Consider the following 288358-nt stretch of genomic DNA (forward strand, 5'->3'; position numbering starts at 1 on the left):
CTAGAAAATAGAACCAGTCTAGTTGATCTATTTTAGTGAAAATTTAAGATTGTTGTGCAAAAAGGAAGATAAGAAAAGCTCACTTAAGAGAGTACACATGAGACTACTCCCACCCCCCACCTTTCACTAGATTAAAAATCACCCCCCCTAAGATGCAAAGATTTTGGCATTTATGATTAGAATTGCCACATTGTCCAAAATGGTTTAAAGTGGCCTTTGTTTTGATAATAAAAACTTCTAATCTGAAGTAATGAAAGATCATACAATCAAGAAATTAGATCACTAACATATCTAATAGATTACAAGTACTAAATAGGCCATAAAATACCAAATGATGAAAGTGATTTTTTTGTCCAAATAAGACTATGCTTTGATATAAATCTAGATTGTTCTCAAAATATTAGGCACTTTAGAAAAATGGCACCTAAAAATATGTTTGTATGAGCCCAAATGAAGATCTAGAAGATATAAACAATAAAATTGTGACATGTACAACCATGGAAATCAGCAAATTCTAAAACATATTTCAATCCAAAATGCAAAACTATTGCCACCATATTAAAATTTAGGGAATTCTACACCAAATTTAAAAACAAAAACACTCAAAAAGATGCCTAGATGAGAAAATTATTACCTCTTAGTAATCACTTCTAAAATGGAAAATGCAATCTATAACCCTTTTGACACCCAAATGGACATCAAAATTAAATTCCTAAAAGTTGTGTAAAAAAGAAAAAAATTGTTTAGCCCACATGCATAGGATTGTAAGTTTTTCAGTGCTTTATAATGAATGCTTTTAGACTACTACACAAGGAGAAGTGGGTAGGTAATGATTACACATGAATGTTGGGCCTCCATGTTGGGTGTTATTTGAGAAGACCTTGTTATGTGTGCAGGTCACCATATTTGAAGTGCAAGTCACCTTGGGTTGCATGTTGTAAGATTGTGATTGCCTTGGTTTGCATGCATACAAACCTTGATTTATGTGCCCACGTGCAAGTTTGGTAGTAATTATTGCCTCAACTTGTGTGCCTATTATAATTGTTGCATCAGTTTGTTGCATATGCACCTCATGTTGCATGCTACCTCAATTTATGTGTAAGTCTCATCGGACTACAACTGATGCCTTGATTTGTGTGCCAAGAAATCTTGACATTTTTGTCATAGAAGGCTCCAAACACCAAAATAGGATGAATTTTATATGAAAATTTGTTTGCATGGCTTTTTGGATGCAATGGTAGAGTCATTTTTCCCTAAAATGCTCTTGTTTGCACATTGCTCTCTAGATATGAGCTATAATATTAAGTTTGTAATTTATGGAAATGAACTTTGAATCTATTATAATTGTTGCATCAGTTTGTTGCAAATGCACCTCATGTTGCATGCTAACTCAATTTATGTGCAAGTCCCATTGAACTACAATTGATGCATTGATTTACATCCCAAGCAATTTTGAGATTTTTTCATAAAAGGCTCCAAACACCAAAATAGGATGAATTTTATATCAAAATTTGATTGCGTGGCTTTTTGGATGCAACGGAAGAGTCATTTTGCCCTGAAAATGCTCTTGTTTGCACATTGCTCTCTAGATATGAGCTATAATATTAAGTTTGTAACTTATGGAAATGAACTCTGATTCAGATGAAATGGAAGCTATTCTTGACTTTCTCAAATCTTCAAGATATAATGTAATTGCTAGAAATGCTCTCCAAATTCTCCAGAGTGCTACCATCACTAGATCAAGATAAAGAACATGCATGCAAAAGAGAGACTCTTGGATCTTCATTAATCTTGGTTGCTCTCTGGATCGTATGAAATGCAATATATATACTATGAGATTTTAGAAGACCTTTTTAAATCTAAACTTTCACACATAGCTTTGATACCATGTTAGAATTTGTTAAGAATATAAATAGCATAAAATCTAATTAAAAGGGTTAGATAAAAAATTGAAATAAAACAAGCACACTAACACTATTAGACAAACTTGATATTAATCTTGAAAGGTATAAAAACATCAAGAAAAAACTTTATTATGTTATCCTCTCATGTTTATAATATCTCCAATATGTTAAATACATGAGAGCTAGCCTGTTTATATAGGTTAGAGTTGGTAGGATGATTGGACATGGTTGAGACAAGTGTATCGACATGGACCAATGATGCAGGAGCATCTTGTATCATGAAAAAGGGGGTGTGATCAAACTTATAAATAAATAAAAATAAAAAATAAAATTGTGGAGGAGAGAGAAAGTGACAAAAAATTAGAGGAAAATAATTTTAAAAAAAGGAAAAAGGAAAAAGAGGGGAGAAAGAGGAATTTCTATTTTCAAGGTGCATAGATGGCGTAAATAGAAAAATAAGAAAAATAGTCGTCATTTCATTTATCGAGGTGTGTAGGTGGCATTTTAGAAGTTGTTGGAAAGTTCCTTAAATCATGCATTTAATATTTGTTGTGATCCACAAAGGAAATGTAATTTTCTAATTGGCCCACATGGTGGTGCTTAGTTGTATTTAGGTGGGAATTAAATATTTCTTGTAAGGTATTTTCATTTACCTTTTACCCACATTGGTTGTGTTTGTAACATCTTTGATGGTAAGTACCTATTTAACCAAGGTTTATGATCATTTGTAATGAATATCTTCAAGTGTAAGCTCTTGTAGTGAAGCTCTCATGGTGTAATCTCTTGTAAGAAAGCTTTGGAGTAAGATCTTAGTGTGTAAGATCTTGAGAGGAAGTTTCTTCTTTGTGGAAGTTCTCTTGGTGGAAGCTCTTGGTGCGAAGACTCTTCTTGTGGAAGTTCTTATTTGGGAGATCTCTTATGTTGAAGCATTTGGAAGAAGTAATATCTATGATGTCATATTGCTGATGTTGTAAGAATTTTCAAGTATAATAAAAGTGTGCTTTGCGAAGCATTCTGTCATCTCTTTGTCTCCATATTGTTGATTTTGGTTGTGAGTTGGTAAGGGTGGTGTGGCCCTTCGTCATCAACCAAGTAGAGGGTTGGTGAGACTCAATTACCTACTCTATAGAAGAGTAGTTGGAGCCAACCAACTACCGAATAAAGTAGTTAGAGTCAAAGGGACTCAACCATATCTTAGGCGTTGTTGGAGTCAAAGTAGGATCCAACAATATCCAAAATAAACAATTCCTCCTAATAAATAAGTTCACCTAAGTAAACTTGAGTGAAAAAAAAAACCATTTACTCAACCGATGATGCATCAAAGGAGTTTTCCACTATCATCCCCAAAAGCACACTTTTGTGGGCTGAAGTGTATCTTATCCTTACTTGTCCTCCTAAAAAATTGTCTAGGAGAATGTTTGTTTTATTGCACAAATTAGCAAGAATGTCATTGACATAGTCCTCGATATTTTTATGAATGTAATCATGAAATATCAATCTCATTATGTGTTGATAGGTAACACTTGCATTCTTGAACCCAAAAGGCATAACATCCCAACAAAAGGTTCCCTAATGTGTAATGACGATGGTCTTATATTGATCATAAGAAGGAATGAAAATCTGATTATATCCTAAAAATCCATCGATTAAAAATAATAATGCATTTCGTGTCGTAGAATCTACGATCATATCAATGTTAGGGAGAGGAAAAATATCCTTTAAGGAGGCCTTGTTTAAATCACAGAAGTCAATACTCATTCTCATCTTATTCTCACCTTTAGAAATAACTACGATGTTAGAGATCCAAGGGAAAATAATGTATAATATTGACATCTAAAAGTTTATGTATTCTAACCTTCAAAAGAAGAGTGAAATTGCTAGGATTCATCTTATGAGTTTTCACTTGACATATTTAGCATTAGGAGTAAGAACTATGTTCTGAGTGGCAATCTTAGGATCAATGTCAAGCATGTCTGAATATACCCAAACAAAGATATGCAATATTTCAAGAAGGTCAGTAAGTTATTTTCGTTTGTCCTCATCCAAACATTTTCCAATTTTGATTATCTTCTCAACATTATTAGAATCTATTTGCACATCTATAATATTAGCAATTAAGAGATTTCTCTTCTAAGTGTTTCCATAGGTAGAGGGCATCAAAACAATGTTCCGAATAACTGTCTTCCCCAAATTATACATTAATGTTCAAACAATATGGCTTTCTCTTATTATACTAAAAAGAAGGCAAATCATCATACACCCCCAAGAATTTAGATATAGCACATTCAGAGGAGAAGATGTTTAAAGAAGGTTTTTGATCCAACGTGATACGATGTGGATTCAAAAGGTTAAGAGGACCACTACAAATGTGATTAACATTCTGAAAGAATGTAGGTTGTTTATAAGGATTGAATCCCAAACCATAGGTATTGTTCATGGCCATCATTTGTTAGTGGAATATATATTCCTTATTCATCTTTCCCACAACCTTGTCAATTAAATCCATGTTTTTCATGTAAGTGATAGCCCAGACTATATCAAAAAGCCATACCAAAAAGAGTTAGACAAGCTTCATAGGTCACAATGTCATAACAATCAAGTTTAATAGTTTCAATGGTTTCATTAGATGAAGCGACAACAAATTTATTACTCAAATGTCCTTAGAGAGGAGTAGAGACAAAATTTTTAACTTTAGGTTCATCTTGACGTTTCATAAATGAAAGGTCAGAAGCTTGATATTCCCTTAAAAAAGGAGTGAAATCCAAAGTACCATGATTATCCTTAGATAGAGTAGAGGGAGAAGGTTCTTTATCCAATTAGGTTTTGTCCTCAATCTTAGGCTCCTGATTTTCTTCACTAGGTTACGATGCTTTAACAAATTTAGCGTTTAGAAAACTATTAGGTTTTTCATCCTTGTGAAGGGTATAAATTACATCTTTATAAATGAATTTGACTTTGTGTTGAAGCGACGAGGCAATAATATGCATATTATGCAACCAATGTCTTCCCAAAATAAGGTTATAATTAAGTGGTCAAACATAACATGAATTGAGATATCTAGGATAACTAGACCAACTTTGATAGGAAAATTTATGATTCCCAAAGTCTTCTTAGTGATGTTATCAAAGCCATGAATATGAATGTTATCAGGTTGAATAGTGGACATAGCGGCCTTAATGGCTTTTAGCATGTCTAAACTGCACATATTTAAACCTAGTTCATTATCAATTAAGGTTCTAAGAATGAGATTTATATTAATTAGAACAATAACCATAAGAGCATCATATTGATTTTGCACCTCTTTGGGAGATAAATTTTCTTGAGTGAAAATTATTCGAGGAAGAGTTGTTATGGTATGCATACACTCCAAGAAAGAATTGATGTTGTCTTTATTAGGAGTGGAAAGAGAGGATAAAGCCTTTCATAAAGGTTCATGATAAGTAGGGGAAGTTTGAAGACATTCCCACAAGGAGATCCTAGTGAAAGTAGCATGTAAGTGCTGAAAAAGATAATAATTCTTCCCTAAAGAGCTAGGAAAACAAGATGCTTGGGGAAGTACTAGTTGAGAAAGAGGTAAAGAAGTGGTAAAGAAGTAGGAAGAATTGGAATAGTAGGTTAAGTATTATTCCTTGTCCGATATGTATGAGCCACTGCAATGTAATCGATTTTTCCCTTGAGATCTACGAGAGGTTCATAATTTTGAGGACAACACTTACGAGTAATGAGCAATTGTTTAGAAGGACATCCTTTGACTATTATAAGAGGCTTAAAAATTAGAATCACTTTAATGGGCTCATTATTAAAAGCAGTCTCACACAAAGGAAGTAATGACAAAATTCTATCATAAATGTTCACTTTTAAAGATGCAGAGGAAGATGATGGAGGAATGGGATCATTGAAGACCTCATTCAATACATCCACAACTTCACCACTAGACACCTCATAGTGTTTCCTAATGAACACATCATCAAAGTACTTGTGAAAGAAAACATATATTTTGAAATTAAAGTAAACTACTCACAAAGAATTGTAATTGTTATTAGTTTTGTATTTTCTTTAAATAGCAATGAAATGCGAAACTAACAAAAAAAGCTTTTTTATGATTTTATATTTATGAAATCTGATTACACAAACACAAATCAATGCATGTAAAAGAAAGATCTAACTGCCAAGATGAAAAAGAAGGGTTCAGGTTGGGTTCATCAACTGTTCAGAGGGAAAATGGCATCAATGAATTTGACTGTGAAATAGATATGATAAATTCATTAGTTGAACACTTTCATCCTGATTCATTCAATATAAGAGAAAGAAGGACTTCCAAACATAAATCTTAATGTAAATCAGATTAGATTACCCAAACAGGATCAAGGGGTGTGAATACTAAACTAGCACCACAATAAGGAATTATGCAAGCAAGTCCTACTTCATGCAATGTTCATTAACTTTAAGTTTTTAAGTGTGATCTAATTGAATTAAATTATCTAATTTGCCTAGGGAAATCAAATCTAAATGTATGTACAATCCTAATAAAATGAGAAATTAGATCTAAGATACAAAAGGAAAGAACGAAGACAACTTACCTTGAAAAGTGATAGGGAAAGATATCTTTCCACCTAAAAAAATGTTAATTGAAAACAACTGCAAATCTGATTGTAGATTTGAAATCTAAACAAAAAACACAAAAACCCCTAAAAATCTTACAACTTTAGGTATAGGTTGATTTGGGTGATGTCTACTGATAGGTTTAGGAGATATTTGATATGTTCCTCGAGCACAGGAACAAAGTTGAGCCAAAAAAAATTTGAAAGCTCTTGACTGATGGATTTTAGATCCAAAGTCTCAATTCTGATAACTTGCAAGTCTATAATAGAACTGTGTGTATAAGTGGCTATCTAGGGGTTTACCTTAGTCAACCCCTCATTTTGATAATCTCCACCTCTACAGATAATTGTTAGAAAGATTGTTGTGTGTGTGTATGTGCGCGCTTGTAAATCCTAGAGTACAATTCTGGAATTAAGAGCTAAGAAATGATAAGAAACTACTGTATGAGTGAAACCCTAGAATGTAAATGTGTGCAAAATGTGAAAAGACAAATATCATATATGAACATAGTATAGAAAACATAACAAGCTTCCGAGGATAAAGTACTCTAACCATCTTCATGACCCCCTTGCATCTCCATGGTGTTGGTGAATTTCTTGAATGCTTAATTTGAAGAATATCAAATAAAACTTGAATTAGAACTGAAGCCTAAGACTCAAAACCTCGAGAGTATAGGTTGAAGGTCCAGGATCCTATCTAAATCTTTGAATGAGGGGGAAACGGGAAATTATGGATGGGGGGGGGAGAGAGAGAGAGAGTGAGCACTAAAAGAGAAACCAAAAAGTCATCTTAAGATGATACACAAAGTAATATGCAATGAAACCTACACTCATTTTTGGAGGCTTCTGATTATTATAGAGCCTTGAACATTCATGTTCAAACCCTTTCTAGGACGAACAATCATCTTTTGAAATTATATCTCCCAACCTAATAAATATATATCATGATAAGAAAACATAAATTAATTGTCAAGAAGAGCATTGTAAAACATTATTAACAACGTTACATAAAAGAGTATTTTAAGATCTTTTTAAAGATAAAATTAATATTTATCTTTACAAAATTAATCTATTCTTTATTTATCTTAAATTAGAAGTTATCTTTTCAACTGTCTTAAATTAAAAATAAAGATCAAAATAAACATCAATTTTCTAATTTAACTTCCACTAGTATCTATCAAAGCTGACTTGCCGATGATTCCTGCTCTCCAAAATTTATCAACAAGTAGAATAATAGTTTTGCATAAGGAAAGCCAAAGATGATGGGAACTTGGAGATTTTCATTTGTGGGATCATTGAGTTTTTCTTTATGCTTTCTTATAACAAGCTTGGAGATTTTCATTTGTGGATCTTTGAGTTTTTTTTTAATGCTTTCTTATAACTCTATACGTATCAAGCTTCTTCATACCCTAAACATCTGAGATCTACTTTCTATGTTATATTTCTTTGTGAAAATGGCTTGTAATTCTCTTCAAAATCTGATATTTCTTCTTACTTGAAATAAGATTTTTCGCCTTAGAAGCTTTCATTCTCATCTTTACTAGAGTTGGGGTCTTTTGTTATTATTCTTATTTGTTGAGGCCCTATTTAACATATGGGCTCACGATCTTGTCATGAGGGTTTAATTACCGTTAAAATATGATCATCTCATGTCTTTTTGCACATTTTTTTGCAAACCATTTTGAAGGTTGATATGGGTTTGCAATGCTATTGTAAATCTTTAGAGACGAAACGAAGAAGTCATTTATCTCTATTACTTTGAGCTTGAAGTTATGTCTATTGTGCACAACACTATGAGGGTTTTTTAAATAGTAACTTCCATATGTTGTTATATTACGTTTTATGCTCCATATTTTTTAGCCTTATTGGGTCTTTGACCACATTATTGGTCTGCGATTTTTAGATGATTACCAAAAAGAAACTATAGATCCTTTATCTTTATTTTTATTTTCTATAAAATAAACTCCATTTCTTTATTTGGTAGCTATACATGGCACTTCATTGCTATATACTTGTATCTTTCTACAAAAAGAAAATTCATATCATCTTCTCAAAATAAAGTTGTTTGACTCATTGATGGTTCCATCTTAGTATTCTTACATGCATTTTTTTACAGCATCTCTCATTGCAAAATTGCAACTACCAAAGCACCACTAACATCGAATAGAACTAGAACTGCTTTTCAAAATGAAGACTCCCGCTCCTCTCATGAAGACTCCTGCTCAGGCTTCGGTGTCTACAGCTCTAGCTTCTGTGACAGCTTGGAAGCCTCCCGTTCAAACTGTTGCTCACGCCCTAGCTACTCCCACCATCGCTACTCAAGCTTCCTCCCTTGGTGTCGTTGATTCCCTTCACCCTCTAGTTGCTACTGCTGCGACTCGGGTTGTTGGTCCTGTACCCGTTGCTCTAGTTGTTCATGTTATAAATGCTTCTCCTATTCGATTTTCTCTCTCATATGCGAATGTGGCTATGTATGAGGCAAATATTACTGCTCCTATGAAGAAGGGGCTCCATCCGGTTATGTCTTATGTTAGTCGATCGATTGAACCTATTCCTGTAAATAATTTGTTTGTGCTTCATCTTGAACAAGATATTGTTGATGAGATCAATACGTATGTCGTGGATTACTCTTCTACGGCTACTATTTTACATTTTAGGGGTCTTTGGCCCTCTATTTCAGATTTGCATTCGTGGATTTCCAAATGTTGGGAACCAATCATTTCGGATGTAGTGCAGAATTACCCTATGGCAAGGGGTCTTTTTATTATGAAATTTGCTAATGTTGATGCCAAAAATGCCATTCTATGTCATGGTTTTTCCTAGGAGGAACGATTTCCCCTAATGGCCAAACCCTGGTACCCAACATTTAATCCAACTACTGAAACCTTTAATAAGATGCCTCTTTCGGTGCGGTTGTCAAGTCTCCCCCTTTGCTTTTGGCAGGATTCTATCTTGGAGGCTAGGGGGATGCCATTGGGGATTTCATATTGCTTGATGTGATTTCTTCCAATATCTACAGGACAACATATGCTTGCATCCTTGTGGGGATGAATGTCTCCAAGGGGCTCCTAGCATTGTTGAAGTTGGCTTCTCCAAATGGTTCTTGGATTCAACCTCTTGATTATGAGGGTATTCCTTTCAAATGTAGGAAATGTCATAAGACCAGCCATCTCATTGCGCATTGCTCCTCTGACAAGGTTAGATTGGAGAAATCACCTTCTTGGTGGTTGGGGGTTTTAGATAATCACTATACAGTTTGGAAAGTATCCACGGATGTGGATGGGTCGGATACCTCTTCTCATACTAACACTTTGGCTGAGGATTTTGTTGTTGTCCCTACAATGGATTTGAATCATAATGTTGTTTCTGACCTGTCGCTTGCTATTGTTTCTGCTGATTCAATTGTTGTCCCTTTAGCGGCTTTCAGTCGGAATGTTGATGCTATCCCTTTTTCTGTTGTTGACTCTGTCTAGAACATTGTTGCTGGTGTTTCTCTTGCTACTAGGGTTTTGGGGGTTAGTGGGGATTGGTAGAAGGTTGTTGGGAAGGTGGACGATGGTTGGACATCAATTAAAGGAAAAAAAGACAAGTCCTTCAAATCTTCATTTGAAATGGCTTTATGTTCACAAAATACTGGACCAAAATGTAAATCTTGGTGGTTTGAGCTTCTTGGGTTGTTTTCCCTCTTGTTAGAAACTCTGGTGTGTCCCTCTAGTTTGGCGGGTGGTTTTCCATAGTTTTTTCAAGATCCTCATTGTTTTATCTTTCTTGTCCTTTGTAAAAGGTTTTGGGTCCTTTCAAAACCTATTTTTACTTAATCAAAACATCGAATAGAACTAAACCAACAATAAAAGAAAAAAGTCAGCTAAACATTTAACTCCCAAGGTACAAAGATAAGTCAAATCATACTAAGACACCAAAGACGATACCCAAAACAAAATAGCAAGTAGCTTAACAAAAGCCTTTTCAAAAATACCCTAGTCCTAAAATAAGTACAAAACCTTAATAGTAGAAAACAGAATAAAAGCTATGACATGACTAAAAACAAGTTTAGTATCCATTGGAAACTACAAGGATTCTCTAACACAGGTGCCAAAAACTACAATAACATGCAAACTTTATGAATGCCCATCAAACACACATAACGCTAAGAAAAGAGCTCTTAGCTTAATGTTATTTCATCATAGCAGACCTTAGTATAACATAGAATGCCTTAGGCCAAACAATCATTGAGCATAAAACAAAATATGTATGTTATCTATTGGGGCTCAACAACATAATGCAATTATTTTAAATCAGGTTGAGTCATAAACACAAACCAAATTCTACTTATCACTTTCCCCTAAAAAGATGAAGAGATCATTAGACTTAAATTGAAGTAATCATAAGACCTCATTTTGTTGCAGTTATTTCTTCATCTAATCATCTTCAACTCCAAACTAAAAATTGGCTTTTTGGGAAAATACTTTAGTCACATAATGTATTATACATAGTTAGCCGAACAAACATAGAAAAATAAATTATACAAGAAGAAGCAAAACTTCAACCCAAAATAGAATATCTTAGAATATCACCAACATGTCATCATTAATGTTTGCTTCAATAATAAATTACTTTGCAAATGGAAAAAAACAAATGTCTCAACAAGGTGAGCCCTGGTTCTAATAGAAAATGGGATCGAAAGCCCTAAAGCATAATTACTTTCTTTTAGCCTTATCCCTAACCTTAAAATGGATGCCACTTTGGGTCAACATCAACAATATGTATAAGAATATGCAAGATCTAAGAAATGTGCAAAGACTGCCTAACCTCATATGATAGGATATGCCTTAACAAATAGGAGTCTAACTAGTTCAGTACATCCATGAGTATTTTTAGTTACAAAGGAGATTATGAAGGTGAACACTAATTAGGGATGGGTAGAAAGGAGGTAGAAGCTAGGAAAGAGTGTATACAAGAGAGATGAACTATGTTACTGATGCAGGAGCATCCAGTGGTGTAAGGGCAATCCTGTATCACCCAAAAAATGCTTGGTGTTAGTTTCTATTTAATGTGATTTTATTTCTAGATACCCACTTGGGTCAAATAGAGATTCCAACTCTCATAATTCCACTATTGGTTTTCTAGGTTAGTGTTTTTGAGCACCTTGGGATATGTGTCAATGCAAAAAAATAGGTTATTTTGTAATTGAGCCATAATTATGATAAGTTAGAGAGTGTAAGTTGGAGGGATGATTATACTTGTAATTTAAAGCACTCCAGAAAAAGAATCAAGTCAAAAGGCTTCATAGTTTGAAAGTTATTGCAGTTTTAAGTTGTCTGGAGACACCCTAAGAGAGCTTCAAAGTCAAATTTGAGGCACTAAACGGCCTTGTACAGGCCCGAAAAATGGGGGACGAGAACAACTGGTCATTAGGTCTGTAGAGCGCTTGGAGGGCCTTCAGAAAATGTAAACGGTTCGTCAATCAGAGTCCTGGATCAAAAGTTATGTCTTCCGGAAGTTGGACTACCATTTCTGGATTCTTCTAATTTTGCATTGATTTCTGATGTGTTTTCTAGAACCTTCTACTTTGGTGGTGGATGTCAAACGGCATATTCTAAAATGTATTCCTAACCCTAAACCTAATTTGGGTTAGTTAAGGTCATTTCTGATATTGTAAATGTAGTTTTTGGTGGAGTTTGGGAGAAGGTACTGTGAGAAGGGTTTTTCTCCAGAATCTGATAACATTGTAAGCCCATAGGGCATGTCTGTTTTTGTTGTATCAAATGTAATAGCATATCACTTCTGATAATAATATTCCCTTTTTCCTGTTGTGTTCATTTTGTCTTGTGTTGTGCCCTCATCAATTACTGTAATTATTAACTTTATTTCCAATATACACTTTGAACTAAACTTTCTCTCAAGAGATTATATCACTTATCTTAAGAGAGCCAATGCCATAGTACTAGTAGTGTTTGGGTTTTACTAAGCTTTTTGATAGATTGAAACTTGTCATTATTTAGAAACTAAATATTTATCTAAGTCATGGTGATTCACCACGAGCTATAATTCCGTCAATTAGTTACAAGTGGATCCTAGAATATTGTGATCAAGTAAATTAAAGGACATGGATAGGCTAATATATATTACTAACTATAATAGATAAGTATATGGTACAACTATTACCACATGAGTGAAAAAGAAAATTATGTTTAGTTAGAGGTGGGTGACACAAATTTTAGAAGATGATTGTCTTGCAAGAAAAGGATGACGGAATTATAAGAGAACAATCAACTCATCACAACAATTAAAAGAGTCATTAAACAAGTGTGCCACTTAATGGTGGCACATAAAGATCATGGTGCACCAATTGATAACTCTCGATTGCACATTGCCAGTGTATGGTTGGTTATGCCATTAGTGGGATGGTTTCCCACCACTCCAGGGGTCATGGCCACTAAACCCTGCCAAAGTAGTACAACATAGAAGGGTTATTAATTTAGGACAACATGAGAAGAAAAGGCTCATGTGTTGAAGTTCCACTTGGATCACATGCTTCCCCTTTCAAAAGTAATTAGAGCTTTTCATACAAGGGCACTTATCCTCCCTATTTTAAGGAACATTCAATGTATCAAGCTATTTTCACCTACCATAAACTATCGTATCCTCTAAATTGGATGAAATATTAAATACTTGATGTTTTCATATTATTTCCCCCCAAAAAATTGACACGTATTATCCTAGTTGCATTGGTCGTTTATGTATCATAAATATGTTTGGCGCATGAATTCCTACATTTTGTAAAATGTTTGGTAATATGAACTGGTTGCTTTGGTGTCTCAATCTATTTGTCTTGCAGGGTTGAGGGCATGTGTGCTCACATAGACATGAGATATGGCCAAACAATCTCTGTAATGGAAGATGATGTTTACAAAATCATCATCAAGGTATCATTCATTATGTGCTTGCATATTCTATAATTTGTTTACTTGGTGAAACTTTTGTTATAAATACCTTGAAATTTCATTAAAATTTTGGATTGTCTTTCAAGACATACAAAATGTAAACATGTGTTCTAAGTCAAGCATATGACTTTGGAAAATAAATTTACTAATGCCATTTTCTCATGTCAATATTTTTTTAAAATAAAGTATGTTTTTGATGTGTGCTAATGTCCATTTTGTATATTATTGTAGGTAGAAAACTAGAAGGCATGAAAAAATATTTTTACTTGCAATAGGAACAACCAAAGCTAAAGGTATTGGATTGTCTTTGTCATAAGATTTTCTACCAGTTATGTTAACCACTATTTCAGATGGAAAGTGTATGTAGCATTTCTAATAATATTGTCTGCAAAATTGAAGCATATACTACATCTACTTCCACAAAATATGTCATAAGATTCTCCTAGTTTTAAATCATAAGTAGAAGTCAACTCGTTGATTCCTAGAGTGTGAATTATCTACTAATAACTGCAATTGTAGTCCATATACAAAGAAAGACACGTTTCTTAATTTAATCATAAAAATAAACTAAAAAATTAAGGAACAAGATCATTGGCCTAAATTGGAAAAGTTAAGACATGCAAGGTATTAGTAATTATGAAATTTCCTATACTATCTTACTTTCTTATTTGTATCTCTTGCTTAGCATGTGCAGTAAGATAAAGTAGTACCACTATGAACAAATATTAGTGAAAAGGTAAAATGTCTACATATTTGTATTCTCTAACCATGATTATCACAGAGATGCATGAAAGGGAATGTTAAACCTATACCTCAACCCATTAAAGTTGAAATGTCGTCCCCTAATTGCAATGGAATATCATGCCTCGGTGATATTTATAAATTGCATGTAGGGCATAGACCCATAAATTGTAGAGGGCCCTCCCCACAACTATAGTTCCCCTAGAATAGTAGGAGAATAATCTAATAATACAGGCCATCTAGATATAGGGTAAGCCTAGGGTCGACCTATATCCTCCCAACCACCTTGCTTGGATGTGTCCATCTCCTCCCACCCACCCAAACCTCCTACGAGAAAATTCCCACTCTGCATGTAAAACCGAACAATTTTGTTCCTCCCTTGAGTTAGTCAACGCTCTAGTCTTTTCCTCGATTAGGTGGGTGGGATTTGGGCTATGTCCATCCATAAAGGGACCTCTTGAATATTTGTTGGTTAGGTTAAGGCTAACCTCTATTCTCTGGTAATTGTCTATTGGTTGGTTTGTCATTCTAGCCATGTATGGGTTCCATCCACCCGATGGATAAAAAGAAAGGGGGTTGATTTGATGCTTGGGTTTGTTCGGCAATTGCTTTGCATCCATTCCTATGGTTGGTGAAAAGAAAGATCATTCTGTTTACCTCCCTACGATGAGTTGATTTTCAATTTGTGGTTTCTCAGTATGTTGGGAGTTAGAGGGAAGGACGAAACAGTCCCACCCAAACCCTACAAGAAAGAGATTGCTAGTTGTGCATGGGGTTGCTTGAAACCACTCGTTGATCCCTCCTATATCTCAAATCTCCATCCCTTGCTGCAAGGAAACCATAACCAAACGTTAAGTAGTTCCCCCACCTAGCTATAAAGTTGAGTTCCCAGCAATATTCAAAATGTGACTCATGTCATGTACTATAGCCATCATCTCGTTCATTCTCATCACCCACAAAGAATAATTCCTTTCTCCTTATCCTATCAGGCAAGTTGAAGCTTTTGTCAATCAAGTGTACGAACCCTAAAGGCATATACCCTTAAAACAGTAGGGGCATCCCCATAGAATAGTGGGGGGGCTATAAGAAGAAGATTAAGAAGACTACGTTTAAGTCGCAAACTCAACAACTTTGGCAGCTTCTAGTGATTGAGATAAAGACTCAACCCTATATATCCATGGGCAGTTGTTAAATAGTTTGAACTTACTGCAATTTCTTCTATCAATGAATTGAAATTATATAAAAAGAGCAATTCTATGGGCAACTACAATAGTTCATATGCCTTTGTCTTGGCCTCTGATCCCTATTGTCATTGTAGGGCTAGTATCTGGTTTCTTTCCTATTCCCTATGATTTTGAGAACATTGATATAAGAGGTTATTTTCCATTACAAAGAACTATATCGGATTTGGCTATCTAGTCAAAAATATGCACCTGATGTGACTTTTTGGACATATATTAATTAAATTTAAAATCAAAGACAAGGTTCTATAATTTTTAATTTAATTAATAAATATTCAAAAAAGGTCAATTCAGGTGCATATTTTCGACTGTAGCAAGTATATCTCCAGAATAATAGTGCCACAAAAGCCAACCTTACATGGACAACCAATCTTCTATGTACGTAATATGCCTGTGTTCCCTAACTCATAACATGCCTACTCATGTCCTTTCATTGCCATTTTGAACAACTATAGTTCTTAGATAGATAAGATAAATTTATTAATGTCCAAAAAAAGACCACAACTTCAGTCTATGGGACTGGAAGCATACAACCAAGAAGAAAGCGAACAAACGAAGCACCAAACGGTGTCCACAAAAGAACAAGCACAATATATGAAGAAGAAAGCAAGAGACACCACGAAAAAGATTAGGTATCCATCTTCAAAGGGAAAAAATCCAACACTGACTGATATGGTCGATGACTACCAGGGACCCTGTGTTGTAGCTGAGTCCTATGAGAGGAGTGTTGTTGGCGAAGAAGTCCATTGCGAGGTCTCATTGATCTAGAATGGCCTATGTTAGGGAAATTGAACAATCGCTTCACACCCCAAGTCAGAGCTATGGGCGAGAAGGTCGTGATAAGTTGTGTCTGGGTCTGACTCATGGGGATTATAGTTGTAAAGTATGGTCATGAAGTTGTAAGGACTCACAGAGATAGAGCGCAATGCAACGCTGATCTCTGTACTTGAAGAATTCTAAGAGGGATCTGCAATCTCTAAATAGACAATAAAATCTCTCTCTAATCTTGTAGTATATGGGGCATCTAAAAAGGAAATGGGTCTCAAATTTTGCCTCTACTAAGGTACAAAGTCTACAAACCCAATCCTCTCTAGCAATATAGTGATTGACCTGGATCTAGAGTCAATATGAGCCCACGTTGAAGGAACCAAGGGAGATATGCAGGGCATGTGTCCAATGTCAATAAGTAGTCACGACATACAATAATCTCATCCCGAATATCTAAGTGGTCAGCATAGAATGACATCCTCAAACATAGACCCCCTAGAGGATCAACCCAGGTCCATATAATATATTGCCTGTAGATGTCAAGACTAACATGCTCGTTCAACTCATGTCAAGAGGGGAGAAGATGATCAGGAGCATTCAATTAGAACTGGTAGGGAGGGAGACGGTCAATGTTGATCCCAACCGATCTCAACAGGATAGTAGCCTGAGCATACCAACAGTGGGCTCTAGTGGTTGGATCAGAGTCTGCAATAGCAACTGAAGAGCAGTAGGCTAAGTAAGGGTATCTGTGTTGTCCATCAATCAAGTTTGCAAATCCACGAAGACAGTGGAGAAACTAGATCAGGTCAAAAATGGCAGCAAGCCTGAATGGGTGGGCTCCAAACTCAGGGAAAATAACACCGTGGGGGGTGGATCTATGACATCAGATAATTCGATGGAGTGGAGACTGGGTGTGCTCGATCATGGCCCAATCCAAGTCCAAAAGGGAACGCCCCCATACCATTGAACCATAGAGCATTGTGGGTCTTACTAAGGAATCCAAGAGGGATAGCTTAGACGATGTGTCTTGAAAGTGGTGTCTGAAGCACTATCTCTTAAGCATGGCAAGGGAACCCAACCCTTTGTTGATCTGAGCCAAAACAGTTGATCTCAAGCTGAAACAGGATACAATAAACTTAACCCCAAGGTATGTGTAAGATGATGTAATCTTAACTTCACTGCCCTAGAAGTGAAAATGGAGATGTGAGGTCTTCAAACAGTTGAAGACCATAACACGAGTCTTCTCCAAGTTCTTGACCAATTGTCTCATGTCACAAAAGATACAAGTCTATCCAAAAGCCTCTAAAGACCCTCACGAGAAGAAGCAAGAACAACATCATCAACAAAGAGAAGGATGCAGATTAATACCTGGTGTAGATGATAGTCGTCACCCAGAGGCGAGGAATCACTAAGAAAGGCCTTGAACTCTACAATGTAGATCCCGAACAAGGTGGGCGAGAGAGGGCAGCCTTGCTTCACCATAATGGTGCTCTGGATAGGGTCGAAGAGGCCCTCGATGGTCTTGAGTCTACCAACCACTGTCTCATATAACCTCATGATAGCCATCAGTAAGATCTCAGAAATACCAATATCAAGTCTCTAAAAAAGGGTCGCTTTGGGGATGGAATCAAAAGCCTTACGAAAATGAACAAAACATCAGTAGACTTTCTTCGAGTGGTGACGGGCCTCCTTGATATTAGCTCGTAGTGTCAAGATATGATCCATGGTCTAGTAGTCTGCCCTGAAGCCTACTTGGCCCTTAGCCCTACAATTTCTCCTATCAGTCTCATTGGATAAAATAGTATTCAACGACGTGGCATAAAGTTTGGCAAATGTATGCCCAATCATGATGGTCCTACAATTTCTAACATTGGAAGCCAACCCAGGCTTATGGATTGGGTGAATAACATGTGTTAACCATGAGTCTAAAAAACCAAAACAAACCACTCTATTAAAGAGTGTAGATAGATAAGGGCTTAGTATCGTGGTACCGAGCTTGAAGAGCTCAGACTAAAAACCCTCCTCATCAACCGCCCTAATGCATCTCATAAGTTTGATGGCCTTGTAAATGCTGGAGGTGGAGAATTAGTGACAATGGGGGGTGGAATGGGAAGGGTAGCAAGCTCACCTAGGATGTCATACAACATGGAAACATGGGAGGTAGGAGGCGAAGGTCGAGGGTAGACAGGGGTTGGAGATGTCGGGGGAACATGATGCGCCAAAATGTCTTGGGACACTGAATAAGCGTGTCACGGAGGGATTTTCCATGCGAAGCAATAAATAACTGCTTCTTATGGCGAGGAAAGCATTTGTAAGAGTCGTATGTTCATGAAAGCGAGGAATGAGTCTTAGAGAGAGAGCCCGATTATTTCATTTCCTAGGTTGCCAAGTGCAACAACAGTATAAGGTATATATATTATAAAGATAAATAGTGAAAATAGATGTACAAAGCATTCAATTGTCATAATAGATATGAAAATCAATATTCACAAAGAAATTATCAATGTAGAATTTAAGTTTTTCTTATAGGTGTAAGTGCAGGTGAACCTTGTTGGCCATAGACAACAAGAGGAATAAAAAAAAAATTATTACCATGTCGTTCATGGAAAATTGTTGTCACAATCTTAAATCCCTCGCTCTTTGCATGGCCTTCATTTCATCAAAAGGGCAATGACCAAGGTAATTTATATAATGTGTATTTGTTGATAGGAATCAATGTGCATAATGTAAACTTTCCATTTAAAAATGAGTAAAAGCTAAATTGTATTTTTGGTTACAGGGATGAAATGAAGATGAAACTGATGGAATTAACATGGACTCTTAACACTTTTGATTATGGGGTCAACATGATTTGATTGCATCTATTAAAAAGAAAATTGAAAACAAAATCAATTTGGTATTTTGATTATGTTTTTGGTGATATTATTGAGATTGTTTATCAAAAAGGTCATGGAAGAAAGTACTACTCAAGTGGCATAGGTCATTACAATATGAGTGAGTATTAAATATTAAACGCATTTAAAAATCATATGAATATAAATTATTTGAGTAGGATATAGGGAGCATTGTTTGTGATAGCATGAACTAATTAGAAAATTTGGAAGTGTGGGACTTGTTCTTGTTTGCTCATTATCTCCACCACAAGACAAAATTCGTGGAAAATGCAGTCGTATTCTGGGAGGAGCCGACTTTATCTTCCCGTTCTGTTAGTTAAAAAAACGAGAAGGTATGGGGTACCTAAGTGCAAGCAGTGCTTGAGTGACAATAGGTGTAAAGTATTTAAGTGTGTCCATAAGGGAAACCAAGAATCAAGGCATCACAAATTATGTTGTAATTCACAGTCGCTTTCTGGAAAGAATCCAACACTAACACCATGCAACTAGTCTAATAACCATTTTATTCTCGAACCACTTTGTAAGGTACAACTTGAAAAATCTTGCTGAGCAGTGCATTTTGAGAGCTTGCTTGCAATATTTGGCAAATTTGAGTTTTCTAGTTAAATCACCCTACTATAGAAAGGCCATACATTTTTCAAGGTTATTGAGATTGAATCAAGTTTGATGCTTGCAATTAGTCAATTTTGTGTCTTCCATCTTGGGTGCCTCGTACTTCTGTCTGCTTATATGATTTCAAAGACTAGAAGGAAATTCATACGAATTGCCCTTGTTACCTATGCTTGAAGGTTACATGGGATCATAACTAAGCATTCTAATTTTTGTTTAGAATTTATACTAGATCTCTAATTCAAGTTTCATTATAATGTATGAATTTATCTTATGAACATATCGTGATCAGCAGTTCACCTTCAATGTTTTTATGTGAAATATCATGTCATTTGCTTGTTATTTTGTCATGAAAACAAACTAAAAGTAAGCATAAAAAAGCACTTAATTTGGAAAAGATTTTGCAACAAACACATTTTCCAAAAAATTATGCGGTGGTTATTGCATGCATCCTACTTGGTTTCTATGCTCCATGAGGTGACTGGAATAGTGCATTAAGCATGAAATAGAAATATTATATTTACAACTGAATAAATATGCAATAACAAATGAGAGAAAAACACAAGCACTTATATAGAAACCTAACATGTGAAGTAGAAAATTTGTTTCCTTATCCCTATTATGTTCTTGCAATTTTACAAACTTACTACCTTCTTATGGCCTTCAAGGATATCAACATTCTTCAACAGCATCCTAGCACATGCAAATGTTTTTGATCTGTGGAATTCAATTTGTCTTCTCAGAAAAATTGGTTATTATCATCCAATCTTGGTTGTGAATTCTTCAGTGTTCCTCAACACTTGGGAAGAATTGACTTGCAGCTTTTCCTTCTTGAGGCATTCAATTGTCTCCTTCAAGTTTTCAACCTTCTTGACAGTGTTGGCATACTTCAAATATGCTTAGACTCAAAAAAGAAGGAAAAATGTTTTGAATATGACAGCAATGCATGTTCTAGTGATTTTCTCTGGTATATTTTATCAAGATGAAAACAAAATTGGTTGATTGCACAGGTGATTAAAATAAAAGCACCTCTTTATGCATATGACAAAAAACACCACCCTTGTATGCAAAATTAAAACAAAACTCTTGTGACCTTTTCACACCATTTCCTCTTTGCAAATGTGGAGCCCCTCTTTTTGTGTGGCAGTCTAGTAGTTTGTTAGTATAATCTTAGTTTGGCTACAATTTTAAAATTACAAAGGTTGATAAGGTAGGAGGTCTGTGCAATGTAGAGGTGCTAAGTCAATTCTTGGTTTGTAAGTCACCATCTTTGAGTTCAACTGCCAAGCCATAATGCACACTGGATATTGAATATTGCTCATAGAAAAGGGAGCATCTGATTATGAAAATGCCAACAATTTGGATAACATACAAACATAACGGACATGTCTCAATCTCACGAAAGAATTAATGAAAATACTTTACCATTGACTCATTACTCTGAATAACAATGATAAACATCCAAAATGAATTTGTCAACTGAAGGTGTTTGTTTACAATTTAATATTAAACAGCAGAAGTAAATATGCTTGAGCATAAAGGTTCTCCTCCATTACTCACCATCATCCTCAGTTTGGTTCACTCTATCAGAACTGAAGTCATACTTGACCTCTGCAAGATAGAGACCATGAGCAGGTGCCATAGGTGGTGCCAACAATATTGAACGTGCTTTAAGGATTCTTTCAACTGCACATATAAAGAGGAATGTTTTTTAGAGTCAAATATGAACAGTACAAGGCTGCAAGTATCTCTCAAAATCAATCAAAAAAGCAACAAATAACTGGAAGAGAAAAAAATAGAATATACATCGTTTGAAAAGAATGTAATCATAATTACATTGCCACGTGCTTCCTCAAGGATATCATTTACAAGTAGAAAATTCCACTAAAATTATTAAAGAACTGATATATGCATTAACGATAAGAACACAAACCATCTTCAACCAACAATTTTCTAGCTCCAACACACTTCAAAGCACCAACAAGTAATCGTACCTGCAATCAAACAACAAATATATTCACATGTTTGGAAGAGTGAGCAAACTCCGGCAAAGTGTGGGTAAACATCCAAATTTAATAGGATTCAGCTATTTGACTATTATAATTTCTAAATGCCTCGCAATTTGCATGCGGAATCTACTTGGCCCAAAAGTATCTTCATTTGCCAAGGTTAATGTAATTTGCACCCTTGAAACTCTGTTATGCAATAAGGGAATAAATGGAGAATGAATTTGGGTTTAAAACATCTGGTAAGCTTGAACATTTCATAGAATTGTATATTTTTTGAATCATCATTTTAATATTTTTCCTTATTGTAAACATTATTTCCAAAACCATTGCATGATGGTTTGATTTTCTGTCATGAGCCATGGTTGACATATAATCACTTTTGTAACCAGATTTGTACCTAAATCCTTGACATGAATTAGTATAGTTTTTATTTAATAAATTACATAAATGAATAGGATTATATTACTATAATAATTGACAAATGATATATGTCATTAATACGTGATATATAATACCATACAAAAATGAATGAATATTACTATATAGTATTCAATCATAATAATTTAACAACATATAATTAATATTAATATTAGTAAAGGACTCATGACTCATGACCCATGACCCGTACTGTGCTACCCATGAACATATATAATAAAGGAGTATACAAAGTATAATGGAAATCACATGTGGAAACATAAGGGCCCATTTGGTTGCTGGAATACAACCGGAATAGGAATAGGAAATTAGAATATAATTTGTATTCTTTGTTTGGTGCGTGGAATAGGAATGAAGAATAGGATTTCGTATTCCTATTTTAGCCCCAAAATGAGCTTTTGTCCATTCCAAAAAATACTTGTAATTGGAATGGGCCATTTCCATTCCCAATTCGATTAATCCAAAATTTATAATCGGTCAGGTCCAGGCATTTGCAGCATCAGAGGACGCCGCCTGTTTGGGGCTAATGCAGGCCGATTCAATTTCAACCCATTTCCTTCAATAAATCCACTTGTTCCACTAATTTTCCAGTGATCACCACATCCAACTTTCCCTGAAAGATCGCTTCCCTGCAAAAAGCCATCACAATTTTGGTTCAAAGCAGTCAAAGTGGGGTCTTCGGGGAGAAGCCAACTGAAATTGGTCAACGGGCATTTTGTTAATGGGTGTTCCCAAACTCTCCTACAAATGCACAAAACTATTTCAAATTCTTTGTCTGGGAAAAAAAGTTTTTAATTTTCCATATGGAGAAGCAGAAGTCACTGGAGGAGACGCCAATGGCTGCAGGATTTTAGAACAGATCTCGACGCTCAAATTATGAGACGATTGTCTTCCGATAGAATTGGGAGAAGAACAAGTCGAAACTCCAACGGGAGACAATGAAACCCCTTCAAATGTTGCAGTTAATGCCATCTTCAATTTGTTGTAAGTTTTGCACATCTGGATAAACATAAAACACATTGAAATTCCCTAAAATAGTCAATAAAACAATCTCACAAGCCTGGCAAGATTCATTATTCGAAGCAAATGCCAAAGAGGGTTATTTAGAGCCTCTCAGATTTCCTCACACGAATATCTCGTTGTCCTCTTGCAAACGAATTCCAGGCATCTTGTTGAAACTCACCAGACTTTAAACTTGGCGTAAGAATGCTTCCCAAACAAAAACTTGGAAGCAAACTAGGTTAACCAAACAAGACTGGAATACATATTTTCCATTACCATTCCTCATTCCTATATCCATTCTCATTTTCAATTCTAATACTCAATTCCTATGCTTGCAACCAAACGGGCCCTAAGAGAATAAGAAACCACCAAGGTAAATCAGCATAAAGGGAAGCCGATAAAATCTAAGTCAAAATGCAATCCCTTAAAAGGATGCATATAGTGTAAGAAAGAGATCATACGAAGAGGAGGGATAGAATAATAGGAGCAAGTGTCAAAGGGAGGAATATTACAATGAGATTAGCACAAGCCGAAATTGTAGGGTGGTTGACATATGAGGAGGTATGTATATAAATGTAAAGTTTTAATATTAAATTTGATTAATATATATATATATATATATATATATATATATATATATATATATATATATATATATATATATATATATATATATATATATATATATATATGAGGATCTTTAAGAACTAATTTTTGAATAAGTAGATCTTTATATTTAGCAATGGAAAAGTAACAAAATTAGTATCATGTGTGTGTTTTAATATATATTAAAATGTAGACTATAAATGAATATTTAATAATAATCATAATTAAATTATACTTTGAAGCTTAAGTATAAATTATAAGTCGATTGGTGCTTCTATTTATGGCAATGTACGAAAGATTTGTGATTCTTAGTTTATAATAAATGTAATCCAAATATTAATTAAGAATTTTAAGGGAGAATCAAGTAAGACCCTATTAGGGGTCATTACAAGTGGTATCAGAGCATGTTCTTGCCAGCCTGAAGGGAATAGAAATTGAAAATGACCCGAGGACGCCTATAGAATCAAATGGATACACATTCAGCAATGTATGAGTACAAGACTGAGCGACAATCTTATATGAATTAATCTCAAACCATATAATCATTATGGCTGAGTGAGGGCAGTATAATAGAGAGTTAAGAAGAACAAAGAGAATATAGATGGGAAACATTACAAGAAGAGTCAACAGACAAAACATTGGATATGGCAGAATCCCTTACACAAGAATAAAATCACAATTTATACTTAATTAAACTAGAGCTATCAAATATGATAGACAAAGTTTCCTTGGCATAGGCGTGACCTCTACTTCTATTGTGTACATTGAAAATAGACGAACACAAAGTTATAGAGGAGAATTAAGGGAAAGATTGGAAAGGAGGGTTATAAGTTGTGACCTTGAGGAACAAACTCAAATTCAAATTTTGGAATTATAAAGACAGTTAATTAAAGTCTCAGAAGAGAATATTACTAAGAATTTCGTTGTGTTTAAGTCCATGATGGATAGGGATTGTGCACAAGGGGAAGAGTAATTCGATCATGTTGGGGCAAGAGAGTCCAAGTATGGATAAAAATCTAAAGGAGCCCCAAGTTGATCTTTTCCAAACTCGAGTAGTAGTAAATCTAACATCCACTACAAAATTAAAAACATATGGGGTGGGTAGGGAGTGTGCACAAGGGGGGGAGTCATTCAATCACATTAGGGCAAGAGACTCTCAATCTGGATGAAAAGTTGAGTAAGCCCCAAGTTGATCATTTCCAAACTCGAGCAGCAATAAATCTACCATCCACTACGCAATTAGGCACATGAGAGAGTCTACAATGAGGGGAGAACTGCTAGGACACTCTAATGTAGTAGTAGCTAAGGGAAAGTTTCTAAAAGACACATCTTCAAAAGCTTTTGATTTCCAGAAAGGGGAAAGGACCACGACATTTATAGTCAACGTTGGTAAAACATTTTCTTAACCTTTTATTACTTCAAATTTCAATTATAGAAAGAAATCTAACAGAGCTTTAACATTTGTAAGCTTTGTGTCTACTTTGTTCCCTTGTGCATTAATGTCTTTTCTTCCTATCTGCATCGTGTCTTCATGCATTAATTTGTATACTTTTTCTATGCGTCGTGTCTTCTTGCATCAATATGTTTACCTTTGTATACTTTTTGTTTTATCATGTCACATTCTCATTGTATATACTGATTCCACATAAAAGTGTTTGTATAAACTGTCATTACTTGAGGACAAGCGATTTCGAGGTGGTCGGATTGTCATAAGCCATGGTTGATATATGATCACTTTTGTAACTAAGTTTGTACTTAATCCTTGTCACGAATTAATAGAGTTGTTATTTAATAAATCATGTATTCAATTAATTATATATCATGTATTTAATAAATTACATTCATGAATACGATTATATTCCTATGATAATAGACAAATGGTATGTCATTGATACATGATATATAATACCATACACAAATGAATGAATATTACTATATAGTATTCGATCATTATAATTTAACAATATATAATTAATATTAATATTGATTTCTATATTGATGAATAACATCAATCAATATATAATTAACTAATCAATAAATATCTAATTAAATTAAAGAAATAATAATACTGATTAAACATATTACAAATGGGGAGCCCTCTCAACATAAGACATTAATATAATTAATTAATCCAATATGAGGTCGTGACCATGAACCATGACCCGTTCCATGTTACCCATGAATATATATAATAGAGTATACAAACCATAAAGGAAATCGTGCATGGAAACATAGAGAATAAGAAACCACCAAGGTATATCGGCATAAAGGGAAGCCAATAAAATCTAAGTCAAAATGCTATCCTTTAAAAGGACGCATGTAGAGTAAGAAAGAGATCATACGAAGAGGAGGGATAGACTAATAGGAGTAAATAAATGTCAAAAGGAGGAATATTACAATGAGGTTAGTAAAAGCCGAAATTATAGGGTGGTCAACATATGTAGGAGGTATGTACATAAATGTAAAGTTTTAATATTTAATTAAATAAATATAAGTTGTATATATATATATATACACAACATTTTGAAATTCTTTAATAACAAATTTTTGGATAAGTAGATCTTTATATATAGCAATTAAAAAGTAAAAAAAATTAGTATCATGTGTGTGTTAATATATATTAAAATATAGAGTATAAATAAATATTTAATAATAATCAAAATTAGATTATATTTCGAAGCTTAAGTATATATTATAAGTCAATTGGTGTTTCTAATTATGGTAATGTACGAGCGCTTCAAGATTCTCTTAGTTTGAAACAAATGTAATCCTAATATTAATTAAGAATTTGAGGGAAAATCAAGTAAGACCCTATTTAGGGTCATTACATTCTCCACTTAAAGCCATAAGAATGCAATATTTGATTTACTTGTCATGCAATCCATTGGAGTTGCAATATACAATCATTGGTCAAGATGTGATCCAAACCAAGATTTGTGGGATTTTGCTTCCTCCACACTTCTATTCTCTTTCACTGGTTTGAAAAACATATTTGGCAGCCTGTTTGTACAAAAGCTAACTTGCCGATTTTGTTTCTATATAAGGCTTGGGTTCAAAGTTCAAGTTTGCGGGTTCAATATTTAATTCAAAAATATTAAGTTCACAACACACCACTATGCTAATAGTGAAATAACATAGCAAAATACACCACCATATCTATTAATATTTTAATTCAAATGATGTACCAAAATGCCAATATACAACACCATATTAATGTTAGTTGTCAACAATCAGCCATCACTGATCAAAAATCATATCGGTCATAAAAAATATCATAACCTACATATGTAGTGGTAAATTCAAAGAAACAAAAATAGTGCCACTAGTAGTGGCACTGTCACGAGCACTAACACAAGCATTGACTGTAATACTACCATTCTTAGCAAAATGATCACTAGGTAGCTCATGGTCATTATCAACTCCAAGTGCAGCAAGCCGGGAAACTATATCATCCAACTCGGCAAGCTCTCAATCAATATCTCATTTCTTTGTCTCCCCTTGTTTGTACATGTTTTCTTTGTGTGTGATGAGCCCCAAGTTTGAATGCACAAAGACCAAGTCGTCCGCCTTTCTAGAGAGTAGTCTATGTTGATGTTTGGTAGCTTATGTAGGATAAACCTATATATAATTTTATATATATATATATAAGTTTATTATTATATGAGAGAAATATATAATTAGGATGCTCCTGCTCACCTTCTCCCCTCACGTCAGGAGTTGAATGAGCATGTCAGATAGGATATTTATAGACAATACATTACCACTACCTAGAGTAATCCCCGGGGAGTCTGTGACCTAGGATGGCCTTCTATGCTGAGCATTTTCTTGAGATTTAGGATGGTATTATTGTTCGTCTTGCTTATCTCTATCGGCGTTGGAATCATGCCTTACGGTTTTCCTTAGGCTCATTTAGAGTTGGTTCTCATCGCCTCAGAGCTCAGATTGATCACCATATGGATCAGACTGATCGGATTTGTCAGTTGTGTACTTTGGCGAAGGTTGAGATTGAGACACACTTCATATTTCGATGTCCTCTTTACTATGAGATCAGAGGGAGATTTTATTGCCTTTTTAGAGACTGTTCTTCTCTTTTGATGTTCTTCAGTTATATTGATCGGCGGTGTCCTGTACTTTATCTTCATGAAGCCACCCATCTTTAAGAGATTACCCTACAGTCTTTTATACCTCAAGGGCGTACCTCTAATCAACTCATTACCGCCTTTTTCTCTCCCTTGTCTCCTCCACAGGATTTGAAAAGGCCTTCCACTACTTCTCATTCCAGATCAGTCAGACACTGCACCAGTCTCTCCAGGCAACGACAGTCCTACAATGGTTCTTCATGGCATTCTAAGACTATGGATCGTTCATGGGTTTATCCCTCTATTACTGATTTCTTTGTGGCAAGGAAGGACTCTTTGTCTTTACCTTGTCTTCTTTCTTGTTTTGTCTCTTGCTTTTATTTCTTCTCAATCACCGTTTGGTGCTTCTACTTTGGCCAACTCTTCTGTTTGTATGTTCAGTCCCGTAAACTATTTTTGTTTTTCGTGGACATTAATAATATTATCTTATCTTTTATATATATATATATATATATAACAATGATTAAAATGTTTATTATATTAATTGTCAAATTAACGAATAGACATGTCCCATGATGGGTCACGTTTCTTCTTATCCTTTTCTCATTACAAACAAGGGGTTTCAGCCAATTGGAACACATACTGAAAATACGGCAATGCTGAGTACTTTTGCAGCAGATCCTCCGAAAATCAACATGGTATCAAAGCCACACTACAAATGAAGAAAAGATATTATAATCAGCAAACAATATCCAATGATAAAATGCAACTAAAACCTTGCATCAATCGAGGAAGTCATTAATATGTAATAGGTCACAAACAGTGGTTTTGATGGAAATCCTCGAATTGCTCCCAACCTAACTTCCATTGGAAATAATATTCTCATTCTGCAAGTCATGAATAGACTAGTCCTTAGTGATTAGATCCAATCTTAGGGACCCACAAGAAGAGACATTTTGTTTTCGACTGCGAGAAGTTCAATCCCTAATGCACTGATCTCAATGTTTGAGCAACTTGCAAACATTCATTCTCCATCATGATTCCAATATGAATATGAATGTTGCCTGAATTGTTTTACTAATTTTGAATCTTCGATCCCCTTGAGGATAAGGCTTAAATGTTTTCATGGTTCATACTATTAATGAGCATTGATGATGTTCGACAGGTAACTTTTCGTGATCCAAATTTTGCCATGAGATTTTGTGTAGATACTTCACCGATCATCAATGGGAGACGAGCTAACTGTAATCTTGCTTGGCGCCACTCAATCTCGACCCTCTATTCTCCAAAATCATATTCTTCTCCGTCAGATGTAGATGGGCTTGTTCAATTGCTTTATCATAGAGATTTTTGAACACTAATGTCTGGGACTCCACGCGGATGTTGGTGTAAATTAAAATGGTGCATAAGAATTGGCAAAGGAGACCAGAGTCATTCCTATCTTGGCACAAGCTAATCAGACGCATCGAACAAAGCAGAATCTTGAAATATTGATCGTACATGTTAGCGAGAAAGTTGCATGTCATTAAGGGATAAAAATCGCGAGAGACTATCAAAGGTCATTTCTACATGGAATAAGTTTTGTTGCACTGATTTTATAAGCCACAAGGAGAACCCAATATTTCAGACATTTGTTCATGGGCACAAGTTTTCACTGACAAACAGTGATTAAATGATATCAAATCGGTGCATATACTAATGTTGGATCATGTTCCATGCGAAAATAAAGGGACCCACCACCAACTTACATAATGAGATTGAAAGCAAAAACAACCTAAGAGACTTCAAGCCTTCATCAAACATGGGTCATGACATCACTAAAAAAAAATCCATCGTACTTAAGGGAGCATTGAGAAATTAAAAGAGGTAAGTAATGTGGACAAGCATTGACATCATCAGGGCATTAATACCATTCAAACACAATACAATGAAATCTATTAATGCGGGTCCCATTGGTACGTCGTGAAGAAGACATAAGCACCAATGAGTCAATGTAGTGAAGGATAAGCATGTTGAAATCAAATACTTAACTAAGGAAAGGTTCCAACTGAAAGTTATTATATGCAATAAAGATGGCAATGGGTTAGGTAGGGATGAAAAAATATTAATTTTTACTTTCACTTTATATAATTGCATATATACATTAAACCAAAAAGAGTGTTGTTTTAAACAGAAAATTATATTAATTCAAACAATGCTATTTAATAATTTGATATTATGAATCAAATGGTATAAATAGTAGAATGTGCTCTTTGTAACCTAGGATAACTTGCATGTCTATATAAGTATCAGACATTTTTTCTTGATTTGACACATATAGGGATAGTTTATGATTTGATGCATATAAGATAAGTATTTATTATTATTAAATATTTCATTTATTTACTCATTGTTGTCCCTCTCTTATTTATATTTTCAATATACTATAAGAGTTATGTGCCTTAATCTTTTACTCCAATAATGTTATTGCAAGAAAAATAGGGAGATTGAGATTCAGAGGGAGACTGACATTTCATTAGAGGCAACGTTGAAAGAGAGGGAGCAGATAGAGAACATGATTCAGTTAACCTTTGGTGATCATGATCATATTGATCTAGAGGGAGTAAAACATGTTGAGATGGATTCTCTAGTGATGAATAAATTGTAGCAATCAAGAGGATTATGATTCATGAATATATCTCGTGACTATCTGATTTTAATGGGCCTACCCCTTGTGTACATCATGAGGAAGCGACAACTTCCAAATGATGTTACTTGTACTTGCAGAAATTATTGAAAGGTGACAATCTTACAATAACTTCATTTTCTATTGTGACGGATATCTTACGATGTCTATGCAGATCATAATAGACTATACGTTGTATGGTGGATGTTTATATGGTAAGCATTATGAGAATGCGTGTGCACATACCTTATAAACATTTTTTGAGTACATAGTGGATGTTATGCATATTGATATTCTGGGAAGCCATTACATAGAGTACTTGGTGAATGTCACGCATCTTGATGTTTTGGAAGGCCATTACTCATAGAGTACTCGGTGAAAATCACGAGTTGATGTTCTGGAAGGCCATTAGCCACACTATTTGGTGAATATCTTGCATCTCAACATTCTAGAAGGCCATTACTCAAAGCATTTGTTGAATATCATTGATATTCTAGGAGGCCAATACTCATGATATCAAATGTGATATCAACCACTTTTGAGTAATTGGTGAATATCATGTATTCTGGGAGACCAATATTCATGAAATCAGATGTGATATCAAACCTTATTGAGTATTTGGTGAATATCATATATTGTTAATGGAGACCAATAGTCAAATGTGATATCAAATTGGTGAATATCAAGTGTTGATATTATGAAGACCATCAAGGCGAATATGTTGATATTCTAAGAGACCAATATGCTTGATATCAAAATTATGCATATCTTTTGATCAAAGATATCCTTCATCTTGCTAACGTGATATTACTTTGAGGTAACACGTGTGTTTGTCCTCCCTAGCTAAGAGGGAGTGTTGATGTTTGGTAACTTCTGTCAGATAAACCTATATATAATTATATATAAGATATTATATATATATAACAATGATTAAAATGTTTATTATATTAATTATTAAATTAACAAATAGACTGTCTCATTAAGGGACATCTCTTCTTATCCTTTTCTCATTATAAATAAGAGGTCGCTTCCATTTGGAACACACATACCAAAACTATGGCAGTGCTTAGTACATTTGCAGCGGATCCTTAGAAAATCAATAGTCGATTCCATTTCATTGAGTGGATAGAGTATGTGTTATAATTCCTCTTTGATGAAGATGAATCAGCAACATATCAGGATTTTCAATTTTGAAATTAGAGCCTACTATTTGAAAAAATTTAAATAAATTCATCAACGGAAATCTTAAGTGTTAAGAACTTGCGAAAAAAAATTGATGGAAAGACATAGCTTTTGGTATGATTCTTCAAGTACCACCACCACAATCATTTGTGCTTGTAAAAGCAATGAATTCAATGTTCACTGCAGATCATACGCCTTGGTGAAAGAGTTTGCAAAGGGTTGTGTTGTACCCTCGAGCAACTTTGGGATCTCTATATGGGGCAACTCTTGTGCCATTAAGGAGCCACTAACTATAGTATTTGGGACTCAATGCAAATACAAAAAAATGCAAAGTAGTCATTTTCTTTTGTCTCTACACGATAATTTGTTGTAGTTCCTTGAAGAATGTTTCTTTAGGAACTTGCTTGTTTTCATTTATAATGATTTTCATACCCAAAATCATTGAGTCAGTGCCATCATATACCTCATCCAAGAAAGGCCTATCCACGTCAATATAGTGAATCACGTTCATTATAGGTTCAGTGAAATTTAGGAGGTATTCAATATGATCCCACCTGTTAAGTAACAGGGATCGGTTTCTGCAAATGTAATTACACTGCCATTGTTATAGGTAAATTCCAAATGCATATCCCAATCTCTTATAAATATAAGAGTAGGAGACATATCTCATGAAGAGACATGTCTCTATGATTAATCATTATTAGTTAATATATATTGACAATATAAACTACAATATAACATATGTATTATATATATATATATATATATATATATATATATATATATATATATATATATATATATATATATATATATATATATATATATATATATATATATCAAGATTGTATCTTACAATTAAATCAATCCGACTGTAGCTATAATCTTAACACTGCCTCTTAGCTAGGGAGGATTTGTTATGGAACACAATATTCTCTCAAGCATATGGAGATATATCATCTCAATGTGATATTCCTAGAACGTGTAATGTCCCCAATTTCTTTTTTTAAAAATTAATTAAGTTAATTAATTAAAACGTCCTAAAAATAAAATAATATCACAAGGACTTATTTAATTAATTGATTTAATTAATAAAGGGGACCAAATCATATTAATTATCCATAAGTGTTAGCCATGTCGGCACTCTTTTGTAAACTCTCGAGACTTTCCTTCAAAGGGGTATTTATGTGCGGCATGTAGGTACTTGTTAGTATGCAATTTGGATTATTTTCTGTGTACTGTGAATTCTTGTTGGAGTTCTCTATTCAACCCTCACCCTCTTTCATTGCATGTAATACTTTTCTCGGATCTGGCAAATCGGAGCACCATCTTTGTCTGTGAATATTAATTGGAGAATATCGATATTCAATATATATTCATGCTTGGCATTTATTTGATGGAGTTGTGGTCTAATATTAATTGCATATGAGTTTGCATGCTCTTTCCAATTTATGTACAATACCCGGTGTACTCCATCGACCTCCCTCTGTACCTCTCCCTTCATCCCTCCGTACACCTCTCTCTATACTCCTTCCATCTTCCATCTTCCAACTTCCATCTACCTTCCATTTACCATCTTTCATCTTGCAACTTCAATCTTCCATGTGCTAACTTTCGTCCGCCATCTTCCATTTCCATCCTCCAAATCCACCGTAAGACATTCCATTCTTCTGACGGGCATTTACATTCCTCCGTATGACATTCACATTCCAGGCATAACCATTCCTTCATATGACAAAGTCATTCTACCATACAGCATCCTGCTCCACCGTGCGGAATAGAAATTTCCTCCTTCAAACTCAGACAAACGGTAAGGTTCAGAAGAGGAACATTACAGTGGTATCAGAGTTGGTGATTTTGTCAATCTGTTGGGAGAATTGAGAATTTAAGTCTTGGATCACACTATGGCACCTAGCAATGTCATATGGTCTCCAGTCGATTGGAAGGAACATTTGTTAGTAGAGTACTCCAAAAATATTTTTGCATGCCTATTATTAGATGGTCAAGTGCAAGATGACAGATACAAGGTGGTTGGCGACATCATTTACCACAAAATTAAATTCTATTTGGTACCCAAGTCAGAGATGAAGGAATCGATTCTAGATGAAGATACCTACACAAATATTGTCAAACCAACACCCAATGATCATTCCGATGCAAATGTGGGTTCTATCAGTGGCCCTCCGAATCAACAAGCTCTATTGATGGTTATTCAACTTCATGGAGATTTTACCAATGATTCCTTGCAAGAGCAACCACAATGGGTTGAATATGGAATTTTTCCTTTGATTGTGCAGAAAGCATGCATGATGACAATTTTTCCATGTGAAGGGCTTCCTCATACAAACAACTAAAACTACATGAACTATGAGGTTCCTGAGGAGATTGGTGTACATGATCCCATGAAGGTTTTGGATTGGAGCATCGATGTGTTTTATGATTGGCTTCCATGGGATCCTGGTGGTTTTGGATATAGCAATGTTTATATCAGGTTGGCGCAGCACAACCCCAATGGAGGTCTACTCATCCCAATTGAATTCAATTATGCACATGTGCTCTTGAAGAAGCATAGAGTTTTTAGTAGATATAGCAATCTGTATCTGCGCATGGTTTGGGATCCTTGAGTTTCTACATTTCTTGAGGACAAGCAATCTTTGGGCAGCAAGGATTTGTAATGTCCCCAATTTTTGAAAAAATATTTTAATTAGGTGAATTAATTAAAAGGTCCTAAAAAATCAATGATATCACAAGGACTTATTTAATTAATTGATTTAATTGATAAAGGGGACCAAATCATATTAATTATCTATGGGTGTTAGCCATGTCGGCACTCTTTTGTAAACTCTCAGGACTTTTCTCCAAAGGGTATTTATGTGCGTCATATGTTGTTGGTATGCAATTTGGATTATTTTCTTTGTACTACGAATTCTTGTTGGAGTTCTCTATTGTTCGTCATTTCAAAAGTGAAAGATCTTCCCTACTTGGCTCTCCGGTTTCGGTGAGATTCAACCCTCACCCTATTTCGTTGCTTGTAAAACTTTGCTTGGATTTGAAAAATCAGAGCACCATCTATATCTGTGAGTATTAATTGGAGAATATCGGTATTCAATATCTATTCATGCTTGGCATTTATTTGATGGATGTGTTCTAATATTATTTGGATATGAGTTTGTATGCTCTTTCAAATTTCTATACAATACCCAACGTACTCCTCCATCCACCTCCCTCTATACCTCTCCATCCCTTCGTACACCTCTTTCTGTACTCTTGCTTCCATCTACCATCTTCCATCTTCCAACTTCCATTGCCATCTTCCATCTCCCAACTTCCATCTGCCATCTTCCATCTCCATCTCCATCTTTTATTTGTCATCCTCCAAATCCACCATATGACATTTCATTCTTTTGTATAGGCATTTACATTCCTCCGTATGACATTCACATTCCAGGCATAGCCATTCCTCCATACAACAAAGTCATTCCATCGTACGGCATCCTACTCCACCCTGCGGAATAGACATTTCCCCCTTCAAACTTAGACAAACAGTAAGGTTCGGAAGAAGAACATTACAAAATGGCATATTTACAGATATCAACATAAATCCATCAACACAAACATATATATTTTAACATATATTGCATATGAAATTTGCTTCAATTCACTATGAGGCTAAACTCCTCAACACTCCCTCTTTAGCAAAGAGAGAATTAAAGCAATTATAATACAAGATTTCAACACCAACTCAAGTGTGGTCTATGATAGATTTAAGTTATGGTGTCTAGCAAGTCCTGGCCCGAAGAATGATAACAAATTGATTTTCATGGTGTCTGGCAAAATTCGGCCCGAAGAACCATGATGAGTTGATTATCAAGGTGTCCGGCATAATCCAACCCGAAGAACCATGATAAGTTGGTTATCAAGGTGTCCAGCAAAATCCGACCCGAAGAACCATGATAACACTTGCTCCAACATTTTTGGTGTTACGAAATAGATCAACTATTGATAAAGTCGTCACCTTACAATAGTTACCTTTTGGTTGATACATTTGTTATCATGACTTCCAACACTCTGGGACAACAACTTAATGAAGTTTGTCATGATAACAGGTCTACCATTTATAAGATCGTCACCTTACAATGGTTACCTTTTTTTCTATATGTCAATGAAAGATCGTCAACTTTCATTACATATGATATGTGAAATAATAACCACCATGAACCCAATCAAAGGGTGGTACAAAGGCTTTCACCTTAATTTTCTCTCATAGACAGGAATGCATTACAAAGAGTTTCACTTAGAACTTCTCCTCATAGAGAAGATATCATTCACAAAGGATTGCACCTCAAAATTCTCCCTCTGAACAATGATCCTGGGAAGTCAAGTCCTCTAGTTACTCCATTAGAAGTTCTCTTCGCCTAAGGATGCCTGTCAAACTCCCTCTGAATTTGATATCAATCTTTTGACTTTCTAGTGATAAGTCATATTTCTTCATGGTGTACACATTGGTAGGCCCATAAAGTCACACACATGTATTTTTTAAACTCCCTCTTAGAATCAATCTTCTGAGCTCCTACGTTTCTTTATCCAACTTGATCATCAAATGATTAATGACTTCTAGACCACAACTTATTTGGAGCTATTGTCATAAGATTGAGTCTGCATAATATTTCGTAGGGTAATGTACCAACCTTCTTTTCTTGCAAGATCATCTTCAGATACAAAGCAAAAGATCAAGGTTAAATATTTCATATAGTACATATAGAAATACAAATAAGAGAAAGACTATAATGAGTAGATAAATGTAAAAGATAAGCATACTTATCTGCACATAAGGATCCAAGGCTAGTTGAGAATGGAACGTTTTTTTAAGATGGTTTAAGTGAGAATAGAACATTTGTTATTATTATTCCCTCACAATGTGAAATTCTCACTCATTCTTGTTTTAGGTACACAAATTGGAATTGTCGAGACCCTTGACCTCAATTTCATTTCTTCAAAGGTTTTGAATGCTCTTTACCAAATTGATTTGTGTATACTGTACCACAACCACAAATTGATATAAATGTGTGCTTCTTAATATATGATCCACCTGTTTTATTCTAAATTCCTTGCTCAGTGAGGGTTGTGGCTCCAATACAACATCTCTCCATGTTGAAGCACAGTCATCAATGGGTTACCTACATCCATAGACCCTCCTGTAGCACCTTCTCTATATAGCTGTATGAATCTCACCAAATAAACAGATTGACCTATCTGATTTGATCAGCTACTTCATCATTTTATGATAATGTTATGTGACTAAATATAATCCACCACTGAATGAAGATGATGCTGCTAGATGGCAAATCAACAATGAGCCATGCAAATGGAGTTTCTGTGAACTCCCAATTATTCATTTTATTTGAACCAATGTGATGTGTCTTTGTGAAGTTGGCTCCTCCTTGCTGATTGTTCTTAGACTGGATAATTCAATTGAATTATTTGTTCTGACTCTCCATGAACACTAAGTATCTAGAAGCATATTCTTCCATGCTTGTTCCTAGATTCTGTGTGATATCCATTTCTAATTTTAGTGTGATGGTAGAGTATGTATGTTCTTCGCAAATATACTTGCAAGGCATGATCCTGTCCGGTCCTAAAGAATTTGTCTTAAATATTTAATAGATATCTGTAAAGTTGTAAGTTCATAATGCCCAATTCTCTCTTCTGATATAAATGTCTTTGAACAGAAGTGTCCAATGATGCCATATTCCTAGACTTGGCGTGGTTGTAGCAATGTCCAAATACCTCTCTTCCTTATATAGTTTTTGTGATGTCATTTCCAAATAACAATCAAGTATCAATTTACTTGATGAGTATAACTCAATCTATATGCCTAGGTTATCATAATTTAACAGTGATCAGTCTTGTTATAATTTTCTTGTGAAAGGGTGTGGAGAGTATTCTTCAAACTTTACTTGTATGTAATGATTTATAATTCCTTCTACCTTTCACCCCTATAATTTCAAGGAAATACCATACTAATACTTAACCTAAATAAAATTGGTCTGTATTTGGAATGAGTTGTAAAGGAACTCAATATGAATGATTATAGAATCATTCTTGTGTTGGATTTTAGTGAGCATTAATCTTACTATGCTTCCATTATGATTATCGGGTCTATAGATGATGGGAATATTCCGCCTTGAGTTGCTTTGGTAGAACTTTGGGGAGTATGTGAATCTAGTAATAACAATCTGAAATCTATTTCATTCATCTTCTTCTACCCTTGATATGTATTATGTCTCAATCTGGAATTTAGTGTAGCTAATATTTAATATGAAGACCTACATGACGTAATCTCTGTCTAATTCAAATGCTTAAGATGTTGATTATATTGAGGAATTATCTTCTTGCGAAAACATGATTATATTGACTTAAACTTTCCAATACTGATAGTAATCACATGCAATTTGACATCAGTGGAATTTGAAATACTCCCATGCGGTGAATGATGTTTTGATATAGATGTTCGCTATTGACTATTTCAAGCCTCCCCCATAATATTTATCTCAAGTAGAAGCAATAATTATGTTTTCCATTATCTGCAACAATCCTCTTCAACTCTATTCAATCATCAATCAAGCAGCTAATAAAGACTTTTATCAGATATCTTCATCAAACCATTAGTTCCATTCTCTATTATGTTCCCACTTGCTTCTTGCTTTATTTGCTGATTGCAAATGATTAACTTCGTCATTATTATTCTCCTTCTTGTGATTGTTGTTTTTCAGATTTCATTGTCCAATATGTATATTTGACCCACAGTGTGCAATGATGGCTCTGGCCTATGAGCAAGTTTATTTTTTACGCATTTTAGACTTATTTGATGTTTCCTTTGCTTCTGCGATCTACTTCGTATCTCTGTGATTCCTTCTGATCAGTGATCTCCATCTCATGTGATCTCTCCAAGGTGTGTCTTCCTGCCGACTGGGAATTGTTTGTTAGTTCTGAATATGTGATCTTATCACATATATGAGCCATCGTGTACAAGAATTTAATCCCCCACTTATATATTGACTTCGTCATTTTAATTGAAATGGACTCTTCATCTGTCTTCTCAATATCACATTATTGTCTCCTGTTTTCCCAATATGCGATACTGCTGTAGCAGTTTGTAGTTTGTGCTAATGCAGATATTTCATACTACTATGCTTCTTATCCATTACCCTTGTAGTTCATATTAGTTCTTCTCATGTCGTATATATATGGATAAACACAGCTTGTTTTCCTTTCCTTTCTATTGCCAATGACATGCTTCAGCCTGTGCTTGTATCTATAAATGGGTTCTTTATTATATTTCTCTAAAATATTTAGTTCATTACATTTGCAGTCTAGCTCTGATACCATGTTAAGTAACATAGATGGGATTCTGCAAATGTAATTACACTGCCATTGTTATAGGTATGTTCCAAATCCAGATCCCACTCTCTGATAAATATAAGAGTAGGAGACATGTCTCTATGATTAATCATTACTAGTTAATATATATATTAACAATATAAATCACAATATAACATATGTTATATATATATATATATATATATATATATATATATATATATATATATATATATATATATCAACATTGTATGTTATAGTTAAATCAATCCGACTGTAGCTATAATCTTAAGACCACCAAGAGCCCTAATGTTTGTAGCCCTTTTAGTGCTAGAATGCAACCACATGCTTGAATTGGGGCTAATTACCATTCTAGATAGTGCCTGATGAATCTTCTCAAGGTGTCTCAACACAAGTATGTCGGAGGCAAAACAAGTCTCAACAACCTGTTTCAAAATCAAAATTATAATAAATTAAAATTAAAAAAATAAAAAGCTTAATAAAGTAAAAATCTTTAAATAATTTACCTTACCCTCCTACCGCAATTCAAAGTCGTTAATACAATTGTTTTGGGCATAGAGACTCGACATACCACACTCAAGCAAATTGGGATATGTTTGATGATCGGAATAGACTTGTTGTCGTGCTTCTCAAGATCTCTATAATAGATGATTAGTCGCCACAGACTCCTTCTGGAAGTCAACAACAAACATTTGGAAACATATGAAGGAGTTGCACGAGACATCCAACAAAAGTTGAGTGTTCTTTCTAAAGAACCATTTGTTCTCCAACGTAATGAATGAACGCATGTCCTTACAAGAGCATCTCACGAAGATTGAGGAAATTTGAAGTCAACTCGAAGCTATTGGTTGGAGAATGGAGTAAGAAGATACAGTAGTCATCACCTTGAGGAGTCTACCAAAATCTTATGTGCACCTTATGGAGACTCTCAACATTACTTCCACTAATGTTGATATGAAATTTCCAGAGTTGAGCACAAACTACTGTAGCTAATTGTTGGAAACAAAAGTTCGGTAGTAGTGCCACCTCATCCTCGTCATAGAAAGCCTTTTTAGCCAAATCCTTCCACAAGAATAAAGTAAAATTTTGTCACTCTTAGTCATCTCAGCAGAAGGGCTCTAGTCAGTCTTAGGATGGTTCAACGAAAAAGGTACAATGTAACTACTGTCACAAATATGGCCATTTGTCTTAATTGCTAATAGCTAGATCGGATTCTAGCAAATCAATTTAGAAATTACATATTGTCTTTCAATGTTAAATGTTACTTTGGGTTAGGTCCAAGTTCGATTCACTCTCTATGTAAATTGTATTTATAAATACATATATATCTGGCCCGACTTGAATAAAGAGTTTCATGGGCCGACTTGACCAAAGAGTTAAACACCTCACATATATTAAAGCTCAACCTCAAGCAAAACATATTCATTTTTCATTTTTGGACATTCAATCTGATTATATGAGAAGTGCAAATAAAAAGCATTGGCAGGAAGTCCGAATTGTGGGCAACAAGAAGACAAGTCACCATAGTAACCCTGGGATGCGTTCCCCCCGTTTTTGCCCCACGTCCCAGAGATGGAGACACACCAAGGAGTTGGGGACTCCATTCCCCCGTCCCCAATGGCGCCACTAGATCCTGCCACCTTCGCCAAGGATGGGGGATGTCTAGGTGTTGACTACTTGCTGATTTGACCATTTATGTTCAATGTTTGATGTTCTAGTTCAATGCAATCTTCAAGTATTTACTCTTTTACATCTTTATACCTTATATTGCAATACCTGTTTTCATAACAAGCATTTTAAGTACCATATATACAGTGTATACAACCTCCTCAGTCCCCCACTACCATCCCCTCGTTGTCCCCCCACCATCCCCAAATTAAGGCCCTTTTGTCCCCCTGTCTCGAAAACTTATCCCCTGTTCTGCCATCCCCCTGTCCCCTAAGGCGGTGTAACTATGCAAGTCACCATTCTGCTATGACACCAAACTTGATCTGAACTAATAAAAGTCACCAATCTGCTATGATAACGCACTTGATCTGAACTAATACAAGTCATCATTCTGCTATTTATGACAGCGAACTTGATCTGAACTGAAGGAAGACAAATAATACTGATTAGGCAAGTTTCATTGATCAAATTTGATATTCTAAAAGGTCTTTAACTTTAACTTGAAAGGCAATTATAAGAGATCTAAATTGATTGCTGGGCTTTTACTCCAAGAGGGAGATTTTCCCAGGGTACATACTGTGTCATTGTGTTTCTTATCATCTTCATTTAAGTTTCTACTTTCTGATCTGTTAAATATAATTAATCTCATCACTATAATATAACAGTTATTATCTATTTCTGAGCTTAAAAATAACATGGTATAAGAGCCAGGTTCATACAAATCAATCATCAGACCTAACCATAGACTTCTAGCTCTTTGTCTTGTTCTGTTGACAAGATGGTGACAGGATTAAAGGTAGAAGATAGGTTGGAAGGAGCATTGAACTTAACTTCTTGGAAGGCGTGAGTTCTGACTGTACTTGAAGAAGATGATCTACTTGAATTATACAAGGGGATGAACCAACAGAACCTGAAAACCTGACAGAACTTCGTCAATTCAAGAATGTTATTGAGGCTAAGAAGATCATAACTGATTCTGTGAAAGACCATCTGCTCCCTGTCATTTCAAAGTTGACATCACCTAGAGAGATGTTCAAATGGCTTGAAGGGGCGTATGAGATCAATAACTTAAGCAGGACACTTACACTAAGAAGACAACTACTTCAAGTCAAGATGGAAAAGGGAGAATCTGTTATGGCATTCTTCATGAAAATCTCATAATTGAAAGACCAACTTAATACCATTAACAGTGAAGTCGTTGACAAGGATCTTGTTATGCTTGCTCTAAATGGCCTACCATCTTCTTGGGAAACCTTCATTCGAGGCATAAGCGGAAGAGGTACACTATCCACTTTTGACTGTCTTCGTGCTGATTGTATTCAAGAGGAATCCAGACTCACAGCAAGAGGAATCAAATCTTCATCTAATGAAGAAAACCAAGTCCTTGCTGCTCAATCAATCAGAAAAGGTGGACTCTGGAAGAACAACAACTTCAAGAGAAACAACGATTTCAGATCTCATGATGCTCGCACCTCAAGGAAGAAGCCAAGGGATCCCCCTCACATTTGATATTCAGATGCGATAAGTTTGCTAACTGTACCAAGAAACATCAAGCGCAACTCAATCAACAGGAGGAAAACCTAAATGATGTCACCAGCAAAGAAGATAAGGAAGATTTTCTCCTTATTTCTGCCTTATCTAGCAATATTCCTAAGGATAGTGATACTTGGTTAATAGATAGTGATGCATCTAGACATATTACTGGTTATAAAGATAAATTCAAAGATCTAATTGAAAAGGAATCTAACCTTCGAGTCATATAGGTGATGGTGCTCAATATTCTGTAAGAGGTTTTGGGAACACCTCTATTATATTAGATTCTAGAATCTCCTTACATCTATCTAATGTCTTATCTGCACTGGGAATTAAAAGGAATCTAATCTGAATTTCTGAACTAGAAGATAAAGGTTATCAAAAAGCATTTTCTGAAGGAAGGGTGCTTGCATGGCCTAAGAAATCCAACATTGAATCAGCTCGGGTAATCGGCAATAGGTTCGAAAGCCTATACAAGCTCTCAGCTAAACCACTCCAAGCTCTTATCCATTCATCATGCGAGTCCAGTGATTTGTGGCACAGAAGGCTTGGACATTTTCATTTTCGAGCTCTCCTTGTTCTTGAAAAAAAGGTCAAAGGTATGCCTAAACTCAGTCATGAAAATCTTGATGTATGCAAAGGATGTGCAATTGGTAAAAAGTTAAAACTTTAAAAGTTAATTTCATAAAAGTGAGTCTAGGTGAAATGGAAACTAGCTCTTGTGCATTCAGATTTATGTGGTCCAATGGCCATTGCATCTTCTAGCAGATATTTGTACTATGTAAGTTTTATAGACGATTACTCTAGAAAGACATGAATTTAATTCTTAAATCAAAAGAATTCGATGAAGTCTTATGCAGATTTAAAGAGTTCAAATCATTAGCTGAAAATCAATCTGGGAAAGGGATTAAGGTTCTTAGATCTGACAATGGAGGTGAGTATGCCTCTGGTAGCTTTCATGAATTTTGTACAGCAGCAAGGATCAAGAGGGAGTTTTGTGTCCCGTACAACCCTAAGCAAAATGGTGTTGCTGAAAGGAAGAACGGGTCCATTATTGAGACAGCAAAGGTCACGATCCATGATCAAGATCTCCAGATGTTCCTATGGGATGAAGCAGCTAGAACTGCTGTGCATATTCAAAAGTGGTGTCCACACAATATCTTGAAAGACATTACTCCGGAAGAAGCATTCACTGGATAAAACCCAACATCAACAACTTGAGAATCTTTGGAAGCCCAATTTACATTCACATTCTCAAGGAGAAAAGAACTAAATTAGAGCCTTTGGGTAAGAAAGGTATAGTTGTAGGTTATAGTGAATATTCCAAGGCCTTCAGAATCTACATTCCAGGACAGAGATACATCAAGGTAAGTAGAGATGTTATTTTTGAACAAAATATTGCCTTAAAGAAATCTAAAGGTTCTACAATAGAAGAAACTAACAATAATCAAGATATGGATATTGATCATAATGCTAATGATAATCTAGATATGAATATTGATCATGATGTTGGGTTTTAGAGGGAGTCTAAAGGTCCTTCAAAACCTTATGATAGCAATACACCCATGGATCCCACAGATGGGCCAATAGACATTACTGTAAGTAAGAAACAACCTCTTTGGGTAAGAAACACAATCCAGGAAGCAGAAAGATTTGCTTCTCCTAAAGGCACTTTCAGGGAAAGTAGAAGACCTCAGATATTCTCCAAGTATGTTGCATTAATGTGCAATCTCATCGAGACAGAACCATCTAGTGCTAGTGCAGCCTTGAATCAACAAGCATGGAAGGATGTCATGGATGAAGAATATGAGTCTACAATCAAAATGATGTATGGGAAATCGTGCCAAGGCCCAAAGGTAAATCTGTCATTTCCTCTAAATAGTTATTTAAAATTAAGCACTCAGATGATGGTAGCGTTCAAAAATATAAGGCTAGATTTGTAGCTTGCGGTTTTTCTCAAAAGGAAGGCATTAGATCTATTATAACAGTTATTGCAGCTAAAAGTTGGGAACTACACCAAATGGACGTAAAGATTGCTTTCCTCAATAGTGTCATTGAGGAAAGAGTCTACATCGAGCAGCCTAAAGGATATGAGATTCATGAAACTAGATACACTTCTATTAGATCTATTATAACAGTTATTGCAGCTAAAAGTTGGGAACTACATCAAATGGACGTAAAGATTGCTTTCCTCAATAGTGTCATTGAGGAAAGAGTCTACATCGAGCAGCCTAAAGGATATGAGATTCATGAAAGAGAGTCTCATGTATGCAGATTAAAGAAGGCCTTATATGGAATCAAACAGGGCCCTCATGCATGGTATGAAAGAATTGACAAATATTTCGTTACCTTAGGTTTTTGTAAAAATGATGCTGATCCTGACCTCTATTTTAAGGTGTTCAATGATGAAATGCTAATACTGGTCTTATATGTATATGATTTGTTTCTAACTAGAAATGAGAATCTTATCCTTAGATGCAAGAGTGAATTGACTACTGAAATTGAAATAAAGGATTTACGACTATGAAATACTTTCTTGGTTTAGAAGTATGGAAAAATCCAAATGAGATTATCTTAAGTCAAGGAAAGTATACTATTGATATTTTGAATCATTTTGGAATGATGGATTGCAAAGCTATGCTAACCCCCATGGAAACCAACTTGAAAAAGTCGAGTAAATGTGCTATTAATTATAATTTTGCAGATCCAACTGAGTATAGACAATTAATTGGATCCCTGATGTACCTAGTTAACACTAGACCAGACATACGCTACGCAGTCAACACCCTGAGTCAATTCATGAATGAACCAAGACATGTTCATCTTATTGCAGCTAAACATATTTTGATATACCTGTGTGGCAGTATTGGCTATGGATTGAGATATGCTCTCAACTCTATCATTACCTTGGAAGACTTTTGGGACTCTGGTTGGGTGGGCAGTGTGACTGACAAGAAGAGCACTTCTGGATTATGCTTTAATTTGGGATCTTCTATGATTTCTTGGGTTAGCAGGAAACAGTCCTCATGTGCAATGAGTACACCTGACACAGTATATTGCTTCGAGCGTTGCTTCAAGAGAGGCAGTGTGGCTTCACAAACTTCTCTCTGGGTCGTTCAAACAACCTTTGGGTCCCACAGTTATTCATTGTGATAATCAAAGTTGTATAAAGATGTTTGTCAATCATGTGTTTCACGACAAATCAAAACATGTGGCAACTCATTATCACTTTATTCGAGATATGGTACAAAGAGGCGTCATTCAATTAAATTATATCATCTTTGAAGAGCAGGTTGTAGATATTCTCACCAAGCCACTCACTCGAGTAAATTTTGAATATTTTGAGATAAACCTGGAATCATGGAGAATATGGCTCTTGCTAAGGAGTCTCAGCATCAATGATTCAATCTGAATATTTCCCACCCTCTGCAGGCAACGCAAGGTGAGACCACCTTCTGCGGGCAATGCAAAGTGGTTGTATCTTTAGCAGATTGAGATATCTATCCACCCTTTGCAAGCAATGTAAGGTGGTATCATTCTCCTACCCTTTGCGGGCAATGCAAGGTGGTCTCATTCTCCTACCCTCTATGGGCAATGTAAGGTAGTCTCAAGATTCTAGAAATCTTCCTAGCTAAGAGGGAGTGTTAATTGCTAATAGCTAGACCGGATTCTAGCAAATCAATTTAGAAATTATATATTGTCTTTCAATGTTAAATGTTACTTTGGGTTGGCTCCAAGTTCAATTCATTCGCTATGTAAATTGTATTTATAAATACATATATATCTGGACCAACTTGAATAAAGAGTTGCATGGGCCAACTTGACCAAAGAGTCCATAGGCAAAATCAAGGACCCTGCCCGGATCCTCAAGGATCATAATGTCATTTTGTCATTCAGTAATTCAATGTGAATGTGTTGATTTTCTTTATAATTGTGAAAATAATTCAATTATCAAGTACACTAGATTCGTAGATCCATACTAGAATAATAGCTTCATACTATGAAATCATTTAGTTTTAGAATTATGTATATTTGTCTTATTTTTTAGTATTATGTATATTTCTCTTATTTTTTAGAATATATTTATTTATTTATTTATAGATACACACACAAATTCTCCACGAATCATAATTGGGAAAAAAATCCCGAATCCACGGATTCGATTCACGTGCCCAAATCAGATCTGTTTCACAAATCAGCAACTAAGGTTAATTAATCTGATCACTATAATATAACAGCTATTATTTATTTCTGGGCTAAAACATAACAATTTGCTCAAGGATTGTCACAACCAATTGGCTTATAAATAGAAGCAGGGAGGGTCTCAGCCTAAAGCCAATGTTGCTGAGCACATAGAGCATAAAGAGTCTTACTTTTACACCCTCATGGCTAAAAGACCCGTAGATCATGTGAAATCTTTTGCTTGGTATATAGATTCTAGTGCTTCTCGACATTTCACTCACAAGTGTGGTTGGTTTACAAATTTTTCTCCCTTTACTGATTCAGTTATATTTGGAAGAGGTGAAGAGCATACTATTGTTGGCATTGGCAACGTTTAGATATAGTCTAGTGGGAGGAATCTCATTTTTCTCAATGTATATTATGTTCTTGGCATGGAACTAAACCTACTCTCAGTAAGTCAAATCCTGTGGCATTCTTCTCAAATTGATACACAAGTATTTGATAGTTGATCATGCAACACACACTATCATAGTTGTTGGCATTGAGGATCATAGTCTATATCGACTCGTGGATACTGGTGATTCTCTTGAGCATGCTTTCGTGGCAAGATCATATACTATCAAGAGTCTCTAGCATTGGTGAACTGGTCACCTGAACATTCACTACATTGTTCAACTTGTTTGAGATGATTTAGTACCTGGGCTACCTGAAATTCAAACTCAAAATTAGCGAGATTATGGAGCATGCTAGGCTGGAAAGCAACACATGACATCGTTTAAGGTTGGTGACTCATGGCGAGCCTCTAAGGTACTATAGTTGGTCCATGTTGATGTATGTCGTCCAATTAATAATCCTTTTGTCATTGGGTGCTGGTATTTCTTACCTTTTTTTTTACTTAGTAGGAAAATGTGGGTGTACTTTCTTAAACAGAAATCAAATGTCTTTACTATATTTCAAATATTTAAGGCCTTAGTAGAAAATGGTTCTAGTTGTTTCTATTAAATCTCTTAGGTCTGATAATGGGGGTGTTGGTTCTCAAAATTGTTACTTGGGAGAAACACAATCTTAAACACTTACAACCCCAAATATATAATCTCCGCTAATGAATGGGATTAACCCTCAAGGGTCAAATCCTCTACTCTCTAGATTCTGTCCTACCAAGGTGGTTATTATATAGTTTTTAAGGCACAAACTAAGATCATCTCATAAAGCAATCCTATGATATTAAAACATGTTTCAAAATATATAAACCCTACATCCTATTCCATCAAAATTTAATGAATCATTTATAGGCCAGTCCCTTTTCCATTGGGCCGCAAAGTCATCATTCATTGGCATTCATGTACTTTTTATAAGACACTTTGAATCCTACACAGACCATCTACCATCCAATTATGTCAATGCAATTACATCAATACCCATAATGCACGACCAGTTCAATTGAATTTAATCCCATGCATGGAAACTCATTGAATAGTAACAATAAAACCATATTTTTCATTATTCATTATTGATATTCAAACACACATGCAAGAATTGAAGAACATGCACAAGTTTTTAAGATGGCAATTATGTTTGTAGTTTAATTACTACAAAAGACTAAGCCTGAGGAAAGCAAAAAATACATGACACCCCAAAATTTTGAAAAGGCTCTGCATTATATATAAAAATATATATATCCCCTATATATGCATATTCGTCCTTGACATAGCCCTAGTACTACCTTTACTTGGCCAGCAATGGTTATGGTTTCCTTGAAGAGGAAGCGACAAGCTTCCAACCATTTCATAAGCCATTTTCAATAATTACATCAAAAATTAACAAAATTCCACAACCATTTATCCATGCAAGGTAACACTACCTTCAAAACATCCGCAAATCATCAAGGTCCAAGTTTTCCAGAACCTCTTCAATTTGTTCCTCGAATTCAGCGAGGTCCATCCCAAAATCTTTGAAAAGAACTCAGAGTTCAGCTTTCTCTTGTTCTCTCCTGAGCACAACCATATTCTCCTTAAAGGTGGCATAACAAGTAGAAAGATTTCAAGAATCCGCCATGAGACCTGTCAAAATGTCAGTTTGTTCTTCCTCCTCTGCCTCGTTCGGTTTAGGTTTGCAACACAGGGTAGGGATCCTCTTTCGAAGAACCTTCGACAACAGGCAACCCCATTATTCGTCAAGTGATCTATTGAGAAAAAACAAGTGCGGCATTCAATTTTTAAAAAAATTGCCACCAAATTTCAGGAATCTGCCATGAGACCCGTCAAAATATCAGTTTGTTCTTCCTCCTCTGCCTCGTTTGGTTTAGGTTTGCAACACAGGGTAGGGATCCTCTTTTGAAGAACCTTTGACAACGGGCAACCCCATTATTCATCAAGTGATCTATTGAGAAAAAACAAGTGCGGCATTCAATTTAAAAGAAAATTGTCACCAACTTCATGCCAACATTAATGCTAAAGGTCGCCTCCCCAATAATAGCCAATGTTTTCTCTATTCTCCCCCATAAGGATGTTCTTCATGTACTAATCTCTCCCCCATTGACATCAATGACAAAGGTATCATTATGTCAATTCACAAAATTCAATCATCTCTAATCCAATTTGCAAAAGCTCAAGTGTCTAAAGACACAATTAAATACCAATACCAAGAGTCCTTAATGACTCAGCTCAAATGCAGATACTCCCCTAGAGGAGAAGCATCAAGCATTCATGTTTAATAGCTTCCACACCTATTGAGAAAGGACTGAAGTTGTCATTTTGATTCTCCTCCTATTGATAAAACCACTTGCAGGCAACAAGTGGGTAGTCTCATCTATCTCCCTGCCACTAGACTTGATCTCATTTTTGTAGTGAGCTCCTTTTCAATCTTCATGACAACCCCCAAGATTGATCATTGGGTTACAACAAAGTGTGTCTTGCACTATGTGAAGGGCGCCTATGATTATGGACTTTTTTATACTAGGAGTCATGATTCCAAACTCAGTGGTTTCGCAGATTCAGACTAGGTAACGTCGGTTGATGATAAGACATCAACTTCTAGATATGTGTTGAATTTGGGATCTGGTGCAATCACCTGGACTAGTAAGAAGCTGCATGCAATCTCACTCTCCTCCACAGAAGCAGAGTATTGAGGAGTTGTTAAGGCATCTTGTGAGGTAGTTTGGCTTTGTCGAATGCTTGTGAATATGCATTTATCTCAAGTAGGCCTAACTCCCTTGCTCCCTGATAATCAAGCAGTGCTCAAATTGGTAAAAAACTGGGTCTTCCATTAAAGAACCAAACATGTGGACTTTTATTGTCATTACATTCAGTAGTTGGTTGAAGACGGGACAATTCACTTGTAGTAGTTCCAATAGGGGATCAAACTGCATAAATTTTCACCAAGACTCTTGGTCCAGATAAGTTTTTTAATTCAAGGGACAACTTAGTGTTATGGACAAATTGACCATTGAAGGGGGCTAGAATATTATTATTTATTACTTTAATGATCACCTTTTGTATATAATGTAATTTAGTTAGATAGAATTGATTACTCGATCTTCTTAAGTTTCTTACTAGAAACTTTCTATTTTGTACATTTGTAAATATATGGAAATGCAATTTTTGTCAAACACAATACAGAAGATCCTATTATTGAGTTAGACATCATTTAATAGGCCTTGGGGGTAAAGGGATCAACATGTGTGAGGAGCCCCTAGATGGAGGCAACAAGGGTTTGTCGGCTTCTCAAATAGCAGCCATGTTAAGAGAACAACAAGATGTTGATAGGCTACTATCAAGGGGGAAACAAGAAAGAACAAAGCACAAACCACCAACACCACCTTCTCAAACAACCACTAGACAACATCCCTTCCTACTGTTGTGAGGATTTCACACCATCGCCCCAAAACTTTGGGGACCCCCTTTGTCAATCGCCTTGGCAAATTTTTTTTGAAGTTGTCCGAAAAATTTTGATTTGATTTTTGAAAACTTTAAGTCTCGGACACCTTCAGGCCACAGGGAGAAAGTTAGACTCATTTTCACCAAGTTTTAAGCTTGATTTTCCAAAATGACCAATTTCATCTTTACGCCGGACAAATTTCAAAGAACAAAACTTGGCAGGATAAAATTGTAAAATTTGTACTTAGACGATTTCTTTTGAAAATTTGAATATAATTGTGTAAATTTGGATAATTTTCAAATGGTGAAATTTTGTTAGATTTGAATTTTTTGGAAAATCTCGAATTTCTTTGGTGAGAAAAAATTTTCTTTTGTGAAGATGAAATCGAATTGCAAAATCGATTTTAGACTCTAGAAATGATTTTAGTTTTGTCAAAAACTAAAATTACTTGGCAAATCAATTTGAATGGAATTGCAAAAAATTGGCACTTAATGGATTAAATTTGCTTTGAAAATTTTTAAGGCTTTAATGAAATTAGTAATTTAATATTTAAAAAATGGCTTTTGGCTAGCCAAAATCTGATTTTAAAGACATATTAATTGCTAAATCATCATTAAATGGAAACATTTAGCATCTCCAAGCATTATTTACTTTTTTTTTTTCAATTTTGGTCTAATTAGCAATTTAAAAAAAGTAAAATTCATCTTGGCAAAGTTAATTTTGGGTTAAGCATTTAATTGGGGGCCATGTGTTGTGTTCTGATTTATTTATTTTTGCTCCCAGGGTCCCAGTCAGCCAGCTAGGGAGAATGAGCAAGTAGGGTATAAGAGGAAACTCTTTGCCCTCATTTCCTCATTCCTCACTCCTCTTGAGTGCTTAGGTGATTTTTAACTTGGAGCAGATTTCTTCTCCTTTAAGCGATTTTGAAAGGGCAAATTAGCATTCTTTTTAGGTGATTTTTCTTCATGGTAGAGATCTCCTATGCTTGGCGATTTTCTTTGTGGTGCAGATCTACACTTTATATTGGCGATTTTCATGATCAAAGGGCAAAGTTCTCATGCACAGCGGCTTCTCTAGGGCAAGTCTAAAATTTTCCATTGCTAGGTGTTTTTGCAAAGTCTGATTTTGCCAAGGAGCTGCGATTTCTGCCCTAATTTGGGCGATTTTATTTGGAGGAGGTGATTGTGATCAAAGGTCTAATTTTTGGGGCAAATGGTGGACAATTCTGAGAGCACTAAATTCTGATTTTTCCAACTAGGGCATCAAGGTTCGCAAGGGATTTGAAATTCTCAAGTCTGATCCTAAATTCCAAAAAGAAGACCCGGCTATTGGTAAAGGTAATTTCAAATCATTTAGAGTTGAAAGGGGTCCTTAAGCGGATTTCTCTCTTTCGTTCTTGTCTAGACATTGTCTCCCTTGGTTCTTCTCGCATTCATCATCCACCACTTCACCATCCCATCATAGGTTGACAAGATGGTAGATGTTAGTGCAAGCAAGAACCCTAAGGGAACAAACACTAAGAAAGAAAAAGAGGATATGATGCCCAAAACAACTTTTTTCTCAAAAATGAAGTGAATAGCCAATACCAATGTCGATACAGTAAATATGCTACAGATAAAGGACAGACTAAAAGAAGGGCAATCCCCCTTGGCAAAGAATATATATAGGAGCAGAATTGTACACGCAGCAGTTTTTCCTCCTACATTGCCCTATCCAGAGTTGGCTATGGAAGGTGCATCCAGGTTTGATCTGATTAGTAAATCCATCATTTTTGATGAAGGGAAGAGGGTGTTGGCCAATATTGGCAGACAAGCAATTGAAGAAGCATTTAACATTCCCTAGTACAAGAGCATGACAGTGGTGATGATGGATCAGGCAGCCAAATCATTTCAAGATAACCAGGAAGTTTATTTCACACATCTAAAACAAGGTTGGCTATATGAGGGAAAGAAGGGCATAACCAAGTCATCAAAGCTTACAATGGCGGACTTCAAATTAGAATACAAAGATCTCATTGTGCTTGTCAGCCGGATCATGGGCCTAGCTCAAGGTATGCAATTCGAAAACTGAATGTACTTCTTTATTGATGAAATTGAAAAAGGAAAAAGAAGATTTGATTGGGCTAGGATCATAAGCGAGAACCTAGAGTTGCAACTTAGAACCGTACAAAACCAAAAGCAATTCTAGATGGGATCTCATCTATTTTACCTTATTGCTAGATTGTATACGAGTCCGAGACTTAAGGCCTCAGGAGAAGTTGGCAATGGGCCGGGGCAATATTTGGTGCACGAATGCTATCCACAGCTTCATTTGCACAACAACAAGGATTACAAGATGTTTTGTGATGCCTTCGCCATGAAGACAGTAAGGATATTACAAGGGACACCTGCTAAGAGACTTTCACCAGAAGCAGAAGCAAAGATAAAGAAGTATGGAAGTCGTTTCATCCAATTTCTACAATTCACATACATTAGAGAAGTAGGAAGCACAGTTTGTCCCAAGAGACTTCCAAGATACCCACCCGACAAGGTAGTTTTGATGGGGCTAGGCAATTTGAGCAATGAGAAATGAAGGTAAAACAGGGATTACCTTCTCATTCGGAATTGGCAATGATAGTTGCCCCAACCGTCCCGCCTTTGCAGCTACAGAGAAGGAATTGGAATGGTATCATCTAAGATGGTACAGAGCAAGGCAAGGATTCAATCCTAAAGGTCTTACCAAGGCATCTCATGGAAATACATTCAAACATGTTCCCACTATAGACGACTTTTGAGCCAATGCCAAAGATGACTTTCATGTGAGAAAGCTAGATTTCTCAAGATTGTCGGTGAACATGATGAGAGAAATCAAATGGAGAGGCCTTGATATTCCTGATCAACTGGAAGATGATGGGGATGTGTTGAGAGAAGATTATAATACAATAGAAGAAACAGAGTTGAATCCAGTAGATTGGGATGACCATCAAGATCTTTCCTTGGAAGCAGTCACAAGGGTAGTTGATTTGCATACTGAGTCGTGGTATAATGAAAGATTAAGGAAGCTACAGAGTCAAAGGGTTCCCCTTACTTATGAGAAGATGAAGCCAAAAGAAGGTCCAGCAGAATCAGTCGGACAGAAGGGTGAAGGAAGTAGCCAGCAACAGGAAACAGTTAAAGGCAAGAAGAGAACTTTGGAGGTTGAGAAGAGTAAAGAACACTCGGAACCTCCAGCCAAGAGACAGCATACAGCTCCATCAAGAGAAAGTATAATTGAGACTAGAAGCTACGAGGTCAATTCAAGTGATAAAGGGGCCACGGTAGAGGTGAGCTCTGATTCAGAATCAAGTGGTTACAGTGAAAGCACCGAGTACTCTCCTCTCTCAGAAAACCAACAAGGAGATGACATGGCATTTACTAGTGGAGAAGATGGACTGATTGATATTAAGGAAATGAGTCAGGCGCCCGAGGCCATTGGTGATGCTTTGCTTATCGAACCAAATCCAAATTTGGGGAGATGCACTGCACCACTATGGTTAAGGCAAATGCTTATGCCAAGAGACGAGGTAGTAACTGCCCAAATAGTGGAAGACATCCAAGGATTAATAGAGAAGGGTGATAGCGAAAACTAGAAACAAATTGCAAAAATGGTGGCAAAGGTAATCAGGAGCAACAATGATGGTCACTAAAAGGTTTAAATTGCTATACCAATAGTCAATAAGGCATTGGATGAGATTGCGGCCTAGGAATATGAGATAGTGGAACATAACATGGGAAGAAATTCGGATGATATGGAATGTGAGGAGATCCAGGAAGGTATAGCTCGAATCAGAGAAAGGTTGAGGAAGGCAGATGAAAGGATTGTAAAGTTGGAGACTGAGAACAAATATTGGAGAGATTGCCAGTGTATCCAATAGTTGCACCAGGCAGCCCTTCCTCAAGACAGTGGGAGCAACCTAGAAAAAATATCAGCTCAGCTACAATAAGTTAGGGATTGAATCCATGATACAATACAAGATGGGCGAAATTTCTTGCCTTCCTTCATCTCAACATTCTGATCATTAGTGACTATTAGAAACAAGTTTAGAATATTTGAAGAGGAGTGGAAGGAGTTCTTTCCAGTCAAGGATTTGGCTATTCCCAAGCTACAGGCGTTCATCGAGCTTCTAGAGGCATATTTGGAAAGGGCAAAGTTGGTTGATGAAAGAGGATTAAGTGTGGTTGAGTCTTGGTTTGTTGCCTTGACTACTAGATTGAGAACACTTGAAGAGATACAGAAGGCAGTTGCATAGCAAAGCCCAATGTCGACACTTCCATTTCAACGATGATGAGCGACGTTGGAGTGGCACTTGATTTTGAAGACATCAGAGAAGAGGATATTAATGAGACAAGACTTGGATCAAGATTGGATGAGTTAGGAAAGGTTGCTATCAAAAAAAAACATTTGAACACTCTCTCCTCCCTCGATGCATTTGTCAGATTTGCAAAAGAGTATGAGAAGGACCATGAGAAGACACTACAAGCAACAAGTGGCATGGTGAAATCCGCTGGGCTCAAGATAAAGCATACACTTTGCCCTCCCATGGAGGAAGTCAATGAAAGGCTAGTTAGGTTCATTGCCTTAGCTAAAAGAATGAAAGAAAAAGGGAGATTTATATTAGAAGATCATTTGATGTAAGCCCAAGTGGCAATTTCTCTTTCTTCTAGGATAGGACAAGTGTCTAATTCTGATTGGCCATCATTTTGGTGCCTTCTCATTGGTTGTTGCTTTTCCACTTTTTTCATTGGTCCATTGACGAGGTGGCATCTTCTCATTGGCCGATGGGGTGGCAACCCTAATTAGGGTTTCTAGGATTCAATCTGGATCATTGGTTTTGCCTCTTTATCTCTACCATCAGTTGTACATTTTGGCCTCTATATAAGGCCATTTGCTCTCATTTGTAATGGTCGGAGAAAATTGTTGCACAGAGAATGCCAAAATTCACTATTTCTTTCTCATTGTTGTGACTTGGATGGTGATTAAAAGCCTTTGGTATTATTGCATGGTTTCTACTTCCAAATAGTTCGAGAAAATTTCTTTTCAAGTTGTTAAAGTTGGTTGCATTTCAAGTTGTTAAGTAAGAGAAGAGTAGATAAATAGTTGCATGGCATTAGTAGATATTTGATAGGGATCAATACTAGACTACTAGCACCCTTGCTGCTTGTTGGGAAGCCTTGTGTGGCAAACTAATTTATTTTCCTTTGAATCATTGCATCTATGGAGGTGGAGCCGTTGGTTAACTTTCATTAGGTTCGATCTCAGTCCATTTGCTAGTCTTCCATTCATAGGAGTAGGAGTAGAATAACAAGTAGTTTAGGAGTTAGAACTTTGAAGAGGAAAGTTAGAAAGATACCAGTCATAAGAATCATTCACCCTCCACAACCATCACTTTCCCACCAACATCATCTAACATTCACATCGAACCACCATCTCCATCATCCCACCAAAGTCCAAGTCATCCTCAACAATTTGCGTAAGGCCGCCTACGTGATTACTAAAAAATCACATCGATATACTGAGTTAGTATCCACAGGTGTAAGGAACATTGGAGTTATTCTCATGTCCCATAAGTATTAACTTTTCAAGAGAGGAATTGTGTGTTTGATACTCCGTATCAGATATTCAATTGCTAATATGTTATGTGGTGGTACAAAAACTGACATCAACACCTACCTACCCCTTCTATGGATGATGAAGAACTAGAAACACTCCAATCCACCACCTACAAAAGAGGCCCATTAGATGGGGCAATTCAAAATGAATTGAGAGAAATTGCTCATATAAAGATTGGGCGTTGCCTTTTTACAAATGGTGTTCCATTCAATCTCGTGAAGTCTATTGGAGAGAGATGGTGAAAGCAATAAATGAAGCACCTTGTGGTTACCAAGGCCTTGGATATGAAAAGTTAAGAACCACCATATTGCATAGTAAGAGAAAAAATGTAGAAACCCTCCTCAAACTAATAAGAGATTCTTGGATCCAAATGTGGGTGAGTATTGTCTCTAATGGATGGAAAGATTGCAATACCCATCCATTAATAAATGTGATTGGTGTCTCCCCCAAGGGGGCAATATTTTTGAAGGCAGTTGATTGTGAAGGGTAGGTGAAGGTTGCAGATTTTCTTGCCCAGATTCTCATTAAATCCATACTTTGTGGGAGTTGACAATGTGTTCCAAGTAATAACGAACAATGCTAAAGTTTGTAGGGATGCGGGTGGTTTGGTAGAAGTACGATATGATCATATCTTTTGGACAACATGCACCATCCACTCCTTGAACTCGGTGATGAAAGCAATTGGCACCCAAATTGAATGGGTGAAAAAAGTGTATGAGGGTGAGGAGATCCAAATGTTTGTGACAAACGACCATATGTCAAAAGCAATTTTCAGATCTTTCTCCCATTGGAATTATTGAAGGTAAATTTTAAACTTTATTTAGTTTCATTTATCATTTTGTGTCATACTTTACATAATTGAATAAAATGTTGTTTGTGTTGTTTACATATTTGAAATGTGTTACTAACTTACAATTAATGTGGTAATATGTTGTTGAAACAAGGTTTACTTCACACACAATCGTCCTTAGACGACTTGTGAAGGTGAAACATGCATTGTCTCAAATGGTTAGCAACCAAAGGGGTGTATGGAAGCAATCCAATACAACAAGGGCTAAAAAGGTAAACGATATGATTTTGAATGATGATTGGTGAGGTAGGGTGGATTATGTATTAGAATTCACCAAGCCCATCATGTCTAGGCTTTAGTTTGCCAACACCAATAAGCCTTGTTTGGAGGACATATATGATGAAATGGACTCCGTGCTAGAGAGAGTGAAAACGGTAATTTTTATTTTTTGTACAAAACTTTGTCCTTGCTAATTGAGAGATTTTGATTTTTGAGTTTAATCAACACTACATCTAGATAACTTACATGGACATCATTTGACATCCTAGGTCATTCATAGAAGAGAGCAGGATCCTAAGGACACCTTGTACAAAAAGGTGGAGGCAGTTATTCTACATCACTGGAACAAAATGACTACACCTTTACACCTCCTGGCAAATGCACTTTTTCCTAGGTATTATAGTGGTGAGATGCTATTTTTGGTAGAGTGCCACCTTATAGAGATCATAAGGTTTCAAGTGGGTATAAGAGGCCATTGAGCAGGCTCTTTAGCGATCCTAATGTGGCATTGAATGTTAGGAGAGAGTTTGAAGAGTTTGTCTCAAGAAAAAATGGAGACCCTGATGCAATCAATGACCAAAGTAGAATGGATTCCATTGGATGGTGGTACTTACATGGGCAAAATTATATGTGCCTCCAACCTCTTGCCATTAAGATCCTATCAAAAGTAAGTATTAGGGTCTTTAATTTCCATTTTTCATGACCACTTAGCTTGTAGAACTAGCACTCTTAAATTCCTATTCTATTACAATTTACAATTTCTAATTTTTTAAAATTTTGTTGGTTGTCTCTCTAGATTGCAAGCTCTTTTGTTTCTGAGCGGAATTGGAGTACATACCCCTTTATCCACTCAGTGAAATGTAACTGGTTGGGTTCCAAGAAAGAAGAGGACTTGGTATACATTCAAAGTAACTTGTGCCTCCCATCACGCAAGGATCCAAAATACGAGAAGGGACCAGAGAAGTTGTGGGATGTATTACTTGAGTCTGCTGACTTAGATATGACTGTCCCGGATCTAACAAGAATTACCTTGCTAGATGTTAAGGAGGATATGGCAGCATCTAGGGCTAGTGGAACAAATTTGGGTTCCAATCATGAGGATCTAGATATAGTTGCAGCTGAGGATGAAGCCATTGATCTTTCATTTTCTGATGACCCATGTGACCCTTGAAGGGCATTTCATACTATGATTAATGATCACTTATCATTGATAAACTATTAAACATTAGTCATTTCTTAGTATATTTCAAACTTTATTATCTGATGAACTACTCCATGTTTAAAATTTTCATTTTGCAATTTAGTAAGTCAATGTATGATTTTCTTTACAATCATGAACATAAATTAATGAGCGAGTATTTAATGTTTATCTTTGACATTTGGCACTAATCAATGATCAAGCAACATATATTCATACCATGAAACATCAAAATGACTTTGGTTTACAATTATCCGTATATATATATATATATATACTGACGAACCCGCCCACGAATCCAAATGGGAAAAAACAAATTGCCTGAACCCACAAACTTCAACTCGAACACGAATCCTTCCCTGAACCTGAATCATCAACTTAGCCAATACCACTTGTGAATTTCGATGCATCACCTAGCGGATGGCACAAGAAGCTAGGATGTGATAGCAACAATAACAACAATCGTGATAAAACAGATTCATAAATGCGATGAATAGGATGACTTTGCCTGAGGGTGCCATTTCGGTCAAAATATTATTGGCATGTTGCGCAAATGTTGTGGACCTGAGAGACCACTATTTGACGTGGAAGGGATGGAATATGTTGGTCGAGGGGATTGCGATGAGGAAGTCCTTGTGAACATGAATCTTCATATGGAGAAGGAAAGCAATGCTGATATAGAACTAGCAATGGCAAATGAGTAAAGAGCCTCTAACGAAGCTGCCATTACCCCTTTGTAGTTGAAATCAAAAAAGAATATAGTACAACAGGTGCTGCAAATGACAATACCTGTAATGGTGATAGACCTGCAAACAATACCACAAATAAAAATGACAATTTCCTATATAGTACATGAAGACACACCCTGCCAAAACCAACGCAAGTCACAAGGGGAACCAACGGGGAAGTCACCACCCAAAGACAACAAGGCCATTGATTGTATGTTGTTGATGGTCAGCATTGGAAGGAAGCCAACCATCATTTATAGAAATAATGGGGAGAAAGGTGACAAGCACCATCATCGACAGAGGCTCAACAATCAATGTGTTGCCTTCCACTTGGTAGGTGTAAACCAACATGGCATTAAGCCATTGCATACATTACTTGCACTAAAGGTAACAATTGACACGCACTACTTTTCTTCAAATTCATTGTTATCGCGTTGGAAAAGGTGTACAAAATGCTTCTTGAGAGAGGTTGGTTGATCACTACAAAGGCAGCCCACAATTTGGAACACACTCAATCGAGAGTAAAGAGAGAAAGCACATTATCAACCCAAGGAATCAGACAATGAGCAAGAATTTGGTATCCTCTGAGTTGGAGCCTAAAGATGGAGAGTGGGATATGGATAGAAGCAATGGATCCTAATGACAAAAGGGTGCTTAAACAAGGAGATTGCTCCAAAACTGAAACAAACACTCTAAATGGATTATTGCACTGGTAAATAAAAGATTACATCTTCCAATATGGATACAGCGTGCTGCATATACAAGAGATTTAGAGAGTTAGCCAAGATGGAGAGAGTGCTACTTTTTGGGCTAACTCTCTAACTCTCCAAACCTTAAGAAAGTAAGAAGAACCAAGTCCAAAAACCATAAATTTGGGCAACAAAGAGAACGTGAAAGTCATCCTAGTCACTGATTAGTAGAACCTTGTACTAAAGGCAGCTGCATTCAAGATATTTACGGAGTACAAGAACACCTTTTCTTGGATATACAAGGACTTGAGAAGGATCGCCAAAGCTTTGCATACTTGGAATCCCCCTTGTATTGAGTTCACAACTCATACAAAAGACCTTATAGAACGACCAAAACTTACACTGCTAATGCTATGTGGTATCATTGAGTTTATGTTTTCATATTGAAAAAACGGAAGAGCTCCAGCTTTGTGGTATCATTGAGTTTATGTCTTCATATTGGATATTTTTCTTTTTGGTTGCAGCTTGGTTTCAGCTTTATTCCAAGAATGAAAAACCCTTGTGAACTCGGTAAGTTGGACAAAAACCTAGCTCATCTTGTGGAAATTTCATGAAAGAGCTCTATTAGGACTTCATTGCATTATTTTGGCATCAAAGAAGATAGCTATCAGCATATTGACAGTTGTTGGGTTTGTCCCAAAATTACTAGATTTGTTGTCAAGTAATTTTGGGTTTTGAAGGAGATTGCTTGCAGGATTTTGGAGAAGAGTATTTGCAGGTTTCTAAGGAGCTGAAGGCTTCAAACACCTAGGGTTTGAAAACTTGTTGCAGGTTGAAGAAAATAATATTCAGATCTGGGTTATAGTTCAGATCTGGGTTATAGATGGGCATATTTCCATTAACAAAAGTCAAGCATGAGTTTGTTGGTGAAATGGCTAATTTTTTAAGGTTTTCTTGACGAAGCAATACATGTGAACACTCTAAATTTTATATCAGATTTCTACAGATTTTTCAGTTACATGTTGGAGGGTTTGGTTTCCATATTTTGGGGTTATAAGGTCATATTATCATTTCCAACCCTAGGTGGCTCACTTTGGGCATAATCGAGTTGCAATTGAAGAGTTTTGGGATCTGCTTTGGCAAGGGTTTGTCTTCAGACTTCATTTCTAAGGTGGCCAGAAAGAGAGAACAACATTGCATTGTTGAAGAAGCATTGTCTAAAGACTTGGAGCTTGTAATGATCATTCTTGTATGCATAAGTCAGTATGAAAATATATATATCAGACCCTATCTATTGTAATCAGCCATCATCATTCCAATGACGTTATCAAGTCTCTTAATCTGGGTACATTCTAAAATATTAAGTGATTCTCCATTTTAATTCTGGAGTTGTATGCATGGTGCTTACTTCATTTTCAGTCATCTATTGGTGTGGTTTGGATGTCATATCATTATATTTCTGTCTATATAACATTGCAAAAACGTGTTGAAAAATAAAAAATTAAAGCTCCAACCCAAACCTTTGAAAATCAAATCAGAAATTCAGATCAGAACTCAAAAATTCAGAAAACAAAGGTTGCATTACAAATGTCTGACAAAAATGATAAACTACAATGTAACCCAGGTGCGTGCACCCAAGTCAAAAACCCAATGCACCTGGTGCACGTAAGCACCCGATGCGGGTGTGTCACGCACTTGAGTACCCCCGCCGGCTGATTTTGTGCCACAGCACCTCAGCCGCATCAGTCGAGCACCCAGGTGGGACGTGAGACCTGAGAGCGTGGCAAGTGCTCAAGTGCAGGGGTGCTCACAAGGTGCTCCCAGGATGTTCGCAGAGTGCAGCCGGCTGAATGGCCGAAAAAGTTAGAAAAAAAATTGAATTTACTTATAGATTTGTTTTTTATGCATGCTAACTGTAGAGTGGAAATGTCAACCAGATCTCAAAATACAAAACTATGTGTTCTCTGCGCTCACTTTGTATGTCAACTTGTTCCTCAGCAGCTGGCGCTAGGGGTGAAGACACCATGCCTTCCTCCTCGAGTAACCTGTCTGCTTCCTACAATACCATATCTGTCATGGCTCCATCCGTACCAACTAGTGTCGTCATGCTACCCTGGGGGTGAATTTTCCCAGTTGTTTCCTCGCCTCCTACTGGCTGTACCACAAGAGCAACCAAATGGACTACTTCTGGACCACGGGGTGTTTGTACCCTTACTTTATGAACACATTTGATTTGGCACCTCAAATCTATGACCTTAGTACGAGAGGATTGTTCCTAAAGGATAAGTGGCGCCATCTTCGCAATAGATACTTGGGAAGCCCCCCATGTGGAGATTTGTTGCCTACCACCTCCACTTGTTCTTTCCATGACTCCTGCTTGATTTGGATCACCAGATCGTTTCTGATAAAGTTCCGGGGGTTTTGCTACCCTTGTTGGAAGTGGTCCGTTCGTAGGTGGTAAAAATGTCAGTGGCTACAGAGTCCCCTGGAGATGACTCAAATGGATTTCTACATCCTATGAGTCGAAAGAGGATGAATCCATATCGCTACCTTCTTCCTCTAAACTTTTATCATCCTTGTCCTCTTCTACTTCTGCTTCTTTAGTCACCACTTTTTGTCTCGGTTTCTTTGTCTTGGGTTCACCAACATTATGAGATCCTACATCCAAGGTATCCACATGGAACCAGTAGGTCATAGCTGGTTTATATGGTTCTACTCTACTAGCCGAGACTAGTGTTCCCTGGTGTTCACTGTCCACCTGTGTGCGTACTACCTCTAAGAACAAGGCCACTGTATGATGAGGCATATAAAAGGCCTTATGTTTCAACTCCATAAATTCTCAAAGTCTATCAGAAAGAAATTTAGCCTAGTTGTATATCTGTGTGTTGTACAATCTATCCACTATAGGCAACATCCATAGGGCAATGTTAGAAGTGCGGCTGCCCGCAGTGAACTTAATTTTAACCAAATCTACTACACAGTGCCATTCATCATTTGCTATAAAAAAAATTCTTCAGACCCCAACTGTTCTTGAGGATTCCTTCCCATTCCACACTTGTAAGGTCTTTTCGGCACATCAAATTCAGCCATTTTTTCTTGTCTACTAGTGTCAAAGAAATATTTTCCACTTCTTGTCCTCTGTTAGGAATTCCGAACACCCTAATTATTTCTTCCGCTGCATAAGAAACTGTCACCTATTGCTGGAAATGTTGTATTATAGATTTATGACCTGATTTCTCATACCCTATGATTAAACTCCGTAGGATAGACTCAAACTCTTTTAATTCGAAAATCCACATGAAAATGATTTTATCTACCTTGGCTGTACATAATGCTTTCTTCAGGGGATGGTCAACCTCTACCTGCTCCCATCAGGTCCTGCACTCGCTTCCCAGCACACTTTCAAATGTAATATTTCTAGCACTAATGGTGATTTTTTGTGCACCTTTCCCTTTACTCTTTGTCATCTTCCTCACCTCCTTTGCCGCAGATTTCTTCTTTTTAGGGTCGATTATGTGTCCCTTGCTTGGATTCTCAATACTGAGTTTCACCATTGTGCATTTCTCTATTAATTCCCCGATCTGTTGAACTGATTGTATATGCCACCCGTACCAACCATCCTTCCTCAGAAATTGCTTGTAACCAACTTCTACAAGTTGTCACAATTGTCGTAGGGACTTCTCAGGTACTGGAAATATCTGCCGTACGTTTGTTTGCCCTTGTCGCTGTACGTACATCTATTGTCTTCCAAACTGTTGTCGTACGGTTGTCTTCCTTGCCGTACAGAACTCCCTTGTACCTATTCTTGTCGTACGGTTGAAAAGCTCTGATTGTGCTATTGTGCAGCTAAAAAGCTCTAATTGTGCTATCGTACGGATGTGACTAATTGTCGTACGGACACTGAATGTCCTTGTCCACACCCTTGTCATATGCATATGAATGAGAAGCTTTCCCCTTGATGCCATATGGATGTAATTCAAGGCAGTCGTACCTCCTCTGATTTTTGTATGTGGTAATACCGTATGGAATTTATTTGCAATTTATCTCCTTGTACAGAATTTATCTACCATACCTCTTCTGATTTCCGTACGTGGTGATGTCGTACTTCCTCTCCCCGTACGGAATGTATGTGTTGATGTCATATGCTCTGTGGCCCCCGTACGGAAATGCTTTGGTGTTCATATGTCGTACGGCTTACATCCTTCTCTATTGTTCGTACAGCCAATCTTTTCTCCCATCGAGCCGATACAACAATCTCTGCAACTTCCTCTCTGCCACACTCTGCAATTTCCTCTCTCACTTCCTTCTTTGTTTCTCCAGGAATTGTTTTGATTAATGTTTTGTGACTTCCTCCTTTTATAAGGACTTGGTTCAATTTTTTCTCTTTTTTCCTCTTTTATATTTATAAACTAACTACTTGCCACTTTATTTCGTCTTTTATACGGCTTTAACTTAGGCCCATTTACTAAGTCTTTAATAGGTGTGTTATCCAAAGTAGATAACTTTATTGCTCCATTTTCTTTTATTTCTGATATTTTAAATGGTCCTAGCCATCGGACTTTAAACTTTCCTAGTTTTATTTCATTTTTCCCATTGTATCTTAGTACTAGTTGTCCTTGCTTAAAAGTCTTCTTTAAATGTTTGTCATGCCAAAATTTTCTTTGCTAGGCCACCTCAGTACTCCATTGAGCAAATGTCCTTCTTTCATCCAACTTGAGTAAAGTACATAGTTTCTCCTTGAGGCTCTTTTCATCCCCCAACCTGTTCTCAACTGCCACCCGTAAGCTTGGTACTACATGTTCCATTGGCACCATGGCCTCTTGTCCATACATGAGGTAGAAGGGAGTATGTCCAATAGTAGCCTTATATGTAGTTCTATATGCCCAAACTGCTGCTGGGATTCGCTCTTCCCAATCCTGCCCTTCGACTCCACAAGCTTTATATAGGATAGCTACCATTACTTTGTTCGTAGCCTCTACTTGGCCATTTGCTCTTGGATAATAAGGACTAGAAAAAGAATGAAAAAATTTATACTCACTTGTCATCCTCCTGATGGTATGATTGATGAAATGTACTCCTCGGTCACTTGTTAGCTGGAGTGGAATCCCGAATCTGGTAACCACTTGCTCATAGAAAAATCTGGCCATGTTGAGAGTAGTATTGTTAGGAAGAGTCCGTACTTCAGCCCATTTTGTTAAGTATTATGTTGCCACTACTATGTACTTACATCGATGGCTTTTGCTTATCAGCAATGGTCCCACAAAATCTAGTCCCCACTGTTCAAATAATTCTTGTGGTTTGGACGGGAATAATGGCATGAAGTCTCTTTTGAGCAGCCTTCCTGCTCTTTGGCAAGTGTCACAACTCAATACCCATTCCCTCACATCTGCGAACAATGTTGGCCACCATAGTCCTCCCAAAAGTACCTTTCTTGCCATAGCATTTGGTCCCATATGACCTCCCGCCAACCCTTCATGGGCCTCACTGAGAACCCCTGGAATTTCTTCCTCCATTACGCATCTCCTCAATATTCCATTCGGTCCCATTTTGTATAATAACCCTTCGATTAGCTAGAATGTGCTACTTTTTAAGGCAATTTTTCTTCTTTTTGCTATAGGCATTTCCTTGGGAAAGGTTGTTGTTGATAAGTAGTGTCCAATTTTTCGTACCATTGAGGTAAAACTGCAATCTTAAATAGGTGTGCATCTAGAAAATCCTCACACACTCCACTACTAGAAGCTTCCCTTGACTTAATCCTTGACAACTGATCAACGATCACGTGAAATTTTCCTGGCCTCACTATAATTTTGAATGTAAATTCTTGCAGCAAAATTAGCCATCTACTTACTCTCCCTTGGATCATCGATTTGTTTACTAAATACATTAGCGCCTGGTGGTCAACAAAAAATGTAAAGGATGTAGGTAGTAAGTAATGTCTAAATTTTTGCACTGCATACACCATACCTAATGCTTCTCTTTCTGTGGTACTGTAATTCCGCTCTGCTTTGGATAGGAGCCTGTTTGCAAAATACACAGGATGGTCTAGTCCTTCCTTTCCTGTTTGTGCCAAAGTGGCACCTATCGCATAATTGGAGGCGTCCACATTGACCCGAAATTCTTTGTTCCAGTCGGGATATATTACAATAGGTGCCCCAACTAATCTTTTCTTTAGTTCTTGGAAGGCCCCTTCCTACTCTTCCTTCCACTCAAACCACTCACCTTTCTTGGTTAATCTTTCTAATGGCAATGATACTTCGGCAAACCCTTTTATAAATCTTCTATAGTATCCGACATGACCCAGAAATGACTTCATACTTGATATATTAGATGGCGCTTCCATTTCCAAAATCACTTTGATCTTATCAGGATCTGTCTTCAATCCTTCCTTGTAGACAATATGGCCAAGCAGTTTCCCATGGGAAACCATGAACCTACATTTTTTTGGATTGAGAGCTAATCTTGTTCTCCAACATTTCTCCATGCATTCTCCCAGAAATTTTAGGTGTTGCTCCTGCATACTGTAAACTGACCAGTCATCGAGGAATGCCTTAAAATTTCCCAGAGACATTCCATCAAAGATATGTAGTATTATCCTCTGGAACATGGATGGCGCATTGCATAGACCGAAGGGCATCCTATTATAGGCATATACCCCACATTCAACCACAAATGTGGATTTTAGCTTGTCTTCTTCCGCAATGCTAATCTGATTATATCCTGAAAAGTCGTCCATGAAGGAATATGTCTCATGCCCGGCTACCTCCTCCAAAAAGTTGTTCATAAATGGAATGGGGAATGGATCTTTTATTGTTACCACGTTCAAACATCTGAAATCAACACATATGTGAATTTGAGCGCCATCCTTTTTGAGTGATATGACTATAGGAGATACCCACTCACTCATTTGTACTTCGAATATGATCCCTGCTTCTAACATCTTTGTGATCTCTTCCCCGACCCTTTCTGCATAGTTTTTATTCACTCTATAAGGTCATTTTCGAACTGGTCTTGCTCTGGGTACTAATAGTATCCGATGGACACAGTTTCGAAGGTACTCCCTTCAAGTCTTTGTATGTCCAAGCAAAAACGTCCTTATATTCTAAGAAGATTCTCAAGGTTGCGGCTTTCAATATTGGGTCCCAATTGTCTCCTATCCATATTTCCTTAGGTTGATCTTTGTTTCCGAGGTTCAATGCCTAGAGCTTGGCCTCTTCGTATTCCACCTTTTGTTCAAAATTATGTGTCGGTGTCTTGCTAAGGGTTGCCATCCCTTATACTCTGTGTATCCTTCAGAATATTGTTCCTCTAGTTCTGATTCTTGTACCTCTAGCATATTACATTCCCTATGGAAAACTTCACAGTCTCCCATTTGCCAATGGAATAATCCATTGAGGGAACCTGTGTCGTCTTCTAAGCATTCTCCTAATCTCAATACTCCTTCCTCATCTGGTTCTATTCTTTCATAGTCTTCTTCTTCGAAGTCAAAAGCCATGTCCTAGCTTACTGACTGGTTCTTAAGATCTATGATGTACTTTCTTCCTTCCGACTCAATCGATAGAGTGTTTCACTTCCAGTTACGGGTAACTTTTGCTGCAACTAGCCATCCCCTCCCTAATAGGGCATCGTACCCCTTCTTCTCTAGAGTGATTACCACAAAATCAAGAAGAAATGGTTGCGTACCAACTATGACTTTTTGTCCCATTAGCATTCCTATACTCTTGATTCCATGTTGGTCTGCTCCCATTAGTTGAAATGTCGAAGGCCAGAGTGAGGGTTTCCTTATTTCCTTCCATGCTTCTTCTGATAAGACATTTACACTGGAACCTCCATCCACAATAGTATTTGAGAGTTTACACCCTAGTATCTCCATCTCTACTATGGCAGGTGTTCTCCCTATACCTATCATGAATAATGCATTGTCTTATGTGTGTACTTCTCCCTCCTTATCTTTCTTTGGGGTTACCCCTTTTAGGTTTACCCCTTGTGATAGCGCTACCTGCAATTGGGGTAGTGTTTCTAATAGATCACCTATTTTTACTGGAATTGCAATTTCCAGGACTTGCTGCACAATATCCGTTACCCCTCTATTTGGACAAGCTTCTCTGATTTCAACTTTCCTTCCTCCCTTATACTATCTTTGATGTGTTTCTTTGTTTCTTGAAATCTCTCAGCTTCTATAGTAGCATCTGGATAAGTTAATTTTATGGCCTGCATCCTAGTGACTGCAAGGATCTCATCTTCTGGATCATCAATGTCTAGCATATTTACTCCCTTTTGCCTTGGGCAACTTGCATCCTCATGGTTGCCTAGCCCACGCCATTTACACAGCATCCCTCCATTTTGTCCTCCACTTTGACAATCTCGCGCAAAGTGTCCCCATTCATTACATCTCCTGCATTGAATCATCAGTCTCCCCTTAGAATCATACTGGAGCGGTCATTGTGGTGTGTTGTTGTCGCTATTATTGTTGCTTCCTCTCCTGTTGTTTCTGTACTCCCCTAGGGGGGCTTCTATATTTGTGTTATTTGACGGAGTGGAGGGAGGTGTGGATTGCCCCCCTTGGGTCAAGAATACTTGGGTGCTCCTTGTTTTCAAATTATAGGGCCAATCTTTGATTTTGTGTCCCAGTACCTAGCAGATCTCACAAAATGTTTTCTTCGGACAGGCTCCCTTAGTATGGCCTTTTTTTTCACACTCTATACACAAAAGTTCTCTCCCTTCTTTCTTTTCTTCCTTGCTCCCTGCCGCCTCCTCCATCAAATGCCTCAGGTCTTTCTTCAGGGCTTCAATGGTTTTAAATTTGTCTTCGCCTTCCTTTGAGCTTCCACTTGAACTTCCATGCCTTATTGCCTTGGAAGTTTTACTCTCGCTCTCTATGTCCATGGCACGGGTACATGCATCTGCAAAGGTAGATGGTGGTACTATTTTCATCTTTCTCCTCAGGGATGGTGTTAACCCTTCGATAAATCATCATTTCTTCAGCCCATCTGCTAGCTTGTTATCTAGTTTTCCTATCAGCTCTTTCATTCTTCTACTATAGGCCTTGACAAATTCACTCTTTCCTTATCTGGTGTTGTAGATCTTTGTTACTATTTCATCGTCATCTCTCACGAGTCTGAATTCTTCTTCGAAAGCTGTGCGGATGTTATTCCATGTGTTTTTCTTTCCTACCTCTAAGTTTGTGTACCAATCAATGGAAATACCCCTTAATGTGGCTGGAAAGGCTTTTAGCCACTCCACCGCGTCATTTTGTCCATTTGCCTGCCATATTGTTATATATGTTTTACAATGGCGAGCAGGGTCCTCGGAACCGTCCCTTGTGAACCTAGGTAGTTTTTGTTTGTCTATTGCCATTATGTGAACCCCCCTCAATGGAATACTGGAGGGTGGAACACCTCCCGATGATGGAACACTTCTGGATGGAACACCTCCAAACAGAACACTTCCGGATGGGGCAATTCCGGATGGAACACTTCCTCCTGATTGCAAGTTACCTCCCAACGATGGAACACTTATGGATGGAACACCTCCCGACGGAACACTTCTAGATGGGGCAATTCCAGATGAAACACTTCCTCCCGATTGCAAGTTTGTTCTCAAGGAGGAACTACTGAAAGTATCTCCTTCTTGACTTTGCTCCTGTCTGAAGTCTCTTCCTGTCAGTGTCTCTGGGTTTTTGTACCCCAACTTCTTTGCTGGTGTCTCAGAGATGGCCAGTTTCACTATACCTTCAATTGTATTCTCAATCAATCCTTCTTGGATTCTTGTGGAATCCCCTTGTCCTCCCTTCCAGTTACAACGTCTCTCCTCCTGTTGTTGGAGACGTAGTATCCTCAAGGCGACTTCTTCCTCAGTTTCTTCTCCCTGCGCTCGCCTGGGATATATAAAGGAATTAGGAGCATAAATCGTTTTAATGTTTGTTTCCCTTTTTGGAATTTTTGTGTTCCTCGCGCTCTCTTGTCCTCCTTTTGGCAAGTTGTTGTAGTACTTGTTGTCTCCTTTCCCTTTGCGTCTCTGCTCTTTCCTCTTCCACTCGTAACAAATTTTGTGCTAACAGGCGAGGAATTTCTCCCAAGAGATCATACACTGCTGGTGGCAGCGAAAGTTTGTCACATACCGTACTCTTAGGGACTGTTCTCTCACTGGCTTCCCTTTGTACGTACTTATCGACCGCAACTTCCCAGGTTGTCACCAAATCACGTGTCAACTGATCTTCCCTAATTATTTCCTCCTCTTCTCTGTCACTATTTGTTACTTGGATAAGCGGTATAAAGGGCCTTCCCATTACTCCATTCTGTCGACCTCTAGGTTCGGACTTAGGCAACGGCGCCAAAAATGTAGAGTGGAAATGTCAACCAGATCTCAAAATACAAAACTATGTTAACCACACAGGACAGTTCAATTTGTACACAAGAAGTAAAACCTCACAGATACCATTCATACCATAGTACTAATAGGCAAGGAAATGATCTTTCTTTATTGATACCAAAAACCACATAAGTACATTACCAATGTTCCAAATATTTATAGATGGGTCGGTCAGTTGGAAACCAACCGACGCATTTCCTCACCACCTAACTACCCAACCCCACTAGTTTTAACAAGTGTTAAACATAACAAGTACTTTATTTCGACTTCACTAACCCTAATTGGGTGTGGGTCCCATGTGGTCTATTTGAAAGTTTAATAAGACCAATAGACCTCATTTTCATTTCACTATTTCATTTCATTGATTTGGAGCAGCAAGGAGCTAAGTGAGCAAAAGAGCTTGGAGGACTTTGTGAAAGCTTAGTGGGTGATTTTGCAAGAGATTGCAAGAGCAAGAGGAGTAAGAGGAGGAAGAAGATATGATTTGGCAAGTGCCTCCTCAAGTTCAAGGTAGGTTTTTTTTATTTTTGAACTTTTTTTTATTTTAGAAGTCAATTTATAATTTTTAAATTTAGTATTTAGATTTATTTTCAAGTTTCAACTTTATATTTTTGAATGTTTCATTCTTGAATCTTGTTGATAGTAGATAGATGATAGTTCTATGATTTTTACTATCTATATTAATTTTTTCATTGTTCTTAAAATAAAAATTAAAGAATATGCTAAAACGTATTTAGTATTTAGTATTTAGTATTTAGTTATTTTTACTTGGGCTGAAACGTATCATGATCATTTTTATAATTCTATTTCCATTTTGTGAAATTCAGTTTTATAAATAGCATCTATATCTGGCCAAAGTAGAGAAGACATAGAAATTAATGAGGTAAGTGCATCTGATTATGAGCATGAACCCGAAGGAAGTGATCATGGGGCTAATGTAGATGAACAATCTAAGGAAGAGCCTCCTTATGTTGCACCTAGGGTGCCTTCTATTGATTTCCCTTTAGAGATTTTGGCAAAGTATGCTAAGGGTCCTTATGATCCAAAGTCCCCTCTAAAATAGTTTGCTGTGAAAATTACACGCCCTACACCTTCGAGTGATGGCACACGTAAATGGAAGTGAAATATATGTGGCGCAAAATGGTTTGGCAGCATTACAAGGGTTAATTCACACCTTTTTTGGACTGGTTATGGCATGAACCCATGCATATTCTTGTCAAATCTTGAGAATGTGAAATACAGAATTGAGATGAACAAACTATGGGGCATTCCTGATGATACTGATGTTTCGGTGCCTACATCTTTGGCTGCTAGGCAACAGCTACAGGGTATACAGCAGTTACAGGGGCAGCGAGATATATCTACTCGTATCTTGCATCAGAGAGCAAGGACTATGTCATCTACACCATCCTTTTCCTCACCTACACATAGTTCAGCAGGGTATAGCAGTAGGGGGAAACAGAAAGCAACTACAAGTCGTAGTGGTAGTAACCCCATTGCTCATTTATTTAACATGCATGCAAGGGACCGGTTAGGCGATGTTGTTGGTGATTTCTTCTTTTCCAATGGCATCCTTACACATGTGGCTCAATCTCCCTATTTTGTTAGAATGATATCCATGGCAGTGAATGAGGGAGAGCCATCATATGTGCCACCAGGTGACCACAAGTTGAGGACCACAGTATTAGATAAAGCCTATGACAAGGTTGGGATCTTGATGGAGCAAATGAAAGCATGTTGGATGGATTCAGGCTGCAGCATTATCATGGATGGGTGGACAGACATTAGTCATCGTCCACTCATCAACATTATAGTTAAATGCATCGAGAGCCCATACTTTTTGAGGGCAGTTGATTGTTGAGGGCATCGTAAAGATGTTGATTTTCAGTTTCATGTGCTCAGGGAAGCCATTAAGGAGGTTGGGCCACAAAATGTGGTCGAAATTGTGACAGATGCAATGTGTGCAAAGCGGCAAGGAGGCTTTTTGGTGGACTCCATGTTGTGTGCATGCCACGAACAATGCACTCAAAGACATGGGGAAAATAGACTGGATTAGAAAGGTGGTTAATAATGGGAGAGAGGTGCAGATGTTTATCTACAATCACCATACATCACATGCACTTTTCAGGAGCTTCGCAAAGAAGCAATTCCTGAAACCAGTTGTGACCAGGTACGCATCATATTATATTCTCTTGGGGAGAATGATTGAGTTGCAAGAGCCATTGCAACTCATGGTTATGACACAAGAATGGAATCGATGGCCTAAGTCTAGAACAAAGTAGGGGAAGAGGGTAAAGGAGATAGTGAAGAGTGATCAGTTTTGGAGTGACGCAAAATACAGTCTCCATCATTACTCCAGTGTTTCCGGTGATTAGATATGGAGATGCAGATTCACCTAGCCTTGGAGTGGTTTATGAGTGCATTGATTCCATGCTTGGGCAGATGAGGGTTGTTGTGCGTGATCTAGAGACTCCACTATAGCATTCTATACAGAGCACATTGAGCCTGTCATTCACCGCAAGTGGGAGAAGCTGAACACTCCTTTGCACATGGTTGCCTATGCATTGAACCTAAAGTGGTACATACCTAGGCCTGGTAGAGTCACACCACTTCATGATGATAAGGTGAAGAATGGGTTCGTTCAATGCATTGCCAAGATGTATGATACTGAGACTACTAGTGAGATTCGCACCAAGTGGTCCGAATTCGCTAGTCTTTCAGGTAATCCTTAAATCTTGATTCAGTGCTCTAAACTCTTTATAATTATAAGTTCTTTTAATTGTTACTTATAACTTTATTTTAAGTTATTTTAATATTATGTTGCAAACTTGTAACTTGTAGGATATTCAGATATTGGAAAGGTGGATCTCAAAACTATGGCACAAAAGAATCCCATTTTGTGGTGGAAATGTCATGGGTTACAGAAGTCAAAGATCACCTCACTAGCCATCCGACTACTTTCTCAAGTTTGTAATTTGGAATTCCACCCCTTTATAATCTTAACTTTAAGAGTTTTGCTTTACTGATTTTAATTTATGATTCATCGATTCAATGATTTACCATTTATCATTTGTTACAAATTGTATGAACGTTTGTTTGTAAGTTGTAACTTTCAACTTTGTTATCTCAGGTGTCTGGCTCCTCTGCTGCAGAGAGGAATTGGTCCACCTATAGCTTCCTTCACTCTGTTAAGAGGACCAAACTTACCTCTAAGAGAGCGGAGAAGTTTGTTGTTGTACATGGTTTCTTGTGGCTCAAAGATAGCAAGACACGTGATTACAAGGACAGCCTTGCAGCACGATGGGATGTGAAGCCAGAGGATCCAACTCAGATTGATGAGGATGACGATGTAGCAAAAGCCAATGTAGGGCTAGTTGGTGTTCCTTTAGAGGATCCGGATCTTACCCACAAGGAGTCTAGTAGTTCCAATGATGAGGACTTCGGTATTGTTACAAGATTCAAGAATTGGTAGATTAATGGATTTCCAGATGATTGATTGATTAATAGAGGAACAAATGTGTTCCTTATAAAGAATTACAAAGACGTTTCTTTGTAGAAACAACGTAGACTAAAGACAAATTTAGAAACAAATTTGAAGACAAGATAGGAAACATTCCTATCTAGACTGAAAGACGGACTACAAATAAGTAGTTGATCATTATAGAAAGCATAAAATATTATCTTAATACCCTCCCTTAATGGTCAACGTACAAATGTCGGAACATTCTAGGATAACTGAGACCCTCCCTAGATCTACAGAATGCTGAAACCAAGAAGCTTTGCCAAAAGAGTGCTATGACTCAAAACAAGGTACAATTACAAAACTTCATTTTTGTGGAAAAAATGGTAAAACCTAGAATCTCACACAACCTCGCCTATTACAAACAACATGAAATGATTTTTGAGGAGAAAATCAACAAACCCAGAAAAATAGAAACAGATTCAAAAGGCAAAAAATGCAGCTTCACCTTGATCAGGAAGCTCGACAACTTGTGTTGTTGGTTGGAAAGCATTTTGCCTTGCTTGGGCAGCCAAACATTTCCGACACTCGAACTTCATATGGCCAGACTTGTGACAGTAATTACACTGTACATTTTGCTTCGTAGAGCCATCCAGGGATTGAGCAGAAGGTTGATGTTGGGAAGGTTGAGAAGACTGATGGTTGCGAATGTTCTATTGAAATGATTTTGCAGCAAATGCCTGCTCTAAGGAGGCGGTAGAAGCACTGCTGCCAAACTATTGTTTCCAATGATCCTACTACAGAAGTTTGGTGCATAATTCTGGAAACTTCAAATGAACATTAATTGACGTAATGTTGAGTGTTTCTATGAAGTGCTCATAGGATGAGGATGATGGTAGACTTTTCAAAGTGATGACTACCATATCCTCTTCCTCCATTTTCTAACCAATAGCTTCGAGCTAATCGCGGATGTCCTTAATCTTTGTTAGATTCTCTTGCAAGGACATACGTTCATCCATCATAATGGAGAACAGCTGATTCTTCAGAAAGAATGCTCGACTTTTGTCAAATGTTTCATGCAGCGCCTTCAGATATTTCAAGATTTTTGCAGCTGACTTGCCAGAAAGAATCTGCGATAGTTGATCATCAATAACAGAGAGCTTAAGAAGCATAACAACCTCTCGATTGCGATCATCAAACTTGTCCTGTTCTGCTTGGTCGGAGGTCGGACGAGTTTTTGTGCCTAGAACAAGCTCATACAAACGACAATATTCGAAGATGGTTAACATGCGTTGCTTCCAATGATTATAATTGTGACCATTGAATCGTAGATTGCCCTCCAACATCAGATTAGTCAAAGATGCCATTTGCACGAAGTTCGAGGCAATGTTAAGGCTGACCCAGAAAAAAATAACAAGTGCCCAAAAGGAATCTGCAGTCACAATGTAAATCTGCTGGCCTGAAAATTGAGGCACAGAAAACGAGGTACCCAGAAAATTCTGACAAAGACCCAGATGAGGTCTCAGAAAACCCACCAGGAATTTGAAAACAAAAAAAAAATCGAGGTGAAAAACTAGGGTTTCAAGCTGAATAATAGTCAGCCGCCAGGGAGGTCGAATAAGCAGAGAAAATGGCCAATTTTGATTCCCAAGCACGATTATAGATTGAGTATGCAAAAAACGACTCCAAATATGAAGCAAACAGTGGCCAAAAAGACAAAGGAACTTCCAAAAACAATCGCGGATTTAGGAAAATCGGAGAAGCCAGATTGAGAGCCGTTTTGTTTTAAAAAAAGTCAAAAAAAACCAGGAGCTGAGAAGCATGGCAAAAACACCATTTCGTTGTTACAGGTGCGTGAAAGCTAAAGCCCGGCTGCAAGAAAAACGGCAGTAAAAAACGGCTAAAAAATGCACGACTTCAGGCCCTGTAGACTGTACGAGCTTGCTGGGATGTAAAATAAAAAATGTTTGTGTTCAGTGATGGGTAGCTGTGGCCGAAAGTTGGCACATTTGAACCACGAACCACGCAGAATGCAGGCTGAATAGAGAAAATGTAGAGCTGCGATTTGCAAAGAACACACGATTTTTCTAAAGGGTTCAAACCCTAGCTCGAGTATTAGTTTGATTCGAATTTCTCCACGCAGAAAAACCCTAGGTGGGTTTTTGAAAAATTGACAGAAAAAATTTTGAAAAAATTTAGACATAATTTCAAGAAGAAATTATAAATTTTTCCAAAAAAATTCAAGTATTCGCTCTGATACCATGTTACAAGATTCAAGAATTGGTAGATTAATGGATTTCCGGATGATTGATTGATTAACAAACGAACAAATGTGTTCCTTATAAAGAATTACAAAGACGTTTCTAAAAGAAACAACGTAGACTGAAGACAAATTTAGAAACAAATCTAAAGATAGGATAGGAAACATTCCTATCTAGACTGAAAGACGGACTACAAGCAAATAGTTGATCATTATAGAAAGCATAAGATATTATCTTAATAGGTATAGGGGATTATTAGAGAGCACTTGGTATGATTCCATACTCATTATTGACATTTTGTCATTTTGTTGATTGTATTCACTTTGATATGGCTATGATACATTATTTCATTTCACTGTTTCATGCGACTCGACTCATTGTCATCATGAGCATCTTTATGATATATAATATTCATATTTGAACAATGAATTTTGAATCTTGCATCTTGAACTAAGTTAATTTGTTAAATGGTCATGGGTAATGATTATGAAGTTTCAAGTTTCAAGTTTGAACTTATGATTTGTGAATCGCATTTCAATTTTCTCTATTCAACTATATTTGGTATGTTATATAATATAATATATATTGAAGTATCATTTCATTATTAGCATTTTCAGAAATATATATTATTATATATACTATGCAACACCCCCTCCCCCCCCCTCTCCCCACCCCCACCATCCCCAAATTGAGGCCCTTTTTTTCCCGCACCCGAAACTCGTCCCGATGTCTCCCTGCACCGCTGCACCCCCGGACCAGTGTAACCTATCAAAACTGATTTCTTTTTAAATCCCCTATGCTGTTGTGATGATTTGTCAAATGGGAAACAATGAGTTCAAAAATGCAATGAATTCCAAAAGGCAATTCATTATGTGGTTCAAACAATAGAAATTATATTTTTACTGTTCACTTTTTTCAATAGACTACTGATGCATAATATCTGAAAAAAGAAATATTTCCACTTTCTGTAGCAAAGCAATTTGATGAATTATAAATTTTATAGTAAACAATAAGAACTCGGTAATAAGATCATCAAAATGATAGCAACACGTTTTAGACAGTTACAAATGTTTTCATTGTGTGAGAAAAGGGAACAGTTTTCACTTTTCAACATCAAACAGCAAGGTTTTTTATCATCAGTAACAGCTGCAAGGAACAATGAACAAATGAGTTTTGAATGCCTACCTTTAGTTTTAAATCACAGTCTTGAATCTTGATGCCCTCTTCCTCTAGTGGGAATGAATAATCTCCCTCTTAGGTTACTCCCTCTCTATCCAACTGAATCTCTCCACTTCAATCTTCACTTTCAGACTTTTCATGGATTTTGTGTGATTTGGAAACAGACCATTAGTCTCTTTATAAGTTTTTAGGGAAGCCTTGGGGGTTGGGTCAGATTATGCTTAGGAGATGCACTTTTGTAACATTTTTTTTAAGAGAAAGAAAAAAACTTTAAAATATGCATTTGGATGCAGGAAATGTTAGAGCATCTCTACTAGGCTCGAGGGATGTATGGGTGTTTTCAGGACATCCCAGCACCCCCATTTCAAGTATTTCCTTTGCAAATGACTTAGAGACGTCTCATCTCAGAGGGTTACCTCACCAAAATGGCTGGGAAGCATCATAGAGGTGGTGTGACAACTGAAGGACATCACCCTAGAATCTGCATGTTTGGGGAATGTCCTCATTTTGGAGACTAAGTGTTTTATGAGGGGGATGCATCCCCAAGGAACACTGCTTCAATTAGAATGCTAAGTTAAATGATCTAACAATTATTGCTGATATATTGAACTAGATAAATGAAGAAAAAGAGCATATGCACGCCCAGAAACTTCCTAGTTTTATTCCCATCTTGATCACTGTTGAGGGATCTCGTGACTATAAGCACAAGCAGAAGTTTAGACTCCACACTCCAAACATTTTTATTGTGTTTTTTGCTTGACATTATAGAACATAAAATTATAGGCATTGATACAAGAACTAAAATTGTTTTTATAATTGAATAGGAAAAATGAAGACCTTTAATCATACAGAAATTGGAACATTGACACCTATTGTCTATAGCTAAAATGCGATGAAGAAAATTTCTTTCAAAATCTTAAGAATACCAATCTTCCACAACTTTCTTGAGTCCTAAAACAAACCAAAGATAATTAATTCATTAAAAAATCCAACTCAAATGTGCACACTGCATGTTATAAACCCGAAATTGTCATCTTGGACCTTGAATAATTGTGATTTGTTACCTGTAAACATAAGTTTTGGGTCAAGATACATCTTTGCAATTTAGACCGAATTGATCGTTTTTACTCATGTTACTGACACTTTCTTGGGCTATAAACACCAAGAATCCAATTTTTATTCATTAAACTAAAAGGGAACACACAAAAAAAATCAATTAGCCTCCCTTCATTTGATTTTCACATGTACTTACATGTACTCGAATGAAATGGAAATGGTAATCTATTACTCTTCACTGTCAAAATCAAAAGAAAGATGAACATACCTGATGATACAAGAAGGATGGTCCTCTTGCTATCACTACATAACTACGATGCCCCCTTCTTCGACCAAATTCAAGCACTTCCCCTTCCCCTTCATTGTAATCCCTGTGATCTGCAGGAAAAAGTACCGGCATCTTGCATTCCACAGGATGTTCACAATAGAGAGAGATGTCCCCTTCTTTTTTAACAGTTCTGTCGAGATTGTCCTCTTCAAAACTTATATGTGTCTCCTTTTTATCTGAAGTATCTACTCTAAAGTCTCTATCTGTCCTTGATGGAAAGGCAGGCCATACTGGGATTTCAAATACATCAAGTTGGGTCAAAGTTTTGATGGGGGATTTCGCCTGTAAACAATGACACATATTCATCACATTACAAGCAAATTGTAGAGAGTAATGCTATGAAACAATGAAAATGAAAAAAAATCAAGTAGATGGTAATGACAATTAATAAATTACTAGTGTTTTATAAGTTTAAGTTGTAATTGAATCTATCAAAGATTAATCAGTGAAGTGTGTAGACAAGGTCTGCTGTAGTAATTATATGACCAAATGCTGAAGTTGTACCGAGTGTTAAGTTTGTAGCTTCAGTCAGATTGATTGGATCATGAGATACATTGATGGTAAATCATCATTTAGACAAGTGTATATATATATATTTTTTTTTTTAAATTATAAAATATATAATATATATTATATATATGGTTATTTATATAATTGTTAATATACTTTTATTATCTAATGATGATTAACCATATAGACATGTCTCTTTATGAGACATGTCTCCACTCATATTTATAAGTTTTCAAATCTGCATTTGGAACACACCAATATGATAGCAGTGTTATTACATTTGCAGAAAAGATCTATAAAAATCAACATGGTATCAAAGCCAATTGCATATGTAAGAAAGAAAATGTTTATCCATCTTTACTAGATTAAAAGATGAATATAATGACATGGAAATGTTAAGGAAACTTATTAATAATAATAGAATATAACAATAATAATAAAATTTCAAAAAATGTATGAATCATTTAGAAAAAATTATAATTAAAATGGATCAAATAATCTTTAATGAAATAAACATATTAAATAGAATGATAAATAAGTATACGGTTCTAGTAAATAAAATACAAATGCTCTTGAATAATTATATCAAAAAATATATAGCATAATTTATTTTAAAACATCAATTTTTAAAAATATAGAAAAATTTAAAAAATCACAAATATATTGAGTAGATTGCATAAGTAGAAACCATATTGTCAAAAGAATATTTCTGGTACATTTCAAGGGGGGTAATTGAAGCAAATCTTTATTCTGAAAATTCGGGCTAGAATTCGAAGATTGCTTGGCATCACATAAATTTTCGTGAGAAATATTTGATTGCAGCGGAAGCTTGCAAATTTAGTGTCAATTTGATTATTATCAGCAATATGGGAGTTAGCAGGAGTTTGGCTTAAAGTTTTACATATGTCGTGCAAATGCAATTATTGAAATATTTTTTTATAAAGCTCCTACCTTCCTAATAAGATGTGATTAAGCGATACTATGCAGATTGGTAATAAATTGCTGCGACCATCCCAGGGGTGTAATGGTGTTATAAAAATGAAATTAAAAAGTAATGAACCCAAATTAGATACTACCTGCTGTGAAGAATAGCCTGAAGATAGACATGCCATGTATAGCATTATAAAGGAACCAGACATTTTACCCCATCGGTGCCTCTAATAATATGTGATATTTAAATTATCTACTGCCTACAATGTATAACCAAGAATTGGAAAAATAGAATTTATTAAAGATCGAATTATTTTGAACAAAGACTTCAAGATATATTGAATAAAATAATTAGTAAAGGTAACTATCGAAGAGGAAAACAGCCTCAACATTAGTCATGAAGTTTGCAAAGAGGTAATGTGATTCCCCTGAGGCATCGATATCCATTATTGGTAGTTCCTTAAATGAATGTTGAATTATTGTAAACAGTGTTGACAATAGGTGCATGGTTATAAGGTTATAAGAAACATCAAGAATCATTTGTGACAATATGGTGATCGAATAGAGTAATCGTAAAAATAGGAGAAATAGCGAATAAGGGCATCGCAACAAATAATGAAACAAATATAAATTAAATAATGTTCTCCAGACTACTTATCATTAGAGAGTATTAGTCAAAGGGAGTATTTTATCATAATAAAATTAGGAGACCTCCATCTAAGTTGTTGTCGGTAGAAACTATGTTAGTCGACTTGATTGTCGTCGGTGTTTTTGTATTCTATAGCCGACATCATCGGTAAAGATTTTGAAGCCGACGGGTAAATAGTTTGTAGCAGACATAATGTTTGTGGCCGACAGACTCCTTCGGGAAGGTTCGGCGGATAGTAATTATATCCCGTCTGGGATCATTGTAAATGATGATTCATCTTATGAAGCATAATGTAATATCTACATATGCAAATAATCTAAAGAGTTCTGTTGTTCGTGTTTCCATTATCTGTATGCATTGACTTCTTTACCCAGTATGGTAAACATTTGGCGCTGTTGCCTTATGAACCTGGAAGGTGGGAGGAATGAAGGTTAATGCCAAATCAGCTTAGCAAGGATCAACATAAGGTCAAGGGAAAAGATGGAATCCGTACTGCGCAAGAAAATTTAATTCTGGCACAGCAAGCCGAACGCCAAAGGAGATTCCAAAAGATTGCCGACGAAAACCGGAGCACGGAAGAATTGTTGGAGAAAACTCGGCAGTGGGTGGAATTGGTGGAAGAAGCACGGGAGGAGTTTTTGAATTTGTGTTCACCAAGGGAAGAGAATCCAGACAGTAGAGCATCAACTCGCACGGCTCGGAGTGCCAAGGGAGCACGAGCGTGGAGTGAACTCTTCGTCCGGGATACACTTCTATGGGAGACAACTTCAGAAGATCCTTCTTCACCAAGGTTCGCAGCTGTTGAGACTGCGGGAGAACAGTCCGCCGGTGCGGGAGTGCAGACCGCCGGTGCGGGAGTGCAGACCGCCGGTGTGGGAGAATAGTCTGCCGATGTGGGATTGCAGACTGCCAGTGTGGGAGTGTAGACCGCCGGTGTGGGAGACCAGTCCGCTGGTGCGGGAGTGCAGATCGCCGGTGTGGGAGTGCAAAGCCACCGTGTGGGAGTGAACAGCACCAGTGTTGCAGGACTGAGCAACGCCTGTTTACAAAAACCAATCATGATGGCGAGACCAAAAGAGAAACTGCCGAAGTTCAATGGCGATGGTACGGCCGATCCCATTCGACATTGCAGAACATGTGAAACGATCTGGAAGGCAAATGGGATAACTGATGAAGACGACTGGATGAGGCAATTTCCGGCCACCCTACAGGGCGTAGCAATTGATTGGTTTACTGATACAGATTCACAAAAGCTAAACAGTTGGGATAACATTAAAAAGGAGTTTCTAGCAAAATTTAAACTGTTGTAGGATGATAATGAAATTGTAGTAGAGATCTTCAATACTAAGCAGGGGAAGAACAAAATCGTTCGCGTTTACGCCAAGAAATTAAAAGATTTGATAAATAAAATAGAAAGTAAGCCAGCAGACGAACTTCAGAAAAGATGGTTCGTGGAAAGCCTACGCTCGAAGTTGCGAAAGAAAATGAAAATTGTGCCGCCATCGTCATACACGGAAGCTTATAACAGAGCATTGGACCTCGAAAGTGAGCAAAAAACAAAGAAGAAGAAGAACACTAGCTCATCTGATTCTGATGATGACGAGCCTACCAGAGAAGATAGCAGCGACGATGAAGGCAGCAGCAAGAAGGTCCGTGCCCTACAGAAGGACATGATCCGTATGATGGAGTTTAAAAAAATATGCAGAAGGAGACAAAGAGCAGTGAGTTGTGGTGCACAGAGTGTAAAACCGATGGTCATACTAAAGGATCCTGTCCAAAGAACCAATTTTGCGACATTTGACAGATCATGGGCCATTCAACAAAGGAATGCCCCTTTACCATGAAAACCAGAGGATCTCCGCAGGTGTTTCTTACACAGGCAGCTTCCACATCAGGAGGGAACGGAAATGCAAACATTGATGGTGCCACTTCGGGTAGGTACAAGAATAATAGCAGAGGGCAAAATAACAACAATGCGAACAATAACAATAATAATAGCAGCCGAAGTCGAACCCAGTATGATGCAAACAGACAGCCGATCGTTCAATGCTGAGCATGTAATTTGTGGGGTCATTTTGCGCGGGATTGTACAACGGCAAACACACCGAAATTATTATGCAGATGGTGCGGACCCAGCGACCATGAAGATGCTAAGTGCCCAAAGTCTGGAGTAAATTTGATCACTGTCGGCACAGATGAAGAGGAGGTTCTGGCAATTATATGAAGGCAAGCGAAGGTGTACCTAGACCCAATGGAAGAAAAAAGAAAACTAGGGGAAGCACGGGCGGAAATTGAGAAGGCATCATCCGCAGAGACATCTCAGTTAAAAGACATCTCCGGCACCTTGGCAAGGAACTACGCAGAACAAAACATCGTACGGCAGATCTTACAAACGGAGGTACCGGTCAACATAAGTGACCACCTTCTCACAATGCCCCAGTTACGAACGGCCATTCTGAATCATACACCATTTTCGAAAGCAACAGAGGACACAGGAAGGGACAGTAGGGAAGTGACAACAATAGACCCAATGTTGCTGGCACTCACAATTGGAAGGCATCCAGCAATTGTCGAGATGGGGATTTTGGGACATGTTCTGACAGACACAATTGTTGACGGAGGGTCCGACGTGAATGTGTTACCAGAGGATACCTAGAAGAAGTTGGAAAAGCCAACATTGTGGCCACCTACATTCCAGTTGCTCACGGCAGACCAGCACGGAATCAAAATGTTGGGAACCTTGAGGGTGCAACCGGTAACTATTAGAACGCAACCATTTTTATTGGACTTCGTGGTCATTCCATTGAAAAGAAAAGGATATGATGCTATTCTGGGACGGACTTGGTTGGTGCAAGCAAAAGTAAAACATGATTGGAAACGAAATACCCTATCAATGGAGCGTGGAGACAAAAGATTCATAATTGACCTGCACACACAAATGGTAGGTGAGGAGGTCGCATCGTCAAATTTAAAAGGTGAAGGCGAAAGTGACGATGAAGGAAAGAGGAGAATGAAATCGGACGAAGGAGTATTGACACTAGAAGGAGGATTGAATGAGGACGACCTAGACTCGGTGAATGGCCTTTACCACTGGCAGATAGAAGACTACGAATTGTTTCCGAGTTGTAATATGTTAAGGGTCGATGAAGGTGAGAAAGAAGAGAAAAATGTATGTCTGAAAGACTACAGAGAAGCGGAAGAAGGAAAGGCGGTTACAGCTGAAGTTGAGGAGAAGAACATACAGTCCAAACCCAGAAAAAAGAAATATCCCACCGTCTGGTACATGGTGAACGGACCATACAGAAAGAAAAGAATACATCGCACCATAAAATTAGTTGAAGGGTACCGACAGCAAGGAAATAATCTAGATGTGCAACAATCGCAGGTACAGTGGGCGACGAAGGTGACACGGAACAAACGTAAGGCGTGGCATGTCAAACATCTCAAATTCAACAGGTTTCCGCTAGGGCAGTAGGTACTCAAGTACGACGGTCAAAATGAAATCAAAGGGGAAAAGTTTAAGGCCAGATGGGTTGGACCATATCAAATCCAAGAGGTCAGCGACAATGCAGTGATAAAGTCGGGGACGTTGGACAGGCAAGAGGTACCTCACGCAGTCAAAGGACCCTACCGTGCCAGGAAGATGCTGTCACCGTCACCGTCACAGAATGATCAGATGATTCCCTCGTCATCGTCATTGCAGAATGGCAACGCCTTGAGGTAAAATCTTGCATTTTTTTTGGAAAAAAAAAAGTGCCTGAGTGTGCCCCGCGAAAGGTTGCTCCGTGAGCAACTGACCGCGGGCACCTGTCTGCGGGCAAGCTATCTGCGGAAGTCTGCTCCACGGGCATCTGTCCACGGACAAACTCTGCGGGCACTTGTCCACGGGTAGCTATCGGAGGATGGCTTTCCATAGGCTCTTGTCCGTGGGTGGCTATCCGCGAGAGGTCTCCGCCCATGGAGTATTTTGTTTCTTCCCGTGGGATCTTTTTTCACTTGCCTTCCGCGGAGTCCTTTAACTGACGGCGGAGTTTTATATTGAAACTTCTTCCACGGATTATTTTGTTTTCTCTTTCCACGGGCAATGACTGTTTCATTTTCTCTTCCCACGGACCTTCTCCCGAAGTCTTCCTCGTGGGTTAGCTACAGAATTTTCTTTCCCACCGGAGTGTTTCTTCTCAGAGTTAGATTTTGCTTCCGCACAGGATGGCATTGCATTGCGTGGGAAGCATCCTTGTATCACAGTTTGGATCAAGAGCAGTTCTCTGTGTTGTGGCATGATCAGCCTCACGGGTTTTTATACTTGAAAGCATTGTGGCAAGATCTTGATTGTGCAGCTGAGAGGTTTGATCATTGCGTGGGATTTAGGGAAAACATGTAGAAATTGCGGAACCGGTAGTTGCTTTAGATCAAAGTTCGTGTCGAAGTTCTCTGGATATGAGCGGGCCATGCTTAGATCTTATGGTTTCTTCTTCCGTTCTTCACAGCTGCATGATAATCAGAGATGTTGAAATTGCGGCGTGTTGGCAAACTAGGAGCATGCCAGCAGGGTAGAGGCCAAGATTCAAAAACTTTCTTCAGCAAAGGAATGAACTATATATATTAAAAAAAAAAAAAAACGACGACAGATTGAAGCAGTTCGGAATGAGTATTGGATGATGCCAACGGAAAGGGGGAACATCAATGATTGCCAGAAAGAGTGTGGAAACAGCAGAAAATGTCAGAAATAGTGTGTTCCATGCATTTTTGTGTGGGTTCCGGAGTGCTAATTTGGTCTTGGTGGCAAGGAGTGCTGCCCCTCGACCCTGCCCTATATTGCAATAGGGAGCGCACCTAGGGCGCTACCCCGCCAGGGGCATTGCCCCTGGACCCCCAGTCGTTGCGGATATTAGTCGTATGAAGTGCGACCAGTTGAGAAGACTTGAAGCTGCTGCAGGCATGGAGTGTTTGTGTATCAGAGGCATTGGGAGTAGGTGTTGGCCGAGACGCTGTCTTGGTGGATGCGTAGAGAGCTCGGGAGGAGCTGATCATCCAGTTGGAGGCAGTGCAGCAACACTTGGCTTAGGGTACCGAGGAGTTGGAAACAAAGAAAGCAGCACAGGTAGTTATTTTGTCTCAGATATTTTGTAATTGTCATCTGGAGACGACTTTTTCTTTTGAGGGGGATGATGTCGTCGGTAGAAACTGTGTCAGCCGACTTGATTGTCATCAGTGTTCTTGTATTCTGTAGCCAACGTTGTCAGTAAAGATTTTGTAGCCGATGGGTAAATAATTTGTAGCGGACATTATGTTTGTGGCCGACGGACTCCTTCAGGAAGGTTCGGCGGATAGTATTTATATCCCGTCTGGGATCATTGTAAATGATGATTCATCTTATGAAGCATAATTTAATGTCTGCATATGCAAATAATCTAAAGAGTTCTGCTGTTCGTGTTTCCATTATCTGTATGCATTGATTTTTTTACCCAGTATGGTAAACATAAGTCAGCCACACAATGAAAGCATATTGCAGCTATATAAGGGTTCATAACATGCTCGACAAAATGGACTTCCTCCGCACCATCTTCAGTCCTTGATTTGGAATTTCATGGAAAGTTTCTCACTCTTTTGTCACATCGTGACAGAAGGCTCACGCTTCATACACCAGCAAGCAGGTCAAACAGAACATGGAGATATAAAGAAAACTTCCTTCCTCTTTCGCATATCGGAGGACAAGAGAGTTCATTACTATCCAAATGACATATCAACCAGACATTTGCATTCCCCTTGCGAGAATCAAATAATCAAATGTCTCAATAACATAATCTTTGACGCGATTTGATATAAGAAGAGAAAAACAGTTTCTCTGCCTTGGCCAGTTCGAGAGAGAAGTTTCACCTCACTTGTTTTCAACATTCATTTCTTCGTGTAACCAACTTAGTTCACTCCTCTAAACGAGTCCTTCGCTTCTTCATCATTGGCTAGGGAGAAGCGCACACTATTGGAGTTCTTTGCACGAAATATAATTTCCCTTGGAGCAATGACTTCTGAAATTTCCAATATATTATGTGGAAAGAAGATAGTATATGAGCAACAGATAAACAAGAAAAATAAAAACAAGAATTTGTTGTACAAAGGCGGCACATACAAGTATTAGCAATAAGAGAGACAGGATCAATAATATTTTTGCTTGACATTAGAAGAAATCTATATTGGCATTTCTATGTTAGCCTGAACCCTAGAAGCCTTATTGGAAATGGTGAAGTCAAGATGGGGACTTATATTCATTTGTAGCAATAATTTTGAAGGACCATTTGTTCTTGTTATTCAAAAGTAAGAATTTGTTTAATGAGTAATATTTTCTATAGAAGTGAATCAATTCGGTGCTCAAAGATAGTTTGTGAAGCATAAGAAGTTGAGAGTTTGTTGGGAACTTGAAAAATAATCATCACAACAGCAGATTGTCACGTTATGAATGAATTTCCAGTAAGATTAGCTCACAAGAAAGTAACCACACAGAACTGGTGTAAGTCAATGAAAGTCCAATTTTGATGAGCCTTGATCAAGCTCAGAGTTGGAGTTGGAGTCATCAGAAACAAACAGGAAGCAAATAAAGATTTTTGAGTTGAATATGATAACAGGAGTAGAGTTAATAATCACAACTACCTTGATTTCGTATGAAAATGGAGACACCAGTACTGCACTCTATATTGAAAATGTGAAAGACACCTACTCACACTTTGTCTACACATACCTCAAATGTAATGGAAATTGGATGAAGAAGCATCAGTATGGAGCAATGTAATACCCTACACAAACATTATGAGAGCCTTATTGGTGTCGCTAATAGAGATGTTCAATAGTGTCGTGACAACATCCTATTGAGCCCTAGAATCTATAGGAAGACATAAAAGAGGGACCAATAAAGGGAAAGCCATAGCCATACAACTGTGAATCTTTGCCCCATGTTTTACCAGAAGGGATAAAGACTTATGAAGAAAACATTAACCTACTCTGATGATCTATCCTTGAAAGACTGAAAACTCTATAAAAGTGAAGTTTGTGAGAATTTTACATTGTGGAGGGGTGAATAATTACCTTAACCAATGTTTCATTCCCATTGAAGGCATTTTCTCATTTGATGCATATGGATCTTCATTTGAGAAATCAATATCAAGCATGTTGATGTGCAGATAAGTATTTATTTTTCTTAACTCTTACATTTATCTACTCATTATAGTCTCTCTATCATTTGCATTTTTATATGTACTATATGAGTTATTTTCCTTGATCTTTTCCTTTGTATCTAAAGTTAATCTTGCAGGAAAAGAAGAATGGTACATTAGGCAACTTATAACAGTAGTTTCAAAGAAGTTGTGATCAGGCTGGATAAAGCGAGGCTCTTGAAGCAAATATCTTTGATGATTGAGATTATGAGTATCCTTCTACATTAAGAGGGAATATGACACTTCTTCAAAAGCAACGCAGGAGCTTAGAAGATTGATACTCAGAGGGAGTCTAGAAATACATGTGTATGACTGCATGATTTTGATGGGCCTACTCCTATGTACATCATGAGGAAGTAATGACTTATCACCAGAAAATCAGAAGATCGATATTAGATTCAGAGGGAGTCTAACAAGCATCCTTGGGCGAAGAGAGCCTCTAAGGGAGTAACTACAGGACCTGACTTCCCAAGATCATTGTTCAGAGAGAGAATTTTGAGGTGCAATCCCTTGTGAATGATATCTTCTCTGTGAGGGAAAAGTTGTTAGTGAAATTCTTTGTAATGCATTCTTCTCTGTGAGAGAAAAGTTGAGGTGAAAGCCCTTGTTCCACCCTCTGACTTGGTTCATGGTGGTTACTATTTTGCATATGTGGATTATGTCATAAAAGGTGACGATCTTTCATTGATATATATATATATATATATATATATATATATTTATTTATTTATATTTGGAGGGTTGTTATTGTAAGGTAACGATCTTATCAATAGTTTGACCTATTATCATGATAAACTATATTAAGTTGTCCAGGAGTGTCAGTAGTCATGATAACGAACGTATCATGATCAGACTACATTAACTTGTTGTCTCAGAGTACCGAAGATCATGATACTTGTCATGATAGAGTTAATGACATGTTGATTACTAGCCATCTGATCGACTTCATTAAGTTGTTGCCCTGCAGTGTTAGATATCAGATAACTCATATCGTACTAGGATATAACATATTCTTTTGGTAGGCATCAAGGATTTGATGCTAGTGCACATACCAAAAGAATATAAGTATGATGAATACCATATGATTGATATTTCTTGTTGAAACATACTTTGGATTATATTGAAAGATAACATCTAAGTTGATGGATATATGTTGATATCCTTAAATATGTCATTCCAAGAATATCTTACTGAGATGATATCTCTTCATATACTTTAGAGCATAATGTGTTCGATAAGAATCCTCCCTAGCTAAGAGAGAGTGTTAAGTTTGTAGCTTCAGTTGGATTGATTGGATCATAAGATACATTGTTGATGGTAAATCATCATTTAGACAAATATTTATATGTATATGTATATGTATACGTATATGTATATATGATGATTAACCACAAAGACATGTCTCTTCATGAGACATGTCTCCTCTCAGATTATAAGTCTTCAAATCTGCATTTGGAACACACCAATATGATGACAGTGTTATTACATTTGCAGAAAAGATCTTTGAAAATCAACACCAAATACAAATTTTAAAATATGGCTTGAGAGAGGAAGGGTATTCTTTGTTCAAACATTATGGAGCAACCAAGAAAAGAGAAAAAGAGTGATCTTATGACACTTGGCTAACTGTTCCTCTCTTCTGTTCTCCCTGTAGCTTGTTTCATTCTACCAGACACCTTGAACTGTGAAGCAGTCATACAGGGAAGCAAGTTGTGCAAGATCGATGTGAGTTGGTTGCAATAATGAATAAGTCAAGACCTGATCCCTATGCACAAGAGATAATAATTTGTTAAAAAATATATCTCTACAGTGGGACAATATTAAGTTGTAACCTTAAACAGATTATAACCAAGCTTAAATTATCAATACTCTCAGATTTTAAGTACTCACGTGAGGCTTCATCAGCCCGTTTCTATAACTGGTCATGAATTCAAAAATATGTAATCCATTTCTTCACACGCATTTTGCTAAACTTAGGTTGATATATTAACAACTCAAATTATGTTCAATGTAAAGTATGATGTCACTACCTCAACAAGATATAGATCAAATGAAACTGCAACCAACAACTTACTAGATAGCTATACAGAAATAGCTCTGTGAAAATCACAGTACAAGAAAAAGATTTTGCAATCTCTATATACTTGTTTTGGTGGACTAGTTCTCTTTGAACATCAGTGAGTGCAATCAGGATGTTCATCGGCTGTCGCTAAATAAAAACAAAAGCACTCCTTAGTTTGAATAATACTCGCCTCAATAATTGCAAGAGAGCCACAATCTCAAATAAAGAGTGAACCTTAGTTGTAGAGATTGCAACTAATTAAGAAACCTAACAAGATTGAGGCAGTCTTTACAGTGGTAACAGACACTAACAATTCCCATCAAACTTCCAATTCTACAATAAGCTTTGTAATACAAAGAAAACATATCTCAATGACACTAAAGAAAACTTATAGCATTATAGAAACTACCTGGGCAACAAAACTTGTATCCCAGCTATGAGTTAACATATAAAATACCTATTACAAATAGTATGTAAATCAAAGTCATTGAATGTAAAAAGATCAAGTCTCTGAATAGAAAAAAATGCTTATTCCTATAAGCTTGCTAGGTCTCGCATGATTCCATAGAAGATTCTTGGTTTATAACCAATGTATGCCAAAACTACCATAAAAGACCAAGAAGCTTGGCTAAACCTATATTCTAATATGCTGAAAAGTGTTCATCAAATAGCCTTTGTTGTCCGTAAAGTTGTATTATCTCTCGAGAATAATTAAATATGTGTTAGGAAGTTGTTAGTTACCGGAGGGAGTTATGAGGCAACGGTTACAGGTTAGGCCACCCATTGGTGCCGTAGACTGTGTTAGTACCCTTGATCTCGGTGTCACATTACCCAAAGTGTTTTGGACTCCTCCGCTTGGTGTTTTAAACTCCTATTTCCGTAGCATGTATTAAATGCAGTTTACTGTAACCAGTAAACAGCCTCGGCATTTTGTGTATCCTGACAAGTACTACTACAAAAAAATTAACTTTCAAAACTGACTCATAAATCAGGCCTCTAGTATCCAAAATATAGTAACTGTATTTACATCAAATAAGATTTGTCATGGGACAGAAGGGCTCAAACTGCAAAGAGAGCCCAAAAGGCTTGTATCACAACTCTCATGTATCAAACCAATTAGTGTAAATCCAAGCCAGCATGTGTTTTGTCTGTACATAAATATTCAGTTAAATATAGATCCAAGGTACTCAAACTAAGTTTAACCAACCATATTCATTTGACGTTAGATAGGGCATTAGCTAGTATCATTAACTAACTCCATTTGAAGAATCAAAGTTATGAATAAGTTGATATTGGTTGAAAAGCTTATATTGTGATGCTGATGGTTTAGAGCAATCCATTGCCAGAATTGTAGTGTTTCTACATTAATAAAATAATCAAGACAAAGTGAAGAATGTTTTTGGATCTGGGCAAGATCCACAATAAGATTTCCTTTCTTATCAATTTGGTGGCCATTGATGTTTACACATCACAATATTCATAAAATGATAAGATAAAAGAATACCTGACATCCAGAAGCTCTGAAAGAGCTAAAGTCGTGATGTCCTACAAGAACTTTGCATGCCTCCTGAACAAATTCAATAATAGAATTAACAAAAAGAACACAAGAGAAGCAACTGCAATACTAGCTGGGATATGTACCTTCATAAGAGAGATGTTCAAGTCTTCCGGGACATGCCATGCCCGATCCTTTTCAAATGTAGACAGAGGTTCTATGCCCGAAAGAATTCTATAGTAGTATCTGCACCACAAATTATTCATAAGCTTGTAATAGATTAGGAATCCTATGACCACTCAAGTATTGTTTCACCACCACTACATTGAACATATTGGCTCTACTCTTACAGAGAACAGAAGGAAGAATAAAAACCAAGGCATAGGATACATGTAGCATTAATTTGATAAAAAATGCCCAAGCCCTATCCTGTGATAAGCATTCAAAAACTGGTAGTCTTTTTGCCTTATCCGATTTGTTGTACCTACGTGCGCTCCTGAGCTTTGTAGCGAGCATGGAAATTTATTGGCACACATCGAACATCAACCACTGCAATATCACCTGCATTTTTCTGAATTCAACACATTAAAAAGACAAATTATTAAATTGTATTAGAAATGAGAGTACTTTCATAAAGGTTGGACCCAGTGAAAACCAAAGTCCAGAAATTTAACTCTTTTAACCTCTCAAAAGGGCTAAGATACCACTTGCTATATAACATATCTTTGTTATGCATATTGATAGACATGTCAAGGCCTTGCAGCCACAGAATCTTTACATTCTAATCTTTCTAGTCAGGTAAGTCTATGGTAAAATGGCTAAACTACGGGAAAACAAAACTTGACATGTATTTTGGGTCCAAGCATTTCAGTCAATTCTTTCCAATTATATTTTTAAAATTCATATTGGTCAGAAATAATTACTTAATTGTATTTCATGTACTAAGCAATCTTCATCATTGCTCTTCTGCAATCAGCAAAAGACGAGAGGAGCAAAAAGGAAAAGAGAGGAGAAAGAGTAAGGTTTTCTTTAAATCCCCATCACCAACAAAAGAAAAATGATTTATTACATAAAGTTGAACATAATAACGTTTCCTTTGCAATGCCAAACTAAAATCTTGTGTTTTTCATTTCTTTTTCTTATTTTTGTTGTTTAAATTTCAAATGTTAGTTTTTGGCAATTGGGTTTCAAATTGTAGATGAAAAGGAATGGTATGTGCTATTTAATTTTTTGAAACTCGCCCTAACTCTCTAGTTTATTTGCAATAAACATCAAAAAATGCACTTCAAATGTGATGAACATGCTGATATGATGTAATGCATTTTGCTGTTTCTTTTTTCCTTAGATTGCATGATTTGTTTAGCAATGGAAACCTATCTAACCCATGGCAAAAGAGATGTCCCCAGCAAGAAACATTTCAGGGAAACTGGGATGCTAAAACATCTCCCTACTGTCCCCATTTTTCTTTGCAATCAAAAACATCTTGGAATGTTACAGATTTCCTCGAAATGCAGGGGATAGATAGCCATCTTAAAGATGGACAAACATCTCCTGACAGACCCAGGGACGATTATCCCCAAACCCTAAGTCCCAGCAACTTTGTATTTCTTTACTTTGTTATGCCACGCAGAGTTCAACTTGTATTCAGAATGTTTCAGTGCCAAGAAGTTTGGAGCAGACATGGCATCAACAGATTTTATAATTATAAAACCTACGACTAAAAGAGGAGTTAGTGTTGGTAATAGGATGGATTTGGAGTTCAAGTGAAAAAGTAATAAAAATCTTGTAAAACCAAACGTTAAATGATAGTTTATTGATACCACATGAAAACACATATTTCATACATTTTTTAAATTGAACATTTTATTCCTGAATTACTGTCATGCCTTGACATTACTTACAAAGGAAGAAGAATTGCAAAATTTAGAAGGGCTGTCCGATTCTAATATCTCTGCTAGCCAACCTTTTTATTGGTACCCAAGAAAAAAAGTCATGAAAGCTGACCATGTTTAAAGATATATAAATATATAATAAGATTGCCATGTTAATGGGTGACCAGGAGCAGCGGCAATTTTATTAAATCAAATTCTTCTGTTTTTATAAATGAAAAAAAATTATACTTATTAGTAGTGATTAAAGTTAATACGTGTCTTTATTATATATATATATATCACTTACAAAAAATTATACAAATAATTGAAGTCAACATTAATGGGCAGCAATTACACATGTTAAAAAGCAATGTTTTCAAAGAAGATTAATGAAACGACTTCGTTAGTGTTTAGGTAGCAAAAAGTTTGTCTATAAACAAAGAACAATTCAGAGAGAAGCAGCAGCAATTAAGAAAGGTTATGTCTTTTAAAAAGAAACATCTTTATTCAAAGAGATGTCTCATATCACAAGAGAGATGAGGGTATAAAAAGAGAAAATTGTAGTGAGGATATTGCCAAGGGTGCATGGGACTCTTGAGGCATTGAATCATTCAGACACAAAATCATCAAATGAATAAGCAGTCAATCTCAAGACAGGTGGAAGAAGAGGAATTAGCATTCACATAAATAAACATTACAGACTCATACATACCTACCTACACATGCATACATACACCAGTTACATGTCTATCAGATATTATGGTATAAATATAATGAATTATGTAACTCATTATTTCTTAATTTTATTAGAAGTATAGCATTGTAAAGATGTTCTACTGCTTTTAATCTATAATAGATTTAGAAGTAGAAATGTATGATTAATGTGGATGAAGATTCCTTTAAACTCATAGCCACTTCACCGTCCCATTATGAAGAGTAGGTTGGGCATATGAGCGAAAATACTGTCAAGATTGATTCGAGTAGTAGCAACCATGAGCGGGGTTGGAGGGCCAAATGGCAGGTTCCATTAATGAGCTCTTCAACTCAATGGATAGGCTCAATGCACCTCAAATAATCTCCCAAGTACTTAATAATGAAGATGAAAATCGTTAAGGGAATCTCATGTACAAAGAGTATGATAATGATGATTAGAATTTTATTTGCAACATTGATTAAATATTTATTAATTGATTGATTGATTGATAACCTGGTTGCAAGATCTAAATTAAGCCATTAATCCAGTACGTATTTAGGAATTATAGGGAAAATTAAATTAAGTTCTAATAGGGGACATTGCAATTGGTTTCAAAGCAATAATCCTCCCATCCCATGGGACAATCCTACTTTAACCACCATCTAATTAGGGTTAACTATTCAGCCCTTTTCTTAAGTATATTAAAAATTAAATTGAATATGTCAACATTTCATTTCTATACGTATGTTCCTTTAACTACATGTCTAATATAAGCCTTCTTATTCCATGTGTATTTTATATGCATGTTCTTCACATGTATGCCTTGTGTTTGCTTCATTACTCATGGACTTCAGCATCTTTATTCTATGAGATCATTCATCGTGTATGCCTTCTGCCTTTATGTATTACTTCGTGCCTTAAATGGCTGAATATAGTGTCCCCTTTCTAAACTGGGATTTAATAATAATTAATAATCAATAATAATTATAATTAATTATAAAATATGCTTACAAGTTAATTAAGTTTAACAAAAGGTCAAAGGCATGTAATGAAGAGTTGTGACTCCCTCAACATAAAATATAAAAGGGAGAAGAGTGCTTTCCAAAGGGGACATGGATGGAGCAAGGAAAATTGGAAATTAAATATGGAACAATCAAGTTGGAATTGGAGAAGGATTCAGAAATAAACCTTAATCAAAACAAAAGGAACAATGACTAAGATTAGTTAAGGAGCAGCTAAGAAAGTGTATGACAACACTCCTGGGAAGATATATAAAGAAGTTGTAGAGTGCATTTGAAGGGACCAAGAGTTTATATCTGACTTACATTTGCAGATCTGCAAATTAAAATATGAAAGGGAAACCATCGAAGAAAGGTTGAAGGCATTACTGTAAGAAGAGTTCACAGCAGAATTGTAAGAAGAGTATACGCAGATATAAAAGAATATATTAATGCTAATTGAGAAGGAAAGTATATGCAGACTTAAAGAAGAAGTATTAAAAAGGATATAGTTTGAAGATGTGTATCGAAGAAGGATTAATAAAGGAATAGGACATAAATATGGAAGAGATTATTTTAAAAGGGCAGAAATTATGAGGATTGTCCTCTTCCCAAGGGTGCTATTTGTGAAAGGTTGAGACTTTTCCACAAGGAAGAGATTATGAAGAGATGTGACCTCTCCCTTACACTATAAGATTAAAGGGAAGAATATTTCATTTAAGGAGGAGACTCGAGGGTACCAATTGGTAAAAAGACATTTTACTCTTAGAGGCAGTAATGGGGGCAGTGACTCAAGTCTTATTAAAGGTGGTGACCCTTTCACCATGAAGTATAAAAGAGATCATACCAATCAATCAAGGATCACTTATGAATGATCACTCGTGAATCCAAAAAATTAATTGTTATTTATTGGATGTAGAAACGGTGATAGAGCAAGTTGGTGAGGACATGACAATGGACAGTGCACTGGATATGCTAGTGTTAGGAATAAGTCAGAGGTGGACATGGATAGTTGGCTCAATCAGTTCCATCTTGCTCCCCTCACACTTGCGAAGCCTACACTGTGTTCATCACGGCAACAGTACCCCCACCTAGTGACATCATAGACTTCGAGGCTACATCCTCACCCGTCTGAGAGCTCGAGCCAAAGAGGGCATGTTATGGCTAGAGACGATGCATGTGTAGGCATAATAGAGACATCCCTTCCACAAATATATTTTCACAAGGAGGATCAGTGATAGTCTGGTGATCCGAACCTGGACAAGCATTTGGCAGACATGGTGGGAAGTGCCCAAAAGGTGGTGGCTTCAAGGCAACTAGGGGCTCAAGGGGGGATAGACTAACAGGTGGAGAACCTTTTGACATTTGTTAGCAGAGGTTGTGTTGAGAAGTTTGCTAGGTGTTTTGAGTCATGAGGATGGCCTGCTACTGAGAATCTCGAGATGCTAGAGGATTGCGGCATGCATGAGCCTACAGGAGAGAGTCAAACCTAGACTTCCTTATGAAGAGTTGAGCAGATTTTTTGCAAGGAATATTATGAGTGGAGACGAACTCAACATATAACCTCAAGAGCCTAAAGTCCAATGGCCAACAATAGTCATAGCTTGGGAAGAGCCTATCAAACGATTGCAGGAGGTAGAGAATGAGTTGGCCCAGTGTGAAGATCAGCTTGTTGAGACGGAGGACAAGTTGGTACAAAGGGAGGCCCAGCTGGTAGCGAGAGAGGCTCAGTTGGCTGAGGAGAGAGCTAAGAAAGCGACATTGGAAGCTCATCTCGCCTCGACTACAAAGTTGGCAGATAAGTAGGATAAGGAGATTCTAAAGGTCGCTTAAATGGTGAAGTCAATCAACATGGGAGTGTCAAATGGTAGCTAAGAGCAATAAAAAATACTAGACTAAGCAAGTGTATAAGCTAAGAGAGCAACTAGCCGCTTCCACACCATCGACTCCTTTAAAGACACTTCCTTAGCCCCTTTCTAATGTCTTCCTTGTATAGTTGGTTGTGTCAAAAAAAAAAAATTGTCATATGAAGACAACTTTCTTTTTTTTTGGTGGGGGGGAGGGGGGGGAATGATGTTGGTAAAACTAGTTATTAATAATTGCTAATGTCCAAAGGGATAGGTAATTTGGGTTGGTAGTTTGATTGGTCACGACGGTTGGTAGTTATACCCCTTCGGCACTTATATATGACATGTACTTTTCTAAGAGACATCATCATTACTAGGAATGAAGAAATAGAGTTAGCATTGTGTTAGATACATATATGGCTATAAGCATTTTCTAAGATTATTAAGAAGAGCTTGGCGAATTCTCTGATAATTGTGCTACATTGCATTACTTTTTGTTCCTATCTATTCTCATATGTATTAAACTTGTCGTCCAAAGCGGTAAACAACATCTCCATTTTACCTCTAGTCCTCATTTCGATTCCCAAAAGATTTTCCACTGCCTATTCTCCTTGACTTCGCCCTCTTTTCTTTCCTTCAAATCTCTTGCTCTACTTCTCTTCTGCCCTTAAAGCAAACTGATATACCTCTTCAATACTGGTCATTCTAACAAGACTAATCTTCTCTTGGATACTTGGCCTTAATCCATTAAGGTAACGAGCAATTGTTTCCTTGACAACTTTTGCATTACATGTTCAAATTGGGACTCGACAGAACTATTGGGTATATTCCTAGACAAATCTTCTTGCTTGCTCCACCTCTTGCATTTTCTTAAGTCGGTCAAGCTCATAGTCATTCGGGTTGAATTGTCTCTTCAATTTCTCAATCATTCGGTCTCATCTTCTGATCTTCTCCTTTCCTCTTCTATTCCTCTGCAACTGAATCTCCTACGCCAAATTTTTGAATGAACTTTTAGTTTGGCCTTTAGCAAATTTGACCCTTTTAGGATCTTCAACATCTTCATACTTAAAATTCTTCCAAATCATTGATCCATTCGATCAATTCCCTCGGGTTAAGATTTCCCATAAATGTAGGGACTTCAATCTTGGGTCTCTTGCCAATCCTAGAAATAACCCTAAAAAACTTATCCTCTTCAAGATCTCTAGCCACTTCTACTGCTTCTTGTTCAACTTGTCCTTCTTTAAAATCCTCCTCACTTTCGTCTCTTACCGCAATATTTATTCTCCTATGTAACTCACCTTGTAATGCTTACACTTGTCTCTAGAGAGCTCTAAAAGCCTCTTCTATCACAACCGAAACTCTTGTGACACGGTTCCTTCATGGAGGCATTTTTCGCACATATCACTCAAACCCACAAACCACAGTCCTAGAGTAAATAGCCTCATGTTCCACATATTGTCTATGAACTCATCAACTTCTACTCTGATACCACTGGACAAAGGGTAATCTCAATGATTTGCAAGCCAAGCTACCATATGCACCATCAAAATGGCCCTAGATAACCCTATGACATTCTCTATATAGGGGGAAACTCAATCGCCCTAGAAGGTTCTCAAAATTCTAACCCTAAACTTTGAGGTCAACCATCCTTACAAAATTATTTTTTATCTTTTCTTACATTGAAATAGGCCCCAATCAACTTTTGGAACTCAAACAAATGTTTGAAGGAATTTTATTTTTATATTCTAAATAGTGCAACTTCTGAGGACCATAACTCTTCACCCATTTACCTAATTGGCTATTATATGTACATTATGGAATTGGCAGGAAGTGCTCTATGATGTCCATATGGCAAAACACCACTCAGCCAAGGTTTGACCCCCTTTCGGAGCCTAAAGCCTTCAAATTTGAGTTCAAAGTTTCTTTACCCTTCTGCCAAAACCGTAAAAAATTCAATATCTTCAAAACTATATTTGAAGTTGCAATGAAACTTTACTAGCAGGCTGATAGAACCAAAGTGAACCTCCAAGGAAGAATTCTGAACTCCAAGAAACAACTTAATAAAAATTGTAAATTTCCATAAATAGTAACTCTGCAAAAAGGTAGCCCTTATTGAAAACTAAACAATAATTTTGAGTGAGACAAGATTGCCCTTACACCCAAAATGCTCCTGCATCAATTTGTTGAGTTTAATTTAAATACTTTTTAAAAAATTTATCTATAATTTCTTTTAATTTAAATTGAATATTTTAATATAAAATAATTTGATATGTTTTATTTTAATATTTAAAATAAAATAATATAATAGCAAATTTAATCCCTTGGAAGCCAAAGTAGTGAACTTTGTTATAAGAAATTAACAAGTAAACTCATGTATCCATCACACAACATGTAACTTCAAACCATTTGACAGAAATTATATAAGGCTTGTGCAGAGATAAACGTGTATGCAATAAAATAGTGTTAGGAATACAAAGGAAGACAACATTCAACAAAACAAACATTAACACTTATGAAAAGACACTACAAATGAAAGCAAGCTAATTGATAAGAGTGCAAAGATCACTCTCCAATAGCTCCAAGAGTAGTTTGGATTTGTCCAGTGGAGGGTATGTGTGCTCGAGGATGCTTCAAGCTTTACTGAACTAGGATACTGATTCAACAATGGAAAAGGATGGAGATCTTAATTGTGGATGTATGGAGGGATTTCAATATAATAATGGTAATTTGGTAGGTTTCAAGCTCTTAAATTAGCATTATACCTTTGCATATGAAGGTGGATGAATTGTGAAGGGAGAAGAGTTAATTTATAGGAAAATTGGTGGTAAAATTTCGGTTTGGATTCAATCTTGAAACAAGCTCAAGAGAGGCTAGGATTCACATTATCTTATTAGAATTGTTTGTTGCTACAACATATTCTGCCTCTGTTGTGTACTAAGTAATATAATATTGCTTCTTACGTAACCAAGATACTAACCTTCCTTCAAGAAAATGATATATAATTACAATGTGTTTAGTCTTTGAATGATAAACAATATTCTTAGACATACTAACTGTACTTGTATTATCACAATGCTTAATACTAGGTTCGGAAAAAGTAATACCAATATCCTTTAGCATTTGCTTCATTCACATTATCTGATTAGAATTGGTTGTTGCTACAACAAACTTTGCCTCTGTTGTGTACTAAGAAATATAATATTGCTTCTTACTTAACCAAGATACTAACCTTCCTCCAAGAAAGAATGCTCCTCCACTTGTGCTCTTTTTGTCATCCACATTTCCCACCCAATCAGCATCAATATATGCATAAAATGTGAAGTCACTAATTAGTCTTACCATAAGTCTAATTCCAATTATCCTTTCAAATATATGAAATTCTTTTTATTGTTGCAAAGTGTATCTCCTTAGGATATGCTTGAAATCTTGTTACAAATCCAACTACAATAGCAATATCTAGTCTTGTATGGGTCAAAGATTGGAAGCCACCAATTTGTAACTTGTTTGCATAGCATTAGGTGAATCATCTTTATTAGACAATTTGCATCCAATTACCATAGGTATTCCAACAGGTTTGTAGTTTTTCATACCAAATCTTGCCAACTCTTTAAGATACTTGGTCTCAGATATGAAAAAGTCATCTTTAGTTTGTGTTATTTGCAATCCCAGAAAATATTTCATCTCACCAATCATAGACATATCAAGTTCATCTTTCATTTCATTAGATAACCTGTTACTTGCCTCATCATTTCCACCAAAAATGATATCATCAACAAATACTTTAATGATTAAAAAGCCATCGGAATCAGTTCTCAAATACATGTTACTATCTGTATTACCTTTCTTAAATCCCTAACTATATAATGTTTATCCGATCTAGCGTACTAGGATCTAGGTGCTTGCTTTAATCCATACAGTGTCTTCTATAGCTTGCATACCATGTCTTTCTCTTCAGTTAATAGAAATCCATCAAGTTGTCCAATGTAGATTTCTTCCTCAAGTTCGTCATTCAAAAAAGTTGACTTAACATCCATCAAATACACTTTAAGATTATTGTTAGATGCATAAACCAAAAACATTCCTAAGGGAAAAGGTTTCTTCGAAATTTATACCTTCCTGTTGTGAATAGCCTTTACATACTAACTTTGCCTTGTTTCTTACAACTTCACCTTGCTCATTCATTTTGTTCCATGGAACCCATTTTGTACCAATAACATTCTTATCTTTACGTCTAGGGACCAATTCCCATGTATTGTTCTTTTCTATTTACTCAAGCTCTTTCTTCATTGCATTTATCCAAAATTCATCCTTACATGATTCATCAATAGTCTTGGGTTCAATCTGTGAAATCAAACAAATTTCATCTCTTACCTTCTCTTGTTATTACTCATCTGCTAGCATCTCCAATGATTTGAATATCACAAAGGTTCCTTGCAACATATTTAGGTGTTCTTTGTTCTTCTCTAGGTTCTTCAATCTGTACATGTATTCCATCATCCATTTCAAAGAATAATCCTTGCTATGTATTCTGATTTATCACTGTTCTTTGATTTGTACTAGCCTGATTTGAATCATCATCGGAGTCATATTCAAATATTCTTTCCTATACCTGAAATCTTTCATCAATCTTGATATTTGCACTCTCAACAATCTTCTTTAATCTCAAATTATAACATCTATAAGCCTTACTCTTAGCTAAATAACCAAGGAATATGCCTTCATCACTTCTAGGATCAAATTTCACTATCTCATCTAACTACACCTCCATCATAGCTCTCGAATTCAACAACTTATCTTTGTCACCTATCATGTGAAGTGAACATCCACTATCTATAATCTAGTCTGATTCCTTATTCACAAAATGTGAAGTAATTGTCTTTCCTTATTTAACAGGACTCTTTCTTAATAGCAACAAATCCAATTTCATCTTCATCATCACTATCCAAATAATTAATCTCTTTCACTTCAATTTCATCATCAGTCACATATAGACATTCTTCAGGAATCTTTGATTTGTAAGGTCTAGATTTCACCTTAGCTTCTCTCTTAGGACATTTATAAGAAAAGTGATTAATCTGTTTATAATGCCAACAAATAAAAGGAGTTTTGTTTCTGAAAATACTGTTACCTTTAGGTTCCCTTTTTGCAATCAATGATACAAAATCGTCAGTCTTCTTTTCTTCTTTTTGTATATCTGCCTAATCACTTGCATAATCTCCATAGCTTCCACTGATGCTTGCATTCTTTATTAGTACTCTCTTATCATTATGAGTACTAGCTCTAAAAGCAGTCCCAAGTCTAGGCAAAGCATCTCTCAATCTATTGGTCTCACAAACTTGCAATTTCCCAATCAAAATTTCTTTATTGAAATATTTAGTAAGAGGAATAACTTATTCAATAGCATTTATCTTGTCGTCATAAGATGAGTCAAGGATCTCAAAATCTTCAAACAAACTTCATCTTCTGTTATAGTTCATTCAGAGCTTCTTACACCTATAGTAATCTCAATAATTCTCCGCACATATGTCCTATCAATTTCATCTTCTTGCATTCTAGAATTTTCTAACTTAGTTTCCCAATTCTACAACTTCACTTTCTTTGTATGTTCATCACCTTCATATAAACTTTCTAACCTAGTCCAAAGATCATAAGCAAGATCAAGACCTTTTACCTCAATATTTCAGCCTTTGAAGGTGCACTCATCAATGCTTCCCTAGCAATCATGTTACAATGGAAAATATTTTTTTAATGATCGATGCTTGGATATAGCTCAATCTCTGTCTTAACCTGTACTTGAGTCTTTGTAATCAATCAGAAGTCAATCCCCATGTAGATCAAGTGTGTTCGCATCTTATCCTTCCAACTATCATAGTTCTCACCATCAAACTTTGGATTATCCTTCATGTAAGTCATAGATCTCATCAAGATGCTAAGCTTCCTTCTCAAAGAGGACCCGTTGCCCTAATACCAATTGTTAGGAAGTAAATTCCACACACAACTAGGGGATGGTGAATTAGTTGTGACAAATTAACTTTAATCCAAACTTATAAATCTCAGCTCCAACAATTAAAACAATGATGCACAACAAGAGAAAACCATACACCATGATACAATGATTCGTTGACTAGGGAAACCCTTGATCAGAGGGACAACCCCGGTGGTGATGGTACCCACAAGATAGTGTACTAATATATAAGTTCCTTGTGAAAGGACGTGACCTTGTTAGAAGCCGATTACAATGTGTTCAATACAACAATTCTTGTTAAAGGACAAATCCCTGTTAGAAGACTTAAACCCTTGTCAAAAGGTTCTAACCCTGTTAAAGGTTAATAAAGAAACAAATACACCCACTGCCTAAATGCTTCAACAACTGTGAAGATCAAACATCAGGACAACATATCCAAAATAGTGAACTGACTGATCTGCAACTTACCTGCCAAAAGAGAGTTCCTTTGAAGCTCAACACATTCAACCAACTCTATCTTTGCTTTGCTTTGATCATCCAACACAAAAGCTCACACCCACACTTTCCATGATGATCATACCATTGCTACCCAAACAAGGAAAATAACTTTCACTTATACCCTCACAAATAATTATTAAGTCGGCCTATTAAAGCTTCCCCAATGTACAATTAGTAACATAGGACCATGCTAAGGCATACCGCCTTCATAAGCATCGTTACAAATATTACATTAAAGTTCCCACACGGTACAATACAATCATTACATTTTCTAATATATACAACACGTTTCCTTGACCCAATCGGCTGTCAATAAAACATATTGTATGTTTCACAGCAATGACCTTTTCAAAATGATCTCTAAGCCTTGCCATCATGAACATAGTTGCACGAACATGTCTTTAGCTTGCTGACATTAATTCCACCTCGCCAAAATGACACAACAAATATGCTATCAACTGTGTCTGACATTATTTTCTGTACACTGGTCTACTACCAGTCTTCACCAAACATATTGTAACTTATCCAAAACTCATTATAAGATCCAGTGAACATAGATATGATATCTATACTCATGCTTCTACACAAATCTAAGCTCACATAGCTTACCCTGTAATATGCCAACTTCATTGTGCCAACAATTACGTTGCAATATACAGAATCTCTGTCTATCATGATCACATAAGCATATGTTGTCATCAATAACAAAACGTATCATCAATACAACACATAACAGTATATCAAAGTGCCAATCAAAACTCTATTTCTAACAGCACTCATGTATAAAAAACTAACATAAAAAATGTGACTAAAAGTAAAGAAGATGGTGAGGAAAAAGGTATTTAAAAACATTAGAGTTGGAAGAAGTACTGTATAATGTCTCTTAAGCAATATCTCCACTAAATCCTTGGGAGGAGAGTGTCTATTCACTCTAGAGTAATAACTGCAGTGCACTGTAAAAGTGAGTCTCCAGTTATTGAGCAGATCTCCAAGGATGATTGATGAGAATTACTCTCAGGGGGATCTTCATTATAGTTATATTAAGCCACACTTGGTGTCACAGAATGTAAATTAGAAAGACTTGGAGGGCTGTGGTTCACTAGATCCTCACTGACTGCATAGCATCTAAGGTAGGATACCTGACATGAATTTAATTCAATGGGCACTAGCTAACTCCATGTAGGTTCAACTAGATGAGATGATTTAGCCTGCCTAACTGAGGGACTAATTGCATGTGCATAGCCTTAATCCATGCTACCAAAGAAGTACATAAACAACTTTAATGGTTATTGCTTGTGCTCTGCTTTCTTATGTATATGCTCTATGTTCATGTTTAAATTGTGCTGTCTTCTTCCTCTCTACAGCTCGCATGGTCATAGCAATAGTTGATGGGTATCTAGAACTCATTTATTGTTGATTTGCATTGTTCCGTCTGTCTAGCTATCCTGGGTCAGTTAAGTTGTTATCTCTTGCTCATTTAGATCCTTTGTCGACAAGGTGTTGGAAATTGGAATAAGCACACAGAGTGCTGCAACAGTTAACCATGTCACTGTAAATTAAATGATCATGTGAATGTCACTGTTAACAAGTAGCATAGTTGAGCTATGCCAACTAAAATTGGTGTGCATAAAAAAATATAATGTAATAAATTCAAGCTTGAGAATTAATAAAAAATGTATCGATTCCATGTCTCTATTACACAAACCTTTAATATGATGTCTCCTAAGAACACTTCACTTATGTTAAACATACAAATAATGTGGGACATGAGGATTATGCTGCTTCATTTTGGCTTTTCTAGATTATGTGGGATAACATTTGTGGAATCTTCCAAGTTTCCTTTCCTTTGTTTGGATATGTTGTGATTGGACCAAAATGTTAGATTTATCATACTGACTATATGCAGGAGATTGTGGGTTCAAATCTTCATAAGATTAAGAAAGCACCTCCCTTATGCAGTATATAAAATACCATAAGGGCCATTTAAGGGACGTGTTCTTTTTCACCAAGATCTCCTTTAAGCTGCGCAAAATTTTAACAATTAGAGCAAACACCATAATCATAGAGTAGCATTAATAACACTCCAGTCTTGCTTTTAGCAGTTACAAATTAGGGAAGATCCTTTCCCAGAGCAGGCATGATTGACATACCTGTAAAAAATGGTTGACAGCACTTTTGACAACTCCAGGTTCGTGCGCAAGTAACTGCATCCAGCATGTATTGCCTTGTCAAGTTTCATTGAAAGATGGTATATGTTTAGCTACAGATATTTTCCCATTTAGTTTTTGACAATTGTTGTAAACAAGGAACGTGAGCATGCTAGAATTACAACTAAATACTTAATCCCCATACGTAGCAAACAGAATTGGTTGAAAAATATGATGCTTATAACAGCTGATTATTAACATAACCAGGACGCCTGAGAAATGAATACGTTTAAAAAGTAACTATATTCTAGAAAAAAAGTCTATTTGAATCTTCTATAATACAAAAAAAAAATTTATTGCAAGGTAGAGGAGGTAAGTTCCTGTTTTGACTAATCAGAAAAACAGATTACATTCAAATTGTGCGGAGCCAGTTGAGAACAGAAGCAAAATGCTCTGTCTGCATTAGAAAAATAAAACCTAGAGGAAATATTGTTGAGTGGCAGATGGGAGAAACCAAAAAAAAAAACTACCCAGCTAGCAAATATCAATCCTAATCATAATGTATGACCCTTGTAGAAAATATTTATATAAAATGTTAAGTCCTGGAATAGTGCAATCAAATACTTAGATCTAATATTTATATAAAATGTTTAGTCCTGGAATAGTGCAATCAAATATCAACCAAACCATTCATACAGTATACTTAGATCTAATACACATAAAATAAACAAATCTGCACACAGAAACAAGCTAGAACAGAATGATCCATTCACACATATCATTCAAATAAATCACAGATCTGCTGAAGCAAAGAAATGTGCATACTCCGTTAGTTTGTTCACCACAACAAAATACAATCTTTACCTTACACATTACGAAGTCTATCATGAAATCCATCGAAATGTTTTCACACTTTAGGTTTGGAATAGGCAATTGCTAAAGCTAGTGGGCCGGAAAAACATGTTCTTTTTTGTTTTGCTAACAAGTCATGCATTCGCTGATATGTTTGAGGACATCCTTCTTGAAGCCCTTCCTTGAGAACCTTCCCTAATTTGTCTATTCATCTTGCAAAATCTTGGTTGGCTTGCAGGCAGTACATCAAGAAAAAAGACTTAAAATCTTCTCCATTTACGCTTCAGAAACTAGAAAGGTTCAGTTTTTATTAAGGATGAGACCATCTACTACCACTAATCCGCTTTTTCTTGCATTCCAATCAACAAGATCAGTAACAAATGCATTTTAAAGATAATCCACCATGATGGTGACCTTCCAATCAACAATAACAGCAAAAAATTGAACATTGCAAGAACCCCCTAATTTGTCTATTCATCTTGCAAAATCTTGGTTGGCTGGCAAGCAGTACATCATGACAAAAGACTTAAAATCTTCTCCATTTAGGCTTCAGAAACTAGAAAGGTTCAGTTTTTATAAAGGATGAGACCATCTACTACCACTAATCCACTTTTTTCTTGCATTTCAATCAACAAGATCAGTAACAAATGCATTTTAAAGACAATCCACCATGATAGTGACCTTCCAATCAACAATAACAGCAAAAAATTGAACATTGCAATAACCCCCTACAAAAATTTCCGTGCTTTGCCCTTCCTTAGATCCACATTTTGACACAGTTTGCATATTGAAATATGTAATATATGTTGTGATATTATATGGTCATATGGACAATGCTTATATAACACAATGACTGTCCATAGCATACATGAAATTTCTGTCATTTGCTATTGTTTCTCCACTCAGAAAATACATATTTATGATTTTTACTGAGTTTGCGGATATTTATTAAAGATTTAAATATATTACAAAAAAATAGAGATAAAAAGATAATATTCTGACCTTTAGACTGTGGGGATAATTTCTGTTGTTCGCTGCTCACTAGGCATCATGTAAGGATATAAAATTTGGTTCAGAAATGGGAGATCTGCAGATTTGACATCTATTTATACATCAATAGTGAAATTTTGAGATAGAACGTTAATCCTACAGTAGCTTTCACTTCCAGGATTATAATGAAGATAGATTTTCCATGCTAAAAGCAGATATCCTGTCACCATGAGACTGACAAATCAGTCCACAACAACTACACTCTAAACACTCATAATGAAGATGATTCAATACCCAGATATCCTAAAATACGCAATGAAGAGGGTGCATCTGTTATATGTACATCTCCACCCCTGGAAGAGGTCCTCTCGGCAGCCAGCACTTATCTCAAAAACCCATGCACTAGCCAAAAACTTCAGTTCTTATGCTATAGAAGACCACCGCATGCACCAGCAATATACACACCTCCCAGGAGGGTATATAACTCGGGAGGGCTCAATGACTATTGCCTCTACACAGGGAGGGCTCCCATGATATTTCCCGTGAATGAGGAGGCTTCTATCTATTGCCTATGTGTTAATACAGGCCTAATTACTTGGGGGGTTGAATCAATAATTACCAAGTCAAACTTAAATCTCACCAAGTTCACTGATTAACACTTTAACCTTTTGAACATTTAATCTACCCAATAGGTAAAATGAACTTTGAATAACATGCAACTATGATAAAATCAACCACAGAATGTAAACACCATATTTATCTCATGGAAATCCAATTTGAGCAAAAAACCACAATGTGAGATGATGCTCACAAATTGTATACTCTTTTGGAATACGCCCTGTGAGGAGCATTCCCAGTTAAAGGTTACAAAAAGCATTGTTAGGTGCTACCTGGTTAAGGGATTTACCTATAGATCTGTTAAAGTCTTTGCCCTGCTAGGAGCAACATGGTTAGAGGATTTGAACACTCTTTAGAATGCCACCCGCTTAAAGGATTTTACTATAGGGACCTATTAGGATCCACCCTTTCAACAAATTTTACTGCTACAACGGTTAGAGTAACAAAAAGGAAATGATTTGTGATTTGCACTACCTCTACATGATCATATCCAATTAAGCTCAAATGCTCTTCAGCTTACCATACTCTCCTTTCTGACTCGATTGCACTTCATTACAGTACTTGTTCTGTGATCGCAACCTTCTTCAACTCTGCAATCAGCAATATGTTCCTTCATTATATTGCCCTTAAATAGAACTTCCTTCCACCACCTAAACAAACCCTAGATCCAACAATCCAAATTAAGTTTAAACCATTCATAAAGCATTTTCCTCTGACCACGTTGACTCATATTTGCAATTAACCTTGGAAATTGATCCAACTCATAGGCCATTTTGACCAAATAGAAACTTCTTTAACAATCCTCCTCAAACATATTCCCTCAATCATGTGTTGTCTAATCTTTTCCATAAATCACACAAATACATTCCTACTTCTCGAAAATCATCATCGATCCCAATAACAAATCAGATTTCACAAGCGCTCCGCAAATCTTCATCAATTGTTCTTCATCACATGTCGAACTTTTACCTATTCATTATTTCTACTTGTTTATTCAATTCACCTGTTTGTCCAGTTTACCTATTTGTTCTAGTTTACCAATTTATCCTTTCTACATGTTCATCTAATTCACCTATTTGTCTAGTATAACTATTTACCTCTTTGTCTTGTTCCTGTCATCATCACTTCCAAATTACTAAATTACCTTTGCTTGTAAACATTATACAGTACTATCTGAACCATATCATCTTGACATCATCATGAATCATATCCTCTTATCAATCCAACTAATATTTCACCGATCTGAAGTAATATTCAAATCAATTGACTACTTATCACTAACAATTTTAACAATTACCCAATTTGATCTCATCAACCATAACTTACTAAATTCTTCACATTAAGGTGTTATCATAAACATAGCATCGTCACTAATATCTTAACCTTCTTGTACGAACCAACACTTAATTCATACTACAACTCATCTTTTACTCAATCAATATATGGTAACATGCCAAAAACACTTAGTCAAATAGTTGACATCAATGACAACCAATAACTGATTTACCTATCATCAAATCTATACAATTCCATCATCAACCCATCATGTAACATTACTGCAGCAGTCTTTTCATTTATTTGTGTCATCAATTTCATCATTAATTACTTATGCAAACACTATGAACAAGGAGGGCTATAATCTTAGTTACCGATTCACAACATCTTGGTCTGGATTCAGAAGTGGATTCACTCTAACTGGGATGTGGATGCGGATGTTGGTGCCTTATGGAAACATGTAGGAAGCATATATTGGACACTGTAACATCTGGATTTTCCAGGTCTAAATTAATATCTAACATAAGCATAGAATACAGTTATAACTTCAATTTCATAAGAAGGCAGTTACATCATTCATGTTCATGTGAAGAAGATTACCGTTAAAGTCAGTTAAACAAAATTTCTTAACTAAATACTTGAAAAACCTTTTAATGAAATTACTTCAGAAATAGAAATCACATACCTCGAAAAACTGAGACTGAAAATCATCTAAGTATGTTTCTGCAACCATTCAGGTTTGTCCACAAATACACTATAACAATTTCTCAAATCAACTACTATCTCAAAATTCATTTGATGATTACAACTATAATTTAAATTAGGGCATCAAATATCATCTTACCAATTAGGGCATCAATTACCATCGGTTTATTTAGGGCTTCTAATACCGCTTTACCACTTAGGGCTTCCACGACCACAGAATTCAATTAGGGCATCCGCGATGATGGATTCTATCTAGGGTTTCCACAACGACAAATTCAATTTAGGGCTTCCGCAACCACGGATTCAATTAGGGCTTTCGATACCATGGATTCAATTAGGACTTCCAATACCACTGTATCAATTAAGGTTCCAACTGTCACACAATCAATTAGGGCTTCGGATTTCTTTTCCTTCGATTTCTTATCTGTGATAGATTCTCAAGATTAGATAAATAATTATATTCAATATTCATATATTCATATATATGAAAGTAAAATAATGATAATAATGATATACTTCAATTTAATCTTACCTCCTCATAAATAAAAATGATAATACCTATTTCCGATAAACAATTGATTGCATGGCTTAACTCTGTCTGATGCATAACTAACATCTTGAGAGAGGTGAAACATTGTCAGGGGCTTTACCTCCCAACCTCGGACCATAGTATAACCCTACACAATCTTCAATGAGAAAGGCCCTCCCTACCCAGAAGTGATAGGAAACATCATTCCTTCCACTGGGCATCATGATATATAACACACCATACGACTTGGCAACAGAAGATCACCATAACAGGAATATGCATGAGCTACTATATATATATATATATTAGTTTGTTTATGTATGAATGTATAGGTTACTGGTTTCTTTCTTGCTTTTCTTTTTCACAAGTTCATCAACACCTCCTCACCATAATCAGGCCATCAAGCTGGCGACTTCTTGGTGCCTGAACAATTAACCCCTTCTTTTTTTTATTTGTATTGTATCTTATTCACGTTAATCTAGCTCTCAGCCTGGTGAATTCCTTGGTGTTTTGGTTTAATATCCTCTCTCAACAAAAATTATGTAAATATATATAATAGGATTGATTCCATCTGGAATGTCAATATTTATACAAACAAATTTCAATCATTATCTATTGAGTCATTTCACATGAGCGATTATAAATGGATGAGAAAACCGACAAACTTTTAAGCTTAAAAACAATATCATACTGTCACATGAATATAGCAGACTAAATAAGCAATAACATATTACCACAAGGAAATATCAAACTTCAAAGAGGGGATTACAACATCTTTATGCTTTAAACAGGGTTTGTGTTTCAACGGAAACCGACAAACATAAGTGAAAGACTCGACAAGCCTTATGCTGAACATATATCATGAGATTATATGCTATAATAAGGGAAATTGATGATCAGAGATGTCAACCTAAGGATGGGATTTCATATCGAACTTAACAGGAAAAGAGTAAAAAGAAAACCACAAGTTGCATTACTCGACTTTGTTAAATACCTGCAAGTAGCCTTGGTTTTGGAATGTATCCGTCAATCCATATGAGACCGTGGCAAATTAAATGTTCAGATTTGTGGTAATAATAGGAGCTAGTGCGAACTGTAGTCATAATCCTTATGAACTTATGTTAGAATGGGGAAGATACCAGGAATTAACAAATATTTAAGGAGCTTCTTTCACTGCTGAAGAAACAGGAATGTAGAGAAAGACTTTTGATCGGCAACGATGGGTACAATGGTCATTAAATGCTTGAGTAGCATTAAGGATGTCGAGGTGTGTAAGTCCTTGTCGAACAAATCCATTCTCGCCATAAACAAAGAAGGGCGTTAAGTAAATTTTGAAGGACCCAATTACTATTGCCAGGATTAATAATAGAAATCAGGTACCAAAAAGATTAAAGGTTCTCTAAAAAACGATCACCGAGACTCTATTATAAAGGATGGCCTTGGCTCTTGGGCTACCTTCAGTTACAAGAAGCCATTCAAATTCCTAACAAATCGAATTTGAAAAGGGAAAAGAATAAAGGAAGAAAATAAGAAGTTGAAAAGAGAAATTATAATAATTCAATTATTATAATTTAAACATTACTAAACATCATTCTAATAATTTATTTAAGTATAATGATGCTAATTCATTTTAATATTTAAAAGCACAAATTTAAATATTTACAGTTAAAATCCTCAAGATATGTTTTATAAATAATTTAATTATTTTAATTAAAATATTTATTAAACAACTCAATTATTATAATTAAACTATTTATTAAAATAACTCATGCAATTCCACAGATTTATTCTGTTCCAAGTTGCTAGGTCCTCTATCTGTCTGCCCAGTGATGGTGACACCCTGCCTAATTCTTTTCTGACAATGCTTCCACCCCTTTCGGCATGCTCCCTGCAAGAATTTTCTTCGTAATTAAATTATAAATTATATAATCATAAATAATCATAACAGTTAACCTTTCATCTTAATTCCTTGAATTCGCGATTAACGATCAACTAACATGTCATCTTCACTTGAAATCTCAACAACTAACTACCTTACCATTTCTCCAGATTATATTAAATTAAACTGTCAACTGACTTCATACGAACCTCAACGACTATATTTCAAGTTAGTTCAAAAAAAACTGGGATGTAACAGACACCTGGATACTCTATGCATGCATAGTTCAGCACACTTCCACAAGCTTTTGTGGACTGAACGTCAAAACTAACAGTTATTTTGATTAAAAAAACAACTTAATAGTATTATGCAATGTACATTTTTTTTGCAATGTAGAGTCTGATGACCTAAGCTATTGAATTTTCTCAACTTTGATTACTCAATCTAGAAACTGCTTATATCCAGAGTAGCCTGATGTAAACTAGTTTCTTAGTTTTTGAAGCTTCTCAATTTTATTGCTCAACTTGGTAACTATTTATATGTAGACAAGGCTAACGTAAACAACTACTAAAATGAGTACAATATGTCTTGTATTTAAGTTGTTCTAGATAATTAGAATATGTTGGTTACTTAAGTTCTTTTTATCTTATCTTATCTAGGTAAGATCACATTCTGGAAAACCAAAAACCAAAGCAAATAGTTTCCACAAAATTTGAGCTTACCTTTTGAAATTGTATTGCACTCTAGAAAGTAGGATGTTGCAACATCCTTAACTACACATCATTCTTGTATTTTTTTCACAATGCATGAGCCATGGCTTTCAGCTTCATTGGTTTTCACTAGACCATTTCTATTGTGCAAATTGTCAATCTTAGAAGTAAGAAAGCTTTTGCAATGCGAAGTCTAATGACCTAAGTTGTTGAAACTTTTGTATTTTGATTACTCAATCTAGAAATTGCTTCTATGCAGACTACACTAATGTAAACAACTACTTTATCACTCGAGGATGCCAATTTTATTGCTCAACTTGGCAATTGTTTAGGTATAGACAACACCAATGTAAACAACTGTCAAATTGAGTGCAATATGCCTTCTACTTAGGCAATTCTAGACAAGTAGAAATGTCATGAAAATGCTCAAAACAATGTAAGTACAAAATTGTACTTAAGTTATTCCAGATAACTAGATACAACTATGAAGTATCATACTATCAAATAATTTATTTTGTATGTTTCTTTGCAAACACACACATATGTATACATGCATACATCTCTCTCTCTCTCTCTCTCTCTCTCTCTCTCTCTCTCTCTCTCTCTCTATATATATATATATATATATTAAATTCTTTGCACGCATCTCTCTCTCTCTCTCTCTCTCTCTCTCTCTCTCTCTCTCTCTCTATATATATATACATACATACATACATATAGATATATATATACATACATGCATACATTTTTATATATAAATGCATCCAAAATATTAAAAAATTGTGCATCCATGCACCCAATCCTCACACCTTCATTAGTATCTACACCTAAATCAACAACTTATGTTATAATCATTGCCCACTCGTGAAAAGAATGATCCTTAAAACCCCCTTAGAATAGTAGGGCAGGGAAACCTCCCTACTTATAGTTTCCACCTACTCGTGACCTTGATATTGTTCAAGCTATGACCTTAGAATCAGTGTTACAGGACTCGACGAGTCCTTGCCAAACTCGGCAAGTCCCAAGGCCAGCTAGGCAAAACGAGGCCAATGGCCTCTTGCCTCGGACTCGATCGAGTCCTGGCCAAGTCAAGGCACACTCGCCGAGTCCCGTTAGGCAGACTCGACTGACAACTAGCGTCCAAAAAGGACTGAAATTTTTGTTTTTAATGATCTGTTTTTTTGTTTTTTTTGGTATGTAAACATTCTAAAGCACAAGTTAGACCTAAAAAGGTCATTCTATCACTTGCAAACACAAAGAATAGAGAATGAAGAGTATTGGGGTTTTGGGAAATAAATTAGCAAATCGGTTCGCTCTCATCTAACGGTTGTTGATTGTTTGTGCCACTTTGTAGCTTGCATATAAGCATTGAGAGGAGTTAAAAGAAGCATTTGGAGGAGGCTTCTTCAAAATTGGGTTACATTTCCATTTCTAGAGCAAATTTGAAGAGGCAAGATACATTTTTTTCTTGTTATTCAAATCTGTTTGAAGCCTTGCATCCGATTTATAATCTGCCCTTCTTCAGATGTTACAGATGCTTCCAAAGAGCAAAAATAATTTATTTGTTAAAAAGAACAGAACACATACGGCATAGTATAGATTGACGTTGCTTATGAATGGAAAGTGTAGATTGAAATAACAGTTCGGCACATGAAAAATATCTGGAAGTCGGGTGTCTAGATCTTGCTAAATGAATTTGTATCAGCACTTCTTTAGTTTTCCTTTAGGCGTAAACACAATATATATCAATCCTCAGCCAAGAAGGATACATACAGCAGAATACAACAGCACTGATATATAATGAAAAAGGTCTTGCAGATATTCAATGGACTTATAGCAGGGTGTCGATTATGAAGAAAGCCGCATTAAGCAAGGAAGAAAATGCAGAAAATGGAAGCTCTTGCCTCCTTTGTAATGTCCTGTTTAGGGCATTTACTTATTCGCCTTCTTATTTGTATACGTTTTGATAATAATCCATATGATATCCTTCTCAATGTTTGATATTCTATATATATATATATATGGTATTTCATAGAGACATGTCCTTACATTAATATTAATTATATTTAATAAGGTAATTATATTATATAGTATTATATTAATTATATATGATTATATATTATATATGAATCATTTTAATTTATTTATAACAATATTATTTTAATATATAACAAAGATATAATTGTCATATACTATTGTCATACAAGTATATATTAATTATCAATAGCATGGCATTTAAATATCTAATTATATATAGATATATAATAATATTAATATATATTTATAATTATATTATTATAATATATAACAATTTATACAATTATAATTATAATATTTTTATACATTATCGATTATTTTAATATTATAAACTTTATGTATAATACCTGTTTATTATTTAATTTATATATCAAAATGGGGATATCACAGTCCTCCCCTCTCGAATTTGCTTGTCCTCGAGCAAAATCATTTAATAAACAAACTCCTTCATAGATTAAAAAAACATATTTGCATATAAAAGACTTAAAAAGATTTATGAGATATACATCTTTAACGAATGAAAACCCAAAGCAAACACAAGGTAGTCACATGAATGCATGAAGACACAAAATATACACAATGCAAACAGATGAAGACACAGAGGATACACAATGCGGACATATCATACATTCTTTATTGATTCTCTATAATTTATTTCTCACAATGAAGTAGAGTAAAGGGAATGATTTATAAAATATACTTCCCCAGTACGCTTTTTGATCATGGATACTGCAAGCACAAATAATTATTAGCATGTACATGTATATGATAGCTCCAAAGAAAAGATGAGTCATGATAAAATTAGTTCTAAACCAATATCCTACCAAGCCCAAGAGCGAAACTTTGGCCCCCTTGGCCTCAATGGAAGACATTAGTTATCCACATGAGGTGGTCTACTTGGTAGATTCTTAGCTGAATTAACTTGACATGATGTCAATGTTTCTTAACTTGACCAATCTAAGCCCAAGAGTGAAACTTTGGCCCTCTTGGCCATGATGGAAATATTCTACCATTCCATCAAGGTGATCTACTTAGATGTCCATCTTAACATTTTTTCCCAATCTAAGCCCAAGAGCGAAAGTTTGGCCCGCTTGGCCCTAATGAAAATATTGTACTATTCCATCAAGGTGATCTACTTAGATGGTAATCTTATTCTTCTTAAATATCCTACCTAAACCCAAGAGCGAAACTTTGGCCTTCTTGGCCTTGATGGCAGCACTTGACATCCATCAAGGGGGTCTCCTTAGGAGGTAATCTGATTCAGTAATTATTATAAAAAAAAAATTCTTTACAAAATGCGTACATAAATAAGTTTACCTTTTCTCATTGAATCACTACTAAAATTGTATCTCATCTAGTTCTTGTTGGTCCTTTGCATCTTCATTACTTCTCTTGGATGTGTTCAAGATTATGTTTAGATCTCTTGTTCATCTTTTTCTTTTCTTCCTTGTCAAGTGTGGCAATAGGATCTTACCTTATCTTGTGAAGAAATGATCTAATGTAGTAAACATATGCAATCTTATTATTTTCTTATTTGATCCACTTTATATCTTCACTAGTTCGATATTTTATTCTTCCTCCTTTTTTTCTTTTTTCTTTTTTTTTTTTGGTTGGATCCTTAGTGAACATGTTCTCTTTTTTTCTCAACTATCTCAAAGAATGAAATGCCTTAAGATTGGATCTTGTCATCCTTCAAATTCAAGGGTAAGATGACTCTTCTCAATCAAGATCTACTTAATAACACAATATTGTTTGCAAAATTTATATTAGTGATAGGTTATATAATGTTGTCAAATAAGATTTGAAATAATTTAATAGTAACTCTAACTTAAAATAGGAATTGCAATATCTTTTAACTAAGTAAAGATATTTATATTCAATGTAAAATAATTTAGGAAATGGAACTTATCTTTAGAGAAATGTGCTTGAAAATTATGCAGGTCATTGTAGGCTTTATTGTTTTATTACTTATCCTCCTCCTCAAAGCTTGATAAGACCATTGTATAGTAATTTCCTTATGACTTTGTATATACTTATTAGCGTTTTCCATTATCTCCTTGCACTATATAAAATCAATTTTATTTTATTTTGATGCCCCTAAATATCAATGTTGACGTTCTCTCTCTTTTCAACGACTCTTGATTCATGCCACTTATTCCCTTGTAATTCACACGTGGTTTGTTGTCAATAATATGTATTTGTTATGATTTATTACCTTCTTATCCTTACGATATTCACCCATATGGCTCATGATCTTACTGTAGAGGAATTCTTTCAGTTTGAAACTAGATTTTTGAATCATAATTCTTCACCAAAGTGATACCCATAAAACATGTTTTGTTCTTTATCTTCTTCCTCTGTCATTTGAATATATATGTTGACATGAACAATGTATATTGTCAGTGGCACGTAGGATACATACATACATACATACATACATATATATATGTATGTATGTATTTTAAAACCTTTATTTCATTCATTTATCTTCTTATATATGTGTGTGTGTGTGTGTGTGTGTGTGTGTGTGTATTTTAAAACCTTTATTTCGTGCATTTATCTTCTTATATGGTTCCGTCCTTTGATCCACGACCCTATTTTTGATATATCATTTGAAGCATAGTGTTTGATATATATTATGCATTGTAAGTGTTATTGAGGATTCTAGAACAATATCTTAAACTTTTCTCCTTTATGTTCAATCAAACTCAGCCTAATATCATTCTATATCACAATCTCAATGATCTTCATTGAAATATTGGCTCGGATATTGATGACAATTTTTCATAGGTATTTTTCTATTCACTAATCATATATATATGTGTGTGTGTGTGTGTGTGTGTGTGTGTTCCAATATCAATCTCCTTAATAATTCATATCTCGGTCAGTCCTTTCACAATCTCTTGGGTTATCCAGCTATCTTCCTCTATATCTTTTTGTCTTAGAATGATAACTAATATCATTCGATCAAACTCATAATATTATCGATAACCCAATCATATTTTCATCTACCTAATCCTTCTATGGTTCCAGTGATTACATGCAAGGTGGCTTATCACTGCTCGCGAGGATCTTATTTGTCCTTCTTACCTACCATTGGCAGCTTATAACTGTCAACGTGGGCTCATGCGGATCTGATCCATTCACCCATGGCACTTGCTGCTTAGGGGTCTCCTTACTCCACGTTCACTTTTTGCTCAAAGTACAAGGCAATGTCCTTGTTTTTCCAAATGTCCCAATTCTCCAATCTGCACCTCTCCGTCTGTAATGCCACCTTGATATGTCATTGCCTAATCTATGTTCGGTGTGCAGGGAATATCTCTTGCAAATATGAGTTCCGCTTAATGCTCAATGTGCAGAGACTAAACTTCCTTCCACCGCACATCTTGGTTCATTTTTTTTTCGATTGGGAGAATGAAATGGTCATATGTCACAGAGATTAGGGCATAACATGGTTGCCATGTTTGAACTGCTACTACAAATCTTCTCAAACAATAATAGGAGTGTGGAATAGGGCAACAATAGGGGTTTGGAATAGTGCTTTTCACCAGATTTATTTTGTTGTATGACGATTAGAAGTTGTGAAGATTGTTTAGTCAAAATAATATTCCAAAAGTTGATTCGTGTAAGTGGAGAAGCGAGATTTTTATCCAGAGTGTTCCTACGTAAACATGTTATATGGGGAAGAATGAATGGAATAGTACTTGTCCAAAACAAATTGTCATGTCAATATGGTGACTTTTGTAGCTACGAATATCATATACCCTACTATTTTTCCTTGGCATTTTATATCCAAAGAAGCCCATACTAAGATGTAATGACTTTTGTGTTATTTTTTCCTTTCATTACGCTTGCAAACAACTTAAGTGTTTTGGGATAAAGTTGCATAAGCGGCTGAGAAGAGCTTCTAGAAAAATGATTTGGTTGAATTGTTGTTCTTACTTTTTCTTAATTTCAAGAATGGTCTTATATCTTTTATATTTCATCATAAAGTCTTGCAGTTTTAATAGCAACATCACAGGCTAGCAAGATTAGTGCTCTGATACCACTTGTAATGTTCGGCACTTACTTAGTCGTCTTCTTATTTGTATAAGTTTTGATAATAATCCATATGATATCCTTCTCAACGTTTGATATTCTATATATATATGGTATTTCATGAGACATGTCCTTTCATTAATGTTAATTATATTTAATAAGGTAATTATATTATATATTATTATATTAATTATATATGATTATAGATTATATATGAATCATTTTAATTTATTTATAACAATATTATTTTAATATATAACAAAGATATAATTGTCACATACTATTGTCATACAAGTATATATTAATTATCTATAGCATGGCATTTAAATATTAATTATCTATAGCATGGCATTTAAATATCTAATTATATATATAGATATATAATAATATTAATATATATTTACAATGATATTATTATGATATATAACAATTTATATTTGCATCTTAGTATAATTATAATATTTTTATACATTATCAATTATTTTAATATTATAAACTTTATGTATAATACTTGTTTATTATTTAATTTATATGTCAAAATGGGGATATCACATCCTTTGTCTCTCTCGACTCAAGATATAAAAGGATTTAAAGAAGACTCATTGGCTTCCATAACTTAAAGAATATTTGACAAATAAGAAAGCCAAGTGTCTAATTGGTTATAAACAAGGAAAGAATAAAAAGAATGGAAAGAGAGTTGAAAGATTATAATTCAAATATTATTATAATTCGAATGCTATTATTTATTTGAATATTATTATAATCTTATATTTATATATGTATATGTAAATATATTAATGGGGTGACATCACTTTATTAAATTATTATAATATAATGGTGTCATTTCATTTTTATGTCTATATGTACGTATATAAATATTTATTATAATAATATGGTGAAAGATCATTAAAAATCTTTTGAGGTACGTTTTATATTTTAACTCAATTATTTTATGTTTCTCAAATTATTTATTTAAATAGCTCATGCAGGTCCCACAGATGTATCTTGTTTTCAAGTCGTTAAGTCCTCAATCCATCTGCCCAATGATGGTGATGCTCATGTGCCTAATATTTTCTGACAATGCTTCCACCCCTTTGATGTGTTTCCTGCAAGGAAATTCTCCGCAATTAAATAATATTATCATAACAAGTTATAAATAATCATAACAGCTAGCTACATTTTCAATTTCCATGAATTCCTGATAAAATAATCAACTAGCAAGTTATCTTCACATGAAATTATAAGGACTAACCATCTTATCATTTCATAGGATTATAACCAATTTAACCGTTAACTGACTTCATGTGAAACTAAACGGCCATATTTTAACTTAGGGCAAAATTTGGGATGTAACAACAACCATCACTTGAGAGCATGACTTGGAATAAGGAGAACCATGAGCAAGCAAAGTTGGCACTTGGAGATTTCTTCTTCTACAACAACCTTCAATTTAATGCAGCAATGTACTTTTTTAATTTTTTAATTGTATGTTTTCCCTTGCTTTCATAATAAGTATACTTATATTGTTTATTTAATTTGTTTTAACTTTTATGTCTTCTTATTGGCAAATTGCCATATATGTTATTGATTGTGGTCTAGAGTTCAAAGCCCCTAATGATGAGCTAAAAGGTCCGATTTTCGCCCATCGCATTGCTGATGTAAAAGTTGAAATTGAGGAGCAGCATAAAGTATGGGTTGCAATGGATTGCACCATCATGAGCGATGGTTGGATTGATAGAAGAAATAGAACACTGCTGAATTTTCCTGTCTCCTCATCAGGTAATTCAATATTGTACTTAGAAAGTTAGAATTTAATAATTTAGTAGTAAATTGATTGATCATTTTGATTGTACTAAATTTCTTTATTTTTTATCAAGTTTCACAATACTTTTGAAATCAATTGATGCCTTGGGGAAGACCAAAAATGCTGAAGATCTTTGTGAGGTAATAGAAGAAGTGTTGAAGGAGGTGGGTGAGCAGAATGTGATGCAAATTGTGACAGGTAATGCAGAGAATTATGTTGTTGCTGGTAAACTTCTTATGGAGAGGCACCGCCACTTGTTTTGGACCCCTTGTGCTGCCCATTACCTTGACCTCATGTTGAGGATCTACGTAAAATTCCTTGAATAAAAAAATGTGTAGAGCAAGAAAGGAATATTTGCAAGTTCATATATAATCATGCTTGGGTCCTCAACCTTATGAGGTGACAAAGAATAAAGAGTTGTCTTGTCCAGCGGTCACTAGATTTGCAACAAATTTTCTCACATTGAAATCTTTCCGTAATGCAAAGGCTGATTTGAAAGGTATGTTTGTATGTGAGGAGTGGACAAATTCATCATATTCAAAGCTCAATGTAGCAGTTGAGGTGGTTGATCGGGATTTTGATGAGTGCCTTTTGGAAACCCGCCAAGGAGATTGTGGAGGTAATTTTCTTTTTTATGCTCATTTCCATTTCATTTCACTATTTTTGTTAGAATTTTAAACACTTGTTTATGTTTATTGACATTCACATTGTTCATTTTTAAACGGAAAACTTAAAGCTTAATGTTTTGTTTTTCACAATGATTGCAGTTCATAGAGCCTCTTATTGTTATCCAACGGATTGTTGATGGAGAGAAGCCCTCAATGGGTTACATTTATAAGGGCATGGCTAATGCAAAAGAGGCCATTCAAGCTTTTTATGCAGGGAATAATGAAAAATATGGTCCCATATGGGATGTCATTGATAAACGCTAACACAGTTTACTTCATAGGCCTATACATGCAGCTATCCACTTTCTTAATCCAACATATCAATTCAGCCCAAATTTTAAGGTTGACGAAGAGGTGTTAAGTAGCCCCTATGTTGTTATAGAGAGAATGTCACCTAATGTAACTATTGGAACAGTTATAGTCCATGAGATAGAGATGTCAAAGAAAGCACTAGGAGACCCATTTTCATGAGACTTATGCAAAAAAAATCGGACAAAACCGATACCTAGTAAAACTATATGATTCCAAATTCTAAATTCTAATTTATTACCACTTAGAATCTAGAATCTAGATTGATAAAGTCAAATTTATAGAACTGATTTAAAATTTTCTTGTTTCAAATGTATGGTGCGAGATGTTTGGTAGTAATGTGCCAAATCTACAGAGGATTGCAGTTTGTATCTTGAGCCAGCCGTCTAGTGCTTCAAGATGCGAACGCAATTAGAGTATGTTTGAGCATATACACTCAAAGAGGCGCAACAGGTTGAAAGCAAATAAAGTTGAACAATCTTGTTTTTCTTCACTACAACCTTCACTTCTACCACAAGCAAATTTTGGGCACGGACACATCTCCCATTGTATTAGAGAAGGTTAATATTCAAGCAGAGTGGAACACGGAGGTTGATAATCTTGTCTTCAATGATGAAGACTTGGAGTGGGTTGATCTGGTTGATCAAGAAGCAGAGGTAGTGGCAATGGCAATAAAGGCTAGAGCATGAGGAGACCCTAAGGCCGAGAGTGATGGATCTAACCCTGCTGATGAGGATTATGAGGATGAGGATGAGGATGAGTGTGAGGATGGGGAGGATGATCATGTCACTGAGGTTCAACCTCAGACACAGGGAGAGAGAATGGCTCTCGAGGGTTCAATGACCTATCTTAGGCGTACTTGTAGGAAGACATAAGCTACTATGAGCCTTTCTTTTGATATATGTTTTGAACTTTTGATTCCATGGATTGCATATTCCATGGATATTGACATATTGTAGAGATTTGACAGTTACACTATATTTCAGATTTCTATTATGTTATTCAGTTTAACTTTATGTAATTTCTTTCAAATATTCGCATGTATACTTACATGACTTATGAAAAATGTATATGTGAGCAAAGTAGCTTCTATTTATCTTAATTATTGTGTATTTGATGTTAATTGGCTAAATAATGCATGAAAAAAAATGTAAGTCCTTAAAAATCTTTGAATTTGATGGGTTTTTTAATTTGTCGAGTCTGACTGCTAAGACCGAGTCAGAGCCCAATTTGAGCTTGACCGAGTTTGAGCCGAATCCAAGACTAGTAACACTGGTTAGGATAGTAAAGGCCTCCCACCCATTCCAATCAGCTAGCCTCCCATGCAACAACAAAGGTTAAAAGGCCTGGTATGATTGTCTATTCTGTCCTCATAGACCAACAAGTCCACAACCTTTACAATGAAATAAACATCCAACCTTTTATTAGTGAACGAATAACTAGTAATAGCATCCCATATTGTATCTTCAACACAACAACACCCATATATCTTAGTCGCCTTAAATAAAACAATAATGCATCCTTGAGTGACATACAACCTTCTTGCAATTGTTCAAAGAAAATATCATAATGAAATTTCTCTATAGGAGACTTCACAATTTCCATGAACTCTACCTATAAATCCAAAACAAAACCCCTGTAAATCTCCTCTAGCTCAAATGCAAAACCATATCTAGATTCACCTCAAATTAGCACCAACCAACGAGAGTTTTCATCTCGGCTCGAAACCTTCAGCATATGTAATCCCTATGTGGAACCACTCTAATAAAGAAAAGAAATTTTCATCCTCAACTACAAGTAACCATTCAAAATTTTGTCATGCTAGTGAGTTTGACCATGGGCATAAAACTTTGAATATCCATACCAAAACTAAACATTAATTTATATTATTTTATGCATCTCAATGAAACCCCTTGATGAGGAGGTTCTACGCATTCGCAAAATTAAATAAACAATATTTGATAACTTTCCATATAAATATTGCACATTTTGCAAACTTCTAACAAAATTAACAATTAGGACAGAATCTGGAATCTTCAAACAAACATTCATAACTTTCATAACTGACAACATGAAGCCAATTGCTCCACTGAGATTGAAGAAAAATGAACCACTGACATTCTTCCAAATTTATAGCAAGATCCAACGGTTCAAAGTAAAGTTATGCCTTTTATATCAAAACTGCTAACTCTAGGACAGATTCAGACCCCACTTCACCAAAACGAGCATAACTTCTGCAAAACTTAATGAGATTGGATCAAAACAAAAGGAAACGAAAGATAACTCATTAATTTTTCCAAAAATATAAGTTTCATATCTGTATCACTCTGTATGAGGTCTTATCAACACAAACGTGAAACAGATTTCTGGAAAAATAACTCAGAAAATTAGAATATAAAACTATAAACCAAGTTCTCTTTCATTTCAATTCTTGTCCAAACTTCTCAAACTTGTCCTCTCCTAGGATTCAACGGTCAAGAAGAACTAATTACCATCTCTTTAAAGCAATATCATAGCCACTATACCTTCTACAGCTTTCTAACATCCTTAACATTCAGTCGGTTACACATTGAGTTTCCATTGAACATCCTTTTCCTATTCTTATACACAATCACATTGTTAGTAACAAACAATTTCCTATCAACTTCATACAAGGAAAACATGTGATAACCTGTTCACCATATCATACAACACAAATACATTCCCATGTCCATGCTCTGTCATGCTCACCACAATGCCAACAACATTTGGTCCTAAATATATATACGGTAACAAAATTATCTCCGTACTGTTCAGAATTTCACTGACTTGCCCTTTACTTAGTTACTGTCCACAATACACATTCTAACTCTTTTAAGAGTCATCAAACATAGTCAACACATCAGAATACTTTCCATTATGTGGTTTCAACAATAATTCCATTCCTAAGAAAAGATTTCATCAGACTGATAAAAATACTTTGTACTGGTGGGACAGTAACGCTCTGACACTCTCACTATGGTTTTACAAAACATTGCCCATCTTCATTCATTCATTTACTCGACAATTTAGGTTGTTGTATTATATTGCCCTTACCAATGGAAGCCAAGTCCTATTGATTTCAAACCCAAGAAGTTGGGCATGAAGACTGTTATTCTATTTGGTAGTTTTAGGATTGTTCACTACACAATCAGTCTATAACCTGTCATGAAACAACCTTTAATCCATAATCTAGTATCCATTCATGTTGTCTTGAATTGATGTCACCCTTACATCCAATTTACAAATCATTTGGGAGCTAAATATAATCAGAACTTCCATTTATAGTGTCAAGACCAGTAAAATCTATCGTTACAAATAGCTAGGGCATCACTTTTCTTGCTTATGCTGTAACCATTCGGTGTGAGACCAAATGCATCTGAGAGCTTGGTGAATACACTTTAATTTGAACCCGAAGTTAGATTTTTCCAAATGTTGAAACTCAAGCTATGGACAAATCCTTGTCTAAGCCTCTGAAAGTGAGGATTTGATCCCAATTTTTGGAAAACTCACTTGTTCTTTCAATTTGAATCACAGCCACAGCTCCAATTACAACCATCAAATATGCCTTGAATGGAACAAAATGTGAAAATTATCAGACAATTAAGATATAAAACAAAAATTCTTCAAGCTTCCTTTTGCAATTTCAATCAAATATATATCAAATACTTGAGGCAATTATTATCTCACTTTTACAATCAACCATAATACTTATTTTCCATATCTTACATCATATTTATCATTACTGTCATATTAGAACTGCAATCCAAGCTTGACAGTCAGGTTTATTTATGAAAACTTTACAAACACCTCCAAACTGCCTAACCTCTTTAATCTACCTATACTCAACCATCTCAAGCCCTCCTTATAGCTTTATTGGCTATACAAACCATTCCCATGACTTGTGACCTTTCACCTTCCACCATTGACAACTTGGTGCAACTTTGCAAAATGCAATTTTGCCAATGTTGCACTTTTGCAACATTTTTTTTTGCATTTTACAACTTTTGACTTGAAACTTTATGAAAACCCTCCTAACATGTCTAAATGGATAAACCAACATTATTACAACATTCTTGGCCTTCCAAGGTATTTTCACATCAATTTGGCCACCATGACCTATGAGAGCTACCTTGACATTTTGTGGCAATTACATTGCAACATAATATGACTCCAAATAATACGACAACATGATATTACAAGTTTATTGACCCTTTCATTAACTTGGCATCATTAGGTGCTCCTGCACCATACTCCCAACCTTGAAACTTTTCCAAGTCTCTTGGAAACATGGATCATAATGCAAGAAAAATTTGGACTGAAAATGCATCAACATCTTTGTCTTTGCCTCAATTTCATCTCTACCTCTTGAGATCTTCATATCTCTTGCCTTTCATCTACCATCTCCATCCTCAAGAGTATGCAATTTACTGCATCCTCAAGTGCTTCACAATCTAAAGTCCACCTCTCCTTTGCGGCTCCACCAACCAACAACTCTCTTTGTCTCACCTAGGAGTCATGTCTTTGCATCTCTCCCTAGAACTTTTGGCAATTAGTTGGTCCACCTCTGTGGCCTTTGACAGACCTCCCTTGTCTATCCTCCTGCAGCTAGATGGACAAGCACCTACAAGCACTACTCATTAGCAACACTAGAACATAGAACCTCTTCTCAACCCAGATCTTCTACTGACCTCTAATACCAATATGATGAGGAGGTTCTAAGGATTCACAAAATTAAATAAACAATATTTGATAAATTTCCAAAGAAATGTTGCACATTTTGCAAACTTCTAACCAAATTAACAACTGGGACAGAGTCTGGAATCTTCAAACACAGTCTCATAACTTTCATAAACGACAACATGAAGCCAATCACTTCGGTGAGATTAAAGAAAAATGAAGCACAAACATTTTTCAAATTTATTGTAATAACCCCAATAGGTTATAACTTCTTCAAACACCAAAAATCTTTATACTTTAGTTGTTTGACATTTCGTCAAACACTTTGCAAGCAAGCTCTGATACCACTGTAATAATCCTGCTCAATTCCGACCTTAAAATGTTGATTGAAGGCTCGAAGAATTTTGTCAAACACTTTGCATACAAGGGGTCATATGACTGATATAACTTTTCAGATTGTTGCAATGACTCTTGTTTCAATTTGCATCAAAGAGAATGCTTACAAAAAAGACTCCAGATTGTCTAAACAATAACCTCACATGAATGTGCAACTAATTTTGACAATATTCAATACAAATATTTGACTTAACTACTTGCAATATGCAGCTACACCAACTAGTAATTATGACAAATACTTTGGATGCAACCTAAGATGGCATTAATGCACTTATAACCAAGTGTCATTAATATAAACACTTCGTATGCAAAATTATAACATTATTTATGCCAAAAAGAGAACTTACAGCCAATTGATATTTTGTCAAACAATTAGAATGCAAACTAATAAGCTGATCGTGAACTCTAGGTTTGCAATATAGATAGTCTAAAAATTACAACGCTCTTTCAATTGCAAAATCCTAGCCTTCCTTTGATACCAATAATGCCAAATGGCAAACAAAGACAAGTACAATGTGAAATAGTGAAGCGTTGAAGCTATATTTGGTACTCAGCTGAAAACCTACATTTCTCAGTAAATATGCCAAATGAGAAGTGAAGAACCTGATTGTAGATGGCTGTAATAATTTTCTTCAATGCTGCCCCTTCTATTTTGCTTTTTTTCGATTTGCTTTTTCCACTTGCTTTTTTTGGATTTGTTTTTTTCATTTTGCTTTTTCGAACTGCTTTTTTTAGATCCGCTTTTTTTCGAACTGCTTTTTCGGATTGCTTTTTTCGGAGCTTCTTTTTTGGACTGCTTTTTCGGCCTGCTTTTTTTCCGGTTCTGCTTTTTCGGTCTACTTTTTTCGGACTGCTATAAAATGGCTTCCTATAATTTCGGACCTGCTAGAAATGACCTCCAATAATTTCGGCCCTACTAAAAATGCCTCCTGAAATGCTGAAATGCTGAAAATGGCCTTAGGCCCAATGATGCCCTAGCTGAAGTGACTGAAGTATCACCTCCAAATGTGCAACCCTTCAGAAGATATTTCACTTCCTCAGTTATGCTAATCCAAGGGAGTTTTCGTTCCCAAAGATCAACTAACTATCTGAAACCACTTGGCTCCACAATAGACTATGTGACTGAATCACAATTTGATGTCAAGAGAGAAATAAACAACTGAATGATTAGAATGAAGCCCGGGGTGCCTATTTATTCTTTTTCTCCACTTTCTCCAAAAACTTCTAGAACATTATTTTATTTTATCTATTAAGTGACTTTATAAAAAATATTTTATAATTCAAGTCACTTTATTAAATTAATTAAATATAAAGTTACCTTTTAATATTTATTTATTTGATAACTTTATAAATAATTAACTTAATACCACTTATTTATTTAATTAAAATAATTAATTAGTCATCCTCATAAAATATTCATTATTTTGGACAACCTAATTAACTAAATTAATTAAATCAATTGCCTCCTAAATGGGGACATGACATTTATAGCAAGATCCAACAGTTCAAAGTAGCATTATGCCTTTAATGCCAAAACTGCTAACTCTAGGACAGGTTCAGACCTGCCTTCACCAAAATGAGCGTAACGTCTGCAAAATTTAATTAAATTGGATCAAAACAAAAAGAAACAAAAGATAACTCATTAGCCTTTCCAAATATATAAGTCTCATATCTGTCTCATTTTGTATGAGGTCATACCAATACAAACATCAGATGAATCTTTGGAAAAATAACTAAGAAAAATAGAATATTAGACTATAAAACAAGTTCTCTTTCATTTCAATTCTTCTCCAAACTTCTCCAACTTGTCCTCTCCTAAGATTCTATGGTCAAGCAAAACCAATTACCATCTCTTTAAAGCAATATCATAGCCACTATACCTTTTGCAGCTTTCCATCATCCTTACCATTCATTTGGTCACACATTGGGTTTCCATTCAATGTCCTTTTCCTCTTCTGCTACCGCAATCACATTGTTAGTAATGAACAATTTCCTATCAACTTCATGCAAGGAAAACATCTGTTAACCTATTCACCATATCATACAACACAAATACATTCACATGTCCATGCTTTGTCATGCTCATCACATTGTCAACAACATTTGGTCCTAAATATATATACAGTAAAAAAATTATCTTCCTACTGTCTAGACTTTCAATGACTTGCCCTTTACTTATTCACTGCCTACATTACACATTCTAACTCTTTTAAGAGTCATCAAACATAGTCAAGACATCAGAATACTTTCCATTATGTGGTTTCAACAATAATTCCATTCCTAATCAAAGATTTCATCAGACTGGTAAGAATGCTTTGTACTGGTGGTACAGTAAGGCTCTGACACCCACACTATGCTTTTACAAAAACATTGCCCATCTTCGTTCATCCATTTACTCAACAATAGGTTGTATTGTAATGCCCTTACCATTGGAAAATAATTCCTGTTAATTACAAACCACAGAAGTTGGTCATGAAGACTGACTGTTATTATATTTGACAGTTTTAGGGTTGTTCACTGGACAATCAGTCTTTAACCCTTCATGAGAGAACCTTTAATCCATATTCTGGTGTCCATCTATATTCTCTTGAATTGATTTCACCTTTAGATCCAATTTACAGATTTTTTAGGAGCTAAATATAACAGAACTTCCATTTATACTATCAAGACCAGTAAAATCTACTGCTACAGATAGCTAGGGCATCACTTTTCTGGCTTATGATGTAACCATTTGGTGGGAGACCGAGTGCATCTGAGAGCTTAGTGAATACATCTTAATTTGAAGCCATAGTTGGATTTTTCCAATGGTTGAAACTCAAGTTATGGACAAACCCTCGTCTAAGTCTCTGAAAGTGAGGGTTTGGTCCCAGTTTCTGGAAAACTCATTTGTTCTTTCAATTTGAATAACGGCCGAACTCCAAATGTTATTAACAAAAATTAGATTTATTAACAAAATATCCCGACCAAACTTAGGGATCATTCAATCAATTACAACCATCGAATGTGCACTTGAACAGGAGAAAATGTCAAAACTATCAGACATGATATAAAACAAAAATTCTTCAAGCTTCCTTTTGCAATTTCAATAAAATATATATCAAAGGCTTGAGGCAATCAGTACCTCACTTTTACAATCAACCATAATACTTCTCTGTCCATATCTTACATCATATTTCTCATGATTGTCATATTAGGACTACAATCCAAGCTTGACAGTAAGAAGTTTATTTACGAAAACTTTACAAACACCTCCAAACTGCCTAACCTCTCTAATTTGTCTATACCCAACCATCTCGAGCCCTCTTTATAGCTCTGTTGGCTATACAAATCATTCCCATGACTTGTGACCTTTCAACTTCATCTCTTGACAACTTGGTCCAACTTTGCAAAATGCAGTTTTGCAAATATTGCACCTCTGCAACGTTTTTTTGCATTTTATAACTTTTGACTTGAAACTATATAAAAACCCCCCTAACATGTCTAAATGGATAAAACAACATAGTTACAACATTCTTGGCCTTCCATGGCATTTTTACATCAATTTGACCACCAGAACCTAATCAAGACCTATGAGAGTAACCTTGACATTTAGTAACAATTACATTGCAATATTTGACATAATATGACTCCAAATGACTTTGAATGATATTACCAATTTACTGACAATTTGATCATCTTGGCATCATTAGGTGCTCCTGCAACCCTGGCCTTCTTTTATAATTATCTCCCAAAACATTCAAAAAGATAATAGAAAATCAATTTATAACTAAGGTAAGTCTTATTGCTCATAAATTTGATTTTATTTTATGTGCTTTTCTCACTTGGTTAAGCGTGCAACATTTGAAAAGTTTAATTCTCAGTCCAACAAGCTATTAGACTAAGGTACTTTTCAATAATTTGAGTTGTATTTACTATTTAGCGATCTTAGCAAAAGAATTAATTAATAGCTCAATATTACACCCTAGTTGCCAGTACAGTCAAAAAACATCAAAATCAAATATTGGCCACACTATAGTGATACCAATGAGAATGATGAGAAATAGACCCAACCATTGACTTGCTATAAAAAAAATAGCCTTTTCAAGAATCTCGGAGAACACACAAGAAGTGGGAAAAAGATTGAGAAGTATCTTCTAAGTCCTCTAGACCATTTAAGCATATTCGTAATATCAAACAACCCCTTTCATAAAGGAGATACACAATGAGGAGGTCAGAGCTAACTACGAGGCAAGATAATACAAAAATGTGAATATTAGAGTTCTCCTTTCCCAAGTCAAGGTACTTTATTTGTAAATTGACCCTGTCAATTGCATTGAGAAAATATAAAAATAATGTCATATGAGCTCATTTGATCATAAAATTAAACTTGGAACATTTACAACCAAAATATTAGGTGGGTTGTCCTCAAATCTTAATAATATGCAACTTTGTTTCGGATGCATTTTTGGTCTGCAGATATGTGCGAGGAATTTGAGAGTAAAGTTGAATTGTTGAACCTATTGAACTTGTTGAACCCATTGAGCCTAAGGAACCTGTTCAACCACGAAGTTCAAAATTACAAAATTTTCCTAGAATCGCTCCTTCATTAATCACTTTTGCCTTTACATTCTTATGCGTATTTAATCTTTGAGCCATTCGAACCTGCTGAACGATTGAACCAGTTCGAGACGTTCAAAGGGTTCAATGACTTGATATCGTTGGTAAATATTGAGTAGCTGACGGGTTGATGTCGTCAGTAATTGTTATGTAGCCGATGGGCCTCTTCGGGAAGGTTCTTGTTATGTAGCCAAAGGGTCCCTTCAAGAAGGTTCTTCAGGATGGTATATGTACAACTTTGGATCATTGTTGTAATCATCATGATAAGCATTATGTAATCTCTTTGGCACATATGCGAATAATGAAAGGAGTACTGTTGTGTTACATTTTCTTGTCTATTGTCTGTATGCATTAATAAACCGTTTACCCCATACTGTAAACAATTGTTGCTTCACTTAGCCAAGATTTAACGCAACGTTAAATGAAAAATGTTTATAGAGGCATGATATGCAAATAGAGGGGCTTGACTCCAATTTGATTGGAAGGTGATCATATATAATTGGGTTAAAAGAGAAAATTTGGGGTACCATAGGTACACCAACAACTCGCTCTGGTTAGGGATGTAGAGTGAAAGGACACAGAGAATCCAACATGTCTCTGGTAGAGGAGAGCAGTGTCAAGCTCCATTGGATCACAAGGTCAAAGAAAAACGTGAGCATAGGGAGCTGCTTGCAAAAGGGACGAGGGAAGTAGGGCAAAGAGACCAAACAAGCACACCAAAACCACAAAAACAAAACGGACACCACCTCAAACACCATCAAAATTCTCTAAATACGTCATGATCACAAGGCTCTACCTAAAAGTTTGTTTGAAATTGGTCATGCAAACCCATTAACTGGTTGAGATCAATATCAATCGATGTGGAAAAGTAGGTGGTAGGTAAGGAGCGTCAATCCCAACTGCTAGCCTAGAACCATTGCGAAGAGAGACTTAACAACAATGTATTGTAGACTTTTCAAATAAAATATTATGTCCAAAAAGCCACTCCGCATTATACATTTCTGAAAATGGCTGAGAAGTTCCGCCATTGTGCTGCACATTTGAAATTGAATCTTCTTTAAATATTTTAAAACACTGTGCCAGATCTACTAATCAATTAATCATACCCCGGATTGGACAACATCTGTAAACAGTTTGAAAACAACTTTCAACTGAAATCTCATCCAAACCTCCTTTTAAACAGAAAACATCATGAGATTTCCTTTCCCCGGCCATTAATTCTCTTAGTTTTTCAATACTTTGATCTTTATTAGATAGAGCTTTCCAGATAACATTTTCAAATTAAAAGCATTCCATCGTTGCACAATTCTTCGAGTCTTTTAAACCCAAATCATCTAAATCAACGTCATCACCAAATTTGAAGACTTTTAAATCTGGCTGCATATAAAATATTTCAGCATTGATGGAGCTTCTATTACTTTTAGTTTGTTTCTCATCACCTTCATAATCTTCCAAGCACTCAACCTGCATGAATCCTTCATTATAGCTGCAACTCACCCTGCCTCTGTTCTCAAAACCCCACCTTGGCCCTAGAAACTGGTAGGGGTTGGGCAGTTACTCTGAAATTATTATAGAAAAATGGATAAGGGAAAGGAAAAGAACTATCGGGTGATGAAAACATTCATAATCTGCTTGAATATCAGCATGAGGAGCATCTTTTAATTTTTCATGGGTACAAATTTCTCTTTGGTGTTGGCTTTTCATTTTCATTTAAATAAAATGGTCTGCTGAAAACACATCAAAATTTTCAGGTGCAAAACATTCAAAATCTGGTAAAAAAAGTATTTTCAAACAAACTTTTGTTTAATCCTTGATCATGCATGTTATCAAAAGTTTTTTTAGCAACGGATGTGACTAGACAAGTCATTATATCCTCTGTTTGCTTGATGTGATCTTCCACATCTTTAAAAGAATCAGCTTCATCAACATGTAAATAATAAATTACTGCAATATCAGAAGTGCAAATTTCAGTCATAGAAGCTGCTCAAAAATCTTCTTCATTGAAAGCTATCATGTTTTGATGATATGAGATAGGTAACACTGCCTTCGTTTATTTCGTGATCAATTTCTTTTATAGGCTTTTTCCTTGGGTAAAAATTCTGATCCTGAAGATATATTTCACATAGTGGCACCTTCATAGTGCATTTACTCACACACTTTATTCCACTCAAGATCATATCATCCTCTATCTCAATAGCTTCTTTCTGTGCATCTTCGTGCATTTCAACAGGAATTTAGTTTCAATTTGCAATGCAGATATAAATATGCACAACTGATTACCTTCATTCAGTTGGCACCCTTGAGGAATTTTCCAAACACACTGGTTAAATCTTTCAACAAAACTTCTCATAGATTCATCCTCTTTCTGTTGCATTTGAAGGAAATTCAACAACAATTTATAAGTATCAACCACAGGCTTAAATCTTTCAAGAAATCTTATCTTTAAATCATCCCGACAAGTAATGAAACCATATTCCAAATTCTGAAACCATTTAGCAGAGTTTACAACGATGCTTTCAACAAACAATCTCACGAAGACATTTTCTTCTTGCACTCAAAGAATTCCACAAGCAATAGTGACTGCTTTAATATGATCATTTGTTAGACACTCCCTTGATGTCTTAGACAGAGCTAAGTATAGGGGCAAAGCAAAAGGTCCAATCTGAGCTCCCCGTGGCTGGGCTGCAACCAACACTAGAATTTATCTGCCAAAAGATCTCTCAACGAAATACAGAGTCACCAATCTTGCATACAAAAATACTTTTAAAGATTATAGGAAGTATTGATCTTTCACTTTCGGGTTCTCCAGTAGAGTCGTCATAAATCTGTTATTGAACAGATTTGTCTTTCAAAGATAAACACATAAAGTGACTCAAAATGTCCAAAAAGAAAGACAATCAGCACTAGCAGTGGGAGAAGTTATCATTGGATTGATAATTTTCCTCTGAATTTTAAAAGTACAACTCCCTCTTAATACAATCCTCTGAAATTTAGAGGTACAACTCCCTCTTAATAAGATATGCAATGAAAGGAATTACAGATTATGCCTTTAACCAAAACGCAAAGAACATGAACAACCATCCACCCATAGCTGTGGAATAGATGTGAAAGATTAAATTCAGCAATGGATGCAGAAAAGTAACCGCACACAAAAGAATACCTATTAGCTGAAAAAAAATAACAAAGATTTATTTCCAATGTATGCATGCAGAGTAGAATTCACAGATTCTAAAACATGCATTTAAAGCCATACGCAATGTAAAGAATAGAAAAAGCAATTATAAATTTACAAAGAAAGATCACAGCTACAAAAAGATCCAATAAATGCACAGATTTATATTGTCTCTTGTCTCATAATAATACTAAAATTCAAATATTTTAGCCGCCATTACAAAAGACTGTTTTTAGAAATTAGAATACCCTCTTATCTTTTCTGTTATAAAGAAAGATAGCAGGAACAAAGATATCACAACAGCAATCTCTTTACTTTCCTCATATAACAAAGATAACTGTAGAAATAAATTCATAGCAGCAGCCCCAAAAAAACTCTTCCCCACTCTAAAGAAAAAGGAACCCTTTCTTCTTGAAAGTCCTTCCTTAAATAATGCTCAGTGGTTTTTCGTTTCCATAACTGATCCTTAAAATTCTTTTGATAATCCTCCTTCGCTCACAGATAAAAATCATTTTTTTTCTGAGAGACCCATTCTGTCACTTCTTACCAAAATGATTTATCTATTCCCATCATCTTCTCCTTCATAACTAGTTCTTGAAAAAGAGAATAATTTCTCTTTAATTACTGCTCTCAAACTGATATATAACATTTTTTTTAAATGTTTTAAACTGCTGCACATAAATGAGTGTGAAAACATTTAATTTCTCATGCAGCCACTTTATAATTAAATCGCCACAAACTAACCAAGCATCCTGGGTCTGTAAAAATTTGCAAGCAGTTAGATATTTAGAAATACAGATGGGTTTTTAAGAATTTTTTAACAGCTCGCCAAATTAAGGTACTTCCTTTGTAAAGTGGCCCTGCCAATCATATTGCTGCATTGAGAAAATATTAATTAATATGTCATATGGCTTGTATAATCATAAAATTAAATCTGACAATGTTTGAGACCAACATATTAGGTGGGTTGTCCTCGGATTTAAATAATTTGCAACTTTGTTTTGGATGCATTTTGGACTACAGATATGTGTGCAGGATTTGGTTGTCGCATTGAACCATTGAACTGATTTAACCTGTTGAACCTCAAAGTTCAAAATTACAGAAATTTCCTAGAGTTATTATCCTTCGTTAATCACTTTTGCATTTACATTCTCATGAGCATTGAACCTCTTGAACCATTCGAATCTATTGAACCGATTGAACCAGTTCAAGAGGTTCAAAGGGTTCAATGGCATGTTCCTTCACTTAGCCAAAATTTAACAGGCAACCTTAAACGAAAAATGTTTATAGAGGCACGACATGCAAATTGAGGTGCTCGACTCCAATTTGACTGAAAGGTGATCATACATAATTGGATTAAAAGAGAAAATTGGGGGTATTGTAGGTAGTCAACAATATTGAACACGGGATTTTTCATAAAGTGAACCACACCTATATGCTGATCAAAACTATGTAACCTTGAACTATGGGAGACATGACGTGTGATTTGCTCCACCTGAGCTGTATCATGCCTCTGTATATTCTACCTCTCCCCTCTAGAAAGAAACATCGTGCGCAAACACCCCTCTGTCATACCTCTCAACACATACCTCCTACATCGGTACTCAAACCTCATCACCATCGAGCAAGAGCTATGAGTAAACTCCTCAATATCCTATAATCACTACATACCAAACACAATATCCATCTCTCGCAAGTTGGCCACATAAAATTCTAACACAGTTGTAGTGTGAATGTCATTTGATTCATCAACTGGAGCACACATTATCCATGAGATAGAGATCTTCAGGCTTTCACAAGAAGACCTCTTTGCACAAGACATATACAACAAAAATGAGATAGAAATGTAACCAAGTAAAACTCTATTAAAGGCATAATTTAAATTTAAATTTCAATATTTAAATTTTCTATCTTTACCTTGTTATTTTAATAAACTCTACAAAGTAAAACGGAATTTTTTTTTCATTTCAGATGGATGATGGAGATGTTTGGTACTAAGGTGCCCAAACTAGAAAGCATTGCAATTAATGTCTTGAACCGACAATGTAATGCTTCAGGATGTGAGTGAGATTGGACACTCCAAAAAGCACAATAGCTTGTTACCGCAAAGATTGAATGATCTTGTGTATGTTCATTACATCTTTCACTTCTGTCATAAACAAATTTTGGGCAAACTTCTCTCCTATCGCTTTGGAGGAGCTTGATCCATGGTTAGAGTGGATCATCAAGATTGATGGTCATGTCTTTAGCAGTGATAACTTGGCATAGGTTGATTAGCTGGATAAAAGGCAGAGGCAAAAGCCATGGCAAAGGAGAACAAAGCACAAGAAGACAGATTGGATGATGATGTAGATGTCACTGAGCTCAAGACAGAGACACAAGCAGATATCATGGTTGCAGCATCATTTAGAACCTATCTGAGATGCAGATTTAGGACTATGGTGCCGAGTTATATAGGTTGCTCAGAGGCTTGAGTGATAAACTTCTAGCTTTTTCTTTTGATATTTTCTTAGCCATGAATTTTATGTTCAGTGAGTTTTGTAGACGCTTTGACTGTTAATATATCTATTGTATTATTTCCTTCATCCAAAATGTGTGTTTATAATTATATGATCAATATATACTTTTGAATTTGTTCGAAATAGCTTCTATCTGATTAGATTATTGTTTCTTTAAGGGTTATTTATTTAAAAAGTGCATGAAACAAATTTTTAAATCTTTCAAGCTCTCTTAGTTTCTTGAATTTATCGATTTGCTGAGTCTAGGCATCAACTCCGGGTCCAAATCAAAAATTAGTTTGCAAAGTCTAGGCTGAGTCCAAATCTTGTAACAGTGATATTGACAAAGAATCTTGAGTCATTTCCTTAAATAGCATCATCTGACATCCTAATCATGTAACGTGGGCTAAAAAATATTGATGAAAGAAACAATTATGCACAGTGTTCATTAATTTGATTGGTAGGGTTTATTTCCAACATGTGAATTTTGTTTGGAATATTCAAGTAGTATTTAAAGTCAAAAGTAAAGCACTAAATACAACTCTAGTTCAAGAGAAAACTTCCACATGCAAATACCACTTCACCAGGCTTTCTCTTACTGATGCGCTCAACGTCCACGTGGCATACATTTGCTAATGCATGTACTCCAGCATCCTACAAAATTTTAAATAATAATTAGATGTAACAAGAATTTTTTTAAATATTAACTGAAATAAATTAGAGATCTACACAATAAAAAAGACATAAGAAGATAGAATGTACACCACATAAATAGATTTAAATTATAATTATATGAATAAGTATGCAAGAAATAACAACAAAAAGCATAATGTCTCATGAGAGATGTTGTGTGTAATATAAGGCAGACCAATTCTCTAAGGTACCTCCAATCGATCTGGTTCAGTTATCCTAAATGAAACTAGATATGAATAGAGTTGCTTTCTGGCCCCAACTCTCCTGTCACTTAGGTTGATACAATCTTTCCTTGACATAACAAAAATAATTGAACACATGATAAGATGGTTAAGGCTTACATCTAAGAAAGTACGGGAGTGGGATACAGGTGACAAAGGCAGATTGCATTCTTATGTAAACTAGAATATCTAATACTAATGGTCTGGGAACTACTCTCGTATCCAAATGTGCCAGCAGGTTCTGCTATAATAATGAAGTTTACAGGTGGCTATTCTGACAAGTACCCCTGATAGAGAAAAGCAATTAAAAAAGCTTGGGGCTGCATTGTTTTCAAGTTTTTTTTTTATTACACCATTAATTAAGGAATTGATAAAACCTTTGCAGAAAACACATGGAAAAAGCGTATCAAGTGTGAGGCCTTGCCCCGATCCATCAGAGCACATCTAATACATTTTATTTTGACACATTATGACTTGATATGTCGAGACATTATCTAATGGACTGGACATTATCATATTATTTTATGTTGTGTGATGCCTTACTTTAAAATGCTTAATCATGATTATTTGATGTTTTATAAGCATGCATAATGATGGTGTATTACAATAAATGAATTCACGATTATGAATATGTTAAATACTCTAATTATGCAAATTGTGATGATCAAATATGTGTGCAGAAATGAGGAAAAAGTTATTTAAATGGAAGTTTGATTTTTTCATCAATGTGATTATGCAATTTGTTTTAATATATACATATGATTTTTCTTGAGCTACTGATGTGCAAATTGAGTGTACAGGATTATTAACCATGGAATCTAACGGAGAATTGGGAATCAACCTTATGTACAATCTGTGAAACCTAGGGTTGAGTCTAATGAAGGGACGTAGACCTCGTTGTTTCGTATTTTATTTGTATCGTAATCTGAATGTGTGTATCATTCTATAATTGTAAGGTGTTTAAAATTACGTAACAGTGAATCTTATGGTGTCACTTGGCACTCGTAATTCGTATATGTGTATCAGCATGTTTATTAGGGTTAGCAGAGTAACCCGATAATCTAAAATTGATTTAGTAACCTAAGACTAATTAGTTGGTAATTTAGATTAATTACCCTAATTAAGGTCTAGTGGAAACTTTGCATTCCTAGGGTTTTTAGAAAGTTCAAATAATTCAAGCCAATTTATAGGTCCTAAAATGATCCTAGAGGCTAAAATTAATGCAATCCAAGTGCCTGGGGGTATGTGTATGAGTTGGAGACATTTTTTACCCTTCTAGATCCTTTTGTTGACTTTTATGACCTCCTAAATATCTCATTTTCCCTTTAGTGTGAAAATTGAACATCTCCATGCGTCTTCCAAGTTTACACTTCAGCATAAAGGTTATTTTAATGGTAGGATCAAGTGGGAAGACCCTAGAATGCTTAAGTCATGTCTAGAGTTACTGTCATTTTAGGTGGGTGAGTTTAGAAGCCTATTTAGTTGTCATTTTGAGGGTTGAAAGGTGTTCACTGTTCACCCATTCTTTACATTTAAAGAGAGTCAAGCTTGAATTTGAAGAGGAAGAAGGATTAGTTTTTCTCAAAAACTCTATTGCCATAACCTTTGTGAAAGTAGGATCCTTCATGGCCTTGTTCTTCATGCTTTGTTTTTATTTGCTTAAGTAAACCTCTTAAATGTGTGTGTATTTCGTGTTTATGATGAAACATGCGAGGGATGGGTTATTGTGGGTTTCTTGTTTTCCTTTCATGTTTTTCCATTTTGTTTTAAGAGGGAAACTGTTAAGGGTGTGTTGGCATTACTCACCCTCGGATAGGGAAGAAGTGGCCATATACGACAGGAGGGCCTTAGTTGGACTTTGGGTCAATGTAGAGTCTCTCCTCATGATGAGGAGGGGGAGAAAGTAAGGTGTTATGGGCTCTTACTTGTCAATACAAACCGTTTTTGTGTTTTGGGAGATAAGGAGTGAAAGAACAGAAGTTCTTGAGATTACTAGCCTCGGAAGAGGTATATGTTTGGTGTTTGTGATTGACATCCCCTACCCTGGAAAAACCACCTTCTCCCTAGTCTTGGTTCGATACGGAACTTGTTGTGCAAACCTGGGATGGTATTAGTTGGTTGAATGTGTCTATGTGTTTTGAATCTGATTGTCACCCGGTCAATTTCGGTTCTCTATGGTTATCTTTATGTAGATTTGCAAATTGCTTAGTTGATACCTTGATATGGAGCAAAATTGGATTCAAAGTTTTGGTGTTCTTGAGTCTGATGTTATGGAGACTTTTCCTCAGAAAATATGATCCTAATGTATTATTCATTGTTAACTTTATGTTTGTAACGACAACGATATCGGGTTTTCTTCCCTAATTCTTTCCCGATTGAGTCTTTGAATTTAGTTTTTGAATAAAATATATATATGAAGTGGCTAGTCCACTTATGTTTAGAAAAAAAGATCAATTCATTTCTTATGGCATTCCTTGTACTCCTGAAAATTCATTCCATATGCAAATGATCAATTGAAATTATATATAATGATGTTATACGAAGTTGTTCGATTTACTTATATTTATGTGTTAGAGGAAATTTGATTCAAATGAATGTTGTTTTATATTGCATTGTTAGTAACTAATAAAAAAAATACTCCTATTTTGGATGCATATTATAACATCAAACACTTCCTATAATTCATCCAAGAAAATAGATTTATCATTAGTATCCTCTGTCAGGTTAAAATTTCTATGAAAAAACCTAACACCTAGATGAGAAAAGGAAACCTTAAAATTTCATCTATTTTAGAGAAAAAAATGCTCTCTGGAATTTGTATGCAAAGATTTTAATTCTCTTTAGGAAAAGAGAATATTTTGAAAAGATTCCTTCTTAATATTTGAACACCATTTTAAATAAGGGATAGATAGTTATAAAATGCAATAAAAATAAATATCAATTAATTAAAACTATATCTATCCTATCTTAATCTTATTCCATCCTACCTATAAAACTTTATCCCATCCTACCCATAAAACTTTAAAACTTTACTTTTTCTACTAACTCCTAAGTTTCCCCAAGTAACCCTAGACATAAGGCGAAATGTTGGCATAAAGTCAAAACAATTAATGAACATTCCTTTCAAATTGCCTAGCTCCTACCATGTGTACCCTATTTGCTGACAAAGTGTTGACTTGTAAGGAGGGGCAGGTTTGATTGGTCAAAGAAAAAAAATATATATATATAATTAAAATTTATTATTCCACCTCCATAGGTGATGATGTCACCCCACCTTTCTCTCTTCCCAAAAAGTGGGAGTAGTGCATCCATTTGGAAGAGGATGGAGATGTTTTTTTCAATGACATTTGGTTGGTTGCTTATAACACTTATTTCATTCTTTCACCCCCCCAATGCATACTCTTGGAGAAGGGTTGTCTTGGGCAGTGCCCCATGGTCATGTCAGACCTTGGTTAGCGCACAAGCAAGTGGGGAATAAAGTAAGATGAGATAGGGTGCAAAGGGGATTGGATAGAATGTTTAGAAAGTAGTTGGAATAGGTTAGTAGCTTTGGGTTAGTATGAGTGTGACACAAGGAGGGATGAAGAATTAGGGCCAAAGGCACACCCAGCTATTCAAACCTCCTACATAGTCAACACAACGGAAATAACAAGAAAATAAACAACCCAGGAGATAGAGGAAGTAAGAAGGATTCATTCATTATTTCATCCAAACATCAATTACATGGTAAGGCCTTTTGGGTTACGGCCATATGTATCAATTCAATTACAATCTTCGATGATCCAACTTCGCATTCTGCTCCTTTCTCTCTAAGTTCTCTCTTAAAATTCTAACCAAGGTCTCTTTAAATACATGCACAACCACAAGTCGGCATGTTACAAATACAACTAAATTAAATGCTAGGCTAAGCCACAAGTCAACTTACAACAAATATCCAACACTTAATCAAATGCAAAGGTCGGCCTCAACAGGAAACCACACACAGACAACTCAGCAAATGAACCCTGCACGAAATACTGACACTCGACATCTAAACGAACTCAACAACCAAAGAACACTCGACAACAACACGAACTCGGTAACCAAAGAACACTCAACAACCAAAGGCACTCGGTAACCAAACAACACTCGGCAACCAAAGACACTCGGCAGCAACTGTGAACTCAGCATCAACCAGGAAGCTCGTCATCCACTAAACGCTCGATAACAACTGAAAACTCGTCAATGCAAGACATTGCAACTCAGTAGAAACTAAGAAAATTGAAAAACATGCAAGATAGCAATGAAACCCAAGATGCTCCTACATCAGACAACTAGGGTAGAAAGAAATGACTCTCTAGAATCATTCAAGTGTCACAACCCAAGCTGAATCCAACTCAGATTGAGAAATCCATGTAGCATCTTCACTAGGTCTGTTTTTCCATTTTACTAAATACTCATAGTAGTCTTTTCCTCTCGTGCTCTTACCAACTCTCTACTCTAGTATCTGTTCAACTTCTTCAATCTTCTTTTTAGGATAATCATCTGACACATACACTTCATCTTTTGACTCATGATATTTGCATAAATCCACAACATTGAATATAGGAGATATATCCGTGTCATCAGGTAACTCCACTTCATAAGCATTACCACTGTGAAACTTCCTCAAAATCTTACAAGATCCAAACTTCTTCATCTTCACCTTATTGTACGTTCCAACAAGAAATCTTCCTCTCTTCAAATGAACCATCACCTCATCACCAATGTGAAAAACATGATGTCTTCTAGACTTGTGAACATTCTCCTTATACTTTTGATTACTTTATTTCATTCTCAATTTTACTTATGCAGAGACTCCATAAAATCAGCAAATTCTTCTACTGCGGCACTTCTCTTCACTAGAAACATCCCTTAAATCTGATAGTCCTCTAGGATGCATTCCTATAACAATCTCAAAAGGTGTCTTTCCCGTACTCCTATTCACAAAATTATTATATGCAAACTCAACTTGTACCAACACTACTTTCCAATTACTTGGCTTATCTCCAACTAAACATCTTAATAAGTTACCCAAGCTTCTATTCACAACCTCTGTATGTTCATCTATCTGTAGATGGAATGTAGAACTGAACTTCAACTCAGTACCCTTCTTCTTCCACAAAGTCTTCCAAAAATAACCAACAAACTTACTGCCTCTATCAGAGATAATACTTCTTGGTAATCCATGCAATCTCACGATCTCTTTGAAGAAAAGTTTCAGCAACATGTTCAACATCTGATGTCTTTTTACAAGGTATGAAATGAGTCATTTTAGAAAATCTATCCACAACAACAAATGTAGAATCATACCCCTTCACTGTTTAAGGCAATCGAAGAACAAAATCCATACTAATGTCACTCAAAGGTTTCTTAGGAACAGTAATAGGTGTATACAAATCAGCATTTTGACTTACTCCTTTTGCAACTTGACAAACTCCACAACTCCTTACAAATTTATGAACATCCTTATACATTTATGGCCAATAATACTTATCCTTCAACAAACTCAATGTCTTATCAATTCCAAAATGTCTAGCCAATCCATAGCTATGCTTTTCTTTAATCAAATTAACTCTCATGGAACTTCTAGGGATACATAATTGAATTCCTTTGAACAACATACCTTCTTCAATGAAATATTCATCATACTTATGTGATCTATTAGATTTGGTGCTCTACACTCTCTCCACACTTCAAAAAAATTAGGGTCAGTATCATACAACTCTTCCATGTCATCAAAACCAAGAACTTCAACCGAGAAACGTCTTCTACTCAATGCATCAGTAACTCTATTAGTAACTTCACTCTTATGCTTAATAACAAATGTGAAACTCTGTAAGTACTCAACCCACTTTATATGTCACTGATTCAATTTATGTTGACTTCCCAAGTACTGTAAAGCTTTATGATCAATATACAACACAAACTCCTTAGAAATCAAATAATGTCTCCACTTCTTCAAGGCTTGAACAATAGCATAGAATTCTTGATCATATACAAAATGTTTCTTTTTTGCATCATTCAACTTTTCACTAAAGAAAGCAATAGGTTTACCTTCTTGACTCAATATAGCTCTTATTGCACTACCACTTACATCACATTCAACTTAAAATACCTTATTGAAATCAAGCAAAGCCAATACAAGCAACTCAGCAACCTTTTGTGTCAAAGTCTCAAAACTCTTATCAGCTCCATGTGTCCACTTGAATTCCTTTTTATCTCCTCTCATTCTCTCAATCATAGCATTACAAACAAAACTAAAATTCCTTATAAACTTTTTGTAAAAACTAGCCAAACCACGAAATGATCTTACCTCACCCACATTCTCAGGTGCAGGCCATTCCAAAATTGCTTTTACCTTCTCAAGATCCATCTTCAAACCATCAGCTGAGATCACAAATCTCAAATACACAATCTCCTCTTGCATAAAAGAACACTTCTTTAGACTAATTATCAACTTCTCCTCTTTCAATCTCTGCAATACTTGTCTAACATGCTCAAGATGTTCTTCCTTAGTTTTACTAAATATCAGAATGTCATCCAAATAAACAATCACAAACTTACACAAGAATCTTTTCAGAACTTCATTCATTAACCTTATAAAAGTACTAGGTGAATTAGTCAAACCAAAAGGCATAACCAACGATTTATGCAAACCATCTTTTGTCTTGAAAGCAATCTTCCATTCACCACCTTCTCTAATTCTGATCTGATGATGGCTACCCTTCAAATCAATCTTGGTAAAATACTTTGCTCCACTCAAACAATCCATTATATCATCCATTCGTGGCATAGAAAACCTATATTTCACTATGATTTTGTTAATAGCTCTGGAATCAGTACACATTCTCCATTCTTCTTAGGTGCTAATACAGCAGGTACAGCACATGGACTCAATTTTTTTCTGATCAAACCTTTCTGCAACAATTCATGCACTTGTCTGTTAAGTTCATTCTCTATAGGTGTCAATATATATGGTGCTTTGTTCGGCAAACTAGCTCCAAGAATCAGATCCATACAATGACTTATACTTCTCATTGAGGTAAACCATCAGGTATATCCTCTACAACAATCTCCTTATACTCATTCAGCAATTCTACAATTTCTACTGGCACTTGGTCAATACTACCAGCTGTCACTCTGTTAACGTTGTTTACTGGCACTCGGTTGCTATTGACACAACTTGATCTCCTTGGAATTATAGCAAAATAGACTTGATTTTTTTTCATTTCCTTTTCAAATTGTTTCCCATTTACCATGCAAATTTTTACAGTAGTACAATTAACCTCATCTGGACTTTCAATCAAAGGCAACAATATTTATTTCTTCCCATTCACCCAAAGAGTATATTGATTCAATCTTCCATCATGTACAACATATCTATCATACTGCCAAGGTCTATCCAACAAAATATAACAACAATTCATTAGCAAAATATCACACAAAACTTCATCAAAGTAATGCCCAATCTTGAATTTCACAATACATTGTTCACTTACCAATATCTTATATTCATCTTTGATCCATGAAACATGATAAGGTTTAGAATGCTTCAGCCTCTGCAACTGAAACTTTGTAACCAACTCTTCTAATGCCAAATTTGTAGAACTTCCACTATCAATGATCACCTTGCAACATTTTCCAGCCATCGTACATCTGGTTTTGAAAAGACTTCTCCTTAGGACAGGTTCCTCATCACTTCCCTTATTACATAAGGTTCTTCTCACAATCAAATTTTTTCCAACCTCAGGTCCACTTGGTGAACCCTCAATGTCTCCTTGAATCACAACATTTATGTTACCTTGCCCACTTTCAAAATATCTACATTCCAAAGATCTATGCCCTTCTTTACTACATCTAAAACAATTACCACAAAATCCACCTCTAGAATAAGAATTAACTCTTCCTTGGTAAGAACCAATACCTCCTCGGTAGGAATCACCACCTTTCCACTCGGTTTTGCCTTTGTCATCATTCTTCCATTCAGATTTGCCCTTATCTTACACAAAATTGTCAAATCTACCACTTTCTCCATAAGATCTACCTCTGCCTCTCTGGAATCTACCACCTTGACCTCTCTTTTTTTGTTCATGCTTCTTGGTCAAGATCTCCTCAGCTTTCAAGGCATATCGATATGCTTCTTCCACACTTTCCAATTTCACAAAACTTAGCTCATCTTGAATTCCAAATCTCAATCCATTTATGTACCTTGCAATTTTCTCAACATCAACATCCACATGTCCAGATCTGATGTCCAATCTATAGAATTCTTCAGTATATTCCTTCACAGTCGTGTCTCTTTGTCTCAAATTTTGCATCTTTCTCAACAAGCTAACTTGGCAATCAGCAGAAAGGAATTTGTTCTTTACCTTGTTCACCATTTTCACCCAAGTTTGGATCTTCTCCTTTCCTCTCTTTTGTCTATTAGCTTGCAAGTGCTCCCACTACAGTGAGACATAACCTTTCAACCTTGTAACTACAATTTTCACCATCCTATTATCAAGAAGGTTTTCATACTCAAAAAACTCTTCCATTTCAGAGATCCAATCCAACACAACATTGGTGTCCAATTTCCCATCATAAGGAACAACTTCTACAGCAAGTTTTGAATTTGCCCTAGACAATACTATCAACAACCTTGCCTCATCTTGATCTTCTTCAAGTTCCAGATTAGGGTTTGGTGCTACTGCTTCATCATCACTTACATCATCAAGATGTGCTCCTCTCCTCTAGGTTGTCTCTACAGCATCTAATCTAGCTACAATTTGTCTCGATGTATCGAATATTGCATTATCACCATTTTCTCTACCTTGAACCATCTTTAAAAACCAAGTTCTTGCAAGATTGTAACCTTTTGCAAGTTGTAGGTCAAATTCTCAAATCTGCTACCCCACAACCAAATTCACTTAAGGTTCTACACAATCCAATCTCCACAAGGACGAACCCCTACTCTGATACCACCTGACGCAGGGAGGGACGAAGAACTACGGCCAAAGGCATAGCCAACTATTCAAACCTCCTACATAGATTCAACACAGCAAAAATAACAAGAAAATAAACAACTTGGGAGATAGAGGAAGTAAGAAGCATTCATTCATATATTCATCCAAACATCAATTACATGCCCAGTTGTAACGCCTTCTGGGTTATGGCCATATGTATCAGTTCAATTACAATCTTCGATGATCCAACTTCGCATTCTGCTCCTTTCTCTCTAAGTTCTCTCTTAAGAGTCTAACCAAGGTCTCTTTAAATGCATGCACAACCACATGTCGGCCTGTTGCAAATACATCTAAATAAACTCTCATATTAAATGCTAGGCTAAGCCACAAGTTGGCTTACAACAGATATCCAACACTAAATTAAATGCAAAGGTCGGCCTCAACAAGGAAACCACACAAAAACAACTCAGCAAATGAAGCCTCCACAAAATACTGACACTTGGCATCCAAACGAACTTGACAACCACATGAACTCGGCAGCCAAAGAACACTCGACAACCACACAAACTTGGTAACCAAAGAACACTCGGCAACCAAAGACACTCGGTAGCAACGGTGAACTTGGCATCAACTAGGAAGCTCGGCATCCACTAAACGCTCGGTAACAACTGAGAACTCGGCAATGCAAGACATTGCAACTCGGCAGAAACTAAGAAAACTGAAAAACATGCAAGATAGCAGTAAAAACCAGGATGCTCCTACATCAAAGTGGTAGGTTAGTTAGGAGGTAATGTTATTAAAGAGATGTGAGATTAATTTAGGATTAGTTAATAGTTAGTGTTAATTAGCATTAGTTCAGTTTTAGTTTAATAAAGTTGTAAAGAGATCTTATTTTAGATATATAATTATTAAAATGAGAATGGTGGATTGTTAGGATAAGTTAGTTGTTTAGCTAGGGCTAGTATGTGATTAAGAAATAGTGATGGCATTTTAGATTAGTTTAAAACATTTAGATTTTTTTTTGTTTATTGTATTTTATTAAATCAATATTATTATTTAAATAAAGGTATAGATGGTAGTTTCATTTTAAGATATTTAATTGTTTAAAAGGGGAAGTAAAATGAGTTGCTAGTTAAGGATAAGTGAGAGATTGTGAGTTACTATTAATGATTAAATTTAAATATTTTAATGACTTGGAAATTTAATTTCTATAATTTTAATGGATCTGATGAAGTTGAATATATAACTAAGAACAATAGTCTTTTGGGTTAAGACTAAGATTAGGGTTGCAAGTAAAAAGTTATGATAGATAACTAGGGTTAAGGGTCGAATTGATTTTAAACATTGAATTAACTTATGAGTTGAATGTCTTGAATAATTTAATAGTCCATATTTAATGATTTTAAAAAGTTTAAAAGTTCATTTAAATAATGGTAACAAGTATTAAGCTAATTAGACGAACGTTCTAAAATGATGTAACATGTTTCAACTAGGAGATTGAACTGGCAAATGAAATGAAATATGGAACCTTAGAAAACCTATTTTGTCCTATGTGTCTTAGTCAAACTTGTTTTAACATAGTATATTAATTAACTGTTAAAAAAAAAAATGTGTGTTTTTGCCCCGATATTTTGGGCATGACATCAAGCTTCATCTTAAAATGATAAAGATCCATTTCATTAAAAAGGTTCCTCCAACAATCACTTTTATTCAACTCTTTTGTTGCACAAACACAAACACTTAACAAAGAATATTTGTTTATGCTTCACATTTGCCAAAAATATATTTTTTTCACTTTAAAAAACAGACAACTGAAATCCATGACAAGGGGTTATGGCCAATTCAATCTTATAACAAAGACAAAATTAATAGTGACATAAATCACATTATATCCAAACTCCCCACTATTTAAGATTGGTACCAAAGCCTCTTAGCCATATGGGAGAAATGGTAGCAAAGGATTAACAAAACCATCTTCTATTACAAAACATATAATTTATGTTTACTCTATCTAATAAAATAAATACATCAACTAATAATAGAGATGACTGTGCATACTAGATACAGGAGTAGAATATATTTTATTCGCACATTAAATTATTACAAAAGAAGACCAAAGATAGTCAACCAAGGGTCGGAGTTCACCTAACTAGATCATACCACTTTTCTTGACAATACAAAATCTATTTAGGGGAACAGAACCATCAAGTGACCAATGCTTATAACTAGCTAACACTTATAACTACTCAAGCCAACAAACACCTAGTATGAACAAATAATCCATAATTAGATAAAAATATAATTGAAACATAATAACAGACATTGCAAGCTAACAACATCATCCCCCCAAACAAAAAGTTTGTCTTCCAAATGACAAGAAAACGTCAACTAAGACTAATAAAATTATAGTAGAAGAAGCCTTGTACATGAACTTGGAAGTCTACCATGCACGCTCAGACTAGTGTACGTGGCAAATCAAATAAGTAAAGAGGGGGCCTAGGAGCAACACTCCTAGCAAGATTAAGCAACAGTGCTCCTAACAAGGTCATGGCATGGCACACATCATTTGCATGATTGTTTAAGAGGTAAAGAGCGTTGTTGACAAAGCCCAAAATTAGAGATTTTGGAGTGTCTAGCCAACTTATGATGTCCACAAAGGAAGTTGTTGTACAATGGTTGATTGTCATGTGATGAATCATACATGTCTAACAGTGTAACAAGATCATATGGTGAAGGAATGGTGTTTTCATATGGTTAGAAGAGAATGATAGCTCTATAGGAGAAGATAAGATAAATTTATTAATGTCCAACAAGAGACCACAAAAAGAGTCTAAGACACTGAAAATGCACAAGGCGACAACCAACAATAGGAACACCAAATAGTGCCTTGGGAAAGAACAAGCAAGAAAGAAAAAGAACTTGAAAAAGAAAACTAAAAACCCTTTCTAGACAAGAAGTAGTTCAACATTGAAGGATATGGTCCAGGGCAAGAGTGAACCTGGACTGTCTCAAAGAACCACTAGAGGTGGAGTGTCACTCCCAAGTGTAGCCTCTACGAGGCCTCGCAAACTTGGTGTGACCAAAAGTATGAGGCTCGAGTGCTCGCTTTGTGCCTCGAGTCAAGGACACAGGGATGAAAAAGGAGGTGATAGGTTGAACCAAAGTTTGACTCAACAGGAATTGAAGCTGTTGAGTATGATCATGAAGCCATGTGGCATCCTAGAGATAGAGCGCAAGACATCGTTGACCATTGTATCAAAAAAAATGAAGAAAAGGATCTGCAATCTCTAAAAATGCAGTAAAACATACCCCAGATCTTGTAAAAGATAGGACAATGGAAAATCAAAAGACACTTTCACCTCCACCAAAGTGCAAAGAAGGCAACTCTGGTCCCCTCTATCAACCTGGTGGTTATCTGGATGTGGAGCTGATGAGAGTCGACTTTGAAAGAACCCAAAGAAAAGCAAAGGGCATGAATCCAACAATGAGCAAGATACAAAGAGCGCATAACAGCCCCATCCTGAATATCCAAATAGTGCTCAGTTTAAAAGGCCATCCTCGGATAGAATCCCCAGGAGGGCTGCTCCACGTCCTGAGAATATGTTGCCTATGTGTGTTGAGTCTGACATGCCTGTTCGGCTCTTGCTGAGAGAGAAGGAGGTGAGTGGTGGTATCCAAAGAGAGCTGAATCCATAAACCCCTGAAGACGGTAAAGGGACCAAACCAAATCGAAGATGGCCCCTAGCCTAAAAGGATGGGCCCCAAACTTGGCAAAAATGTTGTAAGGAATAGACCGATGACACCTAATGATGTGCCAGAGAAGAAGGGTCTAGACTCTCTCAATCAAAGCCCAATTAGACTCTGAGAGAGAGGGTCCTTGCACAACAAAGTCATAGAGAAACAATTGGTCTGACTAAGGAATCCAAGAGGGCTAACTTGGATGCGGTGCCCTAAAAGATGTCTAACGCATTGTCTTTCCAGCATAGTCAAGGTGCCCAACCCCTTATTGACACAAGGCTACATGGTAGGTCTCATACTAAGATGTCTATATCATGTTGACAAAGTTTGTAATAAAGTTTGTTATGATTGTTGAGTAGTTGGCACTTGGATTGGATGCTTATGTGTTCTATTCATGACTTGTTTGTCAATGATGTCAACATATATGTATTTAAGTATGTGATAGACAATTTTTTTGTACATCACAGTGGCAGATTTGATCAACGAGGTTTGGATATTGCGAGTTAAGCTATGTGGGCTTAGATTCATATTCAAGGATGTGTTCAAATGTTGCATTTGTGTTCGTGCATGTTAATATGAAGGATTGAATCAATTACAGTTGATTTAGTAAAGAATAGTTGCATAATAGTGTTCACGAAACAATTTATTGGTAAATTGGCAGTATCTAATAAGCGAGATGGGATGAAGATATGCGAGCTTAGATCGTGGCTGAGGACATGTTTCTGATGCTATGTTCGTGTTAGCAGATGCTAGAGATGATTATGTGAAGGTCGCTAAAGTGTAACATGTAATACATTCACTACCAACTGACTCTTGTAATGGGACTTGTCCTGCATTTTGTCACCACAAAATGTAGGTAACAGTACAAAACTTTTTCAAACTAGTTTCGCATTTCTCTAAGTTCAATTTGTTATTCAATTGCTTAATGTTGATCGATCGATCAACTCCAATTCACATAACAAATTCTTTAAAGGAAGGCTTTCATCAAGTCTTTTTCTTTTTTCTGTCTGTCGAGCCTATGCTTGAATTTTGAGGCCTTCATTGTCCTTTCTTTCGTTTTTGAGTGAATGCTTGTTAATTTTTAGTCCTTTGGTTTTGCTCAAGTCATTGCTTTCAGTTCTCTCTTTGATTTGATCTAACTTAGGGCTTAATCAGAGTTGTTAGTCAAAAGATATGACCAATTTAGTGCCCAAAAAGTGGATCTTTTTGATGCAACTACACGAATTAAAATTATCACGTTATATTTTTAATTTGACATTCACTTTTTCAAAAATATAACTTAAATTCACTTTATGTTATGTTTTTAAATTACTTTATCCTTTAAATTTTCACTTAAAGTAACTATAATGCACTTTATGTTATATTATTGAGTTTACTCATTGATTTTTCACTTAATGACTATATTAACTATATAGTTCAATTTATTTTTTGATATTTAAATTAAATGCTCTACTAAATATTACTTATTAAATGATATTTACACATTATATTGTTAAATATGATAATGTAAATATAATTTATGACCCACTTAAGTAATATTTTATCAAAATTAAATTGACATGTGCTTATTAATCTCACTTAAATGTGTAAAAATTATTTGAAAGTGGAACTTTTTTATGTCATTACATGTAAAAATCATTTAAAAGTGGACCATTTTCATGCCATTGCATGTAAAACTCAACTTAAATGTGCAAATCACTTAAAAGTGGACTTTTTTAATGCTATTACATGTAAAATCATTTAAAAGTGGACCTTTTTCATGCCATTGCAGGTAAAACTCAGCTTAAAAGTGCAAATCACTTAAAAGTGGACTTCTTTTAGCTATTGCATGTAAACTCTCTTAAAATGTGCAATGAAACCAAAAAGATGAGCTACATGTGCTATATGCATATGCACCAAAGAGGTGAGCTTTTGCCTTGAGTTGCATATGCATGTAACTTAAACATGTCTTTACACCAAAAATGTGAGTTTTTGCACCAAAGACATGTATTTGCACTTCCCAAACCCGTTTTTGAGCAAAGAGCACATTTTTAAAACATGTTTATGCACCAAAAAGGTGTGTTTTTGCCTTGGAAGAGTCCATTACATGTTTTTAAAAGATGTAATGGCCTCCAAAAGCTGTGTTTTGCATTGAAACACATGCTTTTGATCTTGGAAAACCTGTTTTTGAAAAAACTTTATGCATTTGGCCCTCAAGAACACGTTTTTGGTGATTTTGCTTAGATTCTTCCATGAAATTTCTTCAAATCTTTTCCTTTAGGGATGTTTTTGCAAATCTAATCCCCTCCATACAAAAAACGTTGGTTCTTTTGGTCAAAAATGTGTGTTTTCAGCTCCATTAGAAATCACGTTTTGAGGAAGAATGCCCAAATTTGGGCCTCCAAAATGCACGTTTTTGTCTAATAAGAACTCATTTTGAAGTTTTAATCATTCTAGATGATATTGGAAGCCACGTTTTTGTAATCTATGGTCAAAAACAACTCATATTATGCCTTTTATGAATCACGTTTTTGCTAAAAACGCCCAGAAATTTGGGGTTTTTCTCCGCTTTTATGCGTTTTGAAATCACTTTTTTGCATTTGGATCCATGTATTAGCATTTGGGGAAGTCGTTTTTGCATTCACAAATCAAAAATGACTCAAAAACATGCTTTTTTTTTGCCACATTTTTGCAAAAAGGACCAAGATTTTTGCACAAAAATGTCATGTTTTTGTTTAAAAAACTCAAAAAATAGCATTTCAGCCCATACATTTGGATCAAGAGGAGTTGTTTTTTAGTTTTAAATGCATGCTGTCTTTGGAGACTATGTTTTTGGCATTCTCATGTCAAATTCGAATTGAATGTCCATTACATGCAAATACGGAAGAAGTCAAATATTTGTTTGTAAATCCGGATTTGGAGGAGAATCGGTTTTCAAATCTATAATTCTTGCTATTTTGGCTCATTGATCTTCAAGTAAGTGGACACTTTTTTACCTTCTTCATTAATTTGTGCTTATCTTGCTATCCTATTGCATATTATGGCTTGTTATTACACATTTGTCCAAATATATGCCATGAATAGTGCATTTTTCCTTTAAATATGATGAAAATTCTCATTTTCATACTTTGGATTTCCCCAAATTCCAAATTCGAATTTGCATGTTGAAGTGGCTTGCTTGTTGACATGTTTGAGTCATTTTGCATAAGGTAGGTTTTTTGTTACACTTTAGCATTTGAGTTTTGCTTGTTTGTTTTTCGATCTTTCTTTGTTTTGAAAGAGTTGCAAGTTCCTTCCCAAGAACTTGGTCATGTTTCACTTCACTCCATCTTCCATTTCATGCGAGAGCATCATCACACTCCATTTCCATCTTTCCATGCCACAACACTTCGCATCTCATTCGTCAAATGCAATTACATGTATTTCATCTCATCCATCATTCGCACGTATATGTAATCTCATTTTCCATTCCACTCATCTCACTTTCCCCATCCAATCCCATGCGACGATTACATATAAAGCACTTTACATGTAATTGCATCTTGAAAGCCCAAGTCACTTTTTAAGAGTCAAGAGTTTAATTTACACGCATTCCCATGCGTTCCACTTTCATGTCCCAAAGCATATCCATCCTTCCAAGTCTGACTTTGGCCCTTTTCATCCAAATACATATGCTTTCCGGTTCATTTCCAACCATCACATGTATTTCATGAGTATCTAATCCATACTTCAAATACCCACCCCTCGTGGATTCATCATTGTAACTCAAATCTCAAAGGTTTCAAGGATTCAATCTCATTGAAACGTTCATGTTGCAGCAAGTCAAGATATGCCAGAATTTCTATAAAGGATGAAGACATCCACTAAAGAAGGCGTGATTCAAATCAAAGAAGCGGTATGGTCTCCATTTTTCCAATGGTTGTCCAAGAACCTAAGTTTGTGTGGGAATGCACTAAGCACTTTGTTTCGAAAAAAAAAAAGAGTTAAAGGTGTTGATGAAAAGTTGTTTCGAGTTTACATCTGGACACCATCGAAAAGGTCTTCAAAGTGTCAAAGACTCCAGAATGTGTCAATCTACAAAGGAGAGTTCACGACAACTTGAACAAGAAAAAGCTTGATGACATCAAGTTTTCAAATAGCAACAGACAATTCATCAAAGAGAGTCAAAGGCTATCAAAAGACACAACACCATGGTTATCAAGGTGAATGCAATGGAACGAATTACAAGAACTCCCAATCCTGTGATCATCCAGGATAGCATCGTCAACTACAAGGTCCTTAAAAACAATCCCTAGGATTGATTGTTTCAATTCTCTTTCATCTTTCTTCTTCTTCTTTCATGTTTGTAATTGAAGAGGATGTATTGCATGAAAATGTGTAATTACATGCAATGCGAGTTACATGTGCAGTTGCATGTAACCCAATAATTTCTCTCTTTAGTTAGACCACGTCAAAGTTGGTTGAGTTGCTCCCACTTTTTTCTCCAATTTTTTCTCAACTCCTTTGTCTATATAAAGGATTGCCCCTTCATTGTAAAAATCATCTTTTGTTGTATGCAAGAAAGCTCTACCACATTTGTGCAAGCATAACTTTGATTGTGCAGTATGAATTTGGAAGAAATGTGAATAAAAGAAGCAATTGGATTCGAAGCTTTGACTAGAAGCAATTATGATAGAGCAAATTAGAAGCTTTGACTGTAATTTGTGTCTATTGTCTTCGATTCATGTTATTATTGTGTTCAATAATAGAGCATCGTCATTAAAGCAACCGGAGCCAAAGCTTTGACTGGGAGCAGCTGTGGCAATACATAGACTAGAAGCTTTGACTGTAGCTTGTATTACCATCTCAAATTCATGAAAAATAGTTAGAATTCCCTACTTTTGGAAGTCTTTGTGTCCCAATGGTAGAGGTTTTTTTTATAGAATAGAATAGAAATCATCTACAACTGAAAATCTTTGTGCCCCAATGGTAGTGATTTTTCTTATAAATTAAACAAACAAGACTTAAAGCCAAGCCGGTACACTTCCAATCAGCCTTTGAGTTGGTTTTGGTTTATCGGTATCACCGTTTCCAGCTACTAGATAGAAGTGTAGTTAGAGATTTCATCTTGCCCATTACTCGCTCCGTAGGTAAGTGGATTCTTTCCTGAAGGTTAAGAGGAAAGAACATTGGTAACACCCCTTACAAAATCTCTCAACTTCTTGCTTACCTTGATTTGATCTAGGGAACGGTGAGAAGGGGGAGCCTTCCATTTAAGGTAGGAGAGACATTCTCTCACACGCTGTAGTTGGTCATACTATTTTGCGACTAGATTTTACCCAAAATTGTCGGTTGCAAGATATCCACCCAACAGGACTTATTTTGGAAGTTGTGAAGTGTATTGTAGAATGTGGAACTTAAGTGTAATATCTTATTGAGGTCCTATATTACTCATTGTATATTGGGAAAGCCCTCACAGACCAACTCAATTAGTTATTATGACAAGGTATAAAGGAAAGATTATTTCCTTGGGTTGTAGTGTATGTGGTATGTATCACACTGTATTGCATTGATGCATATATGTTAAGAGGATGCGAGTTTGATAAGAGCAGAGCAAAAAGGACGATGTTGAGATTGAATTGAGAACTTCAAAGGAATTGTATTAGCGAAGAGGTTGTTGTATAGGTCACATTACTTTTTTGATATGTTATCATAAAGATCTGATTTTTGTAACAGTTCTAAAGCATTTTGGACATTGAGTTCAGTTGTCTTTTTTGTGCTCCTAACACGGCTAGAATCTTTTGACAAGTACTCTAAGTCTCCTAACAAGACCAAATCCTCTTACAAGTTAGTACATCATATTGTGGGTTCCATCCCCCACTGGGGTTTTCACTCTGATTGATGGTTTCCCTAGTTAACAAATCATTTTGTCATTGTGTATGTTCTTTCTCTTTGCATTTCTCATGTTCTTGGTTATTGAAGTAGGATTTAATAAGCTAATCTTAAGTTTGATTGAGCATACAAATGATTCACGCCTGCCCCCCGTTCACGCCACCCCCTCACAATTGCATTGGTGGACATTAATTTCTAACAAAGTTTTGTTGTTGGTACACATCAGTGTAGCCATTGCATTTTTCATGATGACATGAAATCTGCAAATGATATCTCCTTTTCTACAAGTATTGATGTTTGTCAATGGAGGAGATATCATGATTACCCGCATGGTGCTTAGATCATATACTCATGTTTGGAAATATGAAAAAAAATGTGTTTGAGGCTATGAAAAGACGTGTTTGGAAATATGAAGAGTCAAACATTTGGAAAATGAAGACTTTGAGCTAACTTACTGATTTGGATTCGAGTTCGTGGATTTGGGCAAAAAAACATTCCTATTTGGCTTTGTGGGTGAGTTTGTAAGCATATATGTGTGTGTGTGTGTGTGTGTGTGTGTATTATATATATATATATATATATATGCATTACATATACAAAAAAATAAGAGAAACATGCATAATTGCAAAACTATGGCATTTCATAGTATGCCCCAACATAGCATGCAAACTATTTTCTAGAACCTAAGAAGCAACCTACCATCCTTGAGGCGCCAACCATAAGAATGTCACAAATAGGACAACTAGTCAATGATTTTAAATCAGAAGTATTACATTTTATAGCATTGGAAGGTTATAAGAAAACTATTCAAAACTAAATGCTTCCAATCTCATAATTTTACAAATATGAGGTCACTCAATAATCAAAATAAAGACTATTGTAGTTGTTTGTATATTGTCACTTCATATAGAATTGTTAGAAATAGGGAATACTAAGAGGGATGGGCGATGAATAAGTATTCCACACCAACTATGGATAACATTAACAATCTTTAAGCCGGCATAGTTAAAGTAAACATGAGCATAACATAATGAAACTCATAACTACGGAAGCCCTGGCCAAGGCAAAACCCAGGTTGGATGGTACTTACAAAATGATCCACTAATCAAAAGTATCTTGCGAAAGATATTGACTCTATTAAGAGTATTTTACATTTGTATAGTGTATATGTCCTTGTTAGAGGACTAGGCCTTGTTAGAAGCCTCAAACCTGTTAGGAGTTGTGATTACAATGCAAAGTACAAGTTGTGCCCACTGCCCAAATATGCATATACAAATTTACAAGCTATCTTGTTGTCCTCAATTTTGTGAAGACAAAATTGAGGCAACCCTACACAATTTTCTTGTGGATTGGTAGGTACACCCTCTAAGTTTAAATTGTATTGATAAAGAAGCATAAAATCAATTCGTTATCCCTGAATTGAACATGGTGTTTCTCTATCTTACATTTCTTTTGAAGGCTTCCGTCAAGTTGAATCTGAAATTGTTTGCTAGTAAGAGTTTTACTTTTCTTATCACAAATGCTCGATTTTTGAAAAAAATTCGCACCTTTTCTTTGTTTTTCTTTGCGTTGTAAATAGTTTTTGGTCTTATTTTTACCTTAGGTGAATAGCCCTTGGAATTTTGCTCGTTTTTAGCTAACTTAGGTCGAAATTGGAGTTGTCTAGCTTAAGTTATAGGGGAAAAAGTGGGCATTTTCAGGACAATTGCATAACTCGATTAAAAAACCTCATAAAAGTGGATTTTTTGTCAGTGAAAGCATGATGTAAAATTATATTTAGTATTTAAAGAGGCTTTTGTGGTCCATTTTAAAATTTCAATTCATTCTGAGTTGATTTGACTATAGTTTTTCAAGACTATTTTTCATGTTACTTTATTAAAAACAATAGTTAAATATTAAATTTAATTACATTAGACATCTTAAATGTATTTTAAAGGGGTTTTTATTATTCATGCATATATCAACATGCAAATCACTATATGAAAATCCACTTCGAATAAATTACAAGTCCCAACATCATTAAAGTGCACTTTTTAAATGCAATAACACATTTTAATGTGTATAATGGGTTTTTAATATGCTTTTGCATATTTAAAAGTGTATATTGGGTTTTTAATCTGCTTTTGCATATTTAAAACTTATTAAATCAATATAAGTGGAAATTTTGAATCCATGTACACATGCTGTTGCACATATAACTTCATTTTAATGTTTTAATCCATTTAAGTGAGTTTTTCAAACCTATTACATATGCATTTTTTAAATTGCCACTTAAGTGGACTTTTGAGATCAATTTACATGTTATTATAGCATGCACATACATGTTTCAAGTGAGTTTTCACTTAAGTAAACCAAAAGTGGTGTTTTTTTTACCCTATTGCATATGTTTTTGGTAGAAGAAAACCCATTTCTATAAGCCAAAACTAGAAGAGGTGAATTTTGACCCCATTACATTTGTTTTAAATGCTAAAAGAACATGTATAGGCATTGAAAATCCCAATTTTTCACTTAAAGAGTATAAGTTGTGATTTTTCATGCAATAACATGTAGTCTTAAACATGTTTTTCACTTCTAAAAATGTGTTTAAGCAAGCGTGGTGATTTTAGACCCATTTGCATATCATTTAAATATGCAATTAGCTTCTAAAAACTCGTTTTTATGGTGTGTAGTGCATAAAAATCCAAGGTGGCGATATTTCCAGCCATTGCATATGTTTTGAACATGCAAATGCAACCAAAAAGTGCATTTACTTCATAATATGAGGCTTTTTGACCAAACAACTCAAAGTGGTGATTTTTAGCTCAAAAATACATATTTTTGGCTCTCAAAACTTCACTTTTTCAGACGTTTTCCTCCAAAAACGTATTTAGCAGCCTTCAAATGCTAATATCTTGAGCAATACTTGGTCGTTTTTTATGATCTATGGGTCATTTTTGAATAAAATCACCATAACAACACATTGGCCCACTAAAAAATGGAGTTTATTGAGTGTTTTCTTCATTTCTCAACCCATCTAGGGCATGTTTTTGCTCAAAAGAGAGCAAAAACACCCTAGTTTTGAGCAATTTGCAGCATTAAAACAAGTGTTAGGATCAAGGCAAGTTTGAAAGAATTTCCTATCCTTCCTAGCTTGCATTCAAGTCTTTTAAATCACTTGATATGCTTTTGATGTCATTTTCCAAATTCTTTGCATGTTGCACATTGCTTGGTCAAAACAGTTGTTAAAATGGTGCAATTTTTCGCTCTAACTTCTTAAACTTGGCAAGCTACGAATTTTGACTCATCTCTTGCAAAGATCAAATCAAGATTCAAAGTGTATTCAACACTTCATCTTACAATCTTTCTAATTTCAAGAAATCTCTTTGATTGCATTTTCAGATTTTTCACAAGTGCTTAAAACAACTTCTTCTCTTTGCTTCTTGATAAAATGTTATGATTCCTTGTTATTTTGTTGCTAAAATGGTGCAATTTTTCACTCTAACATCCTACACTTGGCAAGCTACGAATTTTCACTCATCTCTTGCAAGGATCGAGTCAAGATTTGAAGTCTAACACTTCATCTTACAATCTTTCTAAATCCAAGAAATCTCTTCGATTGCATTTTTAGATTTTTCACAAGTGCTTAAAACGACGACTTCTCTTGCTTCTTGATAAAATGGTATGATTTCATGTTATTTTTCATAAGGTTTTTGTTGTATATATTTGTTATGTTGTGTATACAAGCTTTGTCATTTCCATTTTCAGATTTGCATTTGTTTTGTATATGTGAAATTGTTTATTCTATTCTTCCGTGTACTTCTCTAAGTTGCATATGCAAAGTCTCTCTTACTTGCATATACAGTCGGGGGGAAAATCCCGTGCTAAGGAAAAGGCACGCTCTTTATTTCCCCTCATGTGAATGCAAGTATAAATCCCACCATCATGCATTTCATAAACCTCCATATGGCTGCCCTATGGTTGAAAAAGAATTTCCCACGTGCTTGTCGGATACATAGTATGACTTACACCTATTAAAAGCATGCTATGTTTTCATTTCACTATGTTTTACTCCTCATTTACATCATTTAAAGATTTATGTTTGCATGTGTAATGCACCCAGAAAAAACCCGTTTTTGATTTTTCTACTCATTTTTTAGCCATTCTGAGCTTAACCCATTTGCTCTTTCACTATCCACAATTATCCCATACACTTTCCCTGTTCATAATTTGCCCAAATCCATGTTTTTACACATCAAAAGAAAGAAAATGACCTACTATGCTTGAAAGAAAATACATTGGTTTTTCTAGAAACTCAATAATGACAACATGCATAACCCATAACATGCAAAGAAGAAAGGGGAACGCGAAGCAAGAGCAATCACATAATGGAGCTTACAATGAGATGAGAGAATGATTAAATGCATAAAATGTTTTCAAAACAGAGATGAAAAGAAGCAAATGTGTTTTTCAAGAGAAAATCACCATTTACACTATAGAGCAAGCAAGGATGCAAGTTCATGTTCCAGTTCAAGAGCTTCCACTAAAACCGAGCACGTCGACCACTGAGCATCCTATAGCAACATGAACACAGAAAAAGGATGATATAATAAAAGTCATGTCTAGTCAAACACTCGGATTATTTTCGTCATGTATCATTATTTGTAATTGACATATTACTTGTAATGGAAAAACAAGATGCAAGATAAAATTGCATGTGATAGTATCACGTGCAAAATTGTAACAAGTAATCAAGTTGCAATCACATTAGGCATGCAACTTTGAATAAGTCAAATTAGTTAGCCAAAAGTTTATTAGAGAATAAGTCAAGGTGGTTGAAGATTTTCCCTTTCTCCTCCACTTTTCTCTCTCCTATTTTCGTATACAAAGGAAGGACCTCATTGTAAATAATCATCTTTTAGTAAGATAAGAAAATTCTGTCAATTTCTATGTCTCTAAGACTTTGTGCTTGGATGTAAATCTAAATTGATTTCAATAAAAGAGGCAAATTCTTTTCAAATTTTGTGTTGATTCAAGGTGTTATGTGACGACATTTTTTGAATATTGATTGTGAGTTTTGGAGCTTTGCTTAAAAGGGATTTAAATTTAATTGTGCCGACTTTGAACTGCCCTATTACATTCAGAGCCAATTTGAACTTCCAAAGACTGTGTTGCAGGAGGACAAATTGTAATAGATAGTAGTGGTTATAATCACTTAGATTTGAAGACTTTGGGCTTCAATTGTAAATATTTTTCATTGAATTTGAGAAGATCTTTCCTTAAATGGATTTCTTGCTTGAGTCTTCATTCGAGACAAATGCAGGAAACTTTGGGTTCTTGTTTTTGTTCCACAAAATATAAAAAGTAAACTGCTGCCCCTAGTGTTGTTTTGACATCAATTCCAGGGTCACCGATATTATCGTAGCAATAAGGCACTTTTTGTTAAGTTGGAAAGTTATAGTTGTATGCAAATCATTCGTAAAAAAAGAGGAATTGATCAAGAGAACCATCATTTTTGTAATTTCAGTTAAGTTCGTATTGAAGCCACCTACGTTAAGAAGGGAGCCTCCCCTATTGCTGAGAGGAGAGAGAAATCTCACGAAATGTTGCCTGAAGTCACAATTTTGTAAGTCGTAGTCAATGATGCACAAAATTTTTAGCCAACACATCTATAGAGATAGATACAAAAACCTTTGACTGCTGCTAATATCTTCAATATCTGATCAATCCTTATAGTTCCTCTTCACAAAACAATCACACAACTACTATGCTCTCCTCAATACATCAAATTCGCATCTATATCAATCATACAAAGTGCACATATAAATATTATATCATTACAATACAATGCCACACTTTGCTAATAAAAAAGATAAGTCCTTTATATCAAAAACTTTAGTCCAATCGGCCTTGCAATGCTTGCACGTTATCCAAAGCTCAAAACTAACTTCTGCCATGTGTGAGTTAACATCTATGATGTCATGCCAATTGGTAAACTACCCATAACTTGTCAATAGTTTGTTGCTTACCCTGTTCTGTCCTGACAAGCATGTCTCTAGTAAACTACCAATAACTTGCCCAAAAATTAACTCTCTTTTTTGCGGCCTTGCACGTGTGTTCTCTGGTGTCCGTAATACCTTCCTCAAAGTCCGCATAACTTTATGTGCTTCTAGTGAAGCTCGCCGAAAAAAATTCTCTAATTGTTTCATGTTTAACAATATATACTTGGACATTTTTCTAACTCTACTCTCATCATACTTAACCTTTAGTTATGTCATCTCAAAATGAGTGATATGTTTCCATAAATGACAACCCTATCAACTACCCTTAGCCAAAATGCGAACACTCTCCCCCTTTTGCCTTTATGGGAACATATGGAAAAACTGGCTAAGTATGCAAAATCTCAAAACTGTAAAAAAATTGGCCTTCACAAAACTTGCGGATCATTCAAAATTTACACTGTCATCATTATACATTGTGCTCCCCCTATGTACGTGCTTTTAAATCTAAGTTCATGATTCCCTTTTACAATATATCCATTATACATATGCTATAGTATAATACTTACAAATTTTTTGTCCATCAGTCCCCCTTTGACATCAATGACAAAGGTGAGTCAAAAACTATGTACATATCAAAACTTTGCTGTCTTCTTCTTCCCTCAAACTGAAAAAATGTAATGCAGTCAGGAAAATTCTTCTTCAGATTTTCAAATTATGTATCCCAAGAATTTCTGACAGCTTCAGCAATATGCTTGTTACTCCACATAAGTCATAGGCTGCTACCTCTGCTACATTCAGGTCTGGATAAGTAAATTTCTCATATGATGCCTTTGCTTGTAATAATGTATCCAATTCCTTCGGCACTAAATCAATGTTCAAAGTTAGGTGCTCTCTTAATAAGTTGAATCTTTCTAGGATTCTTTCTCTGTCATTTTCCAGCAACCTCAACTCATCATGTGCCGTGCTGATTCTTTGCTCAATTTCAATGATCTTTGAATCTGGTTTCTTCAGTCATTCATTCTACTTCAACTTACTTATCCTTCATGGCTTTAGAGATGTCTAGTGTATACTTGTGTGCTAAAGCACATTTCACATACAAATTCTTACCCTCTAATATACATCTTCTCATTTCTTTGATGCAAACATCCAAAACAGTCAAGTCATTTCTAATATTGTCACATACTATATTGAATAACCTTGCATTATGTTCAGCCTGTAACTTTAATTTTGCTGCCTCCCCAAGTGTTGAAAAGTGATCATCAAATGCCTCAATCACTTTCTCATCTTTCTTTACAACATCTTTCTATGTGATCTGAAAAGAAAATGGAATTGTGCTTTGTAACTTCTCAGTTAACTTTTCTGGAGTATTTTGAGCATTCTTGCTCAACTTCCTTGACTTCTCTTCAATCTTTGAAGGTGAGAAAACAGTTAGCTGAATATAGTTGTCCATATCCATGTCATCAATTATGAAATTAGCTACATTACCACTCATACTGGCAAATAGTCTCTCAGATGGTGACTGAGATGTGCTTGGAGTGTCTTTACCGGTTTCCTTTGTTGGAGTCTGAAAGATCTCTATCTATTTATTTTGGCTGTCCTCCCTTGTTCTCTGCTCTGTTCCTTGACTTTCTCCTGCTTCAGTCTGTGATGGCTGCTCATCCATGTGATCATTCTCCTCCTTTTCCTCTTCCCTTTCTTCTGCCTTTTCCTTTGCCTTTTCCTCTTCTTGTTCCTCTGGCAATATTTTAGATGGTGTTCATAAACCAACAACTGTAATATCTTGTTGTCCATCCTTGTGTCTTTGTCCATGCACTCTCAAAATTTGGGTGCCAATGCAGATGTACATAGATAAGACCAAGTCAAAAGAAGTCTCTTAGGAGTTTCCTCACTCCGCAAAATGCTTAGGATCCTGATGACCTACTCTTTCTTTTTCTTCTTGATATTCTTTTCTCTCTTTCTCTTCTCCCTCATCACTGGAACAATCTTCAACATTGTCACTAACCAAATTGCCAAAATGTATTCAAATTGTTTTTCAAAGGGATCCTCAGCAGTGTCAACAGTAATTTGAACTCAATCTATAGTCATGCTTCCATCTTGTTGATCAATTGTGTACAAAGTAGCATTGCCTTCTCTCTGTGTGTCCTCAGTTGCTCTGGTCTGCAAGATACCAGGTTCACTTAGTACTTGATGTACTGTTGCGTTTGTTTCATCTTTAACCTCGTCATATTGACCTCTCATAATCAAAATCAATCTCATCTTCTTCTTCAGAAGTAGCTCTAGCTTCTTAAGTATGATGTCTATCTGCTCTTGATTTACAATATCACAAAATGTATGAACAATGGCCTCTCTTAACTTCTTATCTTCCTCAACTGCTCTAAATCTTGGGGTATTCAATCTGTTGTACATATCTTCAAGTAAGGTGCCAAGCAAACTGATAATATATTGCTTAAATTTAATCATATATTTAATAACTGGTATGTCAAGATTCCTCTTTTGGTTAGCATCATAATTGTCATAATACTTCTTTTATGCTCTGAATTCCCATGATCAATAATTATTTGATTCATTTTCTCTTTTTCTTGCTAGGCTCAGATTTGTCTTGTGGCTTTGATATCTACCCTCTTATCATAGGTCTCTCTGTGGGCGCATTCCCAATTTCATCTTGATTCCTCTTCTTGCCCTTGTAAACAATTCCAATCTTACACTCTTCTTAGGGCTTGGTCTTGCTGCCATTTGTTTTACCCTCTTTGATCTTTTAGTTGAATCTTCAACTTTCTCTTATTTGATCTCAGTTTTCAAAATTTCTGGTCGCTTAGAATCTATCACTGGTGGCTTAAAAACAGATGACGAAGTTCTAGAAGACCTCCTTGTAGACATTACAGGCATAGACTGTACATGTGTTATTTTCACTCCTTCTGGTGACTGCTCTGTTGTAGTAGCAGACGCAACTGTAGGTGGTGAAACTTGTCAAGTGCTAGCTACTGCAGGAGTGCTAGGTGAAGAATCAACTGACACTGGCTTAACCAAAAGAATATTTGACTGTCCACTAGCCTTCATTTCCATAGCTGTTTGCATAGCTCTTGAAATTCTTGTTTAGTCATGCCAGAATCTTGAAAGCATTTGATCAATTTTCTTGTCCATTTTCCTCTTAACAATTTTGTTGTATAACTGACTTCTTACTTCAATATACTTTTCTTCATAAGTTCCCTATCTAGGGCACTCTTCATCTCTCTTTGATTTCAGAATGGCTTTTGCATAATTATCCGACATTTTTTATCACTTTACTTCGCAAATTAGGACTTTCACAAAAAATTCTTCAAATCGCTTCCAAATGCTTCAAATCTCCTTGCTAAGTCTCTGCTCTCTTTAATCAATCAAATGGTGGTCAAATGACTTGATTTCAACCCTTAAATCCTCACAAAATTGAATCTTCACTTAATGCGTAAGGAAAATTTGCCAAAAAGTTGTTCTTTAATCCAGTATACTTTAAATCTTCTGCGACCTTACATATGTGCATAGCTTTTCTGCAGTCTTAACCATAGCTTTATAACATCCATTCCAAGCTACTACTAACAACACAGAACTTAATTCCACCCTGCAGGGGTCTAATGATTATCTGATGCAATATCCCCTGTTTAAGCTCGCAAAATTGATTGTTCATGTTGATGTAAGGGGTCCAGTACTTGGTATTGTTCTCATCTTACTCTCAAATGTTTCTTTTGTCTTTCCAATCCATACTTGAGTGATTGCTGGTGTTCCTTTTCTAACAAATATTTAATCAATGTTTTCTACTTGCTTTCCTTTAAAAATTCCATTCCTTCTTGCACTGTTGTTCATGTTTCTTCTAGGATTAGGTGTTCTCATGTTTTGTGATCTCATGTTAGGTGTTCAATCTGCAAAATCTTGCTGTGTGACCCAAGTTGTTATAAATCTGACATGCCATAACTTTGTTTTCCTATCTAGGTCCAAGTTGATTAGTCTGTAGTCTGCAATCTCTAGCAACATGTCCAAAGTTGTTGCATTTATAACACATAACTCCATTTCTGATAATATTGGTTGCTCCCAATGGTAAACTAGCTGCAGGATTAGTCACTTCATGCATTCTATTAACAAATCTAGGTTTCCTACATTCACTAGCTCTATGACCATAAGCAAAGCAATTATAACAATAACCAGAAAAGGGTTTAGAATACTTAACTGTGCAATCCTTCTTCATGTGTCCAAGTTCGTTGCATGCAAATCATCTTACATTGAATTGCCTCTTTTGATCTTTAGGTTGCTCAAGTTGATTAGGTACTTGATTGATCTGATTTGAAGTTTGATTAGGACCTTGTTGCTCATTATTCTCTTCATTGATTTCTGATTTCTTGGATGATTCACCTTCAAGCAAGGTTGCATGGGTACTCGTACCCACACCCCTGGTACTCGTACTCACGTACCCAAGTACTAGATACACATATCCGAAGTACTGGGTACTCTGTGGAGAACATCATAGCTAAGGACCTTAATTAAGATTTCTAGTTTTTTTTCAGTTTTTTGCTTGCGTCGGCTTGTTGTTTATCAAGCTTAATTCAATACCTAATTAGTTTGAAACTTTGATACAATATTGATTAACAATAAACCTTATCATTGTTCAAGTCAGAAATTTATCATTAGCAATATGTTATTGTCATATGATTTATGATCTTCTTGTTCATGTTTAAAGTCTTCCTTCTCTATTATGCATCTAATCATTTATCATATATTATTATTACAAACATATAGCAATCTGAAACTAAAAACAATACATTACATTTGCAAAGTTTATCATAGTTCTTGTCCTGAAAAACCATTGTCATGACTCATAATTTCAAATTTTGTATAAATACAAAAGTTTAGTTAAAAATAAAGTTTGACATACCCAAGTACCCTCGTCCCCTGTCATGAAAAATAGTCATACCCATACCCGTACCCTAAGTAACCCAAGTATCCCTGTCCCTATGCAACCTTGCCTTCAAGGTATCCAATTCTAGTCATGTCCCTTACATGCCTTTGTGCCATGATTTTCTCATCAAGTTTCTTTGTACTTGTATATAACTTCTCAAGATGTTGCTTGGTTTATCTAAGTTCTCCTTTTATCACACAATCGTACTTCTCAAGTTCTACAAACCGTAGTTTTGTAGTCTCAAGTTCATATGTCACCTCAAAAAGTTGTGATTTCAGATTTGTATTTTCAGACCTAAGGTCTATATCCACTTTATGTTCATTTGTTATCAAACTCATCTTCAACTGGGTGATCTCAAGTTCATGTCTAAGAATCTCATTTTCCTTTTTAAGCTTTGATGTTGATTCACAATCCTTGATCTGATCATGTAACTCCTTTTTCACTCTAGAGCTCTCAATTTGTTATTTCAATTTTTGAATGAAATCTTGTGCATCCCTAAACTTGATCTTCAGTTTGTTTTGTTCATTAGTAATTGTATCAAGTTCCTCAAGAGCTTCTTCAAGGAATTTTCTGCAAGAACTTTGAATCCATAGTGATCTCACTCAAGTTGTTAGGCCTTCCCTGAGTAACTGTGCTCTGATACCAATTGTTAGAAATAGGGAATACTGAGAAGGGGGGTGAATCAGTATTCCACAAACTTTTGCCCAACTATGGATAACATTAACAATCTTTAAGCTTGCATAGATAGTCAAACTGAAAAGTAAACATAAGCATAACACAATGAAACTTATAACACGTCTATTTGTTAACTAGGGAAACATTGAACAAGGGAAACGCATAGTGGGGATGGTACCCACAAAATGATCCACTAATCAAAAGTATCTTGTGAAAGATATTGACCTTGTTAGGAGTCTATTACATCTGTATAGTGTATCTAGCCTTGTTAGAGGACTAGGCCTTGTTAGAAGCCTGAACCATATTAGGAGTTGTAATTACTATGCAAAGTACCAGCTGAGCCCACTACCCAAACATGCATATACAAATTTACAAGCTATCTATAGAGATAGATAAAAAACCTTTGATTGTTTCTGATAACTTCAATATCTGATCAGTCCTTGTAGTTCCTCTTCACAAAACAATCACATAACCGTTATGCACTGCTCAATACATCAAATTCACATCCATACCAATCATACAAAATGCAGATATAAAAATGATATCATTACAATACAATGTGACACTTCACTAATCAAAAAGATAAGTCCTTTATATCAAAAACTTTAGTCTAGGGTTCTAGGTATATTTTTGAATGCAACTTCCAATAATGATTTCAACACAGTTATAAATTTTGAATACTAATCTCTGCTCTAATTTGTTAGTTGAACCTTGTATACCAGATCTATGCTTATTTCTATAGAGTTTGTTTACATTTCTTTGTTAAACAAAATTGATATATGTAAGAATGGTTGACTTAAAATAATGGTTCTGTGTAATGAATTCAGACCATAAGAATACACCTTCAATCTGACAATGACAACTAATTATCGGGCAAGAAATATTAATTTCTAAAGTACTTCATTGATTAGTTACAGACATACAAGTTAGTAGCAGTACAAACAGTGCACCTATAAAGACATACTAATTCCAGCTAATGAAAAATATCAACTGAGGTTCTCACCAATCTATCTGCGCTTCTTGACTAGGAAGGAATACGTAATGATTCAAATGACTTGCATAGAATCTTCTACGAATCATTCCATGTTATTACAATCTCCAATTTGACTTGTTGTGGACATAAACTGGGCAGACGGCTTCGATTCTCATGAATGGACCCACACAGCAATTGAACTTCCGCACATCGTTTACAAATTTCTATTGTGCCTTGTGGCTCTTTCGCGGTTTATCCCTATTTAGTTGGCAATCAATATTGACTCCAAATACAACAATGTTATTCAAATGGGACCAACAAATTCTATCTTCTTCAAAGGTCTCCATCTATTACTCTCCATTGGGCCCGTCTTGAGGAACTGACGAAAGGATTAATTCTGATATCGAATGCTTCCAAATTCGATAAGTTTGTATTCATTTCCACATGCTCTCCAAGTTGCCAACATTTCTTTATCATATATTAAATATAATCTTTCAGCCCTATTGAGCTTCTTGCTTTCATAAGCTATAGGATGTTTATTTTGCATTAAAATTGGCTCCTATTCCTTCACCAGAAGGATCACCTTCTAATACAGAAGGCTGATTGAAATCTAGAAGTGCAAGAACTGGACAAGAGCTCATTACCTACTTGAGTTTATCAAATACCTGTTGTGCTTCTTCAATCCACCTGAATGCCCCCTTTTGGGTAAGATCTGTCAGTGGTGCTCCAAGTTGTGAAAATCCTCTAACGAATCTCCTGTAATAACTACATAAGCCAAAGAAACCTCTTAAATCTGAAAGATTTCGTCAAAGTGGCCAATCCAAAATAGCTCTAATCTTCTCTTGATGTACCTGCACACCTTTAGTATTGATCATGTGACCCAAATATAAAAAAATTGTCATACCAAATTCACATTTAGAGGCTTTTGCATAAAGGGATTGTGATTCCATTATTCCCAAAATCTCATCAATATGTCTCAAGTATTCCTCCCAAGTCTTATTGTAAATCAGTATATCATCAAAGAAAACTACCAAATATTTCCTCAGTTGTTTATTAAAAATATGATTGATACAAGACAGAAATGTTGCTAGAACATTTGTTAGTCCAAAAGGCATGACTAAAAATTCATAGTGACCATAATGACAGTGGAAAGCAATTTTATGAATATCATGTTCCCTTAGCTTAATCTAATGATAACCTAACCTCAAATCAATTTTAGAAAAATACACAGCACCATGTAATTAATCTAACAACTCGTCAATTCGGGGAATTGGATACCTGTTTTTTATAGTCTTTTTATTGAGGGCACGGTAATCTATACACATGTGTAGAGTCTCATCATTCTTTTTAACCAGCACTATCAATGAAGCAAATGGACTCAAACTAGGCCTCATATGTCCTATATCCAACAACTCCTTAATAGCCTTTTCTATTTTTCATCTCTGAATGCCTTAGGATGTCTATATAGAGTAGTGATAATTGGCTTTAACCCTTCTTCCAATTCAACAGTATGTTCAAAACCTCTAGCCAGAGATACTCCTAGAGGTATATCACTAAAAACCACACAACGTGAATCTAAAGTCTGCAACAAATCATCTTGGTAATGTTTAGGTTCAAAACTTTTTATCTTAGTGGAGATGAGGCATTCTGTTGACCAAGCCGCATCACCATGATGGAAAATGGCCTCCATCCTGTTAGCAGATATGTTCCTTGGTCCACCATTTGACATTCCCCTGAGAATTATCTTTTTTCCATCAATTTTGAAAGAGAACTCCATGTGCTTGAAACTCTACGAGTATTAATCCAAGGTCTCCAACTATTGAATTCCCAAAATAACATTAGTGTTAGCCAAATCATCCACATAAAACTCATCTGTCACTGTATTAGGTGAGGAACCTTATGTGTGCTTACTAAAGTAGTACCACCTACTACTTGGACATCAAACCCTTCATGCTTTTCTGTAAGTAAACCACGTTTTTTAACAAGAGCAATATCAATGAAATTATGTGTACCACCACTATCTATCATAACAATAACTCGTTGTCTGTGTAAAACCCCTCTTACCCTGAAAATATTGTAATGCAGAGCCCCTGTCATGGATGCTATTTCACCTTTCCCTTGTGTATTTTCCTGAGCATGTTCTATGGGATTTGGGTTTATATTTTCCTCATCTTCACTGTCTGATACTACCTCAATATAATGTATTTTCCCTTTTCCCAAACATCTATGACCTGGTACCCGAGCTAATTTACAATTGAAGCAAAGCTTCTTTCTCCTAAGTTCATCTCGTTCCTCTTTATCTAGTTTACTTTGAAAAGGTGTGTTGTTCATGAAGGGTTTTTTGTCATTTTCTGATTTTCATGGCGGTCCCCTATTAAAAGTTTTTCCCTTAGAAGCAGGCTCTAATTCTCTTGCCCTTTTAATGGTTGTTTGTAAACAAGGAGGATTTAGAGATTTGACCCAACCTTTAAGAGCATCAAATAACCCATCTATGAATATCACGATTTTTTGTCTCGCTGTAATCTCAGTTACCAGAACTGCTAATTTTTCAAATTCAGAAATATATTGTTCCACTGTCCCTGTTTGTTTAAGCTGAGTTAAATGCTTAAGATGAGGTTCAGGATCTTTAGAATCAAACCGGTCTATGAGTCTCTCAATGAAGGTAGCATATCTGCTGATCTAATCATGACCCAAAATAATTTTCCCATGGTGCCACCACTCATGTGGCACCCCTTCTAAATGTAAGGTTGCATATTTAATTGCTTCATCTTCCATCATAGGATTCAATTGGAAATATGTGTTAAGTCTTTGCACCCAGGCTCAAGCTGTTGTTTTTCCTGGTCCATCATAATAAGGGATAGACATCTTACTAATTTTTCTCTGTAATTCATTGTTGTAACCCCATTGTCCCTTAGGCCTATGTTTCATCCTGACATCCAAGTATTCTCTTAAGGTCATTGATGATCTAAATTCATTCCCTGAATGTAACCAATCCTGATATATTTCTTCTTGTAATTCTAGTGGAAGGTTCTCTTTCAAGCTGAGGATTCCAGGGGTGAATGTAGGAATGGATGGCCTTGAGGTTGTAGAACCCTCAGGCTGGTTATTTACTGAATGATCCTCCTGTCCACCATTTCTCCCTATATTATTCTGATTTTGATTGAGACTATGGATCATAAAGTGAGTCAACAAATTAGTCATACGATTAACATTATTCTGCATATCTTGTTGGCTCCCTAGCAAGGTTGCAATAAGATTCCTAGTATCATTTGTGTCCCCCATGTTATTGTTTTGTTCAAAGATTATTTCTTTGCCTATTTATGTATGACTATCTTCAATGTCAACTTGTAAGGAGAACTAGATGACTCTATTGAGGTGTTAGGATCCCTATTTTGTCAGACTCAGGTATTGCAGAAATTATAATTTCTTTTTTGCATGTGTCTGGATTATGTGATTGTCCCCACAGGCTGGCAGGAATGAAAGCTCTAATACCAATGTTAACTTCCAAGGTTCTAAGTATATTTCTAAATGCAACCTCCACTAATGATTTCAACACAGTTGTAAATTCTGAATATTAATCTCTGCTCTAATTTGTTAGTTGAACCTTGTATACGAGATCTGTGCTTATTTCTACAGAGTTTGTTTACATTTCTTTGTTACACAAAATTGATATATGTAACAATGGTTGACAAAAAATAATGGTTTTGTGTAATGAGTTCAGACCATAACAATACACCTTCAATCTGAAGTGACAAGTATTTTTGCACAAGAAATCTTGATTTCTAAATTCCTTCATTAATTAGTTACAGACATACAAGTTAGCAACAATACAAACAGTGCAACTGTAAAGACGTATTAATTCCAACCAATGAAGAATATCAACTGTGGTGCTCACCAATTTGTCTGCTCTTCCCAACTAGGAAGGAATACATAATAATTCAAATGACTCGCTTAGAATCTTCTATGAATCATCTGATGTTATTATAATTTCCAAATTTTACTTGTCGTGCACATGAACTAGGAAGATGGCTTCAATTCTCCTGAATGGACACACATAGCAATTGAACTTTTGTAAGCCGTTTATAAATTTCTATTGTGCCTTGTGGCTCTCTCGTGGTTTATTCTTGTTTTGTTGGCAATCAATATTGACTCCAAATGCGACAGTGTGCTATTCCAATGGGACCGACAAATTCTATTGTCTTCTTCAAAGGTCTCCATCTATTATTCTCCACTAGGCCAGTCTTGGGGAACTAATGAAAAGATTAATTCTAAGACCAAATGCTTCCAAATTCAATAAGTTTGTATTCAATTCCGCCTACTCTCCAAGTTACCATGAGAAAGATAGGGTGGAATTCCCGTGAACTTCCGGAATTGCCAAACTGTCTTCATAATTAAGTCTTTAATATTTTGATCAACTCTGAAATATTTATTTATTCTCATTATTTTCTCATATTATTAATTAATCTCTATTAGTTCCAAAAATTAATTATTATATTAATATGTTTTGTTTGTCTTCATAGGGAAAATCTTGGAGGGAAATTACTATACATCAAATTCGCATCTATACCAATCATACAAAATGCACATATAAACATTATATTATTACAATACAATGCCATACTTCACTAATCAAAAAGATAAGTCCTTTATATCAAAAACTTTAGTCCAATCGGCCTTGCAATGCTTGCACATTATCTAAAGCTCAAAACTATCTTCTGTCACGTGTGAGTTAACATCTAGGATGTCATCCCAACCTTGTTAAGTAATTACCGAAATGATTCCTTAACCTAAATTCCAATATTCTATTGTTTACCCTGTTCTGTCCTATCAAACCTTTCTCTGGTAAACTACCCATAACTTGCCCAAAACTTTAGATTTCTTTCCGTGGGCTTGCATGTGTGTTCTCTCGTGTATGTACTCCCTTCCTCTAAGTCTGCATAAGTTTATGTGTTTCCTGTGAAGCTCGCCGAACAAAACTCTCTAATTGTTTCCTGTTTAACAGTATCATTCTTAGACAAATTTCTAAATATATTTTCATCAAACTTAACCTTTAGTTATGTCATCTCAAAATGAGTGATATGTTGCCATAAATGACAACCCTATGAACTACCCTTAGCCAAACTGCCAACAAGAATCGCCATAAACATGCGGCAACCAATATCTGATAATGTTCAAAAATTAATCTAACATACTTAGAATGTTGCTATAGTCATTTCTTACTTCTGTTATAAGTACCTCAGACTGCAAAACAAAAAAACACAGAGATTTTGCTCAATTTTACTAGTTAATGCAGACCCAGACGGACTCACAGTCCCAAATCCGGACCCTTCCTGGACTTGCAGCGAACTCAAGCGCGAATCTGGACGCGCACAAACCCGGACCCAAATCCAGGCAGCAGGGTCCAGACCTAATAACGCAAACTTTGAGTTATGATATGAAGATTCTCTCAATTCAAGATGAATATCATTGCTTTGTGTGATGTGTGGCGTATTAGTTAGAAGCAATGTAACACTAGTACTGGGGTACGTCAAGATGAGTTTCCAGGAAGGGGGAAAAATGGGCCTCATTTTTGAGACAGCGGTGGGACGGCCAAGGGACGGTGGCAAGGGGAGGATGGACAAGGAGGGGTGTTGTATAGTATACATATAGAACTTGAAATGCTTGTTATGAAATGATGTTTCAATAGAGCATACCAAATTAAAATACTTGAACATAGCAAAATTACAACATGAACTAGAACCATTGAGCATTCAAAAATCAAAATTCAAATAGAAATCCAAGTCCCCATTCCAGCGGCAACACGGTTGCGGAATGGCAGAGGTGGGGGTACTTGGGTACGCAAGTACCCGGTGTGGGGACGTCAAGGGACAGGCACTCCGAGGTTTGGGAAGGGGGTGCGAGTCCCCGTGTAACACTGAGAAGCATTGTGCTCAAACCTCCATTATTTAATAAAATAGATATTTTTGGGGTGTGGCTGAGTTTTCCCTTCAAGTTGAAGGGTTTTCCCAAAATAAACTGTTGTGTCTTTTTGTGTCTTAAGTGTTCTTTATTTGTTTCTTCTTGTTTATCTTTATTTCTAGGTAAAAATTGAACTCCACTTTCAATGGGGTGACCTCCAATAATCAGAAAAAGAAAAAACCTGAATTTGTTATTTTGAGGTTATGATGATTTTAGAAAATGCTTATCCTCCTTATTTATAGGCTTAACTTTTAAGTATATAGGGTCGAACACCCTTGTCTAAATTTAGAGGGCCCAGAATATTAACTTAAAATAATGCTAAGGTTCATCATGAGACAAGTGCTTCACCTTATTATATTTAAAAATAAAGAATATTAGTAACCTATTGTTTTCAACAGCATTTGCATTGGTAGTGCGATCAAACTTTACAATGCACAGTAACAATCAAGGGTAGCAAACAATTTATAAAAGGACAACATGGATGCTTCAGAAGTATTTTAAGAGAGAAACTGAACTCACCGTTCTGCTTGAGCATGCACTAGAAACAGGTTGGCCAACAAACTTGCTAAATGCATCCTGCATCACCAATACATTGCAAAGGGATCTGTGAGAAAAGTATTATTGTAAACAAAAGAGCTATAAAAGGATGATTCAACGAACAACTCCATTAAGAAATTAATAGCAATAGATTCACACTCTACATTATCTATAAATCCAAACATACTGAGCTACTAAATAATATAGTCATATCCTGAAAGAAATGGAATCATGGATCATCAATAATTGATTATTAGTCAGTCAATTCAGTTGTACCAAGCTAATGAGGAATACAGTCAAATTCTGAAAAAAGATAAATGCAACCATGCATGATCCGATGGGGCACTAACAAGCCCCCTTGTAGAATTCATTTAAATAAATAAACAATGTCTACATGAATTAAAAATTTAAAAATTTAACAATCTGTGATGACAAATGCAACTCTATTTATGTGTGTCTAATGGAGTTTATGCATACAGCTTAGTGTATGAAAATAGTTTGATTTTTGCATGTATTATAACAGCAGAACATTAAAGTTGCATGAACTTCATATTTATGATGAAAGATGGAAAAGTCAACTATGGGTGTCTGTAATGTCCCCAGTCCCAAGCTAAGTTCTTTCTTTAGCAGCAATATTTAGAATTAGATATTAGATATTTTTCTTAGAATTAAACAATAGAAAATAATAAATAATTTATATATTAAGTGACTAAGTTAAACAAGTCGCTTGAATAATGATGGTCGGATCTTCTGTATTGGAAACAAAACATTATAAAACATGTTATTGGGATTGAAGCTCATCATTGGGAATAGTTTATTAATTTGTATAGTTTGAGTGTGATCTCAGATTGGCAGTTTCAGCAATTGGAGGAAGGATATCCATCGCCATCAGTGAAAGATCTGACCTAGGTGGCATTGGAGGATTTATCTGGATCTTCATATTGAGATATTAATGGAGTTCTTCATCATTGGACTATGACAGTAAGAGAGTTATTCAAAGGGTAACTTTTTGTTTTCCATAGTTGTTATATTTACAATCAGGCAACAGCATCCTCCAGATTAAGCCAGAAAATAGCAGGTCGGGGAATACAGACTGCATTATAAGGGATTTAATCTTTTTCATGAGCCATATCAGAGAAATATATGTATTTTTTCAACATTTTGGAGTGCAATTTCTTTTGACTGTGCTCCTTGGGGATTTAAGTTTGGCATATGTAGTCGAGGGACGTACACAATTATCAATCATTCATTGCATATACAGCAGCAGTATTTGTTGGAGACTATGAACTTGACCGGAACTGTCCCTTTCATTCATTGCACAAACAACAGCAACAGTTGATAGAGATCATGTACTTCACCGGAACCATCTCTTTATATTAGAGTAAGTTTTAACAGAGCAGTGTGGACGGGATGTCAAAAAATAAAGCCACTATGAAAGGAACGAGTATTTCTCCTGAAAACATTTTTAGGTGGTAAGTTGAAATCAAGGTGATACAAGCCCGTGCTCATTCTGAGCAGAATTACCATGCAAAGGAGTTATGTGGAGTATTCAAACTACCAAGCAAGTTTCCCAATGTAACCAAAATTGGATTTTCCAGCATATAATTATAACAAGGAATGATATCATATCCAGCATTGACGAACATAAAATAACTAATGGGCTATTTCTACTGTCTAGGGTTCTGGTGTGTGTTATTATGTGGAATGGCCTGATCATAGAATTGTCTCAGTGCCAGTGGCACAGAGCTAGTTCCCTACAAACTGTTGCATTCTCCATTCTGTCTTTTTTTAAAGGTCAGATTTAATTATCCTTCAGTTTATTATAATCAGAATACATTATTACTTTAAGTATGTTATACTGAGAGTATAGAATTACTTGTACATATGATAATCTCAAATTTGAGAAAACAAACAAATTGTAACCTGTTAGATATTAAAACTGTAAAGTAGACTTTGGCTGAGAAAACATTAACAAATATCATTATAGTGTCTGTTGAAAATGAAGTGCACACATTAACTAGGATGGATGACATGAAAAAGCCTATTTGAAAAATTCATCCACAAGACACCTTGAAATCAGTATTAAAAAACTATTTCCCTTATTGAGTTACGTAATGTTAAGATTCAAGAGCACTATGGAATGAACGAAATCAGCCTACTTACACATGATCCACGACCAATATATAGTTATCAAGTTTGATCTGATTTATAAAATGGGCTGAAACAGCAATATCTGGGGTGATTCAAATTCCTGAGATATCAATGTTCAAATTTTGGAAAAACACTTGCAAAAACTCAAAAGAGTTGTATGCAAATGAAAAGCCACCTCATTATTCGAAAATGTAAGAATATATACAATGATGGAACATCAAAAGTCACCTCAGCCATGAATTCGAAATGTTTATGTGGCTATAATAAGATAACAATATTTATCTAAAACTATCCAAAAACTAGGTATTTATTTACCCCAACTTGCCGGGGTCATAACTTTTGACCTAGAGCTCGAAATTCAAAACAGTTTGTACCATTGGAAAGAAGAACTAAAAATCTAGTTTCAATATCTAAAACAGGGAGCCTTTGGCTGCCCAGTTTTAGGGACCGATGAAAGTTTTAGGGAAAAGCAGTTATTGCTCATTTTGGCCACCGCTACAATGAAGGGCAGCAAGAAGGCAACAAAGGTGCAACAACAAACACCTTAACAGGCAGCGATACAACAAGATCCATAATCACACCTAGCGATAATAACTCAACTTTGAGTCTTTCGCATCAAAATAAATAGCAATCAAGCTTAACCCAGGCGTCCTTAAGTTTAGTTTGTTGGAATTGCAGAGGTTATCCGTGGAGACGTGGGCCTGGGTTAGGGCCTATTGCGGAAGGCAAAGACATTATTTGTCTCATAGAGACACATGAGCATGAGGGATGTAAGACCCCATTGTTTGAAGGCTACTGGAAGATGGCAGTGTGGAATGAGGCAGCGGGAAATGGTAAAGGTTATGGAGGTATAATGGTTCTAGTAAAAGAAAAAGAAGGTCGTGTCATTCAGCTGGAAAAGACTGATTCTAATAAACAATTTATATGGCTCAAAATCGTGGAAAATAACACTCTTCTCAGGATTGCAGCTTGTTACTTTGCTCCACAAGTATCTAAAATTTATAAAAAGTGTGGTTTAGATCACAATGACCCTTATGCTACGTTAAAGAAAGATGTTGCTGTTTTTTCACAACGTGGGGATGTCCTTCTCGTTGGAGATTTCAATGCTAGGACAGCAAATTGGCAAGCAAGTATTTTCAGCTCCGAAGTAAATGATAACCCCATTTGGCTCACAGAAGAGAGAAATCATCCATGGGATAGAATATCCGAAGATGCTAAAGGCTGCAATCATTTTGGGGAAGAATTGATCACTTTGTGTGGCACATTTGATCTAATAATCTGTAATGGTTTGGCTAGATGGGCTAAGTCGGGCAATTTCACTTGCAACACATACAACGGGGCAAGTGTGGTAGACTATGTAATTTGTTCGCAGCATTTGTATAATAATATTGAAGAAGTTGAAATTGGAGAGCACATTTGGGATCTCAAATCAGATCATAGACCACTGTACGTAAATTTGTATTGGGCAAAGGATAGACGGATTGGGGCAAAAATCCAAGGCCCTCAACACCCACCTTCTCAGGGCAGAATTTTGTTAACTTCAGAAAATAGTAACACTTTCAGGGCTGCTCTTGAGGAACTTTGTATGGGACACCCTATGTATAAGCATGGTGTTAATAGTCATGATTTATCAAATCTGATTCACAAGGCTCTTTCAAAATGCAAGAGAGCAAAAAATAGAAAATCTGAAACTAATTGTTTTCCAGCCAATGCATGGTTTGATAAGGAATGCAAGAGGGCTAGGAGAAATCTAAGGGAGTCAAATAAAACTAACCTTGACATTAAGACCTACAAACAGATCCTAAAGAAGAAAAAAATCGATTTTATGTCCACAAGGAGAGAGGAGCTAATTTTCTTGGGCAGAAATAACCCCAAACGTTTTTGGAAAGAACTCCAACCAAGGAGGAAGCAAACTGAAAATAATATTACTGCCACCCAATGGTTTGATTATGCTAAGAAACTTTATGAACAAGAGGGTGTAGTGGGACAGCCACCTTTGGTCAATGATACCACAAATATTTTTACTGTGCAAGAGATAGAGACAGGGATTAAGAAGTTGGGTGGAGGCAAAGCAAAAGACCTTGTTGCGCTTCAAGCTGAATATTTGAAGTGGGGTATGAAAACTCTTGCACCGCACATCACTGAAATCTTCAACAAAATCTGCCAGGAAGGGTTTCCGAAAGATTGGACAATCAGCCTTGCAATACTGCTTTTTAAGAGTGGTGATGTTAACAATCCCTCCAACTACAGGACTATAATGATCAATCCCCTCTTTGCTAAACTTTTTGGCAGTATGATAGAAACTAGGATCAGCAAATGGGCAGAAGAAAATCATAAACGTGCTAAAGGGCAAGCTGGTTTTAGGCCAAAGCACTCGACAGTGGATCACTGTGTCACTCTGAGACACATTATTGAAAAAGAGTGGGAGAAAAAAGAAGAGGTTTTTTGTTGCTTTGTTGACTTCAAAAAGGCTTTTGATACCGTTCTGAGAGACAAGCTTTGGTTGAGGATGGAAGAATTGGGGATTCCTAGGCATCTCAGAGCTGCTGCTCATAGAATGTACGAAGAGGTGAAAGTCAAAATCAGAACTTCAGATGGCATTTCAGAATGTTTTAGGAGCGATATCGGGGTCAAACAGGGCTGCCCTTTATCCCCTACTTTATTTGGTTTATATATTGACAAACTGGAAGAGTGGTTAAACACGCAAGAGCGTGAAGGCATTCAGCTAGGAGAATTTGTTATAAAGCTACTCCTATATGCGGACGACCTCATTTTAATTGCCAAATCTGCTTGTGGTTTGCAAGATCATCTATCTTCTCTTGAGCGCTTTTGTAGAATGGTGGGGATGCAAGTCAATATCAGCAAAACCAAGGTTATGATTTTCTCTAATAATAAAAAACAGCATCAACATGAATTTTATTACAATGGAAGTGTTCTCGAAGAAGTTGCGGAATATAAATACCTTGGCATCGATTTCAACAAAAAACTAAGCTGGTCTAGCTGCAGGTATAAAAGGACATTAGGTGGATGGAAAGCTTTCTACGCTCTTCAGAATAGGTGCCGTGAAGCGGAGTTGTGGGATTGGAAAACTATTCAAACCTTGTTTGGTCTTCTTGTGCTGCCAGTTGTTCTTTATGGGTGTGAATTATGGGCCAGCAGCACTACTATAGCACAATGGAAACAAATCGAAGGAATCCAAAAGCGCTTGATTACAAGCAAGTTTAAAATTAAAAGCACTGTTCCATATGACATCATGCTAAGTGAAATGGGGGCTGCGCCTATTGAGGCACTTGCTATGGTTCGCCTTTTAAGCTATCTAAAAAGAACCGAAAAAATGGAAGAGGATAGATGGCCAAAAGTTGTCTTTAGTGACACACTATGTAAGCGAAAAAGGACATGGATGCAACAAAACATCAAGTGGATGAGTAAATGGAATATTCATTTCAATATGTGCCCCACAAGTAATAAAGAAATAAAGGTCTTTGTTATGGAGAAATTCTACAAGAGAAATTGGGGAAGCGAGATTGGGAGGAAGAAACTATATTATATAAATGAGTTCAACCCCACTTGTGATCAACTCGAAAAAGTGTACATAGGAGCCAACATTCCTTGGAGAGCTAAAATTCTTATTGCTCAGCTGAGAACCAACTCTCACCAACTTCGTTGTGAGACCGGGCGTTGGAAGAGGCCAAAGGAGGTTTGGGAAGAGAGAATTTGCAGATTTTGCAATTCTGGGAAAGTGGAAACTGAACAACACTTTATTCTAGAATGTGAGGCCTACAAGGATAGCAGGGATAAGTTTGCGGATACTATATGTGACAGTTCTTGGCATAACCTGTTCAACGAAGAGTACATTGAGCAATTGGGGGGGCTCATCATTAGTCTACACAAGAGGCGAACAGCGCTACTTAAGTCTGCTTGAGTTGTCTTGCTGTCCCATAGGCTATTTTTGGCCTCGTGGACGTTAAAATTTTATCTATCTATCTATCTTCAAATTTTGAGTAGAAGACCTCCGAAAAATTCATTTACTAAGACCTAGGGAAAACTTTTTAAAAATATGAAAATTTTTTAATTTTAAATTTTTTTAGTTTGAAATCCTTGGATATTCTGGATCAAAGTTTGTTGATAAGACTTTAATGTTGTACAAGGAAACAAAGGCTAATGTCGATGAGCTTATGTTTGAATTTAGAAAAACTAAGGATTCCTTCAAGAACATTCAAATGCCTCTTCTAGAGTAGAAAATCAGATTTTCGCTGCTAAACAGTTCAGGGAACAAGAAAAATGGGAAAGGGCAATAGAACTCAAGTGGATGATTGAAAAGCTTTGACAAAATCCAAGAAATCTTGGACTTAGAGAATAGTCCTAATTTGGCATTTTCAGGTGATGCTGGTCTAAGTTAGAATTTGAGAATACTTTGCAAATTGTTAATAATCCATCATTTGACGTGAATATTAATTTGATTTCTGATAACCCTCTCTTTAAGTTGGTTGATGGAGATTGTACCAATTTAAGTGATGTGATTGAAGTTGATCCCAGAATTTGAAACCCAGGTGCAGTTTGCAGCAGTGAGTTGTTGAGTCAGGGTTAAAGTTGTGGATGACATTTCAGAATTGGTACAGCTGTCCACTTTCCAATCAGCCTTATAGAGTTTTGATTCCTGGCACACCAATGAGTTTCTATAATTTTACAGTTCTACAGTGGAATGTTTTATGGCTTGGGTTGAATTGTAGAGGTGATCTAGCCTTTGGAGATTACTTTCTGGCTACATCCATGCCCACTAACCCTACATTACTGTTAGTTTTGGTACTTTTAGTTGCCTTGTATTCATTTGGATGTTGACCTGAATCAATGGTTTTGGACCATCAATTCAAAATCAAGTCCTTAATTTTGTCATGTCGCTAGCAAACCAACCTTAAGTCCTCTTAAAAGAGTCCTCAAGAGTGGTCAGTTGTGATTTGGGTCATGTGTATGTAAGTTAAAATTTTCTTCTAAATTCCCCAAACCTTTGAACCATCTTGAACTTCTCAACCTGTTTGAACTTTTGAACTCATTTGAACCTTTCGAACCATTTTGAACTCTGTTCAAACTGGTTCAAACCTGTTCAATAGTACGGAATGTATCCCATATGCAGCTAGCAGCGGGTCCCGGTGTTCAACAATTGCCAGCCAAATATGGTGTTGATTCAGCGAAATACCGGGAGGTTCAGAAACAAGTGCCAAGTTGAGAGGTATGGTATAGATGACCTGGCAATAAAAGAGGCAGAGATCTCACTATAACATTCTTGTACGATAATCATTTAAAGTTAAGGTGAAGGGAAAAGTACATGATAGGTGTCGTGGCTATAAAACGGAGTGTCGCATGCAATGCAATCATAACATGGTGCGGGAAAATGGGTGAAAAGACTGGTAACTAATTAAGCTTGCCGTAAAATGTCAAATCAAACAGTCCCCACGGCATGTAAATCTTTTTACATCCCGATCCCTAAGATTTGTTTTAATTACATCGTCAGCTTAAAATCTACTTTACAAAGGTGGTAGGTTAATTATCTTTTGCAAGAAGCGACTGCAAAGGAGAAGTACAAGGGGTTCAAAGAAGTCTCTTTTAACCAGTTTTCAGCATGTTCAAGGTAATCTCTTGCAACTTTCCCTAGTTTGTCTTTCCTACAATTTTTCCTTTACATGAAATGTTGGATAGCTGTTATTGCCTCTTTGCAAAGGAACCCTAAGGTCATCTCTCCACTTCTTTGGCAATACTAGCAATACGCATTGCAGAGGATTGTTGATTACTGACACGGAGCTGAGGGGTGTGGATGTAGAAGCTACTCATAGTAGGCTATATGAGCACTTAGACGAACCCTTTGTTGGTGAAATCATTGATAGATAGTGGTCTGCTATCAGCAGCATCTTTTCCTCTTGCACCTATAAGCCCTGAATTGATACGAGAATGTGTAAGCCATCATGACATTAAAACAAGATGTATAAGGAAAAATGATGGAGGGATATCAGTTTTTGTAGACCGCGAAACTATGATGCCCGTCTTTAAAATCCTTGAACAACCTTTCACGGATTTCACTACCACACAGTCTCTTGCCGAGTTCAATGAAGCCCCTGACAAATATCGCAATGTCATAGTCAGGCATCGGACTTAGAAATTCTATAAGGGTGGTTCGCACCTACCTATAGGTTTGAACAAAGGTCATATGAAACCTCACATACATGATTTCATGGTCCTTCTACACAAGGTTAGAGGTTTCCCCGATGCATATCTTTTTGAGGAATAGATGTACTTTTACATAGATATCATCTTGGAAGGGAAATAATATTTAGATTGGAGAGAATTGATTGCAAGTTCCCTGAGAGGACAATGAATGAATGATTTTAATGATTTCCACGAGACCACAATAGTCTAAGGGACCAAATGAACGCAGCACTAAATATTTTCCATATTCCTTTCCATTTCCAATCTTCTAATATGGATCTTAACCAAGAAATCCGCAATTTGCTTGATCTTGTCAACTTCAAATAAGCTATGCATGTTGTCTGCGTTTAGGATGACATCATAAAAAGTTCGGATGTTGTCGTAAGCTGTGCACTCTGAGAGAAAATGCCATTTTGTTTGAATAGCTCCCATCCTACAAAACATGCAAATCCGCTGCTCCTAGCCTCTTTGGGCCTCTTCCATCTACCCGTCTCGCACCTGAGGTGATCAAATCCTATCCTCAATTGTGCTACTAACTACTTTGCCTTACCTTTAATAGTAGCCCCGAGGTACGCTTTCTCACCATGATCCCCAGTTTGGTTGAATTCTTTAATGTAACACTTTTTTTCTACCAATGTTATTATTCCACATGGCATTTTGAGACTTCTCCCTAACAATTTTTTTAGAGAGAATATCAAAAAGGATTTCTTTTTGTCCTCATACTTGATGTATTGCTTGGCATGCACACAAAACCTTACGGCTATTCCACATGAACCATGGGATCCGAATATCATCATTTGTAGCTATTGTTCCTTGCTACAAAAGAATCAAATCCTTATTGACTATAGAAGGGTTCATGATGTATTTATGGCTAAACTCTCTTTTGAACTAGTTGGTGTGCCCAAACAGCGACTCTCACCTGAAGCTCAACAAATTATTCAGACCTACAGAAGCTTTTACATCCAATTTCCAAGGTTCACTTATATCAGAGTAGGAGGTTTTTAAGAACAACCCATGAGATTATCCAGGTTTGCTACGGATTGTTGGTTTTCAATGATCGCTGCAAATGTAGTTGCATTGCCTTTTATGGTGTATGTTTTCCAATGGCAGCGATATCACTTTTATTTATATTAAGGAAGAGACATGGAGAGATGTCTCCTCATTAGACATGTCTATCCATTATTATCTAATTAATATAATCACAAAAGATTATTTAACTATATAATATCTCATATATTTAATACATATTTAATTTATATCTATATATATAGATATATATCAAATGCATATAATATATATATATATATGATGGAAATATTGTCATTGATGTCAAAGGGTTTTTATAAGCATGGACAGGTTGTTAGAATAACCATCATCAATGTCAAAGGAACAAAAACACTTGTATACAGGAATTGTCAAGAATGATAGAATGACACTAATAAATTAGTGTATTGTGTGACATCAACCATATTGGAGTAAAGAAGACTGATCCTTTATGTAGTTCAAAACAAAGATATACAGGAAGCAATGACAAATCGTAGATGTAAATTGTTTAAATTTTTTCATGAAATCATCAGTATAAAATTGATCAATGCCAATCAAAGACAAAGTCAAGGTGACCAAAATAGTATTGAACATAAAAATCACATGGCATCATGCTAAGTGTTATATGCTTCAGGAGCTGTGAACATTCATCCTATAAAGATATGAATTATGAAGTTTATATACAGTGACTAAAACCAGCAGCAAAGGAAGTGCAGGAACTGACATAAAGAATACTGATTATAGTGAGAGAAAGAAATAATTTAGATAAAACAATGATTGTAATTGAAGTGTCAAAGATAACAGTAATCCATGTTTAAGAGAATGATGAATACATTTCAGAACGGTCACACCACAGGTGCAAACATTTCAGAAGGATTATGAGTCGGCATTTAATATGACAAGTAAATGGTGTGATATGCTTAAACAGTTCATTGGTAGATGGTAATGATAAGTGAGTGTTCCAACGTACCAAGACTATCTGCAAAGATAAATTTATTTGTCTGAACTGGGTGATTAAATGGCAGAACGGCAGCATTACATAAGAGTTTTTTGTTTTTTCTGTGAATAAGCTGCCTGTGTGGTAGCCAGAAGAATTTGTCTTATCTGAAGAGAAAAAGACAAACTTAGGTATCGGGAGCATCTTTGTGTGAAAAGAAAATGAAAACTCTATACCCAGTTGATATGGCAGTCAGACTTGCCTTATAAATTCCAAGGCTGATGTGGCAGTCAAGACAAAGTGTCAAAGATATGGACTTATACAACACACGTCATATTCAGCAGCAGCATTAATTCAATCTGACATAAATTTATAAGAAGCGACTATTGGCACGATTAATAATAATGCATAGCATAGCATCATACGGGGATAGTTTAATGCACAGCAGCATCATCAAGTGGAATCAAGGGAGCTTCCTCATTCTTCCAAGACCCTCAGCCGCACACACGAGTTCATTCAATCTTGGAGGGACAAATGGTAATTTACCCACAAACACTCTGAGCTTCTCACAAGCCAGCAGACCACCCACAGGAGGAAACTACATCTTTGTGAATGTCAAACAATATAAAAGAATAATTAGGCGGAGAAAGATATGAAAGTTTAATCCGAAACCGATTCCACAAATCCCAGACAGCGCAAGGGAGGGAGAACAAAGTCTGAGGCCGATTGAAATCTCTGAAACAATTAAGCGATTTGATAATATCAGAGATATTAAAGGTAAAGGGAAGACAGATAATTCTCAGGTGATAGACACAGTGGAGGATGGGCTGCCAAATAATTACAGCCCCACAAGGACACCTATAACGTGGTATCCAGACATCTTTGTGAACAATTTGGTAGCTATGAAGGAAAGGCTGTGGGCACTTGAAGAGAGGAGCCAAATAGAAAGTATCACAATAAAAAGAGTTACTGAGGATAACTGGAAGCTAGCAATGGAGGTCAAGTCACTTAGAGAACAAATTCAAAATTTGCAATTTAATATGGAAAAAGGAGAGTATGAATTAATATTGTTAAAGAAAGAAATGGGGGAAAAGAGGACAGCAGCAAGTACTACGGGAGAAGGAGAGGCTACGGAAGGAGGCAAAAACCCGCAAATGAAAAATATACAAGATGCCATGGCCAATATGGAAATAAAAGAGAATCAACTCAGAGAACAAATCGAAGAAGTTAGAGCATGGACTAACATAGTAAAGGGGCCAGCAAACACTCCTATTGACAACATAGAAAAACAAGTTCGGAGACAGATTAGAGAGGAAAAAGAAAGAAATGAGAAAGCAGCAAATATCGTCATCAAAGGGCTACGAGGCTATGGAGAACAAGAGAAAACAATGGATTTAGTCAAAGACTTCTTTAAAGACCATTTAGACTGGCATGGAACAACCATACAAGCGCAAAGAATCGGAAAATGGATTAGAGGAGGCAAAGACAGACATGTTAGAGTGACAATGAGGAATACAGGGGATAAAAACAACATTTTCAGCAAGAGGAAGTTTTTTAGATGCACACACATATATCTTGATGATGACCTCATCGTAACTCAGCAAGAAGAAAGGAGGAAGGAATAGGAAAAAGTGAAAACAGCAAGAGAAAACGGCAAGTGGGCATGGCTACAAAATGGCAAAGCCCAAATCAGCAACAAAATCACACACAATAAATAGGAACTCGGGCCCACCCAGGAATATTTAACTATAGTTAGCTGGAACTGTAGAGGTTATCCTTGGAGAAGAGGACTTGGGTTAGGGCCGATAGCTAAAGACAATGACATCATTATGCTTACCGAGACTCATGAACATGATGGATGTAGGGTTCCAAATTTTGAAGGGTATAAGAAGGTTTCATTGTGGAATGAGAAGATAGATAATGGTAAGGGGCATGGAGGCATCACTGTTCTAATAAAAGAAACTTGGAGCAGATTTGTAAACTTAGAGAAAAAAGATATAAACAAGCAGTATATTTGGATAAAAATAACAGAGAATCGGATTTCTACAAGGGTGGTTGTCTGTTACTTTGCCCCAAAAGGCTCAAAAATGTATAAAAAACATAGATTAGATCGAGAAGACCCGTTCGCTGCACTCAAAAAAGACATAGCAGCCTTTAGCTCTTTAGAGAAAATAATGATAATAGGGGATTTCAATGCTAGAACAGCAAACAACCAAACCCTCAATCTTAAGGAGAGTTACAATGAAAGCAGAGACCCAGTTTGGCTCGAAGAAGAAGGGGCACAAAAATGGGAAAGATCTTCACAGGATAACATGGGAAAGATTAATCATTTTGGTGTTGAATTACTAGGCTTATGCTGCCTATATAACATGGTCATATGCAATGGTATGGAAAAGTGGCCTAAATCAGGTGGAATCACATGCAAAAGATACAATGGACAAAGTGTTGTTGATTATGTAATATGCTCGCAAGACTATGTCACAAAGATAATTAACTTTGAGATAGAGGATTGCCCCATGGAGCTAAAATCTGATCATAACCCCATCTTGATAAGGGTGGCCACTCACTTTAAAGATCAACATATTGTCCCAAAACCTTTACAGAAGAGGAAGATGATTCCGACCGGCAAAGTTTTAATGACACAAGAAAACCATGATACTTTCCAAGACTCTCTTTTGGGGCTGTCTAGGGTTTCGGGAAACCATCCCGAGTCTGATAAACAACATTTCATGGACAAGGATAATCTTGTTCTTACTATCATTAAAGCACTGGAGGAGTGTAAAAGATCTAGGGCCACAAGAGAAGCCAAGAACACTTTTCCGGCCAATCCGTGGTTTGATGAGGAATGCAAAATGGCAAAAAAGAATTGGAAAAAGAACATGAACAAAGAAAGTAGAAAGGAGTATGATCAACTGATTAAAAAGAAGAAAGAAGAATATGTGAATAGGAGAAGAATCGAGTTGATTAATCTTGGTAAAAACAGCCCCAGAAAGTTTTGGAAAGAGCTTCAGCAGAGAAAAACTCAAATAGAGAACAGTATAGCAGGAACCAAATGGCAGGAATATGCCAAGACTCTCTACGAGTGTGATCTAAGAGAACGTAGAACCATGGAAACAAAGACTACAGGGGAGTTATTCAGTGAAAAGGATATTATTCAAGGCATAAGGAGGTTAGCTGCTGGTAAAGCACAAGATATAGATGGGCTACAAGCTGAATACTTAAAATGGGGTGCTGAAACCCTCACACCACACATCACTAAGATTTTCAATAGTGTCAATAGAGAAGGTTTCCCTGTAAAATGGACAACAAGTGTGGTGATCCCACCCTACAAAAGCAGAGATATAAACAATCCTTCTAATTACCGAACCATCATGATCAATCCACTATTTGGCAAATTATTTGGCAGCTTGGTAGAACAAAAAATCAGCAACTGGGCTGAAACAGAAGGCAAACGTGCAAAAGGGCAAGCAGGCTTTAGATCGAAATACTCTACTATAGATCACGGCATCACTCTCAGACACTTGATAGAGAAAGTTTGGGACACTCCGGGGACCGAGGTTTTTTGTTGTTTCGTGGACTTTAAAAAAGCATTCAACACAGTGCCATGTAATAAATTATGGAATAGAATGGAAGAGTTGGAAGTTCCTAAAGAACTTAGGTCAGCTGTTTATAGATTATATGAGCAAGTCAAAGCTAAAATCAGAATGACAGAACGGCTATTAGAAGATTTTGACAGCAACATCGAGGTTAAGCAAGGGTGTCCGCTATCTCCAACATTATTCGGGCTCTATATTGACAAGTTAGAAGAGTGGATAAACAAGACCAATGGTGAGGGGGTGCAGCTGGCCCACTTTGTGATAAGATTGCTCTTATATGCAGATGATCTCATAATTCTTGCTAGAACAGCTAAAGGTTTGAAAGAACACTTGAAAGCACTAGAAAATTTTTGTCATGAAGTAGGAATGCAGGTTAACACTAGCAAAACCAAAATTATGATCTTCTCGTTGAAGAAGAATAGGGGCATACAAGACGAGTTTCTCTTTGAAAATAGCCCCCTTGAGATTGTGAAAGAGTACAAATACTTGGGCATCGATTTTCATAACAAACTCAATTGGGATACTTGCAGATCAAAAAGGATCCAAGGGGGCTGGAAGGTGTTATACTCTTTACAAAACAAGTGCAGGAACGCAAAATTATGGGTTTGGACAACCATGAAAACTCTTTTTGGTTTGCTGGTCACTCTGGTTATTCTATACGGATGTGAAGTGCGGGGCGATAGTATGTCCGAACAGAAATGGCGGCAAGTAGAAAGAATTCAAAAACACTTCATCACATGCAATCTTAAAGTCAAGACCACAGTTTCGTATGAGATCCTTTTGGCGGAGGTAGGTTCCTTTCCATTAGAAGTCGTCGCACTGGTCCGGATGCTAAGCTATTTAAAAAAAACTCAAAGTCTGGAAACACATCATTGGCCCAAGTTGGTCATAGAGGAAAAACTTGTGAGGCGAAAAAGCACATGGATGACGCAAAATGACAAATGAATGCGAATATGGGATATCAACATCCAAACTTGCCCGGATAACATTAAAGAAATAAAGAAGTTTGTCAATGAAAAATTCCGCAATATTCTATGGACAAGACACATAGGGCGGAAAAAATCTTATTACATTAAAGAATTTAATGTCATGATGAAAAGGCCTATATAAGAGCATCTATTAATTGGAAAGCAAAAATGTTGATGGCACAACTTAGAACTAGTTCACATCGGCTGCGATGTGAAACTGGTGGATGGCAAGTTCCAAAGAAAGAGTGGGCAAACAGAACGTGTTTATTCTGTAATATGGGAATAGTTAAGACAGAGCAGCACTTTGTCAAGGAGTGCATGGCTTACAACGACATCAGATCTGGTTATACAAAAATATTGTAGAACAAGGACTTCAACTATTTATTCGAGGAAGATCAAGTGAAAAGAACAGCGGATTTGATTATCAAACTTCAGAGAAGGAGAGACAAGTTAACCAAAACTTTGCAACTGACTAGTTTCGCTCCTAACTCAGGAGGGTGATTGCATGGGTCCCATAGGCTACTTTAGTCTCATGGACGTCATTAAAATCTATCATATCATATCATAACTCATACAAGGGTTGAGACAATGATGAAGACGAACAAGAATAAAGACAAAATGAGCAGCGGTGTGTTTAAGGAAACTATGAAATAAGACATCGGGAGCAGCTTCGAACTGTGGTATGGAAATAATAAAATATGCTTTCATTAAATGTAGAAACAAACAAATTACTGCCAGCACAAAATGCCACGTAACTCAGAGACGGGTCTGCACTTAAAATAAATAGCATATCGTGGTTATAAATAAACATCTCCAGCACACAAATAATCCAAGTCAGTATAGAAAGATAAGTCTGAAAAAGGACAAGGATGTCATGACATCCGTCAACAAGAATAAACAACAATAAATATCATGGCACACTTAGGAAGAACTTCTACAGAAATTGGTCCCTGTGATTATCATGACAAACTAGCGATTGATATTTTATTCAATATAAAATAAAAGCTGTAAATATCGATTCAAGAAGATAATTAGTTATCAACCAAAAGATGAAAAGGTGTGATCTATATAAAATTCGATGCAAGGGCTGAAGATCTAATTAACTTGGCTAATGAAATAACAAATAAGAATAAAAAGTCTCGTCCCTATGTTGGTGCAAATACAATTAAGGAGAAGTATAATTCTGAAGGGGCATGTTGGTTTGTATTTGAAAAGGAACACCTTATAGTGGTAAGATAATAATAAGAAGAAACTTAATAAAAAAAGTGTGAAATATTAAAAAAAATAAAGCAATTAAGAATTGAATTGAGTAGTGAAAGGAGAGAAGTGTGTGGAATGAAGAATTCAAAATCGATATAAGAAAAGGGGCAGAGCAATGAATTGTTTGAAAGAAGAATCAGAGGAGTGTAATAAAATATTTTATATATATATATATATATATATATATATAAAGATATAAAAAGGAGGTATGAGTGTTGGATAAGAAAACAGTGAACAGAGAAATTAAAAGCAAGTGTGTGTGTGTGTGTGTGTGTATTTCTGCACTTATTCTCATAGTTTATCCAACTGAAGCTAACAAACATCAACACTCCCTCTTAGCTAGGGAGGATAAATGCATGACGTATATTACATTAATGTAATATAAAGATATTAAGAGTAATGACCTCCTGAATGTCAACTCATTTGACATTCACTGCGTACTCTTTGAGCAATGGCCTCTTGAATGTTGAGTTGCAAGATATTCACCAAGTACTGTGAGTAATGACCTCATAAATGTCAACTTATTTGATATTTCACCAAGTACTCTGTGTAATGGCCTCCTGAACATCAATTCGCATAACATTCACCATGTACTCAAAATGTTCATAAGGCATGTGCACGTGCATTCTCATAATGCTTACCATATGAACATCCACCATGCAAAGTATAATCTATCATGATCTAGATAGACATTGTAAGATATCCATCATAATAGACAATTAAGTTATTGTAAGATCGTCACCTTTCAATAACTTCTACAAATATAGGTGATAATCATTTAGAAGTCGTCAATTCCTCATGATGTACATTGGGGGCAGGCCTATTAAAACCATGTAGTCACACACATGAACTTTCAGACTCCCTCTGAATTATCAATCTTCGGAGCTTCTCATCCAATGTTGCCTCCTTTGAAGTGTCAAGCTCCCTCTAAATCTAATATCAGTTATCCATTTCCTGCAAGACCATTCGCAAAGAGAGAGGAAAGATCAAGGCAAATAGCTCTTTTAGTACATATAAAAATACAAGTGAGAAATTTTTATATTGAGAATACAAAACTTAGAAATTGTACTTAAAAGAGAATACATATCTAATGTAGTCAAAGGATAATTCCCTTCAATAAAAGAAATTAATGCCATTGCTCAGCTTGTCTTCATAAGCTTGTAGAAATTGTTCTCTGTCTAGATTTCCTCTTTATTTGTGAAATAATTTATCTTTCTTATATAATTTCCATATGCCTTCAATACACTATAGTGTAAACTTGGATCAGATTTTAAATCATAAACACTTACCAAGCTCAAATATCCTCCGTAATCATTACCATATCCTCGCCACATGTCCTTTGTGGTTATGGGCCACATTATAACTACTAGGAGAATTTGAACTTGAATCACCTTCTTAAGAGTTTCCCTGTTACTATTGCACCACATCCCATTAGCCCGTAAAAATTACAAGTGACAATAGAACATTACCCTCCATTGAATGTGGGGTAAACTTTTCAAAATTTACCATTAATTTTCTAAGTGATTTATGTTGGAAAAACACAACATAATTTCATATTATTTTTCCGTTACTTGGTATTTGCAATTTTATATTTATTATTTAGTGGCCATATGTCATCTTTTGTAGACTTAGTTTTAATAATGATTCATTCCTTCCCTGATGAATTCCTCCTGCGCACGTATTTCTTCAATCTCGAATCAAGCATTTCACATGCATTGCACCAGTTGAAACTCACCAAGATGAACCAGTAAATTGATCTACTAAAATGAACCAATTTAAACTGTTGGAAATCCCCTAATCCATCAAAAGAATTTCCAATTCTTTTCTTACTAACCCCAATTTATTCCAACTCGAACCTGATCAGAGACCTTTGTACACGGTCTGTGTCGGCGTGGCTGGAAATGGCTATGGGAGGCCTCTTCTGATGCTAGTGTTGATGGAGATGGATCACTTGCAGGCGCAGGAGCATAAGCAGTAGGGCATCTACAATTATTACAAGATAATGTTAACAGTGGGTCCCCACCTTGGACTTCTCAAGCGATTTGATAATTCCTTGTAATTGATGTCTTCCTGAATATTATAATGTATTGAACGATGATCTATTTCTGAGAGATATAGAGAATGTATATCTCAAATGCTTCAATAAAAAGCTCCGGTATCTTAGGTCGATATTGACTAATGTGAGAGGAGCATCTTTTAACATTGCCAGATCCAATCTCTAATGGCCTCTTTCTTGTATTCCCTGATAGGTTATTTATTCTATGCTATCATTGAAGTATTTGCTTTCTATGTAGATGATACAACTCCGTTTCAGTTCTTTCAACAATCACTAAGATTTCTCTCTAAAGTATTCCTCTGGTCTTGGCTCTACCATGCATATTTAATATTTTATTATTCACTTATACATTTGTAGTCTAACTCTGATACCATGTTGGTTTTCAGTGATCGTTGCAAATGTAGTTGCATTGCCTTTGGTGGTGTATGTTTTCCAATGGCAGCAATATCACTCTTATTTATATTAAGGAAAAGACATGGAGAGACATGTCTATCCATTATTATCTAATTAATATAATAACAAATGATTATTTAACTATATAATATCTCATATATTTAATTAATATCTCTCTCGCTCTCTCTCAAACACACAGCTATATATAGATATATATTTTATATTTCTACACTTATTCACATAGCTTATCCAACTGAAGCTACCAAACATCAACACGGACTGTTCTGTGTGAGCTGAAGTGCAGACAATTAGTAGTTGTGGTCAAAAGATTTCTCCCTGAAGAAAAGTGGGATACTGTTTTTCCTGTCAAACTTGGTAGGCTTTCCTGTGAAACAATGGAGGATGCTACCAACATTGGTTTTGACCTGTGTAGTTTTGATTTCAAGTTCTATCAAGGAGAGATTTTTATAACAAGAGATTTCCAAGAGATGCATTAGAATTGGAGGGTCAGATCATACCATCCCCCCACCTTGAAGATTATTGGGAGGATTGCCCTAATGAAAGAGAAGTTCAAAAACAAGATCATTCCAGGTTCCTATTGCCTTAAGTCACCTCATTTCAATTGAAAATGAAAATAAATGGGTAACAAGATGATGGTTCAAACGTTGTTGAACCAGGTTATTTGAACCTTGAAGGAATAACTCTACCTGCTATTGATTGGACTCAACATGAAGAAGATGACATTGTTCAAAGAGTTGAAACTGTTGTTGAATGCACCAAGCCCTAGATAAAATAAAAAAGAAAGGAGAAGACACCTTTGAACCAATCAGAAGAAGATAAAAGTCCACAATGTTCTCCTGTTTCTAATGTTTTCTTTTCCATCGACCAAGCAGGTAAGAAAAGAGGTTTGAAGGAATTGGTTTCTGGACCAACTGAAAATCAACCTGTAGTGCAAAGAACTAGATCCAGAACCAAATCCCAAAAACAAGCAAAAATGGCAATTCAAGAACTTATCAAAGGAGACCTGGATAAAATAACGAACAACTTGTTAAACCTGCAGACAGAAAACAGCAAGATCAAAGATCACTGGATAATGTTGTTCAAGTGGTAAGCACAATGGTGACCCCAGCAAACGATGCAAGGAAGAAAGAAGACCCAAAGGCCATGCAAAATTGGCTTACGAACTCGATAGGTAATAAGCGCGATCTGGTTCCAGTGTCGATTCCATGACATGGCTAATAAATACACAGCAAAAACCCCAAAGCCAAAAAGAGTGAAGAACGCAGCAAGGCTCATCACAGATTCAAAAACAGGGGAGGTTGTAGCCGAAGTTTCCCTCTATAAGCAAAGGGAAGGATCTATTGAACTAGATGTCAATAATTTTGAGATGCCTAGAGTAGACCTGGGAGTGTTGAATAGGGAAACTAAAGAACATTGGCTAGAACACTCAATCCAACATATACTCATACAATCACAGAAAGATGCTAAGGAGAAGGGAACTCAAACAAATAATAAATGCTATGGCTGAATACATCGACTCTCTTTGACGGTGCAGAGCATTACCCTTGGTATAGGCACCGCAGACCTTTGACCTGAACTCCTCGGACAGTAAAAAGCTCCTGAACCAGCTGGAAAAGGGCAAGTCTGTAGTGATCGCAATGGATAACTGGATTGAAGGCATGATCAAAGACAGGATAAAGTTCATTCAAGAATCAAATGCAGTCTTCAATGATGTGGAGACACTGCTAGAGGAAGTTCAAACCCAGTTACCAGGTTGGGAAGCCGATGAAGCCAACTTGACCACGATAGTTATCCAGGCATCAAAGATAGAAGAATATGGCGTCTCTAGGTTTCTAACTGAAAGCCCCCTGAAGATAGTGGATGCAGCCATGTTTTACGTAATGAAAAAGAACATTAATTGGAGATGTTCAATATATAAGTCTGCAATTGCAGGTGTACCGGCCATTGAGAAAGAAATTAAAGAAATGTTTAATAGCATCATCAAAGATACAAAGATCATTAATCCAACTGGTGTACCACATAACGAAGTAGGGAATGAAGATTTAGAAACAATGGTGAAGATTTTTGAAGAGGATATGAAGGCCATAAAAGACGAAATAAACCCTATAGCAGCAGATTTCAGAAGGATTACTCAAGCGGAATCTATGTTATGCCTGTGCATTGATCATCTGCCTAACTATGCTGAGCAAATCGTGAGAATGAAGTAGGATGAAGATGTCTGGAAGAGGAGGCTGCTAAGTCTGACAACGTTGAATATCTAATGGGTTCATGGCTTTATTTATGGAGAAAATGTGGAATAAGTATTATCTAATGGGTTCATAAAGTTGAAGTTACTTTATGTTATAATATAAAATTATAAAACTAAAGTGGCTTTATAAATCAGAAGTGAGTTTTTACCCCACATTGCTTAACAGATGTGTATCCACCACCTAAAGAGGCTTTATAAAGGAAGTTGTAATCTCATGTTGGGATATACTAGGAAACTAATTCATTGAAGCTATTTCTCTTGTTGCTGAGATATAGTGGACCAGGTTGTTCTAAGGAAAGAAACCCTTGGAACCAAGAAGGTTTAAACGAAAACCCAATCCTTCCATAATTAGCGAATTCATAGAGTTTACATCAGTGTTTAACGGTGAAGTTCTGAGTTTGTATACAAGCAGTTCAAAGAGTTTTTTCAAGGAAATCTCCATTCAAGCCAAGAAGAGATCGCAGACGGCATCCTCAATGGACAAATCTGGAAGTGAAGCATGTCTGACAGTTCACACGTCCAACTTTAGGGCCCCTTTGAGATCATTTTCAGCAGTATATGATAAGGCAATAGGTCTGGACATCGACAGGGCAAACTAAAACAGCCTGGAGTAATTCGTAAGCTGGTGGAGGAATCTGCCATAATGGAATGTTTAGAGTTCTAAACTGGTCACAGGTTTAAGGAAGGTAGACATTGGGTCTGCAGCAGTCTAGGCACCGGCTTTTAAGTCCCACAATCATCCAAAAACTCACAGCAACACTGGAACGTCACCTAGAAAAGTATTGAACTTATGTCTCCATTGATTGTGCATGTATTGGGTCAGCATTTTCAAATCGATTGTCTAATATATTCAGATGCAACAGCAACTTGTCTTTCATTTCACATTTCAGCTTTATAAGTGTAGAATGAATATATTGGAAAGAGGATCTGCTATTTATGTCTGAGAAAAGTGATTGTGGTATTCAAACCTTTCTCTGTCTATTTATTTCTTGTAATTTCTGATTGGGAAATAGTGCTGCTAAATACTGATAGACTGGTCACAAGTCAAGTGTTTGATGAAATTGCCCTAAGGAATAATCAAGGTCCAATTTGTAGTTTCTGTCTAAAGGTTTTCTCATGTATTTTGTGAAAAGAAGGCGTATCAGACTAAGGTGGGAAGTGTTTTATCTCTGCATTTAAATATGTGTTTAAATTCAAATGTTTGATATAATAATGCCTGAAGAAATTTGTTCTTGTGATGCATCTATGGAAACCACCTTCATAAAGATTTAAATTAATTGGAGTATATATTGAACATTTCCCTTCAAACCTCCAGCAACTGAGATGTATTTATTCTTCCGATTACATGGCTTCATTGCTGCTATGTGTTGAAGATATTCACAAGGAAATTATTCAAGTCTTCTGTTCATTTAGGTGTGAAGATTGATTAGAACTCAGGAAGCCCCAGTTTGTCATGAGGGCACAGTCTTCACTACCGTTGATTCATGCCTAATATGTTGTTTCTGTTACATCAGTGATCTGAGGATTCTGGAAATTGCTATGTATTGTGTGAAGAGCTGCTAGGTAACTTGTAGACAGAATAAGTAATATTGTGCAAGAAAGAGTAACTCCTGTTCGGTCCCTCAACAAAGGCTAGCTTGTAACTTGTCCTCTGCTTTTGTGTATATGTGGGTCTTATCACCATATTTTCAGACTGATATATGTATCATGAAATCGCTGCTTGTCTTTCAGAGCACTGCTAAAAATGTTTCATATTGGTTGAAGTAATTAAAGAAGAGAAAATTGGGACTTTGCTATCTAATCCCAAATCATTTATTGGAAGATAAAGATTATTGCATTTTCAGTCCTTTTTGCAAATACAGATCTGTTTGTCTATCTAATTCAATCCTCATTCATTTATTCAAAACAAAATTATGTTCAAACATATATCAATCTTGTATTATAATCCTTGCAATTTTGAAACAATGCATTCATCTATCACACAAACTGTTTGACAAAACTACAAGGATAAAGGTGAAAATTTAATGCAAAATCTATAGGGAGTCTAACAGAAAGCTCACTTATGCACCATGTTACATCCCAATTTTTTACCAAATTTAAAATATAGCCGTTGAGGTTCAGATGAAGTCAGTTGACAGTTTAATTTGTTATAACCTTGCGAAATGGTAAGATGGTTAGTCATTATAATTTCATGTGAAGATAACATGCTCATTGATTATTATCACGAATTCATGGAATTGAAAAGGTAGCTAGCCGTTATGATTATTATATCTTGTTATGATAATATGATTTAATCGTGGAGATTTCCTTGCAGGAAACGCGTCGAAGGGGTGAAAGCATTGTCAAAAAAGAATTAGGCATAGGAACATCACCACCATTGGGCATATGGGTTGAGGACCTAGCGACTTGAAACAGGATTATTATTTTCCATATGTTTTTTCCAGTCCTGAAATCTTTCTGCTGTTTATTTCCAACTTTCTAAACACCCAAACTCATGTATGCAGCAACTTACATCTTACAGGCATCTTCTTCCGCCTTTATCATTCCCAATTTCATATTTATTTTGTGACAAATTCCCTAAAATATCTTTTTAAATGCATTGTTCAAGCAATACATCTTCTGCACCTTGTCGTACAAGTATTCTGGTTGAGAATCAGAGATCATATGCATTGAAGTGACATTTCAAGCAACTGGAGGAAAGTTGATTCAAATCGATTTATCAACTTCAGACAAATCCAAAGTTTATATCAGGTCATGTGTAATCATTCCAGTTTGTGATATTCCAATGTTTTAAAAATCGATTTTCCCTAGCACCCGGCTAGGCTTAGAGACTTCTTTCCTTTCCAAGAATAACTTATAAGCTTGCTGAATATTCCATGACGTTGTTATTGATTTTTCTTCTTAACTATCATAACATCCAGAATCATCATAAAAAAAGTCAAATAGTAACTCTTAAGAGAGAGCTTTCTAAGTGCAATAAAACCTGGATGAATTATTCTGTTCAGAAATCAGAATTCAATAATATTTTCAATTAGTCTCACGAACATATTTCTTTTAGTCATAGTTCGTGATAAGATATACTAATCAATGAATTTTTTTTAGAATTATGCAAAGAGTAGATTGCTCAAAATTTCCAAACACCTAGGATTCACTAGCTGTATAGCCATGTAAGGTGAAGAGGTGGAATGAATCTGTAAGAACGCAGAAAAGAAATCAGATATGATTAAATTAATTAATTAAACAATAAATTCTGCAATCTTTAAGAATATCTTTTTCAAACCACAGATTGTGATAAGCTAGAACATATATGTTGTTCATGAATTTGTTAGGAATCAACAAACAGAGCCGATTGCTCTAAGATCTGAGCACCTAGGATTCACCGGTTGTATAGCCATGGAAAATGGTGAAGAGGTGAGATGGAGTCTGCAATGACATAGAAAATAAAAATCAGATATGATACATTAAATCTAAAATAATATCATTTAATAGCTCATGCATGATCCTATTATTGTAATCTCTTGTTGTCAAGTAAAGTAGTGTGTTTAGATACTAGGATGCTCAGTAGATGACGGATGTTCCAAGTCCAATTCTGGGTAGGGAGGGCCTTTCTTAATAGAGATTGTGTGGGGATAAGTTATGGTCTAAGGTTGGGTGGTTAAGCCCCTAACCATAGTTTAAAAACTTGGCATCGGCAATATCTCGGTTGGCCCAAAATTATTGAAAAACTCGGAATTGGCAAAAACTCGGCGGAAAATTCGACAATAAATCGGCACTTTTATCGAACATTTGAAAATATAATTTATTATTAAATACACCCTGATACACCAAATTTGAAGAACGTATACCAGATTTCTCTATATAAAAATCAAAGTTTAGAGTTAAATAGATATCAACACGAACATAGCAAATTAATACTCATAGTTCTGACTCCTGACTCCTAATGTTAGATACTTATTATTTACATTTTAAATTTATTCAATAAATATATTTTAATTTTATATACAAATATTTATTTTATCTAAATATATTATATATTAATATTACAAATATATTTCAAATATGTGTAAATTTATGTGTTAGATAATATAAAGTATAAACAAATATCTAAGTCTATTGGTAAAAAACCCTTGTCAAATTTATTCTATAAATTTATTATAAAACTATTTAGCTATACAAGGATAAGAGTTTTACTAAAGAAATTTATAATAATTAAAAAAATAAATTTAACAAGAATTTAATTATAAATCTATAAATTTGTAAAACAAAATTTAAGAGTTTTCAATATTATCATAATTTATAAACTCATTACTAAACATAACAAATTAATGCATAACTTTCATAAATAAAACTATATAAAAAAATAAATCTAAATACCCTAATTTAGAATGCCATAAAAGATAAACTATAAAACATAAACTATAGTATAACTTTTATAATCCTTAATGTCTTCGGATGCAATGAATGCCATCTTTGTAGCCTGCAGGTGCCAATGAATTGCAAGTGTCGATGAATGCAGGAAGTAATCTCGTCTACCGTCTTTGCAATCACTGGCGTCACAAAAAAATTACCGAACCGGGGATAGAAAAGAGGGCAACTAGAGTTCAGATTATGTCCCTGTGCATGCAGAGGCCTTTCCCACAAACATTTGACAATTTAATTAAAACAACAGAAGTGAAACCTAAAACATGTTTTGTTCACTTGCCGAATTTAACAAGCCAAGTTCGTGATTTTTCGCAAGATTTTCTACAAAACCACGCTGCGGTATTTGAAAAAAGTCGTCACCGATATATTCAACATTTTAATCAGCTGTCTGTTTGACCTGCGATATATCTCGATTTTGACGATATACCACCATTTTTTTAAACTATGCCCCTAACAATGTTTCACCTCTCCCCAAGTTGTCGGACGTACAATAGACAAAGATAAGCTATACATTCAATTGTTTGTCGAAAACAGGAATTATTACTTTTATGATGTATATAGAAGAAGGTAAGATTAATAGAGTTATTTCACTTAGATGCGAGAGATAGATTTATGGATTGTTTTTCATTTATATGAATATCGAATATGAGCATATCTTTTAATCTTATGTTATTGCCACAGTTAAGCAAACGGAAGGAAAGGAATGATATAGTGGTATCTAGAGCCCTAATTAATTCAGTGGTATTTGGAGCCCTAAATGATACAGTGGTATCTGAAGCCCTAATTGATTCAGTGGTATCTGGAGCCCTAAATGATACGGTGGTATCTGAAGCCCTAATTGATTCAGTGGTATCTGAAGCCCTAATTGATACTGTGGTATCTGATGCCCTAAATGATCTAGTGGTAATTGAAGCCCTAAGTGATACAGTAGTATCTGAAGCCCTAAATGATCCAATGGTAATCGATGCCCTAATGGATACAGTGGTATGTGATGCCCTAATTTGATATTGTGGTATTTAATGTTAATCGTCATTTGATTTTGATATAGCAATATTGACTGGTAGTCGTTATATGACATTGTTATAGTGGTATTTGTGGACTAACCTGGGTGGTTGCAAAAGCATCCCTATATTGATTTCAGTCTTGAATTTCGTGGTATGTGGATTTTAATTTCTATAGTAAATTCATTGATGGTGTTTTAAGTTCTTAGTTAAGAAATTTTGTTTAACTGATTTTAACCGTAAATCTGATTCATATGGATGAAACTGATTTAACTGTCTTCCTATGAAAATAAAGTAATAATTGTATTTCTTGAGTATGTTAGTTGTTAATTAAGACTCGGGCAAACTAGTTGTTACACACCATCCCTTTCCAAGGAATTAAATATTGTAAGGGCCAAATAAAAAGGATTGCAACAGCATCTAATATTGGCTTATATTAAAGAACAAAAGGATTCTGACATGAGAAGTAAGATATCAAAGACTCGCACATCCTCTCACCAAGAAAAGCTCACAAAATCCTCCTAGCGGCTTCACAAAACCAGCTGACCCACATTCTTTCATGCCAATGCCACCATCTTCTAAAGAAGAGAGTGTTTTAGTTTCACAAAAAAAAAACCATTGGACAAGGTGTTCGAAAATGAAATTAGAAAGATTGTGGATCAGACTTCGAAGCATTGCTGCTTGCATTTATGACAATGGACTTCCTTTCAACATTGTTAGATAACCTTATTGGTAGGATATGGTGAAAAACCTTTAATACACCTCCCAATTATGTTATTTTGGAGTATGAAAAGGTACAAACTACCTTATTGGTGAAGGAGAAAGCTTCAGTAGAGAAATCATTGAGAGTGATCAAGGATATATGGACCAAAACAGGACCGTCCATCATTCATGATAGATGGAAATATTGCAAAAGTAGAACATTGATCAATTTTATAACAATATTCCCTAAAGGAGCATTGCTTTTTAAGGCAGTGGATTGTTGGGGGCAAGTAAAAGATGTGAATTTCATTACCAATATCCTAATAGAATCCATTGACATGGTGGAGCCTGAAAATGGTGTCCAAGTCATAACAAAAAACATGGAAAAAAATGTAGGATGTCCGAGTCTATAGTGGAAGCTACGTATAATCACATTTTTTGAACACCATCAGCAATTCACTCACTCAATTTAATATTACAAAAGATTGGCATACAAATTGAATGAGCCAAACAAATCTTCAGAGGCCAAGGATGCTCCATGTTTGTAACTAAGTTACTAAATGTTATAAGCCATATTTAGGACCTTCCCTAGGTTAGAGTTTCTGAGGGTAATTTATATTCTTTTTAAATATAATTTTTAGTTTTTATTTTATTTTTTAGTTGTTGATATGTGACATGTATTTTTTTATACCATGCTAGGTTGTTGAAACATGGCTTCCTCTCACACAATCATCTTCAAATGAGGCCTTAAGCTCTATGGCAATCAATGGCTCATGGAATTTATGGAGCCCATCAAGCAATAAAAGAGCCCAAAAAGTGAAGGCATTGATCTTAGATGATGAGTGGTGAATGATTAGGTATGTTGATAGTAATCATCAATGTTTGGATAAAATTTATAAGGTATAGATTCCATGGTGGACAAAATAAGAGCAACAATAGAGGCCAAGAACATGACCCAATGGGAACATTTTTCAAATTTTTGCAATAAAATTGTCATGGACTGTTGGAACAAGATGACTACCCCCTAACATCTCTTAGCATTTTCTTTGTCTCCAAAGTACCGTAGCAAAGAGGAAGTTTCATTGCTGAGGAGGGTGGCATCATATAGAGATGGGGAAATTGTTGCTGGCTATTATGCTACATTTAGAAAGATATATACAAATGAAGAAAATCAAAGCATTGTCTTGAGAAAGTTTGGCCACTTCATAGCTTCAGAAAATCACAATGTTTTCGCTTCTCATGAAAAATGTACGATAAGTGTTGATGACTGGTGGTATCTCCATGGTCAGGGCTCAATTTTCTTGCAATCTCATGCAATTAAAATTCTCTCCCAAATATGTATCTTGTTACTTATCATTTTTATTGTTTTCCATTTGATACTATCATGCTATCTATTATATTAATATAATAGATAGTTTATACAGTATTCACATTGACAAAGATTTCAATATTTCTTATTAGACTTAGGCACTAGCAGAGATCAATACCTTGGCAGTCAGGATCACGAGGAATCAAGCAGGTTCAATGAAGAAGCTTAAGTAGAAGAGCAGCAAGGGATGGGATGAAAGAAGACCAAGGAACATTCATGTTATGGAAATACTTGACTTAATTTGTGCAGGTAAAAATCCTAGAGGAGCTATTCCAAATTAAGAAATGATGAAGATTCTATTGTGGAATATAGCTCTTGACACTGAACTTGGACTGATTTTCATAAAGAGGTGCATTTCTATTATAGATTTATTATGGGAATATATATTTATTATGGTATGGATTCCGTGCTATCTATTACACTAAAATATTTTTATTTTATAATTTATGTTTTAACTTTTAGTTTCATTTTTTGAATTATAAAATTGAATACTAACTATTGTAAACAAACTCAAGAGGTTCCAAGTTCTTCTTTGACTGACTAGAATTTGTTAATGCATAGGATCTCTGATAGAAATAATATCAGACTTGTACTTACTTCTTCTTCTTTCTATTTGTGTGCAGCAGGTCTGCAACTTTGATTTGTCTTCAATGCTACAATAATCTTTATCTTGAACGCCACGTGCTGATGAGAAAGTATTTGACAATCTTCAATATATAAGACTGCCGATTCTGGAACTGCAAATATGTCTGTTATTGATACTGCCTTGTCCACCGATAAGAGTTAACATTTATATAACGTAAAGGGTGATGTCCCCGTAGGGGCATGGCCAAAGGCCACGTAAGGTCATGACCCTACGTGGTCATGACCATTGGTAATCATAACCAAACGGTGATTTGATCCAAACTAATCATGCCCGATAATGTGCCCGATAAGACATGCTCAGTATTAATTAGAACAACACTTATATTGAAGGCAATACAATTTGGAGCCCGATCCCTGATTAGTGATCACATAGATGTTATAATATCAATCTTGAAGCAACCCATTATGAATCAGTGACAGTAGTAAGAGAACCCTGATCTGAATCATGAACATGTAACTTATATATATATATATATATATATATATATATATATATATATATATATATATATATATAATCATTTGTGTCTGTATATATGTATAGACATATATATCAGGTTATATACGGTATATTAGATTCAAATACTCAGTATTACTTTGACTGATGCTAAACTTCAACACTCCCTCTTTAGCAAGGGAGAAGTAATAATGAAATCAGATATTAGAATATCTACACATAACACATTATTTGACACTACCACTCTAAAAATAGAGACTCGTCAAATAATTTAAATCAACATGCTATGAACACTATCATAGCATATATTATGATCTCTAATTGTCCAAAACAATATCTAGAGTAATCATAATGCATTTGTTATTCATGACTTCCGGCATGTCCAAAACAAACTGTCATAATAACAAGCCTATCATTTGTAAGATCGTCAACTTACAAAGATTACCTTCTGAAAATATATGTCTCTGAAAGATCATCATCTTTCATTACATATCTGATGCAACTATTCAACTTCAAAGCATAAACACACATATAAATTGAAACTTAAGTTCAATATTCGAAAATTACAATTTGATCATATCAAGTTTACCTCTAAAATATTCCAATTTAACATTGGCAAGAGGTTCAATAAGAATATTTGTTGTTTGCTCATCAATGTTGATATACACATCTCTGATTCAAAAATTGAATTTATAGATAACTGATTTATCTAAGTACAACATTGCATATGTCACTTTATGTACTCGAACTTTGGAAATGTATCACTCTCCCTCTGATTCCTCACTATGGGATTCTCATTCCACTTTATCTCTTTGTTCAACAACTTAAAATGTACGATTTTCATCCTTTTCATACTTAACTTCTGCTAGGGCTTCTTGAATTTTCTCCGATTCTAGACAAAAGTTATGAGTGTGATTGAATTTGTCACATTTGAAGCATTGTACTTTGGACCAATCTCTTTTCCTGTATGATTTGGTAAATTCCTTCTTCTCTTGATGAATTCCCTTTCTTTTTCCTCTATTATTGGTACTAGCTTGAAGACCTTGAAATTCTCCCTCTTCATCTGAAATGATTCCTCTCGTAGTTAATCTTGACTCTTCTTGAGTGCACTCGTTTTTGAGTAGTTCAAACTTAGGAAGATCTGGTCAAGAACTTAGTCCACGAATAAATGTCTCCCAAGACAGTGGTAGTCCTTTTAGGGCTATAATGCTAAGTTCTTTGTCATCTACTTCATTTCCAATGGTCGCAAGTTGATCTTTTAATTCTGAGATTCTTAGGAAATAGGACGTAACAGTTTCTCCATTATTCATCTTGATGTATAATAGATCTTGCTTCAATGTTAGCAATCTGCTAGTATTATTGATTTCAAAGGTGTTCTTAATAGGGGAGAACATCTTAAATGCTGTAGAAAGATTGGAAATAGAAGAAAGAATATGATCTTTAATGGAGTCTATAATAATTTTCATGCCCTTATTGTTGTGCCTTTTCCATGTCATTTTGTCTAGATCATTCTTAGGAATAGCTTTGTTTGATTCTACATAATCTTCTAATTCAATTTCTCTTAGAACTATCATGACTCGAATTTTCCATGAAGAAAAATTTGATGACCCCTCCAATCTGTCCTCTAACCTTACGTGGTTGACCATTTTAATTTTGAGAATGAAATTCTAAAATGGCTAAGTCTGAAATTTTATATTAATTCTGAATAATAAAATTTCTTATCAAGATGGCTCCGATGCATAGGATCTCTGATAGAAATAATATCAGACTTTTATATCAGATTGTACTTACTTCTTCTTCTTTCTATTTGTGTGTAGCAGGTCTGCAACTTTGATTTGTCTTCAATGCTACAATAATCTTTATCTTGAATGCCAAGTGCGGATGATAAAGTATTTGATAATCTGCAAAATATAAGTCTGCCGATTCTGGGACTGCAATTATATCTGTTATTGATATTGCCTTGTCCAACGATGAGAGTTAACAGTTTTATAACATAAAGGATCATGTCTCCATAGGGGCATGACTCTACGCGGCCAAAGGCCACATAGGGTCATGACCCTACATGGTCGTGACCATTGGTAATCATAACCAAATGGTGATTTGATCCAAACTAATCATGTCCGATAATGAGCCTGATAAGACATGCTCGGTATTAATTAGAACAACACTTTAACATATATCTAAGGCAATACAATTTGGAGCCCAATCCCTGATCGGTGATAACACAAATGTTATAATATCAATATTGAAGCAACCCGATATGAATCGGTGACAGTAGTAAGAGAAGCCCGATCAGAATCATGATATATATATATATATATATATATATATATATATATATATATATATATATATATATATATATATATATATATATATATATATATATATATATATATATATAATCATATGTGTACATATATATGTATAGATATTTATATATCAGTTTATATATGGCATATTAGATTCAGATACTCAGTATTACTTTGAACTGATGCTAAACTTCAACAGAATTGGAGTACGTACTCCATCCACTTGGTTGCACACAACCATTTGGGAGCCAAAAAAAGTTAAGGATTTGGCATGCATACACTCCAAACTTCGTCACTTCTCACCAGCATTACCAGGAGAGCTGTCTCCAGACCCCTGAGATGCAACTCGGGTACTTGAACTCATCTCCAGTTTGGGAAACATCTCTGGAGACTTAGTGGGTGCTCAAGATTCGGGCAATGACATCTCTTGCAGTCTCGCGTTGATAAATCAATGTCTCCTGAGTTGAAAAAGTCAAAAACGAAAAATTATAAATTATAAACCTAAAAAACATGATTTTTTTGGCTTTTAAGGATGGTAAGTATAGCTAGGTTATAACCTAAAAAACCCGACACGACTAAGAAGGATAGACAGACACAGATGGTGAGAAATGGCAATGAAAGGCGGAAATCATAGTCCAAAGTTGCTGACGAAAAATGCAGAGCTACGAGAAGGAAAATTTCCCTCCAAAGTTGCAAAAGAAAATCACAGACGTGATACAAAGTTCAGATATATAATGAAATTAAATATCATGAATGATTTATTATTTCAACTTAATGTTTTTGGTAAAAGTTTAGGGATCCCATTACATTATGCAGTGAGTAGCAGATTAGTATTTTTTTATTTCTTTTTTGATAGGTAATCGGTCAAAGCTTAGTTTATTTATTATTTATTATTTATTTACTTTTATTTATTTTTATTTGTTGAGATTTGTTATTATTATGGGTTAAGCTCAAGTAAATTCGAACCCAAAACCTCCCATATGAGAGACTCACAATTTACAGTTGTCTTGTAAGCTCCTGCCAATGTGGCAGATTACTGTTATTAAGTTTTAACTATTAAAATTTAAAACTATTAAGCTTTTATACAACTATAATAAAAACTATTAAAATTAAGCTTAAAGCTATAATAAAACTATTTAGTATTTATTTATCATATTATGGTAATAAAGGTTGAACTTATTAATAATTATGGTATCAAAACTTTTAAGTTTACTAACTTCTAAGTTTTAAACTTACTATTTATTTATTAAGTGCCAAAGCCTGAAGGCTAAGAATTTAAAATAGAATTAATAATATGTATCATTAATTTTTAAACTTCAAAATTTGCGAAAGCTATAAACTTATAAAGTTTAAATTCAAAATTGTTATTTGTATTTTTAAGATCTATAATATATATATATTATGAACTCAAAAAATGAGGTTATAAAATTTATATTTATGAGTGATGCTGATACTCATTATGCACAGAACTTTTACATTGTAGATGCTAGAGTTAACAACTCAACTTTTAAACAGTAAACCAGTTGAACAAATTAAAATATCAATTCTGTGTAAATTCAGAAACCAATACAATATATTGAAATAAGAGTTTGAGTTTTTTAAAGCTTTATTTTTCAGTATGGAACTTAAAAAGTCAGTATGAAATGAATATTAATCATGGCAAGATACTTTTCTTCTGATTATTCAAGTCCAATTACCATAATATGCATTGCCCTTGTAAAGAAGTTAGAACAACAAAATTTTAAATTATGAATGTAATAAAATAAAGTTTGAACTTTATTTTGCTGTTGACTGTCACCTGCCATAGCTGAAACTCAAAAAACTGAAAATTATCAGACGTTAAAACTTAATGTTGTTTTTTATTTTAATATTTTTTTGTGCAGAATGTCAGGTGAGGAAAGACAAGGCTTGTATTCCTTGTGGAAGTAAGTTGACTGTGTTCCAGAGCCAAAAGGTTCAGGTAGAATAACCACAATCAAATGCAAACTTTGTCCAATAGCATGGCAAGATACTTACACAAGGATGAAGGCTCAGTTCCTTCACCAATCTGGAAAAGGTGTTGATCCTCGTGTAAATGAAATAGAATGATATGAGGCTGTGAGGGAGCAAGAAAGGCTAAAGGAAAAATTTATAAAATGAGCTCCTCTCATGCTTCAACGATAGGGCCTAGTATTGCAACTGCTAGTCACAATAGAGAGATAGAAGAAGATGTGTCTTCTACAGTCAGAGATATAGCAGCACAACAGTCTCACAAGAGACCACGTATTGGCAGTTCAAACCCCATTGGAAGGCTATTTGATGTGCGAGGTCAAGAAGCAGTTGATGCAGCGATTAAACGGTTCTCTTACGCAAATGGAATACCATTTAATGCTGCTCACTCACCTTTCTATGAAGAAATAGTCCAAGCTATCAATAATGAACCAGCTGACTATAAGCCCCCTGGGTCTAAAATGTTTGGCACAACCCTAATTGATAAAGAAAAAAATTGTTTAGAACAACTAACTGCACCAATGAAAAGAGTGTGGTCTACAGAAGGATGCAATATTTTGATGGATGGGTGGACAGATGCAAGAAACTGTCCATTGCTTAATATCATGGACATATGCAGCAAAGGGCCTTATTTTTTGGAGGCAAAAGAATGTTCAAGGAAAGAAAAAAATGCAGAATTTCTTCATGGTCAACCATATGACAGCATTAAGGAGTTGGAGGCATCACATGTTGTCCAAGTTGTCACTGATGCTGCCCCAATTTGTATAGCAGCAGGTATGATAGTGTAAAAAAAGTACAAGCATATATTTTGGACACCATGCTGTGTGCATTCGTTGAATAATGCACTCAAAGATATTCGTAAGCTCCAATGGATTTCAGACCTCATAGAGAAGGGCAGAAAAATACAAATGCTCATTTGCAACCATCACCACACACAAGCTATTTACCATAAATTTGCCAAGGTGGAACTTTTCAAATCCAATGATACATGGTTCGCTTTGCACCTTATTCTTCTTGACCACCTTTGTGAAGTTAAAGGAGCTTTGTGTTCTATAGTTGTTAGTGATGCATTGGCAAGCTGGATACAATCTACATCAGATACTGCAGTTGAGGTGAGAGCTTTGGTCCTCAATAACCACTTTTGGACTGATGTTTGATTTGACATGGACTTTATTCGGCCCATATGTGAGGTGATTAAATTTGCAGACTTGGGCAAGCCACGTTTAAGTAAAATTTATGAGGAAATAGGTTCTATGTGTGAAAGAGTCAACAAAATAGCAGATGCAAAAGACATTTCTTTGTATCCTTTGATAGAGGAAATATTACATAGAATAAGGAACCAATTGAACATACCCCTTCGTTGTGTTGCAACTGTCTTAAATCCTAAATGGCATAACACAAGAGACCAATAAGAGGGCTCCACATGAGAACAAAGAGGTAATGGATTGGGCTGCAATAAAACAGATATATGGTCAAGGTGAGGATTCGTCAATCATAAGGAGTCAATGGAATAAGTTTTCACGTAGACAAGGTGATTTTGCTTCAATGAAGGCTTTATCTGATATGCGAGCAAGGAAAGACCCTTTAGGGCCCATTTGTTGGAATTGAACCAGAATTGGTAGGAACAAATTCTTAAAAAAATTAATCCTCAGTTTGGATGTGTCTGTAATGTCCCCTTCTCCATGCTAGACCTAATGGCGCCTTGTTGGTCTATCTTTCCATTTGGATAGGCTAACGGCATTTATTTGGAGGATGTCAGCCAGTCACAGGAGTTTATTTGGTTTCATTGGGGGAGATATTTAAGTGGGAACTCCTAAGGTTAAGTCACTTTATTTTAGTAAGTTGATTTATAAAGTACTTTATCATTTAAAGTCACTTTATGACAAAAAATGACTTAAGTGACTAAAAGACAAAATAGGCTTTTATCCCACATTGCCTAGTTGTTCGCATCTCTCCTCACATCGAGGTTATAAAAGCAAGTATCTGCATTGGGATTTACAGCATGATATATACTATTATTTTGAAGACAATCCCGGTTGCTTAAAATGTGACTGGTTTACTTAAGGACGAAACCCCTTAAGGAAAAATGGAGAGACTGGATGTAGCCCCAGTATCTCACTTTGAGCTTTCAAACTAGAGTTAACGATAGCATGTGCAAGATAGTGGGAAGGCTTTGGAGATTCACAGCAAATAGCACGGCACAAGCAGATGAAGTTGATGGTTTCTGGAGCCGAGTATTGGTGTAGGAGCAAGAGTAACAACTAGAAGTTGGGCCGGCAAATTAGATGTCCACCCTCCATCAACGTAACAGAGGTACCATCCAAACATCTTTGTGACATTGTGTAAGTGGAGATTGTGCCGAGAGGTGGCCTGCTTAGAGGGTCGTGAATATACAGTTGTAATAACCCCAATAGGTTATAACTTCTTCAAACACCAAAAATCTTTATACTTCAGTTGTTTGACATTTCGTCAAACACTTTGCAAGCAAGCTCTAATACCACTTAATAACCCTCCTCAAATCTGCCCTCAAAAAACGCTGATACAAGCTCAAGGAATTTCATCAAACAATCCACATGCAAGGGACGTATGACTGATATAGTATTTCAGCTAGCTTCAATTGACTTTTTCTTCAATTTGCATCAATGAGAATCTTGTGCTAGAAGACTACAATGGACTACGCAATGATCTAACATGAGTGTGCTACTAATTTTGACAATATTCAGTGCATATATATGATCTAAGCATGAGAAATAAACACCTACAGCCAACTGACATTTTTACAAACAGTTGGTATGCAAACTAACTAGCAGATAAATAATGATATTAAATTGTTTAAATGACACCAACAACTATTATCTTCTTAATTGCAATGAAAAAATACAATGCTCATGAAATATGGCCAAGACTTTGGCATTTACATGGGTTACAAAATGATAATGCTGGTACAATGCACACTTACAGCTGAAAGCTTATAACACCCTAAAAAGCAATACTACCAAAAGAACCTGGTTGTAGATGGCTGTAATAATTTATTTCAATGCTGCCCCTTCTGCTTTGCTTTTTTCGAACTGCTTTTTCCGCTTGTTTTTTCAGTTCCGCTTTTTCGGACTGCTTTTTCGTACCCGCTTTTTCAGCCTGCTTTTTTTATTCCGCTTTTTCGGACTGCTTTTTCGTATCTGCTTTTTCGGATTGCTACTATGTTGAATCTCAAGACCATATCTTTCAATGGCGTCAAGATTTTCAACTTGAAGGGATTTCGTCCTTCAAACTATTGAGACATAATCTCCAAAAAATTCCCCAATTTTTTTGATATTTCCAAACCTGCTAAAAAGAAGCTCTTCCATTTCTTTTATAGTATTCTCACAAGAGCTCCATCTTTCGTTTTCTCAATGCGGGATAAAAGATAACTCTCTTTATGTAACTTATGTCTCCAATGTGTTATAAAATAAAGCGGACTCTTTTAATTTAAATATTTCCCACAAACTCTAGTCTATGCATTAATAAAGTTAAATATTTAAATTTAATTTTATAAAATAGCTTTATCAATGCATAACAAATCTTATCAATGATAAACAAGTCTTCTTGTTGATTTTAAACAATTACCATCGACATACCGCTGCCACTGGATGTCCGACCATATCCAAGATGACTTACTATAAATAGTAAGTATGCCCAAAGTTGCCTCAAAACCCCTCAGAAAGACCTACAACTGAAACTATCTAGGCCAAATGGCCTCTAAGTCCCTTTAATGTCCTGGTTAGCCTACGGGACCATGGGGAAAATAGGCTAACGACAACATCATGCTATGAATGCTAAAAAAGGGACATTACAACAGCTAGGTTGCATTGGAGAACAGTGTCGCAAAGCTACTACTACTTTCCCGTGACTCCCTCTCAGCTAGCTATGAGTGCCATTAACCCCAGCATGGGACATCTATAAGGCAGAACATGCACAGGTTGCAAGTCAAGTAAGCTATTGTATAGCGTTGGGAAACAAAATTGTGATTAGTGAGTAGTGGACTCAACAAGGATCCTATGTGGTAATTGCTATCTTGTTGGGCTTCCTATAACAGCAGACTCTCCTTGGGATAAATGGGTGTGTATAACCACCTCACTAGTCTTTTTAATAAGTTTCCTATGTAATAAGATATCTTCTTATTTGTATGAGGCATTATGTTCAATATTTCCTGCACATCAGATTTAATATGTTATGTCATTGTAAATTTGAGACTCCATTCTTGCTATGCTAGATTTAACAGGAATAATGTTAGACAGGCATGAATAGGAAACCATACAAGTTTAGTCACATCTGTCCGGAATAGGCAGGATATTTAGAGCAGATTGATGTTGAAGATAGTTACTCAGTTGATGAGGAGTTAACATTTGGGACAAACTCACAGCTTGAACAAGGTAAACAGGTACAAGACACTCAAATGGCTTGTAATGAGAATGAACAAGAACGGGAAGTGAGGGAAACCTGGCTATTAGAGATGGGCAAGATAATAATGCTACTGCACTTTAGCAGCTTATAGGTGCTATGCAGCAATTAGCTCTGCCTCACAGGATAGCACCAAGTCATCACAGTGGTTGTGGTAGTGTGGCAAGATCACCCTGAGCTGCTAGGGCCCCCACACAGAACACTAGTAGGCCTTTGATGCCCATTTTTAATGCAGAGGAAGAAGTAGCACCACCCGCGGCACCAGGTTTACTATCGGATAACATTATGGCCATTACAATGAATGGGATTTGTTCCCTGATTAGATTAAATAGAATATGACTTTTGTTCAATACATGAATCAGAAAAGGGAGACAGAGAGACCACAACAGGGTAGGAGACCTAGAGCACATAACAAGGACTTGAAGCATGCCATGAACAAACTATCTCTCCCTATTTTTGATGGTAGCAGTAAGACATCCGCGAGAGCTTGGATTCACAAGCTAGACACCTAGCTAACACTTAAGCCCATGTCAGAGACAGAAGCCATTAGATTCACCACAATGCATTTAGAGGGAACGGCATATGATTGGTGGCATCATGGGTTGGTCCCCCAGGATCATGGTCTCATTATGTCTTACGGGACTTTCAGCTCTAAGCTGATCACCCAGGAAGGACATTGAGGTCTATTACAGGGATTTGGCGCAATTGCAACAGGGTAGATCTCTAGATGACTTCATTGATGAGTTTGAACGGATTTTGGTGATAGTCCCGAATATGTCAAAACAGCGTAAGGTAATGTTGTTTACTAAGGATTTACAAGACAGATATAGAGGTTTGGTTAAGGTTCTTAAACCAAACACTTTGGATGATGCTATTAAGATCGCACATGATCTAGATTCACCTTCTTTGATACTACAACCTCCTAAGAAACCTTACAAGGGGTCTACTTCATTCCAAAAGAACAAGAACCAGCATAAGGCTACCCCTCCCAGGTTGGATTTTGAGACACAAAATGAACTCAGGAGGAAGAAGTTTTGCTTCACCTGCAGGGAGCCATGGACACCGGATTATAGATGCCTTGGCAAAGGCAAAATACATTATGTCAAGGCACTCTCAAAGGAGGAGGATGAGCAGCGGGAGTGCAACAATGTCGATGGCAGCGATGAGGAAGAAAGTGAGGAGCAGCCACCTAGAGAGAACAAGAAGGAATCCACTCAGTGATAGTCCCCTATCATAGTTTCCCTTTCCAGCGATCCTACAAGACATCCCTTTCATTTGAAGGGAGTAGTTAAAGGACAGCGTATTATGTGTCTTTTAAATACAAGTGCATCACATAGTGTCATAAGCGCACGTTGGGTTACAAAGAGAAAGTTACAGATTGATGACATACCCAGGTTCGAGGTTAGAGTGGCAAGAGGTGAGAGATTGAGGTGCACAAGGAAAGTGTCAGGAGTTTCGATTCACTTTGATGACTTTCTTCTTGAGGCAAATTTTTATGTGGTCGATCTAGATGGATTAGATGCCATGTTGGGAAGACAATGGTTGCAGACTATTAGCAGGTACACAGTTGATCATGATAAGATGCAGCTGGAATTCTTACAGGATGGTCAACACAAGATCCTCAAGGCTATGCCAAAGGGTGAACCCAAGTTGATTTCAGCCCACAGAATGGAGGCTATTATGAGGCATGATAACATGGAGTGGGCAACACACTGTTTCATTTCCTCTAAGGCTACCTTAGACTCAAGGCAGCAAGTTCATATTAACATTCAACCAATGCTTGATAAACACAAGAGGGTTTTTGAGGACATACCTCTGGGCGTTCCCTCAAATAGAGGGTTTCGGCGTATCATTGAGTTAGACGAGGGTGTCAAACCCGTCATCATTACACCTTATCGTAATTCCAAGCACTATAAAGAGGAAATAGAAAGGATGATTAAGGAACTCTTGGACATGGGACATATCAGACCTAGCTCCAGTCCCTTTGCTTCTTCAGTTGTTTTGGTGAAGAAAGATAGCACTCTTCGCATGTGTATTGATTACTGCACTCTCAATAAGAGGACCATCAAGAACAGGTACCCTATTCCTCGCATTGATGAGTTACTAGATGAACTACAAGGGGCAGTTTATTTCTCGAAGATAGACCTCAAATCTGGATATCATCAAATACGGGTTCGCGAGGAGGACGTGCATAAGACAGCTTTTCGATGTCACTATGGGCACTATGAGTTCTTGGTTATGCCATTTGGACTCACTAATGCGCCAGCTACATTTCAGTCATGTATGAACCAATTTGCTATAGCAGTAGATTAGTCGGTCTCTCAAGTAGCTGAGTTATTTTTTCGAGAGGTTTTTCGTCTACATGGTCTTCCTCGAGCCATTGTGAGTGACAAGGATAGCAAGTTTCTCAACACCTTTTGGCAAGAACTATTAAGATTGGTAGGTACAGAGTCGACACCCAGCATGAGTTACCACCCCCAAACAGATGGGCAGACTGAGATAGTAAACAAATGAGTGGAGAGTTATCTCCAGAACTATGTAGCAGGGCAGCAGAGAGCTTGGGTTAAATGGTTATACCTAGGGGAGTATTGCTACAATTCCTACCACATGTCCATCCAAATGACTCCATTTCGAGCTCTCTATGTCAACGAGCCTCTATCGTTCGTAGATCTAGCTTTGCAAAACAGCAACGCACCACTAGTTGGGAATTGGATACAAGATCAACAGGGCATTCTCAAGTCTCTTCGGGAGAACATTCTACAGGCTCAAAATCAGCAAAAGATGTATATTGATCGCTGTTGGACAGAGCAGAGTTTTGAGTTGGGTGACATGGTTTATCTTCGTCTCCAACCTTACACGCAGAGCTCCTTGAAAAAGAGTGGATCTGAAAAACTTCAGACTAGATTTTATGGTCCTATCGCATTATTTGGAGGGTTGGGGAGGTTGCTAATGAGCTGGACTTGCCAAATAACAGCAGAATTCATAATGTTTACCACATTTCTTGCCTCAAGAAAGCGATTGTTCAACATGTAGTACCCTCCATTGGATTGCCCCCACTTGATGTGGAAGGGAAGCTAGTATTAGTTCCAGTAGAGGTGATAGAGGTCAGAGAAAGGAAGCTGTGTAACAGGTCCATCAGGGAGTATCTAATTCATTAGAAGGATTTGCCATATGAGAATGCCACTTGGGAAGGCGAATCAATCCTACAGCATCCGGCACTGAGATTGCTTGAGGGCAAGTGATCCCGGGAATGGAGGACTATAATGTCCCCTTCTCCGCACTAGACCTAATGGCACCTTGTTGGTCTATCTTTCCATCCGGATAGGCTATCGGCATGTATTTGGAGGATGCCAACCAGTCACAGGAGTCTATTTGGTTTCATTGGGGGAGATATTTAAGTGGGAACTCCTAAGGTTAAGTCACTTTATTTTAGTAAGTTGATTTATAAAGTACTTTATCATTTAAAGTCACTTTATGACAAAAAATGACTTAAGTGACTAAAAGACAAAATAGGCTTTTATCCCACATTGTCTAGTTGTTTGCATCTCCCCTCACATCGAAGTTATAAAAGCAAGTATCTACATTGGGATTTACTACACTATATATATTATTATTTTGAATACAATCCTGGTTGCTTAAATGTGACTAGCTTACTTAAGGACGAAATCTCTTAAGGAAAAATCGAGAGACTGGATGTAGCCCCAGTATCTCACCTTGAGCTTTCAGACTAGAGTTAACAATAGCATGTACAAGACAATGGGAAGGCTTCTAGAGACTGACGGCTGATAGCAGAACACAAGTAGTTGAAGTTAATAGTTTCTGGAGCCAAGTATTGGTGTACGAGCAAGAGTAACAACTAGAAGTTGGGTCGGCAGATTAGACGTCCACCCTCCATCAACGTAACAGAGGTACCATCCAAACATCTCTGTGACATTGTGTAAGTGGAGATTGTGTTGAGAGGTGGCCTGCTTATAGGGTCGTGAATATATAGTCGAGTTGCATTAGAGAATAGTGTCGCAGAGCTACTGCTACTTTCCCGTGACTCCTCAGCTAGTCGTGAGTGTCATTAACCCCAGCACTAAACATATATAAGGTAGAACATGTACAGGTTGCAAGTCGGGTAAGCTGTTGTATAGCGTTGGGAAACAAAATTGTGATTAGTGAGCAGCGGACTCAACAGGGATCCTATGTGGTAACCGCTATCTTGTCGGGCTTCCTATAACAGCAGACTCTCCTAGGGATAAACAGGTGTGTATAACCATCTCACCAGTCTTTTTAATAAGTTGCCTGTGTAATATGATATCTTCCTATTTGTATGAGGTACTTTGTTCGATATTTCCAGCACATCAGATTTAATATATATTATGTCTATAAGAATTTGTCTAAGGACAAAATTCACCCAAGAACTAAGAACTCAAACACAAGCACACAGTAGACCAAAAGAGAGAGAGTATGATCAGAATAACAATGTATTCAATAACTTGTTCATGAGAGTACACTAGGAGTGCCTGTATATAAAGGCCTTTGAGATACATCTAGAATGTCTCGTAATCAGCACCATGATGTGTCATACAACCAAGCACATGTCCACCAGATATGGGTTATCCTCCATTAAGCACAGAAGTAAGTGTGGTGATGAGAGAATAAGCCTACAAGGGTGTGACACGCAAAACAGTGTTGTAGACACCATGTGCTTAAATAGAGTCGTGTACTCCTGTGTTGTCTACATGACAACTCAAAAGGTGTGCAAACTCCTAAGTGTCTCATAAATAAAAGTAATAAAATAATGCAAAATAATTAAATAATGCATTAACCTAAGTAAACTTAAGTAAGTGCAATAAGTAAATACTTATTTACACCAACACCCCCCCTTAAGTGCAACTTAGGGGAATGCCCTTAAGCTTACAAAGCTAGGATGAAGATGCATAATGGGTCCCGGCTACTAGGCCATGTTAGGTACCCATGTACATAATGAAAATGCAATCTCCCATAAAGCGGGGAAAACCTCATGGGAAAAACCCTCCCCCAAAAAGAGAGATAAATAAGGATGCATCGATGGATGGAGTAATCAAGACCCCCCCATTACGACATAGATCCAATATATACATAAGAGAATGAGAGAAGGAAGAGAGACAAAATAGGCTCCCCCCCCAAAAGAAGAATGCCAACAAGTGAAAGCTGCTCCGATGAAGAAGCTGGTCCATGAATGTGGAATGGTGTTCCTCCCCTTAGGAAGAAACAATGCCAAAGGTACAGTCCTGAAGATGTATGGTGGCCCTGAAACCTGCTCAAGTATCCCTGTGCTGATGCTGAAGTTCACCCCTTCCAACTATGCTGAAAAGAATGAATGCAGATCAAGCAAGGATCTCTGTTTAATCTGTTCCACTGAACCATCTGTCTCCTCAACTGACAAAGAGACCTCCACTAATTGCTGTTCATAAGGATCCACAATCACTCCAACCTCGAAAGATTGATCGTGGAGAGAATGGACATGAGGGTCAGAGTGAGCCCTCGCAACCAACAATTGTAGAAGAATCATCATCAATGAGAAGATGTAAGTCCTCAAGTCAGTCTCCCAAGTCAACTGAAGCTGGAGCTGGAAGACTAGATGTACCATGATGTGATGGACCTTTCACTGTGGCAATATAAGCACATGGACTGGACTGATGTGACCTCTCACTGCAACTGTCGATAGAACCCCACGTGTCTAAACCTGTTGAAGCACTATCGCTAGTGTCACTATCAGTTTCCACTGTATATGAAGTGCGGAGAGGAGTAGAGGATAAGTTGGGAGAACTTTCCTCAAAGTGAACATCCTTCTCCACAAAAGTCTCATGAGTCTCTAGATCCATTAGTCTGTAAGCCTTCACATTGTCTTCATAACCGATAAAGGTACAAGGCCTAGGTGTCGGTGCCTTGCAACTCCTGGAAGATAGGTTAGCCCATGTTGGACAACCGAAGACTCTAAGATGACTCACAACTAGTTTTCTACCACACCATGCCTCAAAAGGAGTCTTGCCATCTAAGGCTGGATGAGGAGACCTGTTAAGTAAGTGAGTAGCACTGCTAATGGCTTCAACTTCTAATGTAGGATCAAGAGACTTGGCCTTAATCATGCAACTTGCCATGGTCTTGAGAGTCCTAATCCTCATAGCTACAACATCTGTCTTGTGCGGACTGAATGCTGGTGAGTTCTGAAGATCAATCCCCTCAATTCTACAAAAGTTCTTAAGTCTTCTGTCGACATATCTGTTCTCATTGTCCACCCTTAATACTTTGATGGCTTTCCTTGACTTGTGTTCAACATGAGTCTTGAAGTCTTGAAGCTTATGAACCACTTCATTCTTATGATGAAGAAAGAAGACCCAAGTGAATCTCGAAAAGTCATCAACAAATATGAGTATGTAGCGGCCTTGGCTGACTGAAGTCACTGCAAAGGGTCCTGCTAACACCATGTGAACTAACTGAAGAACAACTGGAGCTCGAGAAGACTTCCCTTTATCATACTTCTCCTTGAGATTCATATCCACTGAACAAGATGAACACTCTCCCTTAGAAAAGCTGATGTTGGGTAGACCTTTGACCATGTGTTTTGAGCAAAGTTGCTGAAGAGAGCGGAAGTCAAGGTGACCAAACCGCTCATGCCATAAGTTGTTTGAAGTAGAGTGAGTTAACAAGGCTTGAGAAGGACTCTTAGGCACAAAGTGGGAGAACGAGTATAACCTCTTGCCATAATTGACTTTCCCAACTGCTACCAATGAATCATCTCTAAGACTTCGCACCATCACTGAATCGGGAAGGAACTCAACCTTATGACCATCTCCAAGGTGACTGATTTGGTAAACTGATAGGAGATTGGAAATTAGATTTGGAACATAGAGAACATCTTTGAATTCCCCATCTTCAATTTCTACATTTCCTTTCCCTTCAACTTCCATCTTAGCATCATCTCCTACGAAGATGTGTGGTACCTTTGACTACTTCAACGAAGAAAAGTCTTTCTTTGAAGAACTCATGTGGTAGGAGGCACCTGAGTCAAGTATCCATTCCGAAGAAGAATTTGTGTTTGCCATAAGTGCTTGACGTTTACCCTTTGAAGAGGTTGGAGTAGAATCCTTGGAAGTACCTGGCACTTGAATCTTGTTCTTCTTGAGTAGATTTTCTAACTCATCGATTCTTTTTGTCTTGCAATGATGCTCGTCATGATTTGGCTTTTTGCAGTATGCACAAAAGAGTTTTTCCTTCTTTTCATTACTTCCCTTCTGGTTTGAAAAAGAAACGCCTTGTTGAGAGGAGGATTGTTGTGTCTCAGATTGTGTTTTCTACTTCCACTGCTTCTTCTTGTTGTTTCTTTTTCCCCCTTGACTTGATTTGGAATCATCACTAGCCACCAAGGCTTTGGTCTTGGATGACTTGAGAAGTCCAAAATCCACCAAGTGAGATTGTTCAACAATCAACATGTCTGCAAATCCATCAAAGGAAGGCTTCTGGTAAGCAGATCCCATGGTTAACCTATGAGTATTAAAACTCAAAACAAAGTTAGCGTACTCAGAAGGTAGCTTCTTCAGGATGTGATGAATCAACCTATCATCCTTTATGGGATTTCCACAATCTTTAAGAAGTGCCCTATACTCATTAACTTTGATGATGTAATCCTGAATTGTGTCATAATTTTTAGGATCCAAGAGAAGTAGATCATCTTCAATCTGAAATCCCTTTTCTTCATCCACTTTACCATACAACTGTTCAAGTTTATCCCAAGCTTCCTTAGATTCTGAACAATTTTTAATGTGAAAGAGAAAATCCCCATGTACACAACTCCTGATAACACCTAAAGCTTGTCAGTCTTGTCTTTGCCAATCAATGAGTTCTTTAGAATCAGTAGGTTTGGTAATTGTACCATCAACATACAAACTATATCCTTTTTCCATTAATCTACTCCATGCAATATCTTTCCATGTAGAATAGTTGCATGAAGTTAAAGGAGGACATTTAAAACCCATGATGCAGAAAATGAAAGAGCACAAAATAGAGACACTAGAAACATGGTACACACCCCCCCCTTTCACTCAATCAAAAGACCCCCCCAAAAAAGATGCTTTGGCACTTTATAAGTAGTGCGTTTACAACAGGCCACTTGTCAAAATGAACAAAGTGGACTTTCTGATTTTGCTTTTACAACTACCTTATGAGGCTTAAATCTGTCACTTAAGCACTATAGCTTAGTTTTACAACAATTCTGAAAAAAATCAAAGCTTTACAATGCCAAAGAAGGCCTAATTCTGAAAGTGAGAAATTGGTCCACACAACCCTAGAATTTGACTTCAAATCTGGAAAGTAGACGAAAAAATACACACTTTCAAAAAAAATGGAACCTGAAAAAGTGACCAGATGTGCTCGTACGGAGCTTCTGAAGTTGCAAAATGCAGGATTATGTAGGTACAGTCGCCAAAAAATGCAATTTTTGCAAAATCTGTGCACTAAAACTAGAAAACAACACCACCACTGAAAATTTCAGGAAATTTTACCTGATTTCAAAAAAAATTGCACCTGAATCGGAGTCCGGATGTTCAAGTTATTGGCTCTCAGAGTCAGGCTACCAAATTGAAAAGCAATCTGGAGAGGGGTCTGGAGGAGAAACTGTGAGTCTAAATTAGACAGTCAAACGGCTGTCAACGCAGTTAAAGAACACTTGAAAATGATGGTCAAACGACCGTCAAATTTAAAATTGAGAAAAGATGACGTCAGCAAAAATGTAAGCCCTGTGCTGACGTGGCAGGTGACTCAGTGTGTCCGTATTGTACAGAACGTATGGAATGCTTGCGTGGCAAAGGTCGGCTGTCCACGGGTGACGTGGCCATACCGGAACTATACTGTGGCAGTCAGTTGACGTGGACACCTCCGTGTGAGAAAACAGTCGGCAGAAGAAAGTTTAGGTGCTAGGCGGGAGGAATTTTCCAATGCGGGTTTTGAAAACTTTGAAACCACCGTTATCAGTTAAAACCGCTTGCCGAAAACCATGATTCGGGTTTTGCGAAACAACTGCTAGTAAATACGAATCGCGCCAGTTTTACTTGCGCAGTTGCCGAGGTAATTCAGTGCTGACGCCGGGAAACGTGGAAACAGCGTTCGCCGGAGTTCAACAGTGCACGGGATCTGCAAGAAAAGGGACTGTCACCGCAGCCGGAAAACGGGAAATGGCGCCGAAAACATGGATGCCGATGCCGATGTCGGAAACGTAGCAGCGAGAGAGTCCTCAAAACTCACTGCCGAAAATGAAATCTACCAATAAACACGCAAATTGCCGGATGTCCGTGCCTCGGCAAGATCTGACTGCGACGTCGGAGTTAGACGCCGAACCCTGCGGGCGGGATCTAAAGTCTGCAACGCCGGATGGTTGATGCGGCCGCCGGGATCAAAACTCCTTGGTCCCACATTGTTGTGGGTTTGCACCTTTGGGTGTATAAAAAAAATGCACCGCAGACCATTAAACAAAGAGCTTACGCCGGTGATTGTTGCCGGATTCAAGGCTGTCAGGTTTGAGGGAGGTATTGCCAGATTGTACAGTCGAAAATTATGATGTGCCCACTGCATGAGTGGTACGGTCCGATCTGATTATTGATGCAGAATACTATCTATGCTTAAGAAAAAAAGTCCTCCTGCCACAAATAAAAAATTGCAGGGCCGGGAGCTCACAGCCCGGTTTTGCTCAAAAAAATTCTCTACTACCAACCCATAGGGCTAAAAAAAATTTCGAAAATTTGCAAGAAAAATATGGCGGAAATACAGGTAATACAGAGAAAATAAATTCAAATCCGAAAAATTAAATTACAAATCTAAAAATAAGATCATACCCATACTGCAAATCAGGGCCTCCGAGGTCCAATTTGCAAAAAAAATTTGCCTCGCGGTCGACTTTGAGCCAAAGTAGCCAAGTTTATAGTCAATTTTCACCGGTTCAGCGTTTCGGACGCAATGGCGAGGTCAGATCTGGCACTGGACACTCCCAATTTCTGTAGCACTCTGGATTCGAGCTAAGGTGATGAAGCAAGCAAGAGGTCTCGAACGGCTTGTGATGAGAAAATCTCCAAGAAGCTCTGATACCATGTAAGAATTTGCCTGAGGACAAAATTCACCCTGGAACTAAGAACTCAAATACAAGCACACAGTAGACCAAAAGAGAGAGAGTATGATCAGAATAACAATGTATTCAATAACTTGTTCATGAGAGTACACTAGGAGTGCCTGTATATAAAGGCCTCTGAGATACATCTCGAATGTCTCGTAACTAGCGCCATGATGTGTCATACAACCAAGCACATGTCCACCAGATATGGGTTATCCTCCATTAAGCACGGAAGTAAGTGTGGTGATAAGAGGATAAGCCTACAAGGGTGTGACACGCAAAACAGTGTTGTAGACACCATGTGCTTAAATAGAGTTGCGTACTCCTGTGTTGTCTACATGACAACTCAAAAGGTGTGCGAACTCCTAAGTGTCTCATAAATAAAAATAATAAAATAATGCATTAACCTAAGTAAACTTAAGTAAGTGTAATAAGTAAATATTTATTTACACCAACAATGTCATTGTGAATTTGAGACTCCATTCTTGCTATGCACACTAACGACCTTGAGCTACCAATAATGCAAGTCTTTGGAGATATTTAATAGATGTGTGGGTAGCCCTTTCCTTAAAATAAATTTGGAAAATAACATTAGGAAGAATAGTGCAGTAGTGTTAGCATGCCCAGCGTCCAGGTTGCACATCAATTGTTTGTTGAAATTCCAAGTGTAAAAAATTTGATGTCTTAAATCAGATTAAGGGCTGGAATCTTATAGTGTCAAACCGGAATCGGAATATGAGTTTTGAATTCCCATTTTGGTCTGAAATGAGGATTGGAATTGGAATTACATTTTGAATTTATTTTTTTCCGCTCAACAAAAACTCTCAAGCAAATGCACTTCATCTTATTTCATTGTTTTCTGGGCTAATTAGTTTTTCTGGACTTATTTTTATTCTTTATGTTAGGGTTGGATGGTAGGGTGGAGCCTCAAGGTGAAACAGTTTATTTAGTGTGCACAATTATACCCAGTTTCAGACTGAGCCTTATTGATAGTATCAGAATGAGCCCACACGCCCTTAATCACCAAAAAAGTTATTGCCCACAACAAATCACTTGTTGAAAATGTCATGATTCTATACACAACTTCTCAATTGCTCTCATTTAGAAGAAGCTTGATATAAACTGCTATGTTTGCGCTTTTTGTTCTTCTGTGAGTCATTGCATCCAACTCCATATAGAAAATGGCTTTGGAAGATAATATTTATTTATTTTTAGGCTTTATCCCTTGCTCTGCCATGATGTACTTCCCAATGTACAACCTATTTAGAGCTAAAGTTAGAATTTATATATGTCCTGAATTGACGATTCTATGTTTTTTAGAAGGTTTTTCTGATCAGTTGCAACTTGTGTTTCTTGCACGCCATTGTCTCCATAAAAGACTCTTTGCTCTGTTTTATTTCCCATTGTTAACTACCAATTGAATTTCAAGGCTTAATGGTTTCAAATTCTCCTATTGATTGGTATGGTAATAGCGGATACTAGATTTATAGTCAAGTATTCTAAGGTATCGAAAATTGACAGTCTGATTTAGATTTTCCTATTGATTGGTATTAGTGGATAATAGCTAGTATGGAATCTAGAATTCTACTCAAGTGTCATAGAATGCTCATTTTGGACCACATGATTTCTTCAAAATGTTCATACAAATTGAATCAAATCAAAATGTCTTCAAAATGTTCCAATTCCAATTCAAATTTCAATTTTAGTTTTGTAGAACCAAACACAGAAAAACATCTTCCCCATCAAATTCTAGGGTGAACCAAATGGGTCCAACTATTTTCCCAAGACCCAATTCCGAATTAACAAATCCAGCATCTAACAATTTCCGGATATAAGGCAAAGGCAGCATTTGCTAATGCCAACAGCCAAACGGCCCCTTAGAGTGGTGATCGAACCATGGAGGTGAAACACCTGAATTGCAATCACTTGCAATCAAATTGCTCTCACAAGTAGTAGCTCTTCATCTTGTGAGAGAAATTTGAGTACTTATGGTTTTATTTATTAACAAAAGCAGAATCGACTAGGATCAAAGAAAGCAAAGAAGTTAATCTACATTCATAGCACTCTTTATCTTCTCTCCGTGTTGATCTTGGGTACATGGAAGGTCCTTCAGCAAAACGGGGGCTAACGTGCACATGATGGAGAAGTTGCAGCCACGGGGGATGAATTGGTTGAACCAAATGGCCTTAATGAATTGACCCCACTTATACTACCATCAGAAGAACTTGAGTTAGAGAGTGATGAGTATTTGGATAGCATCCTAGTTGAGGATTTTGATATGGATGATCAAAACATGGCAACATAAATGATAAATTTCTGATTTTTGTCTTTTGTTTGGATATTAGCATTTGCCATTGAACTATCAATATTTTGGATTTCAATATGTAATTACAATCTAATATGAAACATTGAAATATTTAGTGTGAGTTTTGAACTCTTTGACAGGATGTCATTTGACATTTGTGAATTTAAACTTAAAAGTTAGTGTTATTTGTTGTTCTTTCTTTCAAAGTTCTATGTCATGTTATTTTCTAAAATTATTAAATTTAACGTATAAAAAAAATGACGTCTCTAAGTAAACTGTCTCCTGGTAACCTTGCTTGTCATCTAAGAAATTTGAATGCCATGAAGGTATGACAAAAAATTGGGATCTAGCCCTTGAGCATGCTAATCTCGATGCTACATTTACACTACTCGCCCAGGTCTCTATAGGCGAGGCATCTTTTGCACTTGACATAGCTAGTAGGAATGGTTCAAATCAAATTGAACCAAATGTTTACCTTGATGCTTCTGATGAGTAAAACATGAATATTAAATGTTGATTGTAGTTGGAATTCTTACTGTGCAATGAAAATTCTGAGACTTGATGTAATGTCCCTTTTCTCAAATAGGATATAATAATAAATTTAAAATATAAAATAATTAAATAGATGACAAACTAGTAGCAAGCATATAAGACGATATAAGTAGCAAGCAGCAATGACAAAGTAATGAGCAGAGATAAAGGTTAAGACAGCAGTGATATAGTAATGTGCAGCAATGCTATTATGAAAGCCACCAAACAATTTTCTTAAGAACAGCAACCATAATTATCTGAAAGCAGCAATCAAGGTTAAAGGTTTTCTTTGTGGCCCCGTTTGGTTACGGGAAGAAGCGGCGCGGAATAGGGTTTCAAGGGCCAAAACCTAGTTATGGAGGAAAAAAAGAGCTTTGGATCATCAAACGCAAAACCCGGTTTCTGTTTTCTTATGTCAATTTTGCTCCAAAAATGGAAGAAACATCTTCCAAGAAATAGGTGGAAGTTGAAATGAAAACCCGAATTTGGGTTTTTATGAATGGGTTTGAATAAACCGTCGGGTCCGCGGAATCCGCCTTAGGTTTTTGCAAGAGCAAAAGTGCATTCGCCGCTGTTTTGTTGTGTTGTTGTGGGAAGATGAGGGTTTGTGCTGTTTTGTTGTTGTGTTGTGGGAAGACGAGGGTTTGTGGTGTTTGCTGTGGCCGTGGCATTTGCTGGGTTGTGGTCATGGCGTTTGCTAGGGTTTCTCTGCTTTGGATGGCGGCGGCGGCCGCCGCTTTGAACACAGCTCGTTTCTCCACTTTGAACAACGGCGGCGGCGGCTTTGAACAATTCTCTTCTCCCACCCACCTTTGCATATTGGGTTTTTTTTTGGGTTTTTTGTGTTCATTCAAACGGTAACAGTTTGTTGCAGGTCTGCTTAGAAAAATAGTTAATATATGCTCAGGAATGAGTTCCAGTATGTGCTTACGCCATTAACTCTGATTACCTATATATATCATAGTTAAAGTTTTGATTTTCTGTACCCATAGCAATGAAATTTATAGCATATCAATAGCTTTTATCTATACATAGCTGACCTATACATAGTTTATCATGGTTCTATTTATATCTGCTATCTGCTTAGCAATTTAGTCAATATATGTGGTAACTGTTTGTTTCAAATCTGTTTAGCAAAATAGTCAATATGTGCTCACTAATAAATTCCAGTATAGTGCTGTGAGAGATCAATACTAGTGAAATGAACAACTAAACTTTGTAACAATTTCTGGCTGTTTGTTTCAAATCTGTTTAGCAAAATAGTCAATATGTGCTCACTAATAAATTCCAATATAGTGTCGTGAGAGATCAATACCAGTGAAATGAACAACTAAACTTTGTAACAGTTTCTTGCCAGTAATGAGTTCTCGTATAGTGTTGTGAGAGATGAATGCAATACCATTAAATAGAGCCAAGTCATAAACTATGTATGGATCAACTATGTATACATCAATGGCAATCATGACTTTTATCTATACATAATTAATATGTGCTCAATAATGAATTCCAGTATGTGCTCATGTGATTAGCTGTATATATCATAGTGCCAATCATAATAGCCATATCATGATTCTATTTCTATCTGCTATCTGCTTAGCAAAACAGACAATATATGCTGTAACTATTTGTTTCGAATCTGTTTAGCAAAATAGTCAATATATGTTGTAACAGTTTGTTTAGAATCTATTTAGCAAAATAGTCAATCTGTGCTCACTAATGAGTTCTAGTATAGTGTTGTGAAAGATCAATGCAATACCATTAATCAAAGTGAATCATGCCAATGAAACAAACAACTAAACTATGGATATATCAAGTATGTATTGATCCATGCAAAATCATTCAACATACTTATGAGGTTATAAACTATGTAGAGATCAATGCAATACCATTAAACGCAGCCACCTCATAAACTATGTATGGATGTCTGTCCTATATTTATGTAGTATACATGGAAGCTCAATGAAAATCATGGCTTTTATCTATACATAGTTGACCTATACATAGTTTATCATGGTTCAAATCTGTTTAGCAAAACAGTCCAATATATGTTGTAACAATTTGTTTCGAATCTGCTTAGGAAAACAGTAAATATGTGATAAGTAGGAGATAATTTCCACAGCAAGTCAAATTGTGATATTGCTATCAGGATTTTAACTGTGTGATTTTTGAGTCACCCTTGTGAGCATCACCTAGATCCAATGAGTGCTAAGTGTTCCATTTATTCTCATGAGAGATGGATTCATGTTGAATCACTACTCATGAAACATGGGTCAATGAGTTTGACTCAAAAATCACAGTTAAAATCCTGATAGCAATATCACAAGTAAATATGTGCTCAGTAATGAGATCAATGCAAATCATGCCCATGAAATAAGCAACTAAACTATGTATACATCAACTATACATAGTTTATGAGGTCATAAACTATGTATAGATCAATGCAGAAAGAAACTCTATTCCCACTGCCAACAATGCTCCTTTTCATCTTCTAAAAGACGAGCCTCAGTTTCAGCGGACCCAACGGTTTATTAAAACACATTCATAAAAACCCAAATTCAGGTTATAGTTTGTACATGTGTATGTGTACATAACATACATGTGTCTGTACATTTATACATGTGTGTACATGCATACATACATACATACATTCATGTGTGTGTACGTACATACATACATACATGTGTGTGTACGTACATACATACATACATACATACATGTGTGTGTACGTGCATACATGCATACATACATGTGTGTGTACGTACATACATACATGTGTGTGCACATACATATACACATACATGTGTGTATACATATAGACAAATGGAATCAGTATTATGCTTTCATTGGTATAGATAGATTACATGGAGTAGAATGACACATTATTGTAGTTTGTTCATTATGGGCTTATGATCCTTAGTAGTTGGTACTCCTTGTTGTATTTGAATAAATAATTGACTTCTTAATGCAATGAGGCTAGCAAATAATCATGTTGTATCTCGATAGGTGATAGTTGATATCTCATAACTAATAGTGTTTAAATTGTCCACATTTCAGGTCATTGATGGATCCTATGGAGAGTATAGAGGTTCAAGGAAGCATAGTTAGGAATACCACATACACCCGCATTCTCACAATTCTTTTTGCTTTTGTTGGCATAGCCAAAGTACTGGTAGACCACTCACTGTATGATGTCATTATGTTTGACATTGAGCTGTTTACACTTATTGTGGATTTCTATCTAACAGCATTGACCCTTCTTTCTCTAGCGGTTACAAGTGTTACCTTGTGATCGGGGGATTTGGGGTAGCATGGCATTATGTCTTCATCGTGTATGAGGTGGCTCACATTATGGCTTGCATGGAGATGCCTGACTCTTCAATATTGTCAGTTCATTGTTTAACAATGTGCATTCCTTTGTATTCAACAATAGAAAACTATTCGGGTTTGATTATATCATGCATCATTTTTGGAATGGTGGGTGGTTTGATTATTCAAACTCTTCGATGGAAATTGCTGAGTATTCTCGTGTCTTACCTGGTGTCTTGATTATCGTCAATTCAGTGTGATGAATCATTTTTGTTCTTTTGTATTCAACGAATAGAGTTTATTTGTTGCGGAAGATTTTTTGTTGATGTATTACAGTAGAAAGATTGAAAATCTTCATTCTCAGAATTGACATGATTTCTGAGTGTGCAGTTTAAAGATTTTGGTGAGTGAATAATTTAATATTATTGACTATAGTATCTGTGACATACTTGAAGGATGTTATATTTTCTGTTTGCATAGCTAAGTGATTGAACATTGTATAACATTGAAGGGTTGATTGTTTAGTGCTCACTGCTAACAATCAGAAATTTCGAGAACTCTAAATTTGATGATTGCATATAATAAAGGATCTATATTTTGTGGGCTGGGATTTACACCCTTAAGTGGAGTGTTTTCCCAGGATAAGGCCTCATGTTCTCTGATCATTTGTGCTTTGAGTTTCAATTCTTTGTTTGTTTATGCATTCTGGTTCAAATTTAACATGGTATCAAAGTGTGTCTGAGGAAGCAATCCAGAACCAGACTCTATAAGTTATTACTCTTTGCTCTACTTTCAATTTGTGTGTTTCAGGCTTCTATAATGGTGAATGGTCTGAAAGTTGAACACAGATTGGATGGATCATTGAATTTCTCATCACAGAAATTTAGAATTCTAATCGCGCTTGAAGAGAATTATCTTGACTACATGCATTCTGATGTAGCTGAACCTTCTGATGACACTGAGAAAGCACAATGGATAAAAAATAAAATCATGGCAGTGAAGATTGTTAAATTCGATGATCAGATTAATTTAATATATGTTTAATTTTCTATATATAATCTTGATACTATTTATCAAGATGATATTTAATAGTTATGTATATCAGTCTGATTGCAGACTGTAATATATCTATGTCTATTTAATGGCCTGATTGCAGACTATATATCAATAGTGTTGACAGGAGATCACATGTAGTGTTGGCAGAAAATCACATACTTTGAGGACTGTTTCCTGTTATATGTTTGCAGAGTGTGATTACTGCAGGTTTCCACTGTATTATATAGATTAGAATAGACCCATCATGAAATCATGTCCCCAGTGAGTTGTGATTCCAACGTGGAGTCACGACTCATCATGGTCATGACTTCCATGACTATCTCATTCAAAATAATACTGTCAGCCATGTCGGTGACTAATCTGTCGATAATCCATATTATTATTATGCCATCGTTATATTAGATGTCAATTCAATTTATATATAAACAATGATAGTTACAATGATATATATAAATACTAAGCTACAAAAACTTGTCCTCACCTCACTTTCTAACTCTTTAATATTTATCTTGCAAATGCTTGGTGGTGAAATTGGGGTGGAAATGTACAAATCTGCAAAAACTTGCTCTTCGCATCTTATGTCAGCCATGTAGGTCATCCAGTCATGAGCATAATTGGATCTTGTTTGAATCCATTCCCAAAAAGAAGAGCAACAAGTTGGCACAGAAACGCCTAAATGACCTTGTCTTTGCGTATTATAACCTCAAATTGTGCATACGAAAGGTAGATTCATCACCAGCTAAGCCACTTGATCTGGATGAAATGGATCCTTTTGGTGATTGGACAACACAGGAGCAGCCTTCATTGTTCACCGAGGATGACATATATGAATTGGAGAGGCAGGCTATGGAGGAGAGTTTTACACGAGGACTAGATGACATTCAGGAGGAGGGCAGTGAGAGCGAGGACACTAACAGTGAGTACAATGATAGTGCGGATGAGGAGATTAAGGAGTCATTGCCAGGGCCAGGGCCAGCACCAGCCCCAGCACCAGCACCAGCACCAGCACAAACAACTACTACGGCTAGAGCTGCTAGACCCCCTCCCTCTCCCATAGTTTTGACTAGAACTAGTGGGAAGGGGAAGATGAAAGTGGGGACTAGTTTCATATTGAACTTGAAATTTGTATTTATATTTTTACAAAGACATTTCACTATTTGTAGTTTTCTTCAGAGTTCAGAGTCTCTGACTACATCGACATTCCATATGAGGATAAGATTTTGTTACTTATTGCATTTCCATATATCTAGATCAGCTTGTTTGGTTTGTTTACTCATTACATGCATCTACTTAATGAATTTTGTGAGAAAATAAAATGCATTTTTAATTAAATTTAAGTCATTTTTAATATTCTCGAGAAATTGCCGATTTCTCTATTGAAAGAAATATTTACTTGCTAAGATGTAACCCTAACCCTAATTTGTTGCAATTGTGATTCGAGGCAAATTTGAAAAGGGCATTAAACTTGAGATATCATTTTTGTAAATTATGAATATGATATTATAAGGTAAGAGCAAGTAGATCTCCACAATCCATAGTTAATCTTTAAATTACTATTGGATTCGATTGTGTTAGTGTTTTTTTGCATCATCATTTCAGATCACACTTTGTAATCCATCATCAGGATGAATGATAAAGAGCAAAAGAAAGAAAATGATGGATCACAGAGTTTGCTCTGAAACATTGATGCAAAAAACATAACACAATCAAATCCAAAAGCAATTTGAACAATATTATAAGATATTTAGATATTCTATTTAATGTCAATTAAGGATTCAAATCACTGTGCTTAATTTAACATATATGTGTGTGCATGTGTGTGTGTACGTACATCAATACATATATATATATTCCCATACCAAAAAAATTGTTGTAGCATCATAATAGGGTTTGATTCACTTACCCAAACCTATACCAAAATCAACAAGTTATCTTTAACTCATCGAGGGGGAATGCATCAATTGGTATAAGCTCTAATAGAAAAGCAAGAAGAATCATAGGAAACTTCAAATCTCCAAAAGAGATACAAAGTAGAAAGTCCAATGTGGTTGTGATGTGCCTCTACATTTCGGGCCAAGTGCAACCTCATCCACCCCGTTGGCTTTAACTATGCAATCTAAGAAAACTGTAAAATTAGCTGTGAGATTGGCATGAGTCAACTAATGATACCATAAAATAGATTACACTTTGCCATTGCATCCAAGCAAAAAGTAACTTTTTATTTCACATTGCTCATCATTTACAAACATTCTGTTTATAGAAGCATCAAGACGGAACCAATACAAGCTCTTGCGAGCACAACAATAATTAAGTATTAACTCATTTCAAACAACCTATGGAAGATAAAGAGTCGGAAACCCAATTATCTACAAACCACCTCCACACTAGAAGTCAATTAGGGAAGATCGAGAATTTGAACTTGGATCCCCATAATAATAATTTGATGCTTCAATCTTTTAAATTCAATCTCTTGAACCAAATAAATTATAATTGATACATTTAACTGAGATTGGGATACGTCAACAAACTAGGCCAATTATAAGCCCTGGGTGAACTTGACGTCATAGATAAATCTCTGCTATTGCTATTGCATCCAGACCCATCGTCAAATTTTGTAAACTAACACATACAATTGAAATTGCGATACCTAAATATGCCCTTGCAAGCCTGGCTCAATTTGACAGAATGTGTCAATCTGTGTTACTGAATTCAAGGCCAGAATTGCTTTTTGTAAAATGATATCAAACTGAGATTAGTATACCATGTAGGCAGTATCACGTACAAACCTTAGGTGAATTTGACCGATCACGTTCAAGCCAAAAGTATGAGCCCGTACTTAGGAAGGAAACAATTTGAATAAAAGCAAAAACTATTGATGGGGTATAAATTGTAAATATACATACTTACTTCGAGCGTGTCTTGAACTGTCCTGCCATTAGGTTGTTTCTGGAAACCAACAAAGTTTGTGCCAATGTATTCGACTGCAACGAGGTACCTTTGAACCCCCGCCGACCTAAGGCTCATCTTTTTATTTGCCTGCCCTGTTTCAGCTTCTTCCTGCAATAATTTTGGTGTATTCATGCTTCGCAAATCACACTCGAGGCACCGCTTCCTATAACTGTTAATGGCATTTATTTGTGTGCTTTGTGTAGACATAGAGAAGAAACACTGTTCCTCTCAGTGTTGGGCGGTAAGTACACAATAAAAAACCTTTCTGTTCTAAAATTCGATTGAAACTTTTTTGTGGGGATGAATTTGACGATCAACACTGCCTGTCATGAGAATTGTTTGCAGCTGCTCGTTCAAAAGGCCTATTTGGTTGCAAGAATTAGCTGCTCGTTCAAAAGGCCTATTTGGTTGCAAGAATTGCCGAATGCAGAATTCATCTCTATCGAATAAGCTCTCTTCTGGTATTCGTGCATTCTTAAAATAATTTCTAGAATATCATTTGAACGTGTTTGGTTGACCTAGAAGAGTAGTCGAAATATGCATATTCTATGTTTGGTTGCAACAATTGAAATAGGAATTGGATTAAGTTTTGTTTTAAAATTTTAACAATTAAATTATTATTTTTTAATTGGAAAATAATTTAAATAAACAAGATCTTTTATTTATAAAAAATATTTTTTATTAATTTATTAAAAAGTCAAATTATTTTAATAAGACTATTTTATTTTTTAAATTGACTTTATAAGGGAAAGATATACCTTAACCTTTGAAATTCATCGAAATTCAAAGGACATATTATATTGTATATTATAAATTTAATTCCAAATTAAATCAAATTATTTTAATGAGTATAAGATTCAAAACTAAAATCATTTTATTTTTAAATATATTAAAGAAAATAAAAAAATACAAATAAATCGAAATCATTAATACGATATTTAAATGATCTTTCAACATGGTTTTAATAATAAGACTAAACACGAGATTTATTTGTGAAGATAAATTTATTAAAGTTTAGAAAATATATCAAATCTGATATTAGTCTTTTTTGTCATTTAAAAAAAAAACACATATTAAATGTTAAATAATGTTGACCTAGTTTATATCTTATGATGAAGGGAGAAAATCGTCCAAAAATGCATTTGAGTGACAAAATACAACCAAATGATGAAGTCACAGACCCGCCAACCCATCAAATTGGGTTTATTAAAAACTAGAATAAGAATAAGTTATTATTATTCCATTTTTTTTAAGAATTCCGCTATGCTCATTTTGGGGTCAAATTATAATAGGGGAAGTCTAATTCCCTATTTTGTATTTTACAAACAAACGTCAAATTGGCGAATGTGGATATTTAAATTTTCCTATTCCTGTCCAATTCCTGCAACCAAATGGGGCCTTAGGGCCCATTTGGTTGTTGGAATATGATTTGAGAATTGGCATTCAAAAACCTTGATTTGGGATTCTGGAACTTGAAATCCAGATTACTGATTTGAGTTTTTAATTTGGGACCGTTTGGTTCACCAAGAATTCATTATGAGAATACACATTTCCACTATTTGGTTGCACATTTCTGGAATTGGAATACCAACCACAATAAGCAATTTATTTTTATTTTTAAATTTCAACATGAATGAAATATATTTTTAATCCATCATTTTAGTGTGATTTAAAATGTGATAAAAAAGTATATTACACTTGACATGATTTTAGAGTCATTTTATTTATTGTCACTAAAACAATGCTACATATAGAAAATATGTACTCCAAAAACTTCATTAATTTATCAAGCTAGGGCAAGTCCAACTAGGATGACTCGAAGGTGGGTGCTTAGACGTTGTGTTATTATTTTAGACAACCATCAAAATTCCCAAAATCAAGAGGCTTACAATTTCCCTGATTTCTCATCAATGTTGCAACAGTTGTTATCGCTATCGTTCAACATATGTATGGTACCCTATTTAGGGCTTTGAGCTTTTGAAGCACATTCAAAACTCCACGCGGCTTTGACCATAAAATCTGGTAACATTCATCCCCCTAACTTGTCTTTCATCCTACGGCATTGGGGTTTCACGATGAAGTTACAAGTTAGGGTCACAACCTCATAGCAAAGCCAATACAACGGGTTTGTGTTAGATCTGATGGAGTGTCATGTAGTTTGGCAAAATCAAATACAATGGAAAAAGAATGGAAACTTTAACTAACTAATTTCATTACATTAGTCCACAATTTATTTTCTCTTATTGTTGAGTAACCAGAGCAAATAAAATGGAGAGCAAAAGCAGCAACGGCAATATATTTTAGCAATCCAAAAGTGAGCGCCAAAAAAAATAGGTCTGGCGAACATGCAAAAAAGTTTTTTCATTAATTTGGAATGCTTGTTTTTCCAAAATTGGAATTAAAATTGGTATTTGAGCAATACCAACTATTTGGAAGGAAGACCAAATCCTCGAATTGGGGGATAAATGAGGATACGAAATTCTAACTTTTTTCGAATTCCAATTCTCATTTCATTGACCCAAACAATGGATGACGATTTTTTAAGAATTTGCAAATTCTATTTCCTGTTGATATCCACGAACCAAACAAGCCTTAGGTCATTTCAGCTAGGATTGGAGGGAAGCACTTTTTTGAAAGTGATAAAGATTTTTGAGTTTAATTACTTTCAATATGAAATAGATAGATGGAAAAGGTCAAAGTCAATAAGGAGATCTTGTGTTTCATTCTTTTAATTGAATCTTAATTAAATAGTATATTCTTTGTTGACTTTTGAATTTAATGGAATCTACATATGTCCAAAATTAAAAAGTGTCACTTTATTTTATGGTGAAAATATAAACATTAATAGGGAGCAAGGGTCCAAAACAACATCAAGGATATGTATGGTCTCTTGATCAAGTAAACCTAAGTATTGATCGTATGATTGGGTTCTATGATGAGAAAGCTACATATATTTCACTAGATGTTGATAAGGAGTAAAAAGTTGGTATTTGGGTCATATTTTGTATGGATCTTGGTCTAGATAAGCCAATGGTGTTGATGTGATGTAATATTTCCAAATGATGAGAAGCATTTATTTTCTTATAGGCTAACTTTCCTACATTCTAATAATAATTATGAATATGAAGCTTTATTGATGGGGTAGAATATTGCTCACAAGCATGGTGTCTGATGCATTAAAATTAGTAGAGACTTTGAGTTACTATTGAAGAAAGTAAAAGGTATGTATGCAATCAATGAAGTAAACTCATAATACACAAAAAAATTATTTGGGACATCATAAAATTATTTAATAGCATTAGCATTAAATGGCGAGAGAGGAGTGAAAATATGGAGTCCACTGTTCTTATTAGTGTAGTGTCAAGGTACAATTTTAATGAAAATCTCCCTTTTTTGCATCAAAGCACCAAAGTCTTAAAAATACCCCAAACTAGACTTCATAAATATTTGATGACAACCAACAAAGTTGTAAGTTCTTGAATGGTATGGATGAGTTTGATAAACAACTAATTGATAATCAATTGTTGAAATTAAAGGTAAGAATGAAACCTCTATGAGAAAGAGATAGTGTATCTCAAGCCAAATATTATCCCCAAAGGATTAGTTGTCTTGGAGAAGAGGTTTAATAGTAGAGACCAATGTAGGAACAAAAGAAAATTAACTCACAAATTTGCTGAAGGAGTGTCTAGGCAAGTGTTATGCATGAGAATAGGTAGAATTTTTTTTTTAATTGTGTGATTATTTCTAAGTGTTTCTCCTCTCTAATTATTGTTCCAACAAATATGTAAGTATCCCAAGAGATTCTAAATGGTTGTTAGTCCCTTAGTTTTCCTCTTTAACTCATATTTAAACTATCTCCCATCAATCCTATGTCTTTAGTGGTAATCTCTTTCTCTCTTGGGCAATTATGAACTATAAAATTGTCCATGTTACTTTAGCTTTGTGAAGTCCTATAAAAAAAAAATTGTAATGTGAAAAATATGACCTTACCAAATTGAACAATAACCCAATATTCTCCCTTTTGGATCTATTCAAACATTTGAGGTGATGTTATTATATATTGTTACTCCAATTTCTTCTCATTTTCTCACCATTGTTGTAATTGAATCCATTTGTTCTTTAACCTGTTGCATTGTGATTTCACGCTTTTCCCTACCAATATTATCATTTGTATTATACTATATTATGTGTTGCACTTGTAATAATATATAAAATAGATTGTTTGTAGAGGTTTAAAAACCTATATTAGGGTTTGACTAAAAGAAAAGATCATATACAACCACCAAAAACATTGTCCTTTATTTGTTCAATATATAAGACTCAATGTGGAGGAAGATATAAAGTTCTTTAATGAGTTTGATGAAATATTTACCTTTCTATTTTTCTTTCAATTCGTCTACATTAGATGGTAATTGTTATTTTATTCATCTCATCATCTACTCCATTTCTAGTATTAATATTCTTCATTGAAGATTAAGACTTTGGTATATTTAGCCATTTGAAACTATAGCAATTCATATAGACATCCATACTTTAGTGCCAAGTCTTTTTCTTTCTTTTATTTATAGTTTTATTTTCCTATATTCAATTTTATCATTCATTTTCTAGTAAATAACAATTAACTTACATGTATGTTTTTAAATTGGTTAGTAGAACTAAACCATTCTCAATTTAAGACACTATTTAGGTTAGTTAAATTAATATACTCTAAATAGAAATGCATTAATTATTTAAATAAAAATAAGGTTAGTTAACCTAAGTAGAGACTATATTTTTCCCTTAGCAAAGGAACCTGGTTTTTCTTTCACCAAGTTAAAGAAATCATCCATCACCTTTTGTTAGAGAAACCCTAGACTTATCGCTTTTGCATATAAAAGTTGCCTTATATGATATAATAAATTTTAATCATTACATTCTCACACTCCCTAATGGGGCCTTGTTTTAGTGTTCCCTCCCATAACTCATTTTTAGCTTATTTATGACCTTTTCACAACAAAAATATTGTCTTATGTTATAGGATCTTCTACTTTGCATCTATCAGATCATATGTCTTGGGATATTCTACTTTGCATCTACCACTAGTTGACACTTTGCTAAGTGGATTTTGGTGCCTACTGTCATATAGTTATTGGAGTAAAGAAAAAAAATGTTTGTATAAATTGTAGAAGTTGTCAGTCCAACTTCATGAAGCGAAGATCACCTGCATGCAAACATAATCCGCCATCGAGAAGAATGGAATAACAAAGAAAGGGTTTGGGCTCTGAAAATATGAGAGATTGTATTATCATATCAAACAAATCTATAAAAAATGCAATGATCAATTCTTATAAAGGATATATGGTAACCTAAAATAGGAAACCCTAAAAAGCAATCATTTAATAATTTATATAATTAAATGTCACCAATGCATAAAGTGTTATCTTAAGAGAGAAGTGAAGGTAAATTAACGATCAAGTCAAGATGACTTAATAATTAAGTTATTTCTTTATTCTAACACCCCCCTTAAGATGAGTGACAATGCGACTACAAAAAATGCATGAAAAGCAAAGGAAACTACAATGCAAAAAGAACACTTGGGTCTCGACAACATGGCCTGATAAGGTACCCAATCACAACCAAATCTATGTTAAGAGGAGAAATGGAGAAAATGGCATGGGAAGAACTCTACTCCAAAAAGTGATGGAACAAATGTTGAAAAACTAGTGAAGGAATGTAGAAGCCTCTAAACTAGAGAATGTCCCAGAAAATAGGAACAAAAGAAAGATCATGAAGAACACCTCTGAAGCATGAAAAAGTTACAAAACTCTATTAAAAATGTAACTACTAATCAGAAGAACCTCCACTCTAATAGAATGTGACTAGGCAGGGAATATTGTAATGTGCATGATTGCCCTCATATGACACTACTAGAATCAAGAAGTAAACAACTAAAATCAAAGATATAAATGGCATAAAATACAAATCTTGAAGAGTTGGGCAAACAAACATGGAACATGACTAGGTAGAGCAAACTATAATCTATATGAGTGCCCTCAAATGAAACTACTTGAATCTAGAGGAAAACAAAGGAAAATATTGAACTCGAAGATATAGATGGTATAAAACACCAAAGTATGAATTTTTGATCAATGAACATGGAATGTTGCCTCCAAAATAAGAATGAAAAGAAAATTGTCCATATGGTAAATGATCCATCTCACTGAAATGCATAGATGCCTAGCCACTACATACACATAGCACATAAGAATATACACAACTCACTCCATTGAACCAAGGACGCATAAGAACCAATAGGAGAACCCTCTTAATGTAGACAAGGGTGTGGTAGCAGGCAATTAAAAAAGATGACCAACAAGAACTGCATGTCAAGTAACCAAGATCAAGATGCACAAAAAATACATAATAGTGTCGTGAGTTGATTAGTCTCTAGACACAAATCATGAGGCTAATATTGGGGAAGGAAGACTCACTTGATAAAGGTAGATGGTAACATCAACCTTGCATTGGCACTTAATCAAATTAGTACTTGTATAATAAAGAAAAATATATAGTAGATCCGAAGAAGACAATAATTTGTATGAGTGCCCTCAAATCACACTAATTGAATCTAGAGACAAAACAACTGAAGTCAAAGATATAGATGAAAAATGATAATTTATCTCAATGCCTTTGTATAAATTCTTACAAAAGATGTCAATAAAGATCAAAAGAGACAATAGACTACTAAAACAGAAAGAACAACCTAAGACATTTCATCCCATACAATGAAAATGATCTCCAAAATTGAAACAAGTAAGATATTTACCAAACTGCAAAAATGCAAATAATTGAATTGAATGTAAATAGAATAGAATCTTAAAAAAAAGGTCATATCACTAGAAAGAGAACAAGACAAGCTTTCCAATGATATAATTTTTTTGAAAAATGATAATTGAATGCTCAAGATATGTCTCCCAAAGTGAAAATTAGAACTTTTGCCTTTGACAACAAAAAAAGTCATTAAGAAGAAAAATCAAGAATTCAAACTTGCACCACTATGACAGGCTTGGAGTCTGTATGAGCAAGTTATGCCAAAAAACCATAGGTAGCTCCAAATAGGGCTAGAAGGGCTAGTAGGCATACTGATGCAGTGATCACATCAATATGTCAATGGCATAAATTGGTGGTCGTATGAATGGTAGAGGCGAGAAACCTTTGTTGAAACATCATTGACTTGGCATTGATGTATTATTGAGGTGGCACTAACTTGACGATGAGATGACACACTAGTGGACCTTGTTGACATGTCGTAATGGCGTGATCTCGAGGGGAGCTAGCTATTGGATGACACATGGTGGCTATATAGTGCATTAGCCTGTGTAGGTCTGATAGCCTGCATCAACCTTCATAGGTGGGTACAATGGGACCAAAAAAAGTGCACTTCTTCTAATAAAGCAAGTGTTTTACAAGGCATTCATTTTTTGAAAAAGAAAGCACTTTTTAAATAGATATTTTTGGAAAAATACATTTTTTAAAGGTTTTTTAATATTTATTTTATTAAAAAATAAATCACATATTTGGGAAGTGTGCTCTGGTCATAGCTCTATGTGCAACAAAATTGCCTTACTAGTTAATTGCATCCAAACTTGACATGCCTTATATGAAAATAGGGGGTTTTGGGTGCTACAAACTTGATGATGAGGTCTACTTGGGCTCAAAGTGCACTAAAAATTAGGTGATACCCTATGTCATAGAAAACCAATTAGAACTATAATCCATTTGAGCAAACCTTCATTACTCTAAAATTCTTCAAAACTACAAGAAGTTGTAGCATGTCAATGCTCTATTACCAAGTAGAAGTTGTCAATCCAACTTCATGAAGCCAAGATCACCTTCATGCAAAGATAACTTGTCACTAGGAAGAATGGAATGACAAAGCAAGGGTTTGGGCTCTAAAGATATGAAAGATTATATTATCAAATCAAACAAATCTATAAAGAATATAATGATCAGTCATTATAAAGGAGTTCTGGTAACCTAAAATAGAAAATTACTAAACTAATCATTTACTAATTAATATAATTATTAAATGTCACTAATACATAAAGTGTTATCTTGAGGGAGAAGTAGAGGTAACTTAATGATCAAGTCAAGATGATTTAATAATTAAGTTATTTCTTTATTCTAACATTTGTATGTGTGGGTATTAGTTCCTTTTATTTATCATCTAATTTGAGATGACCATGGAATTTAACCCAAAATAGGAAATTTGTTGAGAACCATAAGTGATAATGTCATTCCCGATTCATTTGAAGATTTTTCACATCCCACAATCATAAAAATTCACTCAAGAAAGCATTGAGTGAATTTATTTATATTTGAACATTATGGATCATCAAGATATAACAAACTACACCAAAACACTTGTATCTCCTATCTTTTCATTTCATGTTATTACATCAACCCTTGAAGGTATTATCCAAAGAGCATTGTGTTTCCACTATTATTAAGTGTGAGGTAATATCATTTAAATTCAATATTTTACTTCATATTTAGCCTCTTTATTACTAGGGATAATCTCTCTTCTCTAGTGAATCATAATTTGAGTGGAGGCTAATATCTACCTGAGGTGACAAAAGAAATATAATACATAGTGTGAAAAAGATGCCCTAGGATGTTTGTTGAATCACAAGTTGAAGAGACATGATTTGGACAACACAAGACTAGCATGTATATACAACCTACAAGTAAACCACAAAGAAAATAAAGAATGTACAAAACATAACCCACCTATATATGTAATGCATGATAAACTAAAGTATTTATAGAAAGTGGATTGTATGGTTTTTCTAACATGAGTTGATGGACAACCTATAAGAGAATGTTAAATAGAAGGTCCAGATCAACAACATGGTATAATATGTTTTGCATTATTAGACCTAATTAAAAAGGAAGATTTATCATTCCAACTGAGATTCTTTTAGTATTGGCATATACCTTTATGGTAATACTTTAATTATGCATATCTATGATCATATACCCCACTTGAGTCACATTTTTTAGTGCACAAAGATTTATGGTTAAACCATTGTCTATCAAGACTTGTGTTACATTACATTTCTTTATGTTGGCATTAATATTAAGAGGATAGATGTGTTAGGATTTAGAACCATGACATATGATTAGGTAAAAATAAGGTTTCATGAGGATGACATATGGTCTACCATAGATTGAAATTGGGGAATACATCTTTCTTGGGATGTGATCCTCTTGAAAAGTGTGTATTAGGATATCTTAATGGGTAAACAATGACTTAAAGAGATCTAAAATATAGATATGTGTGATATTTTTCTCGAAATAATCTACAATATTATATTGTGAGGACAAAAGAGATTACAAAAGGATACAAGATAAGGGACTAGAATTGTCAAATGAGCTTGTCTAGCAGCAGTAAGACATTACATATCTACCACTTAACATAAATCATGTTGATATGACGAGAGAGTTGGGTGATGTACCCAATTATTTACCATAATCAAATGGGATTGTACTTAAGCTAATGTGATTGGTTTTACAAGAGACCCTCATATTTGTTGTACTTTCTTCTTCTTGATGCTTTGGAAAATCATCCTTCTATAGACCAAGATGAGCATAAGGGGATTTTCCATTAGTGGTGTCAACATCAATATTTCTTTAATCAATAAGGTCCTAAATGAGATGTTTGAGTTTCATGCACTTCTTTATGGTATGATAGGGGATTATAAGGAGCACTACCTAATGGTTGATATGCCACATTCACCATATAGGAAACATAATGTTCTTGCAAGTTGTTGATGTATTATTGAGGCATTATTGTTCACATAGTTACTTTTGGCACATATTTTGGCATATCCTTAGATTATGGCATACGTTGTACAAGTAACAACATAGATGATGATGTGGTGGCAATCATAATTCAATCACAACTTATGTGGGAGGAGGTGGAAAATAGCTACTTATTTTTCACAGTGTGTTCTTGTGATCATGTGAAAGATGGATAAATAAGTTTTACTACCACCAATGGATTAGAAAGTGGCATGGTATGGATAATACTAGTAGTTTCATGTATGGAGTATATTATAGGAATCAAGGTGGCAAGTTGCATAGATGACATGAAAAATATCACATGAGTGGCAACTCCTCCTTGGGGCAGTAGTGGAAATCTTCCCAAATTGTTATAGAATGGTTGATCATATTGTCTAAGAGTTTTAAGAGGTGGTAGTGGTAAGTAAAAAAGTGAGTTTCTCTTATGGTTATGATATTAATGACTAAATACGTGGTTGGGATGGTTTTTTTGGAGCCACTATCATAGGTATAGTGGAAGCTACAACAATCATACCTTGGGACACCATATTTTCAAACATGACGTCTTACAACTTTCAATAATGTATTTCACCATTTGGCCATTATCTACATATTTAAGATAATAATCTATCAGCTCAATTTGTGAATCATTTCCATCTAATTTGTCCACCATGATCTCTTCAAGAATAACTTGATTGAGTGGATTAATATGAATGACAGTGTTTCTTGATACATCAGATTAAAGATTGGAATTAGGATTATATGGATGTTCATGAAATGACATAGAAATTTATTGGGATTCATTGGCCCATTACAAATCTATATTGGAACCTAGTTTTGATAGGCATGAACAATGAAATACAAATAGAGGATAATAAAATGCAACACTAAGTCGACAATAGATGAGTGGTTGAATAGTTTGATTAACATAAGAACTTGATCAAAGGATGTTTTAATTTGATAACTTGGTAATCTAATGTGAGATGAAAAGCTCAATATATGGTGCAATAAGATAATTTCTCTAGAGGACACACTCAAGAAACAAGGTAGATCAAAATAAAATAAACTTCTATCTTGAGGTGATAAGGTCATAACAATGGGTAAACCAAGTGTAGACTTGACATAATCAAAGAGAGAGTAATAATAGTGTTGGATAGTTGAAAGGGGGGTGAATTAGTTATATCAAGTTATCTTTCAAGCCTTTCAAAAAATTTACTACCAATTCAAACTTTATAAACTTCCATATCAATAACTCACTAACCACATTCAACTTCTCAAATCAAACTTGTTCACTCGGTTTGTATCTTCAACAACCTCATCTTCACAAATTATCCCCCTTTGAGTATACTTCTCAATTCAAATTCTTTCCTTATTCCTTCTCTCCCCTTTTGTTCGTTCTCTCCCCCTTTGACAATAATGACAAAGGTAAATATAAGTTCCAATGTGAAACTTATAAACCCTTGTATAATACCTTGTACCTTGCATGTATTGTTTACATCAATTTCATTACAATCACTTACACATCTTCAGGAAATAGTTACTAAAGAGTGAACTCTTGCATAAACTCCACAAAGATATACCTGATCATCCATGAATTGATGCAACATGCACCTTTTTCCTTAGTCAATCTTGGATAGGTGAAGGACCCCTACCTTACCTCTTAGATACTCAAAAGCATTCTTAGGCAATGGATTAGTAAATATGTTTACAATTTATTCTTTAGATTTCACATATTCAAGCCTCACTTTCTTCTCTTGTACTTTTTGTCTCAAGTAGTGATACTTGATAGATATATGTTTGGTTTTTGCTTGCTTCATTGGATTCTTGGATATGTTTATTGCACTAGTGTTATCACAATAGATAGGGACAAGCTTGATAACTTATTCTTGCATTCCTTCCAACAATTTCTTATTCCAAAAAATATGTAAACAATTAATTACACAAGCAACACACTCAACTTCAAAAATAGATTGTGATATGCAACTCTATTTCTTGCTCAACCATATAATTAGTCTTTCTTGTAAGAAGAAAATTGCACTACTTGTACTTTTTTTGTCATCAATAGTTCCAACCCAATCAACATATGTATATACTAAGTTCAAAATCACCATCTTGTTTATACCAAAATCCAAATTCTTCAGTTCCTTTTAGATATCTGAATATAATTTTTACATGAGTCATGTGTGTTTCCTCAGGATTAGAGGGAAACCTTGTAACAATTCCAATTGCATATACAATATATGGTCTACTATGCACAACATATTGTAACCTCCTAATCATTGACCTATATTGCGTCTCATTTACCTCACCAGTATTATCTTCCTTAGATAATTTAAATCCAGTCACCAAAGGTGTATCGACTGGCCTTGACTCATCCATCCCAAATGTTTTCAAAATCTCCTTAACTTACTTAGATTGCGTCACATATATACCATCTTTTATTTGATGAACTTGTAATCCTATAAAAGATTTGATCTCACCAAACATAGACATTTAAAATTCCTCACTCATTCAATCAACAAATGATTTGCACAACAAATCATTATCACAAAATATGATATCATCCAAAAATATTTGAACAATCAAATACCATTTTTTCACCTTCACTCTTTAAATACAAATTACCTATTTTCTCCTTTTCTAATAAATTCAATCTTAATCAAGTATGAATGCAACCTTTCATACCATGCTCTCAGTGCTTTCTTTAGTACATACAAAGCTTTGATTAATTTGCAAACCAGGTGCCTCTGATCTGGCTCAACAAATCCTTCTTGCTGTTTTATGTAGACTTAACATCTATTTGATATACTTTGAATTTCTTGTAAGTAGAATATGCCAACAAAGTTTTGTCTCCTTCCAATCTGAAAACATGGGCAAAAGTCTCACCATAGTCAATTCCTTCTTCTTGGGAATCATTTTTACACACTAATATGGCCTTGTTCCTCTCACCTTCACCATTCTCATCTAGTTTGTTTATGAAAATCCATTTTGTTCCAATTACATTCTTAGAAGCTGGACTTGGTACTGGTGTCCATTTTTTGTTTTTCTCAATCTAATCCGTCTCTTCATTCATAGCATTAATCTATCCTTCATTGTCAAGTACAACTTTCATAGTTTTTGGTTCAAATTCAACAATGAAACATGCATTGTCCTTCAACTTACTTCTTCTCATGTATGCAACACTTTTATCTCCAATAATTTGTTTAGGCGAGTTGTTCCTTCTCATCTATTTTACTAGAGCATGTTCAGTTCTCAGATTTACAACATTATCTTCACTCGTTTGAGGCTCAACATCCTTCTTGGGTTTATCTACATGTGGCTCGGGTAATGCAGGTTGATGCTCGATAGCTCTATGTTGTTTCTTAGGCATTACACCAGAAGCATCTTCATATACATAGAAAAAAATGGTTGTAATCATTAGGTTCCTTTTTGCTTTCCTCGCCGCTCTTGTGTGCAAACTCATCAATTCTTACATTTTCACTTTCAATCATTGTGTTAATAGCCTTGTTCAAACACTTATAGGATTTTCTCTTAGAAGAATAACCAAGGAAAATACCTTCATCATCTTTAGAATCAAATTTATCATTCCTTGCATCTATATACATGTAACACCTACTTCCAAATATATTTAAATGACTAACATTAGGTCTATGCCGATACTAAAGTTTAGAAGGTGTCTTGTTTGTTCCTTTCTTCAGTTGAACTCGGTTGAGAGTGTAAACTGTAGTGCCAATGGATTCTCTCGATGTGATACAAAATGTGAGTCAAGAGAAAAACCCTAAGTTCATCACATAATCGACACATACATATGCATATAGAAGGAGGGAAGACAAAGAGATGAATCCTTTTAATCTTAATTCTAGAGAACTAGGTCTAGAAGGATTAGTGCTAATCAAATAAGCAAGAAGCACTAATGCAAACTAGGTCTAGGAAGAATAGGTGAAAGATATCCAATTCCTTGAAATCCTTTTGGTGTGTGTGTGTGTGTGTGTGTGTGTGTGTGTGTGTGTGTGTGATCAAAGCTAGATATATGTAAATATGTTGAAAGGATAAAGAAGCTAAAGAACACACCTTTAAATTCTATTTTATGTTTGTTGTTCTGATCATGGAAGTCATCGAATCTAGGCCTAAAATTGTGCAACAAACAAAACTCAAAAATCTTTCGGCAAATTGTTAGGGGAAAATTGGACCTTCAGGGGCAAATGAGATCTTTAGGGGTACAGTGTGCCCCTGATGATATTGTGCAATGCTAACTGCACCCTTGATGATATTGTGCAACACTAACTCTAATTTCATAATTTAATAAAAGTTCAAAAAGGGTACTGAGATCTACAACCTTTTTGTTGATTCAATATCTGCAACCTACAATAAAAATTGGTTTTTGTTATTGATGGGGGGTCAAACCCCAATTTGGGAATTAACCTTGAATTGAAATAATTGAAACAACATGAAATGTAAAGCAATGTATGAATTTAGCTTACAAAAGCCTAATCTCTTGAATCGAATGCAATGTGCTTGCTTCACCAATTGATTTGGACTAAGAAGATGAAGATGAATAGATGTAGACGATGTAACAAAGGATGTATTAAAGATCTTGAAGGTAAATTCCTTCAATTGCTTAAACACTTGAATCCTTGATTGTCAATGGAGGAAAGCTTGAATTGATGCTTGAAGACTTGTAAACTTGAATGCTAGAGCACTTGAGAGCTTAAGTTTGTGGATGCTTGAGAAATTTATAGTTGAGATATGAAAATGGAGCAAATGGAAGCGTTTAAATAGAGCTCAAAATAGATGCATGAATTTGTTTGTTTGCTCAATCGCGCGGTTTAAGTGAATAAGATTTATAAAGCCAACGATTAGTTGACATAGTCAGTTCAAAGGGAGAATGTGTGTGATCACACTATCATGATGTTAAGAGGAAATTAATCAAAACAAGTTGTGATATGGCAAAACCAACAAAAGATACTTGTTTGCATAGTCACACAGTTAAGAATTGTAAAAAGTTTTTAGACAACAACCAGGTGATATAGTCAAAATGAAAGCAAACCATAGTAAGTCGTGCAATCACAATGTTGAAGAGATGTCAGTAAGGATGAGCCATGAAGTAGCGACTGCACTAAGAATGCATGAAGAATCCTTTTCTCGCATGGTCGCAAGGAAATTTTTTAATGAGATAAGTAAATCTGCGACCTTGTGAAGTCTTGAATAAATTGTAAGCAAGAGGTGATCATATGGTTGCAAAAAGGAAGGTCCAAAAGTAGAAAAAGTGTGCGAAGCTGTGACTTTGTGACTATTAGAGGCATTCACATGGTCGCAAACAATAAGTGCAAATGTTAATAAGATGGAGTGATCATGTGATTGAAGTTTTAAAAGTGTTTAAATCCTTAAGATGCTCATTCACATAGTTAATTGTCCAAAACATTAACTAGACTACGAAGCGACGATGACTAAAAATTGCAAAGGAAAAATTTGACTGCAGAACGATGACTAAAAGGATTCATTGGGTCACAAGCATAAGTTTAAAAGAAAAAATATGACTTTTAAAGAGCCTTGTCATGATTAAAAGACAATGTCTTGTCAAAAAGTGCATAAAAAGATTTGAAAGGTTGGCAGTACAAGTCAATTTTTGGCACTTTTATAGAATTTGAGAATTTTCACATACGTTGACATAAAGACACATAAATGTTTCTCTGCTACTCATTTCTCTACTTAATGAGTTGATGTAATGGTTTTCTGAGCTACAGTATTTTGCACAATCCAAAGATAGAAGTTTGAGCGGTAAGAAATTTCTAGAGTTTGTAGAGACATTTAGAGTTTTCTGAGCTTATTTTGACAGTGATTATTTGGAGAGTTGATTGTAGAAGTCATCGCACAAGAAGAAGGAAAGATAATAGCCCAGGTTGACATAGAAGAATGTTCACAAGCCATTGAACAAGCCAAACCAAAGTTGGTGAGTTTATATGCAGATGAATGGGTATACTTCCTTCTAGGGTCTACCCATGCTCAAACCATGAATTCCCATATATTCACTGATGCATATTCTTTCTACAAAGATGTTATTGTGCCTGATACCAATGGGAATGAGCTCTTTTGGTATTTTTGTAATAATAGCTTTGAGAATCACCAATTTGCAACACTTGGATTAAGAACATGGTAAAATTGATAATGCCAGAGGTAATAATAGACGTTGATTTAATGAAGGCATTGATCAAATCATATAATCCTACAACTAAAGTATTTCATGGGAAGGATATGAGTATCCTGTGCATGATGGATAAGGAGACTTTTATTGAAGTTTTTGACCTAGGGGGACCTATGAGGAGGCCAATTAAGAAGGAAAAAATGAATGCAACATTCAAGAGCCATAAAAGTTTCTTTATTGGAAGTGTTATGATAAGACACATTCCCAAAGCAAAGAAGGAAAAGGGAAAACTACCAAAGAAGGTAGGAAACCTTATTCCACTTGAATTCTTTTGCAAATACTTTAGATATACCTTATTCAAGATCAACAAACTTGTGGGAGTATATGGCATCATGAATTCCCCTGGATGTATATACATTATGGCTCTAGACATCTAGGACCTAGTTCATAATGCTGGATATGATTTTGTTAAGTATATTATTAGCAGGATGCATGATGAGATTATGGCAGCTCAAAAGGGAGAATTGGGAAATTTTAGGTTTTTCCATTACTCATTGTTGATGCACATTATTCTTTATAAGAATATAGGGTATATCAATTTAGATTTTATTGAAGCTACTGAGGAGAATAGAGAGAACTTGCCTGTGCAAATGTGGACTCATTTTTGGAAAAGGTTTTATCCTTAAGCCAGTGCTATTACTTTTTATAATGATTTTGTTTTTCCAATTTCAAACATGCTAGCTAATATAATTGAGAGAATACCTAGAGGAGTAAGAATGTTGATAAGACCATCTGCTTGTCCAAATGGAGATAGGGTAATGAGACATGATTGGGCTAGTTTGTTTCTTTTTGGAAACTTTTCAATAATAAGGGTTTTTGGATGTCCTCAACCCCCTCATGTGCTACCTAAATATGCCCTAAAGAGATTAGGTTAGTTATAATTTTTTTGGCAATTACTTATGATGAACAAGAGTATTTAGGCCCTGTTGTTAAGGAAGGCTCTTTTGTAGCTAGGAATATCAAAATAGGGGATTTTGTGGTAGGGAAAGATGCAATAGAAGAAATAGACAAATGCATTGTTGAATTCATGCTTCTTACAACCCCTACTAGGACCTATGATCGAAATGATTTGGTGAGGCATGCTCTCAAGAAGATGAGAAAATATACTCTTCCTAACAACAAGCCAAATTGGGAGGAAGATTGTACAATGAATTGTTTAGAAACAGAGGTTTGTAGAGATAGAATCTACAAGTGGAGAGAGATAATGAGGATAGAAGAGGCCATGAAGGAAACATATCCATATTTCTAGGGTTTCTATCATGAAACAAGATACTTGGAAAGGTACAATAAGTGCCTTGATAATTTTGATCAGATAATGACACAAGTACCTGCTGAAATAAGAGACAAAGTAGAGTCTCAAGCCCCTCAGCAGGAGGATGTTATAACTATTGAGGTAGAAGATGATCAACCTGAGAGCTCTTCATGGATCCAAGATATAAAAAGACAAAAGATGATTAAGATCCCTGATAAGGTGAGAGGGAAGGCATTGCAAATTTTTCCTAGGGGAACTCAATATTTTGATACAATTAGGCATAATTTCTTGTTGAAGCAAGCCAAGGAGAATGAGAAAATCCCTAATAAATTTGAGCTACAAATTCAGATGTTGGATGAGTGAATAATTCAAGCTCAAGAATCTATGAAGGATGATTAATTCCTAAAATCAAATGAATTCAAATCATTCTTATATAGGTTCAGGCAAAATGAACTTACCTTGCAACTACAACCAGGAGACTCCTTAGAGAAGATTGTTGAATTAGTGCAAAGGTTGAAGGAGTATGACCCAAATAGTGAGATCCTCATTGTGGAAGAAGCTAGAGAGCTAGTAAAGAGAAGTGGGATGCTTCTTTTCGTAGGGTGGGAGCTCAATTCATCTTTCATGCTTGATCAAATAAGAAGATGGGATAAATCAATCTCTTTTGAAGAGACAAAGATTGTTGGTGAGTTGTAGGGGTCTGGCTTCAATATTGATAGTAAGACAATGACTGTATGGAGCATGAATCCTAAGGGAAACAAGCCAACCCTTATGGAGATAAAAGACTCTCCTTAAGGAAATGTTATATTCTGGAATGTCACTACTGTGTCTAGTGACCATATACATAACCTAATGAACACATCATCACTCATGGGAAGAGCAACATGAATATGTTGGAAGAACAACAATATCAAACATAGAACATATCCATTGATGCCAAAAATAAATATGATTAGGAGCTAAAGAGGACTTATGTCTTGGAATAGAGATTAGATGCCTTTAACGAAGAGGTAAGAATCCTAAGAAATGTGGCTAGGCCCATCACAGAGGTGAAAGATCAAGAAGCCCAAATAGAGGTTGATACAACAATTGTGGGAGAAAGCCAAAAAATGGATATTGATGAGTGGGATGGTGCAAAGGAGGTAGAAATTGGGACAATTTGGAGCCTTATGATGCACAAGATAGGTGCCTTACAAATTGTTTCACAAAATGTACACAACATCTATATCTCTATGCAAGGAGCTAAATTTCAATGCTAAGAGGCATTAGCTTTTCTATCCCATTTATTTACAACATGGGGGCCATACACACAATTTTTTGATAGCTTGGTTCCTCTACTGCCTCAAAAGAAAGAATTGCCCAAGGGGGTAATTATCAATGTCAAGAAGATGATAAATAGGGTAAAGGAATTAAATGGATTTTTCTCAAGTAAAATGCAATTGATCCAAGGTAAAATAAAGATAATTTCCATGGGGATTCCCAATTTTATTCCTACTATCTGAGATGATAATGAAGTCATAAAAGATTGCCAAGAATGCTCTTCCTCTTTTGAGGATATTTTGAGGCATCCACAGTTTGTTACTTACTGCAATAATGAGACAAATGTAACAACTATCTATGATATGATTGATTTTTTATTTAGGATTGAATCAGACATGAGATAATTTACTAGATAACTAAAGGCAATCACTAATACTAAATGGAACGAATGTATAGATGAGTTAAACACCATCCGAGATACCACCTGGCCTGATGTGGATACTAATATTGCTATTTGGGAAGTTATAGTAGATATAAAGGCCATAACATCTGTTGAAAGTGAGTAGGTAGCTCAAGCGTGTAGTTAAAGGAAGACGGGACAAAAAGGATAAAGAAAAGGCAAATAAAGTGACAGGCAGTTGAGGACAAACATATATATGCTAAAGACACTTGTAGATAGTGCCACATGCCAATTTTGCAATTGCATCCTAAAATTTTGATCAAAGTACAAAGAATGTTTGTAATGTAACTATATGAAATGAGTTTTGACATGTGTCCTCCCATCTAAAGCTTTTTGCAATCCTTCCTATAAAAGGATTTCCAAGATGTGGAGTGAGGGTCTGAAGTCAGTATAATTTTAGTGTTTATGCTATTTTGCAGTTAGTCCAGTAGTCTTTGTTTCAATTTTATATGTTGTATTCACTTTTGCAATTCTAAGAATACAAATGAATCTTGAATGATAGTTTTGTCATGTCTTGAGTTATTCTTGAGTTTACACCAGTAATTTTTTGTTTTCAAGGAAGATTAATACAAAAGAATGTTATGCAATATCCGTGTCTCTAAATTTTGTCTCCATTTTCATATATCTGTAGTTTTGGGATTGAAATAAACAAGGTTATTTCACTTTAATGCAACTTAAATGAGTTGCATATCTTTTCATTGATTTCTTTTAATTCAAGGAGTTAAGTAAGTGCTTTCATGAATTGATAGGGTTTCTAGATGTATGAGAGGGATATCATAAGAATGAAATTCAGGGTTAATTGCCAATAAATTTAATTGCAAGGCAATTAAATAGGTCTAGGGTTATTGGTGTGACTCTGTATAGCAATGGATAAGGCACTGATCATCAATTCAGATACAAACTAACAAGTTCATGTGGTTGCACAAAACACATTTTATAATCAAATCAATATTTACTTTTTTGTAATGAAGAATCAAACTATTGGTCATTACTTATTTGCAATAGTATTTCTCTGAATTATAGCTAGCTATTGTAATCAAGGAGTCATTCCAAACCCAAGAAGAATTGTTGAGCATTTTCTACTATAGGGGATAGATATAAAAAGAAGAGTGTGAGTGAAGTAGTTTTGAAGGAGAATATCAAAATATCAAGTCATTTCCATCCCTATGGTGCACCCACCTTGGCCTTGCAGAGCCTAAAGTGTAGAGAGTCTTTGTACTTTGTTATTGTCGGTCTAGATCTAAGATGAATTCAGTTGAATATTGGAAATAGCTAACCCTTAAACTAAATTTTGTCTTTTGCATCCTGATATTGGGTTTTTTTTTGCAACATTGTAGTTTTAAAACACCAACAAGTACAGCTCTTAATATCATCAAACTTGACATCATTCAGGACATATCCACAATCTCAATCATCAAACTATTATGCTCTTTCTTCTATGTTATCTCTTCCATAGTCATAGGAGGGGTAGGAGCAACATATGCATTATTTATCTAGAGTATAACATTGTCTCCAATTCTAGATAAATGTAGCCTCATCCTATTTTTCCATAAGGAGAAGTTCTCCTTGTTCATATTTGATACCTCTCTCTTATACATTTTTGGATCTTTAGCTCAAGTCCCTTCAATCTTCTTCCTTCAAGCACTCAACTCTGATACCAATAGTAATATAATTGAGAGGGGGTGAATAAGTTATATCTAGCTATCATACATGCCTTTAAAGCAACTTAGTATCAATTCAAACTTTATAAAAATTAATATCAATAACTTGGGAACCACATTTAACTTCTTAAATCAAACTTGTAACAATTTTACTTCAAACTATTATATCTCATTGTTCCTAACTAAACTAAGTATTAGAATAATCACCTAGCTTATACTAAGTTAAAACATTAAACAAATAACATTAAAATAAAATTTGCAACACATAAGCATTCACACATTTGACACAAATGTTTAACGTGGAAACCCTTAAAAGGGAAAAACCACCTAGGAATCGACAACCCAAATAGTTCACTCTTCCAAAGTGAGCTCTGCTAGGATCCAACCTAATTAAAGGTTCCATGCACAATTTTAGTGTACCCTGGTTAAAGGATTTCAACAAAAAATCATCTAGACCTTATCACTTCTTAACATTTCTAAAGAGTGGCGTGCTCTAAAGGACTTACAAACATCACTAATCGATGCTACAATGGTAAGAAAGTAACAATCAAGTGATCTTCTATGTTTAGCACTAGCTTTCTTGTTCATATCTTTCCTTCATTCTATCTCTTCCTTGTGAGATCTCTTACTGTATGATTCAAACACTCACACTATCACTTAGCACTTCCTCTTTCTTGATCTTTGCACTTCTATTCTTCTTGGTTCACCTTCTATCTTCTTCTTTCACTTCAACAATAATCAACAAACAATCATTACATCATTAGTAACCAAAAATAATCTCATTCATCTTCTTAAATAAGGAACTTCACCACTCCAAACTCTTTCAAATTTTGTCTCTTAATTACGATTGTAGATCTCAAATTCTATGAATTTAGACACTAAAAAAAAATTACATCTTGAACTTTGTGCTCATCTCCATTCTATTAAATCTCCTTCATAAGATCTTCATTACATTTTTCTAGTCATAGATATTATAACTAACTTTGACTTTATTCCTTGAACTTATCAAACATTCTTAATTCTCATGAAATGTCGACCTCAGATTAATCATTTCTTAACTTGTTCTTTCTATTTAGACTCGGTGAACACTACAACTTGACTAAGGATTTACATCGCTTGATTATCACTGAAATTACTCAATTAACACTAAACTTTAACTCTTCTTTGCCAAGCACTTGATGAAAACTGTAGTAGCTCAGTTAATACTGCATTTGTTATTTCATCGTGATGTTCATTCGTTGTAACTTGAACGTACATAAACTTCAACACTTAATCACATAATTACTTGATTGTAAAACAATCAAACCAACATTATTCTATCATAGTCCAACTCATTCAAGTACCCATTTAATACCATACTTATCATCTATTTCATCTTCATACTTTCTTCAAATCCTCTTCATCAATCAAATGATCTAGTACTCTACTGAATTAGCATAATTTCTAACCAAATAAGGCTTGACATCAATGACAACATAACAACTAATATGAACCTTTTACATGCAATAAAAACATTATCAGTTGGGGCTAACAAAGAACCATTAAGATATGAGGTAAAATAACCCAATAATGTAAGAAAAAGTATGGATGACAACTAATTTTTTCATGCAATTTTTGGCTTGCTTTGATTATTTGATGTGGATGATCTAGTGATTGGATTGATGTTTGATTTCTGATTTTTTGATTGGTCCTTGACTTAGGAAGACACTAATGATAATTTAAATTTGGAGTATGATGATAATGCAGTTGTGGACTTGGTAATGATGATGCAATTTCGGGAGATGGAATGAACAATTCTAAATATGGTTTTTGGGATCAATGCATCCTTAGTCTACTAATGAAATTAAAAAAATCCTCAATGAGCCTACTAGTGATAAATTCTTACGTAGAGAAAGACTCAATGAGCCTACTAGTGATAAAGTCTTTCTATGAGCGAGGATCATGCCCAAATGAATTTGGCATAATGGGCACCACTAAGTCCTTGGATCCTATCTAAAAAGGTTCAAGCTATGGCTTGTACTCCCTTATCAAAAACTACACATCAATGAGTTTATATAAAATCCTCCATAAAAAAAATAGTGCTCTCATGGTGGTCAAAACCATAAGTAAATGTGTATGCATGAGCAAAAATGTAGAGTACAAGAGGAGGACGATTTGATGTAAATGAATGTCTATGAATAATCATATAGGAGAAGGGATTCAATAGTTGGGAAGGTTCTAATTATTGTTATAGATTTTTTTGACTTAAAATAAACAAATCATGTAATGCCACATTATTACAACAATAAAACATGAATGTTTACACAACTATCAACCAAGCTTTTTTGTGGTCTTTTTCGATACACGTGGCATCACATATGATGATGTAGCCTTCAAATCTTAATTATAAGTAGGGATCTTATCAAGTAAGTTGTTATAAGAGATTTGGAGTGATTTAAAATTTCCACATAAGATTTTGAGAAGTTCAAATTTAGGGTACTCAACTTTGGGTGCCCAACATTTGGATTCTCCCCCCTAGCCCCTAATTGTGCAATTTTGTGTCTAATTGGATCATATGCCAACAGAAGAAGAGAGTCGATCCAATCTAAATTTGAATTTGAATCTTCAAGGTTAACCCAACATTAAAATTAGTTGGGAGATGGAACTGTTTAGATTTAGATGGTAAATGAATGAGTGTCTTTAGGTGGATGAGTGGACATGATTAATGTATAATTTGTGTGATTTTTTTAGAAAGTCTTGGATGCATAGATGAGACATTATTGAGTGTGTGGGGAATTGAGTAAAATTGAGGAGAATGATTTTAACTTTTATTCCTTTTTTCAAGTATAAATAATGAATTTCTTTTTTTATATGAACAATTGACGTAGACTGTTGATTGTTTATATTTAGTGAATAAGATAATAAATAATTTCATTTCATGTTTAAGAAAATTGATTACATGATATAATGAATCTTAATAAATTAATATATAAAAACTTACAATTATATAACCCTTATATTGAAATAACTAAGATGGATTAAGAATATATTGTGTTGATATATATTTATGTTTTCATGGAATAATATTTGTAGTTATTGTTATGGTTCTATAAGAAGTTAAATATCATATTGAGTTATGTATCAAATTTGACCATAATTTGTAAGTGTTTAATATTGATAGCTATCAATCATCATTTTTTAGTCATTCTTAAGATCACATGTGATGTAGATAGAGTTAGGATATCCATGTTTGGATTTAATTGTACAGTTTTCAAGTGAGACTCGTTGATCTTTGGTTCATGAGTAGTAGTTAATTAGAACCCATCTCTCATGATAATGAATAATTTACTTATCACTTGTTGTATCTAGTTAATACTCATAGAGGTTAAGCATTGGGCCTTCCACAGATGTCACCCATCTCAATATTATTTAAACTCAGACATATTTATCTATGGAATTTTCCCCAAGGTTAATCCCACTTAACTTGCTATCCTATTTCTAAAATCTTTAACAAGTATTTTGCCTCACAATTTGATCATTGTAGAGCTCCCTTTAGCTCATTAAATTATAAGTAGGAGATATTTTACTACTAAGATTCAATTGTGTAGATTTTGAGTAGAACTCATTGATCCATATCTAATGGGCAGTGATTCACAAGAACCGTCTCACATGAGAATGAATGACACACTTAGTACTTATTGCATCTAGGGTATGCTTACAAATATGAAACATTGAGAATTCCCAAGAAGTCCCTTGTCTTGGCTGCGATACTAATCCAACATTAGCATGCTTAACTTGTTACCTCATTTGCAAAACCTTCAAGATACATCTTGCCTCAAGAGGCATTCATTATAAAGCCTCTTTAGCTCACTAATTGATAACTAGGAGATATTTTCCATATGAGTATGTCAAATTATGATATTGCTATCCAAATTTAACTATTCAAGTATTTTCATATAGGTTGATGCATGATGACAATTTAGGCGCTTGTTTAAAAGATTTGATAAGAACAAATCCACATATCTCGTAGAACACCCACATGTAAGAACTTGTCACAAAGAAGCAAAAGACAAGAGAAGGCAAGGGTTTGGCTTTGAAATATGCAAGAAAATATTATGAGACAAAAAGAATAAGTAAAATAGACAATGGATCAATCCTTATAGAAGGAGATCATAAAACCTAAAAGGGAACGCCTAAGAGGGAATTGACTTTTAATAATTAATATTTAATTATTAAATGGAAATGCATGTGCATAAAGTGAAATCTTAAGTAGGGAGTAAAGGTAATTTAATAAATGTAATGAAATTAATCCTTTAATATTTTTCATATAGGTTTTAATGCAGGATGACAATTTAGGCGCTTGTTTTGCCTTCTTTAGCATTTGAGGGATTGGAAAAAGGGCAAATTTTAATCTTGTGGCCAATGTTTGTGATCCAATTTCCATGAAAAAACTTCATATACTTGAATGCTATGGCAATTTTGATGAAGGGTGCTCCCCTTAATACTGTAAACACATAACAAAAACATGAACAACAAATGTGAGAACAAAATATGGACTTCTTATTTGCGCTGCAAATGTGGAATTACAGAATTCCCAAGTACAATATGCTAACCCACATGGGCACCTTCATTACAGTAATATGCAAGTCTAAGCTGCAAACTACCACCCAGACCTATCCTGGACAATGTTCGAGCTATTCTTAAATACGCAATTTTATGCCACCCAGGAAGGTTCTATGCTCAAACTTAATACCTAGGGCTGACAAAGCCTAACAATAGATATAGAGTCAGCTAAATTCATCTTTGACAAATTATTTTAGAAATTTTGGTAGCCTAACTTCGGAAGGCCATAACTCTCAAACTGTTGCTCCGATTGGCTATTATAACCACTTTTTGAAAATCCTAACTCCTGATCTATAAGCTCAAGATGGTGCAAGCGCCCTTTCGTTGAGTTTTTAGACCTCATCTGGGCACTTTAAGGCCTCCAACGGTGAACCTGAAGATTTTTTACAAATTTTTCTACCGAAAATCCATTATAACTTCTTTGATACTTAAGTTGGAGCAATGAGATTTTTATGGTAGGCTTATAATTACAAAATGAACCTTCATGTAGAAACTAAGAACATTCTAAGCTCATATAAGAAACTTACTAAAAATAGCAAGTTCTCATAAATAATAACCAATCTTTTCTACTAGCCCTTATTAAAATAGAAAAGACTAAAAATAAAATATATTTGGGTGATGCAAGATTGCTCTTACACATCAAATTTTTTGTAATTTATTACTAGAATTTATGTATTCTAGTCTATCCCTTGATGATGAATATGTATTATTAAATTATATTTAAAAAGAATATTCCTATGAACCTAGTTACATGCTTCTTACATAAAAATTAGGAGAGAGATATAGTGTTGACCTATAGAAGAATGATTTAATGTATAGTTAAAAAGAAATTAACTAACCACAATGAGTGATTGAGTTATCAATTCATAATTATGTGAGCCTTACAATTTGTATCTTTTACATAAAGATAAAATTAATTATTATGTTGGTATTCCATATTTCAATAATATATAATCTATTAAAAAGTATAACTTTTACATAAATGAATCACACAATCCAAATATTACTTCAATTTTTTTAATGAATGTAATTTATTTAAAAATAAAACAATTGAGTTTAATGAAAATAGAAAGTATCAGTGAATAAAAACTAAAATAACAAAATTTATTATAATGAAAACATGGAGTAAATACACTATTTCTTTTTGTGTATTTTCATTTTTGAAACTTAATCACATCATTTGATAATTTCAATATATCATTACAAAGTATTTTTAAAAAAAATTCAATGGTGAATGGTAGATATACCTCGGTGAGTAAATAGTACATAGCTCAATCACTAAAAAAATTTTATTGATTGATTAAAAAGTTAGAGCTTAATGTACATGATTAAATCTAGTGCCACATGCCTAAGACATATGATCAAGTCACCTCATGAACATGTGAAAATCGTTTGGATGAGATAAGGAAACAATATGTCCAAATTGACTCACAAGGAGGCACACTAAAGAAAATGCCCAAAACAGAGTCTAAAATTGTAAGTGATTATAATCTATTACACTACAATTGTTTCTTTTTTATATGGGTAATAGGTCAAAGCCAAATTAATTATTATTTGTTGAGATTAAGTATTATTATTAGTTAAGCTCAAGTAGACTCAAACCCAAGACCTTTGTAATGTCCCCACTATTAGGGTTAGTTTGAGACAAGTAATACCTGCAAAATAATGGTTAGAATCACAATAATAACAAACAAACTATATTATTCTACCCTCTAATTTAACCCCAATCTCAAGGACATCTTGAAATCGGGCTTCCTAGCTCATAGCTACCTTGTTGTCTTCTTGGGAGCCCACCCCTTAAGATTCTTCTTGGATAGGCATCCTCTATCCAAGGCTACTCACATATGCATTTGTTGACAACATCAGAATATTCTTGCACATAAATTCTTGGCCATGCCAGACAATGGAGATCTTAATATCTCACATGCTCCATGCTTCGAGTTCACATTGATTCTTGACCATGGCAAACAATGGAGATCTTAATACCTCACATGCTCTATGCTTCGAGTCTCATTAATATCTATGGTGCTAACCCCATAGGTTAACATGATATTATCCACAAGTATGATTCATTAATATAAATAAATTTACAAATATAATTAAACAAATATAATCTATAAATATACCTTTCTTACCTTCTTTTCTTCATCCATGTGGTTCTATCCTTAGTCGGCCCTTCAATGAATTATTCCTTATAGATTATCTCAACTCCATATTTACTTTCCAAAATTCTTCCTTTTCTAATTATAGAGAAAGGACAAAATATACTTTTTTGTTTCTTCTTTTCCAAGAGTCACAACACTTCATAGATATAATCCTTTCGAAAAGTCACAACACTTCATAACTAAAATCCTTTGGAAAAGTCCCAATACTTTATAATCAAAATATTTTTGAAGAGTCAAAACTATTCATAATTTATGACCCTTTCAAAAGTTCACATCATTTCAATATCATTGATACCTTTTCAAAAAGTCACATCCTTATTTTTTTCATATTACTTTCCTCTTCTATTTTTCCTTTTTGAACTCCTCTCTTCTCCTCTTCTTTTTCGCTGCTCTAAAATAAACTCTCCTCCCTTTTATATCTTAATTTTAAGAAGTCATGTTTATTTGTTAAACATCTCTTGACTTTTCATCAAATTTGGTTAATTTATATTATTCTATGCTATATTATTTATTTACTTATTTGTGTTTATTATTATTTGTTATTAAAATCTATTTAGAAAGTTAACATACTTTCTACAATATTATCTCTTGTATTTTATTTTATTTCTTTATTTACTCATTTAAATTTTATTATTATTTTAATTATTTAAAATATCATATTAAATATTATTTCATTAATAATATAGATTAAATAATTACTATTTCCTAGTTTTACATTTTACTATTAGTTTTAATATAAATTTATCATCATTATTTAATAGCATTGTATTATATAATTATTATTAAAATTTTATATTTAAATGGGGATATGACAATCTCCCACATAAGAGGCACAAAATTTAGTATTGTGTTGTAGGCTCTTGCCTACAATTGTTAAAATATTATCAAAATTATCAATAGATATAATTTATTAAAATGGTTGAACATTGTAGTATTTTTTATTTGTGTCAATAGGTGCATCAAAATCTCTGATCTTTGAGCACCAAAAGTGTTGTGTAAAGGAAGACATTGAGAAAAAATGTGTCAAACCTAAACCTACAATAGAATGGTGAGAAAATAAATTAGAAACCGTGAATAGATTATCTTAATAAAATGAGATTTCATAGGTTCAATCCCTTGATTTGAACATTCTAGATATTGAAGCATCAATGGTAGAAATTAGAAAAGTAATTGGAATTCATATAGTTGTAGTTAAAAGAAAGTGTTAGAAGTCAATTCTAACTAATTAATTAAGTTTTCCATTTATAGGAGTCGCCTTATTATCTTTTGTTCTACAACAAAATATCAATATTTATGAAAAACATTAAATGTAAAATAATTTATGGATTGAAATGGATTTTGAATTAACTAGACAACCTAATCACTATCTCCAAGTTTCACATGGATTGTGGATATTTCATAAATATTACTTTATTTATTTTCTCTCCACCATATGCGTTAATTAGCTTTTTATATATATATTTTGGCTTTGTAGCTTGTATGTACTCTCTCAAGTAGAGCTAAGGAATCTTGAGTAGTAACAATGCAATTATGTTATAGAACTAGAACCTAGATTGAAACTTTCTATAACATTTCATTTTAATTAATATTTCTTTTTTTATGTTTCTTTTATTTATGCTCCTTGTATTCCACTCAAACTTCTTGTTGAAAACTAAAAGATAAGCATACAAGTAGGAAAGTAACTCATGCATTACCATCTAGGTTTATAGGATCTCCTTTTCCTAAGAGTGTATTGTTAATTTAGACAACTCAAATTAAGGTATATATATCATTATTGGAATGAAAACAAAGAAATTAGTGTTTGATAGTTATAAAGAGACATTTTTCTAACCCATGGCCTGATTATGAAACTCTGATCGAATGATTAATAAACTCTTTCTAGAATGCATGACAATTATAACACTTTCTCTTCATTCTAGAAATATAAGATAATAACAATTTGTAAAGTATTTGCAAAACAAAGTAGGGGAGAGGAGCCATTACATGAGTAGTTCTAATAGGTGATATTTTAGTTGAACAAACTAGACCACTAGGTGAACAAAATAGATTGGTAGTGGTGCAATAAAAATGTCTCGTCATTACATATGCCCAAAAAGATGCTTATAAATTTCAATAAATAACCACTAATGTAGTGGCAAATCAGTGCACCACTAAAAATGATTTAGTACATACCTATGGGTTTTTATCACTTTTTGGGACCATTTTGGACACTTTTAGAAAAAGCATGTTGATGTGACATCATATTCGACCATGTGACTTGGAAGTTCATTTTTTATTGGGAACTTGAGAAATAAGTTATAAAAATTAGTGTAATTTGAAATTTTCACATTTGAGAAGTGTGAAGTTAAGGTGAGCATGTATTGGTTTCTTGAGCTCCTATAGAATACTAAGAAGATTGTAAAATGGGGCAGCTAAGGGTAACCCTAGGTTGGCTGCATATGGGGGAGTGTTAAGGAACCATTCTAGCCACCAATGCATTAATGTTGTTGATGTTTTGTAGCTTTTTTCAAATATATTCTAGTGAAGATGTGTGTGTGTGTGTGTGTGTGTGTGTGTGAGAGAGAGAGAGAGAGAGAGAGAGAGAGAGAGAGAGAGAGAGAGAGAGAGAGAGAGAGAGAGAGAGAGATGGACATTAATAAAGGAATAAATAAATATAAATATATACATGTAATTTATGTATATATAATTATAATAATTATTAATATGAATTGACATCTCCCTGAAGAGACATGTCTATTCATAACTCATTCTCCATATAAATATAATTGATTGTTGCAATTGAAAAATACATACCACAATGGAAGTGTCATTAGATTTTTAGTGATTAGAATAAATTTAACATCTATTGTTGCACTCACCCTGGGAAATTTGACCAATCACTATGCAAAAGCAATGACTTCCCTTCAAGCTATTCAACTGGCTAAACATATGGGTGTCAGGAAAATATGGCTTAAGGGAGACTAAAACAACATTGTAAGATGCCTCAATGGTTCATCTAACCCATCATGGACTATATCCACCATTATACCTAAGGCAAAGGATATTCTCAAATCTATGAAAATTTATATGTTTCCCATATTTTTCGAGAATCCAACATAGTGGATGACTCTTTAGCCAATGTGGCTACATGATCTAATCAACAAATAAAGTGATAAGGGGAGGCTAATCTTCTTTCAGAGATCATGTGACATATTAATTATGAAAATATTAATGGGAAAGAGGGAATGTTGTGAAATGAATGAATCATTACTTCACAGTGTTGAGTTTATGATTATGAGGCAAGCTAGTAGACTTGATGTTAGTTATGTAATTATTGACTTTGTCATTTGCACACATTGTGGTTATTTTGGATTGGAGTTTTCTTTGTTATTTATTTGTGGGATATTAATAGTGATCTTTACATTAGCATCCTCCACATGCTCTACAATTGTGGTGCTTTTAAAACTAGGGGTGAGATGGCTCTGAAGATTTGGAGGTGTTGTCAAACCAACATGGGTGGGAAAAGGTGCCACACAAAACTTGTTTCTTGTGAGAAGTGGAAGGAATGCAAGAGTTCTTAGGAGATTTTGGAGCAGGGGAGTTTTAACCATTTATGCTGAGGCTCCATGGTGGAAAAACCATGGTCACCAAATTCTTCCATAAACATTGGAATGAGGGTTTCTTCCTATTTCAAGGGAAGAAGGTTACTATCAATAAAGACTTGATTTCTCAGGTCACTAGTGTCTTAAGTAGCTCTCAAAAGATCTCTAACTGAAGATGGGATACCATGTACGAGATAGATGGAATGTGCATGTAAGATCTGGTACATGTCCAACATTATTACTATCATCTCTCCCATTGGTAGATGGAATGTCCATGTAGTCTTTATCTCATCGCTCCATCAGTGATAGCAACATCCCTTGATGGAACATCACATGTGGCTATTGAGCTACCCAATAGATATTGATATCTCTGAGTATCTAAATCTTTATTGCACCCAATTCCCCTATGTGATCTGAAATATAAACTATAACATTTGACATATATTGTTCTTGCATTACTGGTGGATCTTGCAAAAGCATAAAAAAAGATATCATCAATATATCACATCATAATGTCAATCTACAAATAGTCTGGTCTACCTCTAGAACAAGTTGACCTCCTAGGGAATAGGTTGACTTTCCTGGGAATAGGTAGAATTCCTAGGGAACATGTCAACTTCCCTTAGGACAAGGTTGACTTCTCCCTGGAGTCCCCCAGACCCAATAACAAGTTAAGCTCCCCTAGGAATAGATGGACTTACTACCAAAAAGCTTGAAAAATACCTTTCTTCAACTATAGAAAGTATAAATTCAAAAAGGAAAGGAATCAAACCAAGTATATATATTCAAGGCCTACCCCATCAAGCTTGGAATCCTCTGTCACTTCCTGTCGAAGAACCTCCATTCGAGTTGGCTACAATGCTTTCATGTTTGGCATATTGATCCTTTCTTCTTCTTCATGTACAATTGCAATATCAAAAATGAGTTTCAAAAGGTAACATGGGTTTATATAACATTTTATTTTAGGTTACTTTCTGAATTGCTTTTCAAAACCCTTTTTTCAACTAATACCTCTAGTTGCTCTTTTCATTATATCTTGAGCTAGGTAACTCTTATATTTGCCTTGTTACAAGTTTTATTGTAATTCGGTTACCTTGCCTTCCAAGTACCTTCTAGAAAATTTTGAGTTTATCTCAAGATGTTCTGAGAGCTACTTGTTATCACATTCCCTTGCAATAGTTGAAAGACATGTCACAAAGTATGCCAACTTTGTAAAGGATGTCACGAGTTAGATCCCAATATTGTAGATGGGTTTACACCCTTAAATTCTTTAATTAATAGTTTTGACAAAAAATTGGAGAGGAATTTTGACATGTCTAGAGATTTTGATAGGTTGATCATGGATGAGTGCATCGAGCTCATAATAGATACACAAAAGGTCCAAAAGACTGGAGTTCAGATATGCGAACAATCAAATGAGGCTTAGGAGAAACTCATAGAGGATGAAGTCCATATTTGATGCATGAAAGAACTTGAGGAAGATATCTTCAATGAGTGCATCAAAAGGTTTTAAATGTACAAGGTTTAACTTTGGGTTAGTGGACTTTTGCATCCCCTCATCCTCTATTCTTTTATTCATTAAGGTTCATTGGGATCTTGGAGCCCTCGATTATGAAGAGTATAAAATTTAAAGAATTATTTATTCATTTATTCATGTGGATTTTTGCATTGATGTTTACTCTTCTAAGACAACTGACTGTTGCCTAGATAGTGATAATTACAATGCAATGTCATAAGATTGGCAGGTACAATCTAATAAGGAAATGACACATGAGATGGATCTTTTGCGAATGCCAATTCCTTTCAACCAAGAACATTGATCTCACATTTAATGATTCAGTATAGATGCCAATGGTATAGATAGAGCACTGACCTAGCATTTATGAGACAAGCCAACTCATATCACCTATAACTAATAGAAGAAGGCTTGCGTATAGGTGGACTTTACCCTTGGGAACCTGAGTATCAATATTCCCTTTTATTCTTGCTCACTTCTTCCTTTCTCTTTTGGATTTTTAATCGACTGTACAAAATGTACATACATGATAATACTTGTCCATACATTTAAATATTATAAAATAATTTGAAATAGTGTAAAATATTGTAAAGGTATGATGTACATAATAGATTTTCTATAAGTATACAATTTTTGACCATTCTTAGGGACCACAAAATTGATGATTTTGGAGGCCATAGTGATAGAGATAGATATTTATTAAATCACAATGTACTTTTCAATTAAGATTAGTTCATGCTCACTTAGAGATTTGTTAGTTTGATTAGACCAATGATAGATGGATGTTCATATTTATTATGGAAAGAAGAATTTGTGAGTTTTCTTCCACTTTTGTGTCTTGACTCAATTATTGGTAAAATTGTATTATTTTTTATTATTTTGTCCTTTGCTCAAGAGTTTTAGTTACTTTTATGTAAAAGGAAGTGGTATTTAATGAAGTATATCTTTCTATTTTTGCATATGTTGGTTGTCTTGATTAAGTAAAAATAGGTTTTAAAGGACCCAAAACCTTTTATAGAGTAGCAAGAAAATAAAAACTGAGTAACCCAAAAGAATTGTGCATCAACACCAAGAATAGAACAAGATAAAACAAGTAGCTAAAAATGAGCTGGAAAAGACAATAAAAAGAAAGCAAAAAGACAACACAAAACCAACTACAGGGTCTTGAGTAGATCCAATGCCTAGTTTGCAAGGATATTCATGTTTTCTGCGCAGGCCTTCAGATCATCCATTTCTTTGTCTTCGACACCCTCTGTCTTTTTTGAATTGGCCCTGGTGTGCTTGCTAGGTCCTTGGACATCTTTCACTTCCTTGTAGCCTTGACCTTTCCCTTGTTCAAATTTATTCATGAGAATGTTAATGTTGTCTACCACAATCTTCAGAGTAGAATAATTCTAATTCGCTAGTTTCTTAACCACCTTCTCCATATTAACCACTTTGTTATTCAGACCATCCAAATTTTTCTAGAAATCTTTAATTAGTTGATCCAAAGCTCTATTTTTGGCTTCGAGGGGTGGAACATGTTTCATTAGGTTCTTAACCTCTTTAACATTACCAACCACCTCAGATATTTTATCAATATGTTATCCTAGAGTTTTCTCCCCTCTAGTTGCATATGTTAGTTGTTGATCATGTATACCTGATTAGTTTATTGTTTGTCTTAAATGGAGTTGATGATGTTATTTACAAAGTGGTTATAGTGAGATTTATTTCTATGCGCCATATTCCATATTTTCTAGTTTATTTTTAGGTTTTTCCTGGCATTTTCTCCCAAGATACCTTATTAAGGTTAGATCCTTTCTAAACTAGAAGACCCTTTGAACAAATAGTCGCGCGTCCAACTAAGCTTGACCAAAATCATTGTGACACCATAATCAAGTGCTTGGGAAGAAGGGGAACTCTTTCCTCAATCTCTCTTTCAAGAAGAGTTAGCTGGTACTTGCATGCACTTGGTCACTATAATGTCCCCTTTTACTAGCCATTATTTCAAGATGAGTCATTATCCCCATTCGTGGTGATCACGTGAGCTAACTAGGACAATAAAGGGGTTAATTTATGATTTGACCTAAGGATTTCCATTTTTGGGCCATTTAGAGCTATTTTGATAGGGTGTCTACATACTGACTATTTATAGGAAGTTAGTAGGGGTTCCTTTTTATGGCTTTTAAGCATTGGACTTCAAGTGTCTTGCCGAGAGCCTTCTGGCACACTATTATATATGGCTTTCTGAGTTCGACAAGATATTTATTTTAATGCCCAAAAATCAAATTATTTTACTAAAGTAACTTTTAAATTAAAAGGGGAAAACTGATAGTCACTAATCTTTATAAGGTTATATTATCCTCTTATATGGAAAAAGGGACAGTTAAACAGGAAAAGAGAATTAAAATGAAGAGATAGGCATGGGAATATGAGGAGTAAACCAATTGTGCATAAAAGGGGTAGAGGGAACTCATTTGAAATATGCTTAGTTATTTTGCATTTCCTCTCTCTCTTGGAGAGCTTTTGGAAAACTATAGCTTTTAGCAGGCAAGAGGATAAAAACCCTCAAGTTTGGATAGTGGACATAAATACATTGTCAATTGGAGATATCACACAAGTTTTTCACATTGTATTCCAGGTTCATCATTTTTGTTATTCAATCTTTCTATAGTTATTGTATCTATGGTTGGATTTGATATTGATTTTGTTGAAAGTTAGATTGAAATGTTCATTCTAGAAGATAATATTTTCTACTATCAATTTGTATTAGAGTTGGTTCATTGAAAGAGAATTGCTTGCAAATCCATTATATCAATGGGGGTGTTTTATTTTGAGATAATTGTTTGCCTAAGTGTTATAGACTAATCGATAGACAAATTGGTAGACTTAATCATCAAAGGTATTATCATTGCTAGCAACACAAGCGAAGGGATGATGACTGGTAGACAAGCACAACTGGCAAGGCACATCAACATGTGACTCTAATACTCAAAGGGAATAAGGAAAGATGACAAGCCCAGTGGAAGTGATGACAAAGGTAATGCACTTAAACAAAGCATGCTAAGTGAAGTCTACATAAGCAAAAGAAAGCCAAGTAGCACAAACACTAGATATAATAGCAAGGTGACCCCGTATGATGACCACAAAGCAAGATACTAGTCATGTACAGGGTAAGAGTGCAATTGACATTGCATAAAATGGTAATGGGAGAAAGCATCAAAACACAGTTAGAAGAATTCAAATTTGAATTCTTTATAACTAAAGCTAATCACCAAAAATACACTACACCCAGTCTTGTACAAACACGCCAAAACCTGACAAGGGTGACACACCACCACAATGGGTGAATGAGTTAGTAATAGGAAGGGAATCAAATTTTGAATTCTTAGATTGATGCTTCCAAGTAAAGAAAGAAGAAGAGTATAAAAGAAAACAAAGTTGAAAGGGAGAAGGTTAGATTGCGAAGTGAATAGCCTAAGAGCTAGAAGTGCCAAGCTAAAGTAGAATCTCATAAAGATAAGAAGAGTGATTAGAGAGAGATCATCTTCAAGGTAGCGATTATGATGGGAAGAGGAGAGTGAGCTTGAAACAACACAAGTAGTATTGTGTGCTTAAGTTGAGAGATTAAAGCACACTAGTGATGTAATGGCCCGCCTGGAGATCCTTGGAACAAGGATAAAACATGCACTAAATATTTTTTTGTTTAAAGATAAGTTACTTAATAGAAACATGAAGTAACCCACTGCAAGAGTGAAACATCTTAAACAAGTAATAAGAATAGGGAACATGACTAAGATCACATGTTCACTTACACCAACAAAAGTCTTACAAACACTTCCAAATATCTCCAAGCACCAAAAGATAACACAAACCATGAGAATACCCAAATGAACTCTGAATAACATCTACAAACTCAAAGAGGGAATATTGAACTAACAATCCCAAACAAGATATTCTTTTTAAACCCAAAGAAAAAGTTCCTAGCATGGTTAAACATACAAGTTCATTTCCAACTAACCAAAGAATAATTAAGAATTACAAACAGAGACCAAAAATGACCATGCACAAGATGAAGGCTCAACATTACAACTACTTATCTATTAAACACCATGTTGGAAGATAAATGCAGAATCCTGAAATTTGGCTAAGTCTGAAATCCTGAAGCCCTGAAATTTCCTAGATTCTTTATCTTAACTCTGAGAGGTCTGAAACCTATCTCAAATGAATCATTGCATATATTAAAATATATTTTAAGTATAAGGAATTATTAAATATACATCAACTTAAACTTAAACAATATAGAAAGACTATTTTGAACTAGAAAGATGTGAAATCCAACAAGGTGTCCAAACCAACTTTCAAACTTTCCTTAGACAAGCGTAGATGCCCCCTATTTCTCATGCAAGGAAGTGGACTGGTCTCTAGTCTCATGCAAGGAAGTTCACCAAATCACATGAGAAACTACCCTATTGTGCGAAGGAATACCTAGCTCAGCCATCAAACTCACATACCTAGTGTCAAGGCTCATGTGAGGAAGTACAAAGAACCAAGAAAGGAAGTACAAAGAACCTCGTAAGGAATTGCCAAGTCTCACATTGTAGAGTGTACAATCTCACACAAGAGAGAGCACAATCTCACACGAGGATTTGCATCAACAAACAATTAAAAACACCAAAAGAGAAGATAGGGAAAAATAATCCTCCACACCGGGGAGTACTGTATCCACAATTGAGGCATAGACACTCAAATCATAATAACTAAAAGACTAAATTGAATCTAACCATCTAAACTAGTAGTGAAGGAAATGAACTGAAAGCAACATCGCAATGAGCTGAAACAACAAAACTAAGTGCGCAGTTCCTCCCAACCATAATAGCATCATGAGATCTTGAAGGCCCCAACCATCCCTCGTGTGTAACATCCCAAACTACCCACTAGATAGTCAGAGCTATCTTATGAGAACGTCACTACTAAAACGTAATAACATCATAAGAATAGGAAATCTAACATGCTAATCCAATAAGCAAAAGATACTCCAACTAAGAAATCACATCATCTAATCATATGTTAAACATCATAATAAGGGAATGCACCAAATAAACTAACATCATCTAAACATGATATCCAAGAATTCCAATGAAAGCATAAATCATAGGAAAGCATACTGCAGAACTTGAAGTACCAAGTGAAAACATTCAGCAACTATTGCACTGGAATAATAGACTGTCTCTATACATCGATCCCCAGTAGTGGTATAGGTCCACTCCCATCGTGATGATGGATATAATCATCCAACCACAATAACACATAAAGAAAATGTCTATGGCTAACACTCACGCCAGACAATAAGATGATTGAAACCAAGATCATGAGACAATGCAAGTACAACAAGTCCTGGTCAAATGCTCAATAGATAACTATGCAAGGACTCTAGTGGAGTGTCATTACTTGTCATCGGGTAGCCCAAGTACTTCAAGCCTTCAATCAACTCCCTTAGGAGGCCAGAATCGAAAAGTATCTTTGATCAACTCTCACAGGAGGCTAGATACTGTGCCTTTGATCAACTCCCTCAGGAGTCCAGATACACACACCTTCAATCAACTCCCTCAGGAGGCCAGGTATTATAAGATCTTACCTTTCATTAAGCTTTTGTACCCATTTATTGATTTAATTATCACTTGTTAGAACCTCTTCACATTACCTTGTCGGCCACTTTTGGGATGGGGTACACGAGAGAAGCCACTCCACATGTCTACCCTACATACCCATGCTCATCACACAATGAATTCCCAAAGGCAATGCAAGTTCCCAACCCAACTCCAATGACATAGCTCCATTGAAATACAACCGAGAGTTTAAGCCTCACAAGTCACCCGACCAATGCATGCACATGTGCTTGTGTGTGACACACCACTAGTATGCCTCACAATAGATGTGTGATAATCATGCCCAAGGCCTTACTTAGGAATAGTATATTAAATCTAAGGATTATTCTCCCTACCATGAGGTGCATTTAATTTTTCAACCCAGAGATGTATACTTGAAATGGTCGGTACGGTATGTGCACTATGTTTCTTAAGGAGTCATTATGCTTATGTTGCAAGAAAGTAAAATGCAAAGAAAGAACCTATACTACTGCTATAGGAAATTAAAACACTTAACTCTTCACTGAAATGAATGCTGGAAATAAAATTAAATGCTAACTTGTACTCTAACTCAAACCATCCACTATAATTGTTCTCGCTAATGTTGCAAGAACACTCACAAAGTATTATGTTATAGAAAGAAACTTACAACTTCTACTTGGAATACTAGAAATGTTCGAAGTAAATCTACACTACTCTAGTCTAATCCACCTCCCAAGTGGGCCCCCTTGTTCGGCTTCTGCTAATCTACTAACATAGAATGTAAACCAAGAACTATTTCATTATATTCCAAAATTCCTTACATAAGAACAATACATAAAATTGTAAAACAATTCACTACGAGAGTCAACAGTTTCTTTTCATAAACTTTCTTCCAACCTCCAAAAATTATTGATCCAATCCCTATAAATAGAGGATTGACACTTATTCTAAAACAAGAAAGAAAACAAACAAACTACAAATCTGCCAAAGAAAAAAAAGGAAATATAACAGTTCGTGGTACAAACAATAAAGTTTGGATAACCAATTCGACACAGTAGTAAACACAAAGGAAATATAGAAACTCTTCATCCCTACATTTCGATAAAAATAGCTCCTCCTTTGTAGCGGTCGTGTCTCCTGGTACCATTATGGTTCTTCCATTGTGACTGGACTTTAATGTTCCTCCTTGAATGCTATCGATCATCACCCAGCTTCTTCCCTATTAGGTTAGTTATGATGTAGAAATATTTGCAAATAGGCATAATCAAATTAAATCTAAGTATTAGAACACACGTTCTAATGGTTATATGAAATACTGCATTATATGTATAATATTGGCAAAATATGACATACATCTACCCATACGTTAACGGTTCTATCTGGACATAATCATAAGTTCAACTAAACATATGTTCACAAATGTCTTGGTAGTATTAAAACAAAGTATTTAAAATTATCATAAAATAGAGGCAATAATTAGCCTCATCATCTGCCCCTTGGTAATTTTGATGCTTGTCCTCAAGCATTACATCTTCTAGTCATTGATCAGAAATCTCCAACTTCAGTCCTCCCTCTCTTGCTACTTTTGAAGGTGTAATAGAATCCTTGTGTTCTCTCCTAGACTTCCCTTCTATGGTCCTCTTGCAACCTGTCAAGTCATTTAGAATTGATATCATATAGGGGCCACATGAGCATTGGTGGCTGCATTGTTAGTGGGCACCACAATTTTGGTCTAGTTTGCCTTCCCAACTGTATGTATTTCAAAGCTCGATGAAGGGCTGCCTCTAAGTTGATAGGACTGTGTGGCTTTGATCTTTTGAGTCCCTCAAGTAGTCTCCGCCATCTTCTTTTAACACCAACCATGGCTCTCTGAAAGCTAAAGTAAGGTAGGTTATCATATTTCACATATACCTTTGTTCTGGCCTTAAAGATTTGTTTTCTTATCTCCTTGTGCTTATCCCCATAGGTTAGTCTAAACCAATCCCTAAGGATTTCTTCTGGTTTATTGCTCTTGACTCTTAATATAGGAGTTCTGTTCTTTCCTCATCTCTATAATTGTTCAATTGTCTATCATAATTAGCTTCATTTTGCATCTAGGACATTAGGGCCCTCGATTGTATATCCCCTATGTAAGGTAAAGGATTCCTTTCAATCTCTATAGGGATAATGAAATTGTGCACATACAATTCATAAAGTAAATTTTGCTAGTAGGATGGAAGAGTTTGGTAAAAACCATAGAATTTTTGAGTTGACTTGAATTCCGCATTTATGTCTTTGAGGGTCAACATAAGTTGGAATAAAAGGAATTGTTCTTTTAAACAAATAGCATAGATCCTAGGTGGTGGTCTTCAAGTAATTATTTGATCAGCCAATTTAAGAGCATGATCCATCTTTTGTTTTTGTTTTGCCAATTGCTCTCTCAATTCTACAATTTCTGCACCTTGATAAGCTATGACCTTTTTCATTTCCTTTTTCTCCTCTTTCCATAGGGCTGTTGTCAACACATGTTTATTATACAACTGGAAAGGAAGCATTTGCAGGGTAATTGAGCCACTTTCTTCCTCATAGTTATTTTTCTTCCTTTGTTTCCTCCATGATTGTTCTAAGAAATTTGTAAACCATGTTTTCTTATAGGGAACTAGGCTAGCTTTTAAACAAGTTAACTGATGCATTAATGGGGCTTTTTCATTTTTATGGCTTGGAGTATCTTGTTGGCCTACTGGGGAATTATTTTGGATTTCATTCACCTCAACCCTACATTCCTCATTAGGGTTTTGAGGAATGTCTAGAATTTCAGATTGATTACGGAAATCATCTAGGACAACCTGTACTGGGGATTCTTCATTAGATGGTTTGGGTTAAGTAGACTGAGTTTCTACTGACACTTTAGAAGTTTGTCCTTTCATTCTAGGGCTTCTTTGAATAGGGGTCTCCTTAAGCACCACAACCTTCTTCCTACTACCTCTTTTCAGTGTCTTTGCTATAGAAGTGACTGTTGCAAAACCCGACTTTGTTTTCTTTTGCTTTGAGACTATAGGGTTTTGTTTTTCTACTACCGAAGCCAAGGTTTCTTCTTGTAATTTATGTTTCCTCTTTTCTCAGGCAGAGGTAGCTACATTGCTCTTTTGAGCAGGTAAAGGCACATTTTCTTGCACATTTCTGGTTTTAGCACCTTGGGTGCTTTGCTCAATAGTTGCGTCAATGGGGACTGCATTTTCTTTGCTGGTTTGTTCATTAGGGGTAGCCTGAGGTTGTAGGGTTTTACATTGGACAAATTTTGCCCATGACATGGGAGAGGTATCCCTAAGAGATCTCTCTATGAGCAATTTGATTAGGGCATGGTGAGTAACAGAGTTGTCCTTCCCTTTTTGGGTCTCCTCAGCACTAATGCATAACATATTGTACAAGAAATTGAGAACATTCACTGGAGAATTATCCCTTACATAACTAAGCAACTTAAAATGATGTGCATGCAAATATGAAAATCTTCCTTCATAGGTAAAATACCTGATAATATGTATGGCCAACTCATTGTACAGTGGTAGAAGTAATGAAGATACACTTTGATACCACTTACGAAGGTACGCTCTGGTACCACTTGATAAAGGGCCACACCACCCTTACCAACTCATGAAAAAGAATGCAAAAAGATGAAGAAAATTTTATTATACTTGACAATCCAATAGCAATTACAATAACATTTTTGCAAGATCTCTCAAGATCCAATCCAAGCCCAAGCTAGTCTAGATCCACATTCTAGTAGAAACCTCCAAGATCTCAACTTGTGCTCGCAAGCCACCAAGCAATCTCCTTGTTTCTAAACCGCAGTCACTAGCTCTTCTCACAAACCTAATCCAAGATCCAAGTGTAAACTGCCTCACATTCGACACTCTGTCTACACACTCACAAGTCCATCACAATCCTGCTATAAACTGCCTCACATTCGGCGCTCTGTCCATAGACTCAGGAAAACTCACTACTCACTTACTCCTTCTCTTTCACACCTTGAAGCCTTCCAAGCTTTCCAGGCTTCACCTTCCACAACTTTCACCTTTCCAAGCTTTCCTTCCAAAGCTTCTACTTCCCGAGCTACTCCTTCTCAAGCTTCTCCTTGACCTTCTACTCCTCGAGCTTCCCCTTGAGCTTCTCCTTGAGCTTCCACCTCTCAAGCTTCTCCTTGAGCTTGATTTAGAAATGCTCATATGCCTTGCTTAAATAGGCACTTACCACCCCATGCATGACTTATCCACAACCTTCTAGAATTCCTCCACAACCTTCTACAACTTCCACAACTTTCTACAATATTCATAACTTTCTAGAATTCTACCCACACACTTCGATAAATGGAATGACAACCATTTATTTTTTATTTTTCTATTATGCCACCTATGCACCTCGAAAATAGAAATCCTCTTTTTCTTTCTTTTCTCCTCTTTCCCCCTTTTAAAATTTTTAAAAAATTATTTCTCCTCTAATTTTTGTCACTTTCTCTCTCCTCCACAAATTTTTTTTTTTTTTTTTTTCAATTTTTTTGTTTCAATTTTTTTTTTTTTTTTTTTCCAATAATTTTCCCATGCAAGATGCTCTTGCATCAGACTCCCCCGGTAGATAGAAAAGTGTGTCCCACAATTTGACACCAAAAGTAAGATCTACCACCATCTTCATCTTCACCAAAGGCTTCCACCTCAATAGGGACAACAAAACCACCATGCAAATCCTCCACACCAGCATCTCAACCATCCAATGCTCATTCCTAGGAACAAACTAAACATAATGCTTCAACAGAAAACTCTCATCCACATCAGCAACTAGTGAATTCACACCCATAGCAACAAACTTCGCATCAGCAACAACCAAGTCCACATCAGTAGCAATATGTAGATTTTCATCAACACAAGCCAAACTCTCAACACTAGCAACGTCATTGCTCACAACAAGATGCTTTGCAAGATACAAGTCACCACCAACAACAACTGAATCATCCATAACTGAGTGCGCCACAATCTTCATGTCAGACTCAACCAACTGACCATGAAAACCAACCTCTATCCCAACATCAACAATGTTAGGAATATCTTCAGCAACAACCTCTAGTTGCTCTACAGGTTCTGCATCAGGCTCCACAAACTGATCAGCAAAATCAACCTCTTCCACCTTGACCTTCTTAGCTTGATCAACCAATCTAGCATCCAACTAAGAAAACATCGTAGAAAAATTCTTCTCCACTATATCATAGATTTTCACAATCATCTTAGGGTCCAATCCTCTTGGAGCCATCTTCCAAGATCTTCGTAAACCCTCTGCAACAAATCCTTCCCACGCTCCTTGTGACAACCAAATTGTTTGCAAGTTAGATTGTAACCTGCCACCTCGCATGAACAATCATGAACCACATCACAAATCTAGGACAACGGATTTGCAATCCACAAGCTCTGATAAAATTTTCCCAACCAAGGTCCTGGTACAAACTGCCTCACACTTCAGCGATCTGCTTGTACACTCAGGAACTCCTGCTTTGATAAACTTCACCCAACCAATGTCCTGGTACAAACTGCCTCACACTTCGGCGATCTGCTTGTACACTCAGGAATGCCTACTCTGATACCACTAATGAAGATACACTTTGATACCACTGACGAAGGTACGCTCTGATACCACTTGATAAAGGGCCACACCACCCTTACCAACTCATGACAAAGAATGCAAAAAGATGAAGACAATTTTATTATACTTGACAATCCAATAGCAATTACAATAAAATTTTTGCAAGATCTCTCAAGATCCAATCCAAGCCCAAGCTAGTCTAGATCCACATTCTAGTAGAAACCTCCAAGATCTCAACTTGTGCTCGCAAGCCACCAAGAAATCTCCTTGTTTCTAAACCGCAGTCACTAGCTCTTCTCACAAACCTAATCCAAGATCCAAGTGTAAACTGCCTCACATTCGGCGCTCTGTCTACACACTCACAAGTCCATCAAAATCCTACTGTAAACTGCCTCACATTCGGTGCTCTGTCCACAGACTTAGGAAAACTCACTATTCACTTACTCTTTCTCTTTCACACCTTGAAGCCTTCCAAGCTTTCCAAGCTTCACCTTCCACAACTTTCACCTTTCCAAGCTTTCTTTCCAAAGCTTCTACTTCCCGAGCTACTCCTTCTCAAGCTTCTCCTTGACCTTCTACTCCTCGAGCTTCCCCTTGAGCTTCTCCTTGAGCTTCCACCTCTCAAGTTTCTCCTTGAGCTTGATTTAGAAATGCTAATATTCCTTGCTTAAATAGGCACTTACCACCCCATGCATGACTTATCCACAACTTTCTAGAATTCCTCCACAACCTTCTACAACTTCCACAACTTTCTACAATATTCATAACTTTCTAGAATTCTACCCACACACTTCGATAAATGGAATGACAACCATTTATTTTTTATTTTTCTATTATGCCACCTATGCACCTCAAAAATAGAAATCCTCTTTTTCTTTCTTTTCTCCTTTTTCCCCCTTTTAAATTTTTTTTATTATTATTTCTCCTCTAATTTTCATCACTTTCTCTCTCCTCCACAATTTTTTTTTTCCAATAATTTTCCCATGCAAGATGCTCCTGCATCAAGAAGAGATGTTCTTTTGCAACCCTACTTGGTTATATCCAATGGAGGGTCAGTTGGTATGAAAAACTGGGCCCTAGCTAACCTTGCATCATGTGCATTAAGGTAGTGTTGTCCCACTGCTGGCAACCTAGTTACTTCTGCTATTTTCTCTTTTGTGGCAACAACTATCAATCCCCATATTTTTGCTTCACCTTCCTCAAATATACATATAAATTTAGTGGCTACTTCATCATCAAACTCTGTTAGTTTTAAGAAAAATCGTAACCAGCCACATGCATTAAATCTTCTCACTACCTCTACATCTGAAAGTAAAACACTATGCTCCACCTATTCTCTTCATTGCAATTGTCCTCCCATTTATGCTTTCCAATATCAATATCTACTCTACTTGCACTATTACCTTCTTCCCTTCTATGAATTGAGGCTTTCTTTTGTTTTTGAAAATCATAAACCCTTTTTACATTTCACATTCTTTTTTGCTAATTCCTGTCATGAACAATACATCATGAGCAATAATAATGTGGTTTTAATGAAAAAAAATCATAGATATGCGAGAATCATCCCAAAATTGAATTTAGGTCACATAAAAATTGAATTTGGGTCACATCGTAGCCTAACAATGAGGAATTATTCGAGAATAATGGTACACCACTTGACACTTGCGTATTATGGTAACTAGGTTTTAATCAATCAAATAGAGTGTACAAATTTGAGGATCTTTAATAAATAAATAAATAGAAATTTCATTGGGAATTAGTAACCTTCCCTACCCCCTACAAAATATGGACAAGTGTCCTCACTTGTCATACTTGGTATGAGGTATGGAACTAGCATAACGTCGCAATAATATGTTTAATGCAGTAATAGATATAACCAACAAAATCTATGTATCAAAAATGAATAAAATTTTGAAAATCTTATACTTGCTAATTGATCATTGCACGTGCCAAAAGGTGGCGAGATTTGAAGGTCAACAATGACAACATATGTCAGTGAACTCACCGCGTTATTGAAATCATTGTAAAATGATGACATAGAAGATGGATGAGTGGTAGAGAAAGAAATGAGATGAGTTGAAAAAGAAGAAATTAGAAGGTGAATGGAGAATTTGAACTTTATGTGGACATAAAATGTTTATTATGGGCATGCTCAAAGGAGTTGTTATTGAAGAGCTGCAGGCAGGAGGTTGGCACCTTCTGCTACAGGAAATGTTCTTTTGTTTGGGGTCATTTATATAACTTGAGTTGATGTCCATTGACTAATAACTTAAAATGCATTGGATCAATGGTGGTTAACTAGATGGCTCTATTTGAAAATACATGGCTTATTTCATAGGGATCTAGCTATCGTGTCTGCGACTTGCCTAGAATATCTTTAAATTTGGAATCATAAAGCAATGCCCAGTCACCAATTTGAAATTGGTTACTCTTAATGTGGGAGTCATGCCATTGTTTCCTTTGCTTCTGTATGATTTATGTGCATTCTAGGGTAGACTTGTGCATTTCATCCAAAGAATTAAGATGTAGTAGACGCTCTCTCTATGTTGTAGGAAGTTCAATGTTCAATTCCAGTGTTGTTCTTAAAGTTTTGTGTTCAAACTCAATGGGTAGCATTGCTACTTTTCCATACAACAACTCAAATGGTGTGAACCCTGTGGTAGTCTTCCATATTGTTCGGTATGCCCAAACAACTTCTGGTAGTTTGTTGCTCCAATCCCTGCAGTGCAAATGAACTATCTTTGTTAAGATGGCCTCTATCTCTCGATTTGGAACTTTTGCTTGTCCATTAGTTTGAGGGTGATAGGGGCTTGATCTCCAGTGTCTAATATTATATTCCTTGATGAGTTTTGTGATCAAATTCGATGTGAATTGAGCACCCTGGTCAGTGACAAGTTCTCTGGGTACACCATATAGAGTAAATATTTCTTTGTACAGAAATTCGGTAACTTTATGATCACAAGCATGCTTCATGGCTTTGACTTCAACCCATTTTGTTAGGTAGTCAGTGCACACAAGGATATATGATTTTCCATTAGATGGAGGATCTATTGGACCAATGAAGTCCATGCCCCATTTGTCAAATGGTGTTAACGTTAGTTGTGGATTGAGAGGCATTTCATCTGTTCTTGTTGGTCAGCCCATCCTCTGACATTTATCACACTTTTGTGTATAGTTGGTTGCATCTTTATGAAGTGTAGGCCAATACTAACTAGTTGTTAAAATCTTCAATGCTGTTCTTTTTGCTACAAAATTCCCTCTACATGGTTCATTATGATACGCATGTAGAATGTCATATGTTTCATCTTCTCTTACACATCTCATTGTAACTTGATCGGGTCCACTATAAAATAGTATGTCATCAATCCAAGAGAAATGGAAATTTTTCTCTACAAGCAGCTTCTTTTCCTTGTAAGAGAAATATGTTGGCATTTTATTAGCTACAATATAATTAGCAATGTCTGCATACCATGGCATTTTGACAACAATATGAAAAAAATGCTCATCTAGAAATGTATCATCTATCAAAGTAGTATCATCTTCATCATGGTGGATTCTTGATAGATAATCAGCTACTACATTTGCTTTCTTGGGTTTATCAATGGTGGTGATATCAAATTCCTGCAAAAGAAGTAGCCATCTTGCTAATCTACTTGTAATAGCAAGTTTATTCATGAGATACTTAATTTTTGTATGGTCAGTATGAACAAATATGGGATAACTAGTTATGTAGTGCCAAAAAATTTTTAGAGCATAGACTACTGCCAACAGTTCTTTTTTAGTCACTGTATAGTTTAACTCTGGTCCATGAAGGCTCTTATAGATATAGTAGATTACATTTTCAAGATTTTGAGAATTTTGTCCTAGGATTGCACCTATGGCATAGTCAGAAGCATCTATATGTATTTGAAAAGGAAAAGTCCAATAAGGATTCTTAAGTATTGGTGCAGTTGTCAACAATGATTTGAGCTCCTAGAAGGAGTTATCACATTTATTTGTCTAGGTAAATTTAGCCTCTTTGGTGATCAAGGTATAACGAGGACTAGCTATTTGACTAAAATTCTTGATAAACCTCCTATAATAACCAACATTTCCTAGGAAATATTTGACTTCTTTTTGCTTTGTGGGAGTAGGGAGTGTGAGAATTACCTCTACTTTTGTAGGGTCTACTTGGATTCTAGCTTCAGAGATAAAATGTCCCAATACCACTACTTCCTACATCATCATAAAGCATTTTTCACTGTCGAGAGCTAGATTGTGCTCTTCACATCAGATGAGTACTTTCTCCAAGTTCTTCAAAGCTTCCTCAAATGTGACACCAGATGTAGTGAAGTCATCGATGTATATTTCCATGCAATCATGTGATATGTCAGCAAAGATGCTAATTATAGTTCTCTAGAAAGTAGCAGGTACATTGCATAAGCTAAATGACAATACAAAATAGGCATAGGTACCCCAAGGACATGTAAATATGGTCTTCTCTTGATCTTATGGAGCAATACTTATCTGATTGTATCTACTATATCCATCTAGAAATGAGAAGTATTTCTTTCTAGCCAAAGTATCCAAAAGCTAATCAATAAAAGGTAAAGGAAAGTGATCTTTTTTTATGGCATTATTTAATTCCCTGTAGTCTACAGATATCTACCACTTCCCTCCTTTATTAGGTATAATAACTAATGGTGATACCCATTTCCTATAAGAGATTGGATAGATGAATCCAACATCCAACAACTTTTGTAACTCTATCTTAACTATTTCATACAATGCTGGATTTATTCTCCTTTGAGGCTGTTGGAGTGGCAAGCTTTCATCATTGATGTATATCCTATGGGTGCATAGTTTAGGGCTCAATCCTACCATATCCTTATAATTCAAAGTAAAGGCTTTTTCATGCTAATTGAGGAGCTTGATTAACAATTCCAATTGTGATATGGACAAATTATTATTTACATGGAGATTATGACCACAAGAAAGTTCCACAGTAGTTCTTAATTATACCATTGACACTTATGGTACTGGACTTGTCGCTACTTCACTTGGTAATAATTGGTCAATTATTTTAGGGCTTGCTGGGTAGACACAGTCTTCATAGGTACATAGTTGTAAGACAAAACTTTCATCAATGTCTTTGGCCACTATACATTCATTAGCAAGAATGCTCTGTACTACACCATCTTCTTCCTGCATTTTTAGAAAAGATTGCCTATGCAACATCATGAGATAAGATACAAAATTTAGTTCTTCCTCTTCATCTCCTAAATCTGGCCAAATAGGTTCTCCCAAGTTTGGTTGGGGTTGGACAGGTGGATATAGCTCTAGCTTCCTTATAGTTTGACCATTTGAAATTTTCATACTGCCTGATCTACAACTAATTTTAGCATAAGTGGTGGCTAACCAGGGTCTCCATAATATGATTGGATAGCCAACAAGTTTGACTTTGGGTGATAAGATAACAAAATTTGTAGGGTATACCCATGAATCTAAAGTTACTATCACATCTTCTATGAGACCATCTGGACTGACAGTTGAATTGTCTGCAAGTTGTAACACCATGGGAGTTGTCCTCAAGCCTTCCATATGTAATCTATGCATTTTATCTTTACTCATCACATTTATTGTTGCTCCTAGATCAACTAAAGTATTTTTCACAACCAGTCCATTTATGATCAGGTTAACTATTGGACTACTAGGATTTGAATACTTTGGTATCACTAGCTTCCCTAATTTGATATCTACTAATTTCCCAACAACATGGACTATTTTAGGATCTTTCTTCTTCTTCCCTAGCTTCTTAAGACATGCTTCCTTAATAGCCTTTCCATAAAGAGGGACATCCTTGATAGCCTTAAACAGAGGAATTTGGATGTGCATGTTTTTCAGCTACTCAACAATGTCAAATGTCTCTTCCTTTGGGGTATAGATTTATTTTTATTTAGCCTATATGGAAAGGGAGGATTCACGGTGGTATGGTCAATAGTCCTACTGGATATATCAGTTGGTGGGTTGATATTTGGTAGTATAACTTCTAGAAGGGGTGCTGTAGGAGTGTTCACAACTTTTGTGATGATAGGATATTCTGGTGTAGGCAAAGTTGTACTCGATCTTAAATGAATATCATAATCTCTAATGAATATGTAGGGCGTTGCTGAGTATCTGTAGTGTACATTTGTTGTTGTGATTGCTTTTTGTTTGTATTTGGCTGAGGCTGAGCAGGCAATTGAGTTGGCTTAGGATTAGCATTATTTTCTATAGGAGGTGGCATTATTGCAAGTTGTTGAATTGGAGGTGGTAGCTGTGGGTTACTAGGATTTTGGTTAGGCCATTATGGAGGCCCCCTCCATTGATTATTAGGCTACCAATTTCCTTGTGGTGGTTGCCATTGATTTTATTAATTTTTCCATTGGTTATTTTGTTGGTTTTGCCACTGGTTATTTTGTTGGTTTTTCCATTAGTTATTTTGAGAGTACTCGAAGGGATTTTGATAGCTTTGGTTTTTCCATTGATTATTGTAAAGATTTGAAAATTGTAGAGGATCTTGATGCATACCTTGTCTTGAGGCCCATGGTTAACATTGAACAATGAAGAACACTTGTTCATTGTCTCCATTTATCTTCATGTAATCAGTCAACAAATGTTGATTCTCTAGGTTAGCTACCAGTTTATATGCGTAGTCTTGCTTCTGTTTGTGGCAATGAGAACAATACTCCGCCAATCTTGATTCAACTTCTACATGCTTCTTCTTTGTAGTCATTGTGTCGAGATGTGTAGTGACATTATTTATGATCTCTTGCTTGAAATCTAAGAGTAGATTAGATATCTCAAGCTTTGAAATACCCTGATTGATCCCTTTAGTGGATGTGGACCAATGTCCTCTGCCTTTCTTCATAGTTGACCTTGAGTAGTTAAGACAAATTTTCTTGAGGTCATCTCAAGAGGATTGATATACATCACCGCTAGCCATTAGGTCTAATGCTTCTAGACATTTATCATTTACCCCTCTCAAGAAGACTAGCTTATGCGAATCCTCTACTAGTACATGCTGAGGGTTCTTCTATAGTGTATACAAGAAACATGAAACACAATCTTCCAATCTTTCATCCTCCTTTTGTGATATTCTAAAGATATCATCTCCTCTTGAATCATTCACCTTGCAATACTCTTTGTATTTATCCAGAAATAGAGTTTGCACTTCATCCCAGGTACATCTTGCATTGGCACCTAAGCCCATGAACCACCACAAGGCTAATTCTTTTAGTGTTGTTGGGAACAACTTGAGCTTATGGGTATTAGTGTTATAGTCAAAGCTATGACAAAGAATGTCAAAATCAAATAAGAAAGTATCAGGATCCTCAGTTGCAAGGCCATAGAACTTTGGGAGAGCAACTGCGAGTATATTTTTGAGATTAACATTGGTTATGAGGCTTGGGAGAGGAAATGGAAAAGTATGTTGTGCCATTACTGGAGGTACTTGATTATGAGGTTGCTACTAAAAAGGAACACTGGGTACTAGATTGTTAACAGTAGGTGGATTTAGACCAAAACTACCAAGAAAGCTGGCCCAAATTTCAGCAAAAGGTTGAAGACCACTTGTGTTCAAAGGTTTTGCTCTAGCAGAAGATTTTGTAGGAAAAACAAGGCTTGCATCCTCAAAAGGAAACTCAATTTCTTTGTTCAAATTCACAGACTCCTTTGGAAGAAATCTACCATATTCATTTTGTTGTCTTCCTCTTCGATGCATGCAATTGAATTCTTCACACTTGTGAAGAAACGTTTATAACAACAAATCTCTAAAAAAAAACTTAACTATAAAACTATGACCCAAAAAGATGTTCCTAGCTTGATACCATCCCCGATAACGACACTAAAAATGGTTTGGCTCACAATAGGTGTGTGATAATCATGCCCAAGGCCTTACTCAGGAATAGTATATTCAATCTAAGGATTATTCTCCCCACCATGAGGTGCATTTAATTTGTCAACCCGGGGACATATACTTGAAATGGTCGGCACGATATGTGCACTAGGTTTCTTAAGGAGTCATTATGCTTATGCTGCAGGAAAGTAAAATGCAAAGAAATAACCTACACTAGTGTTGGAGAAAATTAACACACTTAACTCTTCACTAAAATGAATGTTGGAAATATGATTTAATGCTAACTTATATTCTAACTCAGACCATCCACTATAACTGTTCTCACAAATGTTGCAGGAACACTCACAAAGTATGATGTTGTAGGAAGAAACTTACAATTTCTACTTGAAATACTAGAAATGTTGGAAGTAAATCTACACTACTCTAGTCTAATCCACCTCCCAAGTGCCCCCCCCTGGTTAGCTTCTACTAATCTACTAACACAAAATGTAAACCAAGAACTATTTCATTATATTCCAAAATTCCTTACATAAGAACAATACATAAAATTGTAAAACAATTCATTACGAGAGTCAACAATTTCTTTTCATAAAATTTCTTCCAACCTCCAAGAACTATCAATCCAATCCCTATAAATAGAGGATCGACACTTATTCTAAAATAGGAAAGAAAACAAATTGACTACAAATCCACCAGAGAAAAAGAAGGAAATATAACAGTTTACGATACAAAAAATAACGGTTGGATAACCAATTCGACACAATAGTAAATGCAGAGGGAATATAGAACCTCTTCATCCCTACATTCCTAGAATAATAGCTCCTCCTTTGTAGAGGTCGTGTCTCCTAGTACCATTATGGTTTTTCCACCGTGACTGGACTTTAATGTTCCTCCTTGAATGTTGTCGACCATCCTCTAACTTCTTCCCTATCAGGTTAGTTATGATGCAAAAATATTCGCAAATAAGCATAATCAAATTAAATCCAAATATTAGAACACACATTCTGATGGTTATATGAAATACTGCATTATATGTATAATATTGGTAAAATATGACATACTATCTACCCATAGGTTAATGGTTCTATTTGGACTTAATCATAAGTTCAACTAAAAATAAGTTCACAAATGTCTTGGTAGTATTAAAATAGAGTATTTAAAATCATCATAAAATAGAGGCAATAATTAGCCTCATCAACCACCATCACAGAGATCATAAAACAAGGGCTGGATGTAACACAAGCAAAATAACACTCTACCGAATACTAGCTCAGGAGTATAGATTCTACATGGATCCCAATGAACAATAAAACCTGTAAGAATTTGGCTTAGGCCAGAATTCACCCAAGAACTAAAGAACTCAAAACAAGCACACAATAGACCAAAATAGACAGAGTATGATTAGAATGATGATATTCATTCAATATGTCAGCTTTGCCAACTTGAGAGTACACTAGGAGTGCCTGTATATAAAGGCCTCAGGAGAACTTCTAGAATGCATAGAAGCCAACAACATGATAAGTCATACAACCAGGCACATGTCCACTAGATATGGGTTATCCTCCATTAAGTACGGAATTAAGTGCGATGATGTGAGGATAAGCCTACAATGGTGTAGCACGCAAATCAGTGGTGTAGACAACATGTGCTAAATGAGGAGTGCGGATAACTGTGTTGTCAATATGACGACTCAGTGAATGAAGCAAACTCATGTGTTGTAGACACCATGTGGATAATTAGAGTTGCATACATCAATGAGAGTACACAAACTCCTAAGTGTCTCATCTAAATAAATAATAAAATAATGCAAAATAATAAAATAATGCATTCACCTAAGTAAACTTAAGTAAGTGTAATAAGTAAATACTTATTTACACCAACACCCCCCCTTATGTGCAACTTAGGGGAATGCCCTTAAGTTACAAAATCTAAGATGAAATGTATAATGGGTCTAGGCTACTAGGCCATGTTAGGTACCCATGTACATAATGACATGCAATCTCTCATAAAGTGGAGAAAGAGGGAAAACCTTGTGGGAAAAACCCTCCCCCAAAAAGTGAGATGAATAGGGATGCATGGATGGATGGAATAATCAAGACCCCCCCATTATGACATACATCCAATATATACATAAGAGAATGATGAGAAGAGGAAGAGAGACAGGATAGGCTCCCCCGCCCCGCCCCCCCCCCCCCCCCCCCCCCCCCCCAAAAAGAAGAGTGTCGAATAATGACTGTCCGATGAAGAAGCTGATCCAAGACTGCCTAATGGTGTTCCTCCCCTTAGGAAGAAAAAATGCTAGAGGTACAAATGAGATGCTTCCGCTATGTGTGGAAAGAATCCCATGGATAAGTAATGTCTTTGAAACCTGCTCAACTGGCTGAAGAACCTATCTCAAAGAACTGTCTATCTCTACAACTAATGAAGAACCTTGCTGCAACTACTGATCATAAGTATCCACAATCACTTCAACTTGTGAGGATTGATCATGTAGAGAATGAACAAGAGAGTTAGATGGAGCCCTCATGACAAATGAAGAAGGTACTTCTACATCAAGAAGAAGAGGCAAATCATCAATACTGTCTCCTAAATCTGTCATTGAACCTATACCTAGAAGACTGGATGTACCCTACTGTTCTAGACCTATCACTGTGGTGATGTATGCATGTGGATTGAACTGATGTAGTAACCTCTCACTGCAACTGTCGATAGAACCCCACGTGTTTGAATTTGTTGAAGCAATATCGCTAGTGTCACTATCAGTTTCCACACTATATGATGTGCGAAGAGGAGTAGAGGACAAGCTTGGT

General features: G+C 35.6%; 1 protein-coding gene across 2 annotated transcripts; it reads right to left on the minus strand.

The window, feature by feature from the left end:
* Positions 1-21007: 21007 nt before the first annotated feature.
* Positions 21008-234180, minus strand: LOC149568571 (Pseudouridine synthase family protein). 2 transcript variants are annotated; one of them, XM_089821466.1, is made up of 10 exons: positions 233897-234180; positions 175442-175498; positions 137526-137603; positions 105179-105232; positions 91644-91726; positions 91302-91401; positions 91165-91227; positions 78245-78586; positions 21636-21696; positions 21008-21388 (listed from the first exon to the last, which is right to left on the minus strand). In XM_089821466.1, exons 1-10 carry the CDS (start codon positions 234143-234145, stop codon positions 21255-21257), a joined length of 1221 nt encoding a protein of 406 aa, XP_089677592.1. In that variant the 5' UTR covers positions 234146-234180; the 3' UTR covers positions 21008-21254. The 2 variants fall into 2 exon arrangements, with proteins under 2 accessions (XP_089677592.1, XP_089677593.1); XM_089821467.1 differs by lacking the exon at positions 21636-21696 and having other exon boundaries at positions 233897-234167.
* Between the last annotated feature and the right edge of the window lie 54178 nt (positions 234181-288358).

Source organism: Cupressus sempervirens, chromosome 3 (genome assembly GCF_028749045.1).
Source record: "Cupressus sempervirens isolate cs-2001-9-10 chromosome 3, ASM2874904v1, whole genome shotgun sequence".
Taxonomy (NCBI): domain Eukaryota; kingdom Viridiplantae; phylum Streptophyta; class Pinopsida; order Cupressales; family Cupressaceae; genus Cupressus; species Cupressus sempervirens.

Bases quoted from the DNA above. Each gene is read 5' to 3' on its own strand.
- LOC149568571 (XM_089821466.1), bottom strand. From the start codon at position 234,145: ATGTCTACACAAAGCACACAAATAAATGCCATTAACAGTTATAGGAAG. The intron at 78,587-91,164 runs GTATTCTTTTAT...CATTGTTTACAG, and splicing joins TCAGAGCTTCTGGATGTCAG to GCGAAATCCCCCATCAAAAC. The intron at 21,389-21,635 runs GTTTGTGTTCTT...TTATATGTGCAG, and splicing joins AAAATTGTTGGTTGAAGATG to TTGAAAGAATCCTTAAAGCA.